This window comes from Muntiacus reevesi, chromosome 8 (genome assembly GCF_963930625.1).
Source record: "Muntiacus reevesi chromosome 8, mMunRee1.1, whole genome shotgun sequence".
NCBI lineage: Eukaryota > Metazoa > Chordata > Mammalia > Artiodactyla > Cervidae > Muntiacus > Muntiacus reevesi.
Genome location: NC_089256.1, coordinates 24,801,543 through 25,086,150, shown reverse-complemented (window position 1 = coordinate 25,086,150; position 284,608 = coordinate 24,801,543). Strand labels below are relative to the sequence as shown.

Genomic DNA, 284,608 nt, shown 5'->3' with positions numbered 1-284,608 from the left:
ACCATCTGCAGTGATTTGGGAGCCCAAGAAAATAAAGTCTGTCACTGTTTCCATTGTTTCCCCATCGATTTTTCACGAAGTGATGGGACCAGATGCCATGATCTTAGTTTTCTGAATGTTGAGTTTTAAGCCAACTTTTTCACTCTCCTCTTTCACTTTCATCAAGAGGCTCTTTAGTTATTCACTTTCTGCTATGAGGATGGTGTCATCTGCATACCTGAGGTTACTGATATTTCTCCCAGCAATTCTGATTCCAGCTTGTGCTTCATCCAGTCCAGCATTTCTCATGATGAACTCTGCATATCAGTTAAATAATCAGGGTGACAACATACAGCCTGGACATACTCCTTTCCCTATTTGGAACCAGTCTGTTGTTCCATGTCCAGTTCTAACTGTTGCTTCTTGACCTGCATACAGATTTCTCAGAAAGCAGGTCAGGTGGTCTGGTATTTCTATCTCTTGAAGAATTTCCCACAGTTTGTTGTGATCTACACAGTGAGTACATTTTGTGAAGTGCCAGGCTGGATGAAGCACAAGCTGGAATCAGGATTGCTGGGAGAAATATCAATAACTTCAGATATACAGATGACACCATCCTTACGTCAGAAAGCAAAGAACTAAAGAGCCTCTTGATGAAAGTGAAAGAGGAGAGTGAAAAAGCTGGTTTAAACTCAACATTCAGAAAACTAAGATCATGGTATCTGGTCCCATCACTTCATGGAAAATCGATGGGTAAACAGTGGAAATAGTGATAGACTTTATTTTCTTGGGCTCCCAAATCACTGCAGATGGTGACTGCAGTCATGAAATTAAAAGATGCTTGCTCTTTGGAAGAAAAGTTATGACCAACCTAGACAGCATATTAAGAAGCAGAGACATTACTTTGCCAACAAAGGTCCATCTAATCCAATCATTGTTTTTTCCAGTAGTCATGTATGGATGTGAGAGTTGGACTATAAAGAAAGCTGATGGAGAAGGACATGGCAATCCACTCCAGTACTCTTGCCTGGAAAATCCCATGGAAGGAGGAGCCTGGTAGACTACAGTCCATGGGGTCACAAAGAGTCGGACATGACTGAGCGACTTCACTTGTTTATCCTCATAAGCTGAACTCTGTAAGTGAGATCTTACTTCGAAGCCAAATGTATTAAACAGGTACAAAGCGTATTTTCTTATCGATTTATTTTCTCTAAGTTCTCGAATACTTAACATTTGCAATAAAACCCATAAATCTTTAAAAAAAACAAAGAAAGAAAGCTGAACACCGAAAAATTGATGCTTTTGAACTGTGATGTTGGAGAAGACTCTTGAGAGTCCCTTGGACAGCAAGGAGATCCAACCAGTCCATCCTAAAGGAGATCAGTCCTGAATATTCATTGGAAGGACTGATGCTGAAGCTGAAACTCCAATACTTTGGCCACCTGATGTGAACAACTGACTCATTGGAAAAGACCCTGTTGCTGGGAAAGATTGAGGGCAGGAGGAGAAGAGGACAACAGAGGATGAGGTGATTAGATGGCATCATCAACTCTATAGATGTGAGTTTGAATAAGCTCCGGGAGTTGGTGATGGACAGGGAAGCCTGGTGTGCTTCAGTACATGGGGTTGCAGAGTCAGACATGATTGAGCGACTAAAATGAACTGAACTGAACTAGTAATAAAAAAAAGACAAACAATCCAACAAAAAATTGACAAAAACTTGAGCAGACACTGTGCAAAGAGGATGTCCAAATGGCCAATGCGTGTGTGCTCAGTCGTGCCCAATTCTGCTGCCCCATGGGACTGGAACTGATAAGAAGATGTCTAAGTGGCCAATGTGTGTGCGCTCAGTTGTGCCTGACTCTGTGACCCCATGGACTGGAGCCAATAAGTGTATGAAAAAGTGCATAACATCATGATTCAGCAGGGGCTAGACTTCAAATTAAAACTGGGATGAGACACCAGGCACACACATGGGGACGACTGAAGTAGAGAAGGTGCTGACACCAAGTGCTAGGAGGATTCAGAACAGCGGGACCCCTGCTCATCTGGTGGGTGGTAAGTGGCACAGCCATCATGGACACATTTTGAGGGTTTCTAATGACATTAAACCCACCCTTCGGCCCAGCAATCCTCCTTCTGGGCATTTACCCCAAAGAGAACCACAAAAAGCCTCCACAAGAATGCACAGCAGCCTGTTCATTGTAGCCCCAAGCTGGAGACAAGGCCAGCATTCAGCAAAACGAACAGGGATGAAACTCATGGTTTGTCCGCAGGCAGGATGAAGGGAGGGAGCATGATGGGACACGACAGCACGCACAATTCTCCAAGACCAGGTCGAGAGGAAGAAGCCAGGCCAAAGGAAGGTGGGTTGTGTGATTCCACTTAACTGGCATTCATGGAAGGCCCCGCTATCTGCCCCTTGGAAAACCACAGGTCAGCGTGGGGAGGACCCCTCCCATCCTTCAGAGCTGTGGTGGGGTCACCTCTCTCTGTGATGGATCCCAACTGCAGAGGGGCTGGGGAAGGGAGAGGAGGGGGGCTGCAGAAACAAGTGAAGGGCTCTTCCTGGGACCCCCCCCCTCACTGCCTCTGTGTGCCCCCCACTCACAGTTACCCAAGGCCCCTTCTCCTTCCTCCCCATGTTCCCACTGCTGCATTTAAGGCGGTCATGGGGAAGGACTTTGGGGTGCCTTCCAGGACACAGATATTGGGAAGGGGTCTTCTGGAAGCAGCAGGGGATGCCCACCACCCAGAGCCCCTGACTGGAAGCTGGTGAGGCCTGGGTGGCCCCACACCGGGGAGGGGACTCTGGACTTTTCAGTGGCAAGAGGACAGATGTACTGGGTCAGCCGGGAGGCCTGTGAGAGCTGGTGCCTCGAAACGAGGTGCACGTGACTGTGCTTCACAGACACAGGCAGGAGTCCTGGCTTAGGCCGTCTGGACCCCTTCCTGCATTAAGTGTCTCGCATTCTGGAGGCTGGAGCCAAAGCCAGCCTGGTGGCAGCAGGCTGTGTCCCGGGCCCCTTGTCTTCCTATGCTGCAAAGTGTCCTCCAGGGGGCACCATCCACCAGTACCCGGTCCTTGGAGGCACTCATTGTGTCCTAGATCCAGGCGTGTTCCATATCAAGACTCTGCTTGTGACTTCGTGTCCACAAGCGACATGGACACTCACACTTGTCTTGCAGTCTGGGGGCTCCTGACATGTTGCCAGTGAAAGTAAAAGTCAGTCATGTCTGACTCTTTGCGACCCCACAGACTATACAGTTCACGGAGAACTATACAGTTCTCCAGGTCAGAATACTGGAGTGGGTAGCCTATCCCATCTCCAGCGGATCTTCCCGACCCAGGAATTGAACCGGGGTCTCCTGCATTGCAGGCGGATTCTTTACCAACTGAGCTATTAGGGAACCCCTGACAAGTTGCCAAAAATCACCCCAGGTTGAGACGCAAAATACCGCACCATTTTGTCTCCCAAACTTGGCTCGTTTCCTCCTAACTGGATTTCTTTCTTTAGGTAAAACCACAAGCTGTGGCACAGCTCCACGTCGAGCCAGGCATGGCTCCGGCTTGGAAGGTGGGCGGTGGGGGATGGCAGGGGGTGGGGGGAACATCAGTGCTTCTCCTGGATTCTGAGGTCCCAGGTTGTCACTCTTAGAGCTCCAGAGATCTGGGCGCGCTTCATGTGTGCTGACAGCAGGTGGCGGCCTGGGGCAGCTGTGACGACACGAGGATGGGGAGCTGGGAGGGAGTGGGCAACCGTGTCCCCAGCGTGGACGTTGCCACAGGCACCGCCAACACAAACCACATCTGGGGATCGGCCACTGTGCTCGGTAGCTCAGTCGTGTCCGGCTCTTTGCGAGCCCACGGATAGTAGCCTGCCAGGCTCCCCTCTTCATGTGATTTTCCAGGCAAGAAGACTGGAGTGGGTTGCCATTTCCAACTCCAGCGGCTCTTCCCAGCCCAGGGGTCGAACCCAGGTCTCCTGAATTGCAGGCGGATTCTTTACCATTTGAACCACCAGGGAAGCCGAAATAGATGTCCGGGAAAAGCCAATATAGCAGTTTATCTCCCCCAAACTTGCCCCGTCTCACTCAGCTCCCCGGGGGGTGAAGTGCTTCCAGCTGGATGTTTTATTCACTTTTGCCGTAAATATTTCATGGGCCCCTCCGCCCCAGAAACTCCAGAGGAAATGCGCCGCCTGGACCTCCTTTCAGAGCAGGACACGGCCGCTTCCACTCAAATCAGAATGATCTGTCCTGTCAAGCAGAAGCTGGCTGTGAGGATTCTGTGTTTTTAAGTAGTGTCTGAAAATGAAATTAAGTGAGACCTCTCGCAACAGGAAGAGGACGCGGAGGCACAAGCCATCTGCGGGCACCGCCGCAGTGCCGGGCCACCCTGCTCCGCGTGCAGGATCCGCGGCCGGGGCGTGTCCGAGGTGGGCGGTGCATGCTCCTCAGGTCTGCAGCACAGACCCCAGCCAGCCATGGGCAGGAGGGGGCCCCACAGCTGCATATGGCTCCAAAAGGGTGGGGGCACCCCGTCCCTGTGGACCTGGGGGTCATCTGCCCAGGTGGGCTGAAGTGCCCAAGCCCTGTGCTGAAGGGGAAAGCTGTGGACCCCTCCGTGTGCCTCAGGAGGGAACAGCGGGATGTGGGGCCAACGCCCCACCATACCATGCACCTCTTCCCAGGAGTCCCCGCAGCTCCCTCCAGGAGCTGATCAGACCCTGATGCTGCTCCCACAGCTCGGCCGGGAGGGGCCAGAGCAGACACAGGAGTCAGCCCACACGCAGGGTCGCCCTGCATACGCACAGACATGTGCATGCACACTGGTTCATGTGTACACACAGACACGGATGAAAGGGAGTGCTTCAGTCAGAAGGAAGAGGACCCCAGAGGGAAACTTGGGGATCAAGGAAGGAATGAAGAGTGAGAGATAGGGTGATTAAATAAATAGAAGCTAATATTATAAACAGTAACAATAAGTTCCAGAGTATAAATTGCAAGTAGTGTTAAAACAAAGATGAACAATATGCAGAGGGCAGGAAGGCAAGCCAGATCCTGGCATGGTCAGCCATGAGGTGACCGGGCAAGGAACGCTAGACTTTAACAACCAGGGAGTAATTTTTAACTGGCCAGCCAACACAGGATAAGTATGGAATAAGAAAGAACCAATGAAGAAATGGGAACTGATGGGGAAAAAAGAAAAAAGACAAATTTAACGTGGTGGATCTGAACCTAAATAATTAAGCCAAGTGTGAAAGAGCCATATATTTCAGCTACAAGCTAAGGCTTGTCAGACTGGATTTGGTGGGAAACACGCCCTAAATATAAGGGTGGGAGAAGAGAGGTGTGGATGGAGAGACCAGGCACGGGGGCCCCAGAGAAAGCTGGCGGTGTGTGCCACCACTCTCGTGTATGCGTGTAAGGACATGCAGGCGAGGGCCCTGCTGGAGATGCAGGTACCCAAGCAGAGGATGGGCAGCCATGGCGGGAGAGGCTCCAAGCCCCACTGGGGGTTGGGGGGATCGGGAAACAGTCTCAACAGGCAGGAAGAAGAGCTGCAGTGCCCCAGGCAGGAGTGACTCAGCCGCACCAGAACTTTGAAAACGTGTCCCTTCGTGGCAAATGGTACAAGCACCAGTGTGGCTTGACTCAAACGGTGTTTCCTCAACACACGAAAAACTGTCCCATGGTGCGGCAGCAGCCAGACCACACGATGCGCCTGGCACAGCCCTGCACACTGGTGGCCCCATGGGCCACCTGCTGTGGGTTTCCTGCTGTGAAGTCACCCCTGCACTCAGGACCACCATGTCCAATAGCGGCTGTTGGTTTTTAATCCACTGTCAGATTCACATTGCTACTTTTAAAATTGTAGGCTTTTGCCCCCTTCTTCACAAGTAAGATTGCTAATGATTTTTTTTTCTTTTCCTACTGAGCATAACCCACATATGGTAACCACTCCCGCCCCCATGTCCACCCAAATCCCTACTGGGCTTTGTTTACCATCACGTGTGTCAAGGCTGGTGTGAACACAGAAAGCAAGGTACATGGCTTCCTTTTTCTTACTGTTTCAAGCAGCGTGGTAATGAGCATCCCTGTGCATACATATGTGTGTATGTGTGCGCATGTGTGCATGCACGTGTGTATGTATGTGCATGTGTGTGCGTGCACGTGTGTGTGTGTGTACATGCACATGTGCAAGTATTTCTTCAGAACAAATACTGAAAGCAGCAAGCACAGCTGCGGGATGAAAGGGCCCGCCTGGGGGCTTCCCGCACAGACCTGTGGAGGTCGGGAGCAGAGGGGAGGACCTGAGCCTCTGAAAGCTGAGCAGCGAGGAGAACACCCCCAGAAGGAAGCAGGACCAAAAGTACAGGGGCCGGGTGACCAGGGGCAGTGAGGAGGACTCGCCAGCAGGTGGGGGCTGACCCAGGAGAAGCACACGGTCTCTCACCACCACTCAGGTGACAACCACATGAGACCAGAAACCTGAATGTGGGAGTGGGTCTGCAGTGTCCTGATCACTGGGAGACACCAAGGAGAGGAACAGACAGCGGAACAGACAGAGGAACAGACCCAGGGAGGCAGAGAGGACGCCTCCTCTAAATGGTGATCTGGTCACTTCTGTAAATACAGCCGATCAGGGCCCCCTCAGAGGGGTCAGCAGCTGACCCCTCCCCTCTCCTGGACGCACTTTCTTCCAGATCCTCCTGTCCTGTGGTGAGCCCAGGGCTTGGCCTCGGCCCCTCCTCACCTCTGGCTCCTGGGCCGTCAGCCCTGCAGCTTCAGCCACACTGTGTCCCCCACCTGGCGGACACCCCAACTCTCTGAGCCCCGAGTCCGCGCCCCCACGGCCCATCTGTCCAGCAGAGCCATTTCTCTCACATCCGGAACCTCATCCGACAGCCTGCCCATTTTCCCACCTCCACACTCCTCCCTTCCTCCGATCCTTCCCGAAAGGAGGATCCATATGTGTGTATGTAAAGGAGTCCTCGCTGTACTCCCAAGCCAAGCTCCCATCAGTGTTTCTGGATTATTCCCAGAGTCTCTTAAATGCCCCCAGCCCCCACCCTCACCCTACAGTCTGCCCTCAGCGCACTGATGGAAGGACCCTTCTGAGAACTTAACTCAGTTGATCCCCCTATTCCCAACTCCCCAAGTTCTCCCAGTTCTCGGAGTCCACTCCGGCATCCTCCCCAAGGCCACATGCCCCTTGTGAGGCCGGGGTGTCCCCACCAGCCATGCTGGCCCTGCCATCATCGCTCACACCTCCTCCTGCCTTCCCCACTCCACTGTGGCTGTCCTGCAGCCTCCCCCCAACATAGCTCCCAGCAGGCCCCTGGTCTTCTCTAGCTGGTATGCAGCACCCCCACTCAGGGCAGAGCTCTGGCAGCTTCTTCACCTTTGCCCCAGCACGTGGAGCCTCCACCCTGAGAGCAAGTGCTCAGGCAGGTTGTGGGATGGACTGGACCCAGCCTGCCTGCTGGAGACCCCCCTGGCCTTGCCCCTCCCTTCCCTGCCTCAGTCCATGACCCTGAACTTGACCCTGACCCTGACTTCACGCCTGCCAAGCTGCACCTCAGGGGGCAGATTCCCACCACCCTTGTCCTCAGCTGCCCCCTCACCTGGAGGAGATGCACTCACCTTTCTGGTGGTTTCTGTAGACAACATGGTCCCAACGTAGTGGCAGCTGTGGGCAGCCAGGTGGGTTCCTTGCTGCTCCTGGCAGGGAGTGGGGAGCCATCGGGGGTGGGGTCAGCGGCCAGGGCAGCAGAATGGGGGGCAGCATCACAGAGACAGGCCTGTGCCAGGGCTGACCACCCCAGGTCTCCCCACGGAACCCCCGGTGAAGGCACCAGGCTTTGAGCTACAGGACAGGGCAGGACCTGGGGCTGGAGGGGTTGGCTGTCTAACCCCAGCAGGTGGCCCAGTGATGAGGGAGCAGGAGACCCCACGTTGTGGACAGGGCAGCTCTGGGCCCATCCCTCACACCTGGACCCCCACCCAGAGCCCCGCCGTGGGTGCTTTTCTGCCTCTACTGCCCCAGCCTGAGCCTTCCTCTGAGAGGCAGTGTTGCTGAGGCCCAGCCTTCCTGCACACCCCACGTGGCTTCCACAGTCGGATAGAGCAGAGAGCCTTCTGTGGCTCCGTTTGGCCACCCAGGCAGCACTGGGGTATGAATATTTGATCAGGCTGTGCATAAGTGCCAGGCTGTATTTGCAAACAGGGGTGACAGGCAGAAGGAGAGAGGTAAGGCCTCATCTCTGCAGAAATCACTGTCGGCTCTGCTGAAAGGGCCAGGGGCAGGAGACCTGCGGGCTGCAGCCTCTGGAGGTCAGTGGGGTGCTCTGCATAGCCCATCCCTCCCAGGTGGACACAGTCACTCTGTGCAGGAGGTGTTGGCAGTGTGGCCAGACTGTCAGCTCTGAACCACAGTGCATGGAGCCCCGAGGCACTGAAGTGGTTGTGGTTGGGTGTCCTGCTCCTCAATGGCCTGCCAGGCCCACCCCATGGAGTAGGGCTGCAAAGGCATGACCTTCAGGAAGGCCCAGGGTTGGCCAGGGATGGCTGTCCAGCCTCCGGAGCCCTGCTGTCCCCACCTGTGAAATGGGCAGATAGCACTTGTGGACAGTTGCAAACAGGGGTGCCAGGCAGAAGTTGCATAGAGTTGCAGCGGCTGCTCCTTCTCCAGGGCCCTTCTCTCTCCATCTCCAGCACAGGAAAGTGGGGAGGGAGCAAGGCCATTTCCCAGGAGAGAAGGGTCTGCTTATCCAGCTGAAGACACCCTTTCTATTCAGAGCACCCAGATGTCTTGGAAACGTACTCACGACGTCTCTAGGGCATGGCCAGGCTGCCAGGAGCAAGGGAAGCCGTGTGGATCCAGAAGCAACTTGGTGAGAGTGTACTCAGGTCAGAGGGCCCTTGTGACCTGGAGCCTAGATTGCAGAAAGCCCTAGTGGGGGAGGGGGGCCTGAAGCGTGGGCAAGGATGGGAGTCCAGACGGAGGCCCCCACACAGTACCAGGTGTCCCAGAGAACCACACACTCAAAGGAAAACTTTACCCCCAGAAGGATCTGGATGGAGCGGGGAAAACAGTGAGAAAAAGGGAAGGAAAGACAGAGGCTGCTCTGAGAACCCTCACAAGGACTCACACGGGTGCAGGACCAGTGGTCACACTACCTCTAGGCAAACAGAGAACCCCAGAAAGGGTGTAGTTTAGCATGGTCCCAGGTTGGGGGTGACTTGCTTGAAAGAATAAAAGAAAGTATTAAAAGTAGATGCACAAGAGATGATCAACGCTGAGGAGGCAGATGTGGGAAAAATTATAGAAATTTTAAAAAAAGATAAATGAAATTGAAAACTCAGTGGATAGATTAAGCAGCAAATTAGATGCAGTTGTGTGTAAAATTAGTGAACTGGAGGCTGAACCAGGAGAAGTCACCCAGACTGCAGCATGGAAAAAGGAAGAGAGGAAACAATCCCTGGTTAGTGGTCAGCATTGTACACGGAGCCCATGGCTGCACGTGGCCTGGCTGGGCTCCAGAAGAAGGAAGCAGGGTAACAGGGCTAAGGGGTGGTCAAGATATGATGAGCAAAGAAGATGCCATTCATAGAGTCTAACATTTTAAGGGGTGTAAGCAGGGTAAAGATGGGGAGAGGTAAAGATGCCCGGAGGCACACTGCATCCAGCGTAAAGATACCTGGATATGCTGTGCTGAAACTGGAAAGTTTCAAAGACAGTATGAGAAGAGACTCAATGGACATGAACTTGGGCAAATTCCGGGAGATAGTGAGGGACAGGGAGGCCTGGTGTGCTGCAGTCCATGGGGTCGCAAAGAGTCGAACGTGACAGTGACTGAACAACAACAACATCAGAATGAGAGACAAATGGACTAAAGAGGGGGAAGAGGAAGTACATGCAGGGAGTCCCCCCAGTCTAGGATTGAGGTGGTCTGTGCACACGTGTTTAGAAACTGGCTACCCCCAAGAACGAGCTGCTAGAAGGAGTAGGCAGAACAAGTTTGATAGCTTACACAGGGCCAGAGAAGTTCCTGTTTTCTCCAGCCAGCAAAGCCATCCTAACCCTGGAGGGGTGGGGACAGGTAGGTGAGAGGGGCCCCAGACAAAAGGACCCACACTAAGGAAGCCTTAAAGCAAGCCTCAAAATGGCCCCAACAAAGCCCCCAAATAGGTGAAGTAATACCAAAAGTCCAGCACATATGATGTAACACTCACAATGTCTGCTGTTCAATTTAAAATTACTACCCATAGGGACTTCCCTGGTGGTCCAGTGGTTGAGATTCTGCACTTCCGATGAAGTGGGCACAGGTTCCATCCCAGGTCGGGTAACTAGGATCCCACATACTATACAGTATGGAAAAAAAACAAACCAAAACTACTACCCATGGAAAGAAGTGGGAAAAAGCGATCCATAACTAGGATCAAAGCCTGTCAATTGAAGCAGACCTAGAAAAGACATACATAGAATTTGTACATAAGAACATTCAAATGGTTTTGACAACTAGAGCCTGTACGTTCAAGAAGGTAGAAAGAAGTATGAGCATGAAAAGGAGACAAGGAAAATGACCAAATCAAAGTTCTAAAGGGGAAAATACACTGATCTCACAGGGATACAGTGAAAGTTCATCTGATAATTCTGAAAGAGTCTCTTCATTAACATGAAAAACTAGGCAGCATCTCTTTCCTTGTGAACATCACAGGAAATAATGGCGTTGCCCTGAAGTGTGAAAGATGGTCAAAGTCTCCCTCACTGCCTACGTGGCGTCTATTGACCCCCTTGAAGACATGATCCCAACTTTGTCTATGTTCCACTTTAGGGTCAGGTTTGGAGTGAGAAGGTAAGTAACCTCACTCATGATGCACTTACTCTAGTGGGTGCAGAGAATTCTGAGTAAACCCCAGAAACTAGTAAGATAAGAACAAGGTATATAAGGCAGGGACTCTACTCGAGGTCCTGCAAGGGAATGAGACATTGAGTGAGAGGAGTTTCCAGGCGAGAAGTCAAGGTCAGCTCACGAGGAAGGAGAGGCCAGGCTGGGTTTGCATGAGGGGCATTTGACAGATGAGGCCGTCTCCTCCTGGGTCCCACATGGCCGTCCCTCTATGCGTGTCTGTGTCCTCGTCTCCTCTTCTCATGACACTAATCCCATGGGATCACCCACACGGCCCTGTGAAGACCATGTCTCTAATCACCTCCCATTCTGAGTGCTGGGGGTCAGGGCTGCACCATGTGGGTTGAGGGGATGCAGTTCAGCCCATGGTGACCCCCAAGTCTACCCCCCAGGGCTGAGGACAGAATTGGGGTCCTTCAGAGGAGCCCACTTCATTTCCACCCTGCCACCCCACTGGCCTCACTCCTCCACAGATGCATTGGCGGTGGGCACGTCTGAAGTTTCTAGAGTGTGGACTACACCAGCCACACTACCCCCAGGGCCCTTACCGGTTCACCAGCTGCACCAGTTTCCTCCCCGACTGGAGACCAGCAGCCTGCCCAAGGGCCTGGAACCCAGTGCAGACAATTTGGTCATTGCCTTGGGGGTTCAGACACCCACCGTTGGCATCTTTGCATCCAGCTCGGGAGTAGGGCTGTGTGTGCCCTGGCTCCAGACGTACATAGGTGTGAGGTGGTGAGCCCCCTGCCCTCCTGTGCCCACGCCTGCCCCTCCACGTGGGCCTTGCACCCACAAGCAGCCCCAGCCTCCCCCCTCACCTTACCGCCCAACCCCAAGTGTCTCCAAACACCTCTGGGGCTTTAGGGCTCTCAGCCCGCCTGGGCCGATATCAGTGTTTTAATTACATTCAAAATTAAAAGAAAGACAAAAAAATTTGAGCTTGAAGAAAATGTCTTCATGTATAATATTAATGCATTGGCCTTCCTATCAATAGTTGTAACATAGAATTTTTGCTGTTTTTATGGGGGGGGGGTCCTAGGAAGCCAGGAGCCCCTCGGGCCTCAGGGCGTCCTGGCAGCACATGTGCACCCGAGGTTTCCAGGGTGTCTGCAGGCGGGGCTGCCGCTCGCCTCAACTCCCAGGTTCCCGGCGCTTGGCAGAGCTGAAAGCCATGTGTCGAATCGAATCTCTCCAGTTCTTGTTGAGCCAAATTCAGGGAAAGCTTCCTGATGCTGAGAAACTCCCGGTGGGAGGAGGCCACAGCTGCCACTTCTTGCCTGCAAATAGGTGCAAATGACTCCCGGGCGCAAAGAGGTGGGCGCAGCTGGCGGAGTCCAGGGCCAGAAGCCTGGGGTAGAGCCAGTAGGCGGGATGCCAGCTGCCCAGGCATGGGGGGCTGGGGGCTAGGATGGCTTGTGAGCAGGGGGCACCTGCAGCCACCCGACCCTCCAGAAGCCTTCCTAGAACAGAGCCGCCATCTGGGGAGATAGATAAACCAGGTTAGAAAAAGGGTGTTGCAGTCCTGCTCGGCAGAGTTGAGGCTGGGTGTTCTCTGACCGGGCCTGTGCTGACTGGGTGCCAAGCCTGCCTGAGCCTCTGACCCTGAAGACTCTCCACCACCCCCAGGCTGCACCCCACCCCTGGCGTAAAGGGCCTCATCTACCCCCACTTTCTTCCCCTCAGAAGGCGCTGGGTGCTTGGGAAGAAAGCGGCCTTGGCAGAGAGACGTGGGGGCTCTATTGGAGGCCAGGTCTGAGGTCGGGGTCTGGCCCCTCCTGCGTGGTGCTGGGGGCACCGCAGCCCTCCTGGGCCCCCACGGACCGGATGCAGACATTCTCATGGACCTCTTCACTGGACGGGCGCCAAGCTCCCGCACACACAGGTGTCTGGGGTCAGCTGGCCACCTGGGACAGAGGCTGGTGCTGACCTTCAGTGGAGACCCCAGTATGTCAGGGACACACTCCCGTGAGTGGCCTCCTGACACACACAGCACTTCTGACCCCACACTGAGCATCTCTCTGGCCCCCACTGGGTATCCTACAAGCTAACTCAGTGCCGCCGCGCCTCCCTGGGAGTGACAGCAAGCCCCACAGGTGATGCCAACCGCAAGTCCAGCTTGTCACCTGTGCTCTGACCAACTGTAAGTCGGGGTTCCCACCACCCCTCCTCGGGTTCCATTGATCTGCAGGAGCAGCTCCCAGAGCCCTCAGAAACAGGCATGTTTACCAGTTCATTACGTAATTAAGGAGATGATAAAGGACACAGATGAGCAGCCAGGTCAAGAAGCACACAGGCGAGGTCCGGGAGCATCCCGCAGGAAGGGGCTTCTGTCCCCGAGGAATGGGGTGCGTCACCTCCCAGCCTGGATGTTTCTGCCAACCTGGACCCCCTGCACCTTAGGCTGGGATGGTGTGGAGGCTTCCTCACGTGGGCCTGACCACCGGTCACTCCATCTCCAGCCCCCTCCCTACTCCAGGAAAGTTCTGAGGCTCTAATCCTGGCTTGGTCTTCCCAGCAACCAGACCCACCCAGGAGCCACCCAGGGTCACCTCATCATCACGTGGGAATTTATGAAGGTTTCGGGATCCCCATGTCAGGAGCTGGGGCGGGGGGTGAGGGGGGCGGGTGGCACAGAGACTAACATGCATGTTTTCTGTCACCGCACACCTGGCCAGCCACAAGCAGCCTGTTGCCAAGTGGGATTCCCAAGACATCACCTCTGGAGCAAGGCCCTGGTCTGACCCCTCTGGGAGCACTAACTGGCCCCGGCAGGGGGCCCAGAGGGGCCCCGAGGCCCCCCCTCATGTCCTGTAAGTCCTGCTGCCCTGATTCCAATAAAATGAACCTGCAGTTCATGACCCACAAAAGTCAGGAAGTTCTAAGGTCACTTAGAGAATCCAGCCAGGCCATGGCGTGGAGGGGAGGAAGGGGTTAAAGCTGAGCTCTGCTCTGTCAGCACGAAGAGAGGTGATGCTTTGGCGGAGGGCAGGGTGGAAAGTGAGCTGGGGTCTCCAGGGGGGATGACTTTCTGTTGTCAGTGAGAGGAGGACAAACAAAGGACAAAAGGATGCTACCGCTTGTGAAGGCTAGAGAACCAGCCGCTCACACCCCAAGGAGGGAAGGAGGAGAGTAATCAGCTAATGGACACAGGACGGGAGACGCTGCTCTACCCCGGGACCAGAGTCTCGGAGCCTCTGTGCTCGACTGTAAATCAGCTGGGGAGGCCTCCAGGCGACCTCTGAGAAATGGAGCAGTGCCCCCAAAGCCCCACTCACAGGGCCCGGTCACAGAGCAGTGGACAGATGGACACGACGAGGAGGAGGTCGCAGGGAGTACCAGCTCTGAGCCACCGCTGCCAGGCTGGAAAGTCACAGGCAGAATGTGCTTCCTTTCCCCCCTCTGTAGGTGGGAGGGGCACTGGGGACCTCCACCTTTCCCCAGAAACTCCCAGCATGAGGGCCAGAGACCAGCAGGGAGGCCAAGGGCCCCCAGGTGCATTTCTGAGAATCCAGGGGTTCAGCCTTGGCGGGGCAGCCCCCTGTCTTCCACACTTGGCAGGGGTGGGGAAAGGATTCACTGACCACCCCCGGCTGACCTGAAACACCCAGGGCAAAGGTGAAGGCCAGGATAATGCTCCTGTAGAGCCAGCAGTCCCTGGAGGTGGGGGTATGAGACCCCATTCACATAAGAGTTCTGTTGGTGGGAGAAAGGGCCACGAGGAGGTCAGAGGAGGGGCCGTCCACACCCTGACCCCCCTGGGTGCCTCCCAGGCAGGGCTCCACTGGGGCCCATCTGCCCAGGGGCCCATTGAGTTATCCACGTGCAGCAGCCCCTGAAGAGAGACGTCCGCGCCTAGGACACGCCCAGATGAGAAGTATGGAGGCCTTCTAGGAGCAGTCACTGTGTACAGTGGAACCTGAACCCCCGATCTCAGAGCCCAGCCCCAAAGCAAATGTCCACCCCGGGCCCCAGCTTCCAGGCGGGATGCCCTGGGAGAGGCGTGAGCCTCCTGCAGGCACAGCCTGGCCTCAGAGAGACCACCCTGGCTCTGGACCCCAGCACACGTGACCTCCCCAGGCCTTAGTGGCCTTCTCAAGGAGTGTCCAGATGGTAGGGGTGATCAGCACCCCTTTGAGACGGGGTGGGGGTGTGTGTGGGAGGGGGTGGGGGAGGCAGCTGGTTGGGCTCCCAGAGGGACCGGACATCCTCGGGCACTGAAGGCAGATGCTGCAGGATGGAGGTGAGGGCCGTGCGCTAGGGGTCTGGGTCTGAGGAGTGGTGCTAAGGAAGACAAGGCAAGTGCAGACCTGGAGGTCAGGAGCTGGGCAGTATAGACACCCACATTCGGCTGTGTGGGGACAGTGAGGGCCGAGAGGCTGACTCCACTGCCCGGGAACACAGGTGGGTTCCTGTCTGCGCCGATGTGGCTGCAAACTGCACCCGGGCACAGCCCTGCTGTCACCGAGCCTGCAGCCTTCCGCGTGGGCTGCGCTCAGGCTCTGTGCAGAAGGATGAGTGAGTTGCAGCGGGTGGATAGTCATGGCCAGGGGGATTCCCACATCCCTCCCTCCACAGGACCCCGAATCCCCGACAGACACCATGTCTCCAACGCCCACTTCAACAACATATCATCCAAAATCCTGTGGACACACAGACACAATGCAGGGAGGTCCTGGCGACTCCAAGACTCAGGGAAAGTTGGAAGAGAAGCCCGCTGAGCAAAAGCAGGGAAATAAAAACCTGCTGAGCAGTGCTGGGGCCACTCAGCACCTCCCCCACAGGGTCACAGCCAGAGCTGTGCCTGGTTCTGGGAAGGACCCCCATCCTATGGGTGAAGGGCTAGGGGTCCAGGCTGCTTAGGGTCTGGAAGACCCACCCCCTTGGGACAGAGCAGGTTTGTGGCAGGGTGGTAGCCTGTGACCAGCGGAGGATGGTGGCTTGAAATGTCCAGCTTACTCCTTTATTTCGTTGTCAAACCCAAGTCCATGTGCCGGATGCACCATGAGGCCAGACAAACTGAAAACTTGGAGTCTGGGGCAGAGGAAAGTTTACTGTAGTCTGAGCAAGGAGACTGGCGGCTTGTGCTCAAAAGACCCTACTCCCCGGTGGCTTTCAGGGAAGGGTTTCTAAAGGCAACATGTGGGGTCAGGGCTGCAGGGTGTGGTTTTCTTCTGACAGATTGGTGGTGAGGTAACGGGATGGTCTTCTAGGAATCTCCATCATCAGCTGTCTGGGCCTGACCAGTCTAGGGACTACATGTTCATGGCCATCATGCAGTTAACTTCTTCTGTTTGGTGAAGATTTCAGTATCTGTAGAACAATTCAGGAATGTGCATCAGTTATCAAGATACTTCAGGGAGGAACTAAAGATTCTGTGATTACCATATGGCTGATCTATTTTTAAAATTGTCACCAGTTATGACCCAGCTGCTATTTTTCGTTTCTCTATGCTCACATCCTTTCAAGCATTAATCCTTGAGCCAGACTCCAGTGACTCAGGGGAGGCCAGGGAGACTACAGTTTTTTTACAAACGAGGCAGGTGGAGGACACGGGGGTGGAGTCTGTCCCAGGGGGTCCTGCTCTGTTACAACTTCGCTGTTCTGGAGGAAACCATGAGCTCCCCCTTCACAGGGCCTGTGGCACCATGACTGCTGCACGCTGGGGACAAGCAGACACTAGAGGCAGAGGAGAAGCCCTCCTGTGGTGGAGGTGAAACCATCCTGAAGTCTCACCAGCCCGGCAGGCAGAGCTGACTCCAACCCAAACATGCTTGGCCTCAGAAACGAAAACATGAGACAATGGTCAGGGATCCCCAGCAGCGGAGGGGGATCCTGTCCTTGCAGAAAGCAGCAGGGAGGTGGAGCTAAACAGGGAGAGTGCACATGGGTGCCCTGGAAATTCAAGTGTGAAAGCTTCGGTCAGGGAGGGGAGTTCTCAGAGGACTCACCATGGGAGACAGATCACTGAACTGGGTGCTGCCTACCCAGATGCAGGGGAAAGTAAAAGCCGTGGAAGTTTTAGAGACACAATCCCACACGCGTGAGAAGTGAAGATACTTTTGTGGAATAGAGACAATTTAGACAGAAGTAAAAATAAGCTGTGTGGCCAATCCTGGACTATTGCATTACATTCTTTGTATGAAGGAGCCAGCACGTATCAAAGGCCTGGGAGTCAATGTGCTCTGATTCTAGAGTATGTCCTTCTAGAACAAGCAATACCTCTAAGTTTCAAGAAACAGAATGCCCAACTCTAATGGACCTCAGCATGAACTTGCTAATAAATACTGACTCCTGTGACAGGACAGTCCAGAGCAGATGTGATCAGGTTTCCAGACCCATTGCTGCAAATATCTGTTTGTGGAGCTCTGCACATGTCAGCCTTACCCTTGGGGTGGCTGCCCTCATAATGTCAAAGTAGATGCTAGTTCCAGTCTTCACACCCACATCCACACCCACAGGGCCTGGGGTGGGGTGGGTGTGCCTCTTCTACCTAGTCATCACAGTTTTTCATGCTCAGACCTGTGCCAGGACCAGGGGACCCAGTGCTGTTCTCAAACCACATCCTTTACTCCAGTGAAAGTGAAAAAGTCGCTCAGTCTTGTCCAACTCTTTGCAATCCCATGGACTGTCAATGGAATTCTCTAGCCAGAATATTGGAGTGGGTAGCCTTTCCCTTCTCCAGGAGATCTTCCCAACCCAGGGATCGAACCCAGGTCACCTGCATTACGGGCAGATTCTTTACCAGCTGAGCAACAAGGTTAAATCTCCTGCCTCTGCTGAAAACAGCTCGTGGTGTCGCTCTGTCCCAGCGTGTTCCCAAAGCCTGAACTTTAACCTTTGACACAGTTGCATAGTTCACCCTAGGAGAGAACATGCTTGTTATCCCCAAAAGCAAAGCTGCAGGGACCCACAAAAGACTTTCAGCCTTGCTGGTTTTTCACCGACAGAGTTACCAACACTATAGGAAACAAAAGTTCTTTCTCTTTTTTGAGTTTATAAAAGCACAAATCAGGGTCCAAAGCACCCTAGACTGAGTGACAGGACGGGAACCCTTGCTGCAGAGAAGAGGAGAAGGCTGGGCACAGAGGATCAGCCGTGTCCTCAAGGTCAGGGCGGTAGGAACGGCACGGGGCCTTGCCCAGAACAAACTCATTCACAGGAACCTGGGAGCCCAGCACAGCCCTTCATGAGTCAGCGGCGCCTGCACCCACCCTGCTTCTCACACTGAAGGGAGGATGGAGGAGGCCCAGGCTTCACAGGGGGCAGGGGGGGCGCCCTAGGGGGCACTGTGTGTTCACTTCTGCAGCAGCAAGGCAGCACCCTGCTTCCATGAGCGCCTCAGGGGGACCCCACCCCCCTCAGACTCTGTGGGGCTGAGGGTGGAAGGGGGTCTGGCCGGACACCGAGATGGACCGCCTCCTGGGCATGCGGGCCAGCTCTTCCCTGGCAGCTGCGTGAACTTGGCAACTGAAGTGAGAGAGGCCCATTTGACAAATTAAAGATGTGCCGAAGGAAAAACATCTCTGGAAATTTCCACACGGGCACTGGGGACCAAATCTGGTCACCCCATCCGGATGGCAAGCAGGCAGCCATGTTCCTGCCAAGAAGCTCTGCAGGGTGTGTTTCCGCACAGTGGGCTGGAAGAAGCCAGCGCTTAGCTGTGTTATTTCTTAAACACAAGACATGTTCAAAGAAGGAAGCAGAAGATATTTGTCTTAAAAATTATGACCCACTCCTCCGGAGCTGTTTGCTGTGCAAGAAGTTCATATGGGATTTATTCAGGTCCAATGACACAACTGCCCTTGGTGTGCGCCAGTTTAAATTTTTGTTTGTGTTGGCAGATTTGAGCATTTCAAAGTCCATTTATCATTTTAAAGCCCAGAAGGAAGTTTAACACACTTTTGACGTAAAAGCAAGAGGCTGTGTTTTCAATACCAACAATTCACTGATTTCACCAAAACCCCACAAATCCAACTTCTTGAATTGCTTGTGTTTTTGCCTGAAATTTTATTGGGAACAGAAATAAATCATCCACCTTTAAAGTGGAGGAGTTGATACGTACATGCTTGTGAGCCTAGCATGAGAAACAGGATGGTGAACAGTCACCCGGATCTTCCGCCTGTCTCTCGAAGCCTCCCATCCGCTGCCTGTCACCATGATTACCTTGCACATCCCAGAATTTCATGTAAGTGGAGCCATCACCACATTCACCTTGTGGTCTGGCTTCATCACGTGACTCAGCCCTCACTCTCTGAGGTCCCCGCTGTGGTAGGCCGTCCCCTCCCTTATGGCTGCCAGCCTCCCCCCTATGGCTGCCACAGTCCAGAGTTGTCTAGTGATGGACAGTGGGCTGAGCTTTGCTTTGGGTGATTACAAAACTGCTCTGAAGGCAGGTGATTGTTTCTCTTGGGTAGACACCCAGGAGGGGACTCCCGGATCACATACAAGGTGACTCTTGAACATTAACTCTAAGGAAGAGCCCCTCTGCCTCCTGGAGCAGCTGCACCTGCTGTGGTCCTGGCTCCTCTCCAGCATCTGGCTCAAGGCTCGCCTTTTTGACTTTGATCTTCTAGTGGGGTGTAGTGCTACTTCATGGGGTGTTTAATTTGCATTTCCCAAATGAATAATGACACCTTTTCATGCGTTATTTGCCATAGATAAAATCCTTATTTTTCCCCCTAGTATCGTTTGTTTCTTTTTTTTTTAAAGTTTATCTATAACAGTCATAGATTTATAAACTGTAAAGATAAGACAATGATTTCCTACACACCCACCCCGTTTTTCCCTATTAGCATCTTGCATTCACGCGTTGCATTTGTTACGAGTGAACCAATAATCAACACACTATTGCTAATGAAACCAGTAAGTCAGAGTCTGTTCAGACTCCTCAGTTTCCCCTGGTGACCTTTTGCTGCCCCAGGGCTCCGGCCAGGCCCCCATGTGACATGCAGCCATCATGTCCCCTCAGCGCCTCTGGGCTGGGACAGTCTCTCAGACCTTCTTGTCTTTAACGAACGACCTTGGCAGTTTGGAGGAGAAGCCAAGCGTTGTTCAGGACGCCCCTCAGTGAAGACCACAGGGCGGAGGGGCCCTTCTCAGCACGTCCTGTCCAGGGTGCGTGCCGTCACGTGACCTACATGGCGGATGCTGACTGTGGTCCCCGGTGCAGGTGTGTCCATCAGGTCTCTCCACTGTGCTGCCCCCACCTCCCACCGTCCTCTGGAAGGAGGTCGCTGAGCCCACCCCCCACCTGAGGAGGGGGTGCTCCCCTCCCCTGAGGACGGGCCGCTGCAGAGCCACGTGAAGCCTCCGTGTTTCCTTTTCTGTCACTTGTTCATCTCAGGGTGGCCCCGTGGGTATTTATTTATGTTATGCTTTGGGCCGTGATCCAGTACGACTCTGTTCTGTTGCTGAACCAGCTCCGGCGCTGGCCCTCAGGAGCTCCTCAGCTGGCTCCGCTGTCCCTCTGACAAGCCCGTCCATGGCGGCTGTTGTGGTTTGTTTCCAAGCACTTCCTTCTTTGAGCCATTTCCTGCTCCTGTCTGAGAGTCAGTGTTCCTCCAGGGAGCATGGTCCCTTCTGCTGGAAGTGGCTTAGAGACCACGATTTGGGCGCTGACGTGATCATTGCTGCCGGGTTGTGGCTGCTTCTAAGTCCGATCAGCCGACAAAGAAGGAAGTACATGTGTGTACATTAACCAGTGTGCATATCTTGTCTTATTGTGCTCTGCAGACATTGTGTTTTTGACAGATTGAAGGCTGTGGCAACCCTGTGTCAAGCAAGTCTCTTGGCTCCATTTTTCCAACAGCACTTCATGTCTCATATTTGTGTCACATTTTGAGAATTCTTCAGTTCAGTTCAGTTCCGTTCAGTCGTGTTTGACTCTTTTTGACCCCATGGACTGCAGCACACCAGGCTTCCCTGTCCACCACCAATTCCCAGAGTTTACTCAAATTCATGTCCATTGAGTCGGTGATGCCATCCAGCCATCTCATCCTCTGTCATCCCCTTCTCCTCTCACCTTCAATCTTTCCCAGCATCAGGGTCTTTTCCAATGAGTTAGTTCTTCAAGTCAGGTGGCCAAAGTTTTGGAGTTTCAGCTTCACCATCAGTCCTTCCAATGAATATTCAAGACTGATTTTCTTTAGGATGGACTGGTCTGATCTCCTTGCAGTCCAAGGGACACTCAAGAGTCTCCTCCAACATCACAGTTCAAAAGCATCAATTCTTCGGTGCTCAGTTCTCTTTATAGTCCAACTCTCACATCCATACATGACTACTGGAAAAACCACAGCTTGGACTAGATGGACCTTTGTTGGCAAAGTAACGTCTCTACTTTTTAATATACTGTCTAAGTTGGTCATAGCTTTTCTTCCAAGGAGCAAGCATCTTTTCATTTCATGGCTGCAGTCACCATCTGCAGTGATTTGGGAGTCCAAGAAAATAAAGTCTGTCACTGTTTCCATTGTTTTCCCATCTATTTGCCACGAAGTGATGGGACCAGATGCCATGAGCTTAGTTTTCTGAATGTTGAGTTTTAAGCCAGCTTTTTCACCGTGCTCTTTCACTTTCATCAAGAGGTTCTTTAGTTCTTCTTTGCTTTCTGCCATAAGGGTGGTGTCATCTGCATATCTGAAATTACTGATAATTCTTACAGTATTTCAAAACTTGTCATTATTGTTGTATTTACTGTGATCTATGATCAGTGGTCTTTGTTGTCACTACCACAGCTCTCTGAAGGCTCAGATGATGATTAGCATTTTAATAAAAAAGTATTTTTAATTAACTGATGTACATTGATTTTTATATACACAATGCTATTGTACACTTAATAGACTATAGTATAGTATAGACCTAACTTTACTATGCACTGGGAAACCAAACATTTTGTGAGTCACTTTATTGCAACACTCACTTTATTGTCATTGTCTGGAACTGAACCTGCAGTATTTCTGAATTGTGACTGTACACATCTAAAATTCTTCCATTTATAGCCATTGGCGTCCTCCTTAAACTAAACATGAGTCCATCCTGATGCCTCTAACTCTAGCCATCACCACGTGGATCATCCTCCCTCCTCACCTTCCTGAGGTGTAACCTCCCCTCCAACAGGGAGACACCTAGCTCCCACCCCATCCGCTTACCTAACTGTTTAATTCCAGTATCAAAACTGAACAGTACCCTTCAAGGGCCTTCCTAGGAACAGACCCATCCACATCCCCCATTTCTTGTTGGTAGAAAAGCCTTAGCCACCTAAGCCTTCCCTGACTTCCAAAGAACAAACTTAATTGAAAAAGTGAGAAAATGTAGACACAAAGGAAAGTATTAAAGCAAGACAAAGTAAAAACACTTTAGCCATAACACAAAGTCAAGAATGCTTAGTTACTCCTCAAGGGCTATAGATAATATCCTGATGAATATATTTAGGCTTTTTTGAAGAAACTAGACCCTGACCAGGTGGAGAAAGTTGACTGCAGGATGATCACCAGCACACAGACTCCAGACAAGTTGGAGTCAGAAAACTGATAGCTGAAGTTCCTGAAATACCACCCTGGTATCTCACCACCAACCAATCAGAAGAATGTCCATAATCATGCACCCTGCAACCTTCACGCCTAATGTTGCCTTTAAAAATTCTTCTCTAAGAGCTATTACGGATTCAGATCTTTTGAGCATGAGCTGCCCATTCTCCTTGCCTAGTGCCCTGCAAATAAATGCTGTACTTTCCTTCACCACAACCTGGTATCAGTAGGCTGGCTTTGCTGTGCATCAAGAAAGTAGACCCAAGCTCTGTTCAGTAACAGCATACATATATTGTTGTTGCTCAGTCACTAAGTCATGTCCAACTCTTTGTGACTCCATGGGCTGCAGCACACCAGGCTTCCCTGTCCTTCACTACCTCCTAGAGTTTGCCCAAATTCATGTGCATTGAGATGGTGTTTCCATCCAACCATCTCATCCTCTGTCACTCCCTTCTTCTCCTGCCCTCAATCTTTATTAACCAAGTCCCCCAGGAAACAACTTTATCAACCTATGCACAATTTCTTTGGTCTTTAGACTTATAGACTCCACTCATTTCCAAAACTAGTCATTCCTAAGGAGGTCAGCGAGGATGCACACTACCCAATGAGGACGCTTTATACATTTGTGATACACTTAGATTATTTTGTCACATTCTGGGTTCCATCCTGAGATCCCCAAACTCCTAAATGCACACAGTAAGGTATTTTCTTCATGCTGTAAAGTTCTATGAGTTTTGACAAATGCACAATGTCATATATCCACCATTACAGTCTCATACAGAATAATGTAACCACACTAAAAAAAATATCCCCTTTGCTTCACGTACCCAATCCCTCATTCCTCCTCACAAATTCCTGGCCATCACAGATCTTTTTACCATCACAACAGTTTCACCTTTTCCAGAATATCATAAATACAATTATAATTGCATGGTATGCAGTCTTTTCGGACTAACTTCATTCACTGAGCAATCTGCATTTAAGATTCATCAAGAGTGTTTTTCTGCATCTATTGAGATGAAATATAGATTTTCCTTATTTCTATCTCTTATTGTGATGCGTTACATTGATTGATTTTCAAATACTAAACCAACCTTACATTCCTGAGATAAGCCTACGGTTTTTCTTAACTTCTGTCTGTTATTGTGATGAATTAGATCAATTGATTTTCAAATGTTAAACCAACCTTGCATTCTGGGGATAAACCTTGCCACATTGTGATGTATTTTCTTTTTTACATATTGTTGAGCTTGATCTGCTAACATTTAGTTGAGAATTTGTGCATCTACCATCAACCAAGGAGAGAGTGAAGTGAATATTTAAAGTGTTGAAAGAAAACCTCCACCAACCTAGAATTCTGTGTCTGATGAAGAGTGAAGGAGAAATAAAGACTTTCTCAGACAAACAAAAACTGAAGCAATTCATTGCCAGCAGACATGCGCCACAAGAAATATTTTTTCTTAAGTTCTTTGGGGAGAAAGGAATGATATATAGGTCAGAAACTTGGGTCTACATAAAGAAATGAGTGTTTAAGAAGGAGTAAAGATAAAATCCTTTTCACCCTTATTCTTAATTGACCTAAGCATACCTGTTCAAAGCAGTAATAATAGCAATGCTTTGGGTGATAAAGGAAAACAAACAGCGCCAGTGGCATGAAGAAGGGAGTGAAATTTTGGAACGCTCTGCTATAGGGCACCTCCCCTCTGTATGAAGCGGTAGAGTTAAAACCGAAAACGGGCTTAAATTAACCTCAGATAAACCTCACTAAGGTCCTGTTTGAATGTACACTGCAAACTCTAGGAGTAGCACTTAAATTATTTTTTAAATCAGAAAAATTGATACGCTAAGAAAGGAGATAAATGGAACTGTATAAGATGCTTGAGCAAAGCAGAAAAAGTAGAAAAAGAAAACCTCACAGTTTGGTAAGTTATGCATTAATTTTCATCCTGGTTAAAATACTTTGAAATTTTCCTATAATTTTTTTTCCTAATTTGTATATCATTTAGATATCTGTTTTTAGTTTCTGAATATTTGAAGATTATCTAGTTTTGTCATTGAATCTTAATTGATTTTCACTGTGATCAGAGAACATACTTTAAATGACCTGGATCCTTTAAATTTATTGAGAATCGTTTTATGGGCCAGAATATGGTCTATTTTTGTAAATCAACTATGGGAGCAAAAAGATTATGTATTCTGCTGTGGTTGGCTGACATACTCTACAAATATTAATATGATTGATAGCATCATATAAGTCTTTTATTCATTTACTAAGTTCTCTGTCCATCTGTTCTATTAATTATTGAGATAAGGTATTGAAATCTCCAACTACAATTGTTGATTTGTTCTTTTCCTTCTGGTTCTAGCACATCTTGCTTCCCTGTTTTGAAGCTTTTTATTAGGTACATAAATGCTTAGGGTGTTAGTCCTCATAATGAATTGATCCCTTTCTTACTACAGAATAATCCTTCATATTTCTTACACTGTTTCTTGCCCTGATATCTACTTGTCCAATGTTATGAGTCACTCCAACTATCTGTTAAGTAGTATCATTATGTTATGTATTTTCCCATCCTTTTATTTTTAACCTGTTTGTATCTTTACATTTAAAGGGATTTTCCTGTTGGCAATATATTATTTGGTCTTGCTCTTTTATTAAATCTTACAATTTCTGTTCCAATTGTAATCTTTTGACCATTAGAATATCAACGTGGTTATTAATATGGTTAAGTTTAAATCTATCATCCTACTATTTATCCTAAATTTGTCTCATCTGCTATTTTTTTGCCTTCTTTGAGAGTAATAGAGTTTTTAATTTCATTAAAAACTGTTTGCTTGTTAGCCATAATTCTTACTTCTTTCTTCTATCTGTGGCTCTAGGTTTACAATGCGCCTCCTTAGCACAGTAATATTACGTTGTGTGTACTGTGCTAAGTTGCTTCAGGCATGTCCAACTCTTTGCAACTCTATGAACTGTAGCCCCCCAGGCTCCTCTGTCCTTGGGATTCTCCAGGCAAAAATACTGGAGTGGGTTGCCGTGCCTTCCTCCAGGGGATCTTATATCATAAGAGTAGATTTCTGTTTCTCCCTCCCAGCCTTTATCCAATTGTTGTCATCCATTTTACTTCTAAGTTTGTGACAAACCCCACAATACACCATTTTTAAGAAATCAATTATATTTCAGAGATTTTAAAACATGTCTTTATATGTATCCATATTTTTCCATTTTTGATGCTTTTCTTTCCTTTGTACTGATTCAGATTTTCCTTCTTCTCAAAGGACTTTCTTTAATATTTCTGGTGATGTAACTCGACTGGTGTACTTTCAGTCTTCCCATGTCTGAAAATGTCTATTTCACCTCCATTTTTGAAAGAAAATTTTTTGGGTGTATAATTCTAGTTTGAGTTTGTATCTTTCAGAACTTTAAAGAGGTTGCTCCATTGTGTTCTTATTTGCAGTGTTTCCATGATAAGAGCTATTATTGTTTTCTTTTTTCCACTATATAAAAGTGTCTTTCCTCCCTCTGACTGGTTTTAAGATTTTTCTCTTTGTCATTAGTTTTGAACAGTTTGATCGTACTGTGCCTTGGTGTTATTTTCTTATTATTTCTTGTGCTTGGAGTTTATTGAGATTCTTGGATCTGTGCGTTCATGTTGTTCAAATGTTCCTCCCCTCTACCTTGGGGAACATTGGTAATACACATATTAGAGGACTTTAACATGTCACACATTCTATTCATTTTTTTTTAGGATATGTTTTTGTGTTTCAGTTTGTACAGTTTCTAAGCACTGTATCTTCAAGCTTACTAATCTTTTCTTCTGTGATGTCCAACCTACCGCTAATCCCCTCCAGTGTATTTTTCACCTTGAATGTTGTAGTTTTCATCTTTAGAAATTTGCTCTGGATCTTTTATATCTGTATCTGTCTTTATCACATCTACTCTTTTTTCTACCTTCTTGAATATAAAAATATAGTTCTAACAATTGTTTTAATGTCCTTGTCTACTAAATCTTTCTTTGTCATTTCTGGATCTGTTTCTATGAACTGATTTTTATCCTCATTTTCAGTCATATTTTCCCACCTTTGTGCATATCCCATAATTTTCTATTGGATGTCAGACATCATGTTTTCCCCATGAGATATTTTTGTGTTACTATTAGCATGCTTGAGCTTGTTCTGAAAAGCAATTAAGTGACTTGGAAACAACTCCTTTCTCTCAAGACTTGCTTTCAACTTTTAAGGCAAGATTAGAGCAACCTTTAGCCTACAGGCTATTTTTCTCCTCTACTGCGGCAAACCTGTCTGGACACTCTGCTCCGTGCCCCATGAACTAAGAGGTGCCCCCTCTGGTTGGAGGAAGCAGGCACCATTCCTGGTGCTGTGTGCTCTAAGGACTGGCTCCTCTTCTCCACTGCTGGTTCTCCCTGGCCCTGGGCACTTTCCTCGCACACACACTTTAATTGGTTGTGTTCACCTGACTTCTGGATGGGGATCCTCTTCAGACTTCTGGAATTTCCTCTGTGCAATTCTTTTCAAAGCAAGACTGTCCTGTGGTTCCTACCCACATTCTCCTCTTGAACGTGAAAGTGGTAGTCACTCAGTCATGTCTGACTCTTTGCAACCCCATGGACTGTAGCCCTCCATTCTCCTCTGTTCATGGAATTCTCCATGCAAGGATATTGGAGTGGGTAGACATTCCCTTCTCCAGGGGAATCTTCCTGACCCAGGGATCGAACCTTGGTCTCTTGCATTGCAGGCAGATTCTTTACCATCTGAGACACCAGGAGAACCCAGTTTTTTCCCTCAATTGGGAAACCAGCAGGCTCTGCTTAGACTTCCCTTCCCTGTGCTGCAGCAGGAACTCTCCAGCCCCGAGCTCGGGCACTTTGGGATCTCACATCAGGAAATACTCCTTATGCCTCGTGTTTTCTAATGTCTGAAAACTACTGCTTCCTAGATGTGTCTGTTTTTTCCATTGTTTTAGGTAGGAGAGTAAGTTCAGGCTCTGCTAGTCCCTCTGAGCTGAAACTGGAAGTTGTCAGAGCTAGATTCTTAAAAACCTTCTGAGAGGCCATCCTAAGTCTTGCATGGTTACGGAGCTTCCCTTTAACATGTGCGTGGTACATATGATAAGAGTGTGTGTGTGTGGTGTGTGAGTGATGAGGGCTGATTGGATGTCATTTTCCACAAAAATGACTTTTGGTTCAGGCTTGATCTCTCATTGGTAATTTGCTTTACAATCGGGGGGAAATCCTGCTGATTTGGTTCACATTTCTGGAAGTTTCCTCTTCCTCAGCTGCACAGGTCCTCCCATCCCTGGTCCTAGCACAGGGTCCAGTGGCTGTAGCTCATGTCCACTGGGTAGTGTGGAGGCAGGGGACAGCATCCATGTTTCAGACATGCCATGTGCAATCCTGGTTAAAAGGACCCTCTAAGACCAACATCCCAGTGTCATCAGGAAGGACAAATGTGACACTCTCCTACCCCAGCAGAAATATGTTTCATATAAATAGATGGCAAGCTTTTACATTTTTATTTTATTCTTTGTTATTTTCGGCACATATATGAGGTCATTATTTGTGACTTGTTTTTACCTCACCCATGATTATCAGAAGCCATCTGCCCAAAGCTGTGTGCTATTCAGACCTCACGCTTCTGCTGGCTGATAAACATCATGGGGCTCATGTGGCCGTCCACGCTTTGGGCTGATTAACCGCTGCAGGGCACCGCCATGAGTGCCCAGCATGTCCTTGTTCAGGTGGTGACATGAGCCAGTCCCATGCCCGCGATCCCATCGTTCTGTGATCTGTGTCCAGTGTGGCTCTGGGCAAGGAGGCTCAGGATGCAGTGACCCCTGGGCTCCAGCTGATCATCAGTGCCAGGCCCCTCTGCAGGACGCTGACCACTGACCATCAGTGCCAGGTCCCTCTGCAGGATGCTGCCCACTTCACACTGCACCGCGCCCGAGGGCTCCTGGCCCACATCCCAGCCTGTGTCCCACGTTGTGCTAGTCAGCCAGGTGAAATGTACTGTTATTAACCTGCACCCTGATCCTCCAGGTCCCCCTTACTGGTCAGTTAACACACATCCCTGGCCATCCATCGGGGCTGCACCCTCTCCACAACTGTGTGGGTGTTCTCACACTGGCAGGTGCCAGTACTCTCTGCCCAGAACTGGTGCCATGGTTAAAACAAACCTCTCCACACACCCCCAACCCCTACCCCCACCGGGGCCACTTTGACAGCAAACTCTTCTGTCCAGGAAAGGATCTGATAAATATCCTTGTGCACCAGCACAATGGTGACTGTTCAAGGTGATTAGTTCTTCACTGCCACTCAGAAGTGAACCTGGAGCTCCTGTGTGTGGGTTTAGAGCTGTCTCCAAGATTTACCGAGAAAGGGGAAGTGTGCACAGTACGCCAGCAGCCATGCAGAAGAGAGGGGACGTGGGCATGTGCTGCTGCATGTCTGGGGTGGGATCCCCACTGGATGGAGGCTGCCTGTTGGGGGCGGGGCTGGGATGGCAGGACCTGCATGGAGAGGGGATGGGAATGGGAATATCATTGCATCACTTTTTATACTTTTTGGCATTTGAATTATGCAAATAGACTACCTATTCAAAAAAAGAAAGACAAAAAAACCCTGAAAAAATAGGTTAAGTTTTTAGAAAAACCTTTGCAAGTTGGACTGTCAAAACAGCATTCTCATTGCTTTAACATGACTATTTTTAATTCTTATTTTGAGTAGTCATCATCTCTATAGCTTGCCCATCTTTCAAAGTGCATGTTCCTCTTTTCCTTGTTGGTTCAACAACCTCATCAAACATAGAAATATGCAAATATGTGCACACACACCCGTCGCCTGAAGACACCAGCCCTGCCTGGCAGGTCCGAGCAGACGTGTTCGCAGTGAACCTTGGGACTGTGGTCCCTTGTGGAGCTCTCTGACCTAAAGGAGTTTTCAGTTGAATGAAGACCCTGATACTGGGAAAGACTGAAGGCAGAAGAACAAGGGGGCAGCAGAGGATGAGATGGTTAGATGGCATCACTGACTCAGTGGACAAGAGTTTGAGCAAACTCCAGGAGATGGTGAAGCCTGGTGGGGAAGCCTGGTGTGCTGCAGTCCGTGGGGTCACAGAGTCAGACACAACTGAGCAACGAAACCATTACCTGCAGTCTTTTCCTTTGTGATCCATGCCTTCGGCAGCCCCAGATCTATGTGGTTATTGATGTTCATGTTAGAATTTGACTTACCTGGAACTGTTCCTCTGATGATGTGAGTCTACCTTCGTCTTATACCCAGTGGCCGTGTGTGCCAGCCCTGCCCCTTCCCCATGCACACTGTGTAAGCAGCCTCCACCCAGCCCGTCCCAGCTCCTCAAGTCAGCGCCACTCTCTGCAAACAAAAGTAATCCCATCATACATGTGTATCATAGAGGCGAGCTTTAGAGACAAATGTGCTCCTTGTATTCTGATGGACTTCCTACTGTTTCTACAGATACGTCCTAGGGAACCGACTCAGCAACACAGAGCCACCCCTGAGGCTCCAGGTACATTTTCCCCTTATTTAGATATCCATCCGAAAACATTTTTTGTTTCCCTATGGATGTTCTGTATGTTTCTTGTGTATTTCTAGATATCTTATACTTTATTCTACATATGTGCATGTGCTATGTGTGCTAAGTCACTTCAGTCGTGTCTGAGTCTGTGTGACCCCATGGACTGTAGCCCATCAGGCTCCTCCGTCCATGGAATGCTCCTGGCAGGAAAACTGGAGTGGGTTGCCATGTCCTCCTCCAGGGGACCTTCACGACCCAGGGATCGAACCCAGGTCTCTTACGTCTCCTGCACTGGCAGACGGATTCTTTACCACTAGTGTCACCTGGGAAGCCCCACATATGCCCATACATATACATATCATATACATAATTTTTTAGCCAGTTACTTTACTTAATTCTCTTATGATGCTAACATTTCTCCATGTTTCACTTGACTCTAGTGGGTGGTCTAAACCCACAGCCAAAGGCAAGGGAGTAACTCAGTGTGGGTCACACGACCTTTGGACACTTCCTTGTGTTCCCGCCCAGCCACATGTTGGGGCGCCTGTTAGGGCCTCTGCTTGCCCACCTTGGTAGCTATCTTCTCCTCCCCTGGAGGAGAAGCCACAGCCCAGGCATGGGGCAGAGGCAGGACTTTCAGATACTGACCTCTGGGCTCATATGCTGCACGTTGAAAGCCAGGGTCCAGCTTCTTGACCCTGTGTGCCTGTGGTCACCTCCTGCATAGTGTCCATTCTCATCTCTTCTGCTGCAAGAAGCTGGGTGAGGGTGGGTCCGGATCTCAGGCACAGGGAGGGCTGGTGTGGCTCAAGCCTCGAGGGAGCGTTCTGGGCAGCCGAAGATGGAGGTTGCTGTGGTCAGCGCTGCCCACAGAGCTGTCCACAGCCACAGAATCGGCCCATGCCTGCACTGTCCATTCACAAAAGGACAAAAGGCCTGAAACAGAGGAACTGGGTTTCAAGTTCTGCTTAATTTATTTGTCAGGACACGGTTAATGGCCACTGCGGTGGACAGAGCAGGTGTGGAGATGACAGGAAGCCTTAGACGCCAGGCTGGTCCAGACAGCACCGCAGTTGATGCAAACCGGCTGTTTGGGCGGAAGAACTGGTGAATGCAGGATTTCTCAAGAGGCGGAGGGTGCGGGCCGTGTGGAGGGGCGGGGCCGTGTGGAGGGGAGGGGCCTGTGGAGGGGAGGGGCCGTGTGGAGGGGCGTGGTGTGCGGAGGGGCGGGGCCGTGCACCTGGGCACTGCACGCGGCTCCTCTCTGACTCTGGCCACATCTAGGGCCCCAGGAAGCGTGCAGGCCAGCCTCCTGGATGTCACAGCTGGTCCTCGGGTCACCTCTGTGACCTCAGGTCTCTGATGGCCATGTCACAGCCCCCGTGTGAAATGTGGGGTTTGGAGATCATCTCGGGATACGGCGGGGGAAGGCCGTGTTACCTGCCAGGGCTACAGTGGGGCTCCGGGGCATAAAGCCTGAGGCTGGAAGAGGGGACACGGGCCCCAGCTGCTGGTCCATGCTCTGCTCCTCTGCACTGTTTGAAGATGTGAGAGTCATTTCTCCAAGTTAAAGATGCAACTGTTACCTTGATAAACGTGCACAAAAGGTTCCAGAGAGTAAAACAGCACAGCCGGGGCTGTGGCTTCATCCTCTAGTCTGAGGGGAAGCTGGCTGGGGTACTCCACTAACGGGAGGTGGGCAGGGGACTGGGTGGCCGCCCCCACCTGCTCTTGTCCCCCTGCCTCACTTCCTTGCGTCCAACCGGCAGACCCTGGAGGCAGAGGCTGAGAAAGGACGGGACCCTCCCTGCACCACCGCTGGCTCCTCTCAGTTCCTGTTGACCCAGGGCTGGGCGAACAGGACTCAGCCACGGCCAGCTCTGCTCAGAAGGAGCCACGCAGGCCAGGCAGGCGTGCTAGGTGTCAACTGCTTAGAGAGGTCTTTGTACCCGAGAGCACCCTCTGGTGGGAAGGCCCTCTGCCAGTTTCTACTCCCACCCCCTACCACCAGGAGGAATCTAGTGATGTCCCCGAAAATGGCCCTTGACCTGCAGCCGGGTTTACAGGCCTCAGCTTGTCACTGACCCGCGGCTGTGTAGGTGGGCCCATCCAGGGCAGGAGACAGTGGCCCAGCTTCTCCCACAGGTGCCCCAGCTGGCAGGGTGGAGCCAGCACCCAGGCAGGACAGTCACGCCCACTCTGACCAGGTAGAGGGGCAGAGAACTGGGGGCCAGACACTGCCCTTGGTGTGCACAGGCCTGAAGAAACAGCCAGCGCTCTGTCCCTCCCTGCCCAGGGTCCCTGGAGATGAGAGGCCCAGGGAGATCAGAGCTCCTGAAGGGGACTCTGGGCCAGCCTGGGACCATCAGCAGTGGTCACATTATGCCCTAACTAAGCCCAGTCAGCCTCCCAGACATGTGCTCTGTGGGCCTCCAGCTGCCTGTCCAGCACCCCACTGTCCCCCAGGGCTCTGGGAACCCCACTGCAGAGAGACTGCTGGGGTGTCCTTCCCACCCCTCCCTGCCGACCCAGCCCAGGATTTCTCGGCCCTGGAGCTCCCACAGGGGCTGTCATCCGGCTGAGACGGCCCTCCCTTCCCTCTGGAGTTTGCAGAGCCCAGCTTGTGAGCCATCCACCTCCCCAGCAGTAAGGAGGCCAGGACGCACTCACAGAGCAAGGGTGTGCTGGTTGTTTACCAACCCACTGGCAGCCTCACTTTGGAGGTGCAACTCTAAAAATACCCCAAATAGGTGTCCCCAGGGTGTGCCCGCCAAGGGTAGAGCTGCTGCTGAAACAGTGATGAGAACCCTGCTCCTCAGAGGCAGGAGGCAGCTCCCCGCCCCAATCCCATCCACCACCTCACTCTCCAGGGACAGAAGCCCAGCACAGTGGGGTGCGGTCACCGATATACCCACCTTCCCATGGGCACTGCTTTCTGTTCACACTGAGGGTTGGTGTTGTCACCTAGATCACCAGCTCCTCATCTGAGCTGGACAAGCTCACCCCTCTTGTCACCCATGGATCATCAGATTCTCCCAGGATAGAAGGGCAGAGGGCAGCTAGGACAGAGATCACGAGGGCCTTGGCACCTCTCAGGGTGAGTGGCACCAGCCTGTCCCCACCTGCCCCAGGTGAGTCACCAGAGGGGGAGAGGCCCTCACATAGCTCCATCTGCATCCGTGGCCTCACTAGCCCTGTGGGCCCCACCAGGCAGTCAGCCAGGAGACCAGTCTCAGTCAGCTCGGGACATGAAACGTGCCCCCAGCTCTGCCCCAGCCCAGAGCGCCCCTCCGCCTGCTCCTGCGAGTGACCACGGGTGGTCTCTGCACCCCAACCCTCAACTCCTCTGCTGGTGCTACACGCCTCGCAGGGCTGAGACCAGAGCTGGTCCCTCTCTGCACATGGTCCTATACCACTGGCCCCCCAGATCCCCCCCACCTGTCTTTATGCTGTTGCTTCTCCTCCCCTGTGAGTGAGCAGAGACCAAAAGGGCATCCCTGTTCCCAGTGGAGCCAGGGGACTCGAACTGGTGACCGAACCAAGTGGCACAACAAGGCTGCCGACCAGTGCCTGCCGGGACTCACCCCACGAGAGGCCTGGGGACTGTGGAGGGGGACGTATAGAGCCCTGGTGGGGTAGGAAGCCCAGGGGCCCTGAAGGGGTGAGGGACTCTGAGTGGGCAGTGGCCCGGAGACCAAGCTGACCCCCCAGGAGACTATGTGGAAGGGACTGACCTCACTCAACCAGCCAGCAACTCCAAGATGACCCCCATTTCCCGTCCAGGAAGGACTGGGGAACCTGGCCGTGACAACCAGCTACAGACTTGGGCGATGTCACGAGACTCATCGGCAGCAACTGGACCCGAATCATTTCTCTCCTACTGTCCGGGGTCAGACCCTTCGCACCACCGCCCACCTGCCGGCAGATGTGTGTTGGTGGGTCAGGGGCTTTAGTCAGCTCGGGGCTTGGAAGAGAATTCAATTAGTTTTAATTAGGACAAATTTAATCAATTTTAATTAGTTTTAACTAATTTAAAATTTTTAATTAGTTAAAAATCAGGGCTTTCACATAAAATGTCAGACAGTAGACCCTTGGCACCTCTTTCCGCATCTCTCTGCCCACCTCCCTGCCAGCCTCTTACTTCGAGGCTCTGACCCATGACCCAGGCAACCTTGGGCACTGGGCTCCTGTCCATACAGAGCAGATGTGTCAGGGAGACCACTAGGCTCCTCTGCTGTAGTCCCTGCCCTCTGCCCCCAAATAACAGGAAACCAGCCGAGAGATGGCAACCCTGTCTGGGCCAAGCTCTGAGGCATCACCTGGGACAGGTGAGGTGAGGCGTCACCTGGAGAATCTGGTCTCTGCCTGGCTCTGTCCCCTGCCCCCTAGCCCTGCCTGGCTGCTCGGAGTCTGGAGAAAGAGGTGGTTTCAGGAGTCAGTAGGCAGCCTGGCCCCCAGGGGCGCCCCCATCCTCAGGCCACCTCACTGCCCAGCCCACCCACAGTCAGCTTTCAGGGCCCCAGGGCCAGGAGTCAGGACAGCGAGGGTCCCAGAGCCAGGAGGGCAGGGAGGGCCGTGGGGACACGTGCCAGAAGCTGAGAGCCACTGAGGGCAGGGGGGCAAGGGAGGGCAGATAAGCGCCAGTGAGAGCAAGTGTGTGCAGGTGAGGGCAGGGGCCAGCGAGGACAGTTATGAGCAGACAGGGGCAGGTGTGGGCAAGGGAGGGCACCCGAGGGTTAGGTGAGAGGCAGAGAGGAGAGGTATTGGCAGGTGAGGGCAGATGAATGCCAGTGGGGACGGGTGTGAGCAAGTGAGGGCAGGTGAGGGCCTGTGAGAGCAGGTGAGGCGGAGGAGGGCAGGTATGGGCAGGTGAGGCAGATTAGGGTCAATGGGTACACAGTATGGGCAGATGAGGGCCAGTGGGGACAGGTAGGAGCAAGTGAGGGGAGACGAGGGCCTGTGAGGGCAAGTGAGGTGGAGGAGGGCAGGTGTGAGCGGGTGAGGTGGAGGAGGGCAGGTGCGAGCAGGTGAGGGTCAGTTTGGACTCCCAGCCTGTGCTCTACCCCACCCATGTCTTCCTGAAAACCCTGCTTCCGAGGTTCTAAGTGCCACTCCTGCCCGTGGACATTTCTGTGGGCATCATAGTCCACTGAGCACCAACCGCCTCTGCTGACCGACTGTCCTGCCAGTGACCACTGGGCTGGGTCCCAGCCTCCAGGTCTGTGCCTGCCCCCGCCACCAGCATTGCCAGGTGCAGAGCCCACAGGGACCTGAGGCAACTGTGCCTCTGGGCAGCAGCCTAGCATGGGGGTGGACCCAGTCCACTCTCCTTCCTACAGGCAGCAAAGAGCTCCTCAACTTGAGGAGAATGCCCAGGTGGCCACTGCCCTTGCGTGGAGCACCCCTGAAATGTAGGCATGTGGTCACATGCCCCTGGCCCCCTGCACCCTTCTCAGCGGCCACTGGTGTCCCTGCATCTGCTCAGGGTTTGGGGGTGCTGCTGTTGTGAAGGGAGCTGGTGTCTGCACCCCACCCAGGTGGGGGTGCTCTGCGCACTCTCCTCTTCCCACTGCCACGCGCCACCCTGTCCTGATTCCCCAGGGCCGCTGGTTCCAGGGCCGGCAGGGTGGGCCTGCCTGGCACTGCACCCAGCCCGGCTCTTAGGCTCCGAAGCACAGCTCTCGTGCCTGGTTGCCCAGGAAGCCGGGCCGCAAGGCCAGCCGCCACCTGCCATCTGGTGGTCAAATCCCGACAGGGCGCATCTCAACAACCTGGCCATCAGAAAAGGTAATGGAAGATAAGCCAGTTCCAGGGCTGTTTATGTAAAGGTTTAAAATGGGTCCAGTAACAGGGTCAAGGATTTGGAGACATGAACCCGTGGATGAGACTGTAAATCCTGAATGCACGATAGGGTCCGTGGTGGGGGAACAAGAGGGATGAGGTTAGGGAAAGCTGGCTCCCTGGGTTTTCTAGTAAAAATGGAAGGTGAGGCAGGAGATAGATGGACTCTAGACTGGGCATTTATGACTGGCCTCCTCTTACATTTCTGGGGACAATAAAAAGGTGGATTTCAGGCCAGACACTTACATGTAATCTCCTGCTTGCGTCGCTTGAGACAGGTAGGCTCCGGGTTTGGCATTTATGATCAGGTTCCTGTTTGCTGTCTGAAAAGGAGATAACAACAGAAATAGGATAAACAGCCAGGCTTTGTCTCTTGCAGACACCTTGATTCAACAGGAACAGACAGAGGTTGTCTGAGTAAAGGATTAGGAGGTCGTATGTTCCCCATCCTCGGGGAACAAGCTCCCTTGCACATGCGCAGAAAGGCTCCTTGGGGGTCAAAAGGAGGAGTCACCACCCCACGTAACACCCCACATAACACGTGATGCTAATATGTGATCCCATAGATTTCTGGGCTGGACTCCATCACGCACACACAAGTTGGGGAGGGCCCTAGAGTAGGTCAGGTATGGAGAAAGAAACCAGGTAATTAGCCAAAGGTTGAAAAAAGACCCAGAGAGACGTCCTATATAATTGACTTAACCACCTCTTTACTGCGTTCCTCCTCACTCTGGGGGACGCCCACACCCTTTCTCTCCCGGAGCATCTCTGCCTTGCTTCTGTCTGAACTAAACACGCTGTTTCTCTGGGAGCTGTCTCACTTGCTGTTGTGCTATGTCTCTAATAATAAACTTCCCCAAGGGCGACTCTCAAGACCCCGTCACAGAGCTCACTCATGCGTCTTTCCGCAGGTGCTCTGTTTTTTCCAACAAACGTGTTACTTTTCTCTTTATCGTCGCCTCTGAGTCAGGATTCCTTCTTGTCCAGACAGGCAAGGACTGGAAATTTAGGCCTTATCTGCTGGGCTCTGTGGTCCAGCAGCTAGGACTCCTGGGCAGGAAACTAAGGTCTCTCTTCCAGCTACTGCTCACTGCTGCGTGTGTCCAAAATCACAGCCAGCACATGTGTCTGACTCTTTGCGATGTATGAACTGTAGCCCATCAGGCTCCTCTGTCCATGAAATTCCCCAGGCAGCAATACTAGAGTGGGTTGCCATGCCCTCCTCCAGGGGATCTTCCTGACATCACCTGAGTCTCCTGCACTGCAGGCGGATTCTTTACCACTGAGTCACCAGGGAAGCCTGTTCAAAATCATTAGGATCTAGTAAATCTGGATGGTGAGTTAATAGTAAAATAAGAGTAATAAAAGTTTAAAAATGTATAAAAGTAAAATAAAATAGGGAAAACCCGAAACCCCAACATAAATGTTTGCCTTCAATCTGTCAGTAGCAATAACGGCATAGCAACCCAACAGTCAGAAGGTGGAAGAGAACTGAGTGTCCCCAGGAAGATGATGGACAAGCAGAACATGGTCCATGCACTCGATGGAGTATTGTTCAGCCTCAGGAGGCAGGACACGCTGACCCCTGCTGTAACACAAAGGAACCCCAGTGTGTTACTCAGCTAGATAAGCCAGTTACAGAAGGACAGACGCCTAACGACCCCCTGACGTGAGGTCCCTGGAGGAGTCAGATCCATAGAGACAGAAAGGACATGGTGGGGGAGGGCGAGTGTTTCATGGGGGCAGAGTGTCCATTTGGAAGATGGAAAGTTCTAGAGACAGACAGTGGCAATGCTTGCTCAACAGTGTGATTAAACTTAATGACCCTAAGCTGTGCACTTAAAATCAGTTACAATGGTACATTTCATGTTATGTATGTTTTAACCACAGTAAAAAAGTAATAATAGGGACTTCCTTGGTGGTCTGATGGCTAAGACTCCTCACTCCCAGCGTGGGGGGCCCAGGTTGGACCCCTGGTCAGGGAACTAGATCCCACACACTGCAACTAAGATCCAGCCACAGTCAAAGTTTTTTTTTTTTTTTAAGTAATAATAATTGTCAGGCCTAGTGATGTTGGTGCCATGGGGACCCAGTGGGGGTGAGTGGAGACAGGAGATGTGAAAGCACAGCCCCCAGCAGTGACTCCTCTGGGACTGCGTCCTGGGGTTCGGGGGGGTCCTCCAATATGGTCACTACAGGGTAATGAAGGGCTTGTCACTCAGCAGCATCTCTGCTCCCGGGGTGGGGGGCTGGAGGCTCACAGTGTGCAGTGCCCACCCCCAGGGCCCCCTGCCCTCTGACCAGGCTGCACCGGTCCTGATCATCGGGGGCTGGGGCTGGTCACCGGCCTCACAGCTCAGGAGGGCTAGTGTTTATCACTTCTTGGGTGGGCTCCTCCTCCAGGGCAATGTGAGATAGTGAGATTCCAGTGCTGAGAATATGCATGCTTTAACATGAGAGAATCTGTTGGCTCCGCATTGCTGGGAGAAAGAGTTCCTTGTGCCCCAGGTCTGTGCAAAAGCCATGAAGCCAGGGTACATGTTGTCCCACCATCACTTGGGCATGGGGCAGGGCGGGCAGGCAGGCAGGCCTTGGGTCCGGCAGAGCCCCCATAGTGTGCTCAGCCCAGGCCTGGCCTGAGGACAATGGGGGTGGGTACCCACGAGGGGCTCAGCTGGAGGGACTGCTGAGGAAGGGCTGGGGCCCTGGGACTGCTCCAGGCAAGGTGCCTCCTCCTGACCCGGTCCAGGCACAAAAGTGACGGGCTTGTCCCTCCACCCAGGGACCCCGTCTGTCCCCAGGCTAGACGCATTACACAGCTGCATGCAGAGCCGCACTGCCCCCTCGTGGCTGGCCACTGGCCTGAGGCTCCTTCCAGCATGGGTTCTTCTGGTTCCTCGCTCTCACTGGACAGAGGAGCCGAGAACAGCACCACAGAACACCAAGGACCCTGTAACCTGAGGGCCCTGCTCACTTGTTCCCTGCGTCTCCCTCTTCTGGGTCCTGGGACCTCCAGAGGGGACAGTCTCTGCCTCCTGAGCTGCAAGAGGGGCTGGGGGTCCCACCAGCTGACACACACAGATGGACAGGGGAGAGAACCAGAATGTGCACCTGGAAGCAGGGGGAGGGCTGGGGGGGAGAGGCAGGTGTGGGGAGGGGAGAGGCAGGGAGGGGAGGGGTGGAGAGGGGAGAAGCAGGGAGGGGAGGGTTGGGGAGGGGAGAGGCAGGGAGGGGAGGGGTGGGGGGGAGAGGCAGGGAGAGGAGGGGTGGGGGAGGAGGAATGGAGCGGTGAGGGAAGGCCGGGGATGTGGAGTAAGCACTACTGACCCACCTGGCCCTACAGTCTCTATGAGCTGGGCCTGAGATCATTGAGTCCTCTCAATGTCTTTACACACTCACACCCTTGCACACTTGTTTACACACACCCTGCGCACACAGAGAGGTACGATTGGAGCAGTGACATGTGACGGGTGTTTACTGCCTCTCCCAGACACAGCAGTCGCTGTGCACATGTCAGGATGTGGTTTCTGCAGCCTGTGGTGCCTCGCTGCAGCCCGCTTCCGACTTACGCAGCCCAGTCCGGTCCTCTGAGCGGCTGCAGGGTTTGCTTTTTAGACAGCAGTCCTTCACAGCTTTGTGGAGGTGTGACTCACCCGACGGCAAGGTCTGTCATTGTTGGCATGGGCCAGCAGTGAGGGATGGTTTTCAGTTGTTTACCCGAAGCCTGTAAATGGGCCTCTCCCCTCATCTTGTCACCTCCTTCAGGCCCACAAGCTGAGCCTGACCCCAGCTCTGCAGAGGCCATGCCTGGGTCTCTCCGGCCCCTAAGCAGCCTTCAGTTGGATGCTTGAAATCAGCTGGGCCGGCGGCAGCAAAGGGGTGGGGTGCAGAGGTCATGTCCTGGCACAAGGATGGGTGGCAGCAAGCCCCAGAGGTCTGGAAAGGGGGCAGGGGAACATTGATGACAAGGGGCGTATCCCTGTCCCCACCCTGGGCTTTCAAGCTCACCAGGTACAGCCCCCCAACCACCTACCCCCCCCACCCTGGCCCTCAGGAGAGATGCAGGGGTCAACTTTGGGAGGCTGAGCCAGGTCCGGCAGCCTTAACACCTCTCCATGAAGCTCTGAAGTCAGTGGTGGCTGAGTTGGTCATCTACCCTCCCAGTGAGCCACAAACTGAGGGCCATTCTGCCCCTTCCTTACATGGCGTGTCCTCCACCCTGGCCTCCCCCTGCCTCCACCCCCTTCCCCGACCCAGAGCAGAGCATAACTACAACACTCTTTTTTTTTAACTACAGCATTCTTATAGCGTCCCCCTGGGGGACCAGCCCCTGTGGACAAGTCCTGGCTCAGCAGGTCCAATGGGTCAACCCCAGCCTGCTCACATGGACCCCTCCTCCAAGTCTCCCAACAGTCACTATTATCAATTCCTGGCTGAAAAACCCATCTAACAGAGATGAGAGGCATTTAGACCTCTTTGGAACCATAAAGAACCTGCTTAGAATAATAATACTAAAATCAAATAACAACAGGAAAGTGCTCAAAAGAGGAAACTAGTGGAAAAAGGGCCAGTGCAAGGTAAAATTTGCTGTTTGAAGACTGCCCTTCCTGCTTAACACAGAAGAAGCCTCCTCACCCTCCAGAAGCATTAGCATCCCTAGCCTTCTCTCCCACACGGAGAAACACCAGCTATGTGAAGCATCTGGGGTTAGAGGGGTTTTCCTCCAGTAGCCCTGAGATCACTGGCAGTGGACACTCAACACAAGTTGTTTTTTAAATGTCCACATAACATCCGTCTTAGTGGTGAGAGACTAGATGCTCTGAGGCTGGGAGCAAGGCAAGGATGTTGGCTCTCACATGAGAGTCAACGTGATAAGGTAAGAAAAAGAAATAGAGGCAGAACAATTGGAAAGGGAGATGTGAAAATCTCTACTAACAGACAGCATGATTGTGAGTGCAGGAAAGTCTAAGGAATCAATCCAAAAATCAGCGAATTTAGCAAGGTAACAGGACACAAAGTTCATACAAAAAACAGTGTTTCTATACATTAGCAACAAATAATAGGTAAATAAAAATGTGAAAACACAACTACAGTCACAATAAAATCATATGTGCTAAGTTGCTTCAGTCGTGTCTGACTCTTTGAAACCCTATGGACTGTAGCCCACCAGGCTCCTCTGTCCATGGAATTCTCCAGGCAAGAATACTGGAGTGGGTTGCCATACCCTCCTCCAGGGGATCTTCCCGACCCAGGGACAGAACCTGCCTCTCTTGAGTCTCCTGAGTTGGCAGGTGGGTTCTTTACCACTATCACCACCTAGGGAGCCACATTAAAATCATAAAACACCTTCAATTTCTCAAAGCAATGTTTTGTAGTTTTCAGTATTAAGAACATGAAAGTTTTCAGTAGGTTAATTATTTTCTTCTTCTTCATAAAATATATAATTTAATGAAAATTTTCAGGTTCTTTAACTGAAAATGACAAAGCACTGCTCTGAGAAATTGAAGGATATCTAAAAATTGGGGCAATGTACCACGTTCATGAATTGAGAGGCTCACTGCTTGGGTGAAAATTCTCTCAGAGTTGGTGTATAGATTCAATACAACCCAATCAAAATCTCAGCAGGCTTTTTATTTTGTAGAAATTGAGAAGCTGATTCGAAACTCACATGGCAATGTAAGGAACATTCAATAGCCAGAACGATTTTGAGAAAGAAGAGGAAAGTGGGAGGGCTCATACACAGAGAAATCAAAGGGAATGAATAAAGCCCAGAAAAAGACCTACATGTATGTAGACAACTGACTTTCAGCAAAGGTGTCAGAAAAATTCAGTTGGGGGAAGACCAGTCAAGGACAGCTGGATATCCACTGGCTACCTGCATTCACAAACATTCATCTGAATTGGGCATGAGCCTGATGACTGAAGAGCCTCTTGCCATCTAGTACTATGAGCATCAAGTCACTGGCCACTGCAGTCTTGGCCTTTAACACACCCTGAAAGGAGTTCAGGGTAGAGATCAGGAATGAGGCACTCTGGATGAAGAGCTCTGGGAAAACTGGAAGAACAGGACTTCAAAGAGTTAGATATTTTTAGGAGAAAATGTTATGAACACAATTTCTTGCATCTTCTCAGATCTAGAAAGCACAAAAACCGTTAACAGAGGCATCTGCCCCTGGTGACCAGTGGGGACCTTCTACTTCATTGCACATGTATCTTTGCCAAAATCACTTATGTTCTGATTCTCCTCTGCTACCCCTGCAGGGCAGCTCCTCAGAACTGAGAGGCTGTCTCCTGGGCTCCAGTCCTCCACAAGTCTCCAAATAAAACCGAACACACAGCTCTCATGTTTTTTGTTTTTTCTTCGGTTGACAAACCTCAGTTTAAAAGCTTAATCTGTAAAACTTCTAGACCTATGTTGTCCATTTGGGGAGCCACTAGCTATATGTCATATTTAACTTTAAAGTAAATAGATGGGGGGAAAATTGAAACAGTGACAGACTTTATTTTCTTGGACTCCAAAATCACTTCAGATGGTGACTGCAGCCATGAAATTAGAAGATGCTTGCTCTTTGGAAGAAAAGTTATGGCATACATAGACAGCGTATTAAAAAAAGCAGGGACATTTTGCTGACAAAGGCCCATCTAGTCAAAGCTATGGTTTTCTAGTAGTCATGTATGGATGTGAGAGCTGGACCATAAAGAAGGCTGAGCACCAAAGAATTGATGCTTTTGAACTGCGGTGCTAAAGAAGACCCTTGAGAGTCCCTTGGATAGCAAGGAGATCAAACCAGTCAATTCTTTTTTTTTAAATTAATTAATTAATTTTAATTGGAGGCTAATTACGTTACAATATTGTGGTAGTTTTTGCCATACATCTACATGAATTAGCCATGGGTGCACATGTGTCCCCCGATTCCAAACCCCCCTCCCACCTCCCTCCCCATCCCATCCCTCTGGGTTGTCCCAGTGCACCGGCTTTGAGTACCAGCTTTGATGTTTCATGCATCAAACTTGGATTGGTCATCTATTTCACATATGGTAATATACATGTTTCAATGCTATTCTCTCAAATCATCCCACCCGCATCTTCTCCCACAGAGTCTATAAGTCTGTTCTTTGTGTATCTTTTACTGTCTCATATATAGGCTCATCGTTACCACCTTTCTAAATTCTATATATATGCGCTAATATACAGTATTGGTGTTTTTCTTTCTGACTTACTTCACTCTGTGTAACAGGCTCCAGTTTCATCCACCTCATTAGAACTGACACAAATGCCAAACCAGTCAATTTAAAGGAAATAAATTCTGAATATTCATTGGAAGGACTGATGCTGAAGCTGAAGCTCCAATACTTTGGCCACCTGATGCAAAGAGCAGACTCATTAGAAAAGACCCTGATGCTGGGAAAGGTTGAGGGCAAGAGGAGAAGGGGGTGACAGAGGATGAAATGGTTGGTTGGCATCACTGACTCAATGGACATGAGTTTGAGGAAGCTCCGGGAGTTGGTGAAGGACAGGGAAGCTGGGCATTCTGCAATCGATGGGACTGCAAAGAGTCAGACACCACTGAGAGACTGAAAAACAACTATAATACCTGGAGGAGAATATTAATATTCCATGTGTCCAACACAGAACTGGTAACCAGAACACACAGGAACCTTTACAACTCACCATAGAGAAGACAAATATCTTGTTTTTAAAATACACAGAAGGTTTTTATTTTGGAAGCCCACAGCAGTAAATGGCAGCTTGCAGCAAGCTGCAGCGAGCGGTAGGTGGAAGCAAGGTTTCAGTTTTCCAGACGGGGAGTCCTAGCCACTGGACAACAGGAGCCAGTAGTTAGGGCTGAGTCCCTAGTCCTTGCCTAGTCAAGAATGAATTTAGGCAAGGAGGCAGAAGGTAAAGAGTAAAGTAAGACATTTATTGAAAAGAAAAGTACATACAGAAAGGTGCATGGGCAAGCTCAGAGAGAAAGTCATGCCTTTGGTAAGTTTAAATCCTTTTTAAGGAGACAGTTTTCCAGGTCTGTCTTCCCTCAGGCCAATCATCTTGCTTGGTTCCCCCCACCACCGCCCTGGTTAATTTATCTCAGGACCCTCCCCTGGGGAGTGTACACTCTTGAGCCAAAATGGAAGTGAAGGCTTCTGGGAGAAGCAAGACTCATTATGGCCTGGAATTATCCTCTGATTTTTGACCCCAAGGAGCCTTTCTGCGCATGTGTAGTGTCTCCCTAATCCTGAAATGGGGAGGCAGAGAGCTCTTAATCCCTTATTCAGACAAGGTTTTGCCTCCCTTTGTCCTTGCCATGATTATTTCCTTGAGATGTTTACAAGGGACAAAGACTATTTACCCTGGTTTGGTTGTTACTTCCATTTCGGAGGGCAAATAGGAGACTGATTGTAAATTCCTCAACTAAAGCCCACCTATCTCTTGTCTCAGAAAATGCAAAGAGGAGGCTGGCTGATCACAAACGTCCAACTTGGGGCTATCAATCTCCCACCTCAATTTGGACAGCACTTAACAACGATATGCAGATACATCACGAGAAACGCGGGGCTGGAGGAAGTGCAGCTGGAATCAAGACTGCCGGGAGAAACATCAATAACCTTAGATATGCAGACGACACCACCCTTATGGTTGAGAGGGAAGAGGAACTAAAAAGCCCCTTGATGAAAGTGTAGGAGAGTGAAAAAGTTGGCTTAAAGCTCAACATTCAGAAAACTAAGATCATGGCATCTGGTCCCATCCCTTCATCACAAATAGATGGGGACACAGTGGAAACAGTGTCAGACTTTATTTTTTTGGGCTCCAAAATCACTGCAGATGGTGATTGCAGCCATGAAATTAAAAGACGCTTACTCCTTGGAAGGAAAATTATGACCAAACCAAACAGCATATTATAAAGCAGAGACATTACTTTGTCAACAAAGGTCCATCTAGTCAAGGCTATGGTTTTTCCAGTAGTCATGTATGGATGTGAGAGTTGGACTATAAAGAAGGTTGAATGCCAATGAATTGATGCTTTTGAACTGTGGTGTTGGAGAAGACTCTTGAGAGTCCCTTGGACTGCAAGGAGATTCAACCAGTCTAACCTAAAGGAGATCAGTCCTGGATGTTCATTGGAAGGACTGATGTTAAAGCTGAAACTCCAATACTTTGGCCACCTCATGCAAAGAGTTGACTCATTGGAAAAGACCCTAATGCTGGGAAGGATTAGGGGCAGGAGGAGAAGGGGACGGCAGAGGATGAGATGGTTGGATGGCATCACCGACTCAAAGGACATGGGTTTGGATAGACTCCGTTTATTGGTGATGGACAGGGAGGCCTGGCATGTTGCGATTCATGGGGTTGCAAAGGAGCGGACATGACTGAGCGACTGAACTGAACTGAACTAACAAAGATACACAAACAACTAATGAGCACATGGGAACATGCTCCAGGTGAGAAAGGCTGACGTTTAAGGAGTTGACAGCACTCAGGATTGACAAGGCTGTGAAAAGGCTATGGTACCATCTTGAAACACAGCCAGGCAGTTTCTCGCAGAGTTAGATGTGTACCTTTAGTAAGACCCCACAGTCCACTCTTATTAAACCTCTACTCCCATATTCACCAAAAAACTGGTGCACAGATGTTTGCAGCATTTTATCTATAACCCTTAAAACTGTCAACCACCCAAATGGCCACTAAGGAGTGAAGGGTGAGCACGGGAGGTGTGTCTGTGTATGGAATCTACTCAGAGCCCCCAAGGAGGAGCCTCTGAGTGGGTCCCAGAAGCATTACTGAGCGCACAGCCCAGCTCGATAAACCCTCAACCCTCAAAACTGTCCCAAGGGGAGTTGCTCAGTGCCTGACTGTATCCGGGGGTGGGTGGTGGGGTGGGGACAGTGGCTGGGAGGGGGCTGGGGTCTCCCTGGGTGGATGCACAGTGCTCTGTATGGGGTGGGTGGAGAGGTGGGGGCTGAGCTGTCAGAACGCATTGAAGTCATACTTCCCAGGACGATTAATTCATGTAACTTGCACCTCAATGAACTTGATTCTTTAAACCTTGCCCTGCTTAAGTGGGTTAAAGGCCATGGGACCCCCATCATCTCCATCATCTCCTGGGGGTCCAGCCCCAGCTGGTGGTGACAGGGAAACAGGCAGCAGGAGAAGAGGGTGGTGAGCAACAGGGTCCGAGGGAGCAAGAGGAGAGGCAGGGGAAACGCCGTGGGTGATGGCCACTGGGGCTGTGAAGTGGACGGGGTGCTGGCAGCCTGGTCTTCAGTCACAGGTCAGTCCCCATGCCCTGGAGCCTTGAGCTGCATGGGAGGAAGGTCAGATGCGCGCTGGGTTGGAACACACTCAGCCTCACAGATTCCACGTGACTTCACACCCATCTCCCACAGCGACTATTCCCTGCCCCCGACCTCCCACCTTCTCAGCCCCCTGGGCCGCTCTCCCAGGTCAAATCCCTCCTGTGCTTTGGGGTTAGTCTCTCCCCACAACGCAGACTGATGCATTTAGATCTTCCCTGGGTGACCACCAGTGGTTGGGTGGAACACTGCCCAGCACCTGGCCTCACCTCCCCATCCTCCCCATCCCGGTCTCCTCATCGTTCTGACTGCACCCCCCAATTCCCCTCCACCCTGCCTAGCCAGGGTGATGCCTCCTGCATCCAAGTCTCCCCCCTGATGTGGGTCTTCCACCTCCCTAAGTGCCCCATGGTCGATGTGGCCCTGGCTCAGGGGACCCCTCCCCCAGCAGCAGCCAGTGGTCCTCGCCCATCCCTCCGGGTGCCGGACTAACACCATGTAAGAGGGAGTTCCTCGGCTATCCTGTCTCATTTAGTCTCAGAGATGAACTCTAACTGTAATTTGCCAAGTTTCAAAGAACAGACAGCTCCTCCTGAGACATGAGCGAGACAGCATTAAATGAAGAGGCAGTCAAGTCTCTGTAGATGGAGGTTCTGCCAAAGGTGAAATGAGGTCGAGGTGGGGGTGGCCAGTGCTCTGTGCCCATTTTCCCAAACATCACAGTCGTCCTTGGGGGAGGGGGCTGAGCACAGACCCCCCCAAACTGTAAGCCCTGTCCCTCAGCCCCATTCGTTTTGGGGGATATCTGTTTTTACTCTGTTTCTTGGTCAAATTGACTAGTGCATTCCTTATACCGTGTTATTTTAATCTTTTGAGGAACTACCTTTTAGATTTTTAAAAAAAACAAGTTGTATGTGTTTCCCAGTGAATGAATTTCTGGTTTTTCTCCTTACTTCCTTCTTTCCCTACTTTGCTTGTCCATCTTGTCCCATTTCAGAGTTAACTGCTGTTTCTTTCATTTTAGTAGCAGCACCAGGAAATGAACAAACTCTCACAGGGAATTCTCCATGGGCCCTTTCTCAGGAACCCACCCACTCTGGTGACGGGTGTTTACCCCCAGAAGCCTGACTTCCTCTTTGACCCGTGACTCCTTGGGAAGAACAACAGAAAATTTTCAACTAGTCAGGTTTGACTGCACTGTTTTGTATCATTAATATTGAGATTTATGGAGTTAAAATCCAAGAACCTGGCCTAAGCAATTTTTCATGTCTTCAAATTGGTTTGAACTTTGATGTGCAGCTTGATTTGGTGTCATCTTTTAAACTTTTCTACCAAATTTTTTGGGAAAAAAAAGATGTCTGTTCTCTCTATACCTATTGCATTTTATATAAAAATAGTATCAAAAGCGCTCATCGTGGGACTTTAGTCTCCTACACACTCATGCATGTTCTGTGGATCTCTCAAATATTGCCACAAGAGTCAGCATTCCCTCGTGGCTGGACGTGACCACATCACCCTGCACATTTCTGTATTCCAGTGCAAAACCATGTGACTGTCAGAACCTCTCCACCAGCCCATGTCTGAGAGGCAGGCATGGGTTGGGCAAGTCCTTGCACGACTCAAACCTCCCCGTTATCTCCTGTCCTCCTGGGTCAAAGTCAAGGGGTGACCCCACCACTGCTCCCCACCCCCACCCCAGGCCATGCACACCTTCAAACTGAGCTGTGCTCCAGACAGCTGACTTCTGCTTGCACTGACAGGGCTCAGCTTGTTTGCACCTGCCCTAGCACAACCTCACCAGCCTGAGGCTCCGTGACCCTGGGGTGGAGTTGAGGGCACTCCAGCCTCTGTTTCACCCTGGGGGAAGCTGAGGCCCCTTACCTGACGTCCTGAACCCCCAGCACGGACTCCTATGCTTTATCTGAAAGCAACGCTGCATGACTGTGTGCCCTGACCCTGGGAGGTGCCCTGTCCCCACGTCCCTCTCCCCGTGAAGTCACCTCAATCCTCCTAAAACCTTTATCTGAGTCTTCCAGGCACAGGGACCCAGGACACGCTGCCGGGGGGGCAGGACCCTTGGGGCTGCTCCACCGCAGAGCAGTGCTTCAGAGCTGGCCCCTGGCCTGACCGCGTGCTGGGCGGCTCCCTGGGCGCCTTGGAGGTACCCTTCCCAGAAGGCGCACATTGGGTGCCTGTGTGTGCATTGCATGTCTGTGTATTTGGCACCTGGTCTCAGCCTTGCTTCCAGAGGTGACATGCCACCAAGGTTGAGGTTTGGGGGAATGCACTGTCCATCCCACTCGCCTTCCAGGCCAGATGCCATAGGTTCCCCAAGGGGCCCTGACCCTGGGGTGGCCAAGGTGTGTGGAGCAGGTCCATGGCGATGTGCCCCATCTGTGTTCAGCACTGCCACCTGTCCTGCCCCCTGCCCATGTCTCTCTGTCTTCCTCCTTCCTCCTTCTTGCTTCCTCCCCTCCCCAGCATATCTCTCTGTCTCTCCATCTCTCCCCCTCCTTCTTGCTGTGCTCCTGTCCCCTCAGTCTGGTCCCATTCAGCAGAGGTCACCTTGGCTCCTGTCCCCTCCCTGCCCCGCCTTGCTGGGCATTTGCAGTTGAGATGGTCAGCTCCTCTGGTCTGTGCACTTTTGAGAAATGGATCAGTAAACAAGGATGTCGCAGTTATTTGCGACTGTATCCCTCCAACCTGAGTGGGTGAGCCCTGAGGGAACGCAGGAAGGAAAGAACACCTGTCAGCTATCAGCCATCAGACTGTAGCCACGCCCCCATGGTGAGCCCTGGGGAAACTCAGGGTGTGAAAACATGGGGTGCTGGCCCCACACAGCTGAGGTGCACATCAAAGGGATGAAGTCAGTGAATCCAGACTCTTGCATTACCCATACATAGAAAAGCACTGAATTCCTTGACTTGAGATATCTCATTTTCTTTAATTATCAAACATCTTTTGATATTCTGACTACGTGTCCTTTGTTGCAAAACTTTTACATAAACTGGCTCTTCTCTCGCCCCCCACCTTCTCGGAGCTGTTCTATTAGGGTTACTTGAGATGCTGCCTCCCAGGCTTAAGTCTTAAGAATTCCCGCAGAATAGAATAAAACATAACTCTCAACTTTTAGGTTGTGAATATTTTTTAAGTCTACACATCCTTCCCCACTCTCTGCTCAGAGCAGCTCAAGGTCTCCCCCAAACCCCATCCCTGGGCCCTCCTTTTGGGAATGCACTGGCTCCATGGTTTAGGTTATGGTGTTCCCACAGAGCCCGAGGGGCCTGGGCAGGAGCTAGCAGCTGGGAGAAGTCCACCACCCACCCACAAATCCTGGGAGAAGTCCACCACCCACCCGCGAAGCCTGGTAGAAGTCCACCACCAGCCCGCGAAGCCTGGTAGAAGTCTTTTGGAAGAGCCATCGCAAACCTTTTTGACACCAGGGACCAGTCTTGTAGGAGACAACTTTTCTATGGGTCGTGTGGGGGTGGGGGGGATGGTTTCAGGATGATTCAAGAGCAATACAGTCATGTGCACTTTATTAGTATTACACCAGCTCCACCTTACATTACCAGGCATTAGATCCTAGAGGTCCCCTGCTTTGGGAGACTGGGTGCCATGGATCCCTAAGGATGAGCCCCCCTCTAAGTCCCCTCTAAGTCCTCCTGAAGGAGGAAGCAGACAGAACAGGCTCCACCCTGAAAGCAAGACTCCATCTTGGGCCAGACTGTGGACTTTGAGCTCTATGCCCAGTATCTATGGAAATGACACGCCAACTGGAAAACCATGCCCCCGGAAGAAAGAGCCCAAGAGCTTGTACCTAGACGCTCTGTTGCCTATAAGAATACCCTAATTATCTGTGTAACTGAATAGAAGCATAAATTCTGCTTATAGGGGTATGACCACAGGCTTATTGACAACTGTCCACTGTTAACTACCTAGGCTTAAGGCATATGAATCACGGGTTAACTTTGATTATATCTTTCTTTTCCTTTGTTCAGATTAGTTTCAAGGAATTTGGGGAGGTGAGTTTGGGCACGTACACTTAAGAGTATATAAGGTTTTCACAAAAACTGGTTGGGGTCCTTGGCTAAAAAGAGACTCTGCCTTGGGCTCGCCGGTGTAATGAACTGTACTTCACTATCTGCGTTGTCCTTTTGAGTGAGTTTGTTTCCTGGAACACGTAGCTACAACACTCCTAGGAGGAGCTGTGCTCCAGAGGTGGACAGGCAGGCTGGCCTAGACGGCCATGAGCAGGCCCTTCGCTGTCTCAACCTGGACATGGGGTATCGGGTTCTACCTGGTTCTGGGGAGGGAAGGGGACAGAAGGAGGATGGGATATATTCGGAGGGTGGGTCACAGGAGGTGGTGAGCTGGGGACGCCTAGAGCTGACAGACTGGGGCACCCCACTTCCGGGGGGGACAGGGCTGGGTGGGCCAGACAGAGGCTGGGGGCTGCCGTTCACTACAACGCTGAACCCTCCTGAGCACCCCTTCTGGAGGGGAGGGCTCTTGCAGGGCTATAGACTCTGGCCCTCTCTGGGAGCAGACATAAGTGGAACCTATGGGCTGGTGAAACTGTGGTTCAGTGCTGCAGGCCCATCCTGGCCCTTCAGGTCAGGGTCCACTTGGGGACCCACTCTCACTCCCTCTGAGCCCCCCACAGCAGCTACCCCGACCCTGTGCAGAGCAGGCACATAAACATCTGATAAAGACTTTTAAAGCCAAAAGCACCCCTTGCAGCCACGATGACTGGAGCACAAGACCTATCCCCCAAAATGAGCTGGCCCCCAAACCATCTGTTTTTGCACATCTCTCTGCCTGATGCTGGGAAAGTCTGAGGGCAGGAGAAGGAGGTGACAGAGGATGAAATGGTTGGATGGCATCACTGACTCAACAGACATGAGTTTGAGCAAACTCCGGGAGGTCATGAAGGACAGGGAAGGCTGGCATGCTGCCATCCACAGGGTTGCAAGTCAGGCAGGCCTGAGCAACTGAACAATGAACACCAACTGCTTGGCAGCCTCACTTTCCAGCCTGCTGCACCCGCAGGGCCTTGGGGAGTCGTGGTCTGGTGCCCAGGCCGCTCCTGGCAGCCAAATCACATCCTGGACTCTGGAAGTCCTTCTGTCTTCCCACTGAGTAGCTGCACCCCTCCCCCCACCCCCAGTGACAATGCTCACAGCCCAGCGAGACACAGCTGCCCTGGCCAGATCTTGAGTGGTAGGGGGCAGTGGTGAGCGTGACCCCTCCATCCACCCAGAGCCCAGCTCCGGCCGGCTCCCTAGCCAGGGACCAGAATGAGGCACGGGCTTCACACACGCCCAAGTGCCAGAGAGGGGCCACCAGGTGAGGGACGTGGGGGAGGAGCTCTGATTCCACCTAAGGCGGAAGCCGCTCTCTGCACACCAGGTCCCTGGGTGCTGTCCGTCCTGCTCTCTGAGGAGCTGCATTGCTGTTCTGGGCCGGCCCAGTCCCAAACTTGGCCGATTGTGATGGTTGACTAGTGCTGTGTGCCCAACGGCCATGCTCCTTCGTGCCAGCTTTTCAGGCAGAGGGAGGGAGCAGTCACTTTCTGAGGTTGTGAGGCGGCTCCCACAGGGGCTGCTTCTCAGTGCTCCCGCCTGAAGGTCACACCTGGGCACCCCAACCTCCCTGCTTGTGACTCACGAGCGTCCTCCCTGCCAGCGTCCCTCACTGTCAAAGACTGCACAGCACAACACAGGCCACATCCAGGGGGCTGGTCTTGCTGTGATCAGGGTCGGGGAGGCACTGGCCAGGAGGCTGTGGAGCCAGACACCAGGACTGGATGTTCCCTTCCTGGGATCCCTCCAGGGACCTTCTGCTTGGTCCAACTGGGCCTCTGGGCCACTCCTTTGTCTTTGTACCCCTCCCCCAGTCTGCTCTGCCTCCCCGCGTTGGGTTGGGGGGGGGAGGCGTAGCAGAGCCTGTACTTGCTGAGTCCCCGTATGATTGATAGAAGGAGCTAATGGAGTCCTGAGGCACCTACAAGACCAAATGTGGGGCAGGATGATCCACACAGGCCTCTGCAACAGGGGGCAGGGGCTCCTTCCAACCACACAGTGCTGTCCTGCCTGGCTCAGTGACCAGTGCCTCTGGCTGGAGTTTGTGAGTTGGCGAGGGCGGGCACGTCTCAGGATAAATGAACCTAAAAGATAAAGCTCGAGAACTTCTTGCTGGGGTGTCTGCGGGACAGGCGGTGTACAAGTCAGGGGGCGGCCCTCATCCAAGGGGCAGTTGCAGCCAGAGGTTGGAGGGGAGGTGGGGGGAGGCGCCTCTTTCCAGGCCCGGTCCGGAGACCTCCGGCACAGCCGCGATGTGACGGGAGTCCTGCTGGGTGGGTAGGCACGAAGGACGCGCGAGCAGTGCGCGAGGAGCTCCGGGGTGTGCGGCAGGGGCTGCGGCCGGGGGCTCGGCCGGGGGCGGGGTGGACGCACGGGGAGTAGCCAGCACTGGGCGACCAGGGGCGCGTGACCAGGGGGCGGTGACTGGGTGGGCTGAGTAGGGATTGTGTTCCGAGTCGCCACCGGCCGTGCACGCGGGAGTTCTGAGCCCGCTGGGTTCGGACCTCGGGTGCTACTGTGGGGGGGCGTGTCGGAGACCTTGCAGCTGGTGTCCCGGCAACGCGTGGCGGGGCGGGGCCAGGTGCCCCCCTCCCCCAGCCTGCCGGAAGCGAGCGGCCGCGGGGCATTGTGGGCGCTGTGGTCCCCAGCCCCTAGCCTGGAGGCCGCGAGCGCGCAGGTACTGGGGCTGCGCGGTCCGAGAAGGTCGTGGGGTTGCTGGCCGGGCTGCAGGGAGCGCGCGGGGGGTCAGACGCTCCCAATGCCGGAGTGCGCGCAGGCCAGGCTTTGGGGCTCGGGGAGACCTCTAGGTGCAGGCGCTGCGGATGCTGGGGTGGGGGGGCGGCGGGGGAACACGAGCCGGGGGCTCCTGGTCCCGGGATGGGGTTGGGCACGGGGGCGCTGGAGATGAGTGCGGGGGCAGTGAGCCCACGTGCAGCCTCGTCCCACGTGGCAACCCGGCGCACTCTCCGAGCCTCTGTCACCTTACGCGCGGGCTCCGGGCAAGAAGGGGAGCCGGATTGCGCGTCTGGTCTCCAGCCAAGCCGTTGTTTCCTGCGCTGGGAGTCTGTAGGTGTGAACAACTTCCCCTTGGAGCAGCTCCTGGTGCGGTTGGAGCCGGGCGCTGGAGAGTGTCCAGGGCCGTGGGACACTCTGCACCTCTCCGGGAGGCACGCTCTTCCCCCACGTGTGCTGGAGAGCCTCGGGGTGACCGTCACATGTGTGTTCATGGGATTCCTGGCACCTCCGGTGTCAGGGTCGCAGGTCTCAGAAGGCCAGCGGAAATCTGCAAGCAGCTGTCTTCCAGGCCACCCACAGCCTACAGGTGCCATAGTCCTTGGAGCCCCCTGCTGGGTGCCCCTTCAGGAAGGGAGGCCGGAGGGCCCTCCTCCCCACCAGCCCAGACCAAATCAGCAGAACTGCCTCCCCCTGCAGATTTGGGAGCCAGGTGCCCAGGCCGCGGGTGGGCAGCCCACCCAGCGGCCTCTGCTGGACTGCAAAAACTCGCACTGGCAGGATGCTTACTTTCAGAAGGGGCATCTGTGGGTTTAATGACCCCAAGTTACAGCTATCTGTGCTAGGCAAAGATGACCAGCATGTCCAGGGGGTTTCCAACTTGTGGGTTTGATGTCCACAGTAGGGATGGCCAGATGGTTTTCCTTTTTACTCTCTGGAACACAAACTGTCATGTGATCTGGGAGGGCACAAGGCTTTTCTCTGTTCAGTGAGCAGATGGCAGCCTGAGGCAGTGGTGGCTCTCCTGAAGGGCCAGATGAGAGCCATGGTGTTTGGTTTGTCTTGGTCTTGGGTCTCCAGCCTTCTCAGGTGCTGGGAGCACAGAACTGGTGGGAGCAGGTGGGAGCACGGGTTGTCAGAAGGGGCCTTCCAGGGTGGTGGTCAGGACCTTCTCCTGAAGGTCCTCGTCTTCCCTGCGGCCTGCCCAGGTGCCAGGCAGTGCTTCCTTCAGCGGCCTGCCTGCCCCCTTGCCCTGAGATCGGGCACCTCCCTTGCCTTGGGTGCCGTTTCTGTGACCGTGAGTACATGATGGGTCCCTCCGACTCGCCTTCCCGGGCCTGAGTGTTTGGAAGAGGACTTTAATCTTAGCCATGGCAGTGCCCTCATGTGGGGCGAATAAATGAACAGGGTGGGTAATCCTTGAGGCCCCCAAGGCTGCCAGGAACACACGCAGTGCCTGGCCCCCCAGGGAAAGCCCAGCTCTGCATCCACTCTTTCTTCTGCACCCCTGCCCCGGCCCCACGTAAGGGTCCTATGCTCTGGTGTGGCCGCCTGTGCTCCCTGGATGGGCCCAGGCCCTCCCCGTGACCCTGCAGTCCAGCCATGGGCACATGCGCTGGCTGCCCTCTGCCTGCTTTGGAATCTTTGGGAAGTGTGTGGGGTGGTGCATGGGGGGACACGCGTTCCAAAATGGGCCCGGCCTCCTGGCCCCTCCAGTGCAAATCAGTGTCATTGCTTATGGCCCCGGGTGGTGGTCTCACAGCGGCCAGGACGCCAACCCCTCGAGCCTAGCACTCTGTCTTCTGTGAGGCCTGTGATAAGTGACAGGTCAGCCTGTCTCGAGGCCTGCTCCCCACAGCTCTGACCTGGATGCCTCTGCAAGGCCTGTTACATGGGGAGTCACCAGAGGTGCTGGCACAGGACAGGCCAGGACTGTGACCCCCCACCCCACCCCCCAAAGTTGGAGAAGGGCCTCATATGGGTGGGAGGGGCAGATTTTTAAGTGACACTCAGGAGAAGGCAATGGCAACCCACTCCAGTGTTCTTGCCTGGAGAATCCCAGAGATGGCGGAGCCTGGTGGGCTGCCATCTATGGGGTCGCACAGACTCGGACACGACTGAAGCGACTTAGCAGCAGCAGCAGCGGCAGGAGAAAACATAAAGCAGAAATGAAAGTGATTGTTTTTGAAGGGAACCTCACAGGGTCTGGTACCTTCTGAGCTTTCCGGGTCTTCACTGCTGTTTCTGCTCCCCTGGCGTGGGGCGGGGTGGAGGGGGGGCTGGTGGGGCTGGGCTCCAAGGTCCACTGGGCAGTAGACGTTTCTTAGGACAGGCGGCTGCCTTTGTCCGGGTTGGGCGTCTTGGCTCATGTCCTTGGAGAGTGGGTCCCTGACACGGGGGCACAGAGAAACAGAGGCAGCCTGGGTCCCTCCTTCTGAAGTGGTCCGCGGACCTCCCTGACCTCCCCAGCACCCCAGTCCGGATGAGAAGGCTGCTTTCTTTCTGCCACTCCAGTGGGAAGCAGGCCTGATGTTGTGCCTATGGCGTCTTGAGCAGAAGGTTTTGCAGATGCAGGTAGATGGGAAGGAGACCCACCAGCCAGTAGGCTGCAGCCCAGAGGGACGAGCTGCAGGTGACCCTGGGCCCTCCTCATCCTGTGGTCCAGGAGCTGAGGAGCCCAGGCTTCTCTCGCTGGCTGGGGGAGGAAGGTGAGGGACTCCAGCAGCAGCAAGCTCAACCTCCCCAGATTGCAGGGATGGGGTGGGCTGGAGGGGAGCAGCTGGTGGGACACTCCCAGAGGTCCCATGTAAAGCCCGGGCGTCTGCAGAGCTGCCCTCGACCCCCTCACCAGGTCCCTGGCCATCACAGGGTGTGAACTCTTGCAGATTGGTGCTGCTGGGGAGGGCAGTGGTCCACCACTGTGACTCTTGGGACCCTCAGGGCTGGGCGCCGGGGTGTCTGAGCACTGGGGTTTGTGGCGCTGGCCTCAGGTACTGGGGGCGGAGCTGTCATTGGCTCCTGCTGTTTGGGAGTTCAGGGGAGGAGGAGGGAGCGTGTCAGGGAGCAGAGTCCTGCCTGCCCCAGACCTACTGACAGGCTCTCACGGAACTCTCAGAAGCACCGCCTCGGGCTTCAGAAACTGTGGGAGTCCAGGAAGTAGAATTGTAGAAGCCGGTGTTCTCTGGAGTCTGAGAGTTCTGTGCCGGGATTCGGGATTTCCGGGGCACCAGGTAGGGAATCTCTGTCATCTCTGGAGACAACACCTTTCAGAACAGGAGGCCCCTGAGCCCCTGGGGACAGGAAGAGTGGGGGCTCCTGAGCTCTTGAGCCTGTGGGGACTGGGAGCATGGTGGCCTGTGGGTGCCTGCTCCCGGGGACCCTGGGGACAGTGTGGGAACCCGTTCCTGGGGGCCCTGTGCTTTGTAAGTTTCTGGCTGTTCACCCCATGCTGGGTGCTCAGCTGACTGAGGGTCTCCGTTTTCCTGGCACTCAGGCAGCAGTGGCCCAGGAGTCGTGAGTGAGCTTGAGGGGAGTCCTGGAGCTGGAGTGGGGGCCGTATGTGCCTGCCTTAAACAGAGTTTTTCTGCTAGAGCCATTTGGGCTGTGTGCTCTCCAGGAAGCCGCATCTCCCAGGGGCTTCTGGCCCCCCTTCTTGGCTGGTGTTTCACTTAGCTCTTGAGAAGGCTGGGACCAGGTCCTAGGATCCAGTAACCCCCAGGCCGCTGCTGCCTCTCCTTGTAGCCTCATGAATAAACCCACCAACCCTGGCTTCTCCAGGGGGTTACTGCTGTGACACCCCTGCCCCATTTTCTGTGAGTCACGGAAATGAACGAGAGAGGAAGGAGCAACCTGCTCATCAGACCGTAGCTCCCTTGCTGAACGTGGCCCAGGCTCGCCCGGGGAGGTGGAAGGGGTCTTACCCTGCCCCCATCACAGACCCCTGTGCTGCACCCGGGTGTGTGCCTGGCCTCCCGGAGGGGCTGTGTGCCCAGCAGGGCCTCTTCCTACCCCATCCTCTTGGCTGTCTCAGGACCGCTCTTCTGCTGTGCCTGGCACATGGACACGCCTGGTGCTGTGACATTGAGACTCCAGACGCAGGAGCAGTCGTCAGACCTTGTGGTGGGAGGTTCGGCAGAGGGGTCGTGTCTGTCTCGGGCCTCTGGGGCAGGGCACAGGGGTCCTGCCTGCCCACCGGCCCACAGCAGGCAGCACTGTGAGCACATAACTGGAGCCTGGGGTTCCTGGGGACCTGGATCTTAAATTGCATTTACTTTCAGTTACTTAGCATTTATGGGCCTCACGTGGTTCCCGCCACCCTACGGAGCTGCAGCCCTGGAGCCCCCAGAGGTGGTGACACCCCAGCCTGGGTAGGCCTGGCGTCGGGATTGTCACAAGCTCCAGGTTGGGGGCGCAGGGCTGGGGCTGGGGGCCCCCTCCTCCACGTGATGTGAGTTCTGGTTGAATGACTGGTGTGGTGGGGAGCCCGCCCGTCACCACAGAGTTTCTGGGGGAGGCAGCTGCAGTTGTCTGTGGAGCCACCCTGACTCTAGCTCCCACTTTAGGTGCAACGTCCTGTCCATTTCCTGGCAGCATGGCGCTCTCTGGCCCGGAGGTGGAGAAGCAGGTGCCGGAGGAACCCCAGCCCGGCCGTGAGCAGCAGTCCTGGTGGTGCCTGGTGTCCTTCCTCTGCGTCTACGGCTTCATGGCCCAGATGCGGCCTGGGGAGAGCTTCATCACGCCTTACCTCCTGGGCCCCGACAAGAACTTCACACAGACGCAGGCATGTTGGGCGCGCATGCGAGTGGGACGGGCCGGAGCACGGGGGCTGCATGGCTGCAGGCGCTGGCAGCCACCAGGTCCCTGTGGGGTGGTGGCAGGTCTGGTGGAGGGGTCATGCCTGCCGTGGGCCTCCGGGACAGAGCCCACTGCCTGCCCACCTGCTTGTGGAGCCCTTGCTTCCAAGCAGAGGCTGTTTGTGGAGAGGGATTACAGAAGGACTTTGCCTTTTGCTCAGCAACAAGGACAAAGGATCTCGTTGGAACCCGACTAATAAGCTTATACCCCACGGGAGTCTTGCGTAAAAGCAGCAGGCAATGTCCCTGCTGGTTTCCGTCTCCATAAAATAAAGCAAATCAAGAGGACTCAGAGTCCGTTGGTTGATGGAGCACACGGCCAGGGTCTGTTCACCACCCCTCCTCGTCCTCCCTTAGGACCACCTGCCACCCCAGAGCCTGACCCCAATCCCATCTGTCCCCTGCACGGTGACCTTGGCTTCCATACCCCCTGCCGCTGGACCCCACTGGGTCCCACGGGGATTCCCCACTTGATTTCTTCAGGAAGCTCCTGCCTCTCCCTGGTCCAGGGCTTGGTCCCCACCCCTTAGTGACCCCAGGATTAAGCCGTATGGAATTGCCATGCACACGAGCCTGCCCCCTCAAAGTAGCCCTCTTGGAAACCAGACACACCCATGTACCCCGATGTCATGCACAGGCTCAAAGCCATGTGTGTGTGAGGTCTCCAACCCCATGGCCAGAGGGGTGACTTCCCAGGTGAGTCTGGGGTGGAGGGCCTTGCCTCCTTCCAACACTGGGTGTGGCACGTCCCTCATTCACTGACTGACCAGTTCCCTGGACACCACTCTGTTCCGCAAGGGCCCATCGTCCACTGCCAAGATGACTTAGGAGTGAGCCCCCGTGGGACGTGCCATTAAAATAACTATAAGGAAAACCTCTGTAGTAAACTCCCACTTGCCTGTCCTCTCAGGTCACAAGTTAGCTCTTAAATAGTAGGTTCCAGAAATTAAGCCTTCCACCAGGCCTTGGATGTGACCCAAGATCGGCAGAGGCCTGTTCGGGGAGAGCCCGGCGGGTCTGTGACCACGGTCACTTCTCCAGCATAGATACAGGCTGATACTGCCCAGCTCGCATTTAGGGCCTCAAACCACCAAGAACCCCCTCCCCCACCTTGCTCCAAGGGTCTCTGAGGTCTCCAACTCGTCCCGTTCCCCAGGGGAAACGCTGCTGCAGTCGCTTCCACCCTCTGCAGTGCGAGGCTGGGCCCTGACTCCATTTCGTCAGCACCAACCAGGTGCTGTTGAGTTTGTGCCCATCTGATAGACGAAGGGCTTGCTGCCGGGCTTAGATTTCCTTGATTTCTGCTGTGGCGTCTCGTGTTCCTGGCTGTCCCCAAGCCTGGCCTTGCCAGCTTCCCCCTCTGCAGACGTCTGCCTTCCTATGCCTGGTAGGCTTCTGGTACTGGGGGGCCCGGTGTCTCCTGTCCACCAGCTTCCTCCCCTTCTAGGCTGCAGTTTCACTGTGAACTCAGCCCCATTCTTCCCAGTTTATGCTGAGTGTTGCCTGCACACACATCCCGCCCATCCCCACCCCCCACCCCCCAACCCCCTGCCCTTTGGTTCATGACGCACTTCCTGGCGGGTACGAGGTTTGCTTTGCCCCTTGGGCCCTGTGACTCCTCTGCACCTGAGCTGTCCGGGTTGGGTCCTGCAGCCCCCCACTCCGCCTCCATGATGACCCTGGCCCAGGACATTTTACACAGTAGTCCTTGCTGGCCCATGGCTGACCCTGCCTGTTACTGGTGTGACAGCCCCTGCCTGCCCTCAATCCCTGCGCCCCTCTGGGTGCAGCCAGGTGTAGGCTGTTGACACCACTCATCTTGGAATTCTGGTCACCTATGGCCTGGCCCTGCCCTGCGCCTCTTGTCCCATGGTCCTCAGAGCCCATGGCATCCTGTCCTTGTCCTGCCTGCCACAGGACCCGGGCTAAGCCTCCTGTTGGCTGCTCTGAGGCCACCTAGATCCTGGTGTGGGCATGGCTTCCTCGTCCTGCCTGCCAGTCTGGACCTAGCCTGTCCACACCAAGGTGCTAGGAACATGGCCCAGCAACACTGGCTGCACCAGGATGAGGCAACTCTCATGCCACCTGCCACAGGGACTCCGTGGGTGCCATGCTCCCTGCAGTTCCCAAATAATGACATGGGTCTGCCCCCCTGGCCTGCGTGCCTGCCCAGCTGGAGAAAGCGGATCAGCAAGTGAGGGGACAAGAAAGAACGGCTGGCCTCCTGTGGTTCTGACCCCGTGGCCCCGCAGCTGTGCAAGCCACCTGCCAAGAGGGCTCGACCACTAACTGAGTGGTTGTTTGATGTTCCCAAAATTTTCCATAAACAAGGCTCTGACCCTGTAGCTGGCTCCCATGACTCTGGGACCAGCACTGGTTTTTCAGTGCCCCTGAGAACAGACTTGCACCAAGACTGTCTTGGACTGTCCCGAGGCTCTAGTGCTCAGTATTGGGTGGCTTCCAGCAGGCAGGGGAGCCCTGTAGGCAGTGGGTGTGTGGCCAGCTTGGGGTCCCGAGCACAGACTCAGAAGCAGTGCCCAGGCCTAGCTAGTTAGGCTGCAAGTTCTGGGTGGACAGACACGATGGCTGCAGAAAACCATGGGTGAGCCTCCAGGAAGCAGTGGGCTCAGCTGGGCCCCACGTGCTGACCTGGGCTCAGCTCTGAGTCCTTGGTGCATCTGTGAAGTGGGCCTTGGTGTTAGTAGGTAGTCAGGTGCATGTCAGAGTTAGCACCCTGACTCGGGTGGGAACCAAGGGAGGCCAAAGCCTCTGAGAGTCCAACAAGGCCAGAAGCTCACCTGTTGCTGCCCCTGGCTGATCTGAGGCATGTCTAGGCCCTGGGAAAGTCAGTTGGGGTCAGGTGGAACTCCTGGGAGGGTCATTTGGGGTCAGACGAAGCTCCTGGGAAGGTCAGGTGGGGTCATTTGGATTCCTATAGGAGACTACCTGCTAAACACCCAGCTGGGCCTCGGGAGAGGCTCCGAGCATAGGCTGCCTCCCGTGTGCATCCCCCAGGAAGGCGGGCCGAGGCCAAAGATTTGGGTCTCTCAAAAGCTGGGACCTCTTCCTCGGGGGCAGGCCCAGGCTGGCCCTTCCTGGGCAGTGGGAGGACATCTGGCTTGCATCCCAAGGAGGTCTGTGGCTGTGGCCTTGTCCTACATGCCCAGGAGAGAGTGTCCTGCTGGGCCGGCCCTGTCTGAGTGGAGAGCTGAACGGCCAAGGCCATGGACAGCTCTCTTGGTGAAGCTGGGAGTCCTGGCTCCCTTGAAGGCAGCTCCTAGTCCTGCCTGACAGGTGGGGGTGAGGGTCCAGTTTTGCTCTCCTGCGTGGCTGGTGCAAGGGTGGCTGCAGCATCCCCTGTGCCCTGGGACAGAGTGAGACTGGCCACCGAAGGCCTTCCTTGGCTGCTGGCAAGAGTGTAGATTAGTCACAGCTCTGTCTTCTATATCGTTAGATTTAAGGGGAAATCCTATCATGTTGTTATTTCATTAGAGACAAGCCTGGATCAACGTGGCTTAGCATGTAGCTGCTGATTATTTTCAGAATACTTACCAGCGCTCTGCAGGTGTCGGTAGCTGTTTGCTGAGGAGCACACCCTTGGGGATGGGATCAGAGTGGAACACGTTTGGGGGTCTGGTTGTGCTTCTGTTTTCTCGGAGGCCCTGGACAGCCCTAAAGGGCTGCACGTGTTTGGAGGACAGTACCCGCCACATAGTCCTGGTGGGGTGCTGTGGTAAAGGGGCACAGGAGACGGGGGGACTTGGGGGTGCATGGGGGCCATGTGGGGCTCGCAGGTTCTGCCCAGCCCAGCAGACGTGACGGGCGCCCAGAGCAGCAGGGACGCTGCTCTGGGGCTGGAGGTCACGCCTGTGCTGTCCCACAGGTCACCAACGAGATCACGCCGGTGCTGTCCTACTCGAACCTGGCCGTGCTGGTGCCCATCTTCTTGCTGACCGACTACCTCTGCTACAAGCCGGTGCTGCTGCTGCAGGCCCTGAGCTACGTGTCTGTGTGGCTCCTGCTGCTGTTTGGCTCGACGGTGCTGCACATGCAGTTCATGGAGTTCTTCTTCGGCATCACCATGGCTGCCCGCATCGCTTACTCCTCCTACATCTTCTCGCTGGTGCCCCCTGCCCGCTACCAGCGCATGGCCAGCTACTCGCGGGCCTCGGTGCTGCTGGGCGTCTTCACCAGCTCGGTGCTGGGCCAGCTGCTGGTCACCATGGGCAGGGTCCCCTTCTCCACGCTCAACTACATCTCGCTGGCCTTCCTCACCTTCAGCCTGGTGCTGGCGCTCTTCCTGAAGCGCCCCAAGCGCAGCCTCTTCTTCAACCGCGGAGCGCCCGTGCGTGCCGGGGCGGCGCCCTCCGAGCTGGACCAGATGAACCCGGGCCAGGCGCAGGCCGCGGGCGCGAAGCCGGGCTGGCCGCCGGCCGCCTGGCGCGACTCGACGTTCGTGCGCATGCTCGGAGAGCTGGGCCGCCTGGTGCAGCAGCCGCAGCTGCGCCTCTGGTCTCTCTGGTGGGTCTTCAACTCCGCCGGCTACTACCTGATCGTCTACTACGTGCACATCCTGTGGAAAGTGGTCAACCCCACCACGGACACCACCAGGGTCTACAACGGCGGGGCGGACGCCGCCTCCACGCTGCTAGGTACGCCCCGCCCCATGGGGCGGCCACCGTGACAACGGGGATGGCTGTGATGCGCCTTGTCTCCCCAGGTGCCCTCACCTCCTTCGCTGCGGGCTTCGTGAAGATCCGCTGGGCGCTGTGGGCCAGGCTTGTCATCGCGGTGGTGACGCTGCTGCAGGCGGGGCTGGTGTTCCTCATGTACAAGACCGACAACATTTGGTTGTGCTACGTGGCCTTCGTGCTCTTCCGCGGCTCCTACCAGTTCCTGGTGCCCATCGCCACGTGAGTCGGGCGGGGGCTGGCAGGTGGCCTGAGAAACTGGAGGCGGGGGTGGTGGTGGGGTGGCTGGAGGGCCATGGATGGTATGTAGCAGAAGGTCTCCTTCCAGAAGGTTCCATGGGGAGCAGCAGAGTATGTACTGCTCATGTCGGAGAGTGAGCCCCAGGTGCCTTTAGCCAGGAGCCCCCATGCCCCCAGCATGCCCTGTCTCAGCTGCCAGGACCCTAAGGCTGGGCGAGGAGTCCGGCCTGTGTGGGCGTCCGCTGTGCTCCCCCCTTGAGCCTCTGGTGTCCACACAGATTGGACTTCTGTAGTCCTTCCTCCCTGCCTCCCGGCCCTGAGGTTCTGTCATGGGTGACTCTGAGGCCATTCCCGTCCTCTCCCGCTTCTGGGCAGGGCGGCTCACAGCAGTAACTGGGTGACCCAGCTGACCTTTTGCCTGAGGGAGACCTTCCCTGATGCCCTTACGTTCCTCACACCCCTGGTGACGCTCCTGCACCCACCTGGGGATGTCCCAAGAGCTGCCTGCCAACCCACTGTGCCTTCCAGAACCTTCCCCAGCCACGTCCTGCTGGGTGTGGCTCCTGACCCCTCAGTGCACCCTCTGAACTGGACCTCTCACACCGTGTGTTCACCCCAGACACACGTGTCCACACCATGTATGTGACACACAACACATGCTCAACACCTGTACCCGGCAGGTGTCCTGTCACTGTCCCCAGCTGTTTGGCTCCAGCTCCCCTCTGCGCCCCGTCTCCCCTGGGGCACCTCCGTCCCGACTTGGACCGTCCACTCCGGTCACACCCATGTGAGAACATATGCCCCCGCCTTGTGTTGAGCTTGGATGGTGTCCTCAGACTCCTGCCCCTCTGCAGCCCGCCCCCCTGCCCACGGCATGGTGGCCTGGCTCCCCTGCACGTCAGACCCATGCCTGCGCTGGTCTGTGGGAGGGAGCCCGGATCAGACCCTGTCCTTTCATTTCCTGGGCCAGTGCTGCCGCCCAGACCACACCCTGCTCCTGCTGGCACGGTTTACGCTCCGCTGCCCTCCTGCCCCTGTGGCCGTGTGGCCGTGGCCCTAGGCCTGGCCTCCCACACAAGCGGGACGCCGCATCCTCCTGTCCTGACGCGCTCTCAGCCTGTAAGCGCCCCACCTCTCCTGCCACCGTCAGCATTGTGGAAACTGAGGTGTCTTCCCCTCAGTTCTCTCAGGACACCTGGTGTCTCGTGTGTTAATTGTAAAAGCCATGGGTGCTAGTAGCAGAAAGATCAAATACGATGCAGAAAAGGTCAAACGTGAGACACAAAGGTGAGAAGGAGACAGCAGAACTCCCCAGGCTCCGTGGCTGACATGTGGTGTCTGGCTGCCGGGGTCATCGCTCCCCCCGCCTCATACGCCTGCGGCTCTGTGTCCAGAGAGCATTGTCTTTGGTCTTCCTGGTGACAAGGCCACTGTCTCCAGTATCTCCCTGAGATGCATAGCTCAGAAGCCTCACCCTCTCACCTACATTTTCCTTCTGAAGTTCTGATAATGGCCTCAGGTGGTTCCGGAAGTGGGCCAGCCAGGTCAGAGTTCATGTGCTTTAGAAAGGGTTTGAGAGATGTTGCAGACAGTGCCAGGCAGGCGTGGGTGGAGGGCGGCTCGTGGGCCAGTGGCCTATCCCTGATGTCCTGGCCAGTTCACAGCTGACGGCAACCCACGGGCCAGCGGCCCTTCCCTGCTGTCCTGGCTGGTTCACACCTGTGGGTTCTTTTCCCGCTGGGATTTCCTATTCCCCAGTCACCTGCAGCCCGTTTATTCTCCCACCTGTGGGTGTGGTGGCAGGGGCCTTTCATGGAGTGTGAAACCGTGTTACCGTTGACTTTAATCCCACTTATGGAGCTCTGGCAGCATCATCTCCACCAGTCGTATGGGTGGCGTTTTGTTCTGCCTGTACCAGTGGGACCTGGCTGGGCTCTGTTTCCAGGAGTTAATCTATTGCTCGAGTTACTGTGTGCCTGCCCACCCTGGCACTTCATGTATTTCTTGTCGTCCCAACCCTCCTGCACCCCCAGCAGAAGCTCCCTAGCCTTTGTCATTCTCTGTAAGGCTTCTTTTTTTCACTCAATTTTGTTCACTCATTCTTCAGAACTTGAGAACATTTCCTGTCTAGTTTCTTTTAAGGCACTTTGGGACTTTTAATTGAAAAGTGTGTTCAAATGTTAATTTCTGTGCAGAGCCCTGGAAGCACTGAGCATATTAATTCCTCTTGCTGCTTTATTTGTTTTATGGGTCTTTTTCTAATTTACTGACTCATTTAACAGCAAAGGACTTTAAATCCGGAATTTTCCTCATGCCCGTCTGTGCCTGTGGTTGTGTTAACACCCTGCTTTCAGGGAGACGGTTTTCTGAGAGCCCTGTAGTGACGACAACTTACTTTGTCCCAGGGTTTCCAGGAGACTTTATCTCCCAGGGCTGCCTTCTGCACCTGGCTCTGCGCTCCCTTTATGGGTCACCAAGGGAGGATGTACAACTCAGAGCACAGGCCCAGGGCAGTGGGCAGCCCAGGCGCTGCGTAGGTCTCATGGTCTCCCTGCAATCCCTGCAGCCTCGGTGGACCCGCGGCTGTTCCTGGCTGCCTGAGAGCACTGCCAGCTAGCTGGGTCCTCTGCACCTGTGGGCGTATCTCGCCCCAGTGGTCTGACCTCGGCCCGTTTCCCTGTTAAGTTTTCAGATCGCGGCTTCTCTTTCTCAAGAGCTCCGCGCCCTGGTCTTCGGCATCAACACATTCCTCGCCACCGTTCTCAAGACCATCATCACTCTCATCGTCTCCGACAAGCGAGGCCTGGGCCTCCCGGTCCACTCTCAGGTTAGCTCCACTTTCGGGCTCACTTCCTGGAGGAGGGACGCCTCAGGGTGGGTTGGGGGAGAAGCCCTGGCCAGGCGTCCTGGTGCCCGCCTGGCCAGCAGTGCCACCCCTCCCGGGACCCAGACCATAGACACGCTGCAGGCAGGGATATCTCTGGCCAGACTCTCTGGACTGAGTGGAAACAGGGAGGGAAGGGTCAGAGGGCAGGGAGGCCGAGGGCCACAATCTGGCTGCCTGCTGCCAACTCGGGCAGCTCCCTTGCGGGGCTCAGGTTGGGGCTGTGAATGCTGCCCACATTGGGCAGTGCCGTAGGCATGTCAAGTCCAGTGAGATCTCTGGGGTCCCCGAGGTCAGCCTGGGTGCCGGTCACTTCTGCAGGCGCTCTCAGGACCCTGGGTACCCCCTACACTGGCTGAGGTCCCAGGAAGGCTGGAGGCATGGTCCTAAGCATCCCCTGTGCCCTCCCACAGGCCTTCCTGCAATGGGTCCTGCTCATGGGACAGCTCTCTGTGGGGGCAGACGAGAGCGGAGCTCCAGGGTTGACTGACCTTGGTGCCTGTCAGCCCCCTTCCCGATTCCTCCCTCCATCCAGTCCTCTGTCTCCCGAGAAGATCATGAGGCCTGGGACACGCTCAGGCTGGACTCCCGGTGCCTCGGCCAGGGCAGGACCTCTGAGTGAGCTGGAACTAGCCAGACGATGGGCCTGCGGGAGGGTTGTCACCGGGCTTCTCGGTGCAGCCTCCACCTGCTGGGAGCTGGGCCTCCCTGGGGTGTGGCGGCTCCATGGAGAAATCTAGCCCTCTGTCCAAGGGTGCCGAGTCAGCCTTGCACTGGTGACTGCCTTGCCAGAGCTGACCAGGAAGAAGGTTCCGGGCACAAGATACCCTCTTGTTCAGAAACGGGATTTTTGGCTGGGGTTCGGGAAGGACATCAGAGCCTTTGGCCCTTTGTGTCCACCCAAGCAGGCAGGTCTCGGCCTTGCTTCCCCAGGAGGGACCCCCAGGCTGAACACTGGGGACTGTGGCTGAGTAGGGTGGCCAAGCTGGACTCAGGTCCACGGGGCATCTGTGACTGCGCCTACAGCTGAGCGGGAGGGGCAGTCCAGAGGCACCAGACCTTCGTCCAGAGGTGGTGGATTGGGCCCTCTTTCACTGGAACTCTCTGGTGAGGCCTCCCCTCTGGAGCGGCAGCCTCTGCAGGGAGCACCATTGCCTCCCGGCTTGTTTGTGGGCCTTGCTGGCAGCCATCCACCTGGCCTGCAAGGGGCCTCCACACCCAGGGGGTTCCCCTTCCCTGGAGCCCCGGTTGTCCTGGCTCTGGGTGGTGGGGCTTCTCAGGGGCTCCAGGCTGGGGACAGGGCTGGACTTTCCTCCCCTGTCTCAGCCCAGCCCCACCACGTGGTACTTTATGGCCTTGCCAGGTCAAGCTGACATATTGATTTTTGTCTGGCTGCTTTAGTTTCCTGGTTAAAAGGGAGCTCTACAGGCTTGCTTGTCGTTAGAAATTACGGATCCTGGTGGTGTGCGGCAGGAGAGTCATCCCTGCTCCTTTCGCTTACTGTTTCCACGTGCAGTGCACTGGGGGCCCATCCCTCTGTCATGGGTGGTGAGAGTGGGAGTGGGGAACGAAGCTGGTGGTGGGAACCAGCCCAGAGCATGTGGGGAGCTGGCCTGGGGGGGCTGGCTTTTAAGTTAAACAGTATTTCTGGGTCACCACACACTCACACGCAGGGTAACAGGTAATGCAGAGACTCATACCTAGCCTCCCCACTGGCCACATCCTGCGGCTCTGGGGTGCAGACACTAGGGGGATGTGGACCCCGCAGTCCACATGGGAGCATGCCTGCCCACCCCCTGCGGCCACGCTGGGCCCCAACCCCAGCAGCCCCGGTTTGCGCCCGTTTCTGTAGTGTTGTCATCTCGAGAGTGCCCTTACGTGGAACCCTGTGAGTCAGGATTGACTTTTAACCACTCGTCCCAGCTCCTAGAGACACATAGCTACTACCGTCGGGTCCTATGCTGTGTGAGTTCCCTGGTGACTGGACCCAGGCTGTTACCTGCTTACCGCCAGGAGCCCCAGCTTGGTCCTGCTCTAAGCATTGGTATATAGCTTTCTGTGTGAACCTGGAGTTCCGTTTCTCTGGATAAATGCCCTGAAGTGCAGTCACTGAGTCCTGGGGTGGCTGTCAGACTGTTCTGCACCGTTTTTTTCTTCTCACCGGCCATGCCTGAGGAAGCCAGTTTCTCCACATTCTCACCAGCCTTTGATGGGGTCACCGTTTGTTTAGCCGTTCTGAATGGTGTGGAGAGCTGATCCCTGTGGTTTTAATTTGCATTTTTTTCCCGTGATGGCTATGATGGGCTTCCCTGATGGCTCAGACAGTAAAGAATCTGCCTGTAAGGCAGGAGACCTGGGTTCCATCCCTGGGTCAGGAAGATCCTCTGGAGAAGGGAATGGCTACCTACTCCAGTATACTTGCCTGGAAAATTCCTTGGACTGAGGAGCCTGGCGGCTACAGACCATGGGGTCGCCAAGAGTCCAACAGAACTGAGCACGCACACACTCACTCCCTGATGGTGGTGACGCTTCTCTTCTCATGTGCAGCTACATCTGTGCATCCTCCTGGATGAAGGGTTTCTTCCATTTCCTGCCCATTTCCTGGTTGGGGCCTTTGTCTTTTTGTTCTTGACTTTGAGCATGTCTGCTTATTCTAGATACCAGTCCTTTGTTGGACATGTGCTTTGCAGGCGTCTCCCAGTCCATGGCAGACCATCTCGCCTTCTTAATAAGGCTGTTTGCAGAGTAGAAGTTTTTAATTTTGATGAGGTCTGATTCATTCCTTTGTCCCTTTGTGGATCTTAGTTTTGGTATTACATATAATTTTGGGCTTCCCAGGTGGCACTAGTGGTAAAGAACCCACCTGCCAATTCAGGAGACACAGGAGATGCGGGTTCGAATCCTGGGTCGGGAAGATCCCCTGGAGAAGCAAATGGCGATCCACTCCAGTATTCTTGCCTGCAGAACCCCATGGACTGAGGAACCGGGTGGGCTACATATAGTCCATAGGGTCGCAGAGTCAGACAGGACGGAAGTGATTTAGCACAGCACACATGATAACTCCGTCTGGTCCTGGATCCCAAAGATTTTCCCCAGCTTCTTATTAAAGTTTTATAGTTCGACACCTAAGTCTGTGACCAGTTTGGAGTTAACTTTTGTGTAAGGTGTGACATTATGTTGTTCCTTTGTCTGTGTATGTCTAGTCGCTCCAGCACCATTTGTTGAAAGACTGAATTGCTTTTTCACCACTTGTCTGAGCCTGCTTCTGGGTTCTCTGTCTGTTCTGTTGGACTGTGTGTCCACCCTTCCTCCACCACCACACTGTCCTGCTTGTGTAGCTATGTGGTAAGTTTTAAAATTGGGTACACCGATTCCTCCAACTTTGAAATTTTTTTCAGAATTGTTTTAGCTGTTAGGGTTTCTTTGCCTTTCCCTCTACATTTTAGTGTAATCTTGTCTATATTTACAGAAACTTCTGTTGTGATTTTGCTAGGAATTGCATTAAGCCTGTTTATCAGTATTGGGAGGACTGACATCTTTTACTCTGCTGAGTCTTCAGCCTGTGAACATGGTATGTCTCTCCGTTTACTTGGAACTTCTTTGATTTCTTTTTCAGCATTTTGTAGTTTTTGACATGCATGCAAGTACTGAAGTGCTGTGCATGTTTTCTTAGATTTATTCCTGGGTATTTCAGTGTTTTGTGAGCAATTGTTATGTGATCATTTTAGTTTCAGTGTCTGCATTAATCTGCAAGGACTGCCATAACAAAATATCACAGACTGGGCAGTTTGTGCAACTGTCTTCTGTGTGCACGCCTGGTATCTCTGTCTCTCGTGAGGACAGCAGTCATACTGGATCAGAGTTCTACCCTCATGACCTCATTTAACCTTAATGACTCCTGAAAGGTCTTATCTCCACATCACAGTCATACTGGGGGTTAGGGCTTCAACAATGAATTTTGAAGGGAGATAGTTCAGTCTATAACAGTGTCCTGGTGTTCGTTGCTAGTACAAGAAAGAAAAGAAAGTGAAGTCGCTCAGTTGTGTCCGACTCTTTGTGGCCCCGTGGAATGTTGCCTAACAGGCTTCTTCATCTTTCCATGGGTTTTTCCAGGCAAGAGTACTGGAGTGGGTTGCCATTTCCTTCTCCAGGGGATCTTATTGTAGGCAGCCGCTTTTACCGTCTGAGCCACCAGGGAAGTCAGGCAGACCTCATTTTATTGTACTTCACTTTACCATGCTTCGAAGATACTGACTTTTTTACAAGTTGAAGATTTATGGCAACCCTGCATTGTCAGATGGCGGTTGGCATTTTTTAGCAATAAAATATTTTTATTAAGGTATGTACATTGTGTTTTTAGACATAATGCTATTACACACTTAATAGACTGTAGTATAGTGTAAACATAATTTTTATATGTACTGGGAAACCAAAAAATTTGTGTGAGTTGCTTTATTGCAATATTTATTGGGGTGGTCTGGAACTGAGCAGTATCTCTGAGGTCTGCCTGTGTAAGAAATACATTGACTTGTGTGTGTTAATCTTGTCTAATCTTGTTGAGGTCACTTATTTGTTCTGGGAGGTCTTTTCTTAAATGTTTTTTATTTACTTTCTTATTGCACTGGCTAGAACTTTTGTTTTAACTGTTTCCTTTGTTTTACTTGCTTTGGATTTATTTTGCTAATCTTTTTCTAGGTTCTTGAGATGGAAGCTTAGATTAATGATTTGAGACTTTTTCTTTTCTAATATTTGCATTTATTGCTATACATTCCACTCTGAGCCTGCTTTAGCTACATCCTACAGATTTTGGTATGTTGTATCTTCATTTTCTTTCATTTCTATGTATTTTTGTCTCTTTTCCTACTTTCTCTTTGACCTATGATTATTTCAAAATGTTTTGTTTAGTTTCCAAGTGTTTTGATTGTTTTCCTATCTTTCTGTTATTTATATTTTTGATTCTATTCTGTTGTGATCAGAGAACACAATCTGCATTATGTCGAGGTTTGTTTTATGGCCCAGGACATGGTCTATCCTGTTGTATGCTGCATGGACACTTGAAAAGAATGTGAATTCTGCTGTTTGAGGGTGGAGTATTCTATAAATACCAATTACATCCTATTGTTAATGGTGGTATTGGTTTTTTCTGTATCCTTATGGATTTTCTGTCTGGCCTATTGTTGAGAAAGGAATGTTGAAGTTTTCACTTATAACTGTGAATTTGCCTATTTTTTCTTTCAATTCTATCATGTTTTTACTTCACATTTTTTTCAACGACTTGTTGCATACACATGCACAGTGTGTCTTGGTGGATTGAGTCTTTTAACGTTATATAATGTCCTTCTCTGCCTGTGGTCATTTTCTTTTCTCCGAAGTCTACTTTACATGACATTCGTATAGCCATTCTGCTTTCCTTTGGCTTTTTTACTCCAGTTTTTATTTATTTATTGGCTGTGCTGGGTCTTCGTTGCTGTGCAAGCTTTCTCTAGTTGTGGTGCATGGATTTCTCATTGTGATGGCTTCTCTTGGTGCTGAGCACAGGCTCTAGGGCACGTGGGCTTCAGTAGCTACATCATGTGGGCTCAGTAGTTGCAATTCCTGGGCTCTAGAGCACGGGCTCATCTGTGATGGCACACAGGCTTAGTTGCTCCATGGCATATGGGATCACCCCAGATCAGGGATTGAACTATGTCTCCCGCATTGGCAGGTGGATTTTTCTTTTTACCACTGAGCCATCAGGGAAGCCTCTGTCCTTTTATTTTAACCTGACTATATTGTTATACTTGAGTTTCTTGTAGATAGCATATGGTTGTCATGTTTTTTAACTCACTCTGCCAATCTCTTTCTTTGATTAGTTTATTTAGACCATTTATATTTAGTGTAATTGTGCTGCCTTAGAACTTACATCTGTCATTTCCTTTTTGTTTTCCTTTTATTCTCTGCCTTTTGTTTCTGTTATCTTTTCCCCTGCCTTTTCATATGTCATTTACAGATTCTTCAGAACTTCATTTTGGGTTATCTGTTGTGTAATTTGAGTGTATCTCTTGTGATATCTTTTTTGATAGTTGCTTTGTGTATTAAATGGCCAGTTGTAGTAAGTATTGAAATCTCACCTCCTTTAAGTCACTTTTCTCTCCACTGTTTATAGTACAAGTGCCTTATTTATTTCCCCTATATATCGTTAGAGCTGCCTAAGAAGGGGTTATAGGTTTTACTTCAGCTATCAAACATTTAGGAAACTGGAGAGAAGAAAAGTCTATTTACCCATAATTTTGATCACTGTTGTTTCTCATTCTTGGTGTCACAGGTTTCTTATCATTTACTGTCTGTTTAGAGAACCTTCTTCAGACATTCTTTTTGGGCAGGTCTGCTGGTGACAAATTGTTCTCTTAGTTTTTCTTGACTTGAGAGTATCTTGATTTATTTTTCATTTCTGAAGGATGTTTTCAGTGGAATAGGTTTCTGGGTTAAAAAGTTTTTTGTTCAGCATGTGAAAAATTTGTCATTTCCTTGTGATCTTCCTGGTTTCTGATGAAAAATCCACTGTTATTCTCATTATTTTTCCCCTACAGTGTCATTTTTTTCTGGCTGCTTTCAAGATTTTTCCTTCGTCTTTATCTTTCAGAAATTTGACTATGATCTGTGTTGGTCTGATTTGGGGTGGGTGTTTTGTTTGGGGTACCCTTATACTCTTAAGGGGCTTCCAAGGTGGCTCAGTGGTAAAGAATCTGCCTGCCAATGCAGGAGATAGGAGATCCAAGTGCAATCCCTGTGTTGGGAAGATGCCCTGTAGGGGGAAGTGGCAACTCACTCCAGTATTCTTGCCTGGAAAATTCCATGGACAGAGGAGCCTTGTGGGCTGCAGTCTGTGGCATTGCAAGGAGTTGGACATGACTGAGCAACTGAACGTGATACACATGCACCTTCTTAAATATTCAGGTTTATGTCCCTTGCCAGATTTGAGACATTTTCACAGCCATTATTTCCTCAAGTACTTTTTCAGTTCCATCCTTTTTCTTTCTTCTTGTTTTACTTCTATAACAGTGTGTTGTCCCCTAGAGAATGAGGCTCTGCTCTTTTCCCTTTCTGTTTTGTTGTTTCGATTTGCCCACTTCTATTGTTCCATCTTCCAGTGCACCGGTTCTTTTCTCTGTTCCTGCCATTCTGTTGTCAAGACCATTTGTTAAGTTTTTATATTGGTTACTGTATTTTTCTTCTTTTACTGTAACTTTGCTGTAACTTTTCTTCTTTATCTCTTCCATTTCTTTTCTGCAAAGCTTTATCATCTTTTTCATCTTGGTATCAGTCTCTGTTGATTGTATTTCATTCATTTAGAGAACTTTTTCTAAGTTTGCTGAGTGATTTTTTTTAAAGTGAAACCTGTACATTTTGGCCATTATGTTAGGAGATTATAGATCTAATTTTTTAAAAAAAATACTTATTTATTTGGCTGCTTTGGGTCTTAGTTGCAGTACTTGGACTTAGTTACTCTGAGGCATGTGAGATCTTAGTGCCTTGACCTGGGATTGAACCTGCGTCCCCTGCATTGCATGGTGGATTCTTAACCACTGGACCACCAGGGAAGTCACTCTGGATCTTATTTAATCCTCTGTTTTAGCTGGCTTTTCCTGACACCACTCTCGCAGAGGACTAGGAGCTTGTACCTCTTTACAGCCAGGTGGGGTGGGTGTCCAGACCCCCCCACTCAGCCTTCCTCACACTGAGGGGTGTGTGGGGGCAAGGATAGGAGTGCCCACTCCCCAAGGTGGCCACAAGTGGTTGAGAGGGGCCTGGGTGCCTCATTACCACTCCCCCTGTGGTCTCTAGTGATCTTGGTGGGGGCAGAGCATTCTTGACACTGCTGGGTGGATTGAAAGTCCTGACTCTTCAACGAGTGGGGGACATCGCCTGGTAAGAGCGACAGTCCAGGCTTTCCGTGTGGTCTCTGTGGGGGTGAACGTTCCAGCTCCCCGCCGGGCCCTGACCAACACCCCCTGACCAGACTGGGGGCATCATAGCCTGGGTCATGAGGGTGGGGTCTGGCTGGAGTAGAGTGGTTCCCATTCTTCAGTGTCCCGTCCTGCTGGGCCGGTGGTCCCTCTCCTGATCCTTCCTTCGGAGCAGCTTTTGTTAGTGTTTTTTTTTCCCATGTGTTTTGGGATTTCTGGTTTGCTGGCTTCTTTGGTTCCTTTAAGAATACAGGCAGCAGAAAGAAGAAAAAACCAGGGAACACGTTGCCGTGTTGCTCCTCAGACTCCAAGGTCTGCCTGTCCAGTTTTCAGTCACCTTTGAGTGCTCTCTGTGCAGTGTCCGGGGCTTCGCTCACACTCGGAGAGAGAGAGGCAAGACATGCCAGCCCCAGGGTCCTGGACGCGAAGTCTCTGATGGTTCACTTCCTGGTTTTGCTTCTGAAAACGAGCTTTCCTAGGAGGGCTGAGCATGCTGGTGCCTAAGGAGGTCTTAGGGAGCCCCCGTGGGGGAGTAGAGCTCCAGGGCCTTGGCCCGCAGATGAGGGAGAAACCCTGAACCCCTGTGCCCGGTGATCTGAGATTCAGGTGGGAGGGTCCTCTGTGCTGGGCCCAGATCCCTGTGCATCCCTGCTGGGCAGCTTCACAGGTCGCCGGGTTCGGGGCTGCCCAGGCCCCAGGGCTATGGGGGCTGCGCTGGGTGACTGGATGGTCTGTACCCCTCCACCAGGCTCCACCCACATGGGTGTGAAGACTTGGCCCCAGAGCCAAGCACACATTTGCTGTCACACCAAGTGATCAGAATGCCTCAGGCAGGATCCCAGAGGCTCAGAAGTGCAGGCTGTGCTGCTGGTTGGCTGGCCGTGGAGGCCTGCACGCCCCGCCCCCCTCCCCAGGCGTTCCCGTGACCTCACCCGTGCCTCTCTGTTCCCCTGTCTGTGAGCCCTGGGTGCCCTCTCCCCCTCCCCCAGGTGCTCCCCTGACCTCACCCGCGCCTCTCTGTTCCCATGTCCCTGTTCCCCGGGTGCCCCTCTGCCTCCCCCAGGTGCTCCCCTGACCTCACCCGTGCCTCTCTGTTCCCCTGTCTGTGAGCCCTGGGTGCCCTCTCCCCCTCCCCCAGGTGCTCCCCTGACCTCACCCATGCCTCTCTGTTCCCTTGTCCCTGTTCCCTGGGTGCCCCTCCGCCTCCCCCAGGTGCTCCCCTGACCTCACCCGTGCCTCTCTGTTCCCCTGTCTGTGAGCCCTGGGTGCCCTCTCCCCCTCCCCCAGGTGCTCCCCTGACCTCACCCATGCCTCTCTGTTCCCATGTCCCTGTTCCCTGGGTGCCCTCTCCCCCTCCCCCAGGTGCTCCCCTGACCTCACCCGTGCCTCTCTGTTCCCATGTCCCTGTTCCCCGGGTGCCCCTCTGCCTCCCCCAGGTGCTCCCCTGACCTCACCCGCGCCTCTCTGTTCCCTTGTCCCTGTTCCCTGGGTGCCCCTCCCCCTCCCCCCTCAGATGCTTCTGTGACCTCATCGGCACCTCTCTGTTGCCCTGTCTGTGAGCCCTGGGTGCCCCTCCCTTCCTCCAAGTGCTCCCCTGACCTCACCTGCGCTTCTCTGTTCCAGTTCCTCATCTACTTCGTCTACTTCCTGCTGCTCTTCGCCGCCTACTTCCTTGCCGCCGTGCTGGTGGGCCTGCGCCACTTCGAACAGAGCCGCCGCCAGCCCCTGCCGCCGGCCCAGGAGCTGGTGAGTCCCGTGCAAGAGAAGGTCACGCAGGACGGAGCCCCGCTCCCAGCCCCAGAGGATCGTGTGCTTGCCGTGTGAGGCCAAGGCGTGACCTCAGCTGACCTGCCGTCCCGCCCGGGGGGCAGTCAGATTCCTGACGCCACAGGCAGCAAGCCAGGCCTCGACTTCAGAGCTCCCTGTCTTCTCTGTGTCAGCAGCCAGGTCTCTGGCATCATGTCCACATCATCACCTTGTGGCAACTGTGACTGAGGCCCTGGTGGTCTGTCCTTGGGACCCACGGTCCGAGGGCCACTGGCCTCCACGAGGGGTCCTTGACTTGCATTATGGCACCCAGAGCACGGCCCCCCTCGGCCCTGCTTCATGCCCTGGCTGTGACCCCCAGCCTGCAGGGCACCCTGGCCACTGGGGGCTGGTTTGCTGTCCCTGCCTACACAGGGCCAGTGGTGGGGCCCAGGTACCCACCAGGCCTCCCTGCTTTCTACTCCTTGGGGGGCAAGTCCCACTTGTTCCAGGGAACCAGTAAAGTGGTCCCAGATGCCAGTCTAGGGGACCCAGCCCCCACAGGATATGCTGGGCTGTGGGGGCCATGTTCCTGGGCCTGCGGCTAAACTGTAACATTTGCAGTTGTCCAGGTGACTGTATTTTCAGTGATGCTCTGTACCTTTTTTAAAAAATGGACATAAGTGCAAATCCTTATCTGGCTTGTTTCTGGGGGAGAAACAGGGCACTGGGGGAGGGGTGGTTCTGTCCAGTGGAAGCACCTCAGTTCCAGACTTCACCCCAGATCCTCTCCCTCCTTTGCTCAGAGCTGGGTTGATGCTGTCCCCCTCCTGGGGGACAACCGGGAGGGGACTTGTCTGTGCCACCCTGGGCACTGCCTGGGCACCTGAGAGGTAGTCGTACACCCTCTGAGATGTGATGCCCAGACATGTGATGTGGACATGCAACCCACATGAGGGGACACCTGATTCCATGTGTCCACCAGGCCAGCAGAGGGGCCCAGCCCTGTCCCCAGCCACAGGCAAGGACCCGACCCTGACCTGAGCTGATCCTGGCTCCTCTTGTGGCCTCTGGCCTTCATCCAAGGTTCACAGAAAAGGCTGCTGCTCCAACTTCAGAACAGGATGCCTGCTGGTGGCAGGGCTTCCAGCTGGCTGCCCCTGGGGTCTCCGAGGTTGGCTTGGGTGAACAGGGCATCTCGGGGCACCCTGAGGGTTGAGGAAGAGGCTAGACCTGCGGTAAGTCACAGCCACCAGGTCAGTCAGGGTGGGTGGTCCCCTGGTTGGGTTGTGGGAGATGCCACAGCTTCCCCCTGGACCCTGCCAGGAAGAGGCAGCAGCCAGCACCGGTTCCTCCAGATCCTCGGGGAACCAGCAGGGCTCGAGGGAAGAGGGCTCGCCTCTGCTACTGACCCAGGAGGCAGGGCTCTGCTCCGGGCCCCCATGACCTGCCCCCGGACTCCAGGAGCACCTTCCTGGTGTGGCTGACCCAGTGGCCCGGTCCTCCTGCTCCCCCAACAGCCTCCCACAGTCGCTGGCCCCCTGGTTGGCCTCTGCCACCCCCAGTCCTGAGCTGTTCAGTGCAATGTGCATGCCCGTCAGGGGTCAGGCACCTGCAGCAGCTGTCGGAGGCTGGGTCAGGAGCCAGGGCACAGACTACCTGCATGGCTCTGAGGGGCTTGTGAGGCTGCTGGCTGCCCCCAGTGAGACCTGAGAGAATATGGGTGTGTGGCACCTATGGCCTCCACCAACCGTTACATCCATGTATCTATATCTCACATCTGTGTACACCTATGTGTATTTGTTCACATCTGTGTGCCTCTTATGTCCATGTACACCTGTGCACACCTGTACATATCTTCACGTATATGTATATCCATGCACACCAGTGCTCACCCGTGGCAGCTCTCTATATCCATGCACATCTGAGGATTCAACTGTGGATTGAAAAAAATATATATATTTTTAAATGCAGAAAGTTTCAGAAAGCAAAATAGAATTTACCGTTTTCCAGCCTCTATTATCATGGTGTACATTGTATTTACAACGGTTTCTATAGCATTTTTCTGTAAAGAGCCCGTCTGCAATTCGAGAGACCTGGGTTTGATCCCTGGGTCGGGAGGATTCCCTGGAGAAGGGAATGGCAACCCACTCCAGTATTCTGACCTAGAGAATTCCATGGACTGTATAGTCATGGGGTCGCAGTATTAGGTATTAGAAGTAATCTGAGATAATTTAGAATATGCAGAGAGATGTGCATGGGTTACATGCAAAAATCACACCATTTTACATAAGAATTCCTGAGCAGGTTTTGGTATCTGTAAGGTTGTTGGGACCAATCCCCATGGGGCTGAGGGATGACCATACATCTGAAAACCCTTGTGTATCCATGTGCATCCGTGTATGTCTGTGCACCTATATATACGTGTGCACACCTGTATATACCTGTGCATACCTATGCATATCCATGTATGTTTGCACACCTGCGTATACCCTTTGGCAGGATCGGCCAGCTGGGCAGTCCAAACAAGGACTCGCCTCCTGACAGTGAAAACACAAGTGTCAGTCGTTTAGTCATGTCTGACTGTGTGACCCCCTCGACTGTAGCCCACAAGGCTCCTCTGCCCATGGGATTCTCTAGGCAGGAATAGAGGTCCTGCAGACCAAGCATCCCTGTGAATGGCCGTTTTTATTTGGAGGCTGTTGGGAAGCCACAGACACAGCTCCCAGGACCAGCCCCTCAGTTTACTGTCACAGTGGTCAGACAGCAGGCCCTGGGGCAGCTGGGCTCTGGCCTGCAAATCCCAGCATGGCCATCCCATCAGCTCCCCCAGAGATGCCCGTGTGCACCCCCAAATGTCCTCTCCTTTCCTCCCACAAGGAGGGAGGGCCACACCGTGGGTTTCCCTGGAGACGTGCTGGTGCAGATGGTACTGAGCAGGGACCAGGCAAGCACACATGGCCTTCACCGGTCCGGGGCTGGCCCCACCCCTCCATGTAGCCTTGCCCATCTCAGAGCTGGCTGGGCAGGTGCATGTGGCCATCCCCTTGCCTCCAAGTCTGGCAAAGGTAGACCTGGGTGGGACCTTGGTGCCAAGCTCAACCAGAGGCAGTTCTGGCCAGGACTTGAGGGGGCCTGAATCTGGGCCTAAATGGGACTTGGACATGCTTCTGGGCAGAGCTGGGCTGGAGCCGGAACCAGTGATTCTCGCCCTGGGGAAGGGATGCTAGTGCTGAGCAGGAGGTCCAGGGACCGGGTGCTGGGTTCATGGACCCCTCAAAAAGTACATCTTGGGCTGAGGTCAGGCTCTGTGCCATAGGGGTCGCTTACTGTAGACGATCCCCACCCTCCCGTGGAAGGACTGGCCACACACAGCAGCAGCAGGAGAAAGGGGCCACAGCCGGGAGAGGTGGGGCTGAGAAGCCGGGGTCAGAGGTGGGGCCTCAAGCTTGGAAGCTTCTGTAGGATGGCTGCTGGGAGGAAACGTGGTGAAGTCTCAGCGCCCCCTTGTGGCTTCTCTGTAGATGGCCCGGTGTTGGCAGGACAAGGGTTTCTGGGAAACAGAACAGCTGGGGCCTTTCAAACACCACCCCCCACCCCGCCCCAAGGTACCCAGGAGATCCTGGGAATGCACCTCCCTCGGCAGAAGTTTCCAGAGTTGGCCTCTTGCCAAAACAAGGCCAGAAGGAAGTCTGAGCACCAGGCAGTTTTAAACTTTTTAAAAAATACACTCTTTGGCTTCCTTTTATTTCTTGAGGATTACATGAAACGTGAACCATACAGGCAAGTGTCCCAGCCAGGTCCCCTCCCTGGGGTGCCGGCAGAGGCTCTCTGCCCAGGCTGGGGGCATTCCGCTCCTCCTGCCTGGCGCCTGGCTCCTCTCTGGCACTCTGTTCGTCAGTCCACCTGTCCATGGTGCCCGCAGAGGCCCTACTTGGAGGAGGAGGTCATGAAGCTGTTCTCGATGCAGAGCACGATGAAGGCGTTGTGGCACCCAGCGGCTTTCTGCTCCAGCAGCCGGCCCGCCAGCAGCGAGGAGGCCTGGCCTGTGGCCGCCCTGGTGTCCGTCCGCCACGTCTCGCAGTAGCTCTCGGTCAGCCGGCGCCCGCTGGGGTCTGAGCCGTGCCACACGCTCTTCTGGGGCCTGCAAGATGCAGCAGCTGTCAGTCTCACTGGGCCCGCCTCTCCCAGGCTGTAGCCAGCCCAAGCAGAAGAGGGTGTCTCCCGCTGGTGGAGGGTTGGTGGGGTGTGGGGGCCACTGGGGAGCAAAAACTCGGGTTGCCGGCAGTCAGGCCCACCCAGTCCTGGGGCTTTACCTCCCAGATCACACCCCGTGCTGTTGCTGCTTTGGGGGGCACCGCCTGGTGAGCAGGGCCTAGGGCAACATGGACGGCTGGCCCTTTGGGGGTGGGTAGACCTGGCATCGAGTGGCCATGCCTGATTAAGGCTGCCAGCCTCCTCACTAGGAACCAGGTGTAGCCCCTTGGCTGGTGGAGCCCACAGGGGCCGGGGCACAGCCCTGGCGGTGCTCCCTGATGAAGGCTGGGCCACAGGCTCATGTAACACCCTGAGCCCCCTAAGTGTCCGTGAACAGGAGTCCTCACACCTGCCGGCAGAGCGCGATGGGCATGGGGCCAGCCTGAAGGCCACCCGGTGACTTCTGCAAGCATGTTGGACACACGTATTCTCTGACCCAGAAATTCCACTTTGAGGAATCTACATAAGTAATTCGCTGTGATGTTTATGTGACAGACTGGCGGCCAAAGCCTGTGGCCTCCCAGATCCACTACCCCAGCAGGAGGCGGGGGGCACTTGCTGGGAAAGCAGGCCAGATGAACGTGTTTCAGGTAACACCACAAACAACCACCTTTACTACTCCTCCTGTGATCTTGGATTTTGTGGGTTTTAAGCTGCGAGCATGTGTCAGGACTGAGTCAGCCTGCAGGCTCGGAGCCAGAGCGTCCCCCTTTGCTCAGGACTCTCGATCCAGAGGACCTGAGCCGCTGGCCCACATGGAGACCTACCAGGCGGGATGCTGGAGGACATCTCTGCCGTCAAAGGAGAAGATGCGGGCGCCGGGCTTCAGCTGGCCCTCGGAGCCTGAGAACAAGGCCTCCCAGCTAGGAAATAGCACCTCGTCCTGTGGAGGAGAGGGGGTCAGCCCATGTCTGGTCACCATCCGCCAGGGGCAAGGGCGGCTGGGTGGTCTCAGAAACACTCTCACCCATCCAAGGGGACGTTGACCCCAGGCCTCCTGCCCCACCCCCCAGGAAGGCAGGCACCCATCCCCGGCCCTGGACCCCCGAGCTGGACCAAGTCCACCAGCTTTGGTCCTGAGGGATGTGGGCGCTCAGAGGATAAAACTCGGAGTACCTAGAAAGCACATTGTTCCGTTCGGAGCCCGGTGAAGGGCACTGGTGCGGGGGTGGGACCCACAGCAGAGCATAACGGCCTGAGGGGACCCGGCCACTTCCCCCAGCTGGTGAGGCACCAGCGCCCCTGGCAGACGCGGACAGGAGTCCCCAGAGGTGAGCCCCAAGCAGGGCCGCGCACACACCCTGAGGTTGACGACGGGCAGAGTGGCGCGGTCTGCGCGGCGCACGATGCTATACAGGTCCTGCAGCCGCGAGGACAGGAACGCGCGGAAGGTGCCGGCCAGCCCCGCGGCGCGCGCCTGCTGGAAGCACTGGAAGTCGGCGCCGCGGATGCCTCGCAGGCCGCCGGACTGCGGGCTGTTGAGCGCCACCAGGTGCAGCTGCGGGGGAGCCTCGGGTCAGCGCGGCCGGCCAGGGTCGGCGGTTGGTCTCCGGGCGGGTCCCCGCCCCGCCCCCGCCCCGCCTCCGCATCCTCCCGCCCCGCCTCCGCATCCTCCCCACCCCCGCCCCGGCCTCCCCCCAGCACCCTACCCGCCCTGCCCCGCTGCCCTAGGCTCGGAATCTCCAACGGGCGGGGTGTCACTCACCACCGGCTGGAAGTCGTGGTGGGTGTGGGAGGGCGAGGCCGTGGGGGGCACCGGCCGGAGGTGTGCGTAGGCGCCGTGGTGAGGGGCGCCGGGGTAGGGCTGGGGGTGCGGCAGGCGCGGGGGGTTGGCCAGGATGTCGTCCGCACGCCAGGCCCGCGCTGTCGGGTGGGGGGCCTCCCGGCGCGGGTAGGGATTACCCTCATGCAGCTGCACCAGGGGGGGCTGCAAGACGGCCACCTCGTTGTCCTGCAGGGGGAGAGGCGGACAGCGCGTGGGGCCGGGCCTGCTGCGCCCTCGTGGGCCCCGTGGTGAGGCCTGCGGGGCGGGGTAGGCGGGGCGTGAGGGAGCCTGTGTGGGTCTGCTGCCTGCCAGGGCGGTCCTGCTGCCCGGCCCTGCGCGCCCTTCATCTGCACCCGGCTGTGTTCTTGGGCGGCCGGGGCTGGACTGGATGGAGGTGGTGAGCTGGGGGCTGTGGCCCAGACATGGGGGCGCCTAGCCTGTCCGGGGGAGCCAGCCTGCTGATATCTCAGTCAGTCAGGTAGCCCTCTGCCCAAGCCTCCAGCCCTCACCCTCAGAAGCCAGCTTCTCCCCTGGCCCAGGGAGGGACCACCCTGACCCCACAGCCTCCCTGCCCTCCCACCACAGCAGGGGAGGCACCAACAGCCCCTCAGAGTGGGACCTGGACGCCCAAATCCTAGCGCGCCCCTCCCTCTTCCCGACTCTGCCCTTCCCCACAGCACCCAAGCCTCTGACGCCTGTCCACTGGTACCTGGTGGTGATCTCTAATGCAGTCGTACTGGTCTAAGCACCTCACGTGTCCACATGAGACGTGCCTATCTACGTTACCATGGTATTGCCCATCGCCGACTACTTTAGTGCCCGTCTCCCTGAACAGTGTCACCTGCAGCCAGGGGCTGTGCCCGCTTAGGCGCAGCTGTCCCCTGGAACAGCGCCCAGCAACTGGGAGGGAGGGGCGCAGCTGGGTGCTGAGTGGGAGAAGGGACTCCCAAGCCCTTGCCCGGGCAGACAACCCCACACAGAACCCCACGCCCGCAACCTAGGATGAAGCCCACTCCTGAACCGTTTGAGAAACCATGACTTCTACTCAAAGGAGCTGCCGTTGGGTGACACAGCCCCTACCCAGGGAAACTGAACTATCCAACCCCCCCCCCCCGCCTCTCCACCTCCCCCCACTTGCACCCCTGAAAGGTCTGTCCCTGTGCTGGCCCCTGAGGACGAGGGCAGACAGACCAGAACTCAAAGGAGCCTCTCTCCTGAGAGGGCAATGAGTGTGGTCTGAGCACCCAGCTAAAGCCCTCCAGCCCTGAGCTGATTGTGGGAAGAAGGGGTGCTCCTTACCGTCCCATGGGGGAGGGGCACATGGGCCTCCAGCTAGAAGAAAACAGGGGGTCACCTCAGGACCTCTGACCCAGCCAGCACCACTCACCCAGGCCACCCCACCCCTGAGTGGAAGCCGGCATGGCTGCGTACTCGTGCCCCCCCACCACGCCCCCCTCCCCTGCCCCATGCCTGGCACACGGTAAGGACATCTGTCAGTTTAAAAAGGAACAGCAACTTGTCTAAGAACCTAAAACTGCTACAAAACAGCTTCTAATAAAAGATGGAGAGAGGCGAGCAAGGATGGGGGATAACTGGCCGTCAATGCCCAGACCCAAGGGGACCCCACCTGGCTAGTCTGGCACCCTCACTCAGGCCTCACCAGGCCTCAACACCAAGCCTCCACCTCCCATCACCCCAGAGCGAGGCAGTAAGCCCCCTCCCCAACATGCCATGTGCAAGGAGAGCGCGTCCAGGACTCACCAGAACCTTCCGGAAGCCATTCCGGACCCGGACATACAGCTCCTCCCTGTCGGCCACGTAGATGAGCCAACCCTCTGGCACTTGCAGCACCTGCTCCACCAGCATCTGGTACGTGGCCCAGACCCTCACCTGCTGGAAGCCCAGCCCAGTGGATCCCTGCGGAGGGGCCTCAGGGCTCACGGGGGGGTGGGGGGTGGGGGGGTGCTGGGATGTCTGAAGACCTAGGTCGCCTCTCCTCCCCAGGCTGGCCCCAGGAGCACTGTGGGGAGAGGGCAGCCCCCAAGGCCCTGGGCCCCACGGCCTCTGCACGGCTGAGGGACCTTCTCAGTGGCTCCCATCCGCCCCTGCCCATCTCTGACCCCAGCCGCACCTGGGCCCCCACTTCTGCTTTGGAAACCATGTCTCGGGGCCCTCGGTGCTGGGGTCCCCTGACAGTCTCTAAAGGGAAGGGCAACCGGGCAGTGAGGGTCCCATAGGTCAGGAGCAGGGTGGTGCTTACCCCTGAAGAAGTGCCCATGGATCCAGGGGGCCCTGGGGGCCCAGGTGGGCCTGGTGGGCCAGGAACACTGATGGCTACAAGAGAGAAGCCAGAGGTAGGAACACTGGTCCTGCCTGGAGGGGGCTGGAGCCCAGGACCACTCCCCATCCTACTTACTCTGCCTGTAGGGGCCAGGAAAGGAAGGGGGCCCTGGGGGCCCTGGGGGTCCAGGGGGCCCAGGAGGCCCCTGGCGTCCCTCGTAGCCAATGCCAGGGGGTCCCTGAGGTCCCGGAGGGCCGGGCTGGCCACGGATGCTCTCTCCCTTGGGGCCCTGGGGGAAGACAGAACACGGGGCCTTATCACCTTGTCCCCAGGCCGGGGACATGCAAGCCTGAGGGACTGGGTTGCATCTGCCACGGGCCCATGGTCCCCGAACCGCTGTCCACTCCCTGTTCCCATCCTGTGCGCCCTCTGCTGGGAGGGGACCCCGGGATGCAGGCGAGGGCAGCCCCACAGAGAGGCACAGCCCCAGGGCCCCCGGATGCTTTCAGGACAGAGGGTCTCCCTGAGGGGATTCGGCAGAGGACAGCACCAGCAGGAGAGGAGGTGCCCCCAGGTCAGGGCCTGATTGGGAGGGTGGCCACTGTGCGCCCGCCAGGCCTGACTCATGGGTGCCCCCTGCGTGGTTACCCCCACTGGGGCAAAGGACCAAGGTGGGTGCTTAGGGCCCAGCCCACAAGGGGGACCTCGCTCAGCTCCAGCCTCCTGTGTGTGGGCACCTGTGGGCGACCTGGGGCCCCACTCACCGGAATCCCTGGGTAGCCAGGTGGGCCGGGGGGACCAGGCACACTGGAACCGAAGAATCCTCCGCCCCCGGGCTCACCTCTTTCTCCTTTCTGCCCAGCGGCCCCTCGGTCCCCCTTCTCCCCCTGTGGATGGAAATGCTTGTGGGCGACAGTCCGGCTCTTGGTGGCCGCCAGCGTGGAGAGGGGTGGGCGCAGAGACCCCAGGCCCAGGTGAGGCAGCCAGAGGCTTTGCAGCCCAGGCCTGGCCAGCCCTCAGGACGGGGCTCAGTCTCCCACCTCCCACTGTGCCCACCAAGTTCCCGAAGAATGGAGCCAGGGGTGGCAGGTCCTGCGTGCCCTCTGGGGCCCCGTGGCGGGGGGCAGTGTGAGGGTGAGGGGTGTTACCCACCTTCATCTCGGCACCCAGCTGGAGGAGGTCGAACGGGAACTGCCCTACAGAGGGGTTTGGGGGGGGTGCTTGGTGAGAGGCGGGCTTCCTCCCTTACCCCCCGGCTCCCAAATGTACCTACATTTTCTCTTTCTAGAACTTCTGTATTTCTGTGCAGAGATCTCCTGCATATTTTGTTATATTTATTCCCAATTACTCGATACTTTTTGGTGTTTTTGTTCAGTTTTATTGCTGACACACAGCACTGTGGATGCAACGGACTGATGTTTACTGTGAAATGACCACCACGGGATGTTCAGTTAACAACCACCCTCTCTCTCTCTCTCACACACACAGGCAAAAGCGTGGTCATCCATGCTGTGGTTGTGCATGGTATGGTATCTTCCACGCCAACTCCTGGTTGCTCCCTTGAGGGCAGACACGCCGCAGGGACTGGCCGTGCCTGGGGGACCCAGTGCCGGTGGGGGGGCTGCTGTCACGGCTGTGCGGCTTCTCCACCCGTGGACTGACCTGGCCTCTCGTCTGCCGCCTCCCGCACTTATACGTCCCCACCTCTGATGAGTGATTGTGTGTTTTCCCTTTCAGATCTGTTGCTTTTTGCTTTCTGTATCTTGAAGTTATGTTGTTAGGGGCACAGAAATTTAGAATTGCTGTGCTTTCCTGGTGGATTTACCCCTTGATTATTATAAACTTTAAAAAAAAAATTTCAGGAGTGTTTCCTGCCCTAAGATAACTTGTCTGACTTCTTGCAAGCATGCACAGGCGTGCGCACACACCCATGGCTCCCTTCTCACCAGACCACGACCCACTTTCCCCTCAGCTCTCATGTCCTTGCATTTGGGGGTGTCTCTTGTAAGCAGCATAGTTTTGTTTTTGTCCTGTTGACGACATTTGTCCTTAAACAGGAGAGGACCCACTCTCTGAATGTACGCGCCGATGGATCTGGGTTGACTCCATCTTCCGTGTTTTCTGTGCCTCCACTGCTCCAGGCACCTCTCCTCTCCGGCTGACTCTGGGTTGAGTGTTTCCTATGCTTCTCTACCTTCCTGCTCCATCATCAGGGGCATGTTCCTTCTGTTCTTGGTTGGTCCTGAGGTGTGCCCACCGGGGGGCTCGTGTCCTGAGCTGGCCTCACTGCCCACTTCCTCTTCCTCTAGAAGGATGTCTTCACCGGATGCAGAATTCTAGTGAGCGTGTTAGTCCCTCAGTCATGTCCAACTCTTTGCAACCCCATGAACTGTAGCCCACCACACTCTTCTGTCTGTGTAATTCTCCAGGCGAGAATACTGGAGTGGGTAGCCATTCCCTTCTCCAGGGGATCTTCCCGACCCAGGGATTGAACCCAGATCTTTGAATTCTAGGTGAGCCACTAATTTCTTCCAGTCTTGAAACCTTTGCACCCTCTGGCTCCTCCTGTCCTCGTGAGGGATCAGCTGTGGGTCCTGTGGGCTCTCTCCGTGAACATGACCTTGAACCTTTCCCTGGTTTGGAAGCTCAGCCATGACGCATTCAAATGCTCTCCTGCACCCCGCCTGCCCCTTGCCTGACTCGCATGTCCTCACCCCACACGTCTGACCTCCCTCGGCTTGTCCAACTTCCCAGCACGTCGGCCGGGCTCCATGCTGACCCCTCCCCTCGTAATCTGTGTCCCAGCTGCTGAAATCACACAGAATCTTCACATCCAGAGGCTGTGGTTTTCAGCCAGACAATTAAACCCTACTCTCGTCCACGGCTCCACTCTGTGCTGGCATCGCCTCCCCTCCGTGTCCAGGCATCATCATTACCGTTAAGTCCAAGCTTGGAAACTCCTGTCCACGTTGCCCACTTCTTCCTCAAGAAACCCAGGCCCTCGACGAGCTCACCTTCCTCAAGAGTAAGGTTAACTTCTGCTTTGGACAGCTTGAAGGGCAAACTTGAGCTTGCCCCTCCCCCAGAGCCCTGCCCTCGGTCACCCTTTGGCTGGCAGTGCCCAGGGGTCCAGCTGTCCCAGCTTTTGACCACCCTGCTCCCAGCGCCTACTTGATCTGATTTCACCCACCTGAAGAAGCAGGACTCAGCTGGGGATTCCTGCCCTCTCAGGGGACGTTGAGATGCTGGGGCTTCACCCCCTTGGAGGACCCGAGCCGACAAGGCTCCTGCAGTGCCCTAGGGATGCTGGGTCTCCCTGGGAGGCTCACATGGGGGCCCAGCCCCGCTCCTCATAGAGTAGGTGCGGTGACACCCTGCCTGGCCATCACCTCAGCCCTGAGATCCTTTCCCCCAGCCCTGCCCCAAAGCTGTGCAGGAAACCAGGCATCCCATCAGGGCCCCTGAGTCTGGGAGAGACCCCTCCCTCCTCCAGGAGGCGGGCGGGCGCCCACACACGCAGCCCCCCAGCTCAGAGCACTCTCACCTGGTGGTCCAGGCGGGCCCACGTCTCCTTTGTCACCCTTGGGTCCAGAAGGCCCCTGATGCCCTGGAGAGACAGCGCCCCCAGTGCCCGTTACTGAACGTGTACAGAGGCTGCAAGGACACCCCCTGCCCACATGCGGCCTGACCCTGGGGGCGCCATGGGCACTGCAGGCCCGGGCCAGGGAGGGGGCAGCGCGTCAACCCAGGGACCCTCGGAGCAAGAGCTCATGAGCAGCCAGTGCGTGGTGGTCACAGCCCAGGGGCCGCAGTCTCTGCTCCCAGAGGCCACGTCGCCGTTGCTGGGAGGGACTGGGGTGAGGAGCTGGAGCTGGACTGTGGACAGCCAGCGGGTGGCCACTCAGTGTCTGCTCGCTGTCCACTCCTGCCCACAGCTGGACCTCCTGGAAGGCTGTGCAGGGTGGACCCTGGAGCCCAGTAAACCCAATAAACGGGCCACGGTCATCTAGGGCTGGCGGTCCCAAATCATCCAGCTCCCCTCTGAGGGCCGCCCCACGAGAGCTGCTCTGAGTTGTGGCCGGAGGGGCCGACCTGCCCTCCCTGAGGCCCCAGGATCCCTCACCTGGCAATCCTGGGGGTCCAGGGCGGCCAGAGTCCACAAATGCCTGTGAAGAATGGGCCGAAGCTGGCCATCAAGGAAGGTGCCTGGAAATTGAGGGCACCGCCCATCCCGAGGGCTCTGCCCAGATTCCTGGAAGCCCCTCCGAGGTCACACAGGCCCCGTCCCCCACACCCCTCTCCCCAGGACAGAGAAGCAGAGAGGTGGGGAGAGGGTACAGGACTTGGGGTTGGAGCCCTGGTCGTGACATGACTGCCCCACGTCACTGAGCCTTGTGAAATGGGGGTGTCCACCCTCCAGGACCACAGGGCTCATGCTCAGGAGCCCAGATCCAGGAGGACTCCCTTCCCCCACCTTCACCTCCCCCCAGGGGCAGGGGGCTTGTCTTCTAACTGACTGCCCACCAGGTGCAGCCTACAAGGCGGGTGGACCTAGGTCCCACTGCCCTGGCCCCACCCAGAAGGACCCGCACCACGGACGCAGAGGTCATGGCTTGGCCTGCCCCTGCCTGGGGCTCAGACCCTCTCTAGGACTCAGATCCTCCCTGGGGGTCAACCTCCCTGGGGTCAGGGAGGGGTAGGGAGGTCAGTGTAGAGAACAGTGTGGGGAGGAGTGTGTAGAGAAGCGTGGGTCTCGGTGACTCACGTTGCTGTCGTAGACAGGAGTCCCGGCAGGGCCTGGGGGCCCTGGAGGCCCAGGTGGGCCAGGTGGACCCTGTGTGGGGGGAAAGAGAAAGATTTGGTCAGTCACGCTCCCAGCCAGGCCACCGATGCTGGACAGGATGCCAGACATGGATGGGAGCGTTCCTGAAAATCATAGTAAAGTCAGAAAACATCTAATCAGGAGTGCAGCCAGTGTACTCTGTGGTCATGGCTGTCCCCTTCCCATCCCCAGATGACGGTCCTCCTCAAACCGTCCCGCAGGAGGCAGGCGGGCGGCCCTCTGGGCTGGGCACGACCTCAGACATAGCCCGCGTGGTTACTGCCAGCTTGAAGGTCGGCTGTGTGTCTCCAAGGTCACAGGGAGCCCACAAGGCCAGTACCCGCGGGTTTCACTCATGTTGCATGAACTTGACTCTCTGTTTGTTCATGAAACGAAAGATGAAAGACAGTCCATTCGTGTAGCATTAGCAGCGCCTGTTCCAAAAGGGCTCATTTGACAAAGGACCGGCCTGAGTGATGAAGGTACCAGGGCACACGATCCTGGGACCTCATGTGCACCCTCTCTCAGCCCCTGGGCACTTTTGCCCCTGCCCTGTGGCTGAGGAGGGAGGGCTGAAGCAGAACAGAGGCATGAGCTCAGGTCCGTGAAGCGGCCAGTTCCACTGGACTCGCTGACCAGGCTAAGCGCACAGCGGCTGGAGCTCTGCCTTGGGGACTCAGAACCGCAGGAATGATTGGACAGCCCCTGACCTCCTCCTGGACAGAAGTGACCGTCCCCCTCCATCACGGAGCTCCGCAGGTCGCTGCCCTGCTTTCTGAGTCTTCATGAACTGTCCACCAAGGTTTGGTCCACAAGGAGGCGGTGGCAGGATGAAGACATGGTGGGGACAGAGACACCAGAAGAGCAGAGGCCTCAACCGCTGCCCCCAGGACCTCACGCTGCTTGGCCAGGCTGTGAGCGGGGTGCGGGGGAGGGGGTCCAGGGAAAAAGGCACCGAGTGGCCACGGGTTCACTAGGAGCCCAGATGGACCTGAAAGGAGTCTTGCATCTCGATGGTGCATCTCAGATGGAGACGACACAGGGCCTAACTGGCCACCTTACCGATCTGTGACCCTGGGCTCAAAAGGTGGTAGAAACTGTAGCCCCATAGGCAGGAGGTGCCCACCCCAGAGCCCACGCGGCCTGCAGGCCCTTCCAAGAAAACCATGTTGTTCCGTGGCCTTGGCTCATGTATGTGTATGCATGTGTGTGCTCAACATGCACGTGCGACTGTGTGTACGAGGCTCTGCATGTCCATGGTCACACATCAAGGCCACTCAGAAGCCTCCCAGGGTTGAGCTCTGAGACCCAAGCTCTGAGACCAGGCCTCGTGGCCTGGTTGCCCCCGCCTCGCCTCGCACGTGCCGTCGGACACTCACCCTCACGCCGAATCCCACGCTGGCATCCCCTGGTTCCCCCTTCTCCCCTTTCAGTCCATTCATCCCGGGACGCCCCTGCGGCAGAGCACAGTGGGTGTGGGGCTACAGGGCGCTGGCCAGCACTGCTGCCGTGGGCCCTGGGGTGCTGGCCCAGCAGCTCCTGTCCCCACCCAGGCCCTCCTCGGGGTGTCTGTCCCTCTGGGGCCCAAGCTGCCTGTGAGCAGGGCTGGAGAGAGCCAAGCTTGAGGGGTGGGTGGTCTCCAGGGGAAAGGCAGCAATGGGGCTATATTCCACCTGGGCCCACTCTCCGCATGGGCCTGGGCTGACGCCCACACCTGGCATCAGACCCAGGGACCTACCGGCCGTCCAGGGAATCCGATCTCTCCCTTGTGCCCGGGCCGCCCGTATGGACCCTGTGGGGGGAGGGGGAGACCAGGTTTCAGGTGGGCAGGAACCAGACCCCCATCTGGGGTCTCCCTCCTCACACCCGCCCCCCATTCAGAGGTGCAGCCAGATGTCAGCTCGGCTCCCCACCCACCCAGCAGGCAGGCAGGCAGAAGTGCCCTCCACAGCCTCCCGTGTCCTTTCACACCCAGCGCAGGTGTGTGCACTTTGGGGAAGCCTGGTCTACTCACCGGGGGTCCTCGGAAGCCGGGCTCACCCTGAACAGAAAATCAGAGGCATCGTTAAGTGGCTTCAGGTCACCCCCCAGCAGGCAGCCCTGAGAGGTCCCTGTGTCTGTCTGAATGCCTGCAGTGGAGCCCAGGAAGGGAAGGAAAGAACTAGAGGGAGGGATCTGTGGGCTGAGCAGGTGCACGGGGCACACGCCGGGGTCCTGAAGCTTGGCGGGCCGGCCCTGCAGTCCAGGCTGGGGTTTGCCAGCCCCCTGTAGGCCTGTCCCCAATAGCCTGCTGGGTCTGGGTTCTGCTCTCCCCAGGGCTGGGGGTCACCTGCTGGGAGCAGGGGACCCAGGGCACAGGCTCCCCAAGGGACCCACTCCTGAGCCCAGCCATTCTTGGCTCCCTCCTGAGGAAGGAAGGCTGGACCCCAGCCCTAGTGGTGATGCATCCAGAGGCTGAAGGCCAGCTGGGTACTGCAGGGGGTGCAGGTCCCAGGGGTGAGGCCGAGGTCAAGAAACAAGGCCCCTGAGAGCCCCCAGCCCCTCTGCAAGGTGGGTTCAGCTGATGGGCAGAAGACCAAGGGCCAGCCAGGCCAAGGCTGAGCTGAGGTTTAGGCTTTGGGGGCCCTCCCAGCAGGTTGGTGGGAGAGGAGCAAACGAATGGACAAGGGAACCAGGCCATAGAACTTTCTGGAAGCTGACCTGGAGAGGCTTCCATGCACAGGCAGGATCTGCCCCCTTAGGAGGACACTCCTCTGTGCCATTTTCAAGGCCCCAGCCCACTGTCCCAGTGTGGACAAAGCCGCGCGCTCACCCAGACACCCCTCACCTTGGCTCCTTTCTGGGCGGGAGTCAGTGCTCTGCCATCGGGGCCGAAGAACGCACCCGGCTCTCCCTTCTCACCCTGGAATGGAGCGGCAGGTCAGAAGGCCAGCTCAGGGAAGGATGGGCCTCACAGCCCCCGGAGACTCCCCTCGGCACCAACTCGACACTCAAGGACAGGGAGCCATGAGCGGGGCCTCCACTGGTTCAGGGAAACAACCAGAGGGAATCCACCAGGCACAGCCCCCCGTCCCCGGGCCCCCTCCCCCTGAGCAGGCACCCAGTGACCCCGGACAGCCCCTTGGGGCTCCTCACCTTGGGTCCCGGGATGCCCTGCTGGCCTTTGGCGCCCAGGTCCCCCTTTGGCCCGGCTGGTCCCTGTGGGGAGATACAGAGGGCTGCCCGGAACTCCCCTGCTCTGGACCAGTGATCCACAGCCCAGCCCCAGACGCCTGCCTGAGACCCCTGGCCAGATGGGGGCTCCTGCTCCAGTTCCTTGGCCTCATGGACTCCTCCCAACCCCAGCGTTGGGAGGCCCCAAGCCCCGCCCCCCCCCCCCCCCCCCAAGATACTCACGGGGAAGCCCGCAAAGCCCGCACGGCCCTGCAGAGAGAGGACAGTCAGGACCACCCCCCGGAGAGGCTGCCCACGCCCAGCCCATCCCGGGGTGCATGTACCTCGGGGCCTGGCACGCTCGCCAGCACTCTCTGTCCACGGGTCAGCAGAGCCATGGAGAAAGAAAAAAGAGTACCACATTTACTATGACATTAACCACGGAGACCCACAGAGAGTCAGCGTAAAGGAAATCCTCCCGAGGTCCCTGAGATGAGAAGGGATGCCCCTTCCACCTCCGGGAGCCTGCCTCCCGCACCAAAGAAGCTGCCCAGGACCCTGGGATCGGGGGACAGTGCCCCACCGTGGGGGGACATGTCACAGCAAGAGCAGGTGACATGCAGACAAACAGCACGAGCGGGGGGCAGCTCTGTAAGGCCCGACCTCCACCCGAGAAGCCCGGTGGAGCGGAACCAGCAGAATGGGGCCCCGTGTCTCTGGGGGTTGTCCCTTGGGAGAGGACCAGCGGCCCTGATGACCGCAACCAGCCCTGGGGGGCCAGGCAGAGCGTGTGCCCACCCATGCAAGTCCTTACGTCCTGCTCCGACACGTAGACAACAGGCCCTGGGGGTCCGGGGGGTCCCGGGAGTCCTGGCTGCCCCACTCCATCCTTCCCTGGGTCTCCCTGGAAGAGAAAGCCAGTGATCCACACTTGCGTTTCCTGTGGGGGGGTGAACTGCAGCTCGGCTGGCACTTGGGAGGGCTCCCAGTGCCCACGGGGTGTGAGGAGGTGCCTGGGGGCTGAGCATTGTGGTCTTGAGAGCCCCCCCAACCCCAGGCAGGGCAGGCTTGAAGCCTGGATCCCCACCCCAAGTTTCCAAGGCCGCATGGGTGGGCATGGGGCAGAGGACAGCAGCCCTGGTCCCGCCATGCACCGGCCAACCCGTCCATCAATTCCCACACCCCCACACACTCACTTTCTCTCCCTGAGTTCCCTTTTCTCCTTTTGGTCCCTGTGGAGACAGGAAGGAAATAGTTTATCATAAACAGAACATAAGCTCCGCTTCCTGGAGACCCCGGGCCTCTGGGACTGGCCTTGAGTGAAGACATGGAGTTTTTCACCACTGACCACGTGGGGCCTGGGGTGGGGTGTTAGCTAAGAAGGAAACCCCTCTGGCAGCCTGGATTCCCAACTCACGTCCCACGGAGCTGGGGTCTCTGGTACCCGTGGGGACACTGAGATACACACTGGGGTGCCAGCTCTCATCCCTGTGTGGCGACCTTGGGGGTGTTGGCCCCGATGCCCTGGGAGGTCACTTACCTGTGGTCCAGCTGCACCCTCTCTGCCCGGGAGGCCGGGGAGCCCAGGTGCTCCGTCTGCTCCAACTTCTCCCTGTAGGGACACAAGGACAGCATACATGTCAGCCAGGGCTCAGTGGACACTGTTTCTGGGAGGCACGGTGGGTGTCTGGGAGCCAAGGTGTCTGCGAGCTGGCCAGGCCGTGGTTTCTAGGGGTAATTCAACTTGATCAGCCTCCTTGGGGGCACCATGGGGGCAGGAGTCAGAGGCCTCTATGGCAAAGCTGGGATGGGAGGGAAAACCTGGGGAACCTGAAGTGGGTGGGGATGGGGGTGGTGGGAGAATGATGCTGCGCCTGGTGTGGACCAGCCAAGCCCTGACCTCAGCCTGGGGGCCCCTCCCTGTCCCCAGACCAGGGCTGCTCACTGTGGATTTCCTGATCCCAAGGAAACGTTCTTACCTTGCTCCCTGGTGGCCCCACGGCTCCAGGATCCCCCTGAAGTGGACAAAGTGTTTTGTGGGGTTGTGAGCACTGCCCACCCGCTGGGCGGCATCCACCCCTCCTCCAGGGAACCACTCAGGTGGTCCCAGACCGCAGCCCCGGCTCAGATCTGAGGACTGGGAGCCTGTGCCCCCCACACGTGGAATCCCAGCCTGGATGGTACGGCAAGCCAGGCCACTGCGCCCCTCTGAAGAGCAGCTGCACTCAGGGGACTGTCACAGCTTTAGAAAGGTAAGAATTGCATCCTCCTTAAAAAGCAACTCTTTGAACTGTCCCAAAGGCTTGCAAATCAAAGCAGAATGCTCCAAGGGCCTGGGTGGCGGGTAGGAGCCGACAATCAGTGGACCCTGCACAGCCGGGAAGGCTTGTATGCTGGGGGTGGGGGGCCATTGTCCTCCAGGGACAGAGAGAGGGGGCAGAGCCAAGTGAAGATGACCGAGAGAAGCAGCCAGGTTCTGTCCAGCACCACCCACTGCCATGGGTACCAACAGAGCCCCACTCCCTCTCCCCTCCATCAGCACAGACCTTGGACATGTGGAGCCAAGGGTCTGGATTCCCGCAGCCAGAAAGATGGCAGGGCCACCGCCCCCTACCCCAGCCCTGGGCACCTCCTCCCCATTAGATTTTCTTGCATCTTGCAAATCCCCCACGAGGAACTCCAGGCCACTGAGCAGTGGCTCCTGGCAGGAGCGAGCACCCCCAGGCTAACAGATCTCTCACTGACCTTGACTCCGGGCGTTCCAGGCGGTCCCTGTCGGGGGCAGAGAAGGAACAGGGCCCAGTCAGGGCTGCTCCTGCCCCTGAGGGTGCAGCCTTTCCCCATAAGAAAACCAGCCCCTCCTGTGCTCATGACTTTTAACAAACATGGAGAAAAACGGCATTTGTCAACAGGGACCTGCACACCCCCATGCTGCCAGAAGTGGTCTGTCCTCGGTACCTCGTGGTGCCCTGCAGATGATGAGCGTTGAGTCCCCCCCAACACAAAGAGACTTGCACTTTGTTAACGAGAAACAAAGCTGCCATCCAACTGGCTGTTTCAACCTCACTCGAGGGTCTCCATCACTGAGGCCGTGGAACAGCCTACGGACACCTCCGGGGTCAAAGGGCACTGCAGCTCTGTCCCTGGACCTAAAGAGGAGACCCCAGCCCCTGCGACCCTGTCTGGTCACCTCACATTTCACCTGATGCCAAGGCAGCCAACCACTACTGCCCCAAACTAAGCCTCTCTGCCGCATAAAGGGGAAGGTACCAACTTAAAGGGCAACACTGCTCTATTCCCCAGTTAGCTTTTATCCAAGTGAGGACCCTCAAGCGGCGGTGCCTGATCTGCCACCCCCCAGTGCAGGAGGCCTGATCTGCCACCCCCTCGCTGGGCTGAGACTCCAAGGGCCCAGCTGGACACTGGTTCCATGCCCCCCAAGCATCCCCAGTGGGGTCTGTGTTGGCCCCTTGGGCTCCTGAGGGAAGGGAGCCCCTTCTCTGCCCATCCCAGGTGTCCTGTGCCCTGGACGAGCCCCTTGCACGTCCATCTGGTCTAGGCCCTGGTTATCTCTGGACACCAGGCTCTCAGCTGGACCTGATCCTGACCAGTGCACACATTGATGGCACAACGAGGTGGAACAGCATAGGACTGGCCCCATCTTGATTTAATGAAAGTTCTGCTCAGGTCAAAAACGTGCCACAAAGTTAGAGCCATAAGGAGACGTGGGTGGGCATTTCTAGGAAGAACCATCTCTAGGGCCCAGCCTGCCATGCGGGCATTCAGCGCCACCACCAGTGGCACTTCTCACGCCGGAGACTTAACTCCCTCCCCGGTGGCCTGAGGTGGACAGTGTCCTGGACGCAGGCAGCTCGCCGCCCCTCACGGGGCTGCTCCTGGTCCCCACCAGAGGCCAGTCCCAGGGATGCCCTGCCCTCGGGAAGTCCCATCCCCAAGCTGACCAAGCCCAGCTCCGGCGCTTACCTGCAGCCCGTCAGCACCCCGGGCTGTTGACCAGAAGACGTTCCCGGAGCCTTCCATGTCGTCCTGGAGGAGAATACAGGGTGTTCTTCTCACAGGAAGGGACTTGGGCCCAGCCCCCGGAGAGGGTGGATTCTCAGGCCGAGGGTCACCTGTTGTAGGGCTCCTGCTGGGTGGGGTCCCGGGACCCCAGACACGCTGGGCTATAAATGTCCCCCCATTCCACACTCCGAGGCCAACCCGCCCATCCTGGGCGACACGGCCAGGGGCTCCCCTGTGAAGACTCCGCCCCCCGCCAGCCGAGACAAGCCCAGGTAGGGGCGGCGCCGCTGTGGCCCCAGCAGTGCCGGTCAGTGTGGGTGTCTGACGGCATGGGGAGCCAGGAGCAGCGGGTACTCACAAACCCCGCGGCGAATCCTGGGCCTGGGGGTCCGGGAGGGCCAGGTGGCCCTGGTGGGCCTGCGGGTCCGGGGGCTCCTGCCAGGCCGTGCTCCCCAGGAGCGCCGATGGGGCCAGGGTCTCCCTTGCTGCCCTGTGCAGGTGGAGAATGTTGTCACCCTCAACTCCAAGTGTTGCTAAACCCCAGGCAACCCAGCATTCTGGGTGCCCCGGCCTCATCCTGCCTATGTTTTACTCTGAAGAGTTAGAGCCCAGCAGGGGCTGTGCAAATCCCATGGCACCTTTGTGCTGACCCTACAAGACCCTGTCCACTTAACATGGAACAACCGCCGAGTGAGAGTCCCAGACGGTGCCTGAGACGCTCCTCCAGGCCCTCAGAGCTCAGCGTGTGAGAAGGGGAAGCTCCACCAGCAGGAGCAGACAGGGGGGCGGTACCCTGCTACCATAGGGGGAGGCCGGGGGGGCAGCCACTGGAGCTCCTGCATCTCGCTCTGGATGCTCGCCCGAGTGTGCTCTCAAGTCCGAGTGGCCCCCGCACCCGAGAGTCTAATTCTAGGGCCTGGGGTCTCAGCTACAGTGGACCTGACCTCACCTCTGCTGAATTTCACCCCCGGCTGTGCCTTTTCCCTCCCTGGAAACCTCACCACTTTTCCTGGTTATCGCTGAAGCCTGTACCTGTGCACACATGTGTGTGTGTGTTTACACACCTGCATTTCCATTTTGAAACCCATTCCAGGCTCTTTCTGACCATCTGTCTAATCACTTCCCAATCCCACCACCATCCTCCCCTGCTCCCCACGGACGGGCCTGGAGCTTTACCACCTAAGCAGCATCCTGGGGACAGGCGCTCACACCTGGGGAGGCTTCAGGTCAGTGGCCACTGGTCCAGCTCATGGATGGGCTGGGGCCTCAGGGAGGGGGGCACAGATGTGGCCATGGGGGTGTGGAGCCCCCGGGACCAGCTGTGTATGAGAGCCCTAGGGACCTGCTCTGGACACACTGGGGTTCCCGCAGCAGCCCCCTCTCCCCCTTGCAACCCCTCCCCCTGCAGCTCCTCCCCCACCCCCTCAGTCCCCCTCCTCCCTGCAGCCTCCATCCCCCCTGCAGCCCCCCATCTTGTGGGTTTGGCTGGGTTACCAGCTCCTGAGCACATCTGCTCTCAAGCCATCCCTAGACTAGAGCTTGGGTAGAAACGGTTTTGCAGGACAAACGTGGCACCTGCTGCCGGGTGGTTCAGAGCTGGACCCCACGATCAGTGCCTGGGGGTTGACTCTCTCGGCTGCCGTGCCCCCAACCCACACCCTTGCCCGGGTCCATCCCGCTCAGGTAGAACAGCAGCACCAGGCTTCATCTGTACCTTGGGTCCTGGGGCGCCCGCCTCACCCTGCAGGAGGAGAGAGCAGTTACTCCACAGTTGGACCAGGAGCTTCATCCCAGCCCACTGACTTTCTCTAAAACTTCCAGGGTCTCCTCGTTGCCCTTGTGCAACCCTGGCTCTTCCTGCCATTGTCCCCCCATTTCAGGTGGGAATGGAGGCTCCGGGGGAGGCTCAGTCGTGGAAGGGCAGAGGTGACCTTGCTGCCCAGTGGTGAACACTGCCCCCTCCCCCACACACACCCAGGAGGAGAGGCCTTCTAGCTCAGTAGCTGCAGAACTCTGAGCACAGAGTGTTTCCCTAACACTGGCTCCTCTGCTGAGCCTCAGATAGCCGGGTTCTCAGGAAGGATCGTGGGGAACGTCGTCTCCATGTGACTGTGTCGGCTCCTCCCCAGATCCACCCCCCAAAGCCACGTGGAAACCACAGGCCCAGCTACAGGTCTGTGCAGGTTTTAAGTTCTCTGTTACTAATGCAACCAAAATACAAACTTGAAATAAAATGTTCAAACCAAGTAAAGCATCAATATTCTTCAAAACCCTTAGGCCAATCACTGTCATGAATACATAACATGAACAAGGGCCTGGGTTTTTACAGGAGCCCCAGCAGCTGGTTCTTAGCCAGCGAGAGAACCCAGGGCTCCCCGGCTGTCAGGCTGTGATGACCACAGCTCCCAGGTGGACTGAAGTCCTACCGCCCATGGTCTCCCCACCGTGCGGCATTTCTCCTCCCTGGTGACCTGGAGCATTGCCATCCAAACACCCACACACTACGGAGCTAGGTCAGCATTCCAGGTGCTGGGGGAGGGACTTACGATGCTGCCTTTCTGTCCAGTCAGTCCTGGTTGTCCGTCTTTTCCTGGAGTACCTGGGGGTCCCTGGCGAGAGAGGAGCACAGTGTGGGCAGATGGAATTCAGTCACCGAAAATAATTCACGGGTCAGCAGATGACCATCTGCATGTCCACAGGTTTCCTGGACAACACCCGAGACGCTCCAAGCCACGCTCTCGGGAGACCCGCCTACGGAGCACAGTTGAGGGCACCTGAATAACTTTGATCAGGTTTTTATCTATTGCTTCCACGTGTTTAGTTTAATTTGAACTGTCAGTCAAATTGTGGGGGACAAGCAGCGCGGCCAGCCCCACAGGAAGGGGGACGCCTCAGGGGCTGAGGTTGGGCTGCTTGCAGATTCCTGGTAAAAGGTCCTCAGGCCTTATGCAGGAAACCACAAGACACTGTGAACTCTGTCCTGAGCACGTTTCTGGTGACAATCAGGCTGCACACACCTGGTTCCTGTGACCCAGCGTCAATCGCAACACCCCCAGGCACCCGCCTGGCCACGGTGCAGGGTGTCCTGTGCTGGGGGCTGGGGCAGAGGAATCCTGAGGGCCCTGTGCACAGCAAGTCGGCCAAACATGGGCCCCTCTGGGCCCCCTGTTCTCCAGGCAGCAGGGCCCATTCCTGCCCCATGAGAGTAACCCCTGGAAACAGCCTCTGCCAGGCCAGCTGACCTGCGCGTGGCCAGGGAGGTGGGCGGCCTTGCGTACAGTCACCTGCAGCTCAGCACCCAGAACCACCAGGCTGCCCAGTCGGGCCCCTCCCACCCAGAGGGGCCCAGAGAGAGGAGCCCCTCAGGAGAATGTGAGGGGTGGGGAGTAGAGAGCTGCTGAAGGGGCCATGTGCCCACATTCACTGTCCCTCGCAGGCCTGGACATGAACAAGGGCAGGCGAGAGGAGGCAGGCTTACCGGGGGCCCCGGAAGCCCAGGCGGCCCATCCCTCCCAGGCACGCCAGGCAGGCCTGCGGGTCCAGGGATGTCCGAGCTGTTCATCCCGAAGCGGCCTGGCTCTCCTGGCAGGCCTGGGACGCCAGGGGGCCCCGGAGGGCCGGGGAAGCCACGAGGGCCCTGGACATAGAATAACAGAGCATGGTCACTGCACACAGCACTGGCTGCAGGGTGCCCTGCCAGGCCTCACACCGCACCACGGGTTCCCCTGGCGCCTGGGGACAGTGGAGTTGCGGTCACCACGGCCAAGGGACACTCACGCGGAGGCTCTCCAGGTCGCCGCCAAAACCGGAGCCCTCCATGTCGATGAAGGTCTAAGGAGAGAGACCGGGTCAGAAGGAGCCCAGGCCGCCCACCTCCAGTCACTGGTGAGGCGGCAGCCTGGCCAGCGCTGGGCTTCCCTGAGCCATGCAGGACTTTCTTGCTGGCCCCCAGCCCCACTACATAACGACCCCCACGGGGGCAGGAGCTGAGTCTCCGGGCCTGGACGCCCCGGGGAGGCCGGGTCTGGACTGAGCACTGTGTATGGCCTCAGGAAGCCGAGGTCTGCAGGTGGGCGGGAGGCCCCTCTGCTGGGACAGGGCTGACCCTGAAGTGGGAGAAGCAGGACTCACCAGCCTGTCGGGTTTGAAGGAGGGCCCTGGGGGCCCCGGGGGCCCCTGGGGTCCTGGGGGTCCCCTCGGTCCGACTCCAGGATCCCCCTGTGAACAGAAGACCCAGTTATACCAGGGTGCATGGCCCCACATAGGATCAGGGTGGAGAACAGCTCATGCCCCCCCCACACCCATCCTGGTTACCACTCACCTTCTCGCCCTTGGGGCCCACGTCTCCTGGGGTTCCCGGGAAGCCCTGTGGCCCAGTGTCCCCCTGGAAGACAAAGGCCAGGCGGCTCGGTCAGGAGAAGGCCTTGTGCCTTGTCCCCGGCCGAGCCACCACCGACACGTGGCTGTGTGCCCACACAGCAATGCAGAGCAGACGGGGTCGGGTCCCCGGGGTGGTGGGGACGTCATGGGGGCTGCAGTGGGCACCATCGGCCTCGGAGATGTGAGCCCCTCCGGGGAGCGGCGCCCCACAGAGGTGACCGCAGTGTCCCGTGCACGCCAGGCTGGAGGGCAGCACCCTGCCTGTCACGCGCGTGCTGTGGGGTCACTGAGGACAGGAGAGCCGCGTGTGCATGGCCCGGGTGAGTGGGCCGAGGTTGAGCAGCCTAAATTGCCCTCAGTGTGACTGAGTGTCCACGACCAGGGCTCTTCTGATGCGAGGCCCAATGCACCCTGATCTGGGAGCTAGCTAGTCCAGTCATTGGACCCTGGATTCCACACACACATACACACGCACACACACACGCATCCCTCTCTGCCGAGGCCCCCGCCACGACTGAGCCGAGCTCTGGTCTCAGGTGGGAAGAGGCTCCTGAAGGACGTCCCCTCACCCTGTCCCTCCTGAGTATCTCTCGAGGCTGTGAGTCTCCCTTAATCCCACGAGCCTCCCCAGGCCTCCTCATCACCGTTTGCTGGTCTGTTATTTCCTAAATCTTTATCTGAACCTTCATGAGTCATTTTACTTTGCTTCTTGGAAACAGCATTCGATCATTTTTAAAATTCAAACAAACTCTGACCCATGAGCAGGCTGATGAGCCTGCCATTCCTGCTGCGAGCATGCCTCGTTTTCTCCACGTGCCGTGTTCCCCACCCACACTCAGGCTGCTCCTCTGTCATCTGTCTTTTCCTCTAGAATTGGAAGCTTTACCTTTCGTTTCTTTCCTTTTCTTTGTTCCTAGTAGTCCACACATCTCAATCCACCTGCTTAACTTTATGTTTTTCTATCAACAGGTAAACTTACATTTTGTTAACAAAAGGTAAGTTTCATTTTCAAAATATTTTGAAATCTCTCCAGTAGGTTGAGTTCAAAGAATCCCAGGGGTGGGGAAGTGGAGAGCCGAAGGCCTCCTGCAAGCGTCGCAGATAACACCGGTTCTGAACGAAAAGGCAACTTACAGGCTTCCCGTCTTCGCCAGGATCACCCTGGAAGGCAGGAGAGAACCATTAGTGACAGAAAATTACAGCCCTGACCCTTCCCTGAGCTGAACATGGAAATGGACTCCAGGCCCCCAACCAACCCCCAGTGTGCTGACTCCCACGGGGCTAGGAATTTTCCGTCTATCCAGGGCACTGCATCCACACCCCCTGGCCCCAGCCCTGCTCCAGCCACCCTCCCGCTCCACCCAGGGAAGGAAGCCGCAGTCTGGGTCCAGGACCCGGCGCCATCCCCGCCCCAACCCGCCCAAGCCCCACCCCCAGCTAGACAAAGGGGAGATGGTACTCACGGGCTCACCGTCCCTTCCAGGGGTGCCATCCTTCCCTGGGGGTCCCGGGGGCCCAGGGGGTCCCTGTGGTCCGGAAACAGGCTGTCCCTCGTGGCTCTCTATGGCTGGGCCTGCAGGACCCTGGGGGCCGATGGGGCCGGGGGGGCCCTGAGCACCAGGCTCTCCCTTCTGCCCCTTCAGGCCTCGCTGAGGACAAAGAGAAGAGGGTACAGGCTGGGAGGGGAGGTGCACACACACTCACCTGCATCCCTGGCGTGGCCCAGGTCACCCAGAGGGCACAGACAGGCACAGTGGACAGGCAAGGGGACATGCAGACTGGACATGCTTGTGGACACACATGTGGGGCTGCCACGGTGGGGCGGTCACCAACACAGGTCGGCCAGTCATCACCCACCCCGCCCACAAGCTCTGACTGGGGGCCTCCCCAGCCCTGGATGCCCAGTACTGCTGGAGACCCCGAGTGCGGGTACAAGATGGGGCACAGAGGGCAGGCGGGAGCCAAGAGCTCCACCAGGGTCCCCAGGGAGTAGGACCCCAGGGAGCGGGGTCCCAAGGAGCAGGACCCTAGGGATCAGGGTCCCCTGGGAACAGGTCAGGGGCACTGACTGCACTGGGGGCCCTGTGGTTCTGGGTCAAGGACGCCTCACCTCTTTCATGCTGCTCCCAGGGCTCCAAACACTCTCGTCCCACGTGCTGACCGTGCCCAAGCTGGGGAGGGTCTGAGCTGGGGGAGGCAGAGGTGGCCGTCAGACCCTCTCCAGGGCTGCCCACCCACCTGGCACTCAGCCCCGGTCGGGTTCCCTGAGGATACATTCTTCTCCAGATGGAACCATCTGAGGGTTGGTGGCACCCCCATGACCCTCCTCCCCTGAGTGCCAGGCATCTCCGGGGAGTGAGGGCCTCTGAGGACCTGACCCACATGTGGGAAATCAGCACTGTTCTGTGCGGTGACCCAACCCAGGTCTCCATGGGCCCAGCCATGTCCTTGCGGCTTCTTTGCGGAGATGGTGATGGTGGGCATCCCAGGACCTATCGGGGGTCTGCCCACAGGCCAGATCTGGCCAGATCCAGCCTCGGCCCGAGGATCCACCAAAATACACAGAAGAGTGGGTATGGAGTGAGCACCTGCGGCAGGGACGCCCGCGGCGTGGACATTCTCCGTGTGGACGCCCATGGTGTGGATGCCCGACCCCGACACCTCAGCCTGCTCGTCTCCCCACCCGTCTGCGGTTCCTCTCCACTGGGTACAGGATGATGACCCCCGCTTTGTGATGGACAGCACTTTTGGGGTGACCTTTAAGGCCGCTCCCCAAAGCTGTCACCAGATGTGTCTGCATCATAGAGTCAGTTAGAAAATAGGATTCAAGCTGTGCTCTGACATCCTGCCTCCTGAGGGTCTGCCCTCGCTGGGTCCTGATCACGTCCTGACAGAGCTGGATGCTGAGCCTGGAGCTGGATGGGACCTGGGGGCCCTGAGCTGACCATGGACCGGCCCACTCAGGAAGGGCTTGCCTTTCCAGGGTCCCAGAGCGCTGAGGGCCATCTGTGTCCTTCCCAGAAGAAACTGGGGTCATGATCTCTGTGCCCATGACCCCTGTGCCCACCTGCAGCTACTTCTGGGTTTGCCTTGCCCAGTAAGGGAGCCACCCAGTGCCTGCTGAGGGCCCCATCACCCCAACCAACCCCACCCCACCCCCGGGACTCACCAAGTCACCAGTTGACCACTAGAGGGCCCCCACACTACCCGACATGGCCCAGGGGGAACCCTCCCAGGCCTCTACTAGTGTCAGCACGGTTTCAGGCAAAATTAAAATCCTGGCCTTAGAAAACATTTAAAAGCGGCAAAACATCGCTCAGATAAAGTAAAGACCTAAATAAGCCAAAGGAGACAGATCCCTGAGTGCGGGGTCAGAAAACTGGACATTAGCTGATGTCCAGGCCCAGCCCCACACCGACCTGCACTGTCAGTGAGGATCTAAAATTCATACAAAGTATGAAGCACACAGAACACCGAAGTGGATTCATGAAGGAAGAGCAAGGCTGGAGGATCCACACCGCCTGGGCCAGGCTTATCCTAAAGTGGTCAGCCCCATGTGAAATGACTGTGGAGACGCTGAGACAGGGTCCCTGTGGAGCAGAGTCCAGAAACGCGCACGCACGCACACAGTTGTGCTCAGCAAAGGCCCCGGGGTGATGCAGACCGGGGGAGACGGTCCTTCCAGCAAACATGCTGGAGCCACCTGCAGAGCCGCATCCGTGGGTCACAGCCCCAAGTGAAAATCTAAAACTGTGCCAGCCTCTCAGACATGACGCCAACACTGAGACCCATAAAGAGAGACTGATCCGGGGGCTTCCCTGGAGGTCCAGTGGTTAGAACTCGCCCTTCCACTGCAGGGGTGCATGGTCAGTCCCTGGTCAGGGAACTAAGATCCCACGAGCCAGGCGTGCATGCTAAGTCACTTCAGTCGTGTCCGACTCTTTGCGACCCTATGGACTGTAGTCCATCAGGCTCCCCTGTCCATGAAATTCTCCAGAAAAGAATACTGGAATGGATTGCCATTTCCTCCTCCAGGGAATCTTCCTGACCCAGGGATCGATCCTACGTCTCCTGCGATTCCTGCCCTGTAGGCAGATTCTTTACCACTGTGCCACTGGGGAAGCCCCACAAACCAAGAGATGGGGCAAAAAATAAAGAAAAGAACAAACATATACATCTAATCTCATCAAAGTTACGAGCTCGCGCTCTTCTAAGTCACTTAACAAAATGAGAAGGTGAGCCCCGGACTGAGAGATTTTCCAGGGGAGGAGATGTGTCCAGGGTACATGAACTCTCAGGAGCACTGTGCCCAGTAAAATGAAGGCATGAGGTTGGGACAGATTCCTCACAAAGGAAGACACAGGAACCGCAGGTGCGCCCACAAGATGCCCCACAGTGCCCATCATCAGTAGGATGCAAGCTAAAGCCAAGGAGACATGGCCACACCGCTGTCGGGATGGGTACAGCAAAAGGGCCAAGGTGCCAGGCACTGGTGGGGACCCACACCCCAGGGCGGTTACCTGGGGCAGCTGCCATGGCAGTGAGTGGCAGTTCCCTGTGACATACACTCCTTCCACTCCACCCAGGTGCTGACCCATGGCAAATGGAAGCATGTGGCCACGGACCCTGCACACAAACCCCACGGCCACCTTTCTGTAGCAGCCCCAAGTGCCCACCTACCCAGAGAAACTGCTTGGCCACAAGATGGTGACTCTCAGAACACTGATGCTGAGTAAATGGATCAGACAAAGTCCTGGATTCCCTTTAAGTAAAATTCTAAGAAGTGCCAACATCTGCAGCGACAGAGCAGGTCCGTGGCTGTCTGGGAATGGGGGTGCGGAGTGGGGGGCCTGCAAAGGGGCTGACAGAGCCTTCATGCCTTGCCTGGGGCGATGGTTTCAGGGGTGGACAAGTAGGTTGAAACTTCTCAAATTGTGTGTTTCAAATATGTGCAACTTCACACACTACTATGTATAAAATAGATAACTAGCAAGGACCTACTGTATAGCACAGGGAACTCCACTCAACATTCTGTGATAACCTATATGAGAAAAGAATCTGACAAAGAATGAATAAATGTACACGGATAACTGAATCACTGTGCTGTATACCCAAAATTAACCCAATGATGTACATCAACTCTACTTCAATAAAATAAAAAAAATGTGCAGTTTATGATATGTTGATTATACTTCAAAGCAAAAGCAAACCAAAAAATAAAGCCAGACCCATCATGGCGCTATCAAGGGGTCTGGGACGGCCCTAACTGGGGCCCTAGGCAGCAGAGCATAGCAAAACGGGGGTGGGACATGTACCTCACTCGCGATGCTGGGGCTCTGGCAGTACCCTAAGTGGCTCTGTGACAAACGTAACAAGCACACGTGCCCCGAACATGGGGTATGAACAGTGGGACCTGGGCACAGTGGTCGATTCTCTCGTCTGTTCTTTCCTGCTTCTAAGTTGGCTGCATCAAACATGCAATATTTCAGTAATTTTTAAAAGTGATAAATGCTCTTCTCCAAAATAAAAAAAAAAATCTATACAATTTTCTAAACCTACTAAGTGTTGCAAACACAGCTCTACAGGTGTCTCCCTAAGAGCCCAGTTACCCATCAGACACTGACCTGGGCACCGCGGTGAGGGACTTGGGAGATGTTGGTAACTAAGGAGCTGACGTTGAGGTGGGGAGTGTGTCCTGGGTTATCGGGGTGGAACCCAGTCATCACACGAGGCCCCCAAACAGATGAGGAGGCAGGAGGGGAGGTCGGGGATCCAGAGCAGGAGAAGGACACCCCCCCCGACAGGGCTGGGCCAGGGCCAGAGGAACACGGCGGGAGTGGGATCCTGACAGCTCCCTGAGTGAGAGGAAGCAGTCTCCCCGGAGGGAAGGCAGCCATGGGCACGGTACAGGACGAACTTCCCCCTGAGACGGTGAGGGAGCCCCCGGCCCTGCCACAAGAACTCACTCCGTGAGCGCCTGTCACACCACGACGGGCGGCTGTGCATGAGCCCACAGTCCACTTCCCAGTGTGTCCTGGGCGCTCGGGCCTGACCACCCTCTGGGCCCAAATGCTGCCCACCTTCCCAGAGGTCCAGTCAGAGGCGCCTTTGCCCGCCCTCAAAACCAGCTCCCGTGTTCTCCCGGTGAACCCCCTGCCCCCAGGCTGGGGAGTGGTAGCACCCTCGGGATGGTCCTGTAACCCCCAGGAAAGCAGGAAACAGGGAAGACCACGTCCGTGGGGCAGCAACGGGGCGGGGTGGGTGCAGAGCCCCCAACAGTGGGGCATCCATGCGACAGATGGGAGCCCCTCACCTGCCACGCACATGGGCCCACATACTGCCTGCACATGCACACACCAGGGACACGCATAGACCAGTAACACAGCACTAACGTGCACACACCAGGAACGTGCACATACCAGGAACACACGCCATGAACACACACAGCCGCGAACACACACTCACCACTAATACACACACACGCCACCTCGGCAGGCTTTACCTCCTAACGAAGACACTGTGGTTGACTCCTCTACTTCCTCAGTTCTTAAATCCTCCTCGTTGCCGACTCCGGCCAAGGGTGGAGAAGTGACTGGAGGAGCCTCGGGGAGCCTGGGTCCCAGGGACGCGCCCTGGTAAGAGTGGGAAGCAGCTCTGTTATTCAGTGACACGTGTGACCCGCACACTGTCAGGTTTACACACATTTGGTTGGAAGATGAGATTTTACAAAAGTTAAGAAGAAACCATCAGGGACTCCATCTTGGACAAGAAGAAGCTCCAGGCCCCTCCAGGGCCGTTTTCTTCTGAGCAGCTCATGCGGTGGGGATCTCCTCACCCTGAAACCCCCATACCTGGAGGGACGGACGAGAACCTACCCTCCCTCATCCCCCATTCGGAGCCCAGGACGGCCCCTCGCAACTCAGGGAGCCTTGGCTCCTGCCTATGGTCTTGACAGTGACGGGCTTGTGGCCATCACCATGCACCAGAGGAGGCGTGGCAGCACATGTCCTCAGCGAGGGTCCTGACCCGGCACCCAAGGCCCAGTGATTCCAACCCATCCCAACCCCAAGGGATAAGGCCGACTCTGCCCTGAAAACTCTATTCCCTGTCCTCAGAGAACCTGGGGCTTCTAGGGCTCTGCCCTGAAAACCCACTCCAGTATTCTTGCCTAGAGAATCCTGTGGACAGAGGAGCCCGATGGGCTGCTGTCCATGAGGTCGCACAGAGTCGGACACGACTGAAGCGACTTAGCATGCATGCATGCATTGGAAAAGGAAATGGCAACCCATTCCAGCATTCTTGCCTGGAGAATCCCAGGGACAGAGGAGCCTGGTGGGCTGCCATCTATGGGGTCGCAGAGTCGGACACGAGTGAAGTGACTCAGCAGCAGCAGCAGCAGCCCTGAAAACTCACTTCCCTGCCCCGGGGCCCTCGAGGCTTCCAGGGTGAGTGCACAGGCACAGGTAAGATGCTTCCTGCACTCCCTGTCCACACTCGGGACGCACTCCCTTGGGATACTGCTCCGGAGACGGTGCTGGCCACGTGCCCAGAACCACTGTCCCCATGAGGCTCGTCCGGTGGGCGAGCGGCCCCCACGGCAGACACAAGGCCTCCCTTGCAGCCAGAACCCTCTGATGTGGGCAAGGTCCTCAGGGACCCCATGTTAGTCGGTCACGCTGACACCCCAGACCCCCTGGGCTTGGGAGGGTGGAGGCCCTGAGAACCACGGAGGGTGCACAGAGGGTGCTGAGCAACTGAGCGTGCCCAGGACCAGGCCAGGCCTGCACAGCGGCTTCCGCACGGGCCCCCCGACTCCTCCCCACAGCCTTGGCCAGGTTTTGTGGAGCTGGAGCTGGCAGGGGCAGCGGGCTAGTTAGCACACTGCAGGCTGGATGACTCCCTCTCTGACCCATCCTCCCGCAATCTGTTGAGAGACTGCATGGCTGCAGCACTCGACGCCTTGGCACCAGCATGGTGGGGACACTGCAGTCTCCGTGGTTTGTGCCTGGGGCCCCTGGGTAGACAGCTGAAGAGAGGATAGGTCATGTGACAGGCAGGGATGCTGTGGGTACCACCCACTGACACTGTCCAGGGGTCTGCCAGGCGCCAGAGTCAGTACTGCTCTAGCAAGTGCAAAGCCAGGGAGGCCCCAGTGCCCCTGGAATCAGGGGGTCCGCTGACCACTCACCCCAGGGCAACTCAGCACTCCACCTTGTCATAGCCCTGTGACGCCCGAGCCCTGGAGGAGATGACACTAGTGGTGGCGTGGGGGTGGGACACACGGTGGGTCCAGACGGGAGAAGGGGACATCGTTGTCAATCCCGAGATGCCCCAGCCTGTGTGCTATTCCAGGCAGTGGGGGCTGCACAGCAGGGTCACCCCTGGGTCCCCTATGGCCCTGCGAGCTGACAGGAGATGCAAACACAGGCACCCGAGGAACGCCTGGACCAGATCCCAGGCTGGAAAGGACATTCCCTTCCAGGAGGGAGCACAGATGGGAAGGTGCAGCCCTGACTCAGCCTGAGTCCAATCTCCCATCTCCAGCGGGAATTTGTCCTGAGGAGTCACACACACGTGTGCACAGGTGTGCCCGACGCCTCATCCACAGGCCCCAGCACTCACCAACTCCTCCCGGAGATGCTCCTGGGTCTCCATGAGTCCACTGCCCAGGTCTCCAGATGCCTGCGGGGTTGACAGGGAACAAGTTGATGGCTGAAACTTCCAGCCCCCGGGAGCTCAGGGCCAGGGGGAGGGTAGGCCACGAGGGGGTCCGCCAGTCACCGACAAGGCTTGTGTCCATCAGACTTCTCAGGATGAATGGCCTTTAGGAAACCAATGTGGCCCCTGGCTGGACACCCAAAGACCTTTTTGGAGGGTATCCCTTCCTCTCCTGTCCCGGGACACTATCCTTGGAAACGGCCCAGAGGGGAGGCCCCACACAGGGACCCTCGGGGCTGGGACACGGCTGCAGGCCCCACTCCCTGGATCGGTCACTGCATGCGGCTGGACCATCTCTCAGTTCACAGTGCTGGGCTCACAGGAGCTGCTGGGACCTGGGGCCACCACAGGGACACAGGTCTTCTGCCCATCTGTCCTTCACACAGAGAAGTGGTGTGTCTTCTGCCTTAGGCCCCAGGGACTGTGTGCACGCATACAGATGACCGCACACACACACATTTTTTGCTCTGGCAACTACCAGTGACGCTATCACCCAATGGGCGCCCCAGGCATGATTTTTAACATTTATGTTCCATGCCTGTTTCTATGTGGAAAGTTCCAGGCAAGGGAGGCTCACCTGAGGGTCCTCAGGGTGACGTTATGGGCAGATAGAAACGTGATCACAGGTAACATCCACCCAAAGGGTCAATTGTCAAAGACCTCTCTGGTCCCAGTCATTTTGAGGCTTCCAGGTAAGACCCACCGCACCCTGGCCTGGGCCCCTCCACCCACGGAGCAAAGGGGAGGGAGGAGGAGGGGGCCCCCCGCCCGAGCCAGGCAGTGGCCACTCACCCCATCATCGTCGTCGTCCTCGTCCTCGTCCTGGCAGTGGCGGGGGCTCACCCGAGGATCCCTGCGCAACCTCAGCTCTGAGATCAGACCCTGAACACAGAGGGAGGGGAGGGTCGCCAGGGGTCCTGGGACGGAAGACCCAGACTCAGGCCGGGCCCAGCTCAGAGCCAGGCATGTCTGAGGTCGGGTCCAGCGGTGACACGGCAGGGGTAATGTCACAGCAGGTGACACCACCCACTCCCTCTCTCTTCCCAAGGATGCTCACCACCCTCTGGGTGGTGCCACGCACTCCCTCATGTGGTCCCAGCGCTGCACCGGGCGCCTGGACACAGCATGAGCAGAGAAGAGGTCATCGGAGCGCAGTGTCCCCGGAGGCGGTGTCCCCTCGGGGCGTGAGGCGGACGGCACTGGGCAGGGGTCGGGGTGGCGGCAGGCACCTCGGCAGTGTCCTGAGTCATGAGTGTGGACAGCAGCCTGTGGAGAGGACTGGGATCCCCACTCCGACAGGAAGCCTGAGGCAGGGCAGGGCCACGGCCAGGGACAGCATGATGGCCGAGGACCTCAGCCTGGTCACACCAGGGCCTCCACTGCAAGGCGTCCTGCTCCCAGAGGGCGACGCGACCGCAGGTTCTGAATCATGATTGAGATTTCGAGCCCGTGCATGAGGTCACGGGATCCAGGCCTTCGCTGTCCTTTCTAGACGCTTTCCTGCCTGGAGGTCCTGAGTGGTCACAAACGCTTTTCTGGTATTTCTTTTGTTTTCTACTTAACATCTTCGTCCATGGGGATGAATCACTGCATCTTCTAAACAGAGACCACAATGCATTGCTTCTAAGAGGCACATTTTCACCGCTCTTAAAAACGGGCCAGCCTAGGTCAGGAGCTGGTACACTTCCTGGGTCAAGGGCCAGATGGTGACTGTTTTCAGGCCTTTGTCACTGCTGCTCTGCGGCTGTGTCGGGACGTGAACCAGTCTGTGGACACTGGATGCGGCTGCTCTAACCAGACTGTGCGGGACACTGAAATGTTCACGCATCACAAAATGGTCTTCTTTGGTTTTTCCCAACCACTAGAACTCAGAAGAGCCTTTCCGAGGTTGCGGGCTGTACAGACAGGTAGCGGGTGGGATGTCCTTGGGCCGCACGCTCACTCGACCAGGTTACGGTTTTTACTCTAAGTGCCCTTCAGACTCCCTTTATCACTGACCTCCGTCTCATGGCCCTCCTGCTCCCGCATGACAACAAGCGAGTAACACCCCGAGTGTTTCCATGAGCCCTCGCCTGAGGGCTCCACTCTCCTCTCCAGGCTCAGTTCAGGCCACCTCCTCCAGGAAGCCCTCTTGGACTCCCTCCCAAGGATCAGCACCTCCAAGGGCCAGGTCTGCCCAGCTCCATATTCCCCTCCCACATCTCTGCTTTCCCTGATAGTGAGGTCTGTGTGTGTACATGTCATGTTTGTGGCACGTGTGCAAATAGATGTGCGTGTGTATGAGTGTTATACACTCATACATGTGTCATGCAGGTCTGCATATAGTTGTGTGTGCACCTGGGCATACGTGCACATATGTGTGTGCATGTTCAGGCATAAACACCTGCTTCTGGGAGGCGAACGAGGTCAGCTGGGCCAGCTAGGGGGCTGAGGGAGACCCCCCCATCCCCCAGCTACCATGAAGTTCTCATGTCCCCAGCACAACTCCCAGCCAGTCCTGTGAGGAGAGGAGGGGCCGAGGGAACAGGTCAGGGGGCAGGCAGGTGACTTCAGCTCGACAGCGCCCTATGACACCCCTTTTCTCAAGCAATCTTGAAGGCTGACCCAGGGGTAACTTTGGTAGCCCACTGCTGGGTGTCCCAAAGCTGCCCCTGCCCCACCAGCTGACAGGGGAGTGGGTACCAAGTCACCAGCAATGGTTTCCTATTGCTGTTGAGTCTCTGTAGGCAGCAAGAACAGTGCCCACTGGTGGGAGCACAGGCAACTTTACCGTTCTTTCCACTTGACCACAGCCCATTCTAGAAGCTCAAGGGCAAAAGTGCCTATGGCTTCATGGTTGAGGCCCATCCTGCCTGGGGAGCCCGCAGCTCCGACCCCAACACCACAGCAGGAGGCGGCTCGGTTCTCAGATGCAGGATGCCCAGAGGTTCCAGAAGGTTCGGCAGGATGGCCTGGAGAGGCCTCCAGGGAAGCTGACAGCCCAGGGAGCGGGGGGTTGGGGGAGCGTGGGACAGGGTCAGCCCTGCTGTCCACGGCCCGTCCCCCGGCTGGCGGGTGGTTGCACGGCAGGGGCGAGGCGGCTGCGTCTTCCCGGACGTGACCGGGCACAGAAGCGCCGGCTCCGTCTGAGGTCAGCCCGTGGCTCCAGCGGAACCGGAGCAGATGCCGCGGCCACAGCTGAGCCCAGCTGCTTCTGCCCCTTCATATCCAACTCCAACCCCGCCTCCCTCAGTCGCCTGTCGCTGCCCCCCAGGGCAGAATGTCGCTGTCTTTTTCGGGATCTTGAACCATCCGGCAGATCCCTGCAAGGTTCACAGTTAGAGTAGAGCTGGCCCCTCCTCACAGTGTCTGTTGGGGAGCCCAGGCTGGGTCCAGGGCTGAGGTCACTGGGGGGACACAGGACAGCCTGACCGATGGCTTAGGACTGTGCAGAGGGCTCAGGCAGCAGGTATCGGGGTCCCTGGCCCCATGCAGTCCATGGAACCCAGGGGCAGAACCCAGCTGAGGGTGCGGGAGGCTGAAAGGGACTGGTGGCCCACCCCCGGTTGGAGTTCCAGTCTGAAGACGGACGGGCCACCTGGCAATGAGGAGGGGATGTGGCGGGGGCAGTGATTGGTCCACTCCGTGGAAGAGTGTCCTCCCCGCCTGTCCCCTGAATCCAGAGATGCTCCAACCACCATGGAGGGCGGTGAGCTGCCAGGAGTGTTGTGTGGAGGGCCTGTTTGCGGGAGGGCACACACGTGTGTGTGCTCAGAGCATGTGTGTAAGGGGGCACTGGCCAGGAGCAGGAATGCAGTGATTATACCCGCTCTCCTGCGTGGGCAGCACACACAGGCGCCCCCACTCTCTGGGCGCCAGCGCACCACCGCCGCAGGAAACACGAGCCTTTCTGGGCTTAAAAAGTTAGGGGGTTGGCCCCTGCGCTCGGGGCAGAGGCAGCAGTGTGTTAGGAATGGAAATTCTCAGCCTGCCCAGCTGAGGGTTCTGGGGAACAGGCATCCCCAGATGACAGAGAGTCATCAAGATTGAGAATCCAAGGGGAGGCACAAGGGACCAGAGGTTAAGATTCCAAAAAGCCACACTCTGAACACCCTGGGGGGACACTGTGAGGCAGAAACAGGGGGACGGGCCACAAGGCTCCAGCAGGTACAGGTGAGGGTACTGGACATCTGGACATAACCGTCCCCACACTGATACTGTCCCGTGAGGCCAGGCTGCCTCAAGCGCAGGCCAGCAGGGCTCTGGCCCCCACACTGCCAGCCACCAGGGTGGCTGCCAAGCAAGAGGCCGCCGGACTCGGGTGGAATGGGGAACAGAGGAGCCAGGCCCCCCGCCAACTGGCCCGCCCACTGGGGCTTGAGCCATGGTCAGTTGGGGAGCCATCAGTAGCCCAAAGGTCACCGGGCCCACTGCAAACGCTGGATCGACTTAACAGATGTTATGAAATCCAGACCATTTGAAATCTGTCCTGCCACGGCCTCACTAGGGGCCCCTGGTCTTAGAGCTGTGTGCAGACGACCACAGCGGCCATGAAAGCGTGTCCCTCATCACCGGTGCTGGGGCTACCTCCCTGGGACCCCCCCTCTGGCAGCCCAGGGTTCTCTGGGCCCCCTAACTCACCCTTTCTGCTCCTTCTGGAAGGGCCGTGTCCCGGCCCCAGGCCATGGGGCTGAACGCACCTGTATGGGGGGAGGTGAACTGCAGCCCCCATGGCCCTGACTGCCCTGCCTCACCCCTGCTTTTCCTTCCTCTGCTGGCTGACCCCCAGGCTGCCTGTTCCCTTGTCACCTACTCCAGCTGTCACTGTGACTGGGCCACACCACCACTGTCCCATTCTCCACACGTCCTGGACCAAGTGGCGTCTCACCAGTTTCCTGGGGCGAGCTCACCCCAGCTCCTGGACTATTTGCATGAAATTCTACTAAAAGCATCTCTGCCCCTATTTCTTTCAGGCAATGGCATGACTACTGCAGGGCTATGAAGAGGTTACATTACCCGTCCAGGTCAGTTCAGATTAATACAGATGGGTATTGGGAGGAGCTGGTGATCGTGACCTTGAGTGCCCCGAGCTGCCCTCAGTCAGCAGCAGCATGTTTGGTGTGGCTGGACTTGGGGGCCACAGCAGGAGAACTGGGGGTGTCAGAGGTCATCAGCACTTTCCCCGCCTGCTCTGCTACCATCCTCTGCTCTAAGCCTGCCCAAACCTAGTGTGGCCAGTGGGCATCTCTTCGCTTCAGTGGATCAATGACTTCTGAAGATCCAACCAGTCCATCCTAAAGGAAATCAATCCTGAATATTCATTGGAAGGACTGATGCTGAAACTGAAGCTCCAATATTTTTACCACCTGATGAGAAGGGCCAAGTCATTGGAAAGGACCCTGATGCTGGAGAAGATTGAGGACAAGAGGAGAAGGGGATGACAGAGGATGAGACGGTTGGATGACATCACTGATTTGATGGACATGAGTTTGAGCAAGTTCCAGGAGATAGTGAAGGACAGGGAAGGCTGGCGTGCTGCAGTCCATGGGGTCGCAAAGAGTCAGACATGACTGAGCGACTGAACAACACTTTTTTATATAATGTGACCAGCAAAGCCACCTGCTGAGGCAAATTCACAGCCTCCAGCACCATCATCACACAACAGAAGCGGTGAATGTTCAACACGAGGAGCACAGCTGGAGCGCAGTCCGGGAAGCCCAAGCCAGTCCTGTCCTAGCCCAGTGTGAGTTTCAGATGAGGATCCCGGGGTCTGAACAAACACATGGCTAAACCTCAACGGAAACCTGGGTAAAGAGGAAGGGGGCTTCATACAGAGAAAAGCAGACAGGCATGAGAAAACAAGGACATTTCCAACAAACAGAAACTAAGTCAAGAAAACTTGACCATAGAGTATCTGAAATAGTTAAGAAAAAGAAAGGATGAGGTCAATAAACACTGAAAAAGCACTGAATTAATGTTTTAAGCAAAACACTGTAACAACTGGGTGGAATTAGGAATTTCCTAAGAGATATTTATTACCATTTAAGCTCAAGGACCACAGCGTTGTCTAACTCAATGAAACTAAGCCATGCCGTGTGGGGCCACCCAAGACGGCCGGGTCATGGCTGAGAGGTCGGACAGAATGTGGTCCACTGGAGAAGGGAATGCCAAACCACTTCAGTATTCTTGCCTTGAGAACCCCACGAAAAGGCAAAATGATAGGATACTGAAAGATGAACTCCCCAGGTCGGTAGGTGCCCAATCTGCTACTGGAGATCAGTGGAGAAATAACTCCAGAAAGAATAAAGGGATGGAGCCAAAACAAAAACAATACCCAGTTGTGGATGTGACTGGTGATAGAAGCAGGGTCCGATGCTGTAAAAAGCAATATTGCATAGGAACCTGGAATGTAAGGTCCATGAATCAAGGCAAATTGGAAGTGGTCAAACAGGAGATGGCAAGAGTGAATGTTGACATTCTAGGAATCAGCGAACTAAGGTGGACTGGAATGGGTGAATTTAACTCAGATGACCATTATATCTACTACTGTGGGCAGGAATCCCTTAGAAGAAATGGAGTAGCCATCATGGTCAACAAAAGAGTCCGAAATGCAGTACTTGGATGCAATCTCAAAAACGACAGAATGATCTCTGTTCGTTTCCAAGGCAAACCAATATCACAGTAATCCAAGCCTATGCCCCAACCAGTAACGCTGAAGAAGCTAAAGTTGAATGGTTCTATGAAAACCTACAAGACCTTATAGAACTAACACCCAAAAAAGATGTCCTTTTCATTATAGGGGACTGGAATGCAAAAGTAAGAAGTCAAGAAACACCTGGAGGAACAGGCAAGTTTGGCCTTGAAGTACAGAATGAAGAAGGGCAAAGGCTAATAGAGTTTTGCCAAGAGAATGCACTGATCATAGCAAACACCCTCTTCCAACAACACAAGAGAAGACTCTACACATGGACATCACCAGATGGTCAAAACCGAAATCAGACTGATTATATTCTTTGCAGCCAAAGATGGAGAAGCTCTATACAGTCAGCAAAAACAAGACCGGGAGCTGACTGTGGCTCAGATCATGAGCTCCTTATTGCCAAATTCAGACTTAAATTGAAGAAAGTGGGGAAAACTACTAGACCATTCACGTATGACATAAATCAAATCCCTTATGATTATGCAGTGGAAGTGAGAAATAGATTTAAGGGACTAGATCTGAGAGACAGAGAGCCTGATGAACTATGGATGGAGGTTCGTGACATTGTACAGGAGACAGGAATCAAGACCATCCCCAAGAAAAAGAAATGCAAAAAAGCAAAATGGCCGTCTGAGGAGGCCTTACAAATAGCTGTGAAAAGAAGAGAAGCGAAAAGCAAAGGAGAAAAGGAAAGATATACCCATTTGAATGCAGAGTTCCAAAGAATAGCAAGGAGGGACAAGAAAGCCTTCCTCAGTGATCAATGCAAAGAAATAGAAGAAAATAATAGAATGGGAAAGACTAGAGATCTCTTCAAGAAAATTAGAGATACCAAAGGAACATTTCATGCAAAGATGGGCTGGATAAAGGACAGAAATGGTATGGACCTAACAGAAGCAAAAGATATTAAGAAGAGGTGGCAAGAATACCCAGAAGAATTGTACAAAAAAGATCTTCAAGATCCAGATAATCATGATGGTGTGATCACTCACCTAGAGCCAGACATCCTGGAATGTGAAATCAAGTGGGCCTTAGAAAGCATCACTACAAACAAAGCTAGTGGAGGTGATGGAATTTCCGTTGAGCTATTTCAAATTCTGAAAGATGATGCTGTTAAAGTGATAAACTCAATATGCCAGCAAATTTGGAAAACTCAACAGTGGCCACAGGACTGGAAAAGGTCAGTTTTCATTCCAATCCCAAAGAAAGGCAATCCCAAAGAATGCTCAAACTACCACACAATTGCATTCATCTCACACGCCAGTGAAGTAATGCTCAAAATTCTCCAAGCCAGGCTTCAGCAATACATGAATCGTGAACTTCCAGATGTTCAAGTCGGTTTTAGAAAAGACAGAGGAACCAGAGATCAAATTGCCAACATCCGTAGGATCATTGAAAAAGCAAGAGAGTTCCATAAAAACATCTATTTCTGCTTTATTGACTATGCCAAAGGCTTTGACTGTGTGGATCACTATAAACTGTGGAAAATTCTGAAAGAGATGGGAATACCAGACCACCTGACCTGCCTCTTGAGAAACCTATATGCAGGTCAGGAAGCAACAGTTAGAGCTGGACATGGAACAACAGACTGGTTCCCAATAGGAAAAGGAGTATGTCAAGGCTGTATATTGTCACCCTGCTTATTTAACTTATATGCGGAGTACATCATGAGAAACGCTGGGCTGGAAGAAGCACAAGCTGGAATCAAGATTGCCAGGAGAAATATCAATAACCTCAGATATGTAGATGACAACACCCTTATGGCAGAAAGTGAAGAAGAACTAAAGAGCCTCTTGATGAAAGTGAAAGAGGAGAGTGAAAAAGTTGGCTTAAAGCTCAACATTTAGAAAACTAAGACTGGGGGCAGGAGGAGAAGGGGATGACAGAGGATGAGATGGTTGGATGGCATCACCGACTCGATGGACATGGGTTTGAATGGACTCCGGGAGCTGGTGATGGACAGGGAGGCCTGGCGTGCTGCGGTTCATGGGGTCGCAGAGTCAGACACGATTGAGTGACTGAACTGAACTGAACTGAAGCTCAAGGAGAAGGATGAACCTGAAAACACCAAGGATGCGCATAATTTTGGGGAGAAAACAACAAAGGCTCTGTGAGCATCTTCAGAATAGGTGCCGGGCTGAGCGTGGGGGTCAGCAAGGGGCTGAGCACCTACTCAAGACCACTAGTCATGACACTCTGGCTCATCCCACACTCTGAGCTCTGTGCTCACCTCTGCCAAGTCCTGCCTGTCACACACGTGAGTGATTCTTTCCCAAGAGTCTCAGTTCAGAAGAACTGACAAACCCTATCCTAAGCCGACCTATCTACTCCTCCCCAGACAACACGCTTCACCTCTCACCCGGCTGGAGGCTGATCAAACAACCACAGAGAGATTCCTGGAACTGAGTCTGAGGAACAAAGGAGCCACGCTGCACTAAACTTCGCTGGAAATGACCAGGCAACATCAGGGGGGACAGCAACTTCACGGTAAGCAGGGCCCCAGCCAGAGCCAGACTGAACGACTTTACAGTCCGCTCTGCTCTGTCTCTCTAACCTTCAAAGATTTTTTTCTGGGTGTCTTCTACAGGCCAGATTTAACCACATAAACACTTTAAATATCCCAATGGTTGAAAAAAAAAAAAAAAAAAAAAAGACTAGGTGAAAAGGCAAAAGAAAAACTGGGGAATAAAATTTACAGTGTATGAAAGAAATGATCGTATCTTTCATATATAAAGAGTTCACACAAACTAACAAGAAACAATTGAAACCATTAAAACAAAAATGCAAAGGACATGATCAGACATATAAGAAGAAATACAGATAACCAGTAAACATGTGAAAGAGTACAGTTTGTTTCACTAACAACCAAGAAATGCAAATTAAAACACCCAGACACTGTTAGTCTACATAGATGACTAACAAGTGTGTTTTGCAGAGATGACCACAGCCTGGCAGGGCTGAGGGGAGAGGCATCTGGGTGTCCTTGCTGCAGAAAGGTGGTGACCTCCATTAGCACCGTGAGACAGGCAACCCCTGTTTTCACCTGCACATGAGCAACTTTTCAAGTGTTAAGAAATATAGAACTCATGGTGGTGGGGCAGGGGGCGGGCGGCAGGAAGCTCCAATCTAGAAAAGCCTGGGAATTCTTGCAACAAATCACCGTAAACACAGCCCCTCTCCCGTGGCATGGCTCCCTCTGACTTATCACCACTTTATCAAGTTTGAGGATCAAAATGAAAACACAAAGAGGCTCAGTTTGGCATCAAACTCTTACTGGCTCCCAGACCCCTTGGGTGAAAGTCTCTGCCAAAGGTGAAAGGTCAGCTTTCAGAAGCGAGTCACCAGGACTTAGAACGTTAACCAAGCAGCCTTTGTCTGGGCAATAATTAACTTTCTGTCCCCTATGGACACATCCCCCACTAGCACACACAGGGAACCCTGTCTGAACTGCTGGGTGGGCGTGCCAGTTGCAGTGTTCGAATTCAGGGACCTGCTAAGGTCTGAGGGTGGCCATGCACTGTTTCCAGGAGGCAGGATTCAGCTAGAGGTTCCAAGAAGTGTGGGCACCGAGGACCCAGGAGAAGGACTCCACTAGCATCTGGGACCCGCCTTCCCCAGAAATGAAGGTCGGGTCCAGGCCTGGAGGAGGGGACACAACGGGGACCATCGCTCGCTGATTGCCACCAGGGACATTCTGCCCCTGCTGCTCTGAGGAGGAAGCCTGCCCTGGGGCTCACCAGCCATGAGGCCGCTGCACAGTTTGGCAAAAACAACCAGCATGATGAATGCTGGTGCGTGGCCTGAAGCCTCTGGTCCAGCCGGGGTGGTGTGCAGACAGCCCCCAGACAGGCGCACACTCCATTGCTGTTCCGAAATTCTTTCACTGTGCGTGTTCCGTTGACAGGAGAACAAAGCCCCTGCTCGCTGATGAGGTGGGGTGGGGCCCGGAGCCCGGGGTCACCACGGGGGACCACACACCCATGTGGATAGGCATATGCACACACGGGGTGGGGGCCTGGACGTGGCAGACGTGGGCATCCTGTGAAAGCAGTGGTCTCAGAGCAGCAGGGAGTGAACGCCCAGAGGGAGCAGGGCGGGCCGAGGGTCCTGATGGCTGTGTAACCAGGGCTTTGCCTGTCCCTGGAGCTGCTGGCAGCAGCAGGCAGCAGTGGCCATCATCCATCCCCAGCTCCCTTCCCCTGCCCGGAGCATGGAGGCCATCATAGTTACCTGGAACTTTTCAGGGTCCGCTCCGCCGGCCTGGGCCACGAAGAGGCGGGCATCCGGCTCCAGGTGCAGGTCGTGCAGCGAGTGTGCCAGGGGCTGGCCCTGGACCTCCTTACAGTCCACAAAGAGCCTGGCGTAGGCGCCATCCACGCTGAGCGCCAGGCGTGTCCAGCGACCATCCAGCGCGGGCAGCTCGAAGCTGGCGGCTGTGCGCGTGTGGGTGTCTCCGGGCTCCGTGTACAGCAGCTGCACATGCTGCCGCCCCCCACGCGCCGCCGTCAGCTTCACGCCCACCGAGACCACGGCCTGCGCCGGGTCTGTGACCGCAAAGAGTACGCCGGCGCGCGCTGAGGCCGGCCGCACACGCACCAGCAGCGAGAAGTCCTGGAAGAACGCGCTGGGCAGGAGGCCCCGGGCCGCCTGGCCTCCACCGCTGCCGTCCTCGCCGAACTCATAGGCGGGCCCCACGTCGGGGTCGTGCACGACGGCCACCTGCCAGGGCGGGGGCTCCCCGAGCAGCTGCTGGAGCCCCACCTCCACGACCTCGCCCTCTGCGGAGAGAAAGACAACAGTGAGACCGCGCCCACTGGGGCAACCAAGGCCCGGGCCATCTCGCTCCTGCCCCCGCCACCGCCCCAGGGGGGACAAACGGCAACCTGGTCCTTCAGGCACCACGCCCACCCCCACGGGCTCGCGGCTCCAAGTGGGGCGCAGAGACCCTCCGAAACCAGCCTGGCGAGAGAGGCAGGGGCGTGGCCTGCTGTAGACCGCGCCTCCCTAAAGTTCGCACCAGGAGCTGGATCAGGCCTCCACTCCCAATCACTTGCTCAGACTCCACACTGGTACTTGGCCCCTGCCTGCGCTCCCACACTTGAGTCTCATGACAAACCTGACATACGAAAGAGAGATCCGCACAGGGGTGCCCTGAGCTGAGTCTAGAAACAGCCCGGAAAGTTATACTCCCAGGAAGGGAGAGGATAAGGGGGCTGCATTTCCTGGGGGCCCTTCTGAGGCTTGTGGTCCCCCTGTCTGCCCACACGTGGTGCAGCGAGCCTCACCCAAGCCTCCCAGCCCTGTGGGTTTTACCAGGTGGCGGCTGCTCGCAGGGCTGGTGCTCACTGCCCTGTGTTCCTGGTGGGTGCCACAACCACCACCCCGCCTGGACAGGGCTGTGTGATGGGGGAAGGCAGGGCAGCTTTCTCCCTCCCCCACTGCTCACGCTCCTCGCCCCACACGGTCTCATCCTTCCTCTCAAACTCTCCGTGGGCTCACATCCCTCCCCTTCCTCGGGGGGTCAGTGGCACACATTCTCCAGCGATACCCAATGGTACGGAGCCCCCTCGGTGGCATGGAACACAGCCCTGATGCCTGGACCTGCCCGAACGGGGCGGCTTCCCAGGTCTGCAGGTGCCATCAGCAGCCTGGACTGGAGACCCCTGGGGTCAGAGGCATCAAGGTTGGGGGAAAGCAGGGCCCACCTCTCTGTCCAGGGGCTGTGGTCGCTGCCCAACACAGGATGGTAAACACCAGCTCTGGGAGAGGCCCGCTCACCAGTGACATCCCTGGACACCCACACTGCCAGGCAGAGGGGCAAAGAGCTCCAGGCATTTCCTCTCCAGGCCCTCCCCCTACAACCTGGGTGGGCTCTGCCCCCAAAATGCGGTGCGCAGAGCAGCTCTTCTGGGAGGCAGCTGCTGGCGTGTGGGTGTCCTAACTAAGCTGAGTGTGCACACGGCTGTGTGGTAGGGCCTGGAGTCCGGCCCCAGAGTGCAGGGTCAGCTGACCCGGACTCCCTGGAGCAGAGGGAACACATGCTGGACCCCAACTTCCGAAGACAAGCCGTGTCTCTCAAAGAGTCCCCAAAGGACAAAGTATGAGAAGAGAAGAGACCAGCAGCGCCCACACGAGGATGAGGGTTTGCGGTACCTGCCACACTAGTCCCACTAGGACAGTGGCGTCTTGCCTCTGAGCAGCCCCGACTTCCCGCATTGTGGGCTCCCCTTCAGCCTCACTCTACACCTTGTAGGTGAGATCCTTATGCAGACGAAAAGTGGGGAACTGTCAGAGCAGACAGCAGCACCCAAGGAACAATGGCCTGCCTCAGCACCTGCCCAGGGCGGATGGACCCTCACTGAGGCAGGGGACCTTCACAAAGACGGGCTCTGGGAGGCCAGCTGTCACTTTCTGCCCACAGACGGATACCACTGTCCACCCAGATGGTGTGGCTGTACGGTCCCTTTGCATCAGACATGCCCAGGACCCCAGTGTCCACTCAGGGAGATGCCCTGAGATTAAGGAACAAGGGCCTTCAGCAGCCTGAGTGCCAGTAGCCCTGGTGCCCCATCTCAGCCGTCCCCGAAGTTAAGCGTGGATGTACCCCAGCCACATGCTTCCTCCTGGGCAGCTAGAACTTTTCCAGATTGATTAAGGATGCTGAGACACAGCAGCCCTGGGCCCCTGGCTGGAAGACAATAGCCTGATACAGAGACAGCCCCAGGGACCCCAGAGATGCATGAGCAGCTCCTTCCCAAAGTTCTCCCATTTCCTCTCCATGCAATTCTCCGTGGTTCCCATCAGGAATAATCTTCAGAATGCCACGGCCCTGAGATCACTGCTCTAGTCTCCAGTTACAGACATCTTGAGCAGGGGTGAGGGCGGGGGGGTGTTGTAGCCACACCTCCATGCAGATCTGGCAGCTGCTGGGCTGGAGGCGCTGGCCCAAGGCACTGGCCCAGCTGTCTCGGGGTGGAAACCAGCACGTCTCCAGCTAGCGAGTGCCTGAGCCGGGCTCTGGGAGCTCCAAGGAGTGCCCTCCTGGGAACACAGTGGGTGGCACCAAAGCAAGCTTGGGGCCTTCTGGACAGCCACACCCACCTCAGATCAAGGAATCAGGAGACTTGCCTAGTTGAAGCCAGTTTCCCTTCCAGCAAACAGAGCAGCCAGGGCCCAGTGGGGTTTAGTCCAGGTACATAAGTTTGCTCAACATAGCTACGACAAACCTAGACAGTGTATTAAAAAGCAGAGATATCACTTTGCCAACAAAGGTCCGATTAGTCAAAGATACGGTTTTTCCACTATTCATGTTTGGATATGAGAGCTGGATCGTAAATTAAGACTGAGCAGCAAATAAATGATGCTTTCAAATTGTGCTGGAGAACACTCCTGAGAGTCTCTTGGACAGCAAGGAGATCAAACCAGTCAATCCTAAAGGAAATCAACTCTGAATATTCATTGGAAGGACTGGTGCTGAAGCTGAAGCTCTGATACGTTGGCTACCTGATGTGAAGAGCTGACCCATTGGGAAAGACCCTGATGCTGAGAAAGGTTGAGGGCAAAAGGAGAAGGGGTGACAGAGGATGAGATGGTTGGGTGGCATCACTGACTCAATGGACATGAGTTTGAGCAAACTGCAAGAGATAGTGAAGGACAGGGAAGCCTGCAGTCCATGGGATCCCAAAGAGTCAGATACGGTTTGGTGACTGAGCAACATTTGAAATCAATTAATGGAAACCATCACATCAATAAGCTAAAGAAGAGGAAATCACACGGTCGTATTATAGATGCAGAAAAAATATTTCATAAAATCCTACACCTATTATGGTAAAACCTTCAGTAAACTAGGAATAAAGGTGAACTTCCTCAACTTGATAAATATTTTTTAAAAAGCTACAGCTAACATCATACTTACTGGTGAGAAATTTTAAGCTTTTTCACTAAAACCAGGTACAAGGCAAGGATGCCCCCTCACCACTCTTTTTCAACATCACATGTAAGACAAGAAAAGGCAATAAAAGCACATAGGTTGGGGAAGAAGAAATAAAGCTGTCAATCTGAAGATGACATGAAAATCAAACTGTAGAAAATCCAAAATAATTATTCAAAAATACTCCTGGAACTACTGATTATAGCAACTTTGTAGGATTAATATAAGATTAATGTACAAAAGTCAATCATTTTCCTATATACCATCGATGAACAAGTAGAATTTGATATTAAAACATGATACCATTTACATTAGCACCTCCAAGATGAAATATTTATATTTATACTACACATAAGTATGACAAATATATGCACAAGATCTACATGAGGAAAACTACAAGACTCTGACAAAAGAAATCAAAGAAGAACTAAACAAATGCAGAAATAGTCCATGTTCATGGATAGGAAGATACAATATTGTCAAGATATCAGTTCTACCCAACTTTACCTATAGATTCACTACAATCCAAATAAAAAATCACAGTAAGTTATTTTGGGGCTTTCAACAAACCAACTTTGAGTTTATACAGAGAGGAAAAGACCAACTCAATACTTGAAGGAGAACAAAGTTGGAGAAGTAACACTGTCTTATTTAAGACTTACTATACAGCTATGGCAAAAACAAGACCGGGAGCTGACTGTGGCTCAGATCATGAACTCCTTATTGCCAAATTCAGACTTAAATTGAAGAAAGTGGGGAAAACCACTAGACCATTCATGTATGACCTAAATCAAATCCCCTATGATTATGCAGTGGAAGTGAGAAATAGATTTAAGGGACTAGATCTGATAGACAGAGAGCCTGATGAACTATGGATGGAGGTTCGTGACATTGTACAGGAGACAGGAATCAAGACCATCCCCAAGAAAAAGAAATGCAAAAAAGCAAAATGGTTGTCTGAGGAGGCCTTACAAATAGCTATGAAGAAAAGAGAAGCAAAAAGCAAAGGAGAAAAGGAAAGATATACCCATTTGAATGCAGAGTTCCAAAGAATAGCAAGGAGAGATAGAAAGGCTTCCTCAGCGATCAGTGCAAAGAAATAGAGGAAAACAATAGAATGGGAAAGACTAGAGATCTCTTCAAGAGAATTAGAGATACCAAGGGAACATTTCATGCAAAGATGGGCTGGATAAAGGACAGAAATGGTATGGACCTAACAGAAGCAGAAGATATTAAGAAGAGGTGGCAAGAATACACAGAACTGTACAAAAAATATCTTCACAAAAAAAAAAAAAAGAAGAAGAAGATCTTCACGACCCAGATAATCACAATGGTGTGATCACTCACCTAGAGCCAGACATCCTGGAATGTGAAGTCAAGTGGGCCTTAGGAAGCATCACTACGAACAAAGCTAGTGGAGGTGATGGAATTCCAGTTGAGCTATTTCAAATTCTAAAAGATGATGCTGTTAAAGTGTTGCACTCAATATGTTAGCAAATTTGGAAAACTCAACAGTGGCCACAGGACTGGAAAAGGTCAGTTTTCATTCCAATCCCAAAGAAAGGCAATCCCAAAGAATGCTCAAACTACCACACAATTGCACTCATCTCACATGCTAGTGAAGTAATGCTCAAAATTCTCCAAGCCAGGCTTCAGCAATATGTGAACCGTGAACTTCCAGATGTTCAAGCTGGTTTTAGGAAAGGCAGAGGAACCAGAGATCAAATTGCCAACACCTGTAGGATCATCAAAAAAGCAAGAGAGTTCCATAAAAACATCTATTTCTGCTTTATTGACTATGCCAAAGCCTTTGGCTGTGTGGATCACAATATACTGTGGAAAATTCTGAAAGAGAAGGGAATACCAGACCACTTGACCTGCCTTTTGAGAAACCTATATGCAGGTCAGGAAGCAACAGTCAGAACTGGACATGGAACAATAGATTGGTTCCAAATCGGGAAAGGAGTACATCAAGGCTGTATATTGTCACCCTGCTTATTTAACTTATATGCAGAGTACATCATGAGAAACGCTGGGCTGGAGGAAGCACAAGCTGGAATCAAGATTGCCAGGAGAAATATCAATAACCTCAGATATGCAGATAACACCACCCTTATCACAGAAAGTGAAGAAGAACTAAAGAGTCTCTTGATGAAAGTGAAAGAGGAGAGTGAAAAAGTTGGCTTAAAGCTCAATATTCAGAAAACTAAGATCATGGTATCTGGTCCCATCACTTCATGGGAAATAGATGGGGAAACAGGGGAAACAGTGACTGACTTTATTTTTTGGGCTCCAAAATCACTGCAGATGGTGATTGCAGCCATGAAATTAAAAGACGCTTACTCCTTGGAAGGAAAGTTATGACCAACCTAGACAGCATATTAAAAAGCAGAGACATTACTTTGCCAACAGAGGTCTGTCTAGTCCAAGCTATGGTTTTTCCAGTGGTAATGTATGGATGTGAGAGTTGGACTGTGAAGAAAGCTGAGCACCGAAGAATTGATGCTTTTGAACTCTAGTGTTGGAGAAGACTCTTGAGAGTCCCTTGGACTGCAAGGACATCCAACTAGTCCATCCTAAAGGAGATCAATCCTGGGTGTTCATTGGAACGACTGATGTTGAAGCTGAAGCTCCAATACTTTGGCCACCTGATGGGAAGAACTGACTCATTAGAAAAGACCCTGATGCTGGGAAAGATTGAGGGCAGGAGGAGAAGGGGACGACAGAGGATGAGATGGTTGGATGGCATCACCGACTCAATGGACAGGGGTTTGGGAAGACTCCGGGAGTTGGTGATGGACAGGGAGGCCTGGCGTGCTGTGGTTCATGGGGTCGGACATGACTGAGAGACTGAACTGAACTGATACAGCTATGGGAATCAAGACAGTGTGGTCTTGGCAAAAGAAGAGACAAGTAGATCAATGGAACAGAATAGAGAGCCCAGAAAGAGACCCACATAAATATAGCCAACCTTGAATTAAAAAATCAAACACAATATAATGGGGAAAAGATCGTCTTTTCAACAAATGGTGCTGTAACATCTGGATATCACATGAAGAAAAAAAAAAGAATCTAGACACAGACCCTACACCCTTCACAAAAATTAACTCACAGTGGATCACAGATCTAAATGTAAAGTGCAAAACTATAAAACTTCCAGAAGATAACAGGGGAGAAATGCTTAATGATTGTGCTTTTGGCAATGACTTTTTAGATAAAACACAGACACAATTCATGAAAGGACTGATAAGCTGGACTTCGTAAAAATGAAAAACATCTGTTCTAAAAAGACGCCGTTAGGAGAATGAGCAGACAAGCCACAGACTGAGGGTAAAAAACCTGCAAAGCACGCATCACACGAAGGACTCTTATCCAAAATATACAAAGAACATTTAAATCTCAATGAGAACATGAACAGCTTGACTGAAAAATGCACAAAAGGTCTAAACAGTCACCTCACCAAAGAAGAGGTAAGGATGGCAGATTGAAAAGATGCTCCACAACAGCTGTCATCAGGAAAATGCAAAATGAAGCAAGGGAATTCCCTGGTAGTTAAGTAGTTAGGAATCCTCACTTTTACTTCTGAGTGTATGGGTTCAATCCCTGGTCGGGGAACTAATATCCCACAAGTCACACGGCACAGCCAAAAAATAAAAACAAAATAAAACAACAATAAGATATCACTACACATCTACCAGAATAGCCAAAATCTGGAATAGCGACAACACCAAACGCTGGTGAGGATGTGGAGCGACAGAAATTCTCATCACTGCTGGGGGGTGGGGGTGCGTGCAGAATGGTGCAGCCACTTGGAAAGACAGTTTAGTAGTTTCTTATGAAACCAAACATACAGGAAACAGCAATCTTGCTTCTGGGTATTTACCCAAAGGAACTGAAACCTGTTTCTACACTTAAGCCAACACATGGATGTTTCTAGGAACTTTACTCATAACTGGGGGCTTTCTGGATGGCTCATCAGGTAAAGAACCCACTTGCAATGCAGGAGACACAGGAGATGCGGGTTCTATCCCTGGGTGGGGAAGATCCCCTGGAGGAGGAAATGGCAATCCAGTCCAGTATTCTTGCCTGGAGAATTCCATGGACAGAGGAGCCTGGCAGGCTACAGTCCATGGGGTCACAAAGAGTTGGACATGACTTAGTGACTAAACAACAATAACAACTCATAACTGACAAAACGTGGAAGGAACCAAGAAGCCCTTCAGTAGATGAGTGAATAAATGAACTGCAGTCCATCCCTACAATGGACTATCATTCAGCTAAAAATAAGCTATTAAGTCAAGAAAGACATGGAGGAATCTTGAATGCATAATGACTAAGAAAGAAGCCAATCTTTTACTGTATGATTCCAACTATATGACTCTCTGGAAAAGGCACAACTATGAAGACAGTGAAAAGATGGATGGTTTCCAGGAATTGGTGGGGGTGGGGGTGCACGGGTGGAGCACAGAGGATTTGTAAGGCAATGAAGATGTTGTCCAGCACTCAGCGTTTGGACTCTGGTGATTATGACAGCTCAATGCAGGCTCATCAGTGAAAGTGGGCCAGTAAGTGAGGGTGCTGACAATGGGGGCAGCAGATGCTGCACGGGAACTCTCTGTGCCCTCCTCTCAAGTTTGCTGTGAACCTAAAACAACTCTAAAAAAACATGGTCAAAACATCAGGCAAAGGATAACAAGAAAAGTAAGCAAATATTGCAACACCACATCAGATAAAACAGAATTCTAGATGAAAGTCACTAAGTGGGACAAAGGGGATGGTTATTTTGACAGCCCACCGAGACATGATAAGCCCTGTCCCGCCCTGTGCACACAGCAAAAAAGGGGAGAGAGTCTACATTCATGATGCAGGTCCTGGGGCTCTCTCTCCTCCCACTGTCCCACGGGACGGGACGCAACCACCGCAGTAAGACAACCTGATCACGTGTCTAAAGAAAGGCCATCCTGTCCCCTCCTCACACGTGGCAGTGATCACTGAGTCAGGAAGGCTGCGGGGGTAGGGATCCTCACCCAGCAGCACAGAGGAAGCACACAGAGGACGAGTATCTCTGAGACACACCGGGCTGGAAGTCCTCCTGAGAGGATGGAGAAGTGACCCACATCCCCACGGACACGCCGACAGGTTGATCATGCTCGAATCTGCACACACACGCAGCACGGCCTTGGTGGTGCACAGTACATGGCTGTGGTGACGTGCAGCCAGTGGCCCTGGGGCTCCGGGAGGTGGGCAGGAGGGAGCCCTGGGTCGGGCCCCAGCGCCACAGGGGAGCCTACTGGCCTTGGGGAAGGTTTCTGGTGATCTGGGAGAGGAATATGCCGATGGCATCCAAGCAGCCCTTGAAGAAGGCTCTGCATTCCACGTGGGGTGTCACCCAGTACCCAAAACGTGGGGTGTCACCCAGTACCCAAAGCCAGGCCACACGGGGGCTCTCAGGCCGCATGCGAGTCATTAACACAGACGTGAAGATGTGAGGAACGAAGAAATGGGGAGGATGAGAGGGGTTCTCCATCCCTCCAGTGACACGGGGGACATCCCAGACTGCGCAGGAAGAGGGAACTTTCAGAGACACAGAACGTGGTCCCAGGTCCACAAAGTAAGAGTCTCACGTACATGTGGGCACGAACACACGCGCACAGACACGCTAACGGAGCCAAGTAACAGGATCCAGGATGTCGGTCCTGCAGCATCTGGAGCCCAGAGCTCTGCAGGTGTGACAGCTGTTCCAGCCCTCAGGATGAGGGCCCCACCCGACCCCACCACGCCCTGAGCAGAGAGCTCTCCCAGCCAGGAGGGAGCCAGAGCAGCCTGGGAAGGGCTGGCAGACTCCACAGGCTTGACGATGGAGGGAGGGCGGTGAGCCAAGGAATGCAGGCGCCTCCAGAAGCTGAAGAGGCAGAGACCGAGCCTTCCCTGAGCCCTGGGAGGAACGCAGCCCCCTACACCTTGCTTTTGGCCCCAAGAGACTGATTTCAGACTTCTGACTCCAAAGGTTACACATCTATGTTCACTGGAGCCCCCGAGTCTGTGGTCATCTGTCCCCGTGGCCCTAGCACACACACACTATATCTGTGTGAATCCACAGCCGCTCCATCTGCAGGGCGCTGAGTCCAGCCCTCTCCTGTGAGGCCCGGACCTTGATGAGTGTGCTCACGACCAGCTGGGACGAAAATCTAATGCAGAGGAGAAGCAGCCCAGGATGAGACAAGCGCAGCGGCCCCAGAGGCTGAGAGGCAGGTGTGGGCGGCCTTGGGCTAGAGTGTGTGGTTTGCAGGAGGAAGGGCCGCTCTGAGCTCTGACTGCTCTGCACGCTCCTTCCTCCAGGCTGAGCCCGCTTATCTGCAAAACCTGCCTCTTCCAGGTGGGGCCCCCGCCCCATCCCTCTGACCCCAGCTCGGTCCTCACTCACTCACTCACAGGGGGACAGCCCCCTCTCTGGCCCACCTGGCAGGGACCCAGAGGAGCTGGGATGGGCGTGTCCCGCTCTCCCTGTGTGGGGCTTCACTCACTTTATTCTGAGGGTCTCCAATGGTGTGCTGCCCTCACAGAGAGAGGAGGGGCCGGGACACTCCCAGCCTAACTCCGATGGGCCAGGGTACCCGGTGGGGAGCGGGCGCAGCTCAGGGCCCAGCCTGACCGTGGACACAATGAAGCTGGTGCGGCCTTGACGGCTGCAGCCACTCTCTCCCTTACCGGCCATATGGCACTGGGGCCCAGCACAGGGCTTCCTCCTGACCATCTCCCTGGAGGTCTTCCCTTCCCAGGGAGGAAGCAGGTCCAGGGAGGTGCTGTGATAGGCTGGACAAGGCTGCGGCTTCAGGCTGAAGCGCCAGGATAGGGCAACTGTCCACGCACCACCGACCACCATGAGGGGAGTGTGCCTGTCTCTGCTGGGAGGTGGAGGAAGGGCAGATGGGGGTGCTGGTGCCATGGAGGCGGGGGTGGAGCCCTGTGGGGAACCTGCTGGGGCCTGGGGAGGCAGCACCTAGCACCTGTGGCTTGGCCACCACCCAGAGATGGCCTGCGCACCCCCCAGCCCACCCTGTGGCCCCAACACGGCAGCAGCCTGAGGGACTCACTCAATCAGAGACAGTCTCATCCCAAGGCCCCTTCCCCAGCACACAGGGGCAGAGGGACTGTCCAGCCCAATGCAGGGGACCGGAGTGGGTGGGTGGTTGCCACTGAGAGGCCAGAGGAGGGGAGAATGCTTTAGCCCTGGGCCTGTGGGTCCCTGGGGTGATGGACATCCGAGTGCAACAGAGAATCTCCCAGGCTTCCGCTTAGAACACGGCCTCCCGCACAGGCCAGGGCCCTGCCAATGTGAGCAGATGTCCAGTGGGAAGTCCCTTTGGGCCACTCCTCAGGCCAGCTGCGGTCAAGGAAATTCCACACCCCACGCAGCCTGGCCGGGGCCTTGCCCGCTCGAGGCCCACCCCCCACCCGCCCCCAGCCCCAGGCCCGCCACAGCTGATCTCTGGCCCGAAGGGGACCTGGGCCCTGCCCAAGGCCCAGCAGAAGGATGTGTGTGTGTTCAGGGCCCTGGAGGGCACGCCTGGCCCCACCCTCACCCCCCACACTATGGGGCAGGAAGAGGAGGTGGGCTTTTGGGTGGGACTGGGGTCCTCCTGGAAGGACACCTCCCTGCAGGGCTGCCCCGGCCCCGTGGACTTGGTGGGGACAGGGCAGAGAGGACCCAGGCCAGCTCAGTGTGTGGATGTTCTGAACAGTGACTATGGGGGGAGGAGGACATGTGGCTCACTGCGGACGCCCCCCGCCCCCCGCAGAGTGAAGTCAACGCCTTCTGTGCCGACGTGCCTGGGCACAGCCCCGCTCTGCCCTCGGCCCTGCTCACAGGGGCCGCCGCAGGCCCTGGGCTCTGCACACACCTCAGACGCCCTCCTGGAGCAGGTCCTGCCCAGGCTGCTCCTAGGAGGTCCTTCTGGCCCCCTGCTCACACACAGGGTTTAGCCACCATCACCCCGCGAATCACCCACACACGTTCCCCAGGAGCCCAGCAGGTGACACTCCCTCTCGAGGTCCAGGGCAGCCACCCCTCCCCGCACTGGGCCAACTCCAAAGCCCAGTGACTCTGCAGACCAATGAGCAGGTCGAGGCTCTTCCCCACAATACCACAGGGCTGGGGGGGCAGGACACACACAGCGGGGCAAGGACAGGACAGGCCAGCGGAGCAAATCGACAGTGTGCTCGCGCGAGGGCCCAGCCCCACCATGGACGCAGAGGGAGCTGGGGGGCCCAGCAGCCGTGGTGGCCCGTCCACTCCCTACTGGCCACATGGTGCTGGGGTGCAGTCCCGGTGGGGACACGGCCCACAGGAAGGAGGGACCCTCCCCCTGCCCAGGAATGGAGAGGCTCTGGAGCTCACAGACTGGCTGGCGGGGCCGCTATGAGCCCCTCAGACTCACTGACCGCTGGGTGGTCAAGACCTCTGGACTTTCAGGGCCCCCACCCCTGCGGGCCCTTCGACCATGCAGGCTGGGACATAGAAAGGACCTGAGACACTGCGGCCCAGTGACCAGGAGCAGCGACCAGAAATCAGTGGTCTATCTCTGTCTATGCCTCCGTTTCCCCTCTCTAACACGCACATGACATGTGACCCCGGGGCCAGGGGAGACCTGCTGTCACATACAGACCTCTGGTCTTGAGCCTGCCTCTCAGCCTCCCCAGACCTTTGCCTCCTGCTGGAAAGGAGGCCCCATCCAGCCTCCCAAGGGCATGACATCAGGACCAGCAGGGCCTCCAAGCCAGGCTCACGCAGCCCTGGCTGAGCTCTCCCGGCTGGACCGATGGGAAAGCAGGTGGCGGGCGGGCCGTTACCTGCCGGTGGCCCTATGAACACGCAGAGCCCGTCCTCGCGGGCCGGGAGCGAGGCACAGGGGAGTGGCAGCCCGCGCCCATCCAGGTGGCTCCAGCATGCGTCCTCCAGGGCCTCGCAGAACTGGCGACAGGGTGGTGGGCCGGGTGGCAGGCCGAGCCCGCAGGGGGGCGCCAGCAGCAGGCAAAAGAACCAGGCCAGGAAGCGGTGGCAATGGGTCCGGAGCAGCGCACCCCAGGCTGGGACCGCGGCCTGCACCTCCTCCCGACTTGCGTGGCGGAGGTGGTTGGGCCACCAGGAGCGCCTGATGCCCAGGTGGCCGCAGAGGGCCAGGGAGGGCGGCAGGGGCAGGCAGCGGCCAGCGGTGGTGGGGACAGGCTGCCCAGTGGCAGCTGGCTCACCAGCCCCGAGCAGTGTGGACTTGTTAGCAAGACCAGGCCCCGCAGAATTAGCCACGTGGGGAGACCAAGCACCGTTGTCCACAGTTAGAGCCGAGATTGCGACGTGAGACAGCTTGGCAGGGGAGTCAGAGGAGAGAGCCCAGAGCGCAGTGTGCCTGCCCAGGGAACCCGTCACCAGCGGAGGTAGAGGCGGCGTGGGCCTGCGGTTGTCAGGGTGTTGGTGGCCGGGACGGGCTGCCGCAAGCAAGAATCCTTCACCGTCCAGCTGCAGGGGCCGCCCGAGGGGCAGCCGGTGTCCCCGGGGAGGCCCCCGGGTCGGCCCGAAGGAAAGAGAAAATCTACCTGGGGTCGGCGGTACCAAGGACTCCCTGAACCAGGGTCTGCCCAGGGAGGGCGGCAGCTGGGTGGGCAGTGGCAGGGTGTCAGCCTCGGTCCTCTGGGTGTCTGGAGAGCTCAGGGCCCTGGTGCTCGGCTGGAGGGTGGTCCTGCTGTCCTGGGGGGTGCTGGAGGGTCCAGGGGTGGAGAGGGGGTCCGTGGTGTCCGTGGGGGGCAGCATCCCTGCCCGGGCAGAGCCCTTGGCCGGGGCGGTGGAAAGGGGGTCTGTGGGGGTCGTGGGGGCTGGCGTCCCTGCCCTGGCAGAGCTCTCGGCAGGGGTGGTGTCCTTAGCGTCGTCCCATAGCTGGACGAAGCTCCGGATGCCCTGAGCCACGTTCAGGATCTTGGCTCCGACGCCGGCGATGTTCTCCTCCTTCAGGTCCAGGCTCGCGGTGGAGGCCGTGGGGCCAGCGGGGCTCTGGCCCTGCCCCGCCTCCGGCCTCTGCAGAGGGGTTGTGGGGCTGGCAGAGACTTTCCACCAGTCGGTGGGAGCATCCCGGGGGTCCACGTGCGTGGTGGTATCCTCCGTGGGCCACACAGGTGAGCTGCCCAGGGTCTTGGAGGCTGGTGCGGCTGTGGGCTGGGCACTGTTCCCGGGCCATAGCCAGGACAGCAGGTCAGCCTGGGCAGCCGAGAGGCAGCAGGCAAGCAGCAGGAGGCTGTGGTGGCCGCGGCGGCGGCTGCTGGGGTCGGGAGCCATGGGGCTGTATGCTCCGTGGAGCAACAGGCGGCCTCTGCTGTCAGGAGGTGGGGCCAGCCTGCTCCGCCTCCTGCTCCCCCACCCATCCCCGGCCAGCAGCCAGCTCCCCATTCATGCATCTGGGCGGCTCCTCCTTCTACCTTTCTACTTCAAGAGGGAAAACAGGCAAATCTCCACGCAAGACGACAGCACTCCCTCCCCCAAGAATGCCTCACACTTCTAGAAGCAGCGGAAGACCTCCCTCGCCAGAGGCCAAAGGGCAGCGGCAGAGCCATCAGAGAAGTTCCCAGCTCCCTCCGCTGGGACCCAGAGGAGCCCTGAGCCCTTCCAGACTGCCATGGAGTCCCTGCTCCGGTGTGTGGGAATTGGGTGGGCTCCGGGCCAGCACCTTAGTCCCCTGAGGGTTGGGGGTGGGGGCGCTCCTGCGTGCTCTGGAGCTTCAGGAAGGATCCTCTTCCTCACCCTGCAGCCTGCAGAGCCCAGACCTGAGAAAGCACAGGGCAGAGGCCCTCAAGGGCATCTGACCTAGCTAGGGCTAGGAATCTCAGGAGAGTGGGGTGCAGCCCCCAGGCCCCCATGCCCACCACCCTCTGCACTTGGAGCCACTTCAACTGGGAAAAGCCTGGAAGCCTGGCCTTGGGCCACAGCTCTGGAGCAAAGCTGGAGCTTAGAAACCACTGGGCTTGCTCTGAGTCCCTCCTCCTGCTGCAGCTGCTGAAATGGTCAGCGTCCAGCCCCTGGGGCCTGCTCAGAGTCTCCTGCTCCCTAACCCCCCTGGCTCTGTCCCCCCACGGACACCTGGCTTCCCTCACTCCATCTTGTCAGAGAGCACAGCCTCTTTTTCACTTTCACTCTTAAAACCTGCTCAGTCACACCAGCCCTCAGTGTCCATGGACTGGAACCAAGGTCTCCGGTGACCCTGCCAGTGTTTGAGTTCGCATGAGTATTTCGCTCAGGCCTGGGAGTTTCTGATCAACTCTTGAGAACTGCCCCAAAGGGACAGCACGGCAGTTGGGAATCTACATGAAAGCAAAGGGAGACTATGGACTTGATGAGATCAAAGTCTCCAGACAAACAGAGGTCCTCCCCATTGCTCCCATTCCTCAGAGCTCAGCCTGAGAGCAGGGAGGAGGGCTGGGCGAGTGAGCCCTGCCTGCAGACCCTGGGCACCAGCCTCCTCTAGATATCGCTCGGTGCCCCTTCCAGGGGTGTCCCACACTGGGGTCTGCTAGGAGGCCGGGGAAGCCAGGACGGCCTGCAGCTGGACTCCTCTCACCCAGTCCCAGCTCCTTCCTTCACGAAACCTCAAACCTGCCTGCTCAGTCGTGTCCGACTCTTTGTGACCCCATGGACCATAGCCCGCCAGGCTCCTCTGTCCAGGGAATTCTCCAGGCAAGAATACCGGAGTGGGTTGCCATTTCCTTCCCCAGGGGATCTTCCCCACCCAGGGATTGAACCCCCGTCTCCTGCATTGGCAGGCAGATTCTTTACCACTGAGCCACCAGGAAAGCCCTCAGATGACACAATTCCTCGTCTAGGACACTAAGGAATGTGGCCCCAAGACCTTACATCCTCCCAGAGCCTGCTTTGGGGTGTGGGGAGAAGGCCCCAGTGCCAAAGCAGCCTTGCCTGGGACTCACGGCTGGTGTGGGTGTCTGACTCGGAGGATGCTGCCCCCTCCCCGCCCAGCATCTGCCCTCGATGCTGCCCCTTCAATTCTCCTCCTCCCAGGAGGGGCCCTAGGCTGCTGCAGGAGGACGGGTGGAGGGGTTTTCCCCCAACAAGAGGGCCCCGGGGCAGGACCAGCTCCAAGCTCTGTCCCATGCTGACCACCTGATGGGCGGTCTGTAAAGCAGTGTCCACAATCGCCAGGCCGGGGCCCAGCTCCTGCCTTCACCCTGGGCCTGCACACAGCATGGCCAGCAGTGCTCACAGTAAGGATTCCTTGGACAGTTGACCAGGGGCCAGAGCCTGGGAGACGGGAGCCCAAGTGGAATCTAGGTGGTCTACACACGTGCCCACACACGCCAGCACATGCCCAACACTCACGTAGGCAAACACACATGTTCCTTCCTGCAGGCTTACATCATCACATGCAATCTCATGCCTCCCCACACACACAGGTCCACACACACACCACACTCCACGCTAGACCCCACGTGTGCCCTGCATGCCTGGTACACCAGGTGCCCTCTGCCCAAGTTCCCCGGGATCCCCGTCCACTCCAGACTGTGGCTGGGCCCAGTTCAAGATAAGGATGCTATCGATAAGTGCTGTCCAGGGGGCTGGGCAGCATGGGGTCAAAATCATGGTTCAGGACAGCAGAACACAGGTCTCCTCTGGAAAAGGGCGGGTGAGCACCATGTAAGCCAACATCTGGGTCCCACCATCCATTCCAGAATTCTTAGAAATGCCCAGAGAACGTTCTTGCTATTCGCTGCCACTAATGTGATTTTACGCCTAAAAGTCTCCGGAAAAATCTCAGGACAGAAATTCCAAAGGCCCTTCCCCTTCTCCGGGCACGTCCTGGAGGGGTACCCTGGGCCCAGTCGAGGGAGAGCCCCTGAGCCGTCAGCATAGGGATGCCCTGTTCCCCCTGGTCCCGGGCCTCAGCTGCTCCCTGGGGCTCTCAGTAGCCCCAGCCCCACACGCACTTGTTCACCTCACCCTGACTGGGAGAGCCAGGAGCACGGAACCGAGCTGCTGTGGTCCACCTGCACTGAGTACCCACACCACTCCCGGTAGGTACCCCCACTCTCCCCGCCAGACCCCACTTCTCCTGCCCACCGTCTGGAGGCCAAGGTCACCTCCAGCACTCTGAGAACATCAAACGTCCACCTCCTCTGAGAACACCAGCACGGCTCTGCCCCAGGCCTCGGCTCTCATCGGGAAGCAACCTGCCGAGGTGCTGGTCTGAGACCGCCCCCCCCACCCCCGCCTGGTCACACACCTTTACACACATTCACGTGCACAGACTCACATGCACATGCACACACCCACAAGCGTACATGCACATGGGCACAGCAGCATTCAGAAAGCCTATGGAGCAGACCAGGCTCCCTGCTGGCTATGGCTGCCACAGGCCTGCCTGGGCCAGCCCACTGGGACACACAGGGTCTGAGCCTCAGGGCCCTGCGGAGGGTCCGTGCTCAACGTGGAGGCCGGATAATCTTCCCTGAGCTGCTCGTGGGGATGGAGGAGGGGAAACGGGTTTGGAAGGAAACCACTGGAAATGGCTGAAACACAAATACCTCTGGGTCAGGGGTCATGTTTCTGGTCCCCCAGTTAGGAGTGACCAGGATCCGGGAATTCCTGGTGAGCCAGAAATTCACTGGGTCCAGGACCAGAAGCCAACAACAGCACAGTTCCTGCTGGGTCTCCTTCTGCAAGCTCTTACACACCCCTCAAGGCCACAGGCCCTGCACTTACTGCCCTGCAGCTCCAGAGAGGGCTGCCCTGCCTCAATGATGACGCCCCCCTTCCCCCTCGATGGTGTGGTAGCTTCCGCTCTTTATTAACCTGGTGTCCTCCTGTATTCAGATTCCACGCTGCCACTACTTAAGTCAAGTTATCCGGCATGGGTTGCCTGCCCGCCGCCCCCTCCCCGCCTCCATCACCTGCAGAACTGTCTCTGGTGACCTCTGACCCTTGGAGGACATGGAGATTCTGTCTGAAGTTTCTTGGACACTATCGAATACAGCAGGATATTTTAATTTATAGAAGAGAATTCTCAACCCAGTGGAGACATGAAGGTGGTGTTGGGAATAACAAGGTGGCTTTCTGTCTCACAGGTTCTGGGAAATCTTGGGAATCTTGCAGGTGTTAGGTGACCCCTAGCAAAGCTTCAAGTGGATTCCCTTCTCTCCTCATGCCAGGAACACCCCACCTCCACCAGGACACCCCACACCCCCAGCTGAAAGGCCCTCCTTGCTCCTCCGCCCATGCACAAACCAAGTAAACACTTCTACCCTGTTGATTCCCCAAAGGGCTCTCCAAATGCATGGGTGCCTGAGTGTCTATAGGTGTGTGTCTGTGTGTCTCTGATGGGTGTCTTAGCACATCTCTGTATATGCAAGTGCGTGTCTGTGGACCCACACGTGTACACGTGTCTCGGGTCTGGGTGCGCTGTGCCCACTCCCCTGTGCACACGGCTGTCTCAGGTTTCCAATGCCAGGGAGGCCCCCTGGCCATCAGGGAAGTCCCACCAGCTCGGGGTTTGCTAGCCGCCCCTGGGGTCTGCACAACCCAGGGATGGGCATTAGGACTTGCATGTGACAGGGCTGAGCTCAGCCTTCTGCTTGCTTCGGAATGATGCCCAAATCCAAAGCCATCTGAGTCGCTCCCTCACTGGCCCGCCTGGGGCCTCTCTGAGGGCACCTGGGCGCCGTCCTTATGCGACAGGTCTCTCTGGTTCAGGATCACTCCCCCTCCAAGCACCAGGGGGGCTGAGGGGCCCGCCACCTCCTAGAAGAAGACCCAGCACCCAGAACTTCCGAAAGGTTCTACCTCACGCCCCTGCCTCGCCCATCGCCCCGCCCCGCCTCCTACATCACCACGCCCACTGCCCCGCCTCTCATCCCGCCCCGCCTCCTGCCCTGCAGTTCACTAGGGTTTGTTCCGTCTTGGCTGGACTGGTTTGGATTCCTGAATAATGTGATCTTTCATTTTCATTTTTTAAAAAGCACAAACACCCACATGTGAGCAGAAGTAATCTGAGGAACAAAGAGATGAGGGTGTCCAGGACCGAGGTCCAGGGCCACAAGCTCAGAGGAGGGCCTTGTCTGCCCGGCTCTTGGGGGCCCTGCCGCTGGGGCCTCAGACATCCTGGGCCTGGGCGGGGTCTCCCCTGAGACCCTCCAAGAGGTCTGCCTGGGGCTGCCCACATCTGCCCAAAGGCCCCCAAGCCAGCACCCCTCCTCAGGTCATCTGGGGTTCTCTCTCTTGCCCCTGAGGACCAGACACTAGAGATTGTTCAATATGCGTGGGCCTGCGGGAGCTGGCCAGCCCTGGCAGGTGTCCCCAGGCCCTTGCCTGATGACCGGCCAACCCTGGCAGGTGTCCCCAGGCCTCTGAGGAGAGGGCTTGAGAAACAACTGTTCCAGCACCCACTGCTGGGGCACAGGCCCCGGGGGAAGCGGCACATCCAGTAAAGATCTGTACGTGGTTGACACTGCTTCCAGCCCTTCCAAAATGACCCCTTGTCTCTCTGTGTCCAACTAGCCTGTAGCGTCCAGAGTGTCCAGACGTCCTACCCCAGCCCTGTGTTTCACGGCGACCCTTTCGATCCACAGGGACAGAGGCCCTGTTGCTGGGTGGGGCGGCGGCAGGCTCTATGCGGACCACTGGCGGGGCCCCGCCCCAGTCTTTCCTCATGGCCACTGTCCACCCTCAGGTTGCCGGGAATATTGAGTGGTCAGGCAGTGGGAGGCCAGGCAGCCGGGGCTACAGGTCAAGGCCCATGGGTACCTCCCCTCGCTGTGGGTGTCGGTCACCTGAGGACCCACCTGGCCACACGGCCAGTGAGAGCTGCGCACACAGACCCAAGGACCAAGGGTGCCAGGCACGTTGCAACACTCTAATTTTTGACTGCCAGACTGTCCGGCCCTGCCCCCTCTGTCCTTGGGCGTCATTTAACCTACTTCTTCTCCCAAGGGCTATGACCCCAAGGCTGGGTCAAGCAGAGGTGGGCAAGGGGCCACCTGGAGGGAAGGAGAGCCCCAGCCTCCACCCCAGACTTCTCTGTGGGTGACGTTGAGCCTTGGGAACCCTCCAGCCCCTAGATCCACATCAAGCATCGCCCTGCACTCAGAGAAGTGGGCCTCTCCCGCAAACCCACCACTGGCCTGAGGGTGACAAGAAACACTGCGGCCCCTCCGGCCCCCACAGAGCCAGTTCTTGGAGAGGTGAGCATGGCAGGTGGAGACCCCCTGCTGGAGGGGTCGTCAAAGGAGGTGAAAGGTGGTCGCAGAGCAGAGATGCTCAAGACAGGGACACAGCTCAGGGAACAGGCACCTTCCTTAAGGGGCCGCCCAACAGCCACCAAACACCGACACCCTCCCAGCTCCCAGTTCCCGGCTCCCGGTGGAAGGTCACATGGAGGACACGCGCACGCCTGTTCAGGGGACGCCCCGAAGCCTGAATCTAAACATGAGGAAGCAGCTGGACAACTCAGACAGGGTGTTTCACAGGACAGTGGCCAGACTGTCCAGAAACATCCGCGTCAGGAAACCGAGGTGGGAGGGACCGTCCAAGGTGAGAGACTGAGGAGCCACGGCCACCAAGGGCCACATGATGCCTCAATGCGCCCAGGCCACCGAGCAGAGACAAGGGCCAGCTTCATAAAGGATGTCACTGGGACCTGGAGAGCCCTGTGAGTATGGCCTGTTCGTCAGAGAACAGGCAGACAGGTGTGATGTCCTCGCTACAGGAGAGAAACTCGGGAAGGCCAGGCAACAGGTCGGGACGTGGCGCTCACAGCAATGAGAAGGGCGTGTGCACCTGCACGGGGATGTGAGTGTGGACACACACGTGGATGCGTGGTTTGGCCCTGCAACAGACATGGACAGGCCTGGGGAAGAAGGGGAACCATGGTGAAGGGCGCACGTGAGCAGACTCCACATAGTCCTTCCGCCTTTTCTGCAGGTTTGCAATGTTCCCACAAGAGAAGTTCACAGGGACAGCAGAGCTCACCTCCTGTGTCCACCTGGCGCACTCTCTCTACCGCCTGTCTCCAGAAATGCAGCTGGCTCAGCAGAGGGGGGTCAGACCTGCTTTCCAGGCACATCCCACCCCTGGGGCCACACGTGGGAGTTATCCTGCTGAGCCTTCAAACCCCCCTAGCCGGTTGCCCACCAGCTGGGAGCAGGTCACAGCTTCTCTGAGCACCCAGCAGGCAACACCATTACCAATTTCCCTTAATTGACATCATTTATGTTCAGTTTCCAGGTAGCCCTAGTGGTAAAAGAATCTACCTGCAATGCAGGAGACACGGGTTCAATCTTTGGGTTGGAAGATGCCCTGGAGGAGAAAACGGCAGCCCACTCCAATATTCTTGCCCTTAGAATCCCATGGACAGAGGAGCTTGGAGGCTTCAGTCCATGGGGTCACACAGAGTCGGACAGGACTTAGCACATTAGCACGTCACCACAAAACAAAAGATCTAAGCATGCTTCCTCAGTCAGGCTGTAGACTCTTCGGGAATCATCCAAACTCCATTCCCCAAAGCAGAGCAGACATGTTTACAAGCTCTAAAACTCCTTTAAGAACCGAGGGGTGCTTCTATACTTTGTTCTTCTTTTACAAGATTGCTATGCTGGGTTCCTTGCAATCTCACATGGATATGAGGGTCGGTTGGCCAGTTCCTACAAGGATACCAGTGGGATGGGGTGGGGGCTGCACTGGCTGGAGGTGGTATCAGGGGGTGATGCCATGTTAACAATGAGAAGTCTTCCAGTTCGAGAACATGCGGTGTTTTCCCTTCATTTCTCTCTACGTTGGTTTTTAGTTTTCAGAGTGTACGTTTTACACTTACTTCTTTGTTAAACTTATTCCTAAATATTTTACTCTTTTTGATGCTTCTGTAAATAGCATTTTTTTTTCTAAATTTCATTTCTGGATTGTTCATTGCAAGTTATTGAGAAATACAATTGGTTTTTACACTGATTTTGTATCCTTGCAAACTTGCTGAATTTATTTCTCGTGATAATTTTTAGCATAAATTATACTCCACATAAATAAGATCACAGCATCTGTGAACAGAGTACAGTGTTGAATAGACGGGGTGAGAGGGGATGTCCCTGCCTTGGCCCGATCTTTTGGGAAATGCCCAGCCTCTCACCAGTAACTACAATGTTAGGCATGGGTCTTCAGAAATGCCTTTTATTGACTTGAGGAAGTGCCTACTTCCTAGTCTGTTGAATGTTCTTATCATGAAAGGGTGTTGGACTTTCTCTAATGTCTTTTCTGTATCTATTGAGATGATCATGTGATTTTTATTTCATTGATTGTATATATTGCATTAATTTTCAGACATTAAACCAAACATGCACTCCTGGGATAAAGCCCATGGGTCATGACATAATTCTTTCTCTGGGACTGGATTTAGTTTGCTAAGTCTTCTAAGGGTTTTTGTGATGTAAGAAGTATTGGTCTGTAGTTTTCTGTATTTGTGGTATCTGTACAGTTTTGGCCTCATAAAATGAGCTGGGATGTGTCCTCCCCCCCCCCCCCCCACATCTTATTTTCTGAAAGAGTTTGTGAAGAACTTGTTTTAATTCTTCTTTAAAATGTTAGTAAAAATCAGCAGTGAAGCCGAGCTTTTCTTTATGGGAAGTTTATGGATTACCAATTGAATCTCTTCATTTGTTACAGATCTACTCAAATAATCTATTTCTTATTGAATTTCAGTAGTTTGTCTCTCTAGAAATGTGTTCACTTCATCTAAGTTGTATAGTTTGTTAACATATAGTTGCTCACAGTTTTGGGTTAGAACAGCATGCAGGGTTAGAATAAAACTGGAGGATTCACATTTCCCTATTTCAAACCTTCCTAAAATGCTAAGCAACCAAGTCAGCATGGTACTGGCATGCAGACAGGCGATAGATGAGTGAAACAGAACCAAGAATCTTGAAATAAACTCATACATCTATGGTCAACTGACTTTTGACAAGGTTGCCAAAACTATTCCATGGGGAAAGAATAGTTTTCAACAAATGGGCTGGATAGCCACAGGCAAAAGATGTGGCTAGACCCTTACTTCACACCATGTACAAAAGTCAGCTTCAGATGGATCAACATCGAAATATAAGGGCTGAAAGTAAAAGAAAAACTCTTTCTTACTGGAAAACACAGAATAAATCTTCACAAGCTTGGGTTTGGCAAAGGATTCTTAGATATTAGATATTCTTAGATATGACACCTAAGCAACAGGAGAAAAAAATAGATAAATTTGACTTCATCAAAACTGAAAAACTTTGTGCTTCAAAGGACACAGGAAAGTGAAAAGACAACCACAGTATGGAAGAAAATACTTGCAAATCACATACTCAAGAAGAGATTCTATCTGGGACATATAAAGAACACCTACAGCCGAACAATAAGAAGAAAATCCATTTTTTTAAATAGACAAACAGTCTGAATAGATATTCCTCCACTGAAGACATAGAAACAGCTAACAAGCACCTGAGGAGATGCTCCACAGCACCAGTCATCTGGAAAACATAAACAGGAGCCACAGTGAGATACGGGTCACACCCACTCAGAGGGCGAGAGTCAAAAATATAACTGCAAGTGCTGGAGAGAGGCAGGGACGTCACAGCCCTTATCCCCTCCTGGCCCGAGTGTAAGATGGGCAGACACTTTGGAAGAGTCTAGCAGTTCCTCAGATGGTTAAGCAGAGTTACCTTGTGTCCCAGAAATTCCACTCTGGATTGATATTGAGAGAGATGAAAGCATGTGTCCACACAAAATCTTGTGCACGAATGTTTACAACAGCACCATTCGCTTCAGCCAAAAGCAGAAACAATGAAGTGTCCCCAGCTGCCGATGGTCACATGGGCGGTCCATCCACACAGCAGAGTGTGGCTCAGTCATGAAAAGAAGGAGGTCCTGACACACACCACAACACAGATGACGCTTGAACACACGACATTCAGTGAAACAGCCACACACAAAGGTCACATAAAGACTCCATTTACATGAAATAGAATAGGGAAATCTATCGACCCCGATGCTGAGAAAGATTGAGGGCAGGAGAAGGGGATGACAGAGGATGAGATGGTTGGATGGCATCCCTGACTCAATGGACATGAGTTTGAGCAAACTCCGGGAGATGACAAAGGACAGGGAAGCCTGGTGTGCTATAGTCCATGGGGTTGCAAAGAGTCAGACATGATTTAGAGACTAAACAACAAGATAGAAAGTAAACCAGTAGATTAGTGGTTGGTTAGGGCTGGGGTGACAGCTGAAAAGTTTCTTTTTTTACTGAAATGTAGTTGATGTGCAATATTATGTAAGTTACAGGCATACAATATAGTGATTCACAACTTTGAAAGGTTATGCTTCACTCACGGTTATTATAAACCCCATGTTGTACAATATATCCTTAGTTGCTTATTTTATACCTAATAATGTGTAACTCTTAACCCCAACCTCTATCTTGCCCCTTTCCCTCTCCCCACTGGTGACCACTAGTTTGTTCTCTATATCTGTGATTCTGCTTCTTTTTTTGTCATTTTCACTAGTTTGCTGCATTTTTTAGATTCCACATATATGTGGTATGCTTCCCTCGTGGCTCAGACGGTAAAGAATATGCCTGTTACGCAGGACACCAGGGTTCAATCCCTGGGTTGGGAAGATTCCCTGGAGAGGGGAATGGCAAACCACTCCAGTATTCTTGCCTGAAGAATCTTATGGACAGAGGAGCCCGGCGGGCTACAGTCCAGGAGGTCGCAAAGAGTCGGACACGAGCAACACCTTCACTATACTGGTATCACACGATACCATGTATTTTAGTGGTATAAGTCTTTTTCTGTCTGACTTATTTCACTTGGCATGACGCCCTTCAAGTCTATCCATGCTGTTATAAGTGGCAAAATTAAGGCTTCTTTCTGAAAAGATAGAAATGTTCTGAAATTACAAACATCTTTGAACTAAAACCTTCTGAATCATACACTTTAAGTCAGTGAATTTATGGCATGTGAATTATGGCTCAGCAGAGCTGTTTAAAAAAAGAGTGAAGGGAGACTGTCACATTTTTCAAACCACACAACCCTAACACTACTTAATTTGCATTTATTTGATTGTTCCTGAGACTGATGTTTTGAATTCAGTCAATGAAAATATCCTTTATAAATTCCTGTGCACTTTCACTCCTTTTTAAGAGAGTATTTAATCTTTTTTTAAAAAAAAAACAAAAACCCAGGGATATAGTCAATAGTTGTCTTTGCTACTAATGATGTTTTTCAAGCTTATCACAAGCCTCTTTCAGAAAACCCAGGTTCCTACTTTTAATGAGCTCCATCTGTGCCCGGGGAGGGGGTCCTCTCTGGGCCTGGATGCCTGTCAGGTCCACAGAATTGCCAGTTCTTAGCTCCTCTGGCTCAAAGCCGAAATTCACGCCTTGTGCTTCGCTCTGCACAAGGACCATCGACCAACCTCACGGCCATCCTGCATCTCGTCAGGAGCCCCGGGAAGGAGGTGGGCCGACCCCAGAGGGGACAGGGAAAAAGGGCTCTCCAGCTCAGGGCCCAACGTGTAACCACGTCCGTGTGCACCCGTGCTCCACCTCGGGGGACATCGTCCTTCCTTCATTCAACAAACACGCCTTGAGCTCCTCCTATGGGCCCAACCTGCTCTGGGCGCTGGAGACATGTCAGCCTTGGGCAGGAGTCGTCAACCGAGAGGACACGAACCAACTGGACAGCAAGGGGTGCACGGGGTGAGTGCCCAGGCAGGATGCGGGGCAGAGGGAGGGCGCCTGGCGGGGGATGAAGAACCCAGCAGCGTCCCCCCACACTCGGACCCCGAGTCCTGTGCAGTGACCTGGCCTCCCCCGTGGAAGGGTCAGACTGCAGCTCGGCCACCTAGGCGGGACAGGCAGGCCCTGCGCCAGTGGGGAGGATGGTCCCCGTTCCTGGAGTCTTAAGGTCAACCAAGCCAGTGTCACCATGAGACCTGGGTCCTGTTGTGGATGCCTTCGGTGTCTGCGGTTCCAGGGTCATGTCCGTGATACACGCAACAGGGCACCAGGGAGCTGGCGATTCAAATAAAGGCCCTTGACCCAGGAAGTTAATATTTGACTGGAGTTTCCACCAAGGGTCACATCGCTGCACCATCCATCGGTGACAGGGACAGTGGGGAGCTCTGAGCAAGGACTTGTCCCCATCCCGCACCGCCCCACCGCAACAGGCCCAGGGCAGCCTCAGTACCCCCCCCCATGACCTTCTAGAACCCATGAGAACATACTGGGGGTCAGGAGGCCTTGGACCTAAGAGCTGGGCTCCCGTGGATGGGGGCCACAGCGGGGGTGGGGGGCAGAGAGAGCGCAGAGGACCAGCAGGGACCTTAAAGCAGCAAGCTGCCTGATTAGTTTTTAAGGCCCTGACGGTTGCTCATTAACTGGATTTTTCATGGCCGACTGGAGGGCAGGCTCTCATGGCCAGGTTCCCACGGCAGGGGGAAGCGCCAGGGAGCAGCCGCCGGCTCGGTCATCCCCCTCCTGTGACCGCTCCAGGCAGGGTCAGGCTGCGCTCCGGGATGTGCAGCCCGGCCGGTTAAGGCCGGAGCCTCCTACCCCAGCGCCTACAGCCGCCCTTCCGACTTCATGTCCACAGGCACCTCCTGGATGGCAGGCCCCTCGCCCCTTCCTCAGAGCCAAGCCCTCGGAGAGGAAGAGAAGCAGGCTGGGGTGGGCTGGCGGAGCAGCCGTCTGCCACTGGAGGGTGGGCCGTGAACATGACCTTATTAGGAAGAGGTCATGCGTGTGAAATTAAGGATCTCAAGACAAACTGGATCTCAGATCAACAAGGAGGGCCCTCACGAGAGACACAGCACAAGAAGGAGCACGTGGAGATGGAGATGGGAATAAGGGACTCGACCACCAGCCAGGTCGCCCGGAGTCCTGGGAGCTGGACAAGCCAGAAGGGCGCCCCTCCCCTACCCCGGAACCCCCGGAGGGAGCGCCATCCCTGCCCTCAGACTTCTGGCTGGGAGAGAAGAGATTTCTGTTGTTTTAGGCCCCACCATATATGGTCATTTTCGACAGCTGCCCCACGAGACCCCCAGGGTTGCCAAGGGCAGGTGGGAGCAGTGGGGGAGGCCAGGGGTGGGCAGCAAGCCCCCCAGAGCATCAGGCCCCTGTGGCCAGGGCTGCTGCCTGTGACCTGCCCGCCCGCCCCCAGGGTTGGGCTCGCGTCTGGGGTAGAGGCAGCCCCTGACCAGCCCCACTGGGTCACGATCATCCACACAAAGCCGAAGTCCACGGGGCAGAGGGGAGGCTGGGGGTCGGTGCTGCCTACCCCCACCTCCACCTGGTTAACTCTCGGCTGGGTGGAGACAAGGACGAGTCTGGTCCCAGCCGTCCATGCAGGCTGCCCGGGCACCTGACCAAGCTCAAGGCGCTGTGGTCACCTCTCCCAGGAGGCGGTCTCTAGTCACCACCCACCCACGTCATAGGAACAACCTCACCTATGGGGACCTCTGCTGGCTCAGGGTCAGGATGATGGGGTTGGGAAGCAGACAGAGCGTGAGCCCAGGCGCCCGTCAGGCTCCAGGTCCTGCCAGGGAGGGCTCCATGCAGACAGGATCCAGAGAGAGAGGTCAGCCCTGGTCCAGAGCGGGGACCCCACCCAGCGCCTTGCACAGGGCACTGACTCGGGGTTCCGCTCCACAGGCTAAGGTCAGAAGGGGACGTCACAGCCCCTGACCCCACGGCATCTGCTGGGAGAATGCAGTCAAATACCCCAGAGTCCAGCAAGCCAGAACTTAAGTTGATGCCAGAACAGTCACGGAACAGCTGGTTTGGGTTCTGCTTCCTGCCCTTTCAGGGCTGCGGGGACACAGACAAGTGGAGGACCAGGTCGGGCCATAGCTCTCACAGGCAGGTGTCCAGAACCTTCTCCCTCTGGTTCCAACTTTTCCTTCTGGCAAAATTCACAGCTGGAGCCGTAAATCCCTTCTCAGGCTCATTCCTACCGACCGCCCCTCAAATCGCCCCTGCGCAGGCTTCGTTCAGACGAATTGCCCCCCAAGCCCTGAGCCATGCTTCCCCCACAAGCCCAGAACTGTCCCGAGTGGCAGTAACTGGAGGAAGATCACGCTGTCCTGTAAATAGGCTTGTGCATAGAAGACACCTCGCCTGTGAGCACAGGGCTGTCATGTGGGGCACCAGCCGCCAGAGGGAGCCACGGACCCAAGGATGGGAGATGGTAGAGGTGAACCCAGAAAGTTCACCTTGGGGGATCATTATAGAGAATAAATGTGTTGCATGTGTTGCGATGGACACAGGTCCAGAAAGCATCCCCTCCCATCCACAGCCCTAACTTCTCACCCCTCGACCGACGCTCAGTGACTGAACTTTGGGGTCCCCAGGCCAGCTGGCTCACCAGCCAACCCAGAGAACTGGGTCCCTGTGGGTCTCGTCTGATCTGGCTGCTCTCATGCTGAACTTATGCCTGCCAGGAAGCACATCCCCAAAATGGGGTCACAGGGCCAGAGACAAGCCCCCAGAATTTAGGTAATGGTGAGGGTCAAGTCGGGATCCACTGCCGGCCCTGTGGGGGGTGGAGGACGGCCTGTCTCCCCTGCGTGGGGTGTAGGCAGGAGGTGAAGTATCTTCATGTGGGAGGACATGTGGGGCCAGAAGGAGGGGCAGGCAGAGTTGTGCACCCCCACCCCAACCAGACGCACACATGCCGCTCCCCAGACTGGTGAACATGGTAGGGAACTCGGAGGCAGGCTGCTGGTCAGCTGACGTTAAAATAAAGAGATGATCCTGGCTTATCAGGGCAGGCCCACTGTGCTCCCAAGGGTCCTTACATGGGAAAGAGTCACAACAGAGAGATGGCGTCATGAGAGAGACCGAACTGGGGCCCAGAGAGCCAAGGGTGACTCTGGAAAGGGGATTCTCCCCAGGGACCCCTGGAAGGACCAGCCCTGCCCACACCCCGGTTTCAGTCCAGAAAGAACCACGTCAGACTTCTGACTTCCACGTCGCAGAGAAAATACCTCTGCGTTACTTTATGGCACGCACCCTGTGGTCACTGGTCACAGGGGCCACTGGACCTTCATCTTCTCTGCATCTCCTGAGGGGCCCACACCTGTGACCCTGGCACTGCATCTTCATGTTTGGGGGCCCCTTCCTCCATCCGGCCCAGCATGTTCATGTTTGGGGGTGCAAGCGCCTTTTGTTATGGGATGCTCGCTTCCTCCCAACCCAGCTCTGCAAACACCTCTCTGGTTTGCCCCTCCATCTCTGATTTGCCCCTCCATCTCTCACTCTTGGCTGAGGGTCCTTTTCAGCCCCCCAACTGTGAGACCACCAACCTGTCCTGAATGACAGCCTCATGTTCGTGGTTTCCCTCTTTACTCGGGGACCTTCAGATCAGTTCTTCTCAAACCACCAGCCAGGACCCGCTTTCCCCAACCAGTCGTGACCAACACTTTGTAACACACAGTGAAAAATGTCCCAGTGACGCTCCACACAGGGACTGCCGCTTTCTGTGCTCAGTGCCCTGTCCCCAAGTCGCCCGGGATCCCTGGGTCACCACGAGTGGGGCATCTGAGCCACCTTCTTCCGGTTGCATGGACAGACCTGCCCTGCCGGCCAGCAAGCAAACCACCACTTCCAGAGAACGACCACGGAGGAGCTGGCGGGGCCATGGAGGGCCGAGTGCAGGGACCTCAGTCAGGCTGAAGCCTGCGCAGCCTTCCTCCCCTTCCTGGGGAAGAGCTGCCTCCAAAGCAGCCCCACAGGAGAACAGAGCCCTGGGCTGCGGCTGGTGGGGCCATGGAGGGGCTGGAGGAGAGAAAGGAGGGGTTGGCCAAAGGGGCAGGATGGGCAGTCAGTGTGCCCATGCCTACAGCAGCTGCACCCATGAGCCAGCTCCGGGAGCCCCCACCCAAGGCATGTGTGTGTGGATGGCACACACCCCACCTCCAGAACATGGGCAGCAGGATCGGCCCAAACCTGGGAGGGGACATTCCTCCTCCGTCTGGCGTCACTGGGGGACAGCCGCTTCCTGGCTGAGCCTGGGCAGCAAGCTGCACCCACCGCCCCAGTCCAGCCTGCGTCCAGCAAAGGCGACCTTCCCAATTAACAGCCTCTTTTGTTCCAGTTGGAAGTTGAAAATGAAAATTTCACTCAACTCTAAACTATAAGAAATATGGTCCGTGGGAAGTTATACAGTGAACGTGGATTCCTCTGAGGACGGTCTGTGTCCCTGGGTGCTGGGCACAGCCCCGCCCACACCCTACCCCCCATCATGTAGGCGTCCGCCCTCTAGGGGTGCTGGGCACAGCCCCACTCACACCCTGTTCCCCCCCATCACGTGGGCATCCCCCTTCAGGCGGCTGGACAGGTCCAGGACGAGGTGGCTGCTTCTGGGCTACGTGCTGCTGGAGGGTGAAGGCCCCCCTCCTGAGGGGTCACCTCTCAAGGCAGGGCCCCACTCACGCAGCCCAAGGAAGTCAACCTATGGTTAAATCAGTGTCAGCAATGAGATGACAGACCGTGTGGGTGGCACCGCTGGTCTGACTGGAGATGACGCCCTCTGAAATGCTCTTTCTCAGAGGACACCCGTCTGCGAGGTTTACAGAGCACCCCCAGAAGAAGGGCCGGGGCCCCAATACGTGTGATGTGGACTCACCCACCCAGACCGCCTGGCCCGTTGCTCCCACAAGACGGGCAACAGGAGGGATGCCCACGGGTGATGGAAGGGATGCAGGTTCACACGCACATGCCCACTTGAGGGGACCACGTGTCATCACTACCCCAAGAGCCCCATGGGAGCTTCCTCAGTGGTATCAGCCCCTCCCATCGGCCCCAGTGTGGTGACCACTTCCTCATTTCCCACTTGCACCCTGCAAGCCCCACTGATGTCCTTTCCCGAATCGGCCAGTCTGTCCCTTGGCCACAGGTCTGGACAGGACTTCAAGGCTCACCCTGTAGCTGCCTGACACTCAGGCCACACTGGGCTCCCTCTGCCAGGATGGGGAGCACCTGCCTCCAGTGCTCACCAAGTCTAGGGCCACCTTTTCTGGATGGTTCTGGGGCACAGCTGACTCCCAGGCGCTGGTCCTCCACACCCACCCTGACCACCTGGCCACCCTGGCCACCTGACCACCCTGACCACCTGGCCACCCTGGCCACCTGACCACCCTGGCCACCTGACCACCCTGACCACCCTGGCCACCTGACCACCCTGACCACCCTGACCACCAGGCCACCCTGACCACCTGACCACCTGACCACCCTGACCACCCTGACCACCTGACCACCCAGACCACCTGACCACCTGACCACGCTGACCACCTGACCACCCTGGCCACCTGACCACCTGACCACCTGACCACCCAGACCACCTGACCACCTGACCACACTGACCACCTGACCACCCTGGCCACCTGACCACGCTGACCACCTGACCACCCTGACCACCCTGACCACCTGACCACCTGACCACCCTGACCACCCTGACCACCTGACCACCTGACCACCCTGACCACCTGACCACCTGACCACGCTGACCACCTGACCACCTGACCACCCAGACCACCTGACCACCCTGACCACCTGACCACCCTGGCCACCTGACCACCCTGACCACCTGACCACCCAGACCACCTGACCACCCTGACCACCTGACCACCCTGGCCACCTGACCACCCTGACCACCTGACCACCCAGACCACCTGACCACCCTGACCACCAGGCCACCCTGACCACCTGACCACCTGACCACGCTGACCACCTGACCACGCTGACCACCTGACCACCCTGACCACCAGGCCACCCTGACCACCTGACCACCTGGCCACCCTGGCCACCTGACCACCCTGGCCACCTGACCACCCTGACCACCTGACCACCCTGACCACCTGGCCACCCTGGCCACCTGACCACCCTGACCACCCTGACCACCTGACCACCCAGACCACCTGACCACCTGACCACGCTGACCACCTGACCACCCTGGCCACCCTGCCCACCTGACCACCATGCCCACCTGACCACCTGACCACGCTGACCACCCTGGCCACCCTGACCACACTGGCCACCCTGACCACCTGACCACCCTGGCCACCTGACCACCTGGCCACCATGCCCACCTGACCACCCTGACCACACTGGCCACCCTGACCACCTGACCACCGTGACCACCTGACCACCCTGACCACACTGGCCACCCTGACCACCTGACCACCCTGGCCACCTGACCACCTGGCCACCCTGGCCACCCTGACCACCTGACCACCTGACCACCGTGACCACCCTGACCACACTGGCCACCCTGACCACCTGACCACTCTGACCACCTGGCCACCCTGACCATCTGGCCACCCTGACCACTTGACCACCTGACCACCTGGCCACCCTGACCACCTGACCACCCTGACCATGGACCAAACTGCTCCCTCTGGAGGCCAGACCAGGGCCCAGGGCACAAGGACGGGTGTCCCCTCCAGTTGCGCTCCTGCTCCTATGACCCACACCTGCGCCTGCGCCCCCAGCCATGGGCTCACAGCACCCACACCTGTTCGGGCTCCCACTGCATGAGCACGAGCTCCCCCTGCACCTTGTGCCACTGGGGAAGCAGGGGGTGGGGGCGGGGGTGCTTCAGGTGGGCCGTCCAGAGCCAGGCTCCACTGAGTGCGTCCCCAGAAAGCCACCAAGGAGCCAAGCCCTCTGAGTTCCCATGCACTCGCTGTGGGGCTGGGGGTGCAGACGCTGGCGCCTGACCCCCAGCTGCCCATGTCTCAGCCTCACAGCCCCTCCGTGGCCCAAGGCACAGGGCAGGCACACAGCAAGTCACCATGGAAAGAAACGAGCAGAGAATGGGACCTGCGGGCCTTAAAGGTTACCCCAACATGCCCCCTGAGGGACCAGGAGGCCGTGGAGGCCTAGGGAAGGGACCTCCTCGCAGGTGTGTTAACTTGAAACCAGCCCTGACGCCTGCAAAGGCCGGGGGGCTTCTAGGCCACCTGAGGCCCTCCCGCCTCCCAGGAGCAGCTGTGACCCCAGCAGCGCCGGGGCAGGGCCGTCCACTGAGATTTTATCTCCCTCAGAACACAGACCGCCCCGTTAGTACACCTGGCAGGTAGCGATGACCTAGTCTCTTAAAGCCTGTTCACAGTGTACCTGTGAAAACAAATTTTTTTAAATTTTAAAAGATCGAACAAAATATTCCCTCTTATCAGCCAATCTTCCTCCTGACATCTGAACAAATTCAGCATGTTTCTGTTTCCCTGCTCTTCTACAATACTCAGAGGGTCAAAAGAATCAAACATTAAAAAAGACTGTGTGACCCCTTTTAAAACGAAACCAGTTATTTTCTTTGGCTAAACCATTAGGGCAAGTTTCAAAGAGGATTAACATCTGCACAGCCCGCTGTTTGTCCCCAGAGCCTTTCAGGCGTGTTCTCCTGCGGCCATCACAGGAGGGGCCCAGGGTGCCCTGCAGGGGGCAATTCTGGGCCCACAGTGACATACTGGACATCACTCTGGAAGTTGGGCAGGCGGCCAAGCGGTCAGTTTGATTTGTGCAGCTTTTGTCCATGGAGAGGGGAGCGAGCCATGGGCAGGAGTGGTCGAGACTGCGCCCTTCCCAGAGGGCACCCCGAGTGGGTCTCCCACATCACCTCTTCGCAGCGTGGAGCCGCCAGGGGTGTGAGAGAGGGGTCCTGTCCTGGTGACCTGCTCCAGGGCCATCCGAGGAGGATGAAACAGAGGAGCCTGGAAACACCGCGGGCACAGTAGGGCCCAGGCCCTGGGGAGAACTCTGCTGAGCTCAGAAATGCACCCAGCACAACTACCCGGGTCTTGAAACACCACCGTCCTCCGCGGGGCAGCGGGAACCCCTCCCCCGCCCCCACCCCTCCGACTGGGGTGGCCCCGCCCACAGGCCTGGAGCGGGGGCGGGGGCAGTGCAAGGGGCGGGGACTGCGGCTCCTTCCCGCTCACAGGCGCTCCGCGGAGGTGTCTGGCAACGCCCTTGGCTTCCTGAGAGCTCTGCTCTGTCTCAGGCCCCCTCCCAGGCTGCTTGACAGCCCCAATAAGCTGCTGTGCCTGGAATGTGACATTCCGGGGGCGTCAGGTCCCAGCCTGGCAAGAAACCACCTGGAAGACAAATGACCGGACGCCTGCTGGACACAAAGGTCCCGGCGGGTTACCGACGGTGGACCCGGTGGGCGTGGCCTCGCTACTCATTTCTGTCGGTTCCTTGAGATCCCGGCCTCAGGCCCCACGACATGCGGGGTGACCCTGTGGGGTGATCGTGCCTTGGAGCCTGCTGACTTGGGCTTCCCGGCCAGCCGGTCCCGGCTGACCAGACCCAGCATGAAAGGGCCAGGCCGGAGGTCCCTGCCAGAAGAGTCTGTGGCCATAACAAGTCTCTCCCTGTGGCCTCTGCCTAGATATCAAAGCAAATAAATAGACCGCGAAGCACGAGACCGGAGGCCAGAACCAGCCGCCTCGGCATTCCTCAGCTTCCATCTGCCTTTGTAACCAGACAGAGGGTCACCAGGAGCGACCCCCGAGTCAGCCCTGGGCGGGCCCAGCCCCCATTCTGCAGTCTGCACAGGCCAGGTGTCTCAGGAGACTCAGGCACCCCACCTAGAACCCTCCTCCCGGCACCCAGGCAGGAGGCTGGGGCCTCCCATTTCTGCCACATTAATCACTTCGAGCTGCCTGCCCCTCAGGTGGGGGTGAGGAACTGGAGCAGGGAAGGGACCTTCCTCCTGCTTGGGACTGTAGCTGGAGGGCCTGGTATGAGGAGGGATGCAGCCAAGATCCCTGGGCCCCCACACCCCCACCTCATGGTCACCACATTGCTGGCCCTGCACTCGTGTAGAAGCCTCAGGCAGGGCAGCAGGATCCCTTCCTTGGGACCAGGCTGCCATTGGGTGGGGTCAGGGGCAGCCATCTGGGAGCGGGGTACAGGGGCTGATGGGCCCTGGGGAGGTGGGGAGGGGGCAGTCAAGGTCACATAGTGGCCGTCACATAGCTCATGAAGGATGCCAAGGGTGGACCTACGAGATGCTGGTAATTGGGAGGCAGATATATGGGTGATGGGGAGGCAGAGATGTGGGTGATGGGGAGGCAGAGATGTGGGTGACGGAGAGGGAGAGATGTGGGTGATGGGGAAGCAGACATACACCCACAGCGTATCTGGCTGCAAGAAGGACCCCGCCGTGGACAGTGATGAAACAGCCTGAGTGACCTCGGCCCGAGGCACACTGGGCTCCACACACCGCCCCTCCCTGTTCTCAGGTGCTTCATCACAGATGTGGGGGCTGCTCATCTGCTCAAAGTTAGAAGTGGGATGATGTCTCCAGCCGCCCCCAGGGGCCGCGGGGGTCAGGGGGAACATAGGGGAATCCAGAACGAAGGCTCCAAGATGCTGCTGTAGCACTTGGGGCGTGCCATGTTGCACAAAGCTGAAGGACGAATGAATGGATGGCAGACCCTGTGGGAAAGGACCTCTCCACAGGGAGAGGAGAGGTTCTCACCTGGGCTGCCCCGTGTGCTGGGGAGCCCCTCCTAACCTGCTCTTCCTTCTACCCTGCCCAGAGCAGCGACTGTCCTGCCACCCACCCACACTTCTGCAAGCCCGATGGTGGTGAGCAGAAAATAGGGACCCTCCACCCTCACCGAGGGTTCTCAGGAGGCCTGGGGTGGTGTCCACACACTTTCCTGCGGGACTCACAGGAGGAGGTTCCCAGACTCAACCTGGGAAAAGCACAGTCCTGAGTTCGGAGCTGCGGGTCCAGAGATGGTTCAGTTAAACAGGATGATGTCGTAAATGTGAAAGGACCTACAAACCCCACAAAGTAGTGATCCACAACAACGCAGATGAGCATGGAAGGCATGGGTCTCAGTGAGAGAAGCCAGACGCAAAAGGACACACGCTAGGACTCCACCCACATAAAACATCCAGAGCAGGGGAGTCCTGAAGCAAGGAGCAGCTACATGGGGGCCAGGCACTGGGTTGAGGGGTGGGGTTTCCACGAGGAGAATGCTCTCCAGCTGCATGGCCAGTGGTTCTGCAACGGAGTAAATGTACTACTCGTCCCGAGTTGTTCACCATGAAAGGATTAGTTTTATGCTATGAATGAATGAAAGTTAAACAATAAAAGTTAAAATGATGAAAAAGTTAAGGACCGTGTTGTTCTCTAGCCTACAGATGAGAGAAGAACATATGACACCGCGTCCTAGAATCTCCTGATCTCAAGTCCCAGCCCCGGCCTGGCCAGGGATCAGCATCTGCACCCAGTGGAACCGGGTGGCCCACCTTCCCCCGTCTGCTTAGCCCGTGTCTGGGTGGCCACCCCATCACACAGCACATTCACAGCCCCAGCCTCACTCACCCACAGGCTCCTGAAGCCCTGAGGGCACAGTGCAGTGAGAGGCACCCTCAAGGCTCCTGGGGGAACCAGAGGGAGGAAGTCAGGAAGGCTGCATGGGGGAGGTGCCATGGGCACATCCACCCACCTTGGCTCTGACCCAGGAAACCTGGGATCCCCTGCCTCTCAGGATGATGCCAGGAAGCAGCCTTCTCCATGGAGAGGCTGGGGCCTTGGAGGCCTGGGGGCCTTGAGTCACTGTGCCTCATTGCTCAGCCGTGAGCTCACCACCCAGGTGCCAGCCTGCGCTCGGAGGCCGCACCCATTCTGCCTCCCCATCAGCCCCACGGCACCCGGCCCCGAGCCACGAGCTGGGCACAGACAAGCCAGGGCCCATGTGTCTAGAGATGGAAATCAGAATCTAGATTCTAGTAGGACTCAGGCCACTCAGACCCCACAGTCCAGCAAAAGGCTGGTGCAACACATGGGCAGCTCCACCCAGACATGTCTGGTTCAGCCCTGACATGCAGGCAGGCAGGTGAGGTCATGCTGGGTGGGCACAGGGCAAGGAGGGGCCTGCCCAGAGAAGGCAGGGCTATTACCAAGCAATGTCCCAGGGCCACGGGCACAGTGGGGGTCTGGGGTCTGGGCAGACAAGGCAGTTTGGCTCAGGGAGCAAGGAGTCCTGGGGCTGCCATGAGTGAGGGGCCTCACACCTGCCTTCCAGGGTCCATGCCCAGAAGGCACGGGCAGGAGGGGGCTCCAGGCCTGGTGTATCTGGGCACATTGAGCACACGTGAGAAGGAGAGGGATGACCTAGGGGGACTTTTTGATGTGAAAGTTTCAGTAAGATGGAGACAGACGGGAAGAAACACCAAACCAACAAGCTCAGATGTCCCTACTCAGGGCCACACGTGGTCACGTGGCACCCAGGAGGCCAGCAGACCTGGTCCTACAAATGCTCCATCTGGAGAAGCCTGGTTTAGCATGCAAACACATATGCACATGTACCCACATGCTCATACATGCACACACGAACACATGTGCATACGTGCACACACATGTATGCACATATGTATACAGATGTGTGATTGTGCACACACCTACAAGCATACTACACACTTGTGCACACAAGCACCTGCAATATGTCATGGACCTACACACATGCATGCATACATATATGCACACGAGCACCTTCATACACACAGCACACACATACAAACACATACATGCACACATGCACCCACATGAAATGTGCATACACATGCACACACGTGTACGCACATGTGCACCTACACATATCTATGCGCACACTCATGCACTGACACACATGTGTACACATGTACACACTTACATACACGTGTGTTCACACATGCAAGTGCACACATGCACAGGGATACATGGACACATGCATATACAAATGTACACACCTCCACCTGCATGCGCACACACACAAGCACACATGTATACACAAGCATGTATATGCATAAACAATATAATGGGAAAGACTAGAGATCTCATCAAGAAAATTAGAGCTATCAAGGGAACATTTCATGCAAAGATGGGCACAATAAAGGACAGAAATGGTATGGACCTAACAGAAGCAGAAGATATTAAGAAGAGGTGGCAAGAATACACAGAAGAACTATACAAAAAAGATCTTCATGACCCGGATAACCACGATGATGTGATCACTGACCTAGAGCCAGACATCCTGGAATGTGAAATCAAGTGGGCCTTAGGAAGCATCACTACAAACAAAGCTAGTGGAGGTGATGGAATTCCAGTTGAGCTATTTCAAATCCTAAAAGATGATGCTGTGAAAGTGCTGCACGCAAATTTGGAAAACTCAGCAGTGGCCACAGGACTGGAAAAGTCAGTTTTCATTCCAATCCCAAAGAAAGGCAATGCCAAAGAATATTCAAACTACCGCACAATTGGACTCATCTCACATGCTAGCAAAGTAATGCTCAAAATTCTCCAAGCCAGGCTTCAACAGTACGTGAACCATGAACTTCCAGATGTTCAAGCTGGATTTAGGAAAGGCAGAGGAAGCAGAGATCAAATTGCCAACATCTGCTGGATCATCAAAAAAGCAAGAGAGTTCCATAAAAACATCTATTTCTGCTTTATTGACTATGCCAAAGGCTTTGACTGTGTGGATCACCACAAACTGTGGAAAATTCTTCAAGAGATGGGAATACCAGACCACCTGACCTGCCTCCTGAGAAATTTGTATGCAGGTCAGGAAGCAACAATTAGAACTGGACATGGAAAACAGACTGGTTCCAAATCGGGAAAGGAGTACATCAAGGCTGTATATTGTCACCCTGCTTATTTAACTTATATGCAGAGTACGTCATGAGAAACGCCGGGTTGGATGAAACACAAGCTGGAATCAAGATTGCCAGGTGAAATAGCAATAACTTCAGATATGCAAATGACACCACCCTTATGGCAGAAAGCAAAGAAAAACTAAAGAGCCTCTTGATGAAAGTGAAAGAGGAGAGTGAAAAAGTTGGCTTAAAGCTCAACATTCAGAAAACTAAGATCATGACATCTGATCCATCATTTCATGGCAAATAGATGGGTAAACAGTGGAAACAGTGAGAGACTTTATTTTGGGGTCTCCAAAATCCCTGCAGATGGTGACTGCAGCCATGAAATTAAAAGATGCTTGCTCCTTGGAAGGAAAGCTATGACCAACCTAGACAGTGTATTAAAAAGCAGAGACATTACTTTGCCAACAAAGGTCCATTTAGTCAAAGCTATGATTTTTCCAATAGTCATGTATGGATGTGAGAGTTGGACTATAAAGAAAACTGAGTGCTGAAGAATGGATGCTTTTGAACTGTGGTGTTGGAGAAGACTCTCGAGAGTCCCTTGGACAGCAAGGAGATCCAACCAGTCCATCCTAAAGGAGATCAGTCCTGGGTATTCATTGGAAGGACTGAAGTTGAAGCTGAAACTTCAATACTTTGACCACCTGATGCAAAGAACTGACTCATTGGAAAAGACCCCGATGCTGGGAAATATTGAAGGCAGGAGGAGAAGGGGATGACAGACGATGAGGTGGTTGGATGGCATCACCAACTCAATGGACATGAGTTTGAGTAAACTCCAGGAGTTAGTGATGGACAAGAAGAACTGGCATGCTCCAGTCCATGGGGTCACAAAGAGTCAGACGTGACTGAGTGACTGAACTGAACTGAACTGATGCACCCACATGTACCTATATATATGTATGCATGCACACACACACACACACCTGTGTACACACATGCACACGCAAGCACATAGACACACATGTACATATGTACTCACAATCTTTGAAAAGAGGTCTTATGAAATGAGGGTTGCTCTCCTCTTCCGAGAAAATTGGACTGCAAAACGGGAGATGCCCGCCTGCTCCAAGGACACCTGTGTTCAGTGACCGTCACACCCTCCTCCCTCTGCTCAGTCCAAGCTCCCCGCATGGCGCCAGGCAGTTCCTTCCACCACCAGGGACTGTGCCCGAGTCTCTGTAACTCCCAGGGTCTGCAGTTCTCCCACCCCCACCTGAATGGCAGTCCTGGGGCCACTGAACACTGTGAGGAGGCCATCAGAGAGGAGCCGTGAGCAGCACATGTCTGCAGGGGGACAGGACAAGCCAGGGAAGAAGAGCTCAGAACCCAGGAATCTGAGGTCAAACCTTAAATCTGATGCTGAAGCTGACACTCCAGTACTTTGGCCAGGGGCGCCAGAATCTCCACTGAAGGGACATCATCTCTATGGCTGGCAGAGGCAGGGACTCCTCTCTGCCAACCAGCCCCGCCCAAGGCCCATCCGTGTGTCAAGCATCAGAGCACAGGAAGGACCCTGAAGGCAGAGACGTGTGGTTTAGAGAAAGAGATACTGCAGGCAGGGCCAGGTTCACGTGCCGACCGGGAGACCCTGGAAGAAGGCCACAGGCCAACCGTCACAGGTTTCAAAATCCTTCCTGGAACTGGCAGTAAGGCTGAAGCACCCAGCTGCAGCCTCGGCACCTGGGGCATCTCAGGCTTGTCATCACTATCTTAATCCCTACGGGCTCTGCCGGGGCCTGCCTGCCAGCCCAGCCCAGGCCACCACCTGGGGCGGCAGGCCCTGCCCAGGAATGGACATGGTGAGCTGGGCAGTGTCCCACATCCTGTAGACCCTGCTGTGACACCCAGGTTTTCAGGGGGCTTTAGAGGGTGGGGCAGTAATCTGAGACCCTCCGGGGACTGCCCAGGGCCATACTGAACTAGTCACCAGGCAGAAAGGGTGGACAGCCTCGGGCCCCATCAGACCTGTAGGAGACTGGGAGTCCCTGAGTAGTGGGTCCCACAGAGGAAGCTGTGGGCAAAGGACATGCCCTGTCCTTCAAAACTGCACAGCAATGAGGCCATCATCCACCTGTGCCCTGAACTGAGGGCTCGGTCCACACCTTGGACGGGGTCCCGGGGGCTAATGTCAGAGACGGGCCCACTTCTGCCACTGGTCCTCCCAAGTCCTCTCGGCCACAGCAGTACAAGACACAGAGCTTATACCCCCTCCCTCCAAGTGGCCCTCTCTGTAGGACACTCCCGGCCAGCGCAGGGCCAGCCCCGGGCTGTCCCCACACCGTGGTGTCCCCTGAACCTTCGCCCGACTCCGCAGCTATCCACACAGAGGTGGGGACCAGACGTATCTACCTGCAGCCCGCCTGCCTCCCCACCCGCCCCAGGGCCTCCCGGCGAGAGGGATCGTGTGTCCATCCCCAAAGTCCAGTGTGTGCTGTGTGTGCGCTGCCCCCCAGGCCACGGCCCAGGCCCTGCGTACAGAAGGTGCCCAGCAACGTGGCCCTGATCCTCAGCTGCTGTGGAGCTGGGCACTCCCCACCCCGCAAGTGCCACTGTGTGACCACAGGAGTCATATCAGGCGCCAGGCAGGGAGGCGGCCAGCCCAGGACCTTGAGCCGGACACTCTCCCAACCCCACGGCAGCCAGCACTGGCCCCTCATGGGCAGCCCAGCTCCCCCAGACCCAGCCCAGTTTGTTAGACCATTCTGGCCCAGATGGTGGCTGAATGGCCAGGCGGCCATTGGCGCCCTGGTCACATACACCCTGGAGGAAGCTCCTCTGTCCACCGTCCCAGGCCTCTCGCCTACTGTCCACCTTACATTCCCAAACCAGACGTGGGGCAAGGAACATCTGGGCTGAGGGAGCTGGGTATGTCCAGTCACTGCCCAGGGGGACAGAGTCGCAGAGCCTGGTCCCCAGACGGCCCGAGGTTCTGGCCCCACCTGGAGACCACAGGCCATGGGGGATGGCACCTCCCAGGGCTGCAACCATACACCTGCGGTGACTACAGAGTCATACTTCCAGAGGTGAGGAGCGGCTCGGGGGCCCTGCGTGTTCATACCGAGGAGCTCAGCTCTACCCTGGCCCCACGGCAGGGCCAGGATGAGGCATGCACACAGCAGTGAGGGCTGCCCTGGGCTGACCCTACGAGACCAGGACCCACAGAAGGGGGCCAACTGGCACCCGGCGAGGCTGGTGGCCCAGGACGGTCTGCAGACTTGACCTCCCACCTAGAAGTGCACAGGACAGATGGCGGATCACCAAGGTGCCCCCTTCTCCCACCCCAGCAAGAGCTCCCCCTCAGACCCCAAGGCCAACGGACCCCATTTCCCAGCTTGATCTGCCCTGAGGATGAGGAAGAAGCAGCAGTGACGACCGGCCCCTAAAACCTCTCAGACCACCTAGAAACTGCCCTCCTGCTTGGAGGAGTCTGCACCCGATCCTTACCTTCCCCGGGGACGGTGCCCCTGCTTCCAGGCAGGGAGAGCCCGTGAGCCTCATGCCCACGACACCATCTGAGTCCTCCTGGCACCGCCAGGCTTCAGTCTGCTGATGACCGCACAGGTGTGGGTGAGACCCCTCATGACTGGGGGTGCAGGAGCCCCTCTGTGTCTCCAATAGCTGCCCAACAAAGCCATCCCCCACCCCCACCCCCAGCCCTATGAACTGCACCACTCAGACCTGAGGCATAGCCGGCCATGCACTTCGGGCCAAATTCATGAGCTTCGGTTCTCATGAAAGCCTCAGAAGTTCGCCCAAGCATTCGAGAAGCTTCTATGAGCCCCAGCTGTGTGCCAGGGATATTACCTGCCAGGGGCCTCAGGTGCCCTGGGAGAGGACAGCAGCCCAGGGCACTGATGCCTGGGACATCAAGCAGAGTAAAGGTCAGCGGCCGGAGTGGAGGTGCGGGGACCGGGTCCGGGGGTGGACGAGTCTGCCAGACTGGGAAAGGGCAGAAGAAGCAGGTGGAAGCTCAAGGTGGGTGTCAAACAGGAGGGGGTCCCCGGGGGCATCCCAGTGCGCCTTGAGCCACTATCCACCCTCTTCATCCCAGGCAACAGGGAGGCTGATGTGGAGGCAGGGTTGGGGCCCAGAATGGGCCTATAATTTTTCTCCTCCAGGCGAGTGCAGGGTTAGGGAGAGCGGGCCAGCCAAACCAGCCCAGGAACCCCTGCCTGGCTCCCCAGGTCCCAGACTCCAGCCCCAAATGGCTCCTCCAAGGACAGGCAAAAGAAGTCTCGGGGAAGGTGATGAGGGGCCATCTGTCTCCCCAGGATGAGGACCATGATGGCGGCTGCAGAGCTCGGAGGAAGCTGAGTGCCAGGGTGGAGAGGTGCCTGCCAGTAGCAAGGAGGGTGTGCAAGGAGCCAGCCCCAGGGTGTGGGTGCTACTCAGATAAACCTCAGGGTGAGCCTGTGTGAGGTGGGGGTGTGAGCATACCTGTACTTGTGCGTGTGCATGTGTATGTATGTGTGTGAGCGCAATGGAATGGGAGGAAAGGAGCTGTGGGACAAGTCGAATGTGCGCGGGGCTCCACAGTGCCCACCCCTGTGGATATGAGAGTCATAGCCACTCAAGAACCCCAAAGGCTGGTCACCCCAGACCTGGGTCCTTGGGGGCTGAGGTCCCTTGCACGGAGCTCTCGCTCCTCCAGTACAAGCAGGTCCCCAGTGTGCGGTGCCCAGATCTTAGCGGCACCCTCTCCCAACCCCAGCGCCCACCAGTCACTGCCCAGTTGTGGGGACTCTGTGTCAGGAAGGCAACACATGCATGTGGCTGAATTTAACACAATATGAACCTTGTTCAGCTCAGAGCAAAAATGCCACCTGCCAACCCTACCCCACCATGAACCCAGCCCTTTTTGTCCCCATGGGCGGCACCTGCAGGACCCACCAGACAGACAGGACAGTTCCTAATCAAATGAAATCGAAGCAAGTCAGGTGGTGGAGAATCCAGCATCTCACCACCAGGAATGGAGGGTCTGGTGGGTCAGGAAGGTGAACGAGCTAGGCGGCGTGTGCTTCTAGCTGCACTAACCTGCACTCCACTGTCTCCCCCCACCACCGCCCCCAGGCTGCATCAGAGGCCACGTGATGGAGCAGGAGGGGGTGTCACCTGCCTGGGGCCCCAAAAAGAAAGTCAGGAGGAGAGTCTGGCTGCCAGCATGGAACTCTGCTCTGCAGAGAGGGAGTCTGGACTCTTCCTTACTCAGCACAACCTTGCTGCTCTACACACACTGGACCCACTCACTGGGTGTGCCTCTCTCCTCCTCCCCTCCGACTGCTGCTGACCCTGCAGTGGGACCACTCCTACTGCTCAGCCCACCCACTGTCATTCCTGGGACCAGAGGCACGGATGGGTGGTCTTTGAACGTGGGCTGCGGGTCTCTTCACAAGGGGAACTAAGTGCCGAGCACAGGGTTGTCAATTTCAGCAAGGACAAACCATAAAACTGCAAACACTTCCGGGGACAAAGTCCAGTCTCACCCAGAGCCCTCTGCCTGCCCATCTGCCCGCTGGAGCCTAGAGTGTGCTGAGCGGGACCAGCACAGGCAGCAGCTAAGCTGGATACAGAGTCAGCACCCATGTAGACGAGCTGGGAAGCCCATTGGGAGCCACAGAGAGGGGCTGGCTTTCCAGTGTGGGCATGGGGTGGGGGGGGTGCTGAGGAGCACAGGTGGGTCACTGGCAGCCCTGCCCCTCTGGCTGAAACACAGGGATGTGTAGTGGGACACGAAACCCGGCCTGGGGTCAGGGACCACACTGGTCGCACACGCTGCCCGCAGAGCCCCTGGGTCCAGAGCCTTGGAGCTTCTCGCTGGAGTCCTGCACCCCTGGCTCCTGGCAGCCTGAAGACAGCTGGCTCCGCAGCTTTCTCTGCCCACACCCACCACTGGCCCTGAAGGTTCCAGGGAGTGAGAGGACTGGGAACCATCTTGCCGGGCCACAGGAATGCCACCCCAGCTGGTCATAATAATCCTGTTGCCAGGATACAGGTGAGGAAGAAACGCATGGTGCTGGATTAGAGTCTAGACAGTGTGACCTTTCTCCTCTTTCTCCAGAAATGGGGACCCAAATCTCAGTGTCACGAGCTGATAGCTCGGATAAAGAAGGACGCTGCTTGCGGTGCCCCATGGAGACATTCCTGAGGCAAGAGGGCCATCGTACCTGCCCGGGCAGCGAGCGCCAGCCCAGGGCGGAGCCAGCCGCAGGCCCTACACAAAGGGGCTTTCATCCGAGGGGCCCCTCATGTCCTCGGTTACCAACGACCAAGCTCGCAGGCGGAGCGGACATAAATTGGGAGGGAGAAACTCCCGTGCTTGCTGCAGATGAAGCCAGTGTGGTCTGCAGCCAGGCAGAGCCCCACGACCATCGCGGACGTCACCACAACTCAGGGTCGGCCACCAGGCCCAGGAATGGCACAGGCCATAAGGCAACCCCTCAACCTAGCCTTGGGGGCATGAAGACTGGGGTGGAGATGACATGGCTTCACCTTGGCAAAGGCAATCACAACTTGGGTTTGGAACAGTTTACCCCACAGCCAGTATGTGGCCTTCCCAACATGCACACCCAGGTCTGGGGAGCCAGAGCTCACAAAAAGGGCAGAGTTGGCCCGCTGACCACTGAGAAGGGGCAGGTGGACGGCAGGAGGGCAGGACGCATGGCCCAGACCCCTTGGCACAGGGGCGGTCAGACCAGGACCCAGAGCTATGAGCCGCAGGGCAGCGAGGACACCCAGGAAAGAGGTTGCAGGGACCCCAGGCCCCGGCACAAGGACAGGCTTGGTGGGCCATCCAGGGGCCAGTTAACAGGCACAGGGAAAAGGCAGGGAGCCCCAAGGCTCGGGCAGTCACAGAGAGTAACCATCACTGCTGATACCACGATGTCCACTCAGGACACCGTGGCACAAGGGGGTCTCTGCAGACCCCACCGTGCCTGGGGCTCCTGGAAGCTCAGGCCTGGTGCTGCCCTTTAGGACGTGGCTCCAACACACATGTCCTGAGCTGGGAAAATGGGAGACATTCCTCATCACTCAGACCTTTAGAAAAAGCATGTGATGGCACAAGGGCTGTTCTTGTGAAGAAAAGGGCAAAGATCAAATCAGACTCTTCCAAACACCTACACTCAGAGTGAGACAACGCCCCGGAAGCACTCATCATCCCAGAATGTTCCCAAGGGATGCTGGTGTGTAATTGGGAAAACGACGGGAAAGGAGGATGGGGTGAAGGCGGGTGGGGCTGCGGCTTTAGAATTCAACCATCCCATGTCTCTGGCTCAGCCTCTTCATTCCTTCTGGGGCTACCGAGTAAATGGACATGAGTTTGAGCAAGCTCCAGGAGATGGTGAAGGACAGGGAAACCTGGCCGGCCTGCTGCAGTCTGTGGAGCAATAGAGAGCGGGACTCAAGTGAGTGAGGAACAGCTATCCAGTGTCTAGTAACTAGTTAGGATCCAAAATCCAGTTCAGCCTGCACTGAGTGGGGTCTTCAGCGTGGACAGAACAGACCAGGGTGATCAGGCTGCTGTGGACAATGCTCCCGCCCAAGGCCCTGGATTCTGGAATCTGGGAAGAGGAGTGTGCCTGCCCCTCCTTCGTCCCATGGCCTGGAGGAGGCGGGGAGTGGGGTGCTACTGCACAGCCTCCCCACAGAGCCCCCTGAGGTCCCTGCCAGGAAATGACCTCTGGGCTGGGCCAGCCCTGGCTGCTCCCGAGGTGGCTGGCAGAGGGCCTGGTGGGGGTTGGTCCACTTCTGGAAGTCAGGGGACGAGGAGGAGGGCAAACCAGGCCCCAGGCTCAGTCCCCAGCTCCTCTTGGCTATCCGCCACCATCGTGTGCTGCCCAGGGGACATAAAGCCAGGCTTGCCAGAGTCAGGCCGACCTCTTGGTTGCACATCCTGCCTGACATCTCTGCTCTGCTGAGTACATAAGCTCTCAGAGAGGTCCCTGTGCCAGAGGAGAGCGTACGACAGCCTGTATGTGGGCAACAAAGACAGCATTTACATGGCAGGAGCCCACTTCGCAGACTGTTTTCGTAAGTGAAGCAAGTCTGGCCCCCAGCTCCCCTGGCCCTTGAGTCTCTCAGCATCCAGACAACTGAAGGTCCATCCAGCACCCGGATAACTGAAGGCCCATCATGGATAGCTGAAGGTCCACTCAGGCAGTGATCCATTCGACGAGCTCTGAGTACTGTCCACTTGCTCAACAGTGGGTCAGCTTTTCTTTATAAAAATCTTCAACATGCCAGGGTGCTGGGCAGAACTGGCACTTTTTGGGAATGTGCTTTTGTGCCATTTGCCTCATTCTCCAAAAATAGAACAAAGCGGGTCGCTGTCTGACCTTGTGGAGGATAACACCCAGCCCCGCCCTGTGAGGGCCCAGCCAGCCAAGAGTCCCAGGACAGCGCCCCACACACAGTCGCTTTGCTCACAGGCCCATCCAGGCATTCCCGAGTGTTCCGCCGTCCTCCCTGGCCACGCTCATCTGCCCCCTGTCCACCAGCTTCCCCCACGCTCAGGCTTTCATCACCAGTCAGAGCCCAGCCCAGCATGTCGGAGCCCACAGTGCCACAGGGGACACGCGTGGTCACTCTGGGGCTCGAACCCTAAGAGGTCCCTAGGACGGGCCTGTCTAACCTCTTTACAGACAGCCGCAGCCCAGGGTGCAGGACACACAGGCCAGAGAGTGGACCCTCGGGACTCGGGGTCAGCAAGGAGACGCCAGGGCCCCCACAGGGCGTGGGGGGCATCCCAGGGCCTTCGAATGTATTAAAGTTTCCACGCCGACAGGAAGCATCACTTTACAAATGATAGGGTTTGCCATCACTGCAACTCCACCCCTTTTGGTGACCCAACCACACACTGGACATAGTCGTGTGACTGCTGGAGCAAATGACCACACATCAGGGGCTCAAAACCACACAAGCTGAGCTCCTACAATTCTGGAGGCTGGAGGTCTAAGACCCAGGTCAGCATGACCGTGCTCCTTCCTGGGGACCCCTTGGGCTGGCATCTATAAGAGCCTGTGCACTTCGGCTCACAGCCCCTTCCTGCATCCTCCCATCTCTCCCTCAACCTCTGCCTCCATCACGTCTTTCTGTTCTGACCTGACCCTCGGCCTCCCCCATCCCTTCACAGGACCTAGGATTACACATAGGACCACCTGGATAATCCAGGGTAATCTCTGAGGCTCAGGAGCCTTAATGCCATCCAAAGTCATTCTCACCACATAAGGCAGCATTCGCAGTCCTGTGGATGCCGACACGGATGCCTTGGGGCTGAGGTTCAGCGGACCATGTGCCACGGGAAGTAAAAGTTCAAATGAGGTGAGTGCTTGTCTAGGTTCCTAAATGTGGACAAGTTAGGTGTTTGGACAGTGAGTTCCCTGTCTGGGGGTGGGAGTGTGGGGGTGTTATATCATCCGAGGAGCAGACTGACTGGCAGCTGGCTCTCCCGCAGGCCTCCAGCTTCTGCACCCAGAAGGACCATTCATCCACACAAGCCAGATCGGAGTCGGCAGGGAGGACAGCCCAGGTATGTTAAGAGGTCGGATTTCCCCACAATGGCAGTAAAGGCTGTGTAGGAACGGGTGGTGTCCATTCTTAGTTATCTCACAATATGAGGTCATGAAGGATCGGCAGAGCATTGCAGATTCTGAGTCACCGCCGGCTGGACCCGAGTTTCCCAGGGATGGAGGCTCATTTTAGCCAGAAACAGGAAGGCCCTGGCTGCCCTGTGGCCTGGACTGAGACGGTTCCCCTGGTGCCATGGGGATAAGGCTGAGATGTGAGGACACAAAACAAGAAGAGGTTGCTGCCAGCACTGCCCATCGGGGTGGGGGCAGGGTAACCCTGCAACCCCAGGACCCAGAGAAGTGAGCAAAGTGTCAGCCAGAACCTGAAACGGGGCAGGAAGGCCGGGCCAGGAGGGGCATCTGGGCTCAGAAGGGACCATCTGCATCCCCGCGCTGGCCAGCAGCCAAGAGGCTGAGGAGCAGCCAGGCAGTGCTCAGTGGAGGGACAGAGGATGTCTCGCTGCAATAATGATTTACGGTAGAGAAGGCCTCCCCCAGTCACAGAGATGGGCTAGCGCCACAGGGCACCTGCCCCTGGGAGCAGAGGTCCAGCAGCCTTCTCCTGGGGGCTAGCCTTCTAAAGCCCTCAGGCCCCCCACGAGGGGACGAAGGGTCAGTGCTCGGTCACTGGGCAGTGGCTGGGTGGGGCAGCAACTGGAGGGGTCTTGAGGCGCAGGGTCAGGTGGGGAGACCCCGAACGTGAGCACAGACAGGATCAAGGGTGGCTTCCCTTCGTCCTGGCTGGAAGGCCGCGGTGACCGAGGGCAGAAAGGATGCTGTGCTGCCTGCTGTCTGAGCAGACGCCGCCTGGATGACATCCCAGCAGGCTGAGCCTGGTTCCCGGCACTGATAGGGCCTCGACCCAGGAACCCAGGAACCGGCCTGGCTGGTGGAGAACAAGAGGCCCCGTGGAATCTCAGTGGGAGAGTTTTCAAAATACAGCAGCCTCGTAACAGGATCCAACAGGCAGAGGCAAGTCTGCGTTCCCTGGATTGCTCCCATGGGACGTGTGGGTGGGCGAGACCGCACTGGCCCAGGGGCCCGCGCACTGAGAGGGCTTCGGGCCTCGGGGTGAGTGGGCTGCTTTGTCTGACACTCATGATCGTTTCAGCAGGCGCAGCCCACGGGCAGGGAAGAAGCACCAGAAACCATGTTCCGGTCACGTGGACCCATTTCCTGCTCTCACCAGGCCCTCCTCTGCGCCCCACCCTGTGGCTGGCTGGGACCATCCCTGACATGATGTCCCGGGAGCCCGGTAAGGGCTGTCAGGATGCATCCATCCCAGGGAACTCCCTGCAGAAATACCCTACTCAGGTCCGCAGAGCCCACTGTCCTTCCCAATTTACAGACCAGAGGCACAGAGATGGTGAGGAATCTGCTAAAGGTCACATAGCACTAGAAGGCAGAACTAGAATTAAAACCTCGAGCCTGGGCACTCAGCCCACATAGCAGATGGTGTCCCAGCCACAAACACAAAGTGGCCAGCCGGGCTGCTTGCCAGTTGTACTACATGAGGATTTAGTGACCCCACACTTGTTTTCTGCAAGGACCAGCTCCAATTCCACGCCCAGCAAGGTGGAGTAAAGAAGATAAGAGTCCCATGTGGCACGTGGCCCCCGGGGCTCTGCCAGCCCAGCCCAGTTTGCCTCTCGGAGTTCTCCCAAGCCCATACCTCCCCTGAGACGTGAATGGGTCCCAGTGTGGTCCCTGAGCAGTGCCCCACCTCCACAGGAAAAAGCCATAAAAAACAGAAGGAAAAAAAAACCCCAACTCCATGCTTTAAGGAATTCCAACCCTGACCACAAACTAGAAACTATGCCAAATATGCCCCCTGCAAGGTGACACCATAGGCGGACTTGATGATGAGGAAGGCGATGCAGGGACAGAGAACAGATGTCAGAGCAAGGAGATGTGTGGAGGCCGAATAACACCAGCACCTGCACCCTCACTACAGAGAAACCGCGTTTCTCCACTTATCACAGAAGCAAGATTTTCAAAGCGACAATGCCAGCCCTGGCAGCTTGGGCTGAAAAGTTGAAGGTACCTCCTGTCCATCTGGGGGGATGCCCACCCTCCCACGGGTTCCAACCACAGCCACCCACCCCCCTGCACTCAGCCCCAGCACTAACAAGGGGTCTCCCAGACAAGGAGCTCAGACCCCACAGTGGATGTACTCGGCCAGCCCTGTGTCACCAGGGACACTGCTGTTTACCTACCTATCGGGCCAGGCAGGGCGCACGCAGAGGTGCTCAAAGGTGAGTCAGGAAAGAGGAAGTCGATGGCCCCAGGCCAGGAGGCTGGGGTCACCACCCACAACCTGCCAGCCCCAGACTGACTGGGGAGGAAGGAAGGCCTTCCGAAGTTCTCTAGTGCAAATCCTGACGCTGTCCCTCAAGACTCGTGAGCCCTCGCTTGGGAGAAACCCTGACTCTGTGACACTGGCGCGCTGGCACAGGACCCAGGGTGCTCAGAGAGGCAGGGCCCCTTCCGAGGGTCAGCACCCCCTGCATCAGGCCCTGGGCCAGCTGCCGGGGGTCCCAGAACGTTACCTCCTACGACCCTGCCCTCCTCACAGCACGGGTGGGGGGTGGGATTTCCCACCTGGCACTGTCACAGCAGCAGAAGCCATATAATCACTGTAGTCGCACCAAGATGAAGTCCTCTGGTTTGCCTAAATGGGAATGAGGAAGAACGGTGTCCCTTCATCCTGGAAGCCACAGGGCCCCTGGATCCAGGTCCCAGCAGATGTGCCCCTCACCCCACCCCCCGGAAGCTGGTGGGCGCCCCTCCCCCAGGCCCTTCCCTTCCCCTCTGCTAGGTGGAAGCCTGAGTACAGTACACCCCTGCTGGGATGGGCCCTCCAGGCCCTGCTTTCTCGCCAGCTCAAGTCTCAAAGCAGAAGGTGCCTCTCAGCTCACCAAGAACCGCCTGCGCTGGCAGGCTCTGTGCAAACAACAGACCCAGCTGCCTGAGTCTGATATCGGCACTGAGATGTGAGCTCAGACTCAAAACAAGCAGGCCTGACTGCCCGATCTGAATCTGCTCAAGGAACAGAGCAAAGAGTAAAATGAGCACTGGACACCAAAATTAAATGAATGACTGGATGAATAAAATAAATTTATAAGGTGTGATATCTGAAGGTGTTCAGTCCGGGCTCCATGAAAACCACTGAAACCCATCCATCAGGAGCACGGGCAGGTTTCTGCAGTGTCCAGCCAGGCCCCCCACAGTAACCCATCACCTAGATGCTAGCTCCGGTCACAAAGACCCATCCTGTCGCCCTCAGAACCATCCTTAAGTCCTCAGTTCTGGCCTCATGGCCTCTGTAAGAAAACACCCTGTGAAGGTCAACCCCGACCATGGTCAGTGCCTGGGCCAGCTAGACCCATGGCAGAGCCACCTGGTCATCCAGAAACCAGGGGTGGCTGACAGCCCCACTTGTCACCTCAGCTCAGTGCTGGGTCCTCCTGCCCTATCCCACCAGCCTCGTCACGGTGGATCAGCCCCGGAGCATCCCCATCTACAAGCATGGAATTCCAGAAAGATGTACCAGCCTGCAAACAAGTCCTCCTTCCTGGGCACTCGCTGAAGACAGCCAGGAGGCCGTGCTGAGGCTTGCCTCCTCTGCTGGAGGAGCTGGGGCAGCGAACGGGCCCTGCAGGCAAGCTGGCGTAACACAGACTCTGCCCCACAGCCTCCAAATTTCGTCTGACTCAGCGCATCTGTGATCTAAAGCTCCTTCTGACAGGCGTTCAGTGCAGCCCAGAACCACCAATGGAAAACATGACCCCAGGGGCCAGCGCGCATCACCCATCCACACCCTGCTGGAACCAGGCTGTACTGGGAAGCAGCGGGGCACTGTGTCTCCTGGAGAATCCCTGAGTGATGCCGTGGGCACTGCAAGGTCCCCGACAAGGGTGGAGATACCACGTGCTCAGTCACTTCAGTCATGTCTGACTCTTTGCAGCCCCGTGGACTGTAGCCCGCCAGGCTTCCTCTCTCCATGGGATTTTCCAGGCAAGAATACTGGAGTGGGTTGCCATGCCCTCCTCCAGGGGATCTTCCTGACCGAGGGATCAAACCCGGGTCTCCTGCATTACAGGCAGATTCTTGACTGCTGAGCCACTGGGGAAGACCACTAGGAGATACCACAAGCAGCAGCAAACATAAGGCATGTCAGACACCAGTGCCAAGAGAAGCTTCATGGCGTGGCCACCTGCTGCTCGGGGCACCTGCCCCAGGTTAAGGCAGGAAACTGAGGCCAAGCCCACCACCCCTCCCCCTGCTCCCAAGGTGGCAGGAGGGCAGGGTGGGGCTCAGAGGCCCAGTCCTCCTCAGGAAGGAGCTGTACCTGGGGGAGGGCTTCTCCCAGGCCCTTTGCCATCAGATTTGGGAGGCAGGCATGCCCAGAGGAGCCACATGACCTGGCAGGTGGGCAGAGCTATGGGAACTCCCCGGCACACTGCAGCAACTCAATCCTGGGGACATTGCCATCAAAATATATCAAATTCAATTATCTTATGAGCATGTTAAAAATATATTTTAATTTTCCCAGTAATCTCTCCCCTATTCCCACCAATACTATCCAGTTCCAGGTAGTTCTATGTCTTACATCCTGCAATGTCACCTTCTACCCAGACGTCAGACAGCTGGTGCTTGGCCAGCTGTGTTCTGCAAAGAGGGGCCATTGTGGGGTTCTCTCTCAGATGACAGCTAACCCAGATCCTCCAAGTTTCTGAGCAGAGCTGAGACTAGAATGTGCCATCTGTGGTCTGCCCTCACAGGCACCAGGGTGGCCACACCTCCCTCAACCAGGGCTGCAAATGGGCATGTGTCATGGAGTGATGGGTGGCCACTGAGGACAGACATGGAGCAGGGATCTGCTTGTTAGCCACATCTGTGGCAAGACCAGCTTGCCCCTCACCCACTGCATCCGACCCCTGAGCACTGGCAAGAAGTCAGCCCCTGGGCCTGGGTCCACCCCCTCTGCTGACCAGTTCTTCCTAATAGTGCTCAAACCACAAGAGGGTTTGCTAGCCATCACGTCAGAAGACTGGTCTTGCTCCATTCTGCCCCCCACGGAGCCCCAGGATATCTCCAACAACCCAGATGAAGAGAGCCAGGCACTCTGGTGGGGAGAAAATGAGTGTGCATGTGTGCACATACATGTGTGCATGTGTGCACACATGTATGTGCACGTATATATATTCGTGCATGCACATGTGAGTGCATGCATGCAAGGGCGTGCATTTGTTGTGTATGTGTGCACATATGTGTGCATGTGTGTATATTTGTGTATGCAAGTGTACATTTGTGTGTGCACATTTGCAGGTGCATTTATGTGCACATATGCTTGCATATTTGCATATGCATGTGAAACATTTATGTGTGTGGGTGTGCACATGTGTGTGCACATTTGTTGAGCATGTATTTTCATGGGTGAAGTAGGCCGGGCGGGGCAGGCTCACCCAGTCCCTCAAGCTCTGGATGGAGTCAGTTTCTCTCCTTCTAGGTTTCTGTGCAAGGACTTTCCCCCTCCTCCTCCTCCTTTTTAAAGGAAAGCAGAAGTGCTTGAAAAACAAGTTTTGCTGAAATTCAAGACTATCTTAGAGGTCCTGCACCTGAACCTTGAAGACTCCCCAATGACACGGCCCCTCGAAACAAGTCTGCCTTGGATGAGAGCTCCTTCCTCAGCTTAGGTCCCTTACTCAGGTCCTGTGGACCCAGAATGAAGACACTGCAGACGTGGGGACACGCGGGGTCTTGGCTGTGTCTTGTTCAAGCCCAAACCCTGCAGGACCACCCAGGAAGTGGGGGAGGGGAACCACAGCTATCAGCTAAGACCTGGATCCACTGATGGACGCTGGGAAGTCCTAGTGGTGAGAAAGGGTGGGACACACAGGTCTGGGGGTGTGGGGTGGGGGGAGCTGAGAGCCTGAGCCCAAGATCACATGTGGGAGGGGCCAAAGACAAGATGACTCAAGTGATGCTCTTAGCCTAGTCCCTGCCATCCTGCAAATGCCCACTGGGCAAGGTCCTTCTTCCTCAGCCCTAGAGGACTGACCCACGGGCAGAGGGCCACTGTAACAGGTGCCACTCCCGTACTTCCTCCAGGAGTGGGACTGGAGGCAGCTCTGGACCTCCAGGCTGTAAAGCCACTTGAAGTGTCCCTGTGGGTTCTGGTTATTCGGGAGCTCACGGCACCAGTCAAGAGCATCAGGGTGACATGGCAATGCCTCAAACAAAACAGCAAGAGACTTGGGGGAGGGGTCAAGTGCAGCTCAGAGACAGACATGGGAAAGCGCATCATTTGAGGTTAGAAAAAATGTTAAAATCAGCCAACAGGGCTTAAGTTTTTGACTCCCAAGAGGAATTCTGAAGCATTTCCAGGACAAATCGAGCCCCTGCTAAGTCAGGATTTCACATACATTAGCTCTTCTCCAATAGTGTCTAGAGGGGGCACTTATTACCCCATCCCAAAGGGATTTGGCCCAGCAAGGGCAGGACCTGAGTTTTCCCCACAAGGGGGAGGGGTGGGCAGTGCACAGCCCGCTGAGCCTGCTTCCTGCTTTAAGCCCCAGGGAACAGAAAGAGCTGCATTCCATCAGGCACCTCGGAAGGGGCTTTCTTCCTCCCAAAGGACCTGGGACTATGCAAAGCCCCATAGCAGCCACGTGGTGGGACAGAAGATAAAACACGCCATTTCTTGATCTGTCACGCTCCCCCCACCACTCCCAGAGTCTGCGTTAACTTGAACACCCTCCGAGTTCTCACCTCACCAAAGCTTGTGGACATAACATTTTATTTTTCCTTTTCTAATGCCCAGTCATCACCCTTGATTTCCTCCCCTTGGTCACAAAACTTCATAAGCTGAGGTGTGGATGCTTCAGTGTCCTTCCTTTCCCAAGAGGACGCACGATTATAAAAGAGGCTTTGTGGTTACACATTCCTGCACAAGCCTGAGGGGGTGGTCCCGAAAGCCACCGCAGTAGTTCCAGGAGGTCATAAGGGCCCCAAGAAATCCGAGGACCCCAGATCCCGGCAAGGACAAACACTTCCTAAAAGCACCCCCTTCGCCCCCCAGGTTAACACAAATACATGAGGAATTACCTGCTCCTCTACAAACAGGTGCTTTCCACACCATCTCTTTAAAAACGTCTCTTTATGAGGTGGTTGCATTTTTAAAAGGTCTGCGTTGCTATTTAACCCGGTGACCAAGCTGACTGGAAACAATGAAGCAGATTACCGTGGCCGTCTCCCAGGAGCCCCCCCCCACCCCAGCTCATGCCCCCTCCCCGGCCAGCTGTGGCAGCAGGTGTGTGGCCGCTGTGGTGACCACAGTTAACAGTCACTCTGGCCGCGGGGAGCGGGCTGCCCAGGACGGGTGTCAGGGCAAAGGGTCTACCTGTGAGAAAACACCGACTCTTTGGGGGTGGGGGCTCCCCTCGGGTCCGGCAGCCCTCCTCCCCCCACCGCGAGCTCCTCCTGGGACTTTGCGGGGGCCTGTTGGGACGAGGACCTGGGCGGCCGTCTGGGTGGGAACGGGGTCCCCCAAACTGGTAGCAAAGGGAGTTTCCGTGCGACCCGAGCGGCCTTCCGGAGCACCGTCTGCGGTCCACGCGGGAGAAGCGGCGAGCGGGCGCCGCCAAACAACGGACCTCCGCGCATTGTTCTCGCGGCGGCTGCTCGGCGCTCGGCCGCATCAAAGGGACCGCGCGCAATCCGACACCACGGAGGGCGCGGAGACAGAGGCCTGGGGCCCGGGACTCCGGCGACGCACAAAGGCTGGCTCTAGGGAAACCTGAGCACTTTTGCCTCAACAGGTTGGAAACCACACGGCTGCGCTCCGCACCGCGCCGTCCTTCCCGGAGATCAGCCTGACTCCGCGCGGTAACGCGGGGTCCCAGAGGTACGACCTGCTGCAGCCGCCTAGGCGCTGGGAGGTACTAGGCCGGTGACGGCTACACAGGCCTGGGTCGGGCGTCGGATGCCCGGGCGTCTCCGAACCACCGCGCGTGTAACGGCCGCTACCACGACCTCGGGCGATCCCTCGCTGGCCCTCTGCCGCAGCGCTGTCCGCCGAGCGCACCAACTTCCCCGCAGAGTCGCGGAAGTTCGGTCACGATACGAGGATCTCAGGACGCGGACCGTCCGCACCATCCCCAGCCCGACCCGCTCCGCGGTCCCGGGCACGCCCAGGTGGCCCGAAGCCCGCAGTCGAGGACACTCCGGACATATGGCCCCGGCCCGACCCCGGCCCCCTCCAGTCGCCGCCCGCTGGCCAACTGCACGCGTCGGCAGAACCGGGACCGCCTCCCAGGACCGAAGCCGAGACGGGCGGGGCTGAGGCCGTAGCCGCCTAGGACCGGCCGAAGACCCGCACAAAGTGCGGCCGGAGGCGGGCGTCCCCAGCGCAGGCACTTTCGTGTGGGCACTGGTCTTACCCGGCTCGGCGGACGCTGCGCTGACCCCAAGCAGCAGGACCAGGTGGGCGAGCAAGTCCAGGAGGCGACGCCGCCGCGGCTGCAGCCAAAGCCACCTGCAGGCACAAGCCACAGGTTAGGGCACAGCGCGCGTCCCCGTTCCCCGCCCGTGCGACCTCCCGGAACCCGCCCGTCCGTGGCCCTGCGCGGCCCGCACCTCGGCGCCATGCTCCGCGAGCTGGACGTCTGTGCAGAGGGATGCTGCGAGCTCAGCCGCGGTGCACCCGCTCGGCCAGCGGAGCTCTGGCCGCCGCGGGGGCCAGGCCGGTGGCAGGGGGCGGGGGCGGGGCGGGCGGGGGCGGGGCTGGTCAGGGGGCGGGACGACGGGCCTGGGACTGAGGACCGACCGCGGCAGGGGCGGGGCGGAGGGTGGGCAAGGGGCGGAGCAGGCAAGAAAGTGGGGCCGGGCCCTGGCAGGGGGCAGGGCCGGGCGCCGAGCTCTGCACGCGGCCCTGGGCCCGGGGCGGGGAGTAGATCTGGAGTGGAGAGGGCTTCGGACCCCCGACCTGGCTCATCGGCCTGTCCCCGGGTCCTAGCACCCCTCCGCTGCAGCCGTGGTGTTTCTCCCGCCGCCTCAGCAACACCTGCCCCTACCGCTGCCCACGACGGTACCCGGGGACTCGGGCTCCAAACCGCGGGTGTACGGCCCTGCGTTTATTTGGGAAGGTGACTGTAACCAGGGGATTGGTCCTCGGGTCCTGAGTCCGATGGGGCAGCGAAAAGGAGCTATATGAACAAAGACATTACTCGCCAGGGGGCAGCGGTTGGAGGAAAGGGCAGCTGGGCTTCTAACCTGCCCACCCTTTCGGGCACAGTGGCCGCGTCGTGGCAGCCCACCCGGCCTCGCCGCCTTCACGGGTTCGGGGCCCAGCACCGTCGCATCCCCTGGCCCCACTCCCCACCTTACACCTTCTGGAACCCTCCCAGGGGATGGGCCCTGCACCCTAAGAGGCCTCTGCCCTGGAGCTCCAGTCCTCAAGACCTGGTCCGGGAGGCGCCCACCCCCTTCGTTGGAAGTCCCGTTGCACCCCACCCTAGCCTTCCAGGCTCCCACAGCCCCTTCATCCCCCTCTCCCCCAGCCTCCGCCACTCTGGGAGCTCTGTCTGGTCATTTCTTCTTCCTCAGGCCTGTGCTCCCAACCCCCATGTGACCCCCTGACCTCAGTCCCTCCCTCCACCAGGCAGCTGCTAAAGGGGTCCAGTCCTCAGACCACCCACAGGCCTCTCCAGGCAACCAGAGCCCCTCACATCAGCCTCTTAAAGTAAACTCACATTTCCCTGAATCTGATCCCCTCACAGTTTGCAAAAAATAGGGTCCCCGATGCCATCAAAATCAGGGAGTCCCAGGGCCATTGCCCTTGGCTTAGTATCTCTGCTAAGCCCTCTGGATTCACCCCCCTCCTTCTCTGTGCCACCTCCTGATCCTGGTTCATCTCATGCCTGGAGCCCTGAGCCATGTCTGCAGTGCAGACTCTGGGCCTCTCCATGCGTTGCTGGGCATTCCCTGCAACATCGGCACCTCCAGCCTCACCATCTCTCAGCCTAGATCAGCCTAGAAACCAAGCCCCTGGTCTGGCCCCCTCCACACCCTCCTGTATGTATCTACCCACTATCGGCCACCACCTCCCCAGGTCCTGGCCAGCAGGCTGCTCCTGGAGCCTCCTGCAGTGGCCCGCAGCCCCTCCCTCCCTCCCTCCTTTACCCCCCCTCCTCCCCCTGGCCCTGCAGCCCTAGCAGAGGGCCTGCTGGGATTCCAGTCCCACGGCATCATCCCCCTCCCCCATCCGCTTCAGTCTTCAAAGGCTGATGGGTGCTGCTGGGCACCCCAGGCCACGTCTGTCCTGTCTTGCTGCGCCAGTTCACCTGCTCACCCCTCCGTCATCATCTGCTTCTGAACCTGGAGTCCTCCTGGTCCCATGAAAAAGGTGCTCATGACCCACGGCGGCGAGAAGAGAATGCAACTTAGAGGATTATGACTACATTTTTTTTTTAAATGAAAGAGAACAGCATTGAATAGAAATGCAAAACTTGTTGTCTATGTATGGAGGGGTTGGGTGGGGTCCATGTGCATGTGTGTCTGTCAGTAGGTGTGTGTGCAGGGGATGCCTGAGTCTATGTGTGAGCAGTTCCTATGACTGTGTGTTGTTTTGTGCATGTGTGTCTGTCAGTGTTGTTACTGGATAGAGCTTGGGTCTGCTCGCCTGATCACAGCAAAGCCAACCTACTGATACTGTGTTGTGATGAAGGAAAGTACAGTGGGTTGTTTTTTTTTTTAAGATTTATTTATTTATTTATTTTGACTGTGCTGGGTCTTTGTTTCTACGCGTGGGCTTTCTCTAGTTGCTGCCAGTGGGGGCTGCTCTTTGTTTCAGAGTGCAGGTTTTTCATTGTAGTGGAGAGCGTGGGCTCTAGGGCACGTTGGCCTCAGTAGTTGTAGCACATGGGCTCAGTAGTTGCAGCTTGAGGGCTCTGGAGCACGGGGTCAGTAGCTATGGCACACAGGCTTAGTTGCTCCATGGCATGTGGGATATTCCTGGACTAGAGATCGAACCAGTGTCCTCTGCATTGGCAGGCAGATTCTTAACCAATGAACCACCAGGGGAGCCCCTACAGTGATTATTATTGCAGGTGCCAAGCAAGGAGACCAGGCAGCTCATGTTCAAAAGACCCAAACTACCCGGTAACTTTAAGAGAAGGCAGCATTTGGGTTGAGGGCTGCAGCTCATGGACTTTCTTCTGATTGGTTGGTGATGAGGTAATCAGGAGTCAGTATCGTCAACCTTCTGTCCCAGCCAGTCTGGGGTCTGCATGCTTGTGGTCAGCATGTGGTCCCCCTACTCCACCTGGGTGGGGTCTTGGTTTCTGCAGAACAAGGATTTGGGTCAGATTGTTGTGCGCATCCCTCAAGGAGAAGCCAGGACCCTGCTTTATCACTGACCATTGTTGGAGCTATCACTGCTGCTGTGGACAGGCTGCTTCTCTTTTGTTTCTGGTTCCCTGGCTTCTCTAATTAGTAACTCCTCTAATCTGAGCTTTTTCTACAAACGAGGACCGAGAACCGGGGAACACAGGAAGGCTTTTGTACCCTGGAGGGCCCTGCAAGGTCCTGTGGGGTTTCAGTGTGTTCAGGTCCCTGTGTGTGTGGCGTGTTTGTGTGTGTGGTACTGGGTCCTGGCAGCATCCCTTCCTGTGCCTTGCGCCATCTATCCATCTGGCCGTGGGCTGCAGCCCTGCTCCAGGGTAAGGAAGTTGAAGGGAGGGGCGTCTTTCTTCTCCCCTGCCCTCCCAACCCAGCCCACTGGGCCTGACCGTGGTTCCAGGAAGGAGAACCTGGAATAGGACGGCAGTGCTGCGTCCCTGCCCACACTGGGGACTGGAGTTTAGCCATGTCTCCCCTCTCTCAGATCGGAAGCCCCCCAGCAGGGGCAAGCCCCCCTCTGTGGGCTTTGGAGGGAGGGCCAACTTCAAAAATACACAAATGGCCTTTTTACTGTGAACACTTATGACTGCAGAACTTACAGCTGTGAAAATACACATCTTGTGCTTATTTTTTTCACTGACTGTCTTATCACAGACTCACTGCTAGGTGTCTCCAGAGTTCCCGTGGCTTTTGCATCTTTTTTTTTATTAGAGCTTTATTATATCCACAAATATCAATAATGCATCATCACTGTAGGAAAATACAAACTACAGACATGTGCGAAGAAAATAAGACCCCAAATGCGTGCAAGCAGCACTGGATTCTGTGTCTCCCTGCCCTCCTTCACAAAGACTCCCACCAGGGAACCGAGTGCAGTTGGGTCCAGGCAGCCCTGCCTTCCAGGAGCGGCAGACCCAAGTCAACTCCTCCCAGAAAAGGAGGACCCCCCGCTGTGCCTGGGGCTGGGCGGCAGGCAGGCCCTCTGAGCACAGTCTGGGCAGCAGGGGAGGTTCAGCCCTCAGGTGCTCCACAGGGGCTCTGGAGGGGTGGGGGAAGGGTGTCCAAGATCGAGGGCCCTCAGTGGGAAGGGAGCTGGGGAGAGGGCCAGCCTGAGCACAGTGCAGTTCTGGAACACGTGGTATGTTTGAGAAGGGGATGCATTTGGAGAGAAGTACCAGTTGGCCTGTCCTTAGGCGCGGGCCTCCCTCCCTGTTCCTCGTGCTGGTCCCATCCCTCTCCAGTGCAGCAGGCCCCACAGATGACACAGAAGAGCTGTGCTCCTCCCAGCTCATCCCAGTGACACGCAGGGTTGGGGTCTCTGAGACACCCACCAAGCAGGGACCCACAAGACCAGGATGCTTGACTGATGGAAACAGAGGCTCTGCCCCTCCACTGCCAGTGCTGGGTGTTTGTGTTTTCAATCGATACAGGGCCTTTCTGATGACAGGGGCCCGGCTGCAGTCAGACCTGTGCGGTGGGCAGCTGCTTGTTCCATGGGCGCGTCCTGGGTGGGACTGTGGGTTTGTGCAGAGAGAGAGAGCACATGTAGGGAAGGGGCTGAGGGCCCAGCAGACGGAGCAAGGCCAGAGACGGGAAAGGGAGGACATCTGACCTCTGCCCGAGCTGCTCTTTCTCCTTGTGTCCAGAGATGCCCTGGGCTTGCTGCAAGACAGTAGTAACTTTTCACTGGGGAAAGGAAAGTGGTAGACAGAGCCGGCTGTGAAAAGCGTATCCAACACAAAGTGTATCTAACGTCCTATCTAGCTCCAGACCTGTCACATGTCAGTCCTCAGGCCCTAATCGCCCATCCACCATGTCTGAGACATAACCGCGGCCGGAAGATGAGTGGACCGGCCGACCCTGGCCCTGGGCCCTGGCCTTTGATGGACTCTGCCCCCTACCTCCTCTGCCGCCCCTGTTTCTTTTCTCTGACCCACTGGGCACATCAGGGTGAGACTCCATATTTATTAGTTTTCAAGCCTGCTGCCCTCACGGCCAGTGTCTGCCTGGGGCCCAGGCATCACAACTTCTGTGTTTTCACCTGCAGCTCCAGACACCCGCCTCTGGTGGACCCTCAGTAACTACCCGCCAGGTGAAGGACAGGATTGCCACTGCCTTTTGCAGCAGGCAGGTCTGAACCCTTCCCGGCAGCCTCACCTGGATCTCAGCCTCCAACCAGTAGAGCGCTGGGCACCAGGTGGGGTAGCTGATGAAGCTGGTTTTCTTGGGGGATTTGTTGACAGAATTTGAAAACAGCAAGTAATGATGACATGTACGTGAAACGGACTATTACGTCCCCAAGAAAAATCTAATTAAACGGGGAATGTGTATGTGGAAAAGCCATGTCTCACCCTATGAACACCACATGGCGCCATGATGGGAAACACGCGAGCGAGGAGGTGAGCAGCCTGCTGTTAGAAGTGACTGTCAAAGCTTCATAAATACACATTTCTATTAACTTTGGGCCGTGCCATTTCCTCTTTTCCCTGCTGCATGGAAATGCCTCAGCTCAGGTTGAATCACGGGGGAAAGGGGAGGGCCCCCGAATTCTCAAGTGCATCCTCTAATGACCTGGGACATTCCTAGTCCCCACTGAGGCTCATCAATACAAAGGAAGTGCGTGTTGCCAACTCCGGTGAGTAGAAGGAAGGGGTCTGGGTGACCCTCCCTCCCCTCATTTCCTGCCCACCTGGCAGCCTTCCAGCACAAACAGGACCCCCGGCCCCTTCTGTTCTCTGGGGCACGGCCTCGTTCAGACAAGTTAATCAGTGTTGCTTGTCCCACCCAGATGACTGGGGTGACTGCTCAGTGCAAACCAACCCCCAGCTGTGTGTACACCCCCCAGCACCACACATGCACACACAACCTATGTCTGCTGTCTTTCAAGGTCAGCATCAGGGGGCAGCCTGTGTCCTGTCTGCCCTGCCCCCACCCCCCGTGTCCTCGCATCTCAGCCTGACCTCCTGGTCCTCCGAGCAGTTCTGATGGCCACCAGCAGCCCAGCGCTCACCTCCACGTCAGGCTACTTGACTTTCCTGCAGAGCACTTCTCAATAATGCTCTTGTTCTTTTATTTGTTCACTTGTCCCTTATTTGTTTGTGGTCTTCCCACTTCCCTCCAGGAGAATTCAGGCCCCTATCCCTGCCCAGGGATGGTGTCTTTGCGGTGTGCAGGGCAGAAGAGAAGGGAGGGAGGGAGGCAGGCAGACATATTTCACAAGCGACACTGGCGCCCAGGATGGAGCCTCCAGGGTGGGACCGCATTGTACCCAGTAATGTGTGGGACCCACCACAGCCTCCAGCCTCCCTCCTGGCATGTTTGACCACCACTCCTGCACTCACCCTCACCCCATTCAGAGAGGGACCCAACTGAACCAGCTCCATTATAGGTCACTGAAAACCCGAAATGTTACAGATAAGGACCCCCATCTGCCTCCACACCTCAGCTCCCCTCAAAATTAGTCCTTGTCACTATCCTTCTGCTGGCTTTCAAAAATGCATTTCATAGATATAGTTACTTTATAAACCTAGAAAGTTGTTTAGTGAAATTTTAAAAGCATGCACAAGGTAACACTCGTGGTTCTAAACTTTGCCGTGTTAAAACACTAGCTCTTTTCACATCAGCATATACACATTTATTTAAATTGTTGCACATGTATTCTGTGGGAATCATACCCAGTGATCCCACTATTAATGAGATTTAAGTTGTTTTTGATCATTTGCTTAAAATAATGTACTTCCTGAAAAGAGGTAGAAACAGTGAGACAGAAAGACATGGATAACGTCAAGAATTGGAAAACATAATAGATAGATGCAGATGGTTTCGGTAGGCGGGTCAGCAAACTCCGCTTAGCCAAGAAAAGAATCTGCGAATCTGGAAGTAACTCTACAGCACGTATCCAGATTGAAGCACAAAGAGAACCCAGAATGAAAAAAGAACAGAGTTATGCGTCTGAGGTCCGTGGGACAATGTCAAACAGTCCGTAAAATTGGAATCCAATTTGATAGAGAAAAGAGACAGAGGGAGGAGTAGAGGAAGTATCTGGAGAAAAGTAACTAAACCACAGATCAAAGCAGCTCGGAGCAGACGCATCAGGACAAGTGCCCCAAAGTCAAACAAACAAATAAAACCAAACAAAAAAATCCCTTAGCAAAAACATATTCAAGCTGCTGGAAAAAAAAAAAAAAAAAAAAGACATGGAAAAAAAAAACTTCTAAGGAAACCAGAGGAAAAACGTGTGCATTCCATGTGGAGAAATAAAGATAAGAGTTACAGCAAATTCCCTGCAGAAACCATGCATGCAGGATGCCAGCCAAGGGCTATCTTTATAGACCTGGGAGAAACAAGAACGCTGAACCAGTTAGAAAACTTAAAAATTATAAGTTAAAATAGGATTATCTCAGATGAGCAAGAGCTATGGGAATTCACTCCTGGCATTCCTGCTTTATGAGACGTGATAAATGACACTCATCAGTCAGAAAGAATATGATATTAGTCTGCCAACTGGATCTTTATAAAAAAAAAAATGAGCACCAAAAATGCAAGAAATGAAGATAAGACAGATATCTTTTCCCCTTATTTTTAGTTGCTATAAATTATAGCTGCTATCAAGAGTGAAAACAGTAGCACTGTATTGTATTGATAGCGCAAATGAGAGTTAAATGTATTACTATGATCATAACATCAGGACAGATGGGAGGGAGGAATTAGGGGACTATCCCCGAAAGGCCCTTACACTGTATGTGAAATAGTCTAATGCTATTTGAAGGTAAACTCTGATTAATGTAAGATTTATTTTGTAAACCCAAGGACAACACTAAATTTTTTTAAGAGATGAAAGAAGTAAGTCAAGGGGAGGATATAAAGCAGAATGATTAAGAAAAATGTTCAATTAACCAAAAGAAGGCAGAAAAAGAGTAAAAGAGAAACAAACCAAAACAAAACAAACAAACAAAAAAAAAAACAGTTTAAACAAATAGAAGACATCTAGCAAAATTATCATTTTAATCCAGTCATCTATGACCACATTAAAAGTGAGTGGTCTAAACACACTGGTTAAAAGGTGGAGATGGTCAGATTGTACTTTAAAAATCTATGGTATATCTACAAGAAACCCATGTTAAATATAGGCTTATATAGGGTTCAGGTATAAGGATGAAAAAAAAAATCCCATTCAATCACTAACCAAACTGAAGTCAAAGCAACTGTCTTGCTATCTACAGACTTTGTTGTTGTTGTTCAGTCGCTCAGTTGTGTCCAACTCATTGCGACTCCATGGACAGCAGCATGCCAGGCTTCCCTGTCCTTCGCTATTTCCTGGGGTTTGCTGAAACTCAGATCCATTGAGTCAGTGATGCCATCCAACCATCTCATCCTCTGTCACCTCTTTCTCCTCCTGCCTTCAATCTTTCCCAGCATCAGGGTCTTTTCCAATGACTCAGTTCTCATCAGATGGCCTAAGTATTGAAGCTTCAGCATCAGTCCTTCCAATGAATATTCAGGGTTGATTCCCTTTAGGATTGACTGGTTGCATCCCCTTGCAGTCCAAGGAACTCTCAATAGTCTTCTCCAGCACCACAGTTCAAAAGCATCAATTCTTCTGTGCTCAGCTTTCTTTATAGTTCAACTCTCACATCCATACAAGACTACTAGAAAAAATCATAGCTTTGACTAGATGGACCTTTGTCGGCAATAACACACTGTCTAGCTTTTCTTCCGAGGAGCAAGACTTTAGAAGAAGGAATATTATCAGAGATAAAGTGGGACATTAAGTGAAGATGAAGGAGTCAGTTTTGTGAGCTCACAGTCATGGATGAGTAGGCTCCTAAACAATGGTCTTCAAATACAGGAAGCAAAACTTGAAAGGGTAGAAGGAGAAACAGATTCCCAACTGTGGTTGATGTCAATAATACTCAGTAATTGTTAGAACACAGAGACAGAAAAATCAATAAGGGCACAGAAGACATGAACAATACATCAGCTACCTAGACTTCATCGATATTTATTGAACCCTCCCCCAATAATACTTTCTGAAAAGAAGAGTATAGGCAAGGGGGACAAGGCAGGCTGGGGGTGAGTGCAGAGAGATGCAGCATATGAGCTGTGGGAATGAAGGAGATGCACCATGCCTGTCAATTGTTGGGGAGAACTTCTCTGCAGAGGAGCACCACCCTGCAATAAAATGGAATTAGTTACTGATCTGCACTAAACACAGTAAATGTCACAAAATCATGCCAGGAGAAAGAAGCCAGACAGAAAGTACACACTATGGCTCCATCCATGTGGAGTCCTGGGAGGACCACAGGGTGGGCCAGGGTCTGGCCTGGGCGGGGAGGGTACAGGGAGCACAGATGACATAGGGCCAGGGCACCTCTGCAAATCACATAGTGATTTATTTGTTCACTGTGTGGATGGTGGTGATGGATTCCCAGGGGTACACACATAGCCAATGCACACTTTATCTCCAGCTTATTGTGTGACAATTGCAAGTCCATAATGCTATTAAAAGCACTTCACTAGAGACAGCTGGGATGTCAGCTCTCTTCACCTGCACTCTGGTTGGGAACACACAGTAAATAGCAATTCGCTGAGATTACAACCAATGGTGGTGTATGCTTAATTGCTTCAATCATCTCCAACTCTGTGTGACCCCATAGCCTACCCGGCTCCTCTCTCCATGGGATTCTCCTGGCCGGAATACTGGAATGGGTTGCTGTGCCCTTCTCCAGTCATTGGTGGTGGTGGTGGTCAAAATTAGTAAGCTTCATTTAAACTTCAAAAATAACAGGCAAAAGGCAATTTTAGCTCTGCTCCTGCTGAGACTCAGATGGGAGGACCCTGAGCAGGAACCACCCCGAGAGCTTCTAGTGCTCCCAGTCAAGCCGCAGAAAAGGAGGGGTACTGGGGACGGGGCAGGCAGGAAACTCCCACAGCTGAGCCGAGGGTTCCAACATGGTGCACCTAGGAGGGTCAAGACAAAAAGCCCATTGGAAATGGACCCAGAACGTCATGGAGACTTTGTCTCAAAGGGTTTTGTGACACCTGTGACATCTGGTTCTGGTACAGAGCTTTCTCAAACCCATGGAATTCCCTGAGTGGTGGGGCGGGGTGACACAGGATCTTTTCTTTTTCATGACAAGTGCTTTCATCCACCCTTGAGCTTATGCTAATGAAGTGGCTCTGGGAAGATGGGGCTGGTTGCCAGAGGAACCAACCACCGGATTAGAAGTTGGGCAAAGGCCTAGGGAGGGGAGAGGGGCTAGAGGTGGTGTTGATGTTAATCAGCGATGGCCAATGATTTAATCAGCTGTGCTTCGTCCTGGAGCTCCCCTAAAAACTGCACATGAAAGAGTTCAGAGCTCAGAGAACATCTGGCTTGGTGAGTACCCTGTCCTGCTAGGCGGGTGATATGCCCCAGGCCATGGGGATGGAGCTCCTTGCTCAGCACCCTGCTTGACCCCTTTATCTGCTGTTCAGTTGTGTCCTTTATAATAAACCACCAACAGTAAGTACAGTGCTTCCCTGAGTTCTATGAGCCGTTCTAGCAAATCATTGAAAGAGGGGTTTGTGGGAGCCTCTGATTTGTAACCAAGTTGGGCAGAAGAGTAGGCACCCAGGAGGGACTCCATCCTGACACCTGGCATCTGAGGGTCAGTCCTGGGGGACTGAACCCTTACCTTGTGGGGTCTGCTCTGAATCTGAGTGCTAAATTTCAGCACTGCCCAGGGGGGAACCCGCACATTTGGTGTCAGAAGGGCTGTGTGTAAAGAAGTCATTTTCCTGCAATGCCTGCTGAGGGAGGAAGGACCTGGGAGATGCCCTTAGCCTTGCCAGTGGCCACCATGTCTACCCACTCTCAAATCCCTCCCACTGACATCTGACTCATGGTTGGGCTGTTGGGCGAGAACCCGGGGACAGGGAGCACAATGCTTCAACAAGTGCTGTTGGAGGGAGCAGGCAGCTCCAGCTCCATCCCCCTCCCCGAGACCCCAGAGGAGCCCAGATGCTGACCCCCATCTCACCTCACCCCAAGGTGCTGGCCTTCCAGAGTGATCCTGACCAAGCTGGGACTCCGATATCAGGGCCGTGGTCTGGGATGGCCTGGGGGGTGGGGGTGGGGGGTGCTGGGGTGGCCAGGCCTGGGGTGGCCTGGCAGGGCAGGTTCCTTCTGCGGCTGTGAAGGAGAATCTTTCCAGGCCTCCCTCCTGGATCCGTGTTGCCAGGGCTTCAGATGCATCACTCCAGTCCCTGTCATGTCTCTCCTCCCCATGTGTTTCTCAGTGTCCCTTCCTCTCTTCTCACAAGGATACCAGTCCTGTGGGGTTTAGGCCCCCCACTCCAGTGTGGCCTCACCTTGAAGGTGACAGTGTTAGTTGCTCAGTCATGTCCAACTCTTTGCAACCCCATGGACTGTAGCCTGCCAGGCTTCCTCTGTCCATAGGATTCTCTGGGCAAGAATACTGGAGTAGGTTTCCATGCCCTTCTCCAGGAGATCTTCCTGACCCAAGAATCGAACCTGGGTCTCCTGCATTGCAGGCAGATTCTTTACCATCTGAGCCACCAAAGAACTAGTTACATCTTCAAGGACCCCATTTCCCAACAGGGCCCTATACTGAGATGATGGGAGGACACAAATTTTGTGGAGACATCATTCAGCTCAGCACACCAAGCGTTGGGTGGCACAGCCATAGTGGGCAAATGAGAATACTGTCTTCTAGAAGGTCATTTTGAAAATATGACAAATGAAATGTTTGATTTGCATCCACTTGTGGAAAAATAAAAAGCTCACAGTAGCAAAGGGGTGGGCTTAGAAAAAGTGGTTTTTTCTTGCAGTTATAGGAATTTCTTTATATTAAAATCCTGCTCCTGGCAAGTAGCAAATACTGTGGTGTCCCTGTGACCCCTTACCTCAGCACAGGCCACTGCAATTCAACGCCAGTGCCTGTGTCTCTCAACTTGAGGCTGTCTCTGCAAGTGCTAAGCAATTAACATGCCCTTGTACCCACCCCATAAACCCCTCTCAAGCTGTTGAATAAATACCGGGAACCCCTTTCCCCTGGAAATTCATTAAAGAAGACATTCACAAATGGTGAGAAATATCACATTCATGAACAGGAAGACTAAAGCTTCGTAAAGATGGCCGGTCTCTAAAGACATTCAGGCTCAATGCAATTCAAATAAAGTGCCAGAGGCTTTTTTTTTTGAAACTTCACAAACTGAATTTGCACACAAGAATAAATGTCTGCAATTTGTTAAGGTATCTAGAAGAACCAAGTGGGGAATTTGCCCTGCTAGATATCAAGGTGTATTAAAAGATTCAATAGTTAAGACAGTGTAGTAACAGCAGAGGAATAGACAAAGAGATTAACCAAAGAGAGTAGAAAGCCCTGAAGCCCACCCTCACAGATAAGGTACAACTCAGCGGAGAATGATGGGCCTTACAAAGGGTGCAGGAATGTTTGTATCTATGCTGTTAAAAAGGAAACTTACTTCTCTTGGAATGCGATTCAAAAACAATTGTTCAGTTGCTAAGTCAAGTTGTGGCTGACTCTGTGATTTCATGGACTGCAGCACACCAGGCTCCCTATCCTTCACCATCTCGCAGAGTTTACTCAAGCTCATGTCCATTAAGTGGGTAATGCACATTCCAGATACATTAAAGGAATGTTAATATAAAAGGAAAATTATTTTAAACTGAATATTTAGATTTTTTAAATGATCACAAGAAAAGTAGAGATTTCTTACAACACAAAACATTGATCCATAAATGACAAGATTGATACATAAAATTACTTTAAAGTAAAAAAACTTATTCATATAAAGACACAAGAATGAAAGTGAAAAAAGCTGAAAACTGAGAGAAGACATTACCACAAAGGATTAATATCCTGAATGTATAAAGAATATCTACAAACTTTAAAAGGAGAAAATCAAATGACACCAAAAAAACACAAAAACAAATGTCATAGAAAAGATGTAGGAATGGCTCATAAAGAAATGAAAAATTGCTCTTTCCCATTAGTAAACAACACAAATTAAAACCTACTATAAGATTCCACTATGTGCTCACATGTTGGTAAGGATGGGAAATAACTGGAACTCTTCTGCACTGCTGATGGGTGTGTGAGGTAGCTCTGCTTTGGAAAACTATTTGACATTTCCCAATAGAGTTAAAGATAAACATACATACTACATCATGCCACAATGTCATTCTTTGACACATACTCTGGAGCAGTGTTTTTCAAATTGTATAACCATCAAAGTGAGTGAGGAAATCAATATCACAGGACACAAGCAGTGATGATAAAGACTGGTGATGCTGATGGTGGTGATGGTGGTGATGGTTATGGTGGTGGTGATGATGGTAATGGTGGTGATGATGATGATGGTGGTGATGGTGACAGATGTGATGGTGGTGGTGATGGTGGTGGTGGTGATGGTGATGATGGTGGTGATGGTGGTGGTGGTGGTGGTGATGGTGGTGATGGTGGTGGTGGTGGTGGTGGTGGTGATGGTGGTGATGATGATGGTGGTGATGGTGGTGATCATGATGGCAATAATAGTGATGATGGTGGTGGTGGTGGTGGTGGTGGTGGTGATAATGCTGATGGTGATTATGATAGCTCTGATGATGATGGTGATGGTAATAGTGCTGATGGTGGTGATGATGATAGTGGTGATGGTGATGATGGTGGTGATGGTGATGGTTGTGATGATGGTGATGGTGATGATGGTTGTGATGATGATGGTGATGGTAAGAACAACAACAATAATAGAAAATAGGGTAGAAAATACCAGCACACATTGTACACTCTAGGGTAACTGTTGCTTCTTAAACGCTGGTTTCAGTTCTGGGTATGCGCGCCCTGGGTCACTATGAAGATACTGTGGTCAGGAAGTTTGGAAAACACTGTTTAGAGAAGCACTTGCACCTGGTACATGTGAACTGAGCGACACGCACAAGAAGGCTCTTAGGAGAAAAAACTGCGACCAACACAAAGTCCCCAAGGCAGGGAATCGTCTACAGGCAGGAACTCAGACAAACGACTGCTTTACTCTGACCCATTCCCCACACCCTAGTCTGTACTCGAAAACTACATTTCCCATATTCCCTTGTCAACAGGCTGTCATTAAGTTTCAGCCGTTGGGTGGTGCTGGCTGAGACGAGGAAGGGGGAAGCCAGACAATCTTCCATGGGTCTTGCTGCAGGAGGCCTACATGATAGCAGTTACAGCCCCTTTACAGTCAAGAGCCCCAGCCAGCCTGGCTCTAGCTCTGTAGTAACCCCTCCCTTGCTCACCTCCTCACAATACCCCCTTGATATCTCACCCTCTCCCTGCCTCCATGTGCAGTTCAGTGCAGTAATTCAGTCGTGTCCAACTCTGCGACCCCATGGACTGCAGCATGCTAGGCTCCCCTGTCCTTCACCAGCTCTCGGAGCTTTTTAAAACTCAAGTCCATCGAGTTGGTGATGCCATCCAACCATCTCATCCTCTGTTGTCCCCTTCTCCTCCTGCCCTCAATCTTTCCCAGCCTCAGGGTCTTTTCCAATGAGTCAGTTCTTCCCATCAGGTGCCCAAAGTATTGGAGTTTCAACTTTAGCATCAGTCCTTCCAATGAATGTTCAGGGTTGATTTCCTTTAGGATGGACTGGTTGGATCTCCTTGCAGTCCAAGGGACTCTCAAGAGTCTTCACCAACACCACAGTTCAGAAGCATCCATTCTTCAGCACTCAGCTTTCCTTATAGTCCAACTCTCACATCCATACATGACCACTGGAAAAACCATAGCCCTGACTAGACAGACCTTTGTCAGCAAAGTAATGTTTCTGCTTTTTACTATGCTATCTAGGTTGGTCATAGCTTTCCTTCCAAGGAGCAAGCGTCTTTTAATTTCATGGCTGCAGTCACCACCTGCAGGGATTTTGGAGCTCCCCAAAATAAAATCTGTCATTGTTTCCATTGTCTCGCCATCTATCTGCCATGAAGTGATGGGACCAGATGCCATGATCTTAGTTTTCTGAATGTTGAGTTTTAAGCCAACTTTTTCACTCTCCTCTTTCACTTTCATCAAGAGGCTCTTTAGCTCTTCTTCCCTTTCTGCCATAAGGGTGGTGTCATCTGCATATCTGAGGTTATTGATATTTCTCCTGGCAATTGTGATTCCAGCTTGTGCTTCATCCAGCCCAACATTTCCATAATGTACGCTGAATATAAGTTAAATAAGCAGGGTGGCAATACACAGCCTTGACATACTCCTTTCCCTACATGGAATCAGTCTGTTGTTCCATGTCCAGTTCTAACTGTTGCTTCTTGACCTGCATACAGATTTCTCAGGAGGCAGGTCAGGTGGTCTGGTATTTCCATCTCTTTAGGAATTTTCCACAGTTTGCTCTGATTCACATAGTCAAAGCCTTTGGTTTAGTCAATAAAGCAGAATTAGATGCTTTTCTGGAACTCTCTAGCTTTCTCAATGATTCAACAGATGTGGCAATTTGATCTCTGGTGCCTCTGCCTTTTCTAAATCTACCTTGAACATCTCGAAGTTCATGGTTCATTTACTGTTGAAGTCTGGCTTGGAGAATTCTGAGCACTACTTTGCTAGCTTGTGAGATGAGTGCAATTGTGCAGTAGCTTGAATATTATTTGGCATTGCCTTTCTTTGGGATTGGAATGAAAACTAACTTTTTCCAGTCCTATGGCCACTACTGAGTTTTCCAAATTTGCTGGTATATTGAGTGCAGCACTTTAACAGCATTGTCTTTTAGGATTTGAAATAGCTCAACTGGAATTCCATCACCTCCACTAGCTTTGTTCGTAGTGATGCTTCTTAAGGACCACTTGACTTCACACTCCAGGATGTCTGGCTCTAGGTGAGTGATCACACTATCATGGTTATCTGGGTCATTGAGATATTTTTTGTATAGTTCTTCTGTGTAGTCTTACCACCTGTCTTTAATATCCTCTGCTTGTTAGGTCCAACTGTTTCTGTCCTTTATTGTGCCCATCTTTGCATGAAATGTTCTCTTGGTAGCTCTAATTTTCTTGATGAGATCTCTAGTCTTTCCCATTTTATTGTTTTTCTCTATTTCTTTGCATTGATCACTTAGGAAGGCTTTCTTACCTCTCCTTGCTATTCTTTGGAACTCTGCATTCAAATGGATATATCTTTCCTTTTCTCCTTTGCCTTTTGCTTTTCTTCTTTTCTCAGCTGTTTGTAAGCCCTCCTAAGACAATCATTTGGCCTTTTTGAATTTCTTTTTCTTGGGGATGATCTTGATCACTGCCTGCTGTACAATGTCACAAACCTCCATCCATAGTTCTTCAGGCACTCTGTCTCTCAGATCTAATCCCCTGAATCTGTGTGTCACTCCTACTGTTTAATCATAAAGGATTTGATTTAGGTCATACCTGAATGGTTTTCCCTACTTTCTTCAATTTAAGTCTGAATTTGGCAATAAGGAGCTCATGATCTGAGCCACAGTGAACTCCCGGACATATTTTTGCTGACTGTATAGAGCTTCTCCATTTTTGGTTGCAAAGAATATAATCAATCTGATTTCAGTGTTGGCCATCTGGTGATGTCCATGTGTTCTCTTGTGTTGTTGGCAAAGGGTGTTGGCTATGATTAGCGCATTCTCTTGGCAAAACTGTTAGCCTTCGCCCTGCTTCATTTGTACTCCAAGGCCATATTTGCCTGTTACTCCAAGTATCCCTTCACTTCCTACTTTGCATTCCAGTTTCCTATGATGAAAAGGACATCTCTTTTGGGTGTTAGTTCTAGAAGGTCTTGTAGAAGGTCTTGTAGGTCTTCATAGAACCATTCAGCTTCTTCAGGATTATTGGTTGGGTCATTGACTTGGATTACTGTGTTATTGAAAGCTTTGCCTTGGAAAGGAACTGAGTTTATTCTCTCACTTTTGAGATTGCACCCAAGTACTGCATTTCAGGCTGTTTTGTTGACTATGAGGTCTACTCCATTTCTTCTAAGGGATTCCTGCCCACAGTAGTAGATAAAATGGTCATATGAGTTAAATTCACCCATTCCAGACCATTTTAGTTCAGATTTCTAAAATGTCGATGTTCACTCTTGCCATCTCCCGTTTGACCACTTCCAATTTACCTTGATTCATGGACCTAACATTCAAGGTTCCTATGCAATATTGCTTTTGCAGCATCTGACTTTACTTCCATCACCAGTCACATCAACAACTGAGTGTTGTTTTTGCTTTGGGTCTGTCTTTCATTTTTTCTGGAGTTATTTCTCCACTCTTCTCCAGTAGCATATTGGGCATCTACTGACCTAGGGATTTAATCTTTCAGTGTCATATCTTTTTGCCTTTTCATACTGTTCATGGAGTTATCGAGGCAAGTATACCGAAGTGTTTTGCCATTCCCTTCTCCAGTGGACCACATTTTGTCAAAACTCTCCACCATGACCTGTCCGTCTTGGGTGACGCTATACGACACAGGTCATAGTTTCATTGAGTTAGACAAGGTTGTGGTCCATGTGATCAGTTTGATTACTTTACTGTGATTGTGGTTTTCATTCCTTCTGCCTTCTGATGGATAAGGATAAGAAGCTGATGGAAGCTTCCTGATAGAAGAGACTGACTGAGGGGGAAACTGGGTCTTGTTCTGATGGGCAGGGCGGCACTCAGTAAATCTTTAATCCAATTCCAATTTTCTGTTGATGGGTGGAACTGTGTTCCCTCCCTGTTGTTTGACCTGGGACCAAACTATAGTGGAGGTAATGAATAAAAATGGCTACTTCCTTCAAAATGTCCCACGCACACACTGCCGCACTCAATGCCCCTGACCCTGCAGTAGGCCACCGCCAATCCACGCCTCCGCCAGAGACACGTGGACACTCACAGGCAAGTCTGGGTCAGTCTTCTGTGGAGTCACTGCTCCTTTCTGCTGGGTCCTGGTACAGACAAGGTTTTGTTTGTGCCTTTCAAGTCTGTTTCCCCAGCCCTGTGTAAGTTCTGGTGGCTCTACAGTGGGGTTAATGGCGATCTCCTCCAAGAGGGCTTATGCCACCCCCAGGTCTGCTGGGCCCAGAGCCCCTGCTCCTGTGGGAGGCCACTGGTGACTCCTACCTTCCCAGGAGACATTCAAACACTCAAAGGCAGGTCTGGCTCAGTCTCTGTGGAGTCTCCTGGTACGCACAAAGTTTTGTTTGAACCTTCCATGCTTCTCTGGCAGGTATGGGGTTTGATTCTAAATGTGATTTCGCCCCTCCTGCCATCTTGCTGGGGCTTCTCCTTTCCCTTGGACACAGGTATCTTTTTTCGGTGGGGTCCAACATTCTCCTGTCAACAGTTGTTCAGCAGCGAGTTGTAATTTTGGAGTCCTTGCAGGAGAAGATGAGCACACATCCTTCTACTCTGCCATCTTATAGACTGATCACAGTCCATGCCCGGCTCCCTGCAAGTCTCTCAATAACTGTGTGGGGAAAGTCAGTGACGACACACAGACTGATTCCTGGCAAAGCTCAGAAAATGAAACCAGGGGATTTATAGCTCTCTCTGCACACGGTGTTCATTATAAACAGTGAGGAGGGACAGGACTGTCCATCTTCTCAAGGTGGGTGGGCCGCAGGCACCTTTGCCTCCCTTCAAAACCTCAGGGTGGGGGAGGGTTTCAGGCTACCCTCTCCTGGGGAACCAGAGAGCATCACCTCTCCTCACTCACCCAAGGGCTTTCTCAGACACACACAGCAGGTCAGGTCACCACCTCCCTAGCCACTGTGCGGGGATTCTTTTTTTTTTCCTTTTATTTTTATTAGTTGGAGGCTAATTACTTTACAATATTGTAGTAGTTTTTGTCATACATTGACATGAGTCAGCCATGGATTTACATGTATTCCCCATCCCAGTCCCCCCTCCCACCTCCCTCTCCACCCGATTCTTCTGGGTCTTCCCAGTGCACCAGGTCTGAGCACTTGTCTCATGCATCCAGCCTGGGCTGGTGATCTGTTTCACCCTAGATAATATACATGTTTCGATGCTGTTCTCTCGAAACATCCCACCCTCACCTTCTCCCACAGAGTCCAAAACTCTGTTCTGTACATCTGTGTCTCTTTTTCTGTTTTGCACATAGGGTTATCATTACCATCTTCCTAAATTCCATATATATGCATTAGTATACTGTATTGGTGTTTATCTTTCTGGCTTACTTCACTCTGTATAATGGGATCCAGTTTCATCCATCTCATTAGAACTGATTCAAATGCATTCTTTTTAACGGCTGAGTAATATTCCATGGTGTATATGTACCACAGCTTCCTTATCCATTCATCTGCTGATGGGCATCTAGGTTGCTTCCATGTCCTGGCTATTATAAACAGTGCTGCGATGAACATTGGGGTACACATGTCTCTTTCAGATCTGGTTTCCTCAGTGTGTATTTCCAGAAGTGGGATTGCTGGGTCATATGGCAGTTCTATTTCCAGTTTTTTAAGGAATCTCCACACTGTTCTCCATAGCGGCTGTACTAGTTTGCATTCCCACCAATAGTGTAAGAGGGTTCCCTTTTCTCCACACCCTCTCCAGCATTTATTGCTTGTAGACTTTTGGATAGCAGCCATCCTGACTGGTGTGTAATGGTACCTCATTGTGGTTTGGATTTGCATTTCTCTGATGATGAGTGATGTTGAGCACCTTTTCATGTGTTTGTTAGCCATCTGTATGTCTTCTTTGGAGAAATGGCTGTTCAGTTCTTTGGCCCATTTTTTGATTGGGTCATTTATTTTTCTGGAATTGAGCCGCAGTGTGCGGGGATTCTTGAGCCTCAGGGTCCACAGGTGTCCCCAGAGCCCAAGGTGACAGGTGGTTTGCTCACCAGCCCTTTGATGACTACTTCCCTGGTGACCCCTGCCCCGTTGCCCACTGCCGGTGTCCCCAAGGGTCACCTCCTTCCCCGGAACCCTTGTCTCAGTGGGGCTTCTGGAGCCCCACTCCAGAAGGGATGGTGGTGTATTTGGGTACGATTTCTATGTTATTACTCTTTAAACTCCATGTATGCGTTATAAACACACTTCTGGATGTATAATGTGTTTTACAACAAGAAAAGTAAAGAAAAACCTGTAAGACCAGAATCACAAATGAGACAAATGTTTGTGATAGAACGTGGGCTCTCCAGGAAAGTCCATGGTTGAAGAGGGATATCTTGACCAGGTTCCGTGGTTCTCACCAGACCCCTGATGAGACACGTGCACACTTCTGAGCCATGAAGGGAGACCTGGGGGCTCCAGCCAGGCTTCAGGGTGAGAAAGCAAGGGCAGGGGCTGTGAGGTCCAGGACGGAGCCCAGGATGGGGTGGGCCAATGCCCCTGTCTGCCCACCACCACCCAGTCCTCTCTGTCCCTCCTCCTCTCCGCTCCCATTGTCCCCCTTCCTCTGAGCTCACTGCCCCATCTGTTTCCCGTTTTCCTGTTTTCTGCTGGCCCTTCTCGCTGCCTCAGCCTCCCTCTGAGGTTTCTGTGAATGAAGGTGGAGGAAAAGGCGGGTGCAGGGCCGGTGGGCGGAGGGGATGCTGGTGGCAGCCGTGCCATCTGCCCAAGGCCTGCAGGACTGGGCTTGGTTGATTTGGTTCTGGACTCCCCAGGGCTCCGTCTGCCCCGGAAGGAGGTTCTGGAGGGTCCCTCTCCTCCCACTGTGGGGCCCCAGTCTGCACCCTGACAAGTCCATGCAAAGACCCCTAGAGATGCCCTCAGCCCATCTTGATTTTATTTATGGTAAAAAGAAAAGGAAACCAGCCCGGGAAGCCAGCCAGCCCTGAGTCACCGGCTTCGAGCTACAGAAAGAAGCGATAGGGAGCTGCCCTTGCCCCTGGGCAGGTGTGAGCGCCTCCAGAGTCTAGTCCTCCTTCCAGGCCCTGCAGGTCCCATCCTTTGGGCTGGCGGCTCCCTGAAGGCCTGGAGAGGAAGCCCCAGGGTGCCCCGAGAGGACAGGCCGGGAAGGATGCCCTCTGATTAATACAGAAGGCTCTGGAGGTGAAGGGAGAGCTCCTTCTCCAAACACATCGTGGACCCCTCGCCTTGGGGAAGCTGGGACTCAATCCTCCAACTCACCCCAGCACCTCCAGGGGCACCAAGTCAGTACACCTGCAAACAAACACGCCCGACCCCGAGATCAAGGGTCCTCTGTGGCGGTACTCCCCAGGGCCCTGTGGGGATGAGGGACATGGATCTGATGCTTGCCTGTGTCCTCTGGAGGGTGCAAGGGACCAAGCGACCATGCCTGGCACTCAGATAGGCATGCATGTGCACATGTGCGCATGTATGGGTGTGTGAGTGTTTTCTGGTTTTCTTATAGCAACTCCAAGTTCTATCAACCATTTGAGGCGTGAAGTCTGTCTTCTCACAACTGGAATCCCAACAGCACTTACTGGAGCCTCATAACCTGGTTTCTTTCCCCTCCCTCTCTTCCTTCTTTCCGACTTCCTTTATTTTGAGAGTGTGTTGTTAATATATATTGGGTCATACAAATGTTCAGATTCTCAGCCACTCTTGGGCTGAACCATGAGGAAGTGATTCAGGTGACCCCAGGACCCCTACACAGAGAGCTTCAGGGGGACGTTATTTCCTCCGGGAGAATCAAATGTAAATAACCAATGATTGGAAGTAACTTGGGTGAGTTAGGGCTTGACCACCATGGAATATGGCACAAGATTGAAAATTACTGCAATAAAGTCTACAAAATATGTGTACTACATCGCATGTGTCAAGTGGAAAAGAACAAGAAAGTGAGCACATGGGATGGCTGATGCTCTAGTGATGTGGGGATGCTAGAAAACTAGAGGGAGCTAGAGATAAACACAGACACACACGCATGCACGCATGTGTGCTGCAGCCGTGATGCAGGTGGGATCCCCTGTGTTTCCTGCCCCACCCCCACCTCTATGCTCCCCTCCCCACTTCACTCACCAGGAGGAGTAGACACGCATCCTGGGAATTATTGAGATTTATCGATTCTCCTCATCTCCAGGAACTCACAGTCTGTTAGGAGAGACTCATAAGCAATTTCAAAAATGACAAGTGTCACGATAAAGTCCTAATGAGGTGGGGTGACCCCGGAACTCACCTGGGAGAGTATTGAAGCCACAGGACCTATCCCTGGGAAGCCAGACACTATGGACTCACCAAAGGGTAGTGTCTCACCCAGTGCAGGCCCAGGAAAGCTCGATATGAGAGATCACTTGGACTTGAAGAGTACACAGGTGAACGCCAGGTGGACTGGTCAAGGGAGGGGGAAATGACCTTATGGATGAAGCATGAGGTGTCTGTGAAGCACAGAAGCAGGGCTGTGGGGGATAGGACATTCAGCTCTGAGCAGCTCAGGTCAGAACTGATGTTACACGACCTGCACCTGGTATGTCCAGCACAGAGGCAGAGTTTGCCATAGCTTTTATTACAGAAATTATAAAAATTTTAAGATAGAAGTTTCAGAGACATACATGAAATGGCATACTATATTCATGGATGGGGCACATATTATAAAGATGACAATTCTCCCCAAATTGATGCATAGATTCAGTGCATTTCCAATCAGAGTCCCAATAGGATATCTGATGGGACCTGCTGGGATCAGGTTAAAATGTACATGGAAGAATAAAGGGCCAGGAATATCCAAGCCATTTCTGAAAAGAGAGTGGGATTTCCCCACTATGTGTTGGGATCACCATGACATTATAGCAATTGAGGCAATAAGAGGTTATTGTGCAGAGAGACAGCTGGGCACCAGGGCTGGATAGAGACCCCAGAAACAGATATGCAAGAGTAAAAGGGAGAACAAGGTGAGTGGAGTGGTGGGGGAGATACTCTGTCAGTAGAGCAAGGAAAAAAGGCTACTCACATCAAGAAAGATGTATGAGGTTGGAAAATATTTCACAAGTATGGCGCACAGGCTTGGACTATTGTACAAGTCAGAGCCCTGGCAAGAAACAGCACACTCAGAATGGACGATTTGTGGATAATTCTAGGAAGAGATTATTTACAGGAATGTGGGGAGTGTGTAAGGAACCCAATACAGGATGCAGGGCACTCTGGGCGATAACACCAGGGACAGCGAGGTACATCTGCAGGAACCCAGAGGAAACTGTGGAGAGTGAGTCCCGAAGAAGCTGTGGCCTCTGGAGAAGGACCCGTTGACCCTCAGTGACCTTGAGGGAGCCCCTGGGTGTCCATCCCTGGCCTCACCCAGCTCCTAGCCTTGATTCTTGCTGGCACCTCCCAAGGAAGAACCTGCCAGAAGCCAAAGTGCAGCTGCCAGGGTGCAGACCACCCTCCCACCTCACGTTGGCCATGAGGGGCTGCAGGAGAGTGGGAGTGGGAAGTGACCCTTGCACCTGGGAGGGACCAGTCAGTTGTCTGCACAGGGTTACAGGCAGAATCAGTGGATGCTTATTCCTGGGCTTAAGAAAAAGTAACACACGCCCACACAGATGTGGCTACTAGAGGAGGTGGGGGAAGGGGAGCGTGAGGGGGTAGTCCTGGGTAAAGGGCTGCCACAAGCCCACTCGGCACTGCAGCCTGGACGGGGCGGGCTGGGCGGCCTCTCCATTGTTCTCGCTTCCTGAGCAGTTCCCACTGCTACGGGCAGGATTACAAGACCACAGCCTCTTCCTGTCCCAGAACAATCCTGCCTGTCAGTGACTGCCCTGGGAAGGGTCTAGAGCTCCTCGGAACTGAAGAGAGCATGACCTCAGCAGAGGAGATCTCTGGGGAGAGGATGGATGCCCCAGGGCCTGGATCCCTGCCTCCAACCCCAGCTTGGGTTTCCCAAGACAAGGGTCCCTGGGGGAAGCTCCTTTTAAGGGCAATGCTGCCCTGGAGCCAGCTGGATCATTCATGGTGGCGGGGGAGGCCAGCCCAGCTGGTCCAGGAGCGAGAGGCTGGGAGTCTGCATACTGCCCAGTCTTCCCCTTCCCCAAGGACCAGGGACAGTGTCCAGAAGATACAGAGGGCAGAAGTGGGCAGAAGTGATCACCAGCCTGACGCTGCTCACAGCCTGGCCCCCACCACTGCCTTAGGGTGAGTCACGTCGTCTCAGAGGCAGGAGGTTCCCAGGAAAGCTTCCGGATTCCCGGAGCCCTGATCTGATGCACAGACTCTTCCCTCCCATCCAGAAAGAGGAGAAAGTGCTCAGCTCTCGTTTCCCTTCGAACACAGCAAATCTTCATTCTGGAAGCTTCTGGCACAAACGGGGAGCCTGCCAGGGCCCAGAGGTGCCTGCCCAGGGCGTCTGTGCCTGATGAACACTGACCCAGGCACACTCACCCACTCCTCTGCCCACATTTGTATGCCCTTGTGCACAGGCATCTTCTGTGGGCCTGGCCATAGCGGCCTCCGTAAGACCCACACACAGCCCATGAGCCTGGCTCTGACCAGGCCTCTGGCTTCAGGGATCTCAGTGTTTGAGGTGAAACAGAACAGGAAATAGTTAAATCTGATGGAAGACTGACATCTGTGAGGTTTCAGAAGTTCTGTGGGGGGTCGATCCAGTGTTGGTGGGATTGTGTTCTAGAAAGTGACCTCAACCCTGGATCAGATGTCAGTGAGGCTTCAGTCTGGGGGGAATGGTCACATTTGTATCAACCAGGCAACAAATAACCTGCTTCTATTGAGAGGCTCCTCATCTGATGTGTTGTTGATGCAGTATTGTGAATGCCTGCTGCAGGGGGATCTGGTCCCTTGTGCCCCAGAGTCCAGGCAGCACTTCAGCCTTGCACAGGGTGGGGTGGAGGAGTACATTGTTTAAAGTGAAATCCCCAGCAAATGCAGAAAGCAGGGGCCGCTTAAACCTTGAAATGGACATCCCACAGCCTCACAGTCAGAGCTGGAATGAGAAGGCAGAGCCAGCCGCTCTAAGTCAGCTGGGAACCAGCACTGGAACATGAGCTGACCAGCTCTCCATGCAATGACTGACCATGACTGCTGACCACAGGAACACACAGAACTAACTGCGGTTGCAACAAGTCTCAGAGAGCAGGCAAACCTACAAGGGCAGCCTTTGTGAATCACGGGCTTGAGAGCATTTTTCTTGAAAGAAAACTCAGAGATGAGACGTAACCAACAACAGCTGTATTGTGCAGAGGCGTGTTTCTCCCACGCTTACACCCATCAGATCCCCAGGCCCAGTGGGTACCCGCGGTCTTCTACGGCTGAACTCCCCAGGACTGCTGCTCTAACTAAACAAAGGCTTCAGCGAGGTTCTCCAGGAACAGGCTCTGGGGCTCCACCCAGCCCGGGGGAGGCAGTGGGCCCTGGGCACAGTAATGAGGGGCAAGTGGGGACCGGACCTGGCGGGGCACCCTTCTTGTGCATGATATGAAGCAGCTCCCTGCTCTGCCCTGTGAAAACCGGTGTGGGTGGCTGGATTCAGCCACCCTCCAGCTCCCCATGAGCTACGGATCCCTGGAAGGTACGGAATGAGAGGGGGTGGTGGGGGCGTGCTTCCTAGAGGTCTCAGGCAGTAAAGAATCTGACTGCAATGCAGGAGATCCAGGTTCGTTTCCTGGGTCAGGAAGATCTCCTGGAGAAGGAAATGGCTACCCACTCCAGTATTCTTGCCTGGAGAAATCGATGGACAGAGGAGCCTGGAGGGCTACTGTCCTTGGGGTCACAAAGAGCTGGACACGACTAATCAAGTAACACACACACACACAAAGGAAAGTTCTGTCAAGAATGCGTCATTGGCTGCCGTCCCCACCAAGATACTATGTAAAAATAGCTGGGACTTTTTTCAAGGTCACAACAATTCTCCAGGTCTATTTTAGGGCAAAGTGAGGTCTGAGATACGCAAGCATAGGGTACTCTGTGGAGGAGGCCTGGACGCCTCCCAGCTCTCCAGTGGGGCCAAGTTGATAGATTTGGTCTCAGAATGTCTTTTATCTTCAGAGCCCTTCATGGAGCTGGGCATGGAAACAGGAGGAACACTTGAAGGTTAAGGGCTTCCTACAAAAGAACCTCCAGTAGAAGGACAGCCTAGATGTGTCCCCACCTGGCACCGCAGCCCTGACGCCACAGCAGGGGGACTGCAGGAAAGGGCCACCAGCTCGTCTGCCTGGAAGCCCGACTTGCTGGCTGGGAATTCCTTCTGTAAGGACACGACTGACCTGTGTGCTGGTTCCCAGGGATGACCTTGCTGGCGCATGCGGGGGGCTGCACAGACAGATTCCTCACATAGCTCAGGATCCCCGGGCGGGTGGGAGCCCAGCACAGGGGCGGTGCTGGAATCTATCTCCCGGGACTGATAGCTCCTTGGAGAACACATCTGTGCATTTTCCACGTGCCCCTCCCCACCGCAGGGTCAGCTGTCCCGGGCCACAGCCATGGAGATGCAGGAATGGATAAAATCTGTGTAGGAAACAGCCTCTCCGGCTTTTGTTTCCATTCTTTTAAAACAAAGTTGTCCCTCTCCATGGAAAAAGAAGGCACAGTTCATGCAGAGACACATCTGTCGGCATCTGAGTCAGCAGGGCCGCGCCCACTAGCTCCACCTCTGGCGCTCCAGGGAGTGTCCGGTGCATCCAGGGCACCTCTAGAGGAGGGTGTGGCTTCTGTAGAGACAGCCCACCTGGATGGCACATCCGACAGGGCCCCTCCAGGTTCTGGTCTGATGGGCCCTGTAGCCCCCCGACCCTGTACCCCCACCACCCTCTGCCCCCACTGCCCTGCACCCCCACTCTGCAGCTACATCCTTGGCTCTGGTCCAGGGCAGGGCCAGGGAATTGTCAGGTGGCTCTGGCAAGAGCCTTTGTGAGGAAGGAGCAAAGGTGGAGCAAGCGAGTTTCCTGGATGCACCGAAGTCTGGGAGGTGCGTGTGCCGCCCCGGCAGTGCGGGTCTGACCCCGGTGCAGGACTCCACGGGGCAAGGTTCCTTGGGCCCCTGGAAAATAAGAGGCACTTTCTCCTCCTCCTTCTTGGAGGTGTCTGTGCCTCAAAGCATAAGTTTTCTTTTGTCTTTTCTGAGAAAGCACATTTTGTTACGGGGAAATGAAACCAGAGAACTCGCTCCCCCCGGAGCCGAGGGGAGATAAACAAAACAGCACAAATGTGGGTCGTGGGCAACGGGACAGTCCCTCCCCTCTCTAATGCCCCTCACCAGGAGTGCATGTGCCCGCACGTGCCACTTACCCATAGTGACCCGCACCCCCAGGCAACCACCGTGAAAGTGAGTCGGGCTCCGCTGGCCCTTGTTCCCAGACTTTCTGATATTTGCATCACTAACCGTGTTGCTTTTGGCACTGTTTTTAGTTGAGTTAGAGAAACCAGACACCTCCCTTACAATGATAGAGATTTCAGATCCTATCTGGTTTTGCTGTTTCGTTTCACCTAAAACATGCCTCTCAGGCATGAAAAAAGCGCTCTGGTTCTGGGAACCTCCACATGCGCGGGATGTAGACTCCCTTTACTGACCCTCTGGGGAACTCTGAGAGGGATTATCTGCCTTTGCAGAGGAAGAGGCAGGGGTGGTGGGAGCGAGGGCTGAGACCCCGTTCAGGCCATGGGGCACGCATGCATCCCTTTCATGCCAGGGTCCTCCCCACTGAAGCCAGGGCCACCTGGCCAGGTGCTCAGGCCCCGCGGCCCTGCAAGTGGTCACCTGGGAGCTGAAAATCCATCGAAGTCAGGCCACCCACAGGGAAGGGGACGGGGCTTGGGTGGACGGGCCTTAGTGGTCACACTTAGCGCCTGGTGAAGGTGCTGTGTGGCCAACGTTGAGGACCCTGGACCAGAGAGGGTGAGACCAGAGGACGGGGCAGGGCAAGGTAAGAGGTCTCATGGAGACAGAGATGTCACCACTTGCTGAAGGCAGAGAAGGACCCCCTTGAGCTTCACCCCTGCCTCCAGGCACTCTCCAGCAACATAACCCCCAGGTGGGGCTCCTTGCTACTGTCTCAGTGACCAACTGCCTTCCTTAGGGTCAAGCCTCGGGGCACTGGCTGCCAGCCACAGGGCCATGGCAGGGACTAGCCTGTGTCCATCTTCGTGTGGAGGGCAGTGAGCAGTCAGCACTTCGGCCGAGCCTGCCACGGGGCCGGGGAAATGGGCATCAGAGAGGAGTGGGGCCCACAGAGGGCCGGAAGGACTGAGGACCGCACACCTGCACCTTCCCGTCGAGTGTGGCCAAGCTGGGCCTGGAGCGGCAGGGACAAGCCTCGGCCAGCACACAAGCTGATGGTCCATGGGGGCCTCCTGGGGGTCGGGCCTGAGGGGGAAACAGGCAGGGCCTGAGGTGGCCTAACGCGCCTCGGTCAGGCCCCCATCTGGGGGGAGGTGGGGGGAAGCCCTCTCACGGTCACGGGGCCCCGGCCCCTCTTCCCAGCTCCCTTTGCTGCCCCTCAGAGCACCTGCTCCACCCCCGAGGTCTCCGCCAAGACCCGCCTCTCCCGACTCCCCCTGTGTCCTGTGAGGTCCTGGGGCCACCGCAGCAGAGTCCTGCATGCCAGGTGATTGGGAACCACAGACGTTTGTCGTCTCACTGTCTGGAGCCCAAAGTCCAGAGTCGAGGTGTTACAGGGCCTCGCTTCTTCCGCGGCTGCTTGCAGGGTCCTTCCCGTGGCTCCAGCTGCTGGCGCCTCCTGGTGAGTGTCCAAGGACGCCCTCCGTCCGCATCCGTCTCCAGCCTGTGGTCCTGCAGCCCCACTTCTTCTGTCTGTCCCGTCTCCCTCTCCCCCCGCTTCACAGTCACTTGTGACGGCCTTCAGGGCCCACCTGGAGAGCCCAGGGTATTCTCCCACCTCAGGACCCTTAACCCCATCCAAATAAGGTCACACTCGTGTGTCCAGGGGGTTAGGACTCAGTGTCTTTGGGGCCGTTTACCACTGAGCCACTCCTGGCAGTTAAACCGGCCTCCCGGGCACTCTCACTGGCAGAGGCTGTCCCTGCAGGACGCTCACTCCCTGTGACCAGGGCAGATGTATGCTCCCGTGGGGCCCACCGCTTCTCCTCCACTAACCTGCATCTGCCTTCAGGGAGCTCGTGGTCCACACAGAGGCCCGGCTCCCACCAGCAGCGTCCTTTGGGGCCCAGGGAGGGTGGCCGGCTGGGCACCCAAGGAGAGGAGGCTCTTCTGGAGGGTGGTGGGTGACAGACCCCAGTGCAGTGGCCGCCATTCGGCTGTGTGCCCCCGATGCCTCCTAGCTGGTGTGTCCCTCAGGGGCAGAGACGCCGGGTCCCATGCCCCGGGCCTCGTCTCTGGAAGCCCAGCAAATGTCACACAGGTCTCCCTGAACCTGTCCAGGTTGTGTATCTCTGTCAAGGACTCTAGTTCTCCATCACCACGGGCGGGCACGTCTCACCTCTTGGCTGAGCCCCCTGCGCCCCCTGCACCCCTCACATTGCTGCTCCTAGCCGTCCACACACCCCACCCCATTCTGTCTTCAGCTTGTGCCTCACCCTTTAGCAGCAGTTGTCTTTGTGACCAGCTATCCACTGGCCGTAGGCCTTCCCTGCTGTGAGGGGACCCACAGGAGGGGGGCTTCCCTCTTGGGCCCCTGGGGCATGGAGCATGTCCTGTCCTGCGGGCCGTGGACTCTGCTGGGAGTTGGCTCTCTTCACACATCAGGACCAGGGGTGACACACCCAGAGACCAGGACGAAGCTCGAGGCTCGGGCCAGCCACGTGGAGCCATGCCCTGTGACAGAAGTGAGTGGGCCGCCCAGAGAGGTGGGGAGTGTCAGCCTGGCCCCCAGTTAACCCGGGTCAGACACGGATGGAGGTTAGCTGGCCAACAGGAGACTTCGGGGAGGACAGACAGGAAATGAGCACGTGTCCTCCCAGGAGGCTCCCTATCCCTGGCAGGGTCCTTGGCATCCTCACCTCCCTGGTGGGACTGCATCCACGGCCGTGTAGTCGGGCGGGCAGACACCAGGCTTGGGGCTCAGGTCAGAGTGGGGGTGCAACTGGGTATGTGGGGCCTGGAGAGATGCAGGCGGGGACATGGAGGCAGCAGCTGGAGGAGGGGCTCAAGGTGGGACCCTGAGACAGAGGCAAGGCCTAAGGAGGGGGCAGGCAGCCTCACAATAACCCAAGTGCCTAGACCCAGGGTAAGGCGGACAGGGTACCTGCACCCGGGGGAAGGTGAGCGGGGTGGACTAGGGGAGGACTGGGCGCTTCTGGGGAATGGGGATGGGTCCTATCTGGGAGCTGGTTTGTGAGCCCCACCAGGTCTCAGCCCAAAACCCGATTGTCATGCACAGTTGGGGTCTGGATGGGGCCGGGGGAGGGGGAGATAGCCTCTCTCCTGTCATCCCTGGGGGGTACTGGGGTAAAAATCACAGGCAACACCCCCTGAAGGTCAATGCACCGGGACTGGCCCAAGGGCTTGTGCAGTTTAATTGACTCAGCGTCCTCCATGTGGTTTGGTTTAAACTTTCAGTAAGAGTCCAGCTCAGTGACGTGTTTGCTGATGAAGACCATTTTCTCCTCCAGGTCTTTAAGGGAGAAAAGCAAAGAATGGGGCTGGCTGGAGCCATTTCTTTGTCCATCGGGGAGGCTGTGCTGGCGGTAGAGGTGGTGGGGGAGGCTCCCTTCTACTGTCCCCTTGGTGGGTAAAGGCCTTCCTATGCTTCCTGGAATGTAGCTTTTATTTTGTAACAAAGCAAATGTTGTAATGTTTGTTTTCCTTTAACAAGTAAACTTTGGCTCCAGCAAATGTCAGAGAAAATGCAGCAATAAACCCAAATATTCATGATTAATGGTGGGAGAAAAATGATCCCCGCCCCCATCCTCCCCCAAAGCTGCTCCCAGGTGGGACTTTTCAGGGAAAGTCAACCCTTCAGAGCCTAGGCCAGCTTCCGTTCTTTCTAGAGAGAGTGTTTCTCTGGCCTGGGGACCCTGTTGTGAAGTCCCCTAAGCTCCGAGGGGGCCCTGCAGGCAGCCAGTGCCTGATGTCACATCTTAAAAAGCTCAAGACAGTGCATTAATCCCCAGCGCCCCGGACACTGGGGAGTGGGTGGCTTTTCCAAGTCTCCCATCAGGGCAGGGGCCTGGGCCTTCAGACTCATCCCCCAACTGACCAGTCATTTCTGCCAAGAGCAGCTCCCAGAGGGGCCCCTTCAGAGTGACAGCACCCAACAAAGACCTCCTAGGTTGTCAGGAGGCCTTGACCCCAGAGCCTCTTGGGGGATGCCCCAAACATGGTCCAAGATGGTCCCCCAAACTAGCCTCTGTGTCTGCTGCTCTGAGTCACTTCAAGGAAAACCCGGCCTGATGGAGAAAGAAGGCTGGTGTAGAAGGAATCATGGATATCTGGTCTGATCACATCCATTCACATATGCGCAGACTCACACACACATGTGTGTACAATCCACACATGCTCATGCACATGTACACACATATACATCTTCACACCTACCCACATGTGCACAGGCTCACACATGTGCAATACACTTGTGCACACATACACCCCCTCACACCCTCCCACGCATACATATACACACACCTAGGGCCTGGCCACTGGCCTTGACTGGCGTCCCCAGCATTCTCAGCTCCTCACTGCTATCACCAGAGTCTGTGGTCACTGTGGAAGGTCAGGTGAGGACACCACAGGCCCCTGGGCACAGCCCTCCTTTAAGGTGGCCTCTACAGTGGAGCAGCAAACAATTCCGGGAGGTGACCCCTCGCCTCCCCTTCAGTTCCTTTCTTAGGAGCTGAAACTCATACATGGGATGGACAGAGACCATGACTGGCAGGCCCCGTGGGGTCATCCCACCACTATTGGAGGCTGAGACCCCATGGGAAGCCCTCGTCCTCCTCCAGGGTTGGGTGTTGGGCATTTGGGAGTGGCTTACTCCCTGCCATATTCTGTAATGTGAGGGAAGAGTAGCTATGATGTGACGTTAAGTTCATGGGGTGACCAGCTAGATAACACCTGCCCCACAGGCTGCTTGAGGAAGAAGAGGGCAGATTGAAGTGATGGATCACACTCCCCGCTCTGGGTCCCCACCTTTGCTGCATGATTGGAGTCCCTCCTGCTCCAACACCGGCCCAGCCATGGGACTCTCTGGCCAATGAGGTGTCAGCAAATGTGACGCAAGCAGAGCTTGAAGGGCACGCGTGCAAGTGGGCGTGTTCACTGGTGTCTTTGTCACTACCGCTAAACCATGCCTGGGCTGGTCTGATGGAGGAGGTGGAGGCTTGTATCAGTGCTGAGTCCTCAGCCAGCCAACCCCTGCATGTGAACAAGCCCAGGCAACAGCAAGGTAAATATGAGAAAAACACAACCACACACATCATAAACAGACTACAGAAAGCTAAGACAAAGAGAAAATCTTAAAAGCAGGAAGAAAAGGCAACTTCTGTCAAAGGATCACAGCTAACTTTCCTAAGGGAATAATGGAAACCAGAAGACAATGGGAGAGATATTCAAAGAAGATCAGTTCTTCCTAAGAGTTTTTGAGGCGTTTTAATTTATTTATTTATCTTTTTACTTTGAGATAAGTTTAGATTCTAGTCTTTAGAAGAGTTAAAAAAATAATACCAAGGGTCCCCATGGATCCCTCACTGAGAACCCCCTAATGTCAACATGTTACATGACCATAATAGCTCAATGGTCAAAACTAAGACAATCATTGGTACAATAGAGTGAACTAAACAACTGACTCTCAGAGAATTTCACCAGTTTTTCACTAGTGTCCTATTTTTGTTCTGGGATCCCATCCCCGCTCAGTCTCCTCCAAATTGGACAGCCTCTCAGCCTTTCTTGCCTTCCACATCCTTGACCCTCTTGACAAGTACTGGTTAGGTATTTCATTGAATGACCCTTAATTGGTGTTTGTCTGATGTTTTCTCATGGGTTTTAGAAAGATCACAACAAAAAAAAAAAAAAAAGAAGAAGAAGAAGAAGAAAGACCACCACACAGAATACCATATCAGGGGACCAGGTAACCAGGGTGCCTTGTTACTGGAATTAAGCTTGTTCACTTGAGTCCAGGGCACCTGCCCAGAGTCTCCAACACAAAGTCACTTATTCCTCCTTTCATTCTCTGTCCATTGGAAGCCAGTCATGGAGACCACATCATGCTCCAGGAGAGGGCAGGTCAGCTCTGTCTCTCAGAGAGCAGATAAATGAGTTTGTGATTCATACCAAACCACCACAGAGCTTAATATTCTGAGCTATGCAAGTGTCTTGCTTTCCTTTTAAGTTTTGCCCATTGATTTTAGCCTTTATGAGTGCATCTTGGCTATAGTAATTGTTATTGCAGTGTCATAATGATGGCTTTCTATTTCCCTTATTTCTTCCACACACATAAAAGATAGTTGATAAAATAAAAAAGAATATTTAAGGAATTTAAGGAGAGGAGATGGGACACAGAATACATGGGAATAAGAGGAAATGAATTGTAAGACAATGGTTGTGACCCCAAATATCTTAGAAATTGCATTAATGACAACTGAACAAATTGCTGTCAAAGATAGACTAGATTTAAAAGGAAAACAAAATCTAACAATGTCCTGCTTATATGGGGATAAATATAAAAAACACAGAAAAGATGAAAGTAAAGAGATGAAAAATAAGCCATTCAGTCACTAATGGAAAAAAAAAGCTGATGCAGCCACACAAATGGCAAGACTGTGTCACCAAAGTGACCCTGCAATGCAGTAGGGAGAGAGGTCCCATCAATGCACAGTGCTGAGCTCACTGGATGTGTATCTGAGACTTTTCCTTATGTCACACTGCCATGTCAGTTACAAGTGGATTGCTGCTCCAAAGGTTAAAGGTTAACAACAAAGAACTGGGGAATATGGTATAAGGAAATGTATAATCATGGTATCCTAAATAGAACAGAAAAAGCATGCATCATAAAGATGCATGAAAAATGTGACCTTATGGTTACAGTATGTGTCCTGTAGTTGAACTAATGAGGATTTGTGTAGGGAACCCATGAAGAGCTCTTGTCTTTCAAGAGGAGTGATGTACACAGCCCAGGAGACACACAGGCAGGACTTGGTCCCTTCACGGTGGGGACCCATAAGCATGTGGAATGATGCATCAGGGAAACATGGTCAGGAAGACTCAGATGGAAAGATGGACAACTCCAAGTGTTGACAAGAACCTGTGAAACCAGAGCCCTCACACGGCACTGGTGGATGGGCAGATATTACAGCTTCTTTAGGAAACTGGTGGTTACACTTCTCTAAGGTGTGATCAGCGATTCCCTCCCCGGTATGTACCCTACTGAAGCACCGACTCAAGTTCACCATGGGGTATTCCTAGCAGCGTGATCCGTAATCCCCTATGTTGGAGACAACTGAAATGTCCATGGTGGACATTTGGTTGCAGCAAAATGTCTATCTGATGGAATTCTGTGCAGGATTGAAACTGACCACTGTATACAGTTGGGCACCAATGTGTGCACCTCACAGGTAAAATATGCAACATACTATTACTCAGCAAACAGAGAAGAATGCCATCAGGTGAGCTGCACCAATATGAATGGAGCTACAGATGATCACAGTGTCCCCAGATATCACATGGGCAAGACTAGTTACATACAATCCCGCTTATAGGTAGAATCCAATTAAGTACAAATGAACCACTTTACAATAGGTGCACCGACCTGAGCTTACTGCAGGCATACAACTGGGCAACAGCAGTTGTTCACAATTAGCAGGATGGAAGTGCCCCCTCCAGTGGTGCAAGTCGGGGCTGGAGCCTCGGGGCACCCCCTCTCATCTTGTAGGGCATCTGACCCCGCTCTGATCACAGTTGTACCTGGGTGGTTACCACCCAGCTTCTCCCCTCGCTAGACTGCTGGCTCCGGGGAACGCGGACTCTCTGAGCCACACCACAGGGTGTCTGGCAGGTCAAAGGCGAGGCTTCCGCGATGAATTAGGAGGGGAATTCTGAGCTAGGAGCCTCACGGCCAGATTGACTCAAGGCTGGTGAGTAACTCCGGGGGATTCTGCTGAATCACAGCTTCCTTGGGTTGGCTGAAGTCTAGATCGTAAGTTCTGAGCAAATGGAAGCTCCTTGGCCTCTGGGACTGAACCACTGGATGTTTGGTGGATACGTCCAGAAGGAAGTGTGACTCACACAGGCCATCTGAGTACTGATGGGGTAAACAGGCTCCAACAACTTCTGCTCATTTGGAACCAGAGGAAGTTGGAACTGAAGCGTGAATAGCGAGGTGGAGACTGGCCAGAACCTGGATGGCCTAATTCTAACTTTTTCCGCATTACACAGGGACTGGTGACCATGTCCCCGGAGCATCTCAGGGACATGGCTGACAAAATCACCCATCAGCATTTTCACTGATGATCAGTTAGATTTGTCTTGGGCAGTCCGTTCCCAGGGGAGGGGAGCCAGGCCGGACCTTCTGCAGAAGGATGGGGTAGAGGAGCCCCCACTGCCCAGGATGTCGGGGCTGAGGGAGGTACAGAGGCCTGGCTGGTACAGCTTGGGGTTTGCACCAGGACTACCCAGGAGATCACAAATGTGTCTGAGATGAGAGCAAGGATTCTGACCCCATAACAATCTCAGGCTCTTTTGTCACACAAACCCATCAATCCTCAAGGAAATCAATTCTGAATATTCATTGGAAGGATTGATGCTGAAGCTGAAGCTCCAATACTTTGACCACCTGATGAGAAGAGTGGACTCTTTGGAAAATACCCTGATGCTGGGAAAGATTGAGGCCAAATGGAGAAAGGGGCATCAGAGAATGAGATGGTTGGATGGCATCATTGACTCAATGGACATGAGTTTGAGCAAGCTCTGGGAGATGGTGAAGGACAGGGAAGCCTGGTGTGCTGCAGTCCATGGGGTTGGACACAACTGAACAGAGTCAGGCACAACTGAACAACCGAACAACAGCATTCACGGGGGATCACAATGAAGCTGGGATTCACTCCACAGCCAAGCTGTGCTCCTGGGGGCTAGACTGAGACTGGGGATAATTAGGGTTGCTTGAAGCCACGTTAGCTGGGCACCAGCATCACGAGACACAGGACACCGGACAGCTGTCTGCTGACAACCAGCCTGCTCCTCCTCCTGAAGATCCAGCAGCCCCTCCACCAGTTCCTTCCTACAGAAGACGAGAGATGATGCAGTCATCCTAAAAGTCACTCTGTTCTTGCACCCTCTGGGTTCAGAAGAGCAGCACCCATGATGTGTCTGTTTCCTGTTCCTGCCTGTTCGCTGCCTACAGCCCCTCCTGTAGTGGGAGCTGAGCCCTGATGTGAGGAGGGGAGATGCCTACCCTCCACGTCCCCTTGAAGCCCAGGCCAAGGTGTCTGTCTGTGGAAGAAGGAAGGACCTCTGGGTTCTGAGTCCCAGGGAGCACACAGTGTCAGCACCAGCCCCTGGGAGGGGCTCCCGGGGCCACAGGACACCCCCCTTCATCCTGCCTGCAGGGGAACTCCTGGTTGCACAGAGGAGCCCACCCTGGAGTGGAGACCCCGAGAATCACTGGGGAGGGTGTGTGAATCCGAGAGAGACCAGGCGCTAGACCAGAGGAGGCTCCATTGCCCCGAGAGGCCTGGGAGGGTGCCAAAGGGCTGGAATAGGAGGTAAAGACCCAGCGACCACATCTGACACCAGCACAGGGCTGTCAGAGCCACCCCAGGGAACCACTGCCGTCCCTTGAACCTGAGCCTGTTGGCTTGGTGACAGTGGGAAAGTGAGAAAGTTGCCATCGTCTACGTGATTTAGTCAATCCGCCTCCGTTTGTGCCCAAGACTCAGGATCTGCGACAGACAGATTCAGGACAGGAGGGCGCTGTTGTTTCCCTTTTATCCTGAGTGGCTTGGCTTTTTCCTGGGCTCCTCATTATTCAGAGCCCAGAGACCTGGAAGCAGACCCTCCTCCATCAGGTCAAGCCCACTTCTGTGCTCAGTTCACTTGTACCTTTCCTGACATTTGGAGGTTTTATCCTCAAGGTGAGAAATGAAAGTTCTGTGGGTTTGCCTCTCAGCTTTCTTTTGTCTGTGACCTGAGTAAATAAGGAAAGCTCCAGGTACGGTTACTGGGGACAAGCGTGCCAAGCACCCTTTGGCTCTGGGTCCTGTGTCTGCTTCCTTCCTGCTGCCCACAGACTCCACGTGGACTGGGTGATGCAGAGAGGCCAGCTGGCCAGGTTCCCTGTCCGTTCCCTCTGGGATTCGAGACCCACAGCAGGGGCACATGGCTGGATGGCTAGACAGCTAGACGAGCTGCCTTGGGCCCGTGGCTCCCACTGGCCCTGGAGGAGATGGAGAGGCAGGGACAAGAGGGGCTGGCCCATTGTACCGCCTCCTTCCCCCAGATTCAGGAGACTCCCACAGGCCCCTGTGTGTGAGTTGCACACAGATGGAAGGGAGGAAAAAGTCAGTCTCTCCCCACCTCCCTCGGTCCTCCATGGGGATTCGGGTCCTCCGTGCCATGGGCTCGGGGAGAGCCCAACGGGTGGGGAGAGGGAAGGTGTGGTCAGAGGGCTGGCGGTCAGGGATGGAAGGTCAGAGCACCTGGCAGTCCTCCAGGCTCAGAGGAGCTGGGCTGGCGGGTCACGGGGCCTGGGAACCAGAGTAGCCCTGGGGCCCATGGCCTGGCGGGGGAGGGTGAGCTCCAGCCTTTCCTGCCCTGGATGGTGCAGCTGTGGCTCAGAGGGCTGCTCCATCTCAGCCTTGGAGACAGAGGACCAGCCTGGCTCCCTGCCCACAGCCCAGGTCAGTGGGAACCCTGGGCCCATCCGAGTCTCTGCAGAATCTCTGTGACTTCTGTCCTCACTAGCACTTCTGCAGAGGGCAGCATCCTGTTCGCCTCCCACGGCCGGCTTCTCCCGGCTTCTGTGCCAGCTCCCAGGCAGGCATGCTTCCTGACACTCACTCCAGATCCATGTGCGTGGCCATGCATGTGTGTCTGCGTGTGTGCACATGTGCATGCATACGTATCCATGTTTACACACATGTCCATGTGTGCATGTGTGTCCACATGTGTGCATGTCAGTGTGTGTGTACATGTCTGTGGGTATGCATGCCTATGCATGTGCTACACCTCCCAAGGGGGTCTGTGGGGGGCTCTTCTGCTGAAAGTCCTCATTTCTACCTTTTGCTCTGTAACACCACCCACAACAAGAGACTCAAGGAAGTGAGAGGGCTCAGGAGAGCATTCCTCAGGATCCCTGAGGTGGGAGGGTGGCCAGGCTGTCTGAAGGGGTTGAGGGAGTGGAGAGGCAGCTGGCCAGCTACACGAGGAGCCCTGCTGAGTTATGGGATGGCAAGGAATCCTGGGACTGCCCCTCCCACGACGGGGACAGCTGGTCTAAATTGCTGACCCACCAGGGCTGTGGAAGATGGAAGAGGAGAGGTTAATGCCCTTAACAATAGAAAGGCAGGGGCAGATTCTGGGCCCCGGGGGACTGGGTATGGGAGCTGAGCAGGCCGGGGTGGAGCTCTGGTGAGGTCCAGCCTCTCCAGGGCACGTGTGTGTAGAGGGGGTACAGGAGGGGCAAGATGCGTGGCTACTCTCCGAGCCTTGGAACCCATGACACTCCATGTAGCCTCCGGCCTGCCAAGACTTTCCTGAACCCTAGGACCAAAGGCAGCTAACACAGTGGTCTCTTTTGCAAAGGCCAGCCCTAGGTTGTGGAGGATGGGTGCCCGGCAGACACACCTAGGAGGCACACCCAGGAGGGGAGGAGAGTTTGGCAAAGGCTGTTTACAAGGACTGGCGCAGTAGTCAAGGTCTGCAACGGAAGTGGCTCTGCCTGGGCCTGCAGGGCAAGGGGGTGACCAGGGAGGGGGACACTTTGAGCCCTCTTTCCTCCCACTGCCAGGGCTTTAGGGGGGACAGAAGTAAAACCCAATCTCTTTCCCACCCAGGAAACCTCTCCATAAAGGCAGAAGAGGACATAATTCTATGATGAGTCGGCATTTAACCAAAGTGTGAGGCATACCACAGTCACTGCTGAAGCCCCTGCAGAGATAGAAAGAGACCAGGCTCTTCTCAATAAGGAGCCTTTGCAGTGTAAGTCCATGGCTCGTTAGGCCCACCCCCACCCCACCCCCCAGGAAACAGGAGTCGGGGGGTCACCTTCCTTAAAGATCACTGTTCAAAGCCCTGGTTCCCAGGCCTTGAGGAGACATTCCTGAGTGGTGAGACAGGCCAGAGGCTTATGTAGCCATTAACATGATTTACAAACATTTGGAAATGATGCAGAAAGACGTTCTGGAAAGGGAGGGGAGGGGGGAGTCTCTTCTCTTATTTTCAAAGTGAGGAATTCATGTCTGCTCTACTGACTCCCACGTGGCAGACCCTCGGGTGGCCCCTGGGCAGCCTGGGCCCTGGGCACACAGGAAGGTCTGCAGGAGCAGCAGAGGGCAAGGCCCAGAGTCGGCTCGGAATGAGGGGTGCAGCCAGCCACAGTGGGGACCCTAGCCCTGAGAGCACAGAGCCGCATGGCTCCCGGCCCCGTCTTTGGGAGAGGTCGGTAGGGACTCGTTCATGGCAGCCGTCCAGCTGCTCTCTCCAGCCCACATTCTCTTGCAGGAAGAGGACTAAGGCGCGTTCCTGGTTATAGACCAACATCCATCAAAGCCCGATTCCCCAAACCCCAGGCCTGGATGTGGGAGGGAAGTAGGGGGCCCAGCGGGCCATGACTCAGGCCTAGATCTGGGATGAGACCTGCACAGTCGGCTCAGGATGTGGGGCAGAAGCATCCACCCACAGGCTGCATGGTCAGCTGGGTTGTATCTTTTCCTGTAAAAGCTGGACATGAACTCCTAGACACGGGACATGATGCACTCTTGTTAGGGAAAACACTGACTGAAACCGCCCATCCTCGCTGGGCAAGATAGTAACCACTTACAACAAGATGTCCTGGTAAGGAACGTGGAATTAGCAAGCTACCACCAACTGGAAGAATTAGGGAAAAGGAGAAAGGGGACTCCAGTCCAAGTGTCCTACCACCCTCCCGGAATCCTCCTTGCTGGCATCACCTTGGTTGAGGGACGTGGTCACCACCAGGGACTCTGAGCCAGAATGATTGGTCAGAGACAACAAGAAACGATCCCATCACCATGAAACCAGAGACTGATTCCTGTGGCAGAGCAGTCCTCCTGGGTTCCCTTACCCTCCTGCTCTCTGCCTGGGTGCCCCTTCCCGATAAAGTATCTTGCTTTGTCAGCGCACGTGTCTCCTCAGACAATTCATTTCTGAGTGTTAGACAAGAGCCCACTCTCGGCCCTGGAAGGGGCCCCCTTTCCTGCAAACTTCTGGGATAATGAAGCCACCTGTAGTACTCAAGAAGCGGGTTCTGTCAAGACAACTTTGCAGAACATCTACTGTAGGGACACTGGGCTGACATCGGACTTTCTTGTTACCCCATCAGCAGGTGGGCTGCCCTGCATGTCTGGCCTGGGGGGTCTGTATAATTTTAAGAAGAAAAGATTGAGGGTTTCTGAGTTTAAAAGCAATATGAACTCTGTGTGGGTACCTAAACATTCTACAGGAGAGGAACAAAACTCTTTCTCCTACACTCTTAAGTTCATTCCCAAGACCTGTGAGTTAAAATGAGAAAAGCCAGATTAACAGAGGGAAAAGGCTTTTACACATGTCAGGGGCATTACAGGAAAGAAAATTCCAAAGGAGCAGGATTAGGGATGGTGGGGTGGTTATACATCATTTTAACAAAGAGAGACAGTTGTGGAGATGAGAATAGGAGAGGCGGGGGTGTTGGCTGAGGGGGTGAGTTGTGGGAAGGAAACGGGGGTTTGTTTAGTGAGGTTTGTTATACACACTCCAGCCCAAGATTGACCTCCTGAGGACATGTTTACACATGGAAACGATCTTCATAAAAGGAAAGAAAGGAGGAGGCAGCGATCCCTCCTGTGTTTGTTGTTTCTTAACTGCCTTCAGCTCAAAATAATCCTCACGGCAAAGGGGCACGTTTCAGGGTGGCATGTTCGGATTTCCTTCAATCCAAAATTAGATCAGAGTTTTCAAGGAAAAATAAGTTCAAAGAAGCTTTGCAAAAGAAACACCTGCAGCTTCACCCACAGGCAGCTCCATGATTTAGCAGGACCTTCTCTCTCTGCAGCTTCGCCCACAGGCAGCTCCATGATTTAGCAGGACCTTCTCTCAGCAGCCATTGCACCCCCAGCTCACCCAGGACCTTGTGCTCTAGCCCGGTAGTCCAGGCAGCTATTCCCGTGACCTCTGGCCCCAGATGTAGTAACCTGGCTCTCCCTCCCCTGACCCTTGGCTCAGAAAATCCAGTCCAGGTGTTTCTGCAGCCCCCTCCCCTTGAACTGCATGATGATCCTGAGAGTCCTGTGACCCAGTCCACCGCCCCCGCCCCACCACTCTCTCATCCACTGGGCTGCACCTGTGCTGGGCAGGTAAGGTTGTCTGGCAGTTACCTCAAACTTCTGGGCTGCCTGGGGGGTGATCTGTCAGCGGCACAGGGCATGGTGTCCTGGGGCGGCTACTGAAACCCAGCAGGACTCTGTGGGGCTCCCAGTTTCTAAAGCCCCTCAGAGTCCTCCTTTCTTGTTCGTAGAAAAAGCCTTTAGTCTCCTAGCTGTCCCTGAGTTCCAAAGAGCAGATTCGGCACTTATTAATTAGAGATGAGAGGGAAGCAGGAACAGAGAAGCAGTCAGTCCAGAGCAGTGGTGATGGCTCCAACAATCAGAGAGCGGATCCCAGCTCCTTCTCCAGGGGTGCGCACACGAATCTGACCCCAGCTCTGAGCTGTTCTGCAGAAACCAAGACCTCCCCTGACTCCCCCCAACACAGTTTCCCCCTTCTTGCTGCCTCCACCTGCCTCTCAGTTCAAATGGCCAAGAACTGGACTACCCATGCTGAGTCCTGCAAGGTGGGCGGCCACCCTGCTCCAGGAGCAGTGGGTAGGGCCCTCACTTGAGGGAGGTGGGCAAGGGGCTTCCCCCAAAGGGGTTCTGGTGCTGCTCAGCCCCCTCATCCCACTCCCATGGGGCAGCAGGCCTGTCCTGCTCTCAGGACCCCGAGGGTGTGGGTGTGGGGGGCACAGCACAGAATAGCGACAATGGGGTAAATGCCAGCGCCAGGGGCAGAGGGAGAGCAGGCAGGGCGGCTTCAGGGAGGAGGTGGCCCGGGACCTCTGACCAATCTTGCTGGGCTGGGAGTCAGCAAGGTCAAGGCGGGGAGGGTGGGGCAGACGCAGACCTGTGTCCCCACCACCAGGACCCTGAACCTCACTGTGTCCCCTCCAGTGTGACCAGATGCACTGTGGGTGTCACAGGGCACGCAGGCTGCCAAGGGGCTGCTGGGACAGCAGGGAGGCCAGGCCAGGTGGGGACCACCAGGTCCTCAGCACATGCGGCCTTGTGCTCCAGCCGAGGTCCTTGGGTGGCAGGCACAGCAGGAGGCATCTCTGGGTCTCCCGGGAATGTCACCTCCCCAGAGGGGCCTCTGGCCCCATCCAAAGTGGCCCCCATTTTCCTGTCTGTCCTAAGCAGAGCCTCCCTGTGCCCATGTTCCCCGTCACTCACAAGGATGTGGGCATGGGGCTCCAGAAGGCCAGGGAGGGCTGACCTGTGTCTAGAGTCTCCCTGGGCCTCATGTGGTCACCCCTGCTCCTCCCCCCATGGGTACTCCATAAATGCAGCTGAACCCAATGAACTTTCCAGCATCATCCCTCCACCCCCCACCACCAAGGGAACAAAGGCTCCACTGTTGGAACCTTGTGAAGTTCTTAGTACAGTTTAATAGTCTCCTCTCACTGGCCCCCACGCACCATCAACTGCCTCTTCCTAATCCCCCGAAGCTGAAGCTCCAATACTTCGGCCACTTAATGCAAAGAACTGACTCACTGGAAAAGACCCTGATGCTGGGAAAGATTGAAGGCAGGAGGAGAAGGGGAGACAGAGGATGTGATGGTTGGATGGCATCATCAACTCAATAGACATGAGTTTGAGCAAATTCCAGGAGATGGTGAAGGACAGGGAAGTCTGGCATGCTGCAGTCCATGGGGTCACAAGGAGCTGGACACAACTTAGCTACTGAACAATGATCCCCTGATGCTGATGACAACTGTGAGGAGGGCCAGTTCGTTCCCTTACGTTTTCTGGCTAGTGTGAGGGCGGTTGGGGGTGCGGCCTCTGCAGAAGTCAATGCAGAGGTGGGGTGGGGGGAACCAGACAAGGTTTGACCACAGCTGAGGAGGGTACTCCCCTGGGGCTGCCAGGCCACCTCTGAGCACAGCCACAGCTCAGGGCCCTTCCCTGTGGCTGTCTGCCCTCTGCTCCCAGCCTGATTCACCTTCCCTGGGTCTGCAGAGCTGAGCTGTCACCTCAGGGCCTTTGCACAAGCCCTGCCATGAACCCTCCAGCTCTTCATCCCTGTGCTGCCCCAGGTCCCTGAGAGCCAGGACTCCCACACGTCCTTAGTGATGTTCCTTTGGGCAGCTGGACGCCTGGTGAATTAGAGCTTCAAGTCCAGGTTCTGAACTTCCAACCATATGGTCTCCTGGCACCTCAGTTTCTTACCCTCTTCTGGTGGGGATGATGGTAGTACCCACGCCAAGGTCACTGTGAGCACTGCGTTAGAGCTAAAACCTGCACCTACCAGAATTAAATACAGATCAGAGATGTGCTGACCCAGCCCCTCTCCCGCCCAGAAAGCTCTTGTCCAGTTCTGTGCCCGTAGCCAGCACAGCCCTGTCCAGCCCAGCCCTGTCCCGAGCTGAGGAGCCTGGGGAATGGAAGAATGGCAGGACCCGTGGATTCTGACTCTGATCCGAGCAACCATCTGGGTCCTGGAACTGATTGTGAATCGGGTCCTTGCCTTGCTCAGGAGTGATGTGGAAGTGGCCCCGAGGCAGTGTTAGTCACTACTGGTCAGATCTGCGGTTGGGAGGGACCCGTGGTACTCACGGCAAGGAGGTGGCTGGAGGAAGAGCAGACTGATCGTCAGGGAAGCTCGCCGCCCCCTCTCTGGAGCCCCACCTGTCAGGTGACATTCGTCAGCTGAACCCCTCCTGGAGTCCTGGGCGGGTCCTCAGGTGTCATGTGTGGCTTTCCCCAGGGACAGGGCTCAGGAGCCACGGGAGCTCAGGCTAGCGTCCCCCTCCACTGGATGGTCCATGTTTGTGACCATTACATATGGGCTTCATTTACACCCATGCTGTTTACATGACTGATTGAAACATTTGAAAACCGCAAGATACCAGGCGATTTGACTATTGTTTCCATATTTGACAGGAGATGACCTGGGACTCTCAACCCCCTGCCCGTAAATGCCTCTGCTGGTGAGCTCACCCATGTCGCACACGACATCTTCTGTGCCCAGCAAGAGACTGGCGCCTGCGTCCAGAGGGCTGGCGATCTGAACTCTCAGGAGAGAAGAGTGCGTGCACCCAGAAAGCATCATTAGCTGGGAGACCAAACGCCGGAAGCTGAATGTTCATTCCCTGCAGAATAACATCTGATTGGAAAACACGCAGCTCCAGGGAGCTAAGGTCAGCTTTGAAATGTGCAGCTTCAGCGCATTTGGCAGCAAAACAGCCTCATAAACACGGAGCCAGGCCTTGCTCGCTGGGTGTGTGAGTGTGTGGCCGCCTCCTTGGAAGAAAAAGATTTCATCTCTGACCTAACTGCCCTTCTTTTTTTTTTAAGTATTTATTTTGAAATCATTTCAAACTTAAAGAAAATTCACAGAAAGTTGCCAGAAGAGAGAGGGCCTTAATGCTGACTTGCTGATTTCCTGCATTTTATCCCATTTCCTCCAATGCTCACCCTCTGTCTGAAGTGCTTTTAGAATCAGCAGAAAGTAAGTGGGGGACCCTATGTCCACTGGCCCTGAGTACCTCAGTGTGGGTCTCCTGGGAGCTTGGACTCTCCCCACAAATCCTCAGTGCAATTGTTGGGTGATGCAACATGACTGTTACCCACGGTCCCCGCTCACCTCCTGTCAAGGGCCCCACAGCGCTCCTTCCCATCAGGGGTGCTGTCCAGGACCTCACACTGAACTTGGACATCACCTCCCCTCAGGTGCAGGCTCTTCCGGCCTCTCTCTGGCACCTGCTCTTGGCCAGATGTGTGATGAGGCAGTGGGCAAAGGAGGATTGATGTTTGCAGAGCCTCAGCCTAGTAAGCCCGAGCTGAGAGCAGAGTGGGTTTCGGTGGAAGAGGAGCCCTGAGTAACAGACACATTTTGCAAACCATTTGCCTCTGATTTCTCAGCCTCTCTTCTTGCATTGGCTGTAATTTTCAGTGCAACGTTGTACAGTGTGGTCAGAGCACTCAGCTTGGCCTGGTCCCAGACTTTAGGGCCCAGCATTTGGTATGTCACCACTAGCTATAGATATTTCTTGGATGGACCACGTCAGATGAGAAGGCTCCACTTAGTCTGTACAGAGCTTTCATAGAAAATGGGTGTTAAATCTTTGTTAATTGATTTTTCTGCATTTAGTGAGGTGATCATGCTTTATTCTAATAATATGGTGAATTACATTGATTTTCAAATATTAAATCTTGCGTCCTTGAGCTAAACTATGCTTGATCACACTATTTTACATGTATCACTGAATTTAATTTGCTAATATTTTGTTAGGTATTTTGTATCTGTGTTTATGAATATTATAAATCTCTACAGTTCTTTTCTTATAATGTCTTTTGACAGGTGTGGGATCGGAGTTATGCCAACATCATGAAATGAGTTGGAAATGGTTCCCTCTTCAATTTTCTGAATGATTCTGTGTGAGATTGATGATATTTCCTTCCTCCCATCGAGTAGGTCATGACATACAGCTATCACATCCAGTCGTCCCCTTCTCCCACCTTCAGTCTTTCCTAGTATCAGGGTCTTTTCCAATGTGTCCATTCTTCGCATCATGTAGCCAAAGTATTGGAGTTTCAACTTCAGCATCAGTCCTTCCAGTGAATATCCAGGACTGATTTCCTTTAAGATGGACTGGCTGGATCTGCTTGCAGTCCAAGGGACTCTCAAGAGTCTTCTCCAACACCACAGTTCAAAAGCATCAATTCTTCGGCACTCAGCTTTCTTTATAGTTCAACTCACACATCTATACATGACCACTGGAAAAACCATAGCTTGGACTAGATGGACCTTTGTTGGCAAAGCAAAGTCTCTGCTTTTCAATATGCTGTCTAGGTTGGTCATAGCTTTTCTTCCAAGGAGCAGGCATCTTAATTTCATGGCTGCAATCACCATTTGCAGTGATTTTGGAACCCCCAAAAATAAAATCTCTCACTGTTTTCATTGTTTCTCCATCTATTTGCCATGAAGTGATGTGATCAGATGCCATGATCTTAGTTTTCTGAATGTTGAGCTTTAAGCCAACTTTTTCACTCTCCTCTTTCACTTTCATCAAGAGGCTCTTTAGTTCTTCCCTTTCTGCCATAAGGGTGGTGTCATCTGCATATCTGAGGTTATTAATATTTCTCCCGGCAATCTTGATTCCAGCTTGTGCTTCCTCCAGCCCAGCGTTTCTCATGATGTACTCTGCATATAAGTTAAATAAGCAGGGTGACAATATACAGCCTTGACATACTCCTTTTCCTGATTTGAAACCAGTCTGTTGTTCCATGTCCAGATTTCCAGAAACCTGCATACAGATTTCTCAGGAGGCAGGTCAGATGGTCTGGTATTTCCATCTCTAAGAATTTTCCACAGTTTGTTATGATCCACAGTCAAAGGCTTTGGCATAGTCAATAAAGCAGAAGTGGATGCTTTTCTGGAACTCTCTTGCTTTTTCGATGATTCAACAGATGTTGGCAATTTGATCTCTGGTGCCTCTGCCTTTTCCAAATCCAGCTTGAACATCTCAAAGTTCATGGTTCATGTACTACTGAAGCCTGACTTGGAGAATTCTGAGTACTACATTGCTAGCATGTGAGATGAGTCCAATTGTGTGGTAATTTGATCATTCTTTGGCATTGCCTTTCTTTGGGATTGAAATGAAAATTGACCTTTTCCAGTCCTATGACCACTGCTGAGTTTTCCAAATTTGCTGGCACGTTGAGTGCAGCACTTTCACAGCATCATCTTTTAGGATTTGAAATAGCTCAACTGGAATCCTATCACCTCCACTAGCTTTGTTTGTAGTGATGCTTCCTAAGGACCATTTGACTTCACGTTCCAGGATGTCTGGCTCTAGGTGAGTGATCACACCATCATGGTTATTTATCTGGGTCATAAAAATCTTTTTTGTATAGTTCTTCTGTGTAGTCTTACCACCTTTCTTTAATATCCTCTGCTTGTTAGGTCCATACTGTTTCTGTCCTTTATTGTGCCCATCTTTGCATGAAATGTTCTCTTGGTAGCTCTAATTTTCTTGAAGAGGTCTCTAGAATTTCCCATTTTATTGTTTTCCTCTATTCTTTACATTGATCGCTGAGGAAGGCTTTCTTATCTCTCCTTGCTATTCTTTGGAACTCTGCATTCAAATGGGTATAGCTTTCCTTTTCTCCTTTGCCTTTCGCTTCTCTTTTTTTCTTAGTTATTTGTAAGGCCTCCTCAGACAATCATTTTGCCTTTTTGCGTTTCTTTTTCTTGGGGATGAACTTGATCACTGCCTCCTGTACAGTGTCACGAACCTCTATCCATAGTTCTTCAGGCAGTCTGTCTATCAGATCTAATCCCTTGAATCTGCTTGTCACTTCCACTGTATAATCATAAGGGATTTGATTTTTGTCATACCTGAATGGTCTAGTGGTTTTCCCTACCTTCTTCAATTTAAGTCTGAATTTGGCAATAAAGCATTCATGATCTGAGCCACAGTCAGCTCCCGGTCTTGTTTTTGCTGACTGTATAGAACTTCTCCATTTTTGGTTGCAAAGAATATAATCAATCTGATTTTGGTGTTGACCATCTGGTGATGTCCATGTGTAGAGTCTTCTCTTGTGTTGTTGAAAGAGGGTGTTAGCTATGACCAGCGCATTCTCTTGGCAAAACTCTGTTAACCTTTGTCTTGTTTCATTTTGTACTCCAAGGCCAAATTTGCCTGTTACTCCAAGTATCCCTTCACTTCCTACTTTGCATTCCAATTTCCTGTGATGAAAAGGACATCTTTTTGGGGTATGAGTTCTAGAAGGTCTTATAAGTCTTCATAGATCCATTCAGCTTCTTCAGGATTACTGGTTGGGTCATTGACTTGGATTAATGTGTTGTTGAAAGGTTTGCCCTGGGAAGGAACTGAGTTCATCCTGTCGTTTTTGAGATTGCACCCAAGTACTGCATTTCAGGCTTTTTTGTTGATTATGAGGTCTACTCCATTTCTTCTAAGGGATTCCTGCCCACAGTAGTGGATATGATGGTCACCTGAATTAAATTCACTCTTTGCCATCCCTTTAGGTTCACTGATTCCTAAAATGTCGATGTTCACTCTTGCCATCTCCTGTTTGACCACTTCTAATTTACCTTGATTCATGGACCTAACATTCCAGATTCCTATGCAATATTGCTCTTTACAGCTTTGGACTTTACTTCCATCACAGTCATAGGTCTACTCAGATTTTCTATTTCATTTTGTGTGGGCTGGAGGAAGCACAAGCTGGAATCAAGATTGCCGGGAGAAATATTAATAACCTCAGATATGCAGATGACGCTACCCTTATGGCAGACAGTGAAGAAGAACAAAAGAGCCTCTTGATGAAAGTGAAAGAGGAGAGTGAAAAAGTTGGCTTAAAGCTCAACATTCAGAAAACTAAGATCATGGCATCTGGTCACATCACTTCATGGCAAATAGACGGGGAAACAGTGGGAAAAGTGGTTGACTTTATTTTCTGGGCTCCAAAATCACTGCAGATGGTGATTGCAGCCATGAAATTAAAAGACACTTACTCCTTGGAAGGAGAGTTATGACCAACCTAGACAGCATATTAAAAAGCAGAGACATTACTTTGCCAAGAAAGGTCTGTCTAGTCAAGGCTAAGGTTTTTCCAGTGGTCATGTATGGATGATAGAGTTGGACTATAAAGAAAGCTGAGTGCTGAAGAATTGATGCTTTTGAACTGTGGTGTTGGAGAAGACTCTTGAGAGTCCCTTGGACTGCAAGCAGATCCAACCAGTCCATCCTAAAGGAGATCAGTCCTGGGTGTTCATTGGAAGGACTGATGCTGAAGCTGAAACTCCAATACTTTGGCCACTTGATGCGAAAAGAAAAGGTCATTTGAAAAGACCCTGATGCTGGGAAAGATTGAGGGCAGGAGGAGAAGGGGACAACAGAGGATGAGATGGTTGAATGGCATCACCGACTCGATGGACATAGGTTTGGGTGAACTCCAGGAGTTGGTGATGGACAGGGAGGCCTGGCGTGTTGCAGTTCATGGGGTCGCAAAGAGTTGGACACGACTGAGCTACTGAATTGAACTGAACTGGTAAGTTATATTGTTAAAAAGTTTTTGTCACCTAAGTTGAATTTATTGACTGACCCAAGTTAGAACCAATGGAAAGTTGCTTGTAACATAAATTTATTTATAAAATTTATCAATTTTCTTTTTATTAATTTGAAGGATATGTATTGATATCCCTTCTCTCATCCTTGATTTCTGTCTCTTCTATTTTTTTAATAGTCTTGATAGAGAGTTATCAATTTTTAAATTTTCAAAAAATCAATTTTTTACTGTGGTAATTTTTTGTTTGTTTTCTATTTATCATTTTCTTCTATTATTTTTTTTTACTTTTTGTATTTAATTTGCTTGTCTTTTTCCAGTTTCTTATGGCGAGAATGTAGATAACTAAGCCTTTCTGTTTTTTTATATCTAAATACCTAATGTGAGCATTTAAATTCTTACATTAAATTCTTAAAGAGATGGAAATACCAGACCACATGACCTTCCTCTTGAGAAATCTGTATGCAGTTTAGGAAACAACTGGAACAAGTTGGAACTGGACATGGAACAACAGACTGGTTCCAAATAGGGAAAGGAGTACACTGAGGCTGTATATTGTCACCCTGCTTATTTAACTTATATGCAGAGTACATCATGAGAAACACTGGGCTTGATGAAGCACAGGCTGGAATTAAGATTGCCAGGAGAAATATCAAGAAACCTAGATATACAGATGACACCACCCTTATGGCAGACAGTGAAGAAGAACTAAAGAGTCTCTTGATGAAAGTAAAAGAGGAGAGTGAAAAAGTTGGCTTAAACCTCAACATTCAGAAAACTAAGATCATGGCATCTGATCCCATCACTTCATGGCAAATAGATGGGGAAACAGTAGAAACAGTGAGAGACTTTATTTTTGGGCGCTCCAAAATCCCTGCAGATGGTAACTGCAGCCATGAAATTAAAAGTCTCTTGCTCCTTGGGAGAACAGTTATGACCAACTTAGCATATTAAAAAGCAGAGACTTTACTTTGCCAACAAAGGTCCGTCTAGTCAAAGCTATGGTTTTTCCAGTAGTCATATATGGATGTGAGAACTGGACTATAAAGAAACCTGTGTGCCTAAGAATGGATGCTTTTGAACTGTGGAGTTGGAGAAGACTCCTGAGAGTCTGCAAGGAGATCCAACCAGTCCATTCTAAAGGAAATCAGTCCTGAATATTCATTGGAAAGACTGATGCTGAAGCTGAAGCTCCATTACTTTGGCCACCTGCTAAGAAGAATGGCCACATTGGAAAAGACCCTGATGCTGGGAAAGATTGAAGGTGGGAGGAGGAGAGGACAGCAGAGGATGAGGTGGTTGGATGGCATCACCGACTCAATGGACATGAATTTGAGTAAACTCCAGGAGTTGGTGATGGACAGGGAGGCCTGGCGTGCTGCAGTCTATGGGGTTGCAAAGAGCCAGATACAACTGAGTGACTGAACTGAACTGAAGCGTTTAAAGATATGAATTTCCCTCAAAGCACTTCTCTGGCTGCTTTCTGTATGTTCTGACATGTGTGCTTGTGCATACCCATATGCATATATGCATACCTGTGCATGTGTACATGGGCATCTGCATATGTGCATATGTGTACCAGTGCAGGTATGTGCTCTTGTCTGTGTATCAGTTTGCTAGAGCCACTGTAACAAAGTGCTACAAATTGGGCAGCTTACATGACAGGAATTTATCTTCCCACGGCTCTGGAGGCCAGAGGTCTGAGGTCAAGGTGTTGTCAGGGTTGCTGGCTTCTGGAGGCCTGGAGGGAGAATCTGTTCCAGGCTTGTCTCAGTCTCTGGCAGGTCTTTGGAGTTTCTTGGCTTTTAGAAACATCACCTTGGTCTCTGTCTTCATCTTCACATGACATTCTCCCAGGTGCCTGTCTCTGTCCTTTATCGAAGAACGCAAACCTCTCCTTTATCTAAGGACATAATCATATTGGATTAGGGTCCACCCTCATGACCTCATCTTAGATTATCTCTGTCATAGGCTGATTTGTGCCCTCTTAAGTTCATACGTTAAAGTTCTGACTCCTCGTCACCTCACCATGTGACCTCATTTGAAAACAGTCTTAAAGAATGTAATTAAGGTAGAATATAAAGAAGGAATTGGCAACCCACTCCAGTATTCCTGCCTGGGAAATTCCATGAACCAAGGAGCCTGACGGGCTACAGTCCAGGGAATCACAAAAGAGTCAGACACAACTCAGCGACTAAACAAGAGCAACAAAAGGTAAAATGTGGTTATTGGGGCATCCTTGAGGCAGGCGGTCAAGACACAGACATGCAGAGGAGTGACCCCATAGGACAGAGGGCGAGATGGCCGGCCACACGCCCAGGAGAGAGGCCTCAGGAGGGACCAGCCCTGTGACTCCTGGAAATCAGACCTAAGCCTCCAGGACTGTGAGAGAATAATGTGTGCTGTTTGAATCCCGTTCTGTGGTATTCATTATAGACACCTAAGCTGAGACACCCTGTGAAGACCCTGTCTCCACGAAAGGTCATACTCTGAGATGTTGGGGGTCAGGACTTTGATATGTAAGCTGTGGGGGCACAGTTTGGCTCATGACAGCATGTATATGTGTGTACATGTGCAGGTGTGTGTGTGTCTATGTGCGGAACCACCTGGCTCTGTGCATGAGGGACACAGGTGAAGAAACTGGGACCTGCTGGGGGGCCCAGAGGCCCACGAGTGGCCTTTCCTCATGGTGCACCCCCCCCACACACACTGAGGCCTTGACCACCACTGCCCAGCCCTCACTCCTTCTGGAGGCAACTTCCCAAAGGGCTGCCAAGGTCAAGACAGTGGGTCCCTGAGACCCTGGCTGTGGACCCCTGGACAGGCTGTGGCTCACACACCACAGCGGGGGACCGGCCCCATGGGCAGGAGTGTGGTGATGCTGCAGAGGTGACCACTGGGTCCTAGAACAGAGTTGTGAAGCCAAGGGACAGAGGAGGCCGGTGGGGGAGCCAAGCCAGGGAGGAGCCCAAGGGACCATGGACTGGACGGCAGGGCCAGCGCGGTGAGTCTGGATGACCGGCCAGGCTCTGGGGGCCAGCCTCCTCTCCCTCAGTTTCCAGCGTTTTATCTCTGGCATATCCTCCTCAAGGCCCCCACACCCCAGCACACGTGTGGCTGCCCTGGAGAGAAGGCAGAGCCTTACCCTGAGCAGTGTCCATGACTGACGGGGCTGCCCCAGGCCGGCCAGCTGGCCGTGGCCCAGGCCATGCTGTGTGTAACCAGCAGGAAATGGGTCCCAGATGCTGCTATGTGGGGCTGGGCGTGAGCCTCCCAATATATGGAAAGAGGAGATTGGCCGTGGTCAGCTGGTCAGAGTTTCCAGGGCTACACTCCCGGGGTCGCCAGTGTAGGAGGAAGGAAGCTGTTCTGGAAGGGGCAGATAAGCCAGCCCACCCCCACAGGAAGGGTGGGCCTCACACGCTCTATCTGGACCCTTCTTTCCCTGGACTTTGAGCAACCTCAGGGACATAGTGAAGGACAGGGAAGCCTGGTGTGCTGCAGTCCATGGGGTCACAAAAAGTCGGACACAACTTTTCAACTGAACAACAAGGGGTGGGGGGAGGCAGGGAGGCCCGGCTTCTTCTGGCCTCAGATCCCAGCTGCTCAGAAGGCCTGAATGTGAGCCGAATGCAGGCTCAGCACGAGCTTCAGGGCCCCACATGCCAGGCGAGGGCATCTCACAGTCACCAGGCAAGTCTGTGGAGTTTCTCTTATTTCTCAGCAGCTGCCTTCCTGGAATGGAGAGAGACCTGTCTGGCAAGCTAGCTCTTCATGATCAGCCTTGGCCAGCTGGTCCAACCAGTGACCTCTGGCCCCACACGTGCTTCATACCAGCTGGCTGCTGGAAGAGGCTGAGTGACGGAGACCTGAGCTCCCTTTTGGAAATCCACCTGCTTATTTGGGGTCATAACTGTCTCTCACTTGAGTTGCGGCTTCTGTGACCCCCCCACAGGCCCAGCACAGCTTGTCAAGTAGAAAAGCACAGAGAACCAGGTCCTGGCAGAGGCACAGACCTCACGCAATGATGGGTAGGGGCTGCGGTGACAATCCTACCATGCCAGAGCAGGGACCGCTCAGATGTCCCACACGGTCTCATGAGACCATCATCCCTACTGGCCAAACCTGCCTTCTGGCCAGAAAGCCAGGTTAAACTGAGTAAGCCTTGGTTGATAACTTTGTCTTCAGAATCATATAAATATAATTCAGTTACAAAAGTTAACAAAAATTAAAAAACAAAGCAATCCCTAAAAATCCAAAACAAGGGAACAAAGTTTATATCATACTGGTAGCCTAATTGCACAAGAAATAATTTCAACTGAATTTAAACACAGAGAATTGGAGTATACACTCCTAATGACACATGTCATAAGGATAAAAGAAACCATGCAGGAATACTAAACTGCATTCATAATCCACTCATTGGCAATACTACTGGTTTTATTAACTTTAAACTGTAAAAATACAGTTTCAAATAAAGCATGTAAGGATGAAAGCAAAGGTTATTATGTTAATGCCTTTAGGAATGAAGATTTCAGGGTTAGAGAATAGATGCAGAAATGAAATCAAAGAAGTTGAGAAAATTCTTGCACTGCAAACAGGCGTGCAGAACACACCTCACAGAACGGCTGCCCTGGCAGCCGGCAAGGGGTGCAGAAAGGGGCTTCCCCCACAGACCAGGGCAGGCGGGGCTCCATGAGCACGGGGCGTGGTGTGGAGACCGCAGTGAGGGCGGGCAGGCCTGACTCAACAGCTTGCTGGTGACCTGGGCAGTCTGAAACATAAGGTCCCAGCTACCAGACCCCAGGTTCACATGTCAGAGGCTGTGGAATTGGGCTCAAGTGACCCCAGACCAGAGGCTGTGTGCTGGGTAACTCCCCCACTGAATCCTCAACCCCCTGATGTAAGGAGGGTCCCAGGTGCACCATGATGCCCAATCTACAGACGAGGACTGCGAGGCCCCCAGGTGACGAGCCTGCCCAAGGCCTCACGGAAGAGAGGCAGTAAGAGCCTCTGCAGGCTGCAGGTAGGGCCTTCACATCGCTCTACAAGGCTCCATCACCCCACCAGGGTGTTCAGGGCCAGAGGGCAGCTGCTGGCTCAGCTGGCCATGAGGAGTCTGGTCTGCTCTGGTATGTGCTCACCTGTCCTCATCCTCCTGTAAATCCAAACTCCTTCCCACTGCCCGACAAGCAGCTGGACCTTCCACGGGCCACTTTGTGGATGCCTATCGCTGGCTGGACCTGCCTGTGGGGCAGGTGGAGAGGATGGGTGTTCACACACCAGAGGTCACAGCGCCCAGCATCATCACTGAGGATTCTTGTGTTGAGTCTTGGTATCTGGTGGCGGAGCCCCTGAGCCGGGTCTTCTGCAAGGTCTTCTTGGTTATTCTGGTCCCTTTGCACACCTGTGTAAACTTTACAATCAGCTTGGCAATAGTCCCCTCCCCCCAGTGCATGCTCAGTCGCTCAGTTGTGTCTGACTCTGCGACCCTGTGGACTATATAGCCTACCAGGCTCCTCTGTCCATGGGATTCTCCAGGCAAGAATACTGGAGTGGGTTGCCATTCTCTTCTCCAGGGGATCTTCCCAACCTGGGGATCAAACCCAGGTCTCCTGCATTGCAGTCAGATTCTTTACCGTCTGAGCTACAGGGAAGCTCATATATATATGCTTAGATCTAAACCAAAACATAGGATCTGAAGAGGTGGTGAATTCTCAGACACTAGCGATGTGCAGGCAGAATCCAATCACTTTGCAGCAGTAGGATTTATGTGTTGGCTTGGATGACCTCTAAGGTCACTCAATGCTCACATTCTGTATTTCCCTAAAAATTGCAGCTCATGAGCGGCAATGTGGCTTAGCAGCCAAGAGCATGGTTTGGGAGAGATGTATACCTGGGTTTCAACTCTAACTCTGTAAACTTGGTCAAGATTTCTAACCCCCATGTAAAGTAATTAGCCTCTAACTAATAAAAATAAATGAAAAAAAAAATTTCTAACCCCTCTAAGGTTCAGTTTTCATTTACAAAATAAGGATCATAATAGTAATTATCTTCAATTGCTTTGTAAAAATTCAGTTAAATTATCTTGAGTTCGGCATATTAATAACATCCCCAGAAAAGACAAAAACAGATCTTTCTTACCAGTTCAACAACTCTGGATCTTTCTTAGATGTATACAGTGATGGATTAGATGCAGTGACTTATCTTGTTTTGTTTTTGTAAGAGCATAAGAACTCAAAGCAGCTGAAGACACTTTCAGTAGAAAATAATCCTCAGGGGGAAATACTGGCAGTTGTATGAGTGTCAGGAAAAAACTGTCTATATATTTTGGGTCAGGAGCTTACTTTGTGGACAGATCATCAGTGGAATACCCAATGCCCTGCTACATAGGGCATGGGAATGTGAGAATTCCCATTGGGCACTCAGATGGATGAAAACAGATAGCAGAAGGGTTTTCTTAGATAGAGAAAGGAACAAACTGGTCTGCAGCAGTTCTCAGACTCAGGAATAGTGCATCCTGACCTTTGCCTAAGATGGCAGAAGAAGAGAGAAGTCACAAGGGACATATAGAGAGGGCTCCATGGATGTTGCTGTGGGGGCTTAAAAAGGAAACATTCCACAATTAAGCAAGGAGAAAGGGTGGAGAGGGAGATTTCCAGCTACACTACCAAACTGACCTGAGTCTCAGCTTTCTCCTTTGTCCAAGAACCTAGAGCCGATTCTTTATATCAAATCCCTGCTGCTGAATAAAGCAAACTCATGGCTCCTAATTGAGAGAAAGCAGCCCCACCAGGCTTGTGAACAAATGAACATGTACTCCAACCTACTGACGCATCTCTGAACTTTGATTTTGCTTCTCAGGAGCCCAATTTCATTATAACCAAGTGCTCGATTCTGCAGAAATGCCATGGAGAAAAACAGTGAAATTAGATGACTGTTTGGACTTCAGTGGCATCCCAAGCCACAGAAACTTTCTGTGATGTCACATCTTCTCCACCCAGGGATTAAACCCTTGACTCCTGTGTCCCCTGCATTGCAGGAGGATACTTTACCTACTGAGCTTAGTGTCCTTACTAAATTCACCTTTAAAATAGCAACTTTATTGACACATAATTCACACGTCATGTAATTCAGCTATTTAAGTGTAATTCTTTCAGCATATTCACAGAATTATTCAACCACCATTACAATCATTTTAGAATAGTTTTATCATCCTCTCCTTAAAAAAATATCTCACACTTTTGCTACATTCATTTTTAACCAAAGCATGTATCTGTAGATTCTTTTAGGTTTTCTACATACATGATAAAACTCCTGCTGTGCTTGTGGTCATGAAACCTCAAGTAGAACTTTTACTGTAGAAATAAAAGTTTAATAAACACACACACCTGCTGGTGAGGGAAACAAAGTGAGCTTAAGGAGATAATCTGAGTTTGCACATGTGCCCGCATGAACGAGGCAGCCAGAGCAAAGCAAAGTGGGTGGCATGGTGAATGCTTGTGTGTGTGTGTGTGTGTGTGTGTGTGTGTGAACCTAGTCTTAGGCACAGGTTGAGAACCAGTCAGGTATGAACAGCATGGAGAAGTGTGAGTGACTCCAGTGTGAGCTCCTGACCACCTTTCCTGAAAAGTCATCTCTGGATCATAAGAGAAGAAGATTGAACCTCCCAGGTCATGGGTGTGTAGCCAAGCCTAGCCCCTCAACTGTGCTGCTGGTAGGCCAAGGTTCCCTGGGCAATCTTAGCATCTGATGATGGAGGTGATGCTAATGAAGCTAAACTCTGAACCAGCCACAAGCTTCCTTTCATGAGTGGCTCCAGAGGGCTTTCTAGCTTTGTTCCCCACGTCCTCAGCGGACGGGTTGATCCCAACCTCCAGCTGCCTTGAACAACTAAGAGAAAAAAGTTGTTTGTGTCTCAGCTGTCTTTTCTGCATCAATCTCAGGTACACTGGGAGTGAAAGACACTGTTTTAAGAGAATTTCTGCTTGAGAAAGGGCACAACATGTCACAGAGCTTGTGATTTTCGCGGGGAAATCACATCAATAGTAATGCAAGAATTTTCACTTAGACAAGTTTGCACATTTTACAATCACAGTGATCACACTGGTATACTGTGTCAGGTTTTACAAGCTGAATTAAAACTTCAGGGATAACTGAGCAAACAACTCCCTGTAGCGAGAGGGAAATCCCCTACTTGACCGGTTGAGTCCTCCCTTCCTGTTCTCCCCTCCTCCTCTCCGGTCCCCATGTCCTGGGACTTCCCTGGAGGTGAGCGGACATGGCTCAGACTCCAGCCTGGCACCAGAGCTCAGAGCTTTCCTTTGTTTCGACCGGGCTTGTGCTTTATAAGAGGAAGAAGTGATGTTGAAACCTCAGCTTGAAAGAGGATGGACTCCTGGACAGAAAAGCACAAATAAATGAGTGAAAAAAATGAAGAAATAGGTGGACAAATGTTTATACAGGAAGAGATTGTAAGTTTCATCAGTCTCCATGTGAATTCCGACTAGTAAAACTAAAATACCCTCATGAAACAAAACTGTGCTTTGAATCGAAGGTCCTGTTTTGAGGATCAGCTTACACTCAGAAGAAAAACACGGCTTCTGAGCTACTCGTCTGTGAGTTGGCACACACCACGAGAGATAAGATAACACGCTTCTGGCTGTGTGCCCCAGACGCGAAACAGTGGCTGCTGGTGAAAACATTTCCTTCCAAGGCTAATATTTTCAGAAGGAAAAACATGACGAAAGTTATTACTGTGACATTTTGATCTCTGTTAGACCTCACTTAATTTTTAACCTAATAAAAAGGACCCAGACTAGTAGACACATTACTATACATTTTTTGAGACTCATAGAATGCACATCACAAAGAGTGAGCCCTAAAGTAAAGTATGAATTTTAGTTTATAACAATATGTCAATGAATCTCTCTGTTGTAACAAATGTAGCACACAAAACGTGGGGGGGGGGGCGGCCAGTGGGGTGCCCCGTGGGAACTCTGCTCTTTCCACTCCTTTTATCTCTAGGCCTAAAGCACTCCAAAAATAACATTTACTAATTTAAAGAATTTTAAAGGAGCCAAATCACTTTCCAGTTATTTGATAAACCTTCTATAAATATTTTTGTAATAATAGCATTAATCATTTTAAACATCAGCTTTGGAGTCTTTTGTGTCAACTTTTGGAAACACACAGTCAAAGAACACTGACATTTTAGTAATTAGTCTGGTAATTCCCCACCCTATACCCACCTCTGATGCTGCTAATTAAACACTTTGTGAATGACTAACTTATGCAGTTCTCCCTTTTCTTCCATTCATAAATAAGAATTTAAAGGTGCAGAGGTGATATTACAACCGACCCCATGGACTGTAGCCCACCAGGTCCCTCTGTCCATGGAATTCTCCAGGCAAGAATACTAGAGTGGGTTGCCTTTCCCTTCTCCAGGGGATCTTTCCAATCCAGGGATCGAATCCTGGTCTCCGGCATTGTAGGCAGATTCTGTACTGTCTGAGCCACAAGCGAAGCCTTATTACAACATTATAAATACCTAAAAACAACTCCATTTGAATTTTCTCACCCCGTTCAGGCTGCCATAACAAAATACCTCAGGTTGAGTGGCTTTTAATTTCTTATTCTGACGTTCACAGTTATGGAGGCTGGGAGTTCAGGTCAGTTGCTAGCAGGGTTGAGGGAGGGGTCCCAGATGTCTCTCTGGGCCCACATGTGGGACAGGGTGGGGTGGGCGCTAATCCCACCCTGAAGCTCCCCTTCATGCCTGGACTACCTTCTAACACCACTGCACAGGGTCAGGGTCTCAACACATGCGTTTGGGTGACACAAAACCTCTGACCACAACACAGAGATTCAGGGTGAAGCTTGAAGGTGAACATCACCAGGAATGTTAACATGATGATCACTTTTTAATTTGATTTCATTACGGTTCTTGATGTTCTCAATGGTCTCTGCTGCACTTTGTACAAATACAACACTAGAGAACAAATACCTAAGTTCCTTTTAAAAATTGGAATTCCAACCCAAATTTTGAAGTTGTTGTGTTTTTTTTTAATCAGAATTCCCAGGCAAATCCCCCAAGCATCACTTGTCTGGCCCTTCTGTAGACCCCTCCACTATCCGCAGCCACACTAGGGATGGACCTAGGCCTTTTGGAAGGTAAACATGTCTTTTTCTCTGTCCTCTGAACAATACTGATTTAAAACACTCACAGGGATAACCACCAATGGCTGTGACTGTGACTCCAATCCCAAGACATTGGGACAAAGGGAAGGGACATGCCCAGTGGGGTCACAGTCCTGGGGCCTCGCTGGGCCCTCACCAATAGGCAGCAGCCTCGTGGCTCCCGCTGAAGCAGAACCAGCAGGCAGCAAGACCAGTGGGGCCGGGTCCACTGTGTGACGAGCTACAATTTAAACTGGGGCCCTGATCACCTTCTGGGTGTCATTAAGCAGACTGTTTGGTGTGACCCTGAATGAGCAAGGTGTCATATGAGCATTCATAACAGAGCGGTAAAATGGGACCTAGAAGGAAAAGGCTGGTTAATTAGAAAAGTGGGAGCCTTCAATATAGGGGTTCTTATGAAAATGAGGACTGAATTGACATGTGCTTCACCCCATTTTGCTGCCCATTGTAACTATGTATGGCACCTCTCTTGCTAAAAATCATGTGTACAATTCCATGATGGGAAGCCCTGGTGCTCAGCGGTAAAGAACCCGCCTGCAAGGCAGGAGATGCAGGTTCAACCTCTAAGTTGGGAAGATCCTCTGCAGAAGGGAATCCCCTGCAGGGGTTGGGAAGAACACCCCTGTATTCCTGCCTGGGAAATACCAATGACAGAGGAGCCTGATGAGCTATAGACCATGGGGTCACAAAGAGTTGTACATGATTGAGAGACTAAACAACAATACGTTTCCATGACAGCACTAGACACTCAAGTCTTGTGAACAGAAAAACATAGAGCAGGCTTGTCTAGTGGACCATGTCCCCATGGAGCCTGCCCAGGGGGGCCCCTGGCGCCTGGGAATCCCATGATGCTGAGTGAGCCTTCCCACGTGATGGAGAGTTGAGACAGACCGCCCCCAGGAACAAACCACCGTGGCCAGGCATGAGCTCTAGGTATTGAAACACCAAAGCCTTCAGAGCAAACATTTATAGCAGGGCAGGGCATATCCGACAGGCTTATTCATCACGATCCCACAAAAATATCAGACACACTCAAAGCAAGGTGACTGCATGTCCTTAAAGAGATACACTCAAAAGTGGGTCACAAAATACACAAGTGTAATATAAAATTTCATTGCACACCCGCTCTTTTCATGCTCATATTAATTTTTATATTAGACTCATCTTTACTGTTGACAATGCCACCAACAAATACCATACTCCCTGAATCGATGTTTGCTTAGATAAATCATTGTATCATCCGGGAAATTATTAACAGGGAGGGTTAAAATGCCAGCAAGGGTTATTAAAAAGTGGACTCAGGTTGATACAATATATGATGCTGTAGATATGTTTAGATGAAAGTGAAAGAGGAGAGCGAAAAAGATGGCTTAAAGCTCAACATTTGGAAAACTAAGATCATGGCATCTGGTCTCATCACCTCATGGGAAATAGACGGGGAGACAGTGGAAACAGTGTCAGACTTCATTTTTTGGGGCTCCAAAATCACTGCAGATGGTGATTGCAGCCATGAAATTAAAAGACGCTTACTCCTTGGAAGGAAAGTTATGACCAACCTAGATAGCATATTAAAAAGCAGAGACATTACTTTGCCAACAAAGGTCCGTCTAGTCAAGGCTATGGTTTTTCCAGTGGTCATATATGGATGAGAGTTGGACTGTGAAGAAAGCTGAGCACCGAAAAACTGATGCTTTTGAACTGTGGCATTGGAGAAGACTCTTTAGAGTCCCTTGGACTGCAAGGAAATCCAACCAGTCCATCCTGAAGGAGATAAGTCCTGGGTGTTCATTGGAAGGACTGATGCTGAAGCTGAAACTCTAATACTTTGGCCACTTGATGCGAAGAGTTGACTCATTGGAAAAGACCCTGATGCTTGGAGGGATTGGGGGCAGGAGGAGAAGGGGACGAAAGAGGATGTGATGACTGGATGGCATCACTGACTCGATGGGCATGAGTTTGAGTAAACTCTGGGAGTTTGTGATGGACAGGGAGGCCTGGCGTGCTGCGATTCGTGGGGTCGCAAAGAGTTGGACACGACTGAGCGACTGAAATGAACTGAACTGAACTGAACTGAGAGATATGTTTAGACACTTTGGGTTGTGCTTGTGAGTTCAAAGCCTCATTCTTGATCTGACCCTCGGTGCTAAAACCAGAGCCATCACAGGGATAGCCTAACCAGGACCCAGAATCCACCTTTTTGCAGAGGGTCCCCGGGTGCCTGCATATGTGGGGCGACACCAGCTCAAGATGCTCATGATGGGCAGAGAGTGATGGGCTGAAGGGCAGCAGGCCTCAGGGTCACTTCACTTAAATGTGGTCTCTGCAGGCTGCAAGCTTCCAGGTACTCAGGGAGAACTTCTCTTGTCAGATTAACAGCACTAGACTGAGGCCAGTTTCTTCAGCAAAAATGCTGCTCTGTTGAGCTGGTTTTGGATTTATATTTGTTCTCAAAAAGCACAAAACCTGGTTTGAGTTTCCTAGGGTGGCTAGTGTGGGGTGTGTATGTGTGGCATGTGGTGTGTGTGGTGTATGTGGGTGTGTGGTATTTGTATGGTGGGTGTGTGATGTGTATGTGTTATTTGTGTGGTGTGTATGTGTGTGTTGTGTGTGTTTGTGGTGTGAGTATGGTTTGTGTGGTATGTATACATGGTATGTATATGTGTGTAGTATGTGGGTGATGTGTGTGGTATGTGTGGGTGGGTGTCTATGGTATGTATGTGTGTGTGTGGTGTGGATGGTTGTGTGTGTGTGGTGTGTGTGCGTGTGGTTTGTGTGTATGGTATGTGTACATGGCATGCTTTGTGTGGGTGATGTGTATGTGGTATGAGTATGTGGTATAAATATATGTATATCTGTGTGTGTGATGTGTGTATGTGGTATATGTATGCGTGTGTTTCTGTGTTGTGTATGTGGTATAGATAAGTGTGTGTGGTGTGAATAGTGTGTATGTGGTATGTGTATGTGTGTGTGGTGTGTGTGGTGTGTGTGTGGTATTTCTATGTGGTATGTATATGCGTGGAGGGGTGTGTGTGTGTGTGGTGTGTGTGACATGTGTATGGTATGTGTACGTGATATGTATGTGTGAGTGGTGTGTAGTATGTGTATGTGGTGCATGTTGTGTTTGTGTGGTGTGTGTGGTGTGTATGTGGTATGTGTATGTGTGGGTGGTGTGTGTGTGTGTGTGTGGTGAGTGTGTGGTGTGTGCTTGTGGTAAGTATATGTGTCTGTGTGGTGTGTGGTATGTGTATGTGGTATGTATATGTGTATATATGTGTGTGGTATGTGTGTGGTGTGTGTGTGGTATGTATATGGTATGTATATGTGTGTGGTGTGTGTGTGGTGTACATGTGTGTGTATGGTGTGTGGGGGGTAAGTGTGTGGTATGTATATGTGTGGGTAGTATGTGTGGTGTGTGTGTGTGGTGCGTATGTGTGTGGTATGTGTGTGTGTTGTATTTGTGATGTATATATGTGTGTGTGATGTGCGTGTGGTATGTACATGTGTGGGTGGTGTGTGTGTGTGGTGTTTGTGGTGTGTGTATGTGATGTGTATGTGTGTGGTGTGTGTGTAGTATGTATCTGTGTGGGTGGTATGTGTTGTGTGTGTATGGTATATGTATGTGATATATATGTGTGCATGTGTGTGGTGTGTGGTATGTATATGTGTGTTGTGTGGGGGTATGTATATTTGTGTGTGTGTGTGCATTTGTGTGCATGTGCATGTATGTATATGTGTTTATGTGGTGTGTATATGTATATGTGTTTATATGGTGTGTGTGTGGTGTGCGTGTGTGTGGTGTATATGTGTGTGTGTGGTGTGTGTACAGTATGTGTGTGGTATGTATATGTGTGCGTGGTGTGTGTGGTGTATCTGTGTGAGTGTGGTGTGTGTGGTATGTACATGTGTGGGTAGTGTGTGCATGTGTCTGGTGTGTGTATGTGATGTATATGTGTGTGGTGTATATGTGTGCTGTGTGTGTGTGGTATGTATATTTTTGGGTAGTGTATATGTGATGTATATGTGTGTGTAGTATGTATATGTGTGGGTGGTATGTGTTGTATGTGTGTGGTATATGTGGTGTGTGTGTCTGTATGGTATGTGTATGTGATATATATGTGTGTGTATGTGTGTAGTGTGTGTGGTATGTGTGTGTGGTATGTATATGTTTGTTGTGTGTGTGTGATATGTATATTTGTGGGTGGTGTGTGTGTGCGTGGTGTGTGTGTATGTGTGCACACGCACAGGTGGGCACACACACGTCTGGGTCCTAACTTCCCATTCCCATGAGGATTGTGTGTGTGTGATATGTATATTTGTGGGTGGTGTGTGTGTGGTGTGTGTGTGTGGTATATACATGTGTGGGTGGTGTGTGTGTGTGTGGTGTGTGTGTGTGTGTGTGCACACGCACAGGTGGGCACACACACGTCTGGGTCCTAACTTCCCATTCCCATGAGGATTGTGTGTGTGTGATATGTATATTTGTGGGTGGTGTGTGTGTGGTGTGTGTGTGTGGTATATACATGTGTGGGTGGTGTGTGTGTGTGTGGTGTGTGTGTGTGTGTGTGCACACGCACAGGCGGGCACACACACGTCTGGGTCCTAACTTCCCATTCCCATGAGGATTGTGTGTGTGTGATATGTATATTTGTGGGTGGTGTGTGTGTGGTGTGTGTGTGTGGTATATACATGTGTGGGTGGTGTGTGTGTGTGTGGTGTGTGTGTGTGTGTGTGCACACGCACAGGCGGGCACACACACGTCTGGGTCCTAACTTCCCGTTCCCATGAGGACACCTCCCACAGGATCAGGGCCCACCCTCACGACCTCACCCCTCTGATCACGTCTGCAGAGCCCCGTGCCCGGTGAACCCGCAGTCACAGGACAGGGCCTGAGGACTGCAGCACACCTTTGGAGGGAACACAGTTCAATCTGCAACAAGCATCCCTGTGTGCAGGGCGGACCCGGTCCCTGGGAGCCAAGACTTCGGAGGGACTACCTCCCCATGTCTGGGGAGACCTCCCGCCCCCGTGTATCAGCCACCCTTGCTGTGTGCCCAGGGGGCCCCCTGCCCGGCCCTGTCTCACGGTCAGTGGCCCTTACTGCCCTCGCAGCAGCTGAGCTGGAGGCTCAGGGCACAGCAGCAGGTGGTCCCCGGGCTGCGTCACCCAAGGGTCATTGAGCCCACAGGGTCCAGCTCGAGATGGATAGGCTCCCGTGGGGGCCGGGGGGCTGATTGGGGTCTCCACTCTGCGCCGAGCCCCTCCACTGTCCAGCAGCCTCTGGGAAGAGGAGCCGGCCCCTCGCCACTGTCCCAGGTGGGGTGAGGGGCGGTGGGCATTCCTGGCAAATTCCACGGGAAGGTTTGTGCAGGAGGCAGGGTTTCCAGACATTCCTGTGGCCAGGGAGCCCTCCTTTTTTGGAACAATGAAAACACCTGGGTGATTTCTCTATTCCTGCCAGGTGTGAAGGCCACAGACGCTTCTCAGCTTTGTGCCTCAGAGGCAGGCCTCCTCACTGCACTGAGGGCAACCTGTCTGGAAACCATGGTGATGGGCAGCAATTTTAAGGCTGATTGTGGAGCGCTTGACACCTCTGGGGCGCTTAGGTGAAGTGCCAGTTCTGGCTCCTATTTGGGCAAAGGAGGGGCCACAGTAGAGCCTGGATCGCACCCCTGGGAGCAGGCCTGCCTCAAAGACACGCACTAGGACCCATCTCACTGGGGCCGAGGGGGTGGAGTAATGGGGTCCTTCCTGGGTCTCCTTGAAGGGCCACTCACTCCCCTCTACTGCCCGCCAGGGCGGCTTGGTCCTGCACCCCTCAGGCACACCCATGTCCCTGCATGTGGGTAGCAGGCAGTCCGACAGTACTGCGTCTCTGAGGTCCAGGCCCATCTCTGGGGGTCATGCTGGGGAAGCACTGCCCCAGAGAGGGAACCAAGGCCCAACCGCACAGGCAGCTAGAGGTCGGTGGGCCCTCAGGCCCTGCGGCTGGAGGGACTTTCCCATGAGAGCACTGGGCTGGGGCTGCAGGCGGCCCCTCTACCGGTGGGTCCCCAAGGACTGTGTCACTATCAGCCACTCACCGTCAGATGTAGCACAGAAATGAGGAAAATGGCCCCACACGCGGCAGGCAGAGTGATCGTGAGCTAAGTCATCATCTCCTACCTCAGGCTGGCCTCGGGGTTGGCGCACCAGCAGAGGGGAGGGGGTGTCTTGGCTCCATCGGCAGTGCCCCCCTCCCCGCCCAGCGTAAATAAGCAGATGGGCAAGCACAGGCCTCAGGCCGCGTCTACAGTCTATCTTATTGACGTCGTTGTCTGAGCCCCTGCAGGGTCAGCGGTCAGGAAGGCGCCAGCTCTGAGCCCAAATCCAGAGCCCTCCCACAAGCTGCCTGGTCCTGGTGACCTTCTGACCCCAGTGGATTTGGGGGGGGGAGGACATGCAAAGTCATCGGCTCCCAGGGGTTGGTCCTGCCCGTGGCCTCCAGACCCATCTTGGAAAGGAACCGCAGGGAAGAGTCTGCTGGCGGTGAGCACTTGCCTCACTTGTCATCAGCCCTGAGCCTCAAAGGCCCCTTACGGGGGCTGTGGGGACAACTCAGAATCCATTCTCCCAAAAGGCCAGGATTTCTGAGGCTGCTGGACGTTGTGGTAACAAATGGACAGAATATGAAGTGGTGAGACGGTTGCTCACACTCATCCTGAGTCAACAGGGGCACTGCCTCCAGGCAGCCCTCCAGGAACCACCACTTCCAAGTTTCTGTCATGAGTTTATCGCAGCAGCTAGGGGCCCCCAGGAAGGACCTGAGTCTGTGCCTACCATGTCCACTGGCCAGGGTGTCACATGGCCACACCTGGTTTCTAGGAGGAAGGAAAGTGCTGAGATTTGGGGAAGACGAGGGCTGCCCCAGAGCCTCCCCACTCCTTAGCCCACTCACATCAGGCTGCTACAGGCGATGCTACTACTTGTTCGTGGGAGACCTGCTGGTTCTGGGACAGCCCTGATACAGAAGGGGCTCCCGCCACCGTGATCCCAGAAGCTCCCGCCGCTGGAGTGGGTCACCCCACACGTGCTGACCTGCCCGCCTGTGTCCATGGGTTCTCTGACATATGGCCCTTCCCAGGGTGCAGCATGGAGTCCATCCCATGAGTGGGGACTAGAGTTAGTGACTGGCTTCCAGTGAATGAAGGAGGGAAAGGGGAAAACAGTAACATTAGGGGGAGAAGCTGGAAGACGCCACTCTGAGGAGGAGTCAGGCTCCATGACAGGACATCGGGAAGCCCTGACGAGTCACGCTGAGAAGGGTGCCTGCCTCCACGGGGTGCTTGCCAAACAGCCCGACTCCGGTCCAGTGGTGAGGAAAACACTGGACAAGGCTGAAGGGAGGGACGGTCCGCAAGGCCAGGCCAGTGTCCAGGTGCCGGGGGGACACAAGGAGAGCTGAGGGGCCATCCTCAGGCAAGAGGCGCCTCAGGCACCCAAAGCAGGTGCGCTCTGGGACCCTGGACGGGACCAGCCATGACTTCCTGTGTCCCCGAGGTGTGGGTCCTGGACGCGTCCCCATGCAGCGAGGTGTGGAAGGTCACGGAGCACCCCTGGGAGGCTAGAGCTCTGGCAAAATAAAAAGTTTAAAAAGTCTTTCAGAAAACACATGTTCAGGGAATCAGCTTATTCTCGCTGAGTTGGGACAGTAACTTGAAGGGAATCCCGGGTCTCCTCTGTGATGGGGGCCATGGAAACCAAATCCATAAGAATTTCCTCTTTCAAAGGTCAGCAAGCTGTGATTTGGGTGACTGCACCTCAAAGTGTTCTCTCCTTTGTGGCATTCCGTAACAATGAGATGACACTCCTTCACCTGAGAAGGCCCTGAGGGCTGAGAAATTTTTCTCTAAAACCAGGAATGTCCTTCTAGGAGCAAGATGCCTCCCCGAGCCCACTTTACCCATGTTCTTTGTGTCAGAGGAGCTCTGTGTTTTGGCCAGACCCGGTTTCCTTGATTTCCAGTTTCCTGAAGATGCCCCATCTCCCCAGATATGCCCCCCCAAACCCTGGCTGCCCCCTCCCCTCGGTGGTCTGCACTGCTCGCCCCGTCTGAGCAGCCAGAGGCCTGCCAAGTGTACCCCACCCAGGGAGCCTCACTGGGGCTGGCGTCGCAGAGGGGCTGGGTGGGCACAGCCTCGAGGGGCTCCTGGGCTCTGAGCCACGTGCCCAGGACTTGCCGTGGCCTGTGCACGGGGTCAGAGGGCGCTAATGTGGGCTGAACTTGAGCTGAGAGCCACAGGCTGTAGGGCTTTCAGAAGCTGTAATCACCCCATCTCCAGGCCAAGTCAGCAAGTCCAGAATTATTGCTTCCATTTCACAAGAACCTGAGACTCCGAGCCATGGGCTTCCTGTGCGTCTAGGGGTGGGTGCCAGTTCCTCCAATCCCAGGCTTTGAGAGCTTCCCCTGGGTCTCTCCCCAGCCTGGACCCCTCAGAGCCCAAGGATCAGAGGGTGGCTCAGCCCAGACGCCCCATTGGACGTGCAGAGAACGAACGCCCTCTCCCTCCCCACACCCTCCCCCTCGAGGGTCCTGGACTCACAAGCCCAGAGCCAGAGCTGCCAGGTGTATCAGACACCCTCCCCACTCCCTCATCCAGTTCTGTTCAGTGAGCTCAGCCTCCAGGAGGGTTCATCCACTGTGCAGGCCACACCACCATCTGGTCCGAGACCTGTTCACCTAGGCACAAATCAGCCGCTCCCGCACCTGGATCCCGGCATCTTTTCCCCCCATGCCATCTGATCTTCATCAGTATCAAGTGCTCAGGACCTTCCCTGGCTCCCCTATTGAGGACACTTCCCGGGGTCCCTGGCCCCTGGCCCCTCCTTCAGGGTCTCCCCGCTGCTCCCTGTTTTTGCCTCAAAGATATCTTTTTCCCCACAGCCCCTCCTTCCAGCCTCAGGACATTCACACCTGCTGTCCTGCTCCACCCCGTTCCTCCCGCTCTGCCCCGGGTCTCACCTGCAGGGGTCCCACGCAGCACCCCATTTTTCTCCCTCAGTGACCCCAGGTCTACCCTGGGCAGCATCTGACCCTCCGCAACGTGCTCTGCAAGCCATTCCCTGTGTCCCTCCCCCGCCCTAGACTCCACCATCCTCAGCCCCTGGCAGAGCCTGCCCCTCAGTGGGTGCTTCACAGACACTCATAGAACCGCAGGTGAATGGAGCAGCCAGCCTCACACCTGGCCATTTGACTCCCAAATCCAAGATCTTCACTGCATCTACATGGGGAATTAACTACCCCCAGACAGTCATGGCGGGGAGCGGGGCTTCCTGGAAGAGGTGACGTGTGAACTGGGCTTTGAAGGCTTACTGTCAGACAGCAGAGGGCAAGGAAGCGCCCTGTGGACAGAGTCAGCAGGAGTGATGCTGGGGATGAGAGCCGTGGTCACTGCAGCCAGGGGGCAAGGGAGGGGTGGAGGAGAGAGAGGAGACACCTCAGTGCCCAGCCAGAGCGCAGGTGTCGCTGGAGGTGACCCAGAGGATGTGACCCGCGTCTGGAGGGATCGGGTTCTGAATAACACTGTGCAGGGGAGGCAGGTGGGGGAGACCAGGGGCCAGGTGTGGGTTTCAAGGATCCCAGGGCCATGAATGTGGTAGCTGTAGTCTATCTGAGCAGAATGGACAGAACCGGGATCGGGGGGCAACAGACGCTGGGTAACCTGGGGGTCGGACCTGCTAGGGTTTCAACTCTGCTGTATTGAAGAGTACAGATTGCATCTTGAAGAACAATTAGGAAATATTGATAGACACAACTGGAGTGAAAGAGAGAAACGGGGGCCCCTACCCCATTCAGGGTGTCCTGGGCAGCCTCCAGGCCTGTTCTCCCAGCAGGTTATTGTGCAGTGCTCCGTCCTGGTGAGCCTCACCTGGCCAGGGGTTGTGGGTCCCACAGCCCGGGTATCAGACAGGCAGGGCCCGGGGCCGGGACTCCTGGGAAGAGGCAAGGCAGAACGACTCATAGGCAGTGACTCTGGGGCAAGCCTGTCCGCCTGGAGAGACACGTCCTGTCCTGCCAGACAGCCCCGTGGGCCCCACTGGAGGAGGGGTCTTCCGGGGCTCGGCTGGAGAACAAAGCCCCTGTGTCTGTTCCAGGGCTGAGGCCCCGTGGAGGACAGAGCCCCTTTCAACACCAGCCCTGGCTCCTCCACATCCAAGGCCAGTTCAGCCTCCTGGCTCATGGGGGCCACCAGCATGATTGACGCAACTGAGTGATTCAAAAATAGCCGCACAATGGCCATGGCCACTGGGCATCTCGGCAGACGAGCTCAGCTTTGTCTAGTCTTAGCTCCATCTCCAATCAAAACTCAGAGCAGGCCCTCCGAGGAGCTGAGCTGCTCAGAAACCTTGGAGGGTGATGGCTTTGCCAACTCGGTGAGGTGTCTCCAGGCAGGCCTGCTCTGGAGGGGACAGGCTGTGGTCTGGAAGACCATAGGGGATGACACCCAGAGCAGACCTCTCAAGGGCAGGAGGGACCAGAGCCCCTAGGGGACCAGAGTGCCCCATGGAGGGCTGAAACCATTTACCACAGATTGGGGCTTGAACCCACATGCTGGGACTCAAACCCAGCCAAAACCCACGGTACTTGTTCAGGGCCTAATGAAGCTCAGGTTCTTAATGTCTCGTCACAGACAGAATTCAGTGAGAGACAAAGTGATAGGTAAGAAATGGATTTATTCAGATTCAGAGGATCACAGCCTACGGCAGGGGACACAGCCCACATGGACCACGGCCCCCATGGAGGATCATGGCCCACGACAGGGGACACAACCCACGTGGACCATGGCCCCCATGGAGGACCATGACCCATGGTCAGGGAGAGCTGGCATCATGCAGCCAGGTGCAGGCAGGATGGAAGCCCAGGGCATTGTCTGCCTGGAGCCTGGGGAATGGTCAGAAACTACAAGTTCAGGGTCACAGAGTCAGCATCATGGCCCCCAGAGTGCCAGGCCAGGAGGGTCCTTGATGAGGCAAGAGGGGGAAGTGACCAGGTGTTTTTGTCCAGGACATCTCTGTGCAAAGGCCCTGTGTGGACAGCTCCCCCATTCCCTACACAGCAGCCAGTGGCCCAGGAGTTGGCCACACATGGGCTCCCGCTCCCTGCAGACGTGAAGCTGGACGTGCCCCAGGCAGGGGGTGGGCTGCGGCCTGAATGCAGGGGACAAGGCGGGATGTGACAGTGGTGTGACCAGGAGGACATTCCCGGAAAACCTGGCCTTTGGTCTGCGGGAGGGAACAGCCGGCAGCCGCGAGTCATCCAGACACAGGACCTTCCCCAACACACCCCTGGGGCCTGTCCCTCCACCCGTGGACCACCCTCTCTGGAGGATCTCTCCTGTGGCCCAGCTGCCCATCATGCTGGCTCTTGGTGTCCTGGCTCTATTCATCCCCATCCCAGAGGCCTGCACAGTGGGCGGGTCGATGCACCTGAGGCAGGTGGGGACAGGCCACCTGGGGCACTGCAGTTCTGCCAGGGGCATTAGGGGAGTGGGCTTAGGGGCCAGGATGCCAACATCAGGAGGGAGGGCAGGAGGATGGGGAATTGAGGGGTTCTCAGGAAGCAAGGGCTGCAGCCAGACAGATCTCTTGGGGCAGAACTGGAGGAAGCCTGCCTGTCCCCTGCTTGTCCACTGAGCTCACCCCACCATGCTGTGACCAGCCCTCCATCTCCATGGGGCCAGTCCTGCCCCAGGGCCCCAGTGCCCCCTCCTTCCCTCCTGGGGGGCTCCTTGACTGGTCCCAGCAAGCCTGGGGGCCTCAGGGCCCAGCCCAGTCTGTTCAGGGAGGCTTTGTCTCCCCCTGCCATCCTTCAGCCAGTCCCAAGGCTGCACCTCCCAATTCCTTCCAGAATCTGGCCATCCCACCTCCCACTCCTGCCTTGGCCCAGGCTTTAGCACCTTTCGGAGCCTGGCCTCCCTGACCAGTCTCCCTGCCCTGCCGCATCTCTTCCCCAAGGCAGCAGTGTTTAAACAGGTGAGGTCTCGGCTCCCCTGGAACCCTACGCAGGGACCCTTTCTTCAGAGGAAGTTGTTTTCGAGCGTGTTCTGCCATCTGCAAGGCTGGTCCCTCCATAGCAGCGCCTGCCGTGCCCCCAGGTCCCCTGGTTCCTCACTCTGCCTGCTAGAACCCCCTCTCTAGACAGCTTTGTGACCTGGAGCTCTGGGACCCCGCTTCCTCCCCACTCCCAGTCAGTTGAAAGTGTGGGAGGTCAGGTTGGGGCTTCTTTCAGATGAGCCCTGTGAGGTGGATGCCCGGGGTGGGTGTGCTGACCCTGGGAGCCTCGTCTTCCTGGGAGCTGACTGATGGGGACAGAAGACCCTCAGAGCCAGTGGGTTCTCCATCATCTCTTTCAGGCTCTGGCTGCTGAGGGAGGGGCAGGGCGGGCCCCATCCCCAGTGCTGAGCCCACACAGGCTGGCCTGGTCTGGAGGGGCATGGCGTTCAGAGCACCTTGGCTCTAACAGGCCTGGACTGCGGCCCTCTGTTTGGGGGAGGGGGGAGTTAGGGGCTTCACACAGGTAGTGTGCCTGTCCTGTGTTATAGAGAAGGGGTCTGGGTCTGGTCCCAACGTGCAGGGACCGAGGGGGTTGGGACGGCCTCGTGGAGAGGGTGCAACTGGGCAGGATGGGGGTGGCACTCAGGGGCTTCTGAGCTTACCCCATGAAGGGCTGTAGGCATCCACCTGGGTCTCGTGGGACCCCAGCTCTGGGACACAGCCACATGTAGGGGTCATGCCTAGGCCGAGCCTGCGTCCGATGGCCGGCGTTGTCCATGTCTCTGCGAGGGAGCATCTCAGAGTCCAGCCTTTGGGTGACACCCTGCTAAGCCTACAGACCCTCAGAGCCCCAGGCAGGGGCAGGTGCCCCTGGGGCTGAGACCATGTCTCTAACGGGCCCCTGGTGACACCAGGGGAGTCCTGGCAGAGTCCGGAGGGGAGGGGCCAACTGTTCCCTGTTACCTGCTTGTCTGGGGGGCTTCCTAGCAAGGCTGGCTGTGTCCATTTCTGGAAAAGAAAAACACCTGCGAAGCAGCCCTCAGACTTTCCCCACTTGGTGTCCTGGCCTGCCACACACAGATGATCACAGCCGGGGCAGCAGCCACCACAGGACCAGGCTGGGCACAGCTGGTGTGTAAGCCTCCTCTGCCCGGTACGCAGGGCCCCGAGAACAACCCACCACTCACTCGCATGGTCCCTCTGGTGTTTGCACAGTGGATACCCGGTAGCCAGCAGAGTACATGGGCACCAGGCTCAATGCCCAGAGCCATCCAGTAGTAAACCTCTCAGGAAGGAAATTACAATCTGGTCCTGGTCTCACGTTTCTAGCACTGTTTCTCTCGACCCCATTTGAAAGGAAGAGCAGAAGTGACGGGGTGGCTCGCTGCAGCGTGTCCCCTGGGGACACATCCACACCAACCAGACCCCCAGCTCTGCACTGTGGGCAGGGGGATGCACAGGCCGCTGCCTCAGGAAACCCCTCACTGGGCTCCCCGACTGAGCACTGACTCCCTGTTGAATGACTTGCCCTGAAGTTATGTTTCTGAACTGCAAAGAGACGTGTATTATTTGGGCCCAACCCAGGTGTTCCGGTAAAGAGACTATAAATAAGCGGAACCACTGGCTCCCACGACTGAGTGTGCAAACGCTGGTGACTCAGCCGGGACCAGGCGCTTCATCTTATAAGGATGTGGAAGGCCAGACTGGCCAACTTGGAGCTCTGCTCCCCACTTCTCTCCCAAGGCCCCCCCAAGACCCAAGCGCTGGTTAAATTTCATTTTAAATCTCAGGAGAGCAGCTCTGGAGACAGGAGGGAATTTGGATCCCAGGCTGAGTGGGTTAGGGCAGTGAGGTCTCTGCAGCCCTCCGGCCCAGCTGCAGGTGGGTGGCAGGGCAGACCTCCGGGTCACGCAGAACCAGGCTGCTGGACGGGGCCTTATAAGGAGCTCCCGGGCCTCCACACAAGCTCCCAGAATAGACTCCCGGCTTGGCCTTTGGACCGGCTGGCGCCTGGGTCCTGAGGAGAGTGTCAGGGCAGCCAGATCAGCGGTCACTCGGGCCCACACTCAGCCCAACTTCCTTCCTCCTGGAGGTCTCAGGAAGTGAGGAGGGAGGGCCAGGCACCGCGGGCCTGCAGGTGCGGACGTGAGCTATTGTCCCGGCCCCACTGGGCTGGTCGCTGCCCGCCGGGCACAGCTCACACGGGGCCAGACCAGGGCCTCTCAGCCTGCTCGGAGCCGTGGCCCCTGGCCATCTGGGGAAGCCTATTTACTCTCAGATGCTGTTTTAAAATGTATGAAGCCAAACACAGAGGATTAGAAACCCATTGTGCTGACATGCAGTCAGAACATGCTTCTCAGCGTGTACGGGGATGTACACGCTCACTACTGAGGCCCTAGTTGCAGCATCCAGGCTGAGTCCAGTGGCTGCCATCGCCTTCCCTGGCCAGTTCACAGCTTCCGAGGTCCACCCGGGACCCAGGAGAGAGACCCTGGCCGGCCAGCGTCCCGAGTCGGACACCTTGAGGGGTCTGTTGCCTGAAAGACTCAACCCACTTGCTGTCTCTGCCTGTTTCTATCTTCACACATGCTCACACTCACGTTTACACCAACACGGGCTTGTACACACATCTGCTCACACACACACTGACACAGGCGTGTACACACTCACATCCATTTACACACACTCACACTCACGTTTGCACTGACACAGGCTTATACACACTCACATCCACTCACACACGCTCACACCTCCCCCCAACCCAGACTCGACCCCTCTCATCTGATGCCTGGTCCCCTCCCGCCTCCTGTGCCCATGAAAGGTCAGCCGTCTGGTGCCCTTTGACTAGGCCTGATGCAGAAATGAGTCATCGACAGCCCTGCCATCCTCATGGGGTTCCACTCCTACGCAGGAAGATTGCCCAGTGCCTGGGACCTGCAGGGCATTGGGCCACGTCCCATTCAGCTGGCCACTGACCATTTAGGACAGGGGGCGGTGACTCCATTTCCAGGGCACGAGGGACCCTAAATCCTGGAGCCCAGCCCAGGAGGAGTGTCGAGGTGCACACAGACCCTGAGGAGGTCCTAGGGCATAGGTTATGCTGAACAGATGTAGGAGCTGGGGGTGGGGGTAGGCAGAGGTGAGGCCTGAGGGGGTAAGGGCAGGAGAGGCTGCGGTGGGGCTAGGGGGACCCTCACAGCCCTTGCCCCACCTGTCCTACCCTCCTCTGACACCCCCAAGGCAAACCCAGTCCTCGGCCCAGAAGTAAGCCCCGTGGGGCCGCCCCTGCAGTCTAGCCCACCCAGACCCCTGTCCTCACATCTCCCCGTGGGATGGGGTCACCCTCTGAGAGCACAGACCTCTCCCATTGGTGGGGTCAGCAGTTTGTGGCCACTGGGCGGCCACAGAGACCAAAGAAGGGGCCAGGAGGCCCCTGAATCCAGGGCTCCGGTATCCCAGGCTGAGACACAAGGACATACTGACTCTGGGCAGTTGTGTGGGGAGGGAGCCAACTCAGAATGGTCTCTGGGGAGGGGTGGGGACAGCAGGCCTCTGCACCTGCCCCAACCTGGTCCTCCTCTGCACCTGGACCCCACTTTCTGTATGGGGTCTGGGCCGGCTGTAAGTCAGGAGGGAAGGTTGAGGGCCAGGGATCTAGGGTGGGGGACAGAGGGGCCAATAGGGGGGGTGCCCCCACCAGGGGGCTCTGGAGGTGGTACAGGGGCTTCCCCACCATGGGGTCTGCACAGCCCTACTGACATCCTGAGTGGTCCAGAGGCAGCCCAGAGACATTACTTTGACAACAAAGTTCCACCTAGTCAAAGATATGGTTTTTCCAGTAGTCATGGATGGATGTGAGAGGCCATACATTGTACCATCAAGAAGGCTGAGTGCCAAAGAATTGATGCTTTTGAACTATGGTGTTGGAGAAGACTCTTGAGTGTCCCTTGAATAGCAAGGAGATCAAACCAGTCAATCCTAAAGGAAATCAACACTGCCACAATTGGCACAGACCGCCCAGCCTTGCCAGCTCCTTCCCCCACCTGTATCCTCAGACCCACGGGCTTGCCCCAGCAGGAGTGCCAGCCCCATCTTCTCCCCTCCCTGTCTAAGCTGGGCCCAAGTTTGCATTTCCAGCTGCACCCAGGGGTGCAGAGACCGCTCAGAGTAGCCCGAGGATGCAGACACCTGAGCTCCATCTCTGTGTCTGGAGTCAAGGATCAAAGGGCAGGGTAGAGCTGAGTGGCTGCTCGGAGAGCCTGTGTGCAAAGACAAACATCTTTAATGCCCACCCAGCTCTGGGTGCCAAAAAATAGGAAGCCCTTTTAAGAAAATTAAATGTGCATTAATTTTTAAAAACACCATCCTTGTAGAGAAGGGGGACAAAAAGAAGCAAATGTAGAAAAATATGGGAAACCATGGTCATGGCTTGAAGCCACAGGGCTGCCTGGCCGTTGGCTGTGACTCTTGCCGAAGCTTCAGGTGATCATGCAGGTCCTATCTGCTGACATTTTCCGGGGTTTCTGTGAGGCTGAGGCGTCCTTAATGTTGACAATCATCCCATCTGTCACCTACCTTTTACTTGCTTATTGGGTCCTGTGTCACAAAAATGTAACCTCTGCTGCCCTCCGGTACACTCCTCTGCTTCATCCTGACCTGATGTGTGTGTCCTGGCTTCGGAAACCTGTTCCTACTCCAGGGTCACAAGCAAGTTCCCGCCAGTTCCCTCTGTTTGGTCACGTCACATGTTTTTTATATTTTTTGAGCGAAGTAAGGAGTGGTCTAACTCCACATATGATTATTCCAGGCTCCACCCTCACTTCTTATTTGAGATGCCCCTTCCCCCAGGTACACAATTCCCACAGATGCAGGAAGCTTATTCTGCATCCTTGATTCTGTTCCATTATTGCTTTATTCCTGCAAACAAAATACCCTGTTTACTTACTACAGTTTTCTGATGTATCCAAGAGTCTGTTTAGACAGCTTCTCTTTCTTATTTTCTTAAAAATAGACTTCAGAAAGTAAATCGAGTAGAAGGTTTGGAGATTCCCCATACTTCCTGCTCACCTGCACAGTTAACCAAATTATCAACATCTCCTGCCAGAGGGCAACTGTTCCAATCTGTGAACCTGCATCGACACATTGGAATCACAGCCTACAGTTTACATCAGGTCCACTACTGGTGTTGCACACTCTGGTTTTTGACAAATGTACAACCACATACACCTACATTACAGTAGCACAGAGGACAGTTTGACGGCCCCGAAAGCCGCTGTGCTCCGCATGCTCATCCCTCCCTCCCCTCAACCTGTGGCAACCACTCATCTCTTTACTGTCTCCATAGTTACGCCTTTTCCACAGTGTCATACACGAAAATCATGCGGTAGGTAGCCTTTTCAGATTGGCTTCCTTCACTTAATAATATGCATTCAACATGCCCCCATGGCTTGATAACGCATGTCCTTCTAGCTCTGAATAATATTTCATTGTTGAGATGGACGTAGGTATCCATTTACCTACTGAAGAATCTCTTGGATGCTTCCAAGCTTTGGCAAACAATTGTGAATAAAGCTGCTGCAAACATCCCTGTGCAGGTTTTTCTATGAACCTAATTTTCAGCTCTTTTGGATAACCACTATGGAGCATGATTCCTGAAAGGTTTAGTTTTATAAGAAGCCCTCAAACTGTCTCCCAAAGTGGCTGCCCCTTGTGCACCCCCGCCAGCAGTGAGTGAGAGTTCCGTCATTTGGTGTTGTCTGTGTTCTGGATCTCAGAGATCCTAAGAGTGCAGTGGTAATGCATCGTTCTTTTAATTTGCATGCCCCTGGTGACAGCTGAAGTAGAGCATCTTTCCCTATGCTGAATAGGCATGTGTGTATCTTCTTTGGTGATATGTCTGTTCGGGTCTTTTGTCCATCTTTTTAAGCTAAGCTTTTAGTTTTTGAATAGTTTTAGAATTACAGAAAAGTTGCAAATATGGTATAGAAAATCTACCTCACCCAGATTTACTTTCCTCTAATGTGATCATCTTACATTGTCATGGTACATCTGTTGAAACTAAGAAACCAGCATTGTTCAATTATTTGAACTTCACACCGTTTTCCCATTAATGCCCTGTTCTGCTCTACAACCCCGTCTGGAGCATCAGATTGCATCTGGTTGTTACACTTCTTGCAGTCTCCTCTGGTCTCCCTCAGTTTCTCAGGCTTTTTTGTTTTTCATGACCTTGGTGGATTTGAGATTTGTCTCTAATTCACTTATTTATTCAAAACCCGGTTCTAGGTGTTTGTTTATTGTTTTTACTACATTGGATAACATAGGTTCTAATGCCACTTGTCACAGTAGTATCTTTGAGTTCAGCGTTTCTTTTTCTTAATTTATTCTTAGTTGGAAGGTTTTTGTCCATTTTTTAATCTCATTGTTGAGATTCCAGTGTTCTTTGTATATTTTGGATAGCATTCCTTTATCTGATGTTCAGTTTGCAAATTTTTTCTCCCTGTCTGAGGCTTGTCTGCTCATGCTCTTAACATTGTCTTTTAGAGAACAGAAAATTTTCATTTTTAGCAAGTCCAGCTTGTCAGTTCTTTCATGAATTGTGCCTATGGTGTGCTAGTTGCTCAATCATGTTCAGCTCTTTGCGACCACATGGACTGTAGCCCGCCAGGCTCCTCTGTCCATGGAATTCTCCAGGTAAGAATACTGGAGTGGGTTGCCATTTCCTTCTCCAGAGGATCTTCCTGAACCAGGGATCGAACCCACGTCTCCTGCGTTTCCTGCATGGGTAGGCAGATTCTTTACCGGCTGAGCCACAAGGAAATGGTGTTGTATCTAAAAAGTCATTGCCAAACCCAAAGTCTTCTATGAGTTTCCTAGTTTTGTATTTTATGCCGCTTGTTGAAAAGTTGACCCTTGCTTCATTGTTTTGCCTTTGGTCCTTGGTCAAGGGTCGGGTGGCTGTGCCTGCGTGGGTCTGTTTCTGGGCCCTCTGTCTGCTTCGTCACCCACTTGTCCATTTTTCCCCCAGCTCCATGCAGCAGCTTCGGTCTTGAAGTTGGGTAATGTCACTCCTTCAACTTTCTCCCTCTCCTTCAATGCTGAGTGGCCTTCTTAGTTACTTTTCAGAATTGTCTTGATTCTTCTTATAGGTACTCTTAGTATCTCCAACTGTCGGATTCCGTAAAAAATGGGGGGATTGGGCTAATATTGCTCTTATGGTACATGTCGGTGTGGGGAGGACTGACATGTTGGAGTCTCGGGCTGTGGGGCTGAGCCCTCTGCTATCCTGATTGCCGCTCTCCCTGACTGGTCTTCAGGGGGTCTGGGGGGAAGTGTTCTGTGCTGACCCCAATCTGCATGGGGACCCAGAACTGCGGACTGGTTAGGAGGGTCAGTGTCATTGAGGAGCTGGGACGCTTGCTCTGTTTCAGGCCCCACCCGGGTTGGGGGAGTGGATGGGCAGTGCCTCTGATAGGGTCCGGACCCTGAGACTAGGCATGTTCAGATGCACTGGTGCAAAATGCCCGCCCCCCCCCCCGCCCCCCGCTGGAGTGTCCTGTGTCTCTGGGCCTCCAGAGGCACCTGTAGCCCAGGGGAGGAACCCCTCTACCTAATCTGATGTCTCCTGCGTCCAGGCATCGGGGAGCTGACTTCCACCTGCTCCACAGTCAGAAGCGAGTCTTGCAGGAGGCACTGCCCATGACGTGTCCCCAGCTCTCCAGCCATCTCGTTGTTTGCCTCTGTCTCTGGCGGGGGGGGGGGGGGGGGGCAGTGCTCTACGGCCCACGGAGCAGCTGATAGACATCTATTTATTTTGGCAAGAAGGATTTTTCTGGAAATGAGAAATGGAACACGTTGTTTAGTCTTCCGTCTTTCTGCTGGCTCGGGGAGAGCCCAGGGTGCTCAGCCACAGAGCAGGGATCAGGAGCAGCCAGGAAGGGAGCTCCAGGGTATGGGGTCCTCATCCCACTTGGGGTCCCGTCTCCCTGCTCAGGGCACTCATCCAGCTCCACGTGGACCGGCACATCCTGGAAGCCAATGGTCTAACCAAATTCAGCACCTGAGGCAGATTGAGCAGGGGCCACCCCAACTTGCATCTCCAGCCAAGGCAACACCAGAGGACTTCCTGGAGGCGGCTGGTTTCCCTGGAGCAGCCCTTTGACCTCAGCCACGTTGTGGCCCCTTTGCAGGACACTATTCTCCCTGCTTCAGGACAAGCAGGTGCAGGACTCAGATGTCCACCTGAGTTTATGGCCAGGTGGGGCTCCCTGGCCCCCCAGGTCAAGGAGAAAACTAGTCCACAGGTGTCAGGGGGCGTTTCAGAGTAGGTCCTGGCACCAAATGGCTCTCCTCTGGCATGGGCCTGACCAAAACAGGTCAACAATTAATTTTCTTACATGAGAGTCAGGTGGGCCTTTCTCTGAGCAGCCTGGCTGTCCCCTGCTCCTGTCGCCCTTAGTTTAGAGGAATTTGAACAAAACGTGTGTCTCCAGTCCTGAGAGGGGAGGCACCCAGGGACCCATGGCCTCTGCAATGGGGACCACAGATGAGGGTTAAAATCACAGAAGCAGATCCCTAGCAACCTGGAGGCAGAAACCCTACCTCCAGGCATGGGGGGCATCACCAGCTCCCAGTCCCAGGCTGGCGGCTTCCTCCCTGTGTCTACTCCCTGCTTCTGTCTCATGAGGACCTGAGTGATGGTGTTTAGGGCCCTCTGGATCATCCAGGGTGAACGTGTTGCGAGGGCCTTCACTCAGCCACGTCTGTGCAAGTCACTATTGTGGCTTCAGGAACTGAACATGGATACTAGGGGGCAGGGCATCCTGCCACAGGCTGAGGACAGAAGACTCTCCCCTAAATGCCCTGCTCCCCCAGATCATGAGCGCCTTTGCAGAGGCAGGGATGAGGCTGCCTGGAGGAGGCATCTCGGCTAGGTGGGGCTGCTGCTCTTGGCCCTGGCTCACTGGTCAGACTCTGGCCCGCTGCGCTCCATCCCTTTAAATTGGCCCAGCCATGGGGTGAGGTGAGGTAGGCGAATTTATCTGCAGGTGACCACATGCCGGCACAGGGTCCCCAGGACGCCAAGCCGCTGGCCTGAGAGATGCTGCCCTCAGGCTCGGGGGACCTCACTCCCCTTGAAAGTTCCACTCCACGTTTGGATGCTGAAACCTTGATTTTGTAATTTTCCTGTGATGTTTACAAGAACCTCTTTCCGTTGCCCTAGCCTACAGTAAACACGCAGGCCCCACTCTCTGATGCAAAGCTGTGGTCTGGGGGCCAGTTCCAACAATGCACTCCAGCCCCACATTATCCGGTTCTCCGGGAAGGCACTGGATCCGCACGGTGGCAGGGAGCAGGGCTCACAGGACTCCCTTCCTGCCCTCCCGCCCTGCCCTTGCAGCCAGTCACGCCTTCCTGTTGGCCTGGTATCACCTTGGGTCATACTCCTGAGAGCAGGGACAGAGCCCAGACCCTCCAAGCCCCTGGCCTGAAGCAGGGCCAGGAGTGGGCAGCAGGCAAGGATCGGGGACAACAAGCCTGATTTCACTGGTGGGGCTGTGTGTGCACATGTGTGTGTGCACCAGTCTCCTTAGGAAATGGATTCTGTGCCCACCACTCTGTCAAAATGCCCATCTTTTTGTGTGTTAGTGCATGTGCATGTTCTTGGTGTGTGAGTGTGCAGGCGATTGCCTTTGTGTTCCTGCTGTGTGTGTACATGTGTGTGCACATGCGTGTGTGCCCCACTCCATCTTCCTTTGGTCCCTGGGCCACCTGTGCCCAGACCAGCCCTGAGTGGAAGGTGCTGACGGGGAGGTGGACGGGGCGGGTCAGCTGGGTGTCAGGACCCCCTGCAGGGAGTGACTGGGAAGCTGCCCAGGGCCCCTTTGTCCAGCGTGAATGTCAAATGTCAAGTGCAGCCTGAGGCAAATAGTTCCCACACCTCATCATCTCCCGAGAGTGAGGTTGGAGACGGCCCGTGAGCACATGACAGGAACAAGGCCCCTTTGTGCGCCGGGGCAGCTGCGGCCGTGCAAGAGCTGAATGGCCCGGCTGTCCGGCTGCCTGGTCTCCCACTTGTCACATCGGCGTCTGAGGCTCCCAGTCACGTGGAGCCTTGTTTCTGGACCTGCTTGGGAGCCTTGCCCCTGGCTGTGGGCTACTTTCTCCCCAGCAGAATGTTTGCAGGCCAAGGCAGTCACAAATATGGTCATCTCTGGTGGTTACTCAGAGCGGCCAGAACAATTAGAAGAGAACAATCTCAATTAGCTCTGGCTGAGGCCGAGTCCCAGGATCTGCAGACCAGCCTGGATCTGTGCCCCACCCTGCACGGCATCAGGGAGATGGGGGTGCAGCAAGGATGCGCTCTGGGCCTGCCCTGCCCCTGCCATCCCCCTGTGACCCCCAGTGTCTCCCCTCCTCTATTGTCGGTCTGACCCTGGGCTGCCCTGGGATCAGTTAAGCCCTGTCACCCCTGGGGCTGGTGTAGAGCTAGCGTCCCCTCGCCCCCACCGGGATCTCCCCCTTCAGGTCCCCGGGTATCTCCTTGCTGCTGAGAAGCAGGCAGGGAGGAAGTCCTGTGGAGGTCAGTCCCCTGTAGGTGCGTTGGAGTCGGGAGGAGAGGCAGCCTGCTGCGGAGGGGGCCTCACAGGGCACTGCCAGCAGCCTGCCTACATAGAGGCTGGTGGTGGTGCAGAGAGAAGTTGAGCAAATAGCACATGCGTGAGGGCTGCCAGGACCTGGGTTCTAGCTGGTGGAGGGGGTGTCCAGTACAGAGGAGGGGGCTGGGGAAGCTGAGGGTTGGAACTCGGGAAGGAGACACTTGCAGACCCAGGTGCAGATTGAAGAGATGGGAGACCAGTCTAAAGGGACTCCTACCAGGGCACATTTTAGCATCAGAATAAAACAAAGACGGTAACAGGTGTGTGAGCCTGTCAGATGAAGTGAGGAGTCTTTATCAGCATAAACAGACTTAATTAACTAATGAGGAGAGGAGACAGTGCTTCCCTACACTAGAATTCCAGCCAACCAACAGCAAGGAAGACGTCCGGCTGTGAGAACAGGCCGGAGATGCTGCCCAGCGGTGAACGTAGACTGACCGATCCCATGTGTCCCCACAAACCCGCACGAATTTTAGAGGACACACCTTTCCAAGGACAACCCCTACAGACCCACAGTCACCAGACAGCCAGGACTGGCACCCCAGACCTGACACAGGGATATGTCCATGGCCTCCAGACAGGATAGGACGTGCCCAGGTGAGCCGCTGCCCTGGGGTCAGCCTGGGTCTGGTTCAGTCCAGGCAGCACAGCAAACCCTGGGCTGTTTGCAAAGTGGGGGGCTTGTCACTCTTCCACAATGTCAAGGTCATGGAAGCCCAGGGAGGATTGGGGATGTTCCTGATGGAGGAAGAATAGAGACAGGGCCGCTGGACACACCAGGGGACTCTAGGGTGGGTCGCCTTGCCGCAAAGGTTGTTATGGGGACAATCGGACAGACTAAAATGGGTCTCTAAGTAAGGAATGCTGCTGCTGCTGGTGCTAAGTCGCTTCAGTCGTGTCCAACTCTGTGTGACCCCATAGACGGCAGCCCACCAGGCTCCCCCATCCCTGGGATTCTCCAGGCAAGAACACTGGAGTGGGTTGCCATTTCCTTCTCCAATGCATGAAAGTGAAAAGTGAAAGTGAAGTCGCTCAGTCGTGTCCGACTCTTATCGACCCCATGGACTGCAGCCTACCAGGCTCCTCTGTCCATGGGATTTTCCATCCAAGAGTACTGGAGTGGGGTGCCATTGCCTTCTCCGAGGTAAGGAATATATGAGCATTTTTTGCATTATTTTTGCAACTTTTCAAAATATTTGAAATTGTTTTGAAATAAAAATAAAATTTTGGAAGAAAAGGCAGTTGCTCTGGCAGCCAGGTTCCAGCATCCAGAGCCACCTGCCCAGTTTGGAATGCAGAACCATGGGTCACAAAGAGTCGAACACGACTGAGCAACTGAACTGAACTGAACTGAATAACTTATAATGGAAAATGATCTGATTGCTTTGCTATACACCTGAAACTGGACTTCCCAAGATAGTGTTAGTGGGTAAGGAACTTGCCTGTCAGTGCAGAAGACATAAGAGACTTGGGTTCTATCCCCGGGTTGGGAAGATCCCCTGGACAAGGGCATGGCAACCCACTCCAGCATTCTTGCCTGAAGAATCCCATGGACAGAGGGGCCTGGTGGACTATGGTCCACGGGGTCGCAAAGCGTCAGACACGACTGAAGCGACTTAGCATGCACGCATGCACACCTGAAACTAACACAATATTGTAAATCAACTGTACTTCAATTTAAAAAAAAAAAGAAAAGCGCAGAATGTCCTGGTGTGTAGAGCAAACAGCCAGAATGGGGGAGGGGAATGCAGTCCGGGGGTCCCTGTGATATCCCTCAGTTTCCCTTTCTTTCCCACCCCTCTCCCCTCACCTCTCCCCACTTCTCCTTCCACCTCATCTCTCTGTCTCTCTCTCGCCTTTTCCTGGAGTGGGTAGCCACATTAGAAGCTGGCAGAACACACTTCTGCCAACACCCTGTCTAGAAGGAGAGGGTGCGCACAGAGCAGAGAGGCTCCGTGGACTCCCTGGGAGCCAGATGTACAGGAAGCAGAAATGCTTCAACTTGGTGGCCTTTAGAAATCACTTGGCTTTACAGATACAGAAAAGATAAAGTAAGCACCAGACTCCTGAACCTAAGATGTTCTGGGCTAGGACGCCTGGGAGGTGTGGGTCCAGCATTTATACCCACGCCCTCACCACCCCACTAGGGCTTCCTGGGACCACCAAATCCCCCAGGAATGATGAAGGTCGGGGGGCTAGGAGAATTTCCCAGAGCTGGCTGGCCCATGCAAACCCTGGAGGCATTTGAGAATGATCCCATCAGAGACCACAGGAATGGAATTTCCATCCTCTGCAAACCACAAATTTCTGTCTCAATCTCACAAAACTGGGAAAGCCTGGATCATGAGAACTTGAAAGCCAGAAGGAACTGTGCCTGCAGTGAAGGGTAGTCAGCGCCCTGGGAAGCATCTCTGCCTGGAGTCACCCCAGGCATCTAGCCCGCCCGTGTGCCCATAGAACAGACTCCGAGCCCCCAGCCTTCCATCAGCCCCTCCTGAGGAGCCCTCCCGGTCTGTCCGGGGCCTTGCTTACCCTCAGGGAGGCCCACCACCCCTCCATGTAGCCGCTGCCCCTGGCGAATCTGGGAACAGCTGGTGAGGACCCCAGCACTGTCCTGGGGCTGCCCACACCCTGCCTGTCCCAGACGCCTTGGTGCACCCTCCTTGGTCCCTGCCCTCTGCCACTTCTTCCCTCATCTCCTGGTCCTCCCTCCTGGTTCATCCCTCAGCTCTGGAATGCCTTTCAGGGCCTCTCAGCCAAACCAAGGCAAACATGACAAGAATCTACCCTGGAGCTCCCCTCCTGTCCTCCTTGCTCACTGCACCCACATGTGTCAAATGTGGGTGACCCCAAGACTTCACCCCCCCACCCCTCGGGTTCCTCCTTCATCTCATTTGGTTTTGGGGGTGTGTTCTCCCTCCCCTCATGCCCATCTCCTTCCCTGGGGCCCTCCTCTTGTATCTCACACCGGGATCCCAATAGATTTTGTTGCCCAGATGAGGGAGGATACAGCTGGGCCCACAGTGATCTGTGGGTCGTGCCTCCTGGGGACCTCCCCCGCTCTGTCTTTCAGTCCTCAAGGCAAGTGGAGGGGGGGGTTGTCCCAAGTCCCTGGGACCTGAACAAGGTCAGCCCTGCCATGGGCCGCCCCACACTGCCCACCCTTCCTGGGTCCCAAACCCAGCCTCCCAGACAAACAAATGCAGGAGTCCACTCTGGCTGACAAATCAAAATGAGCTTTCTTCCATCCTGGGCGGCTAGGCAAGGGCCAGGCCTGGTCAGGGGACCCGGTTTGGTCCTGATTTGGTCTCTCATGTGGAGAGGCCTTGGTTACCCCTGGCCATCACCCAGAGATTAGACTAAACCAGCAGGTCCCAGCGTGGGGCTGGGGTCCGAATCCTGGGGTGGGTCAGGAAGACCCAGGCCGCCGTCTGCCTTTGGGCCTCTGGGGATGAGGCTGCCCGAGGCCAGGACAGGTTCCATCTACCCTCCTCTGGGCCCTGCTGATCCCGAGCACCCTTTAGCTCAGCCAGAACCCGCTGGTCAAGTCAGCGTCAGCCCAGCGCCCAGGGGCTGTGACCCCTAGGCTGGGACGCTTGTGGGAGAGGCCACGCCAGGCAGTGCTGGCTCTGGGAACCCAGTCGGCCCTCTGCACCCCTGTCCTGCCTCATGGATGCAACCAAGGCCCATCCAGGGTGCTGGTGTCACCAAGGAGAAGGGCTGGACGTGTCTTGCTGCGGGGAGGAATGCAAGACTCTGAGGCGGGGGAGGGACAGGAATTGGGGATTTCAACATGAACTCTAGTCATCCAAGCAGTGCTGCCTGCATTCAGTTAAAATATTTACTTGGAGATGCTGGCGTTTTAAAGTTCAGCCTCACAACAGCCAGACGAAGGGGCAGGAGAAGGGACTGGGCAGTGGTTCTGGGTGCTTTTAGCCCCCAAATATGCACAGAGCCACCACCGTCCCACTCAGAGGAAGTGCCTCAGCCCTCAGCCAGGGAGCTGCCTCCACCCTGGCCTCGCCCAGTGCTTCAACATGGCCCCAGGGACGTCCCCAAGTGCTGGCCTCACACCCTGGAGCGTGGACACAGGCAGTCCACTGTCCCGAGAGGAAAGGCTATCTCCCTGATCAGAGCCAGGCGCCAGAGGTGTCCCCGCGGTCCCGAGGTGCCTGGGGAATCCATCAGCGTCCACCTCAGAGAGCCTGCAGGCCGATGGCTTTTCCTTCTGTTCCTGAGAGCCTGGCGCAGCCCGGATGTGCTCACGTCCCAGGGCGGCTGGCTGCTGTGCGCCCACTGTCCATGTCTGTCTGTGGAAGGAAGGGGTGGGGGTTCCATCTCCGCTACCCCCGGGCCAGACTGCAGCTCGCATCCCTGAGCCGGGCGGCCTCGCAGGACTGAGCACCTTTCCCTCGTCTCCTGTAGACGTGTGGCTCCGCGTCGCCCCGTGCACGCCTGGAACTGAACCACGTGGGCATCATCTCCAGGGGCTGTGGGCTTTGCGGGAGCTCTTGGATGACAGGTCATCCTGCCCCAGGCTTGCGGGAACTGGACTAGGGTCAAGGACAGTCGTGCCTCCCGGCCAGGATGGCAACCAGGGAGGCATGGCTTTGTGCTATCCCCTGAATCCAGTCCCCACAGGATGACCTTAAGTGGCCCAGGTGACACCACATGTGTGTCTGCTCCAGAAGAGGAGCCCAGATCCGGGACCCAACCGAGTAGGGGCCGTGCATCTCTGCTGCCCTGTGTGTGATGGCCAGAGAGGGTCTCCTGGCACAAAGGGCCATCACGGCCACCCCCAGGCTCTGAGAGCTGGCGCAGGGCCACGGTCTGCCAGCCAAGGTCGGCCCCCGCGTGGGGCTCCCTGAGGGGTAAGTGTTACTGCCTCAGATAGCAGGCCTGTCCCCTCTTGTCCTGTCTCCACGAGTCCATCCTGTGAACATAGCCACACCAACTCCTCCCCGGGAGCTCCCGCCCTTGCCGCTCCCAAACAACCCAGAACAAAATCAGAGGCAGCTCACTGCTGCCCTCCAGGAACAGAATCGAGTCCAAACTTGGCCCTGCAGCCTTTCTAGCTGTCTGGACCTCATGCCCTCTGACCCCATGTGCCAGCCAGACCGCGGACTTCCCCTCTGTCCTGGGTCGGCTCCGCAGCCCTCTGTTAGGTATAAGAAACACCGCTCTGAGAAAGCATGGATGTGGTCACATTTATAAACTGAAAACATTGTATGTGAGTGTGTGTGTGTGTGTTCATACACATGTGCTGTGGTTCAGTTGCTAAGTCATATCTGACTCTGCAACCCCATGGACTGCGGCACAGCAGGCTTCCCTGTCCTTCACCATCTCCTGGAGTTTGCGCAAACTCAGGTCCATTGAATCAGTGATGCCATCCAACCATCTCATCCTCTGCCATCCCCTTCTCCTCCTGCCTTCAATCTTTCCCAGCATCAGGGTCTTTTCCAATAAGCTGGCTGTTTGCATCAGGTGGCCAAAGTATTGGAAGCTTCAGCTTCAGCCTCAGTCCTTTCAATGAGTACTCAGGGTTGATTTCCTTTAGGATTGACTAGTTTAATCTCCTTACTGTCCAAGGGATGCTCAAGAGTCTTCTCTAGCACCACAATTCGAAAGCATCAATTCTTTGGAGCTCAGCCTTCTTTATGGTCCAACTCTTTCTTCCATACATGACTACTGGAAAAACCATAGCTTTGACTATATGGACCTTTGCCAGCAAAGTGATGTCTCTGCTTTTTAATACACATATAATACTGTTGTTAAAAACTTGGTGTTCCTGTCTTCCCTTCTCCAGCTTCCAGGTCAAACCCCAGTTCCCATTGAGCCGACACAGCTCAGCCGTCAGCCCTCAGCCTTCCCTTCCAGAACTGTACAGGCGGGGTCACCTCGGTCAAGTCTTCTCCTTGGCAGGGGGCTACGGCTCCTCCGCACCCCCAGTGTCCTTCACTTGTAGTGGCCCCATCTGGCCAGCCCTGCAGGACTTATTTTGGGACCTGGCCTTGGGGGTGAAATGGGACAGGGTCCCGGAAGGTCGGGAAGGAGAGTCGGGAGGGGTGGCCTGCTCTGGAGTTGGCCTCCTAGAGATTGAAATCCCGTGGCAGGCTGCTTTAAGGTTAGAACTCTCTGGGGGACAGTGCCAGGATCTACTGAGGCTGCATTTTATGTATTTATTGAATTCTGTTCAAAATACTCTCTAATTCCTCCCCATTTTAAAGGTACAACCATTTTATTTTATTATTATTTTAAACATTTATTTTTTGGCTGCCCTGGGCCTTTCCAGCTGCATGCTGCAGCTGGAACATACGGGATCTAGTTCCCTGACCAGCGATCAAACCCGGGCCCCCTGCACTGGGAACACAGAGTCTTAGCCACTGGACCACCAGGGAAGTCCCCAAGATTGTGTTTTAAATAAACATTTGGAAAGCATACTGAGAGTGCATCATTTCCTGATCATTTGCTTTCATTGTTTGTATTTTAAAGAGTATTGTTTAGAGATTCTCACCACAAAATATTGTGTATTCTTTTAGAAAATTTGAATAAGCAAAACAGAGAAAGTCAAAACTGTGTGCAGTTCCACACCCTGGAGATGAAACTGCATTTTGGATGTTTCTCTAGGGCAACTCTCCAGTGTTATCTGCAAGGAAGTCGTGTGTGTGTTCGAACTCACACATTCATGGATGTGTGTATACATGTATGCATGTATGTACGTGTGTTTATATGTGTGTGACTGTGTGTACATAGCCTGGTTCAGCTATAGGACATGTGTGCCCCCACCCCCGTCCAGGTCACAGGTAACACTCCTCCCTGGGGAATGGCCATGGGAGCCAGAACCAGACCTGTAGATGGCCAGGTAGCCCCCAGCTGCAGGGCATAAAGTCAAGACTAAACTCTGACCAGAACCTCAACCCTGGGTCCCAGAGTGGGACCCCAGCCGAGTGGGTGTTCAGTAGACTTTCACGATAGGGAGGAAGTGGGTAGAGGAGGCTCGGAACTGAGGGTGTGCGGTCAGGGCAGTGAGCATAAGTGTGCCTCCTCACCTGCCCCCCTTGGGTTCTGAGTCCAAGCTGCATCCCTGCTCAGGGAGTCCCTTCTTCTCCATCCTCCTTGTCCTGGGCATCCCAGTGCTGCCACCCTCAGGCACACCAGGCCTCCCTGTCCATCACCAACCACCTGAAGTTTACCAAAACTCATGTCCATCGAGTCGGTGATGCCATCCAGCCATCTCATCCTCTGTTATCCCCTTCTCCTCCTGCCCCCAATCCCTCCCAGCATCAGGGTCTTTTTCAATGAATCAACTCTTTGCATCAGGTGGCCAAAGTACTGGAGTTTCAGCTTCAGCATCAGTCCTTCCAATGAACACCCAGGACTGATCTCCTTTAGGATGGACTGGTTGGATCTCCTTGCAGTCCAAGGGACTCTCAAGAGTCTTCTTCAACACCACTGTTCAAAAGCATCAATTCTTCAGCACTCAGCTTTCTTCACAGTCCAACTCTCACAACCATACATGACCACTGGAAAAATCATAGCCTTGACTAGATGGACCTTTGTTGGCAAAGTAATGTCTCTGCTTTTTAATATGCTATTTAGGTTGGTCATAACTTTCCTTCCAAGGAGTAAGCATCTTTTAATTTCAGGGCTGCAATCACCATCTGCAGTGATTTTGGAGCCCCAAAAAAATAAAGTCTGACACTGTTTCCCCATCTATTTGCCTTGAAGTGATGGGACCAGATGCCATGATCTTAGTTTCCTGAATGTTGAGCTTTAAGTCAACTTTTTCACTCTCCTCTTTCACTTTCATCAAGAGGCTTTTTAGTTCATCTTCACTTTCTGCCATAAGAGTGGTGTCATCTGCATACCTGAGGTTATTGATATTTCTCCCAGCAATCTTGATTCCAGCTTGTGCTTCCTCCAGCCCAGCGTTTCTCTTGATGTACTCTGCATATAAGTTAAATAAGCAGGATGACAATATACAGCTTTGACATACTCCTTTTCCTATTTGGAACCAGTCTGTTGTTCCATGGCCAGTTCTAACTGTTGCTTCCTAACCTGCATACAGGTTTCTCAAGAGGCAGTCAGGTGGTCTGGTATTCCCATCTCTTTCAGAATTTTCCACAGTTTATAGTGATCCACGCAGTCAAAGCCTTTGGCATAGTCTAAAGCAGAAATAGATGTTTTTCTGGAACTCTCTTGCTCTTTCCATGATCCAGAGGATGTTGGCAATTTGATCTCTGGTTCCTCTGCCTTTTCTAAAACCAGCTTGAACATCTGGAAGTTCATGGTTCACGTATTGCTGAAGCCTGGCTTGGAGAATTTTGAGCATTACTTTACTAGCGTGTGAGATGAGTGCAATTGTGCGGTAGTTTGAGCATTCTTTGGGATTGCCTTTCTTTGGGATTGGAATGAAAACTGACCTTTTCCAGTCCTGTGGCCACTGCTGAGTTTGCTGGCATATTGGGTGCAGCAGTTTCACAGCGTCATCTTTCAGGATTTGAAATAGCTCAACTGGAATTCCATCACCTCCACTAGCTTTGTGGATATAAATATGTTATTACATGATATCAAATTTTGTTCCCTGTGTTATATAGTAGATCTTTGTTGTTATATATAGTGGTATGGATCTGTTAATCCCAAACTCCAAGTTTATCCCTCCCTGACCCTTCAGTGTTAGTCGCTCAGTCATGTCTGAATCTTTGCAATCCCATGGACTGTAGCCCGCCAGGCTCCTCTGTACATGGGATTCACCAGGTAAGAATACTGGAGTGGATAGCCATTGCCTTCTCCAGGGGATCTTCCTGACCCAGGGATTGATTCCAGGTCTCCTGCATTGCAGACACTTTACCACTGAGCCACTAGGGAAGCTGGTTCCCCTACTCTTCGGAAATCATAAATGTGTTTCCTATGTCTCTGAGTCTGTTTTGTATAGATTGATTTACTTTGTTTGTATTTCTCTTTTTCTGTCTGACTTACTTCACTTAAGTATGATGATCTCTATGTCCATCCATGTTGCCACAAATGCCATTATTTCATTCTTTCTGAGTAATATTCCATCATATATATGTATCCCATCTTTATCCATTCATCTGATGGGCATTTAGATTGTTTTCATGTCTTGACTAGCATGAATAGTGCTTCAATGAACACACAGGTGCACGTATATTTTTGAGTTTTTAGAATTCTGTCTGGATACATGCCCAGGAGTGGCATTGGTGAATCAGAAGGTAATTCTATCTTTAGTTTTTTAAGGAACCTTTACACTGTTCTCCATAGTGACTGCACCAATTTACATTCCTACCAATAGGGTAGAAGGGCTCCCTTTTCTCCCTCTTCAGCGTTTGTTATTTGTAGACTTTTTAATGATGGCCATTTTGACATGTGTGAGGTGATACCTCACTGCGGTTTTGGTTTGCATTTCTCTGATGATTAGCAATTTTGAGCATCTTTTCATGTGCCTGTTGGCTGTTAGTATGTCTTCTTTGGAGAAAAGTCTAGTTAGATCTTCTAACTGATATTGAGTTGTATGAGCTGTTTGTATATTTTGGAAATCAACCCTTGTCAGTTACATGACTTGCAAATGTTTACTTCCATTCTGGGGTTATCTTTTTGTTTTGTCGATGGTTTCCTTTGCTGTGCAAAAGCTTTGAAGTTTGATCAAGCAGTACATTCTTCTCTTAGCTCAAGTCCCTGGAAGTCCAGTTCTATCTCTGCAGCCAAGAGGTCTCATCAACACATGGAGGCTCAAAGAGCCATGCCTGTGAGACCCAGACCCCCGGGGCATTTGACCAGCCTGGAGCAAGTCCTGGCTTTAATCACTGCATTTCAATATTCGATATTTGACACACATTCCATCTGACTGTGAAGTTGCCTGGCACCCCGTGTCCCAGAGGCTGTTTGGAGCTCTGGTTCTAACCCTTTTGGAGATACTGGCCCAGATGAGACTCCCTTGTCCAGAAGGTTCCCACAGACAAGGACTGTGATAAGAGCCCTGCCTGCATTCTCCAGCTCCAACTCTGCTCCTGCCAGAAGCACATTATCTTCCCCGAAGGAAACAGCTTGGACCACGTGGTCTGCAGACCTGCCTCACCCCAGGCACTGACCACAGCTAACTGTGAGCCCATGCCATCTTGTTCAACCTCTGAGACCTTGTCTGTGTGACAGCTTTGCAGGATGTTAACATCACTCACCTAACCAGATGCTGCCCCAATTCTGAGCTGGTTTTGGTAGACATAACCTATTATATGCTTCTGATGAACACCATTTCCATCAACTAACATTTCCATCAATTAACAAAATACAGAGGAGGAACTTTCCGATTATTTTTTGGCAGGTTGCTCTTAAAAACACATCTGTATCATCTTTGTAAAATGTTCAGTCACTTCATGTTGACAACTTTTTACCTCTGTGTCTTTAGACACATTCTCTATTGGAATATGAAAACCAAGTTATGAGCTAATCCCTGTAGTAAAGGTAACTTGGATAAATGTTGAAAACCAAGCAACTCAGTATTTATAGCAACTGTCCTTTCATGTTTTGCTGGGCGGGACAGACATTAATGTGAAAGCCCCCGCAGAGCCGGCTGGCTGCAGTTCACAACCAACCACTGTCCCAGTCTCACTCAACAGACCCTGGGGGTGACAGAGGAGCACACCCGGAACACACGCTCTGTCCCCAGAACAAAGGGTGAGAGGAGAAAAAAAGAATGGGAGATTTAAAAAATTCGAAACTATCATGTTCCAGCTCGTAGGGATAAATTTTAAAAGCTAGATTAAATGGTTTTCTTGAAAAATATAAAGCACAAAACTGGCTCAAGCAGAAATAGGAAATCTGGTCATTCCAGTGGTGCTGGGGATGTGGGCACAGTCGGTGTTATGTATGTTTTCACAACCTTTAAGGGGTAATCTCTCTGCAAGGGAGGCACAGAGAGGCCTGTGCTTAGGAATGCAAGCCCAGAGACCAGCTCCTGAGTTCTAGTTCCATCTCCCCCTCCTGACAGCAAGGTGACCTTGGACAGGCCACTGAAATGGCCTGTGCCCCAATTTCCCCAAATGTCAAGTGGACATAAAAACAGACCCTAATTCACAGGGTTGATGTAAAGTTTAAAGATTTAACTCATGTAAAATGTGTAGAAATGTGCCTGTTACTGAGTAAGAACTCCAAACAGATGAATTGTTGTGAAGAGCTGATATCCTTCCCAGGCACAAGAAAAGACGAGAGCATCATTCTTCACTCTATATAGCTAGTCAAAATCCTGAAAAACCAACAGTGGGTTTTTACACACACACACACAAACACACAACACACCAATAGGGACACATGATTTATGAAGGGACATCATTACTCTAAGTAAAAGCAATGACAGACAGAATCCAGTAGACCAGGAGCGAGTAAAGCTTATCTCAAGAATGCCAGGATGAGTCAACATTATAAAATGTGTTAGTTCAATTTGCTGCATTAAGAGATTAAAAAGAAGAAAATCCTCAATCATTTCAAAAGATAGCCCCCCCCCCAAAAGCATTTGGTACAAGTTAATATTAATTATTGAATTCCAAGCACATACAACTGCAAAATTTTTAGGAAGCCAAGTATGGTAGGAAAATTCCTCAACCTCTAACAAATATTGTACTTAATAAATTAAAACAGGGGTCATAAAACTTCTATAAAGGGTCAGATAGCAAACAGTCTAGATTTGGGGAGCCATATGGACACTGAAATCACTGCAGATGGTGACTGCAGCCATGAAACTGGGACACTTGCTCCTTGGAAGAAAAGCTGTGACCAACCTAGACAATGTACTAAAAAGCAGAGACATTACTTTGCGGACAAAAGTCCATCTAGTCAAAGCTATGGTTTTTCCAGTAGTCATATATGGATGTGACAGGTGGACTATAAAGAAATCTGAGCACCAAAGAATGGATGCTTTTGAATTGTGGGGCTGGAGAAGACTCTTGAGAGTCCCTTGGACAGCAAGGCGGTCAAACCAGTCAATCCTAAAGGAAATCAGTCCTAAATATTCACTGGAAGAACTGATGCTGAAGCTGACGCTCTAATACTTTAGCCACTGATGTGAAGAACTGACTCTGGAAAAGACCCTGATGCTGGGAAAGATTGAAGGCATGAGAAGAAGGGGAGGACAGAGGATGAGATGGTTGGATGGCATCACCGACTCAATGGACATGAGTTTGAGCAAGTTCCAGGAGTTGGTGATGGACAGGCAAGCCTGGCGTGCTACAGTCCACAGGATTGCAAAGAGTTGGACACAACTGAGCGACTGAACTGAACTGAACTGATGGTCACTGTCCCAAGTATCTGACATCATTGTTACAGCACAAAGCATTTAGACCATATGCAAATCAGTGTGAGTGGCTATATACCAATAAAACTTTATTTACAAAGAGAATCGATCAACTGGGCTAGATTTGGCCTTTTGGGTGCAGACAGCTCAAACAATAAAGAGTTTGCCTGCAATGCAGGAGACCCGTTCAATCTCCAGGGTCGGGAAGATTCCCTGGAGAAGAGAATGGCTACCCACTCCAGTATTCCTGCCTGGAGAATTCCAATGGGCAGAGGAGCCTGACAGGCTACAGTCCATGGGGTCGCAGAGTTGGACACGACTGCATTAGAGCCTTTCACATCATAGTCAGAAACAAAAAAAAGATATTTGATTTCATGCTGCAGTCCTTGTGCAGGTGAATTCTTTACCAGCTGAGCTACCAGGAAAGCCCTTAACATAAGAATACATACATGAAATGCAAATACTAGAAAGGCAGAGATAAAAATGCAATTATTTAATAGTGATATGACTATTTGTCTAGAAAATCCAAAACAATCAACTGACAAACTGGTAGAATTAGAAGTGGTCAGTTTTAAGGTCAACATACAAAAATAACAGCATTTATTAAAATGGCAGTATATAATTACATTTCATGAGAAAAAGGGTCCCACTGGTGATAGCAACAAAACCCAAAAATAAACCAAGAAATGAGCAGTTCCAACTCCAACCCTGTGGATCGATTTCTTTCTTACAAGAAAACCTGAAATATCACTAAAGTTCTAAACAGGTCTCCAGACAGACCCCTTCCTGAACAGGGCCTCTCATCATGCCTTTCTCGTCAGCTTTCTAAACTGTGCCCGCATTCAACACAACCCTCACAAAACCACCAGCAGGGCTGGTTTGAAGCAGCAGCTTCTAATATTCATGTGGAAGAGAAAATGTGCCAGCTCTACTGAGACATGCTTTCTTTTCATTTTAAACATTTTTATTTTGTATTGGTATATAGCCGATTAATGAACAACATTGTGACAGTTTCGGCTGAATGGCAAAAGGACCCAGTCACACATACACATGTATCCATCCCACTGACACACATTTTTAAAAGAACACAAGAAGGAACTTGCTGTAAAGCCATCACAATCCACGCACCTGTTGTTGTGCAGAAATTGACATGTTGATAGGTCAGCACCGAAAGACCAGAGGCTGAACCTTGTTTGTAGGAAGTTAGCTAAGATGAAAATAGCATTTCACACTAGTGAAGAAAGATCCCTTTCTCAGTGAATGATGAGACAATAACTGTCTGTGCATCTGAAAAAGATAATGATAAACCCCAGCAGCACACAGCCCCTACCGCCCTCTGCAACTTTTCTGCCTCCAGTTGCTTCCATTTCTTGCTCAAGCTCAGAACCTAAGGTGAGCCTGGACCTCCATCACCTGCAGAGATGAGGCTGAGTGACCTGCTGGACAAGGGAGATTGATAGGGAGCTGTAGGGGGCACTGGGGGTCTCCACACACCAGATGCCATCAGTCACACCATGTGGGGTGAGGAGGGAACAGAGAGAAGGCAGAGAGTGGGGGTCACCCTGAGAGTCTGGGGGAGATCGTGCCCCAGCTACAGTGATTAAGTTGGGGGGACTAGGGATAAAGGCCCCTCCACCCCCAGTCTGGGTTCTCACATGCTCGTATAAAATCCACCCCCCAAAGTCCACCCTCTGAGTTTCTGGAACTCAGCTGGAAGAATCTGCAGTCCTGGCCAGGCCCAGAGCCCACACCCAGCAGGACAGGGTCACATTGAGCCGTCATTCCAAGCTCGCAGTGGGCCTCCTCGTGAATCCACAGACCCCCCTCCCCTGGTCTGCCTCCTTTTGAGCAGGAGCCCTGAGCCTTCCTGGCCCTGCCTGTGCTTCTGCTGACGATCACCCGAGATAGCCCAGCCCTCCAAACATAAATAAGCAGACGCCTGATAAAACAAATTATGCACTTTTTGACATTTGCTGGTATTCTGATCCCAGAAAGCCTGTTAAGATGAATTCTGACAATCCCCTGTCCCCCACCACCAGGTGGTCCTCTGCTGGGGGGAGACATGAGTTCCCGCCCCTGCACCCTGCCTCCCAGCTGGGCTGGGAGAGAAGGCTCCCACGGAGACACAGATGTTCCCAGGGCCCTCTCCCCAGCGTGGCATCAAAGGTGGCAGCATCCCCCCAGGTCTAGCATCCCTACAGAGCACACCCCCGAATGAGCCACCTACCCAGGACCTTCCCTACTCCCACAGGACCACCCAGGCTGTGCCTGAGCTAGGGGCTTGGCTTGTCCAGGGCAGGCAGGACCACTGGGGCCCAGAGAGAGGTCCGCCTCTGCCTCAGTGGGGAGGGGGCCCCAAGTGGCCGGTGGGATGGCATCTGGTCACTTTCTCACTGTGGACTCCCAGGAGTCCCTGAGCTGGCCTCCTGCTGGTCCTGGGAGCCACCACCCTGGAGGGCAAGCCCCTCTGTGGGCAGGCCGTCAGGGGATGCTGGGCCCATGTACTGACCACAGGAATCCACATGCCCCCAGGAAACCCTGGGCAGCCTCGCAATTTGGCCACTCAGTGGCCTGGGTCACGTGGGGGCCTGGGTTGTTCCATGGGGCAGGTGCCGCAGTTTAGAAACCCTGGCGCGTGGCCTACAGCCACAGAACCCAACCCAGAAGTCCCCTGCCCGCAGTGACTCCCACTGCGGTCGGCTCCCCTGTGCCGGGCCAGCAACAAATGCCAGAACTGCAGAGGGTGGATTCCACACCAAGTCCCAAAGCTCCTAGCATGTGGATAGGTCATTCACTCTGCACCCTGGAAAGCACCGGTGAGAAGCATGAGTATTGGGGTGTCTGTGCCCCCAGGAGAGCCACTCCTTGGAATCCCAGGCCCCTCTACACCTCGGGGTTCTCACGGGTGGGGCCTAAAGGTCCAGGTCCTCCCTCTGAGGGTGGAGGCCCCCTGACTCGTGGTCTGCCTTCACTTTACTGGACCTTGGCGAGTTCTCAATGTTGGCTGCCCGGCCTGCCCCCGGCACCCCACCCTGCCTTGCTCCTGCTGACCCTCCACGCCCAGTGCGGACCAGGAGGCCCGGAGGCTGCCCCTCCCCTCTGCCCGTCTGCTCCCAGCCCTGGGCTACCTCCCGGTGGTCTGAGGGCTGTTGTGAAGTGTCCACGCTGTGGACACGACAAGACAAAGCTGGGGGTCCCCCTCAAAGCACTATCTACCCTCTCTTTTAAGAGGACTCACGCCCCACACTCCCCCTCCAGGGTCTGGTCAGGACACCACCCCCCAACTCTGGGAGGGCCATGCCCTGGAATCCAGCTTCCTGAAGAATCTGTCTCTCAGAGACTCCCAGTTCAGAGTTGCTCCTGTGTCTCCTCCCACAGGAGGAGAATTGGGACCCAGAGCACCTAGGAATGACTCTCTGAGGCCAGGGGAGAGGAGATTGAAGCGCTGGTTTGAACAGGTGTCCCCGGGGCTCACAGGACACCCCTGCCTGGATCCAGGCCTCCTTCCTCCTCCCTCCTGGATCCTCAGTTCCTGTTTGTGGGGAGCTGGGCCGGGCCATGGGGCTCGGAACAGCTCTTGGGGTTTGCCAGGCAGGGAAGACTTGGGCCAGACCGGCTCACCTGGTTTCCCAGCTCTGAACCCTGCTCCTTCCTTTGGGTTGGAAGGCTCAGCCAGTCTCAGGATGGGCCCTTCCTCCATCTGCCTTCACGCCCTCCTCTGCTGGTCTTGGGGAAGGGCTCTCTTGCCCTCTGGTGGCCAGGATGCTGGGGTGAATGTAGCTGGGGATGAAATGAGAAGGAGCGCTTTCTCAGAGGTCAGGGCCTCAGAAATTTGACACCAGTTAGTAAACCTCAACCACAGGAAAGAGGATCACATGCAGGGAAAGAAGAAAGCTCCCTTCAGTTGTTCGTGTAAAGATTTTTTTTTTTCTCTCTTAAAGGCTCATAAAACCCCTCCTGGGTCATTCCTGGTAAACACCACCATCCAGGGATCAACCAGGAGATGCAGGTGAGGGGAGAGAGAAGGGCAGGAGGAGAGGAGAGGGGAAGGGTGGGGAGGGGAGGACAGACTGGGAGAAACAGACTTTCTCTCCCTTAAAGAACGGGGGCAGTGGTGGGTGCCCAGCACCAAGAGCCTCAAGCTTCTGGCACCCAGCAGGGTTCTCCCATCCCAAGACCTCTTTCATCTGGGGGTGTTCCCAGAAGGAACAGTGCGGGAGGGGCTGAGAGGGGCCACACCTAGACTGCAGGGAATGAACAGCGGGGCTGTCACCGCGTTGGCCCTGGGGTCTGGAGCAGGGCCCGGCCCTGCAGTGGAGATCAGGGTTTTTCCCTACAGGTGCCATTGGGCTGCTGTGGCTCTGCCCCATCTGGCACGCTGGCCACCAAGTCCCAGCGGGAGGGTGAGGTCTGCCTTGGTCTTGTGGCCGTTGCTAGGGAGGCTTGATCTTGGTTGCGGGGTATTTTGTGGATCTCCGTAAGACCTGTTATGGCTTCAGTTTGAGTCCAGAGCAACAGAAAAAGTGTGCCTTTTGTCCATTTGCATTCAAATCTTTTCAGAAGAGCAAATAATATTTCCCATAAAAATACCTGCTGCTCTCCCAAAGTGGGCGGTGCACTCCTGGGCAGCAATGGAGGAGAGGGGCCAGCTGTTCTGGCCACACGTGACCCAACATGGCTGCAGCGCTGAGCACGCCTGGCAGGACGGCCAAGCAGGGAACCCCACCCTGCAGGGCTCTGTGCACCCGGGGCGAGGGAAAGACTCTCCCTTTCCAGGGGTGTTGCATGCAGGCCAACTATCCCAGGGAGAACCTGCAAGTCTGCAAGCGGGTATCTTCAGCCAGGAGGTGCTTTGTCCGAGGCGGGAATGAAGCTTTCCTTTGGGTCCCTGGAGAGGGGAACTCCAGGGGCTAGAGGGTTTCACACTGGAGACTTGTGGACATCCCAGAGACCCCATGGTGTGGTGGTCTTTCCCGGACCAGGGGGACTTAGGGGCTTTGGGGCCAGGTCTGCAGCGAGGGAGCAGGTGTGGAAGCTGGCTCCAGTCTGCAGAGAGCCCACCAGTGCCCCCAGCACAGAAGGAAGTCCTGGCAGGCAGGGTGGTTGCAGTGGGAGCTCAGTACCTTTAATAGAGACAGTGCCCAGTGCATGGAGTTCAGTACTGAGAGAGCTCAGCACCTCTAATAGAGACAGTGCCCAATGCGGGAAAAGGACAGTGGGCACTCCTGAGGCAGGAGCGTTGGTGATGGTGCAGGAAGCCGGTTCAGTAGAGCGCGGAACAGCAGGACCTCTTGGTCTGGAATGAAGGTTCCTGAGGAGACCCCAGAGCACCATATGCACCATACCCCAAATGTCCGAGGCCCGCTGGCCGCTCTGCTCCCTCGAACTGTCGTTCTCCAGTGAGATCACACCCAGCCCAGCATCTGGCACCCCCGCCCCACCCGCCTCCTGCCGCACCTCCCATCTTGGGAGAAATCCTGTCATCTGGGAAACTGCCCAGCAACGCGAATTCAAGACCCGCAGCGGACCTGGCGGATTTGTGGGTCAGGTACCCAACCTGGACAGCCGTACAGGCCTGGGGCTTGCCTAAGGCTAGCCCTCCCGCAGAAGGTACGCTGACCGGTTTCGCGTCCGGAGCCCCTGGAGGCAGCAGAGCCAAGCAGTCCCGCGAGGCCCCGCCCCCTTCACGGCCCCGCCCCCCGACCTCGCCCTAATCTCCGCCCCGCACGAACTACCGGGAGGACCTCAGCGCGGCCCCGCCCAGGGATCGGCCCCGACCTCCCGCCCATTAGCCCTGCCTCCCGGCCCCGCCCCAGCCTCCGCGGCTCTGCAAGTTTGAAGGAATGTCAGGACTCGGGATCACGCAAGACGCATGCGCTAGGTGGGCACCGTGGCGTTGCCGTGGCTACGGGAGACGCTCTCGGCGAGGGCGCGCTGCGCTTCCGGGGGTGGGGCGCGGCTACAGGAAGTGCGTGGCCGCCCGGGGCCATGGCGGCGCTTGCCGTCGTCTTCCTGCTGCTCTGGGCCGCATCCTGGCCGTCGGCCTCGGCCTCCGGCGACGAGTTCTGGCCTGGCCAGTCGGCAGCCGACATCCTGTCGGGGGCGGCGTCCCGCAGACGGTAAACGCATGCCCGCTCCGTCGGTGGGGCTGGGACCGGGACCCGGAGCACAGGGCCGGGAGGCGGGGCTCGGAGACAGGGTGCGGAGCAGTGGGGCCTTGGTCTGCCCTACACCCTTGGCGCCCTGGCCTGGGGACGCGAGCCAGGGTCGCCTGGCGACCGCGGCCTCCCGGAGTCCCATGGAAGGACAAGCTAGGGTCCACGTTAGGGGGCAGGGAGGGGGCCCCAGTTCGTTGATACAGAGTGTTGCCTGGCGTTCGAGGAGCCCCAGAATCAAATGCTCGAATGGGTTGGCTCTTAAGAAAGCCCAGCCTTGTTTATCTGCAGGAGAATTTCCGCCCTATACAGATGCTGGTTGTTCTATAGATACATCTCAGGAGTAAGAAACAAGCGTCTGTGCCCTACAGCTGTTACTGAGGGAGGGCCTGACCCAAAACAGACTGCTGGGTGCAGGGTGTACAGACGGTAGACTGGCAGTTTTGGGGAATTGGAGGCCCGGGCCAAGCAGTCCAGCATGGTCACTTTTGCAAACGGAGGTGCAGAGAAGGGAGGGTGAGGCCATAGCAGAGGCAGGAGTCCCCTTTCTGGGTCTTGTGTAGGGGAGTCTCGCTGTGGATAAGACAGCAGTTCTCTGGGTGCTCAAAGACCCCCAAGGTGCCAGGTCATTTTCCTAGAAACACTGGGATGCCGTCTGCCTTTTGCACACACTCGTGAGTTTACTGTGGGGGTTTCCAGAGACCACCTGACCTGTGGTATCATAACACAGGGAATGGAGAAGCAGACAGGAGAATACAGGTGTCACCTGACTGAAGAGAGACTTGCAGAAATTAAAAACACTGATACTCTTCTCAATGATGATTTTTGTCTTGAATACACTGGAAATTCATAAATAAGTTCTTGCTTTTTTCATAATACAGGAATTATTGATAGATTTAACCCACATAAATAGCAGCCTTTGGGAGTCCTCAATAATTGTTGAGAATGTAATAATTGTTGAGAATGTGCAGGGGTCCATAGACCAGGAAAACTGAGAACCCCTATGGGACGAGGGCTCAGATTCTAGCCATTGAGATCCTGCTGGTTTTAGCTATGAGTTATTGCTGATTGTTAAACAGATGCTAAGATGCTTTCTGTGCCTACTCCAGGGCTCTTTAAGTAACTGGTCTTATAGAAATGGGTGGGCCGCTGCCTCCACTTTACAGACCAGAAATACTGATAGTGCCTGGTGTCGGGGCCAGGCTGCGAATGTGGGTGGTTGGGTTTTCCATGCAGAGCCCTGGCCCTGAGGCGCTGTTGTCCTGCCCACCCTGCCAGGTACCTTCTGTACGATGTCAATCCCCCCGAGGGCTTCAACCTCCGTAGAGATGTCTACATCCGCATCGCCTCCCTCCTGAAGACTCTGCTGAAGACGGAGGAGTGGGTGCTGGTACTGCCCCCCTGGGGCCGCCTCTACCACTGGCAGAGCCCCGACATTCACCAGGTCCGGATTCCCTGGTCCGACTTCTTTGACCTTCCAAGTCTCAACAGAAACATCCCTGTCATTGAGTATGAGCAGTTCATCGCAGGTGAGGCGGGTGGTGGTCCTTTAACTGGGGCCGGGCGGTCGTTGGTTCTGGTGTGACCGTCCGGCCAGGCCAGAGACCTTGGCCAGCGGGGCTGTCTCCCCTCAGGCCTTAATGTAGGGGCCCTGCTTCCTGCTTCTGTTTTCCGTCCCCTCGCCTCTAAAAACCCGGGCCGCCTTGGTGAAGTGGGGTTGTGATGGGGAGGCCACTGCCTGGAGACCGGCCTCGTCCCAGCTGGACTGCAGGCCTCCCTTTCTGTTCTGGCCACTCTTACCTGAAGGAAGGCTCCGTGCATGAGTGGTGGTGGCCATGTGTTGGCAGAGACATGTAACGCCATGTCCTGCCTTGTTCAGTCCTATTCAGGGTTCCTGTTGTAATGTTTTTAAGAGAGAAGAGCTGCTGATTTCTTAGAATAAAGGAGTTGGAGCACACTGCTATCTTGTTTAGGAGACATGAACTTAAATAGGCTCATCTCTGCCCCACGTCCCTGGAGCCGCCTGGAAGAGCAAGTCACGGCTCCTGAGCGGCGGTCGTGGGACTTCTGTTTGAGGGCCTGGGAGCCTGAGAGTCACTGCTTCCGCCAGGGACAGGCCCACATGTCCTCACCAGGTTCTCTTCTCTCCTCGCCCCGGGGCCTGTCGCCCAAAGACATTTTCCCCATCAAGGTTAGCACCGTGGGTGCTACAGGCCTGGAGCGTCCCTACCCAAGGGGGGTTGGGGTGTCCAGTCTGACCCAGCTCCTCCCAGGGGGGCAGGCTTGGTCTTGGTCTGCACGGGGCTTGGCCCCCAGGGAACTGGCCCCTGACTTGCTGGTGGGGCGCGGTCGGCCACGAGCTGGGCTCAGTGATGGCAGACAGGTGTGGTTCCTGCTGCTCTGCCAGCCTCATCCTTGGACTGGGCAGCAGGGTGAGGACTGAGCCCATGGGTGACAGTGTGAAGAGGGCAGCCTTGACCCCGCTCAGGTTTCCTCCTGCAGAGGGAACAGGCGTGGGTGCCACTCCAGAAGACCCTCAGGCCTTGTGCTGTGGGCATGTCAGCATCTCAGTTCCGGCGTCACCACCCCTGCCTTGCCGTAGGAGCCCCTGAGCTTTGGGCGTTAGTGCCCAAGCCGAACGAATGTGGATGACCCTGGGTTTCTCTCGCTGTGGCGCTCTCACCCCCAGGCTCCGTCGTTCCGCCTGTGAACACCTCTTCACTGAGCACCAGGTGGTGGGCGGGAGGCTCTAGGTGTGAGGGGAGCGGTGGGTGAGAGGGGTACTGACCCCTGCTCTCCTGGCCCTTGTCTTGGAGAGTGGAGGCCGAGCTTAAGTCAGTGGTGAGGACACGCAGCTCTGGGGCAAGCCCCAGAGTCATAGGATGAGAAAGCTGGAAGGGGTGTGGGGTCTGGGTGGTGGGCGTGGCCTGGGAAGGCATCTTTTTTGGGGAGCTGCAGTTTGATGGCCTCACAGGGGTCAAGAGAGAGCCCTGGAGGAGACAGCTGGTCAGGGGCCTGGGGAAGGAGTGTGCCCTGGGCTCCAGGCACCATGGGGAGGGAGCCAGAGGAGGAAGAGCCCAGAGAGGAGAGGCCAGAGGACCGGCCCTGCCCCCAGGGAAGGGGGATGTAGCTGGAGAGAGAAGAGCCCAGGTTCTGTCATCGGTCAGGGCAGCGTGGGGCCCAGAGGAGCTGCGGGGCCTGGACATCCCCACCCTGGCAACCCTCCTGTCCCGTGGACCCCCACATCCCGAGGTCCTTGTTCCATCATCTCTGTTGTTACAAGCTCTCTCTAGTCCCGTTTGGGAAGACAGTGTTGTTCTGTACGGGGTGATTCTCTGTGTCCCCGTAACCTGGGCTGTGGTCCCTGTCTCATCTGTCCTGTCTCCTCCAGAGTCTGGCGGGCCCTTCATCGACCAGGTCTATGTCCTGCAAGGCTATGCGGAAGGCTGGAAGGAGGGGGCCTGGGAGGAGAAGATTGACAGCCGGCCCTGCATCGAGCCACCGCTGTACTCTCAGGACAAGCATGAGTATTACAGGTACCGCTGGGAGGTCCACGGGCACGGCCCACGTCCAGGGTGGCTCTCGTTGCTGTATTTGGGGGCTCAGGCTGTTTAGGAGTATCCGTTTCCATTTGTAATGTGTTTGAACCTCTTCGTGGAGATGTCATCACCCCAGACTGCGTTGCTGTCAGAAGAGCTGCCTGGGGAAGTGCTGTCCATCCTCTCCTCCCTCTGCAGCCTCCACAGCCCCCTTCCCTACCTACCCCAGCAGAGGACCAGAGTAATGTGGTTCTAAGACCTGGCATGACTAGGAGCTCTTGAGAGCAGAGTTACTTTGAAGATAGTTACATCAAAACGGGCCCTGACACATAAAGCATTATTTCCGCCGGGTTCCTCTGGGGCCGCCCTGTTTTCCTGTCATTGAACCATCCAGGTTCCTGAAAAGAGCGTCAGTGGTCTCATCAGATGAGATGACATTTGTGGTTTCTTTAAAAATTTCCATACTATCGCTACCTGCGATCACAACCAAGTTTTCACATAGGAACCAGCCGAGTTTCTCCAGGTCAGGCTGTGCATCTGGACTTGACTCCCTGCCCATGAACGAACACACCACACTGACGGGGTGCCATGGGTCTTATTTTCCAGAGGATGGTTTTGGGGTTACGAAGAGACGAGGGGTTTAAACGTTTCCTGTCTGTCTGTCCAGGGATCGGCCTCCATCATCGCGCCTGTGCTATTGAGAAACACGTCTGCACGGTGAGTGTCTGCGTGGTCACTGGGTGCCGGCTGGTACATGTGTGTGCATGTGTGCCATGGTGCTGGCACGGCTCGTGGCAGAGGGAGGGGCACTCCCTGGAGGGTTAGCCCTCAGCCCTCCCCCACCCCCAGGGGGCCTGGCGGTCAGGATCCAGGGAGCACCCCCCAGGATCACCCACGGGAGCACTCCCGGGTGGGGCGGCCATGCCTGCTGTCTTCTGGGTGCTGCTTGGGGTAGCTGTGCTCTGAGCCTGACCTTGGTGTGTGTGTGGGGGGTTGTCTCTGGTCCCACCACTGGTGGGTGGTGCAGTCAGATTCACACCCAGATCCTGCCCCGGGGTCCCGTCTGAGCTGGCGGGGAGAGGCGGGGCCGCGGGGTGCAGGCGGGGGCGGGGGGCAGGAGGAGAGGACGGGGATGAGGGTCGTGGGGTTGTGAGGCTGAAGCAGGGTCAGGGCCAGGACAGGAGCGGGATGAGTGACCCCTGAGGAACGGGGGGCTGGGGCGACCTGCAGCTGGTCTTGGAGGCTCACGGTGGAGGAGGAGCGCTTCCCCTCGAGACGGGGTGGGGGGTCATTCCTGGATCAGGCCTTCGAGAAGCTGGGCTCTGAGAGGTCAGAGGAACGGCTTGAGCCTAGACCCAGCACCCTGGCAGCTGCTCCTGGCCTATCATGTAGGAAGTCTGTCTGCGCGCCCAGGCTCTCTTTCAAGCAGAAAACCAGGCACGCACACACTTCCCCCCCACACACACACCCTGGGCAGCACCAGAGGGTCAGCAGGAAGGGACACGGGGTCTTGGGCGAGTCCCAGGGTCTGGTGTGTGAGGAAGCTGCTCTGGAGGCGCATGCTTGGTTCCAGCATGCCCGGGGAGTTCCCTGCAGGTGTGAGTTGTGGGGGACGCGGGGACCCGGAAGAGCCAGCCCTCCCGTTAGCCACCATCAGTGTCCTGAGCCTGCAGCAGGCTCTGAGCCCCTTCCCTGCTCTCTGGGGCCTGGAAGGTCTGCCTGTCACAGCACTGCCCCATGTGCCAGGGTGCCAGGCCGCTCCCTCCTGGGCCTGTGTAAACAAAATGCAGGTGGGCACACCTGCTCTGCTGGGTGGGTCCGATCTCCACCAAGAGAGGAAGAGGCACAAGGGTGCCAGAGGTTTGGGACCCTGCGATACAAGTCCTAAAACTGCATTTCCAGAGCAGATCTGGCTGAAGTTTGGGCTGTGGGGCAGGGGTGTTTTTTTTTTTTTTGTCCCATTTGCAGGTAAGGGGATCTGAGCCCAGGAGAGACTGGTGCCCAGGGATCCCTCCTTCTGTTCAAGAGACACTGGTGGGAGGGAGTGGACTTAGGGTTAGGTTGCTGAGACGTGAGGCCAGATAAGGGAGGGGCACCCCACCACACAGATAATTCAAGATGTGAAAAGCACTAACCAAAGAGAGGATGGATATGTTCAGTTACCCTGAAGTTTAATAAGGCTTGTCTGCCAATAGATACTGTTAACAAATGGACACAAACCACAGAGAGGGGTACTTGCAGCCTGTCCTGTAGGACCCAGATGCAGACAGAGCTCCTGAAGGCCCCTGAGGACAGGGCAGGCAGCCTTGGAGCAGATTCAGCAAAAGACACAATTATGTACATTGTCGGGGGTATTAGGTACACCCTGTTTGTGCTCAGGGGGACACACTGCCTTTAGACCCGAGGAGAGACGCAGCCCACTGCGTCTTGGAAAAAGGGCCCCAGGGGCAGAAGGAGGTGGGAGACCCCTGGGGGTGCAGGGGACGTCAGGCCGAGGGGGGCAGGCTTGTGACCCTAAGTGCCTGCAGGAGCATCCCACGCATGTTCCGGAATATTCCTGTGAGCCCCAGACCAGGGAGCCCTTATACCCCTCAGCAATCGATCATTGGAAAAGCTAGGTTGTGCAGATTCAGAATTGAAGCACAGCTGAGCCGTGAAAATCAAAAAGCACTGCTGCCTCCAGCAGAGGTGATCACGAGGAGCAAACAGCAAGTGAGAAAAGCTGAAGATAAGTCCAGCCATCCCAGGGCGGGAAGTTAGAGAGGCATGGCCATCTGCCCGTGGGGGTCCCGGGGCCAGGGCAGGGTTGAAGCACGCTCTCCAGGCCCCTAGAGCTGCTTCAGAACCCCACGTGGCCATTGGCGGGGTGGGATACACGCGTCTGCAGGCTATGCTGTGTCTTGTCGTAAAACGGAGTCTTCAGAAACTGTTCTCACAGGGACCCCAGGCCACCACTGGGTCCATCCCCTCTCACCTTTCCAGAACTCTTCTTCTTGCACCCGGCGCTCACGCCCATCTCCCTGTAAAGCACACATGTACTCACACCACAGGCGTGTTCACTGCGGAGTGTCCTGTCTGTCTCCCACTTGGTGGTACCCCTTGGGGGGCTCTGTGAGGTGAGACTCACGAGGTCACTGCAGAGGTTGCCATGTTCCTCTGCACCTGTCTTCGCACAGAGAAGGAGGGTTCACGGAACCTGCCTGAGTTGGTGGCCTTTGACTGGTCCCAGGTTTTGCCATCACAAACAGGAACCGTGTTTGCACAGTCCTGGGGGAGTGAGGACACAGGCTTTCGCCCAGAACAGAAGCTGGGTCTTGCTTTCCGAGTGGTGGCCACCGAGCCATGGTCCCCACGCAGCCCCGGGCAGGGCGCTTTGGGCTTTGGAGCGGACGAGTGAGGATGGACCTCTGCTATGTTCATTTGTGTTTCTTTGATTTCAGAGTAAAACCATGTTGAAAAGCTCTTTTGAAATGATTTTCTTTGAAGCATCTATTTACATATTTTGCCAATTTGTTTCTCTGCAGAAGTTTTAAACTTTTGTATATTCAGAGTTGTTATCTTGTTTATTCTTTAAAGGTTTCTATGTGGTTTTTTTTTTTTAATAATCTTTCAGATCAGTACATTTACTCCGTCATGTCCAACTCTTTGCTACTCTGTGGACTGCAGCACGCCAGGCTTCCCTGTCCATCACTAACTCCTGGAGCTTACTTAAACTCACATCCATCGAGTTGGTGATGCCATCCAACCATCTCATCCTCTGTTGTTCCCTTCTGCTCCCGCCTTCAATCTTTCCCAGCATCAGGGTCTTTTCCAGTGAGTCAGTTCTTTGCATCAGGTGGCCAAAGTATTGGAGTTTCAGCGTTAGCATCAGTCCTTCCAATGAACACCCAGGACTGATCTTTAGGATGGACTGGTTGGATCTCTTTTCAGTCCAAGGGACTTTCAAGCATCTTCTCCAGCATTATACTTCCAACACTATACATCAATTTTTTGACACTCAGCTTTCTTCATAGTCCAACTCTCACATCCGTACGTGACTACTGGAAAAATCATAGCTTTGACCAGATGGACCTTTGTCGGCGAAGTGATGTCTCTGTTTTTTAATATGTTCTCTAGGTTGGTCATAGCTTTTCTTCCAAGGAGCAAGCATCTTTTAATTTCGTGACTGCAATCACCATCTGCAGTGATTTTGAAGCCCAGAAAAATAATCTCTCTCTGTTTCTGTTGTTTCCCCATCTATTTGCCATGAAGTGATGGGACCAGATGCCATGATCTTAGTTTTCTGAATGTTGAGTTTCAAGCCAACTTTTTCATTCTTCTCTTTCACTTTCATCAAGAGGCTCTTTAGTTCTTCTTGGCTTTCTGCCATAAGGGTGGTGTTATCTGCATATCCGAAGTTATTGATATTTCTC

General features: G+C 54.2%; 3 protein-coding genes across 8 annotated transcripts in view; 2 read left to right on the top strand and 1 right to left on the bottom strand.

Moving 5' to 3' along the window:
* Positions 1-52,432: 52,432 nt before the first annotated feature.
* On the top strand, positions 52,433-75,963 carry SLC19A1 (solute carrier family 19 member 1). Of its 2 annotated transcripts, none has more exons than XM_065942842.1 (6): positions 52,433-52,469; positions 57,492-57,709; positions 61,666-62,434; positions 62,503-62,695; positions 65,399-65,540; positions 75,167-75,963. In XM_065942842.1, the coding sequence occupies exons 2-6, from the start codon at positions 57,521-57,523 to the stop codon at positions 75,365-75,367; spliced, it is 1,494 nt and encodes a 497-aa protein (XP_065798914.1). In that variant the 5' UTR covers positions 52,433-52,469; positions 57,492-57,520; the 3' UTR covers positions 75,368-75,963. The 2 variants fall into 2 exon arrangements, with proteins under 2 accessions (XP_065798914.1, XP_065798915.1); XM_065942843.1 differs by lacking the exon at positions 52,433-52,469 and adding an exon at positions 52,831-52,873.
* Positions 75,964-79,006: 3,043 nt separating this feature from the next.
* COL18A1 (collagen type XVIII alpha 1 chain) lies at positions 79,007-176,356 on the bottom strand. Of its 4 annotated transcripts, none has more exons than XM_065942804.1 (42): positions 176,231-176,356; positions 176,035-176,129; positions 119,598-120,145; positions 109,481-109,570; positions 108,593-108,652; positions 106,473-106,602; positions 102,081-102,157; positions 101,434-101,619; positions 101,105-101,131; positions 99,912-99,974; positions 99,722-99,808; positions 99,368-99,421; positions 99,069-99,227; positions 98,137-98,199; positions 97,305-97,331; positions 95,949-96,080; positions 95,552-95,614; positions 94,313-94,339; positions 93,547-93,582; positions 93,108-93,179; positions 92,764-92,799; positions 92,382-92,471; positions 91,912-91,941; positions 91,811-91,837; positions 91,550-91,612; positions 91,242-91,316; positions 90,429-90,455; positions 90,153-90,206; positions 89,794-89,868; positions 88,358-88,426; positions 87,716-87,758; positions 87,137-87,199; positions 84,745-84,788; positions 84,357-84,479; positions 83,728-83,881; positions 83,572-83,645; positions 83,073-83,228; positions 82,611-82,643; positions 81,252-81,497; positions 80,847-81,044; positions 80,314-80,429; positions 79,007-79,433 (listed from the first exon to the last, which is right to left on the bottom strand). In XM_065942804.1, the coding sequence occupies exons 1-42, from the start codon at positions 176,239-176,241 to the stop codon at positions 79,220-79,222; spliced, it is 4,017 nt and encodes a 1,338-aa protein (XP_065798876.1). In that variant the 5' UTR covers positions 176,242-176,356; the 3' UTR covers positions 79,007-79,219. The 4 variants fall into 4 exon arrangements, with proteins under 4 accessions (XP_065798876.1, XP_065798877.1, XP_065798878.1 ...); XM_065942805.1 differs by having other exon boundaries at positions 83,073-83,204; XM_065942806.1 differs by having other exon boundaries at positions 83,073-83,201.
* A 100,104-nt stretch (positions 176,357-276,460) lies between these two features.
* The window catches only part of POFUT2 (protein O-fucosyltransferase 2), a 12,853-nt gene continuing 4,705 nt past the window's right edge, over positions 276,461-284,608 (top strand). For both annotated transcript variants that reach the window (XM_065943241.1, XM_065943240.1), the window contains exons 1-4: positions 276,461-276,621; positions 277,936-278,186; positions 280,049-280,193; positions 280,803-280,913. In XM_065943241.1, the coding sequence (XP_065799313.1) occupies positions 276,491-276,621; positions 277,936-278,186; positions 280,049-280,193; positions 280,803-280,913 (638 nt within the window). In that variant the 5' untranslated portion in view covers positions 276,461-276,490. The remainder of the gene's footprint in view (positions 276,622-277,935; positions 278,187-280,048; positions 280,194-280,802; positions 280,914-284,608) is intronic.

Bases quoted from the DNA above. Each gene is read 5' to 3' on its own strand.
- COL18A1 (XM_065942808.1), bottom strand. From the start codon at position 133,621: ATGGCTCCCGACCCCAGCAGCCGCCGCCGCGGCCACCACAGCCTCCTG. The intron at 102,158-106,472 runs GTAAAGCCTGCC...TGCCTCCCCCAG, and splicing joins CACAGTGTCTTCGTTAGGAG to CTCAGACCCTCCCCAGCTTG. The intron at 91,613-91,810 runs GTGAGTATCTTG...ATCTCCCCACAG, and splicing joins CGGGCTTTGCGGGCTTCCCC to GGACCAGCCGGGCCAAAGGG.
- SLC19A1 (XM_065942842.1), top strand. From the start codon at position 57,521: ATGGCGCTCTCTGGCCCGGAGGTGGAGAAGCAGGTGCCGGAGGAACCC. The intron at 57,710-61,665 runs GCATGTTGGGCG...GCTGTCCCACAG, and splicing joins AGAACTTCACACAGACGCAG to GTCACCAACGAGATCACGCC. The intron at 62,696-65,398 runs GTGAGTCGGGCG...TTCCCTGTTAAG, and splicing joins TTCCTGGTGCCCATCGCCAC to TTTTCAGATCGCGGCTTCTC.